Source organism: Narcine bancroftii, chromosome 2 (assembly GCF_036971445.1).
Source record: "Narcine bancroftii isolate sNarBan1 chromosome 2, sNarBan1.hap1, whole genome shotgun sequence".
Lineage (NCBI taxonomy): Eukaryota > Metazoa > Chordata > Chondrichthyes > Torpediniformes > Narcinidae > Narcine > Narcine bancroftii.
In genome coordinates this window covers 290,878,761-291,167,118 of record NC_091470.1, presented here as the reverse complement: position 1 = coordinate 291,167,118, position 288,358 = coordinate 290,878,761, and the positions used below count along the sequence as shown (strand labels likewise).

At 39.5% G+C, this 288,358-nt stretch overlaps 2 protein-coding genes across 3 annotated transcripts in view; one reads left to right on the top strand and one right to left on the bottom strand.

Moving 5' to 3' along the window:
• Positions 1–85,702, top strand: part of LOC138755400 (centrosome and spindle pole-associated protein 1) — a 226,372-nt gene extending 140,670 nt beyond the window's left edge. Inside the window, exons 14-31 of the mRNA XM_069921323.1 lie at positions 17,179–17,300; positions 26,437–26,548; positions 27,961–28,081; positions 35,831–35,978; positions 36,700–36,807; positions 39,811–39,923; positions 44,186–44,335; positions 47,075–47,218; positions 57,386–57,487; positions 65,785–65,851; positions 68,087–68,213; positions 70,801–70,940; positions 78,701–78,835; positions 80,221–80,252; positions 82,508–82,568; positions 82,656–82,759; positions 83,325–83,448; positions 85,094–85,702. Coding sequence (XP_069777424.1) covers positions 17,179–17,300; positions 26,437–26,548; positions 27,961–28,081; positions 35,831–35,978; positions 36,700–36,807; positions 39,811–39,923; positions 44,186–44,335; positions 47,075–47,218; positions 57,386–57,487; positions 65,785–65,851; positions 68,087–68,213; positions 70,801–70,940; positions 78,701–78,835; positions 80,221–80,252; positions 82,508–82,568; positions 82,656–82,759; positions 83,325–83,448; positions 85,094–85,299 — 2,116 coding nt within the window. The 3' untranslated portion in view covers positions 85,300–85,702. The remainder of the gene's footprint in view (positions 1–17,178; positions 17,301–26,436; positions 26,549–27,960; positions 28,082–35,830; positions 35,979–36,699; positions 36,808–39,810; positions 39,924–44,185; positions 44,336–47,074; positions 47,219–57,385; positions 57,488–65,784; positions 65,852–68,086; positions 68,214–70,800; positions 70,941–78,700; positions 78,836–80,220; positions 80,253–82,507; positions 82,569–82,655; positions 82,760–83,324; positions 83,449–85,093) is intronic.
• An 18,883-nt stretch (positions 85,703–104,585) lies between these two features.
• arfgef1 (ADP-ribosylation factor guanine nucleotide-exchange factor 1 (brefeldin A-inhibited)) lies at positions 104,586–282,719 on the bottom strand. Of its 2 annotated transcripts, XM_069921321.1 has the most exons (41): positions 282,326–282,719; positions 233,001–233,031; positions 223,600–223,756; positions 220,333–220,479; positions 208,324–208,503; positions 204,491–204,764; positions 200,651–200,761; positions 198,951–199,058; positions 197,806–197,993; positions 192,396–192,529; positions 189,556–189,790; positions 188,969–189,068; positions 188,734–188,873; positions 181,715–181,823; positions 172,146–172,347; positions 168,971–169,082; positions 166,857–167,062; positions 166,653–166,737; positions 153,077–153,242; positions 147,875–148,026; positions 144,965–145,093; positions 141,712–141,870; positions 140,469–140,619; positions 139,967–140,066; positions 137,188–137,228; positions 136,930–137,099; positions 133,364–133,515; positions 132,717–132,889; positions 131,927–132,087; positions 131,187–131,317; positions 126,840–126,969; positions 121,331–121,466; positions 120,946–121,084; positions 119,669–119,741; positions 116,886–117,042; positions 114,663–114,802; positions 112,879–113,047; positions 110,984–111,122; positions 108,641–108,758; positions 106,026–106,045; positions 104,586–105,909 (listed from the first exon to the last, which is right to left on the bottom strand). In XM_069921321.1, exons 1-41 carry the CDS (start codon positions 282,447–282,449, stop codon positions 105,756–105,758), a joined length of 5,703 nt encoding a protein of 1,900 aa, XP_069777422.1. In that variant the 5' UTR covers positions 282,450–282,719; the 3' UTR covers positions 104,586–105,755. The 2 variants fall into 2 exon arrangements, with proteins under 2 accessions (XP_069777422.1, XP_069777423.1); XM_069921322.1 differs by lacking the exon at positions 198,951–199,058.
• Positions 282,720–288,358: the final 5,639 nt, after the last annotated feature.

The following is a 288,358-nucleotide window of genomic DNA, read 5'->3' as shown; positions in this document are numbered from 1 at the left end:
CCCATTTATTTAACTTTTGCGGTGTAATGTATAGTCTGTGTAACCAATTATATTGTATCATACGCAGCCTCGTATTTATTGTATTTCTCATCGTTCCAGAGCATAACTTCTCCCATGTTTCCTTTTTTATCTTTATATTTAAATCTTGTTCCCATTTTTGTTTAGTTTTACCATTTGTTTCCTCATTTTCCTTTTCTTGCAGTTTAATATACATATTTTTTATAAATCTTTTGATTAACATTGTATCTGTAATCACATATTCAAGGTTACTTCCCTCTGGTAAACTCAAGTTGCTTCCTAATTTATCTTTCAAGTAGGATCTCAGTTGGTAATATGCCAGCGCTGTATCTCCCGTTATATTGTACTTATCTCTCATTTGTTCAAAGGATAAGAATCTACTTCCTGAAAAACAATTTTCTATTCTTTTAATCCCTTTTTTTTCCCATTTTCTAAAGGCAAGGTTGTCTATTGTAAAAGGGAGTAGCTTATTTTGCGTCAATATTAGTTTTGGTATTTGGTAATTTATTTTATTTCTTTCTACATGAATCTTCTTCCATATATTGAGGAGATGGTGTAATACTGGAGAAGTTCTATGTTGTACCAATTTTTCGTCCCATTTATATAATATGTGTTCAGGTATCTTTTCCCCTATTTTATCTAATTCTAGTCTCGTCCAGTCTGGTTTTTCCCTTGTTTGATAAAAATCTGATAGGTACCTTAATTGTGCGGCTCTATAATAATTTTTGAAGTTTGGCAATTGTAAGCCTCCTTGTTTATACCATTCTGTTAATTTGTCTAGTGCTATCCTCGGTTTCCCCCCTCTCCATAAAAATCTCCTTATTATTTTCTTTAACTCTTTGAAGAATTTTTCTGTCAGTTGTATTGGCAATGCCTGAAATAAGTATAGTATCCTTGGAAAAATGTTCATTTTAATACAGTTTATCCTTCCTATCAGTGTTAGTGGTAGCTCTTTCCAATGCTCTAAATCGTCCTGTAATTTTTTCATTAGTGGATTGTAATTGAGTTTATATAATTGGCCTAGATTTTTGTTTATTTGCACACCTAGGTATCTTATTGCCTGCGTTTGCCATCTGAATGGGGATTCCTCCTTAAATTTTGAGAAATCCGCGTTATTCATAGGCATTGCTTCACTTTTATTTACGTTTATCTTGTATCCCGACACTTCTCCATATTCCTTCAATTTCCTATATAGTTCTTTTATTGATAGTTCTGGTTCTGTTAAGTACACTATCACATCATCCGCAAACAGACTGATTTTATATTCCCTGTCTTTTATTTTTATTCCTTTTATATTATTATCTCTTCTTATCGATTCTGCTAGTGGTTCTATAGCTAGCGCAAACAATAATGGTGATAGTGGGCATCCCTGCCGCGTTGACCTGCTTAAGTTAAATTGCTTTGATACATGTCCATTTACTGTCACTTTCGCTAACGGTCCCTTATATAATGCTTTAATCCAATTAATATACTTCTCCGGTAAACTGAATTTTTGCAATACTTTGAACAAGTAATTCCATTCTACTCTGTCGAAGGCCTTCTCTGCGTCTAAAGCAACTGCTACTGCCGGTGCTTTATTTCCTTCTACTGCATGAATTAAGTTAATAAATTTACAAATATTGTCTGTTGTGCGTCTTTTTTTGATAAATCCAGTTTGGTCTAAATTTACCATTTTCGGTACCTGTTCTGCTAATCTGTTCGCTAATAGTTTAGCTATTATCTTATAATCTGTGTTTAGCAAAGATATTGGTCTATATGACGCTGGTGAGAGTGGATCTTTCCCTTGTTTTAGTATCACTGTAATTATTGCTGTTTTACATGAATCTGGTAAGTTTTGTGTCTCATCAATTTGGTTGATTACATCCAGGAGGGGCGGTATTATTAGGTCTTTAAATGTTTTGTAGAATTCTATTGGGAGTCCATCCTCTCCTGGTGTCTTATTATTTGGTAAATTTTTTATTATCTCTTGTATTTCTACTGTTCCAAATGGTTCTGTTAATTTATTTTGTTCCTCTATTTGTAGTTTTGGTAGTTCAATTTTAGTCAAAAATTCATCTATTTTCCCTTCTTTCCCTTCGTTTTCGGTTCGGTATAATTGTTCATAGAATTCTCTGAAGTTTTCCTTAATTTCTTTTGGATTATATGTAATTTGTTTGTCTTTTTTCCTTGTTGCCAATACCATTTTCTTAGTTTGCTCTGTCTTAAGCTGCCATGCTAGGATTTTGTGTGTTTTTTCCCCTAGTTCATAATATTTCTGTTTTGTCTTCATTATATTCTTCTCCACCTTATATGTTTGTAATGTTTCATATTTTATTTTTTTATCAGCCAATTCTCTTCTTTTGGTTGTATCTTCCTTTATTGCTAATTTTTTTTCTATGTTTATTATTTCCCTTTCCAACTGCTCTGTTTCCTGATTATAGTCCTTCTTCATCTTGGTTGCATAACTTATTATTTGCCCTCTAATGAATGCTTTCATTGCGTCCCATAGTATAAACTTATCTTCCACTGATTCCGTATTTACTTCAAAGTACATTTTTAATTGTTTTTCAATAAATTCTCTAAAATCCTGTCTTTTAAGTAGCATGGGGTTTAATCTCCATCTATACATTCTTGGAGGGATGTCTTCTAGCTCTATTGCCAATAACAGGGGTGAGTGGTCCGATAATAGTCTAGCTTTATATTCCGTTTTCCTAACTCTCCCTTGTATGTGGGCTGATAACAGGAATAGGTCTATCCTTGAGTATGTTTTATGTCTAGTCGAGTAGTATGAGTATTCCTTTTCTTTTGGGTTTTGTTTCCTCCATATGTCCACAAGTTTCATTTCTTGCATTGATTTAATTATAAATTTGGTTACTTTGTTCTTCCTGTTAATTTTTTTCCCCGTTTTATCCATATTTGGATCCAAATTCAGATTGAAATCCCCTCCTATTAGTATGTTCCCTTGCATATTAGCTACCTTCAAAAAGATATCTTGCATAAACTTTTGATCTTCTTCGTTAGGTGAGTATATATTAAGTAGATTCCAAAGCTCTGAATATATCTGACATTTTATCATAACATATCTCCCTGCTGGATCTATTATTTCCTCTTCTATTTTAAATGGCACATTTTTGCTAATTAATATAGCCACTCCTCTTGCTTTTGAATTGTACGATGCTGCTGTTACATGTCCTACCCAATCTCTCTTTAATTTCTTGTGCTCCAATTCAGTTAAATGTGTTTCTTGGACAAATGCTATATCTATTTTTTCCTTTTTCAGTAAATTTAGTAGTTTCTTCCTTTTAATTTGGTTATGTATTCCATTAATATTTAGAGTCATATAGTTCAGCGTAGCCATTTTATATTTTGTTTATCTTCTCTTTCCGTTTTTCCATCATTACCTTTCCTCCTTTTCCATTTCTGTTTTCTTATTTTCAACTCTTTACCAGACAACATTCCTACAACATCCAACATTTTCCTTATTCTCCTATTTCTATCTTCTTTATCCCCAATCTCCCCTTCCCCTCCTGAGTTGCCCTTTATCCCTTGTCGGACAACCACATCTCCCCTCTCCATTTGGATTTGCGAATCCACTCGCAAGCGTCAACTGATTTTGCAGTGACCGCTCTTTTCCCCCCACCCAGCCCCCCCCAGAAAAGATTTCGTTTTTTATATGTCACAAAGGTCACTCTTTTAGTTCCCTCCTTATTCTCTCTATTCCATTACCTTCCCTTATTAATTCTTGTCTATACTTTCTATGTTTTCCTCTAATTACAGATACTTTCACATATGCCCATTGTCTCTATTCACTCTTATACCTCTTTACCCGCATACATATCAATCGTGGTCATTTTTACCCTCCTTACCCGTCTTCATCCCTCAGTCTATTTTTGTCTTTACCCACATACATATCAATCGTGATAATTTTTGCTCTCATTACCCGTCTTCATCCCTCAGTCTATTTTTGTAATTGTTCTGCAAATTTTCGTGCTTCTTCTGGATCCGAGAATAGTCTGTTTTGTTGTCCTGGAATAAATATTTTCAATACCGCAGGATGCTTCAGTGTAAATTTATATCCTTTCTTCCATAAAATCGCTTTTGCTGCATTGAACTCTTTTCTCTTCTTTAGGAGTTCAAAGCTTATATCTGGATAAATGAAGATTTTTTGCCCTTTATACTCCAGTGGTTTGTTGCCCTCTCTTACTTTTTCCATTGTCTTCTCCAGTACCTTTTCTCTTGTAGTATATCTTAGGAATTTTACTACAATAGATCTTGGTTTTTGTTGTGGTTGTGGTTTAGGGGCCAATGCTCTATGTGCCCTTTCTATTTCCATTTCTTGCTGTAGTTCTGGACATCCTAGGGCCTTAGGGATCCATTCTTTTATAAACTCCCTCATATTCTTGCCTTCTACATCTTCCTTAAGGCCCACTATCTTTATGTTATTTCTTCTGTTATAATTTTCCATTATATCTATTTTTTGGGCTAGTAATTCTTGTGTCTCTTTAGTTTTTTTATTAGATTCCTCCAATTTCTTTTTTAAGTCTTCTACCTCCATTTCTGCTGCTATTGCCCGTTCTTCCATCTTGTCCATTTTTTTCCCCATTTCTGTTAAGGTCATATCCATTTTATTTATTTTCTTTTCTGTGTTGTTTATTCTTCTTCTTAAATCATTGAATTCCTGTGTTTGCCATTCTTTAAATGACTCCATGTATCCTCTAACAAGAGCAAGTACCTCCTTTACCTTGCCTCTCTTTTCTTCTTCTATTTCACCATACTCTTCCTCTTCTTCTTCCTCTGGGTTGACCATCTGTTGTTTCTTTGCTGCCCTTTCCTCCTCTTCTATCTTGTTTCTATTGTCTTCTGTGGTCTCTTCTTGCTGCAGGTGTTCTGCAGCTGTCGTTGCCGGCTGTGGAGATCGACTCCCCAGCTGGTCCCCCCTCCCGTCGGTGTGTTTTTTTGTATGCGCATCGCGCATGCGCGACTCCTCGCGCATGCGCGGTTGCGCACTTTTACTCGGCTCTGTGAGCCATTGTTGTAGTTCTTTTTCTACCGACCTGAGGTAGTGGGGTCTTCTCTCCACAGCGGGCCTCTTCGGACAGGTAAGGCCTTCACCTTTTTCCTCCGTTGTCTTCTCTTCCTCTCTTCTTTCCGTTGATTTTGATTTTTCTCCTTTTGTCTCCATCTTCTTTCCACCTTTATACTCACTTTTCTTTAACTTGTATTTCTGTGCCTTTGTATTTTCTCTTGTTTTTCCCGACTTTTCTGGAGAGGGCTGGAGTTCACCGTCCGGCCACTACTCCATCACGTGACTCCTCCTCAGTTTGGCAAGGTTTTTGATGTCATACCAAACCTCTGCAAACTCCTGAGGTCATTTATAAAAATCATAAAGAGCATTTGTCCCAGAACAGATTCCTGTGGAACTCTACCAGTCACTGACCTCCAACCAGTACTACTACTCTTTCCTTTCTGCAAGCAAGCTAATTCTGAATTCACACAGCCAAAGTGCCATGGATTCCATGCCTCATGACTTTTTGAAGTGGGGGACTTTGTCAAGTGCCTTACTAAAATACACATACCACATCTATTCTATCTTCATCAATTTCTTTTGTTTCCTCGTGAAAAAACTCAATTAGGCTCATGAGGGATGACCTACCTTTTACAAAGACATGCTGACTGTCCTTGAGAAGACTATGCTTCTCTAAATGGTGGTAAATCCTGAAAGAATCCTCACCAATATAATGAGAGTTTTTGCCTTCAGCACCCTTTCAAGCAATGAGCCACAGTACCTCCCTCCCTTCCCCTATCTCACCCCCCTCCACCATCTAGATGAAAAAAAAGTTTCAAGTACCATTTCCAATCCTTAAATTGATTTAAAATTGTCCACTCTTGCTTCTTATAAGGAAATTGGGTGCTTCTGCTTTATTTTCTTGAGGCCTCATATAATTTTGTTTACCTTAATTAAGTGTCTCATTTAGCCTATTCTGTTCCAAATAAGAAAATCCCAGGCTTCAGCTAAAACTTTCAAGTCCTGGTAATGTCCTTGCACTCCAACAATACAATTTTCTTGTAATCTGATGATCAGAATTATACATGATTCTCAAGCTATAATCTAAATGGTGTGGTTATACTTTGGCTAATAAATAAAATCACCTGTTTGCATTTTTAACATGTGTACTAAGAATCTGTGAATATATACTTCATGGTTCCTCCATGGTTCTTTGGTATTCTCTCATTTATAGTGCATTCTCTTGTCACATTGCACTTCCCTGAATGCATGCATAGTAATAGCACCAGCCCTTATGGGTAGCCCTTACACAACAAGCTTTGTATCGAATCATGGTTGAATTTGTGCCACATTCCCATCATTGTAGTGCACAACAACAGGGAGAGCAAGGGGTTTGAGCCACAGCATTGTCCTCGGCAGCTCCATTTAGGCAACCTTATGTTTGCTTTGTAGCTCTGTACACCATGCACCAAGAGAAGAGCTTCTCCTTTAATGATTAAATTGTGGCTTCGTGAGCATTTCAAATAACTAGCTTTCCCATTGTTTAGGCTCTTGAACAATGTAGACGTGTGGATTCTTCATTCTATGGCTGTTCACTCAGCAAGATGTCCTTCTCAGAAAGCAGAGCTTGAAAGGGTACATTTTGCGCATTGAGGAATATCTTCTATTTCCATAATTCCTAACTTCTTCAGGTTCTCCAGTCACTCTGATGTAATCAAATCACTGGAAACTAGCACAACCAGGATGTCAATGGAGAATGCTGGTAATCTTTTAGGATGCAGTTTCCCTCATCTTGCAGTGGTGGTGCAGACCTATATAGACGCATTTGACAATTCCCACAATTTTGGCTTGTTATATCCTGCATTCTTCAGGTTTTCTTTAAGAATTAACTTACTTGTTAGAGCAACAATCTTCATATTATAAATTTATATATCAATATGGTTCAACATGATGGAATGGACTGTTCAGATCAACTCTGATTGAGTTGATGTTGAATATGATGGTGTGAATTATTGATGAAGTAGTATTGTTTCAATAAATTATAGAAACAAAGCTGTACCTGACTTTGGCATTTCAAATATTTTTATCTACAGTTATTTCATACAAAATTTCAGTTAATGTTGGTTATATGCACAATTTTGCAGTTGTTGGACAATAACTATATTGAACCTGTTAAGTGCGAAATTGAGCTAGATATGTATCCAAATTTCCAGTTGTGTGAACAGTTACAACTTATTGTCATAAATCTTGAAAGGCTTAGGATAACCATCCATAAGCTTAAACATCCATGATGACTAATTTGTTTAGGTCAACTTTCAGTTCTACATTTTTCCATGCATTTTGTATATTGGTTGCATTCTCAAAAGCACCAACATGTTGAATGATTCATCCCATTCCAGCCTCATCACCCTCTTGGGAAGAAGATCATGTACCATCAAAATCAAAGACAGTTTCTTTCCTGCAATTATCAGACAACTGAAAGAATCTCATTCTAGTAAAATGTTGCCATTGCTCATTTCTAACTGATATCTCTCTTTAATGCTGTAATTCTGTACTCTGTCTTCTGTTTTCACTGTTCAACTACGCTTGACTCACTGGACTACTTGCAACATGAACTTTCTATATTTCATTGCCTGTGACAGTGAACTTGGTATTCTAATGTTGATGTTCTGAGAATGCAATGAAATATAAACTTTGGTATAAACATAACAGTATCTCCTTGAGCATAAAAATGGAAATGTTGAGATGTCATGGTGAGTAATTTGAAGTGCAATGTAATTTTGTATTCTGTTTATATTTGTTCAATTAGTCTAGGAGCTTTGCCTAAATATATAGAGGTATCAACGAGAGAGGATGATCTATTAGGGAACCAGACAGGTCAGGTGACAGAAGTATGTGTAGGCGAACATTTTGGGTTCAATGACCATAATGTCATTAGTTTCAAGTTAATTATGTATAAGGATAGGTCTGGTCTTCAATTTGAGATTCTAATATGAAGAAAGGCCAATTTTGTGGAAATGATAAAGGATCAAGGAAGAGTGGATTGGGATAAGATGCTGTTTGGCAAGGATGTATTCAGTAAGTGGAAAGCCTTCAAGGGCAAAGTTTGCATGTTCCTCTGAGGATTAAAGGCAAATTTAGCAGGCATAGGAAACTTTGGTTTTCAAGGGATATTAGCAATTTGGTGAAGAGGAAGCAAGAGGTGTTTAGCAGGTATAAACAACAAGGAGAAAATGAGGTACTAGAAAATGTAAGAAATTATTTAAGAAGGAAATCAGGAAGGCAAAAAGAAGACATGAGATTGCTTTGGCAGATAATGTGAAGGTAAACCCAAAGGGTTTCTACAAGTCTATTAAGAGTAAAAGGATAGTAAGGAACAAAATTGATCCCCTCGAAGATCAAGGTGGTCACCTATGTGTGGAGCCTAGCAAGGTGGGGAATATCTTAAACAGTTTTTTTTGCATCAGTATTTACTAAAGAAATTGCCATGGTGTGTAAGGAAGGAAGGGAAATGTGCAATAGTGGCATGGAATATATAGAGATTAAAGAGGTGGATGCTCTTGCTGCTTTACAGTGAATAAAGGTGGATAAATTCCACAGGCCTGACTATGAGGAAGACTAGTGTAGAAATTACAGGGGTCCTAGCAGAAATATTTAAAATGTCCTTAGCCATGGGTGAGGTGCCAGAGGATTGGAGGGTAGCTCATGTTGTTTTGTTGTTTTAAAAAGGCTCCAAAAATAATCCAGGAAACTACAGGTTGATGTCAGTAGTTGGTAAATTATTGAAGGGTGTCCTGAGAGATAGGATATGCAAGTATTTGGCCAGACAAGGGCTGATTAAGGACAGACAGCATGAGTTTGTGCGTGGTAGGTCATGTTTAATGAATCTTAGAGTTTTTTGAGGAGGTTACCAAGAAAGTAGATGAAGGAAAGGCTGTGGATGTTGTCTAAATGGAGTTTCTTAAGTTCTTTGACAAGGTCTTGTATGGGAGGTTAGTTCAGAAGGTTCAAACACTAGGTATCCATGGAGCGGTTGTAAAATGGATTTGAAATTGACTGAATAGGAGAAGACAGAGAGTGGGAGTGGATGATTGCTTCTCAGACTGGAGGTCTGATTAGTGGTGTGCCTCAGGCATTGGCATTGTGACCATTGTTGTTTGTTTTCTACATCAGTGATCTGGATGATAATGTGGGAAATTGGATCAGCAAGTTTACTGATGTCACTAAGATTGGGGACATTGTGAACAGTGAGGAAGATTTTCAAAGCTTGCTGAGGGATCTGGATCAACTGGAAAAATGGGCCAGAAAATGGAAGATAGAATTTAATGTAGACAAGTATGAGGTGTTGCATTTTGGAAGGACAAATCAAGGTAGGACCTACATAGTAAATGGTAGAGCACTGAGTAATGCAGAAGTACAAAGGGATCTGGGAATACAGATACATAGTTCCTGAAAGTGGCGTCACATGTAGAAAGGATTGTAAAGAAAGATTTTGGCACTTGGCCTTCATGAATCAAAGTATTGAGTATAGGAGTTGAGATGTTATGGTGAGGTTGTAAAAGACATTGGTGAGGCCAAATTTGGAGTCTTGTGTGCCTTTCTGGTCACCAAATACATGAGGTTTATCAGTGTTAGGAATTAAAGTACCTTTAAAGAAATTGCTCGAGACAAAAATTGAGAACAAAGAACATTTATTACTACAACAATGCAAAGTTGGGTGCTTCCCCTTACCCTGGGAATACACACATATACTGGGGCTCACCCAACTTTTATACAGTCAATTTCAGTATCAGAATGCCCTCCCCCTTACATTCTTCTGCCCCCTGGATGGGTTTGGCATAGGTAATTCTTCCTGCCTACGTGCAGTTTCAGTACACTTGGAGGACCAGGGGGTATCCTGTGGGTGTCCCATCATGTCATTGTCCTTATTCACACCTTCCTGATTCTCTGGGCTACAGTCTCTTGATATGCAGAGTTGACTCATTCTATCTAGGGTTGGCTAATTTCATATGTATAAATCTGTGTATGGTTAGCTAATTAGAAATGTATGACTTGGTACTTCTGTCCAGGGCTAGGAGACCCTTATCTGATCCAGACTACCTCAACTTCCTACATTCTATTGTACCTTACCATTCCTTATCTTAGTCCTATGGTCTTGTCACAAAGGATAGAAGATTCTTATGTTAATCGTGCTGACTCTGCTTTCCTGCATCCTAAGCCCCAAACTTATCCTGTTTGAACTGGTTTCAGCCATTTTACTGATGAACTTTAGTTTCTTCCATGTTCATAATTTTAGGTCAATTTTCCCATCTCTCACAATCCTCACTTTTCTTTTAGATCAGTAATACTGATCTTTCACCATGATCAGTGTTACTGATCTTTGGTTACAAGTGTCAGTGTGACTGATCCCCCCCCCCCTCTCCTCACTTTTTTTTTAGATCAGTAACACTGATCTTTCAAGTGTAGGGTGTAGTTTTACCCAGCTGGTCAATAACCGAATTGTAATGTCTGTGTAAAGTCTTTAGGTAGGGGAGCACCATGAAGGTCAGGGGAGTGAGTCCAGCTGCTTATTAGGGTTTGGAGTATCAGGCTCCAGTTCTCAGTAAAGAGTCTAGTCCATCCCATACGTTGAAATATGGAAGCAGTGTCTTTGAAGCACACGACCTTTGTAAGTGTTGTCCCGACGAAGTCTGTGAGAGGCGCTGCCTTCAGCAGCGAACGAGTCGCAGTCTATGAGAAGCGCTGCCTTCAGCAGCGAACGAGTCGCAGTCTATGAGAAGCGCTGCCTTCAGCAGCGAACGAGTAGCAGTAGTCAGGCGGTTCCGTTTGATTGTGGCTAGTATCTGATGTCCCCTTCAGCCCCGAACCCTAGGGCCACCGATCTCCGAAGGCTGTTTGGAGCCTGATATTAAAGTGTCAAGCAGCTCACGTTGTTGGAAACTGGTGCTCCCTTTCATGGGGTGATGAAAAGAGACCAAGCTGGGGGGGGATTGTTTCTTGTGATTTAACTGTGTGTTGCAGCTTGTCTGCTAACATTCATTGAACTTGTGAGTTGCAGCCTGTCTGTGTACATTAGCATATGTGTCAACTCTCTCTCTCTCTGCTACATGTACAATCCAATGTCCTTTGTGAGGATTTTGACACCCTGCACTCTACTTCGCTCCTTTCCACGTTATATAACCATCAGATGAGCAGCAGCTCCCTGAGAACAGGTGTTCCCCTTCAGGGATGCTCAGAGAGAGAGAGCCAGCTGGGGGATTATGTGTCTCGTGGTTGTGTGAAGTGTCTGTTTGTTTTGCGGTTAGCTTGTTAGTTTCCCCCTTTGTGTGAAATGTACATTGTTTGTTTTGCGGTTAGTCTGTGTACACAGGTGCCTCACTGTGTGACTGCCTATCCCCACTGTGTTTCCCTGATCCGTATTCTAAATACCTTGCCTCTATGCCCTCTCTACCCTGTAAAACAGTACAATCTGTAACCTCTGCTACCCCTTCTCCAGAAGTACTTAAAACATCGAGAGTACTCCACTAAAGCTGTTTAATTCCCCTGGTCCGTATTGGGATCCCTTATATCCCATTATGACTATACATTAAATCTATGCCCTGTCTACATTCTAAAGGAGCTGAATTGTAACCTCTGCTGCCCCTATTCCAGGGGGGCTTAAAACATTAACGAACAATATTCCAACGAAATTAGTAAACAACAATGAAGAATACATGTAAGCTCATTAAAATACAATAAGAACTTAATAAAACACAAAAAATGTAAAGCTCATTGAAAACTGCAATAAAATGCAAGAAGAACTGAATAAAACCACAATAAATGTAAAGCTCATTGAAAACTGCAATAAAATGCAAGAAGAACTGAATAAAACCACAATAAATGTAAAGCTCATTGAAAACTGCAATAAAATGCAAGAACTGAATAAAACCACAATAAATGTAAAGCTCATTGAAAACTGCAATAAAATGCAAGAAGAACTGAATAAAACCACAATAAATGTAAAGCTCATTGAAAACAGCAATAAAATACACAAAACTGAATAAACCACGATAAATGTAAAGCTCATTGAAAACAGCAATAAAATACACAAAACTGGATAAACCACGATAAATGTAAAGCTCATTGAAAACAGCAATAAAATACACAAAACTGAATAAACCACGATAAATGTAAAGCTCATTGAAAACAGCAATAAAATACACAAAACTGAATAAACCATTAAAAAAACGAATAAAATTGTAACATTATGGCACTTTGTCATTAATTCTTTGAATGTGGGTCCAGCCTTTCTCTCTTGTTCTTACTGCGGTGTCTGTAATTAAAAGTACACAGAAGGGACCATCCCAGGCACGTTTTAGTTGATCCTCTTGCCATGCTTTTACATATAACCAATCACTAGATTTTAATAAAATGAATAACAATCTGACTTTCCTTTGTGTTAGTGTAAAAATTGTAAAATGAAACACAAACCATATTTGCATGGGTTTTGAATATGTTAGACCTTATTAAAATGCAGTTGGAGCTGCTTGTCTGTATGGGGCACAACCCTCCAATTTGTTAGAGTGAGTACATAACAGACATTGCAGCACAAGAGCCCCTGCAAGAGAACTTGAAACATATTCAACCTTTAGTTCTGCCTTAAGTAAAATGCCTTGTGCCACAGCTCACAGGAGCTGGCCTTATTTAAAACAGTCTGTAAAACAGGCACCAAAAAAAAGTTAAAAGATGTTCTTATGAGGATTGCACACACAATAATTTAAGTACAGGCTAGTTTCTATTATATTCCACTTAAAAGTTCTGCTGCATGAATCCTGGAGCTTGTGGAGTCATTATTGAATCAAGAAATATTGGTACCATGCCAATCTCATTCTAACATGCCAATTTCTCCAGTCCTTAAGTCAAGATGTACTGAATAGCATCTGGTACAAGATCTGTGAGTTCTTAATGATATTATTATTCTTATGCACCCAATTGTTCTGAACTATGCCACCAATTTAAATCATATTCCACCTATTGCAGTACTCACACAGCACCATAGACCAGTTCGCAGGTTTATTTCTCCATTAAGCTGAATCCAGTTGCGCAGGATTTACCTCCGTGATTATTTACAATGTAACTTCCGCACTACCGGATTTAAATATAAACCTGATGAATGGGGGAAAGTTATCATGAATTAAATAACAGCGGCAATACAGAGAAATTGTGCTGAGGCATTAATTTCACTCCGGAGGAAAATGCACCAGAGAAATGAATGATTAAACTTATAGGAATCCCCATAGGAATCCCCAGAGGTATCTTTATTCTCCAGAGGTGGGTGATCTTTAAACTCACGGACCTTGACTGCTGAATGTGTAGAAGAAATGTATTAAATGTGTTGATAGGGCTCCATACCTCTAACTGCAAGACAAGAGCCTGAAGCCTCAATTTCAAGTGCCACAGTGCACTTAAAGGGACATGCACACTCCCCCTTCAACTGGCTGATCCAGCCACTTTACACATCAGATCCTTTCTTTATCTCACATACACTTAAAGTTAAGATGTATAGAACTCACCCTATTTGCGCAAACATTTCTCCCTGCAAATGTTATAACATCACTCAACTCTCAGGTACTCCCTGTGCAAAATCACATTTAAATACAATTTATTTCATAAATTGGAATTAATTGGTAGTTAAATTCGCTAATTCTACAGTATTGAAAAACGATCATTTATGACATTTAATTTTTAGCATGAATTTTAATCAATATTGGTCAGTGACTGAAGTGGGAAGTCGTGATTTATGAAATTATCTCTGGTCTCTACTCTCCCACTCCCTGCACTTCTCCCAACATTCAGGAGCTGGCACACAGTCCCTGCCTTTTCCATGTTACTCATCTACTATTACTTTAACTGCTTGCATCAAAATGTTAGCCTTTGCTTTCTGCTTATCCTCAGATGTCTGGACAAATGCTTTTTGTGTGATCTGTAGAAGCTGGGTTATTCCCTGCTCATGCCAATTTTCTGTCTTTTGTAATTTTCTCTTAATGTCTGGGGCTGAGTTGGTAACAAAACCTGTTAGTACCAATTGTTCCCCTGCTGGGGATTCTATGTCGAGACCCCCATATTGTATATATATTTGGTCCCAAAAATTGGTCTAACTGTTCGGCACATCCCTGGGGATCTTCTATCAGGGAGGTCAGTTCTTTCTTAAAGTTACACACTTCAGTACTGGTCAGGGGCACATTTACGAAACCGAGACCCTCTCTCATGGGAACTTCCCGCAGTGGTCTCATCCAATTGGTTTCTGGCTTATTAGGTCTGGGTTCCTGCTCCCTGGGAAATGAATCAAAGGGTTCTGCCCTTTCTTCCTGAAGAGTCTCACGCTGTTCTGAATTAAAGTTACCTCTCTCTCCTGCCAACAGAGGTGGTAATCGAGTGCTTTGTGAGCAAGTTATCATACCACTCCTGCTCTCTTCTCTCTTCTCTAGTGGTGGGGGAGGTGGGGAAGGTGCAGAAGGGTAGGCAATAGGAGGGGAAGGAAAGATAGGAGCCGGCATAGGAGGAACATAAGGTGGAGGGAGGGAATGTAACACATCCCAACCCTGTGGTTCAGGGACAAGAGGTTCCTCCTCTCTCTTATTCCTGAATTCTTTCTCATTCAAAACCAGCTGTTCAATGGATCCCTTGAGCCAGCAGGCTGCATATTCCCTGCTCTCAACATTGTCTGGCTGGTTTTGATAGAGCCATAAGTTCAAACTTCACACATCCATTCATCCTCGGATCCGAATTTTGGCCAGTACACGGAGCTCCCTTTAACCGGGTATCCCACCCATTCATTACAACAATACCTGACCGTCGTCAGTTTGTCTTTACCGCGGGTCTTTCCTGTGCCCCACTCAGATAACATCATCCCAAGCGGGCTGTACGTAGCTATCTGGTGGTCACGTCCTGTGTCAGGACTCTCATCTCTACTGCCCGCTAGTCTGTCTTTACCGCGGGTCTTTCCTGTGCCCCACTCAGATAACATCATCCCAAGCGGGCTGTACGTAGCTATCTGGTGGTCACGTCCTGTGTCAGGACTCTCATCTCTACTGCCCGCTATTCCCATACTTAGGAACAAGTAAAATACTCTTACCGAGTTCTGGCAGTACTGCTCTAGCGCGCGTCCTTCCGCCGTTTGTTCTCAATGCCTCTTCTCGGATATCACTCGCTTCTTCCACTGACCAGCCACCCGTCGCCCGTGAGTCCAGCTGAATCAGCCGGGGTGCACCTACTCTCGTCGTCGGGGTACTCTGTCAGTGGAGGGAGTGTGATCCCGGACGAGCCCCCATTTGTTAGGAATTAAAGTACCTTTAAAGAAATTGCTCGAGACAAAAATTGAGAACAAAGAACATTTATTACTACAACAATGCAAAGTTGGGTGCTTCCCCTTACCCTGGGAATACACACATATACTGGGGCTCACCCAACTTTTATACAGTCAATTTCAGTATCAGAATGCCCTCCCCCTTACATTCTTCTGCCCCCTGGATGGGTTTGGCATAGGTAATTCTTCCTGCCTACGTGCAGTTTCAGTACACTTGGAGGACCAGGGGGTATCCTGTGGGTGTCCCATCATGTCATTGTCCTTATTCACACCTTCCTGATTCTCTGGGCTACAGTCTCTTGATATGCAGAGTTGACTCATTCTATCTAGGGTTGGCTAATTTCATATGTATAAATCTGTGTATGGTTAGCTAATTAGAAATGTATGACTTGGTACTTCTGTCCAGGGCTAGGAGACCCTTATCTGATCCAGACTACCTCAACTTCCTACATTCTATTGTACCTTACCATTCCTTATCTTAGTCCTATGGTCTTGTCACAAAGGATAGAAGATTCTTATGTTAATCGTGCTGACTCTGCTTTCCTGCATCCTAAGCCCCAAACTTATCCTGTTTGAACTGGTTTCAGCCATTTTACTGATGAACTTTAGTTTCTTCCATGTTCATAATTTTAGGTCAATTTTCCCATCTCTCACATCAGTAAGATTGTGTTACGAGCCCAGAGGACCCCAAAACCCAGCAGCAATAGATATTCACCAAGACAAATGGTTACTTAAACAAAAGTTGTTTTTAATTATCTTTAAGCATGAAAACAGGATCAAACTTTATCTTATCACTATTAACTAACCTAAATTAATCTCTTTCTAATTCTAAGCTCGTGTATGTAATGTGCGTGTAAGTTCAGAAAAGTTCTTTGATTCACAGTTCAATCTCACTTCTCACTCCTCCAAGTTTACTGGTTACAGGCAATTCTTATACTGTGCATAGAATTTAACATTTATGAAGTTTGCCAGGCTTTGGTACTAGAAAGGTAAATGGTTACCATTCAGGAAGTTTCTTGTCGGTTTTAGAGAGAGAGAGATTTGTTGTCGCTGGACACCCACAACTGATTCCTTGTAACCAGCCACTTCAGTGTCTTGCACCAATTTATCTCCCAAAAACAGTACAAACACGACATAATCTGTCACAATTGAAAGAGTACAGAGAAGATTTACTAGGATGTTGCCAGGTCTTTAGGAGTTGAATTACAGGGAAAGATTAAACAGGTTGGGACTTTATTCCTTAAAGTCTAGAAGAATGAGGGGAGATTCAATACACAATTATAGGGGGAATAGTCAGAATAAATGTGAATAGACTCTTTCCACTTAGATTGGGAGAGATAAATATGAGAGTACATGGCTTTAGGGTAAAAGGTTTGTGGGAACTTCTTCACTCTGAGAGTAAATGGTGGAAGTTTGGAATAAGTGGCCATCTGATGTGGAAAAATGCAGACTCACTCTTAAGTTCTAAGAATAAATTGGATAGATACATGAATGGGAGAGGTCTAGAGGGTTATGGAATGGGTACAGGTCAGTGGGACTAGAGGAATGATGTTTCAGCACAGACTAGAAGGGATAAATGGCCTGTTTTTTTGTGCGGTAATTTTCTGTGGTTTTATAAATAGGACAATTACAATTTACATTTTAACTAATTTAAGTTTTGTGCCTGAGTGATACATTTCAATGTGGTGTTATTGTGCTGTTACCCCTCTGAACAAATGAGGGAACATTGTCAATAAAAATGCAATGTTCATTAGACAACCAATCAAAATGGACAGATTTCTAATTAAATAAATCATAAGAGTTTTGATACAACTTATTTTCTCATTTGTAGGGTAATTGCAGTTCCTCCTCCTCCTCCACCACCTGTGTTGATGGAACATTACCATACTCCTTATGACAATGCATATTATTTTTATGGAGCTAGAAATCCTCTAGATCCAAACTTGGCTTACTGTGAGTAAACTGTTATAGTGTGATTAATTTAGGTTATCTTTTTCATTGGGTAAATTTTATTTTATAAATCTAATCAATTTATTATGATTGATGCTTATATAAAATTATGATGAATATTTTTAATTAGACTTTCAATAAGGAGCTTTTGACTTTTACTCCAACACAGTTGATCACTGTATTTTGACAGCACTTTACACTGATTCTTCAACAGGTTCAGTGAATTAACCACATTGTCTACTGAATCCATATGGTCATATTAATTTCAATGGAGAGGAACAGATATAAGTGAAGAATGTAAATTGTGGTCCATGTAAATTGTGGTCTCTGCAGAAAGTTCATTTATATTGTGGTTAAAATTAGAAATATCTCCCGTGGATAATCAAAGAAATCCGCAAAGAGAGGAATGTTGAAGAGATATCAATGTATTTGGTAGGAAATGTTCTAGAACCTGGAAAATTAAATTACAATTTGTAGAGGACCATGCAAACTCCACAAATAAACACCAGAAAGCAGGGTTGAATTTGGGTTGATGAAACTTTGAGGCAGCAGTTGTACTGTTGTACAGTTTTTATTTGCACAGGTCTCAGCAAGTACACTTTTCCAATTAAGTTTCCACTTCTATCTGAAAACATAGATTTCCTCTCCATTGACTGAAAGAAGAGCTGACTGCCCTCTTCTTTGCTGTATTTTTCAATATGGTTATGGATAACTTTTACTTGGAGGTGAGAGAGGGATGGTTGTAATATTTAGACACAAACACTGGTTCAATGGATGCTTTCTCCATCGGAAAATGAGGGGAGCCATATACCTTTGGTACACAAACAGATACAAATTAATACTGAAGGTAGAATAAAGAAAAACGTAATTACTACATGAAAAATATCAGATAAAAGTGGATCATACTGATATAATCAGTGTGTGCAGAAATCATTCATATTCCAGGTGATGATTTCAAATCACAAAACTAGGAAGCATTGCTATGCCTCTACATTTCCTGGGGTCAAATAGTTTTCTATTGACCTTCAGACCAATCTGAAGTTATGGAATCAAGCTGTTGTCCATGGTTCTGGCTATGACATGAATCATTCCAGCAGTGTAGAGAAAGCAAAGATTGTTTTTAAAAAGTGCTGTGGTTGCTGTGTATTGCAGTGATTCTCAAGTTTTCATCTACACCACATCCTACATCTGTGATCTTTACCACTAGATTCTTAAGACAGCAGACACATGTGAACTCTTTCATCACTAAGTTCTCCTCCAAGTCTACAACAAACTAGCTTGTAGATATATTACTATTCTTTTGTAGTCGCTGAGTCTAAATCCTGGAAGACTAACTCACAACATTAGTGGTATTTCAAGATAGAGACTTCCCTTATCTCAAAGGATCATGTATTTTTCTTTATTGTTTACAATTGAAGCAATTTTGGATTGATATTGACCACATCATTCTGAACCTAGCTTCCTGCCTGTTCACATGCAATTTTTTCAGATACAGAAGGCTGAATAAATTGATCCATTTCACCTTTGACAGATAAACATTGAAGTGAAACAGGCTCCTAGATTTTGGGCCAGATCCAGCAATGTCTTGAGATCTTTAAGACCTCACGTAGTAAATGGCCTTTAAAAATACAAAATGTGTTCAAATTATTATAAAAATATATACAGATGTAATTAAAATTACATTAACATATGGTCAAATAATTCAAAACATTAAAATAATTAAAACAGGATTCATTCTATGTCCCTTTTAATATTTTGTGCAAGATTCTGCTACTTTGAAGCTGCCAATTATGGATAGTTTTCTAGTCTCAGCTACAAGCAAAAATTAACCTTCCAGAACTTGCATCAAGCCTACACCCCTTAAGCAAATATGTATATATTTGTGGTACTTAATAAAGAAATCATGAGGGCAAAAAGGACTCAAAATATCACTGACATCCTGAAGGTATTTTACGGGTATATGGCAGTCTCTTCAATCTGAGGCACCTGCAAGCTCACACCAAGACACAAGAGCAACTTGTCCGTGAACTACTCTTTGCAGACGATGCCGCTTTAGTTGCCCATTCAGAGCCAGCTCTTCAGCGCTTGACGTCCTGTTTTGCGGAAACTGCCAAAATCTTTGGCCTGGAAGTCAGCCTGAAGAAAACTGAGGTCCTCCATCAGCCAGCTCCCCACCATGACTACCAGCCCCCCCCACATCTCCATCGGGCACACAAAACTCAAAACGGTCAACCAGTTTACCTATCTCGGCTGCACCATTTCATCGGATGCAAGGATCAACAACGAAATAGACAACAGACTCGCCAAGGCAAATAGCGCCTTTGGAAGACTACACAAAAGAGTCTGGAAAAAACAACCAACTGAAAAACCTCACAAAGATAAGCGTATACAGAGCCGTTGTCATACCCACACTCCTGTTCGGCTCCGAATCATGGGTCCTCTACCGGCATCACCTACGGCTCCTAGAACGCTTCCACCAGCGTTGTCTCCGCTCCATCCTCAACATTCATTGGAGTGACTTCATCCCTAACATCGAAGTACTCGAGATGGCAGAGGCCGACAGCATCGAATCCACGCTGTTGAAGATCCAACTGCGCTGGGTAGGTCACGTCTCCAGAATGGAGGACCATCGCCTTCCCAAGATCGTGTTATATGGCGAGCTCTCCACTGGCCATCGTGTCAGAGGTGCACCAAAGAAGAGGTACAAGGACTGCCTAAAGAAATCTCTTGGTGCCTGCCACATTGACCACCGCCAGTGGGCTGATATCGCCTCAAACCGTGCATCTTGGCGCCTCACAGTTCGGCGGGCAGCAACCTCCTTTGAAGAAGACCGCAGAGCCCACCTCACTGACAAAAGACAAAGGAGGAAAAACCCAACACCCAACCCCAACCAACCAATTTTCCCCTGCAACCGTGTCTGCCTGTCTCGTATCGGTCTTGTCAGCCACAAACAAGCCTGCAGCTGACGTGGACATTTACCCTTCCATAAATCTTCGTCCGCGAAGCCAAGCCAAAGAATTACTTACATATTCAGATTCCAGGTCCAGTTAGGTGAGTGAAATATCATTCATCCGAAATCATTTGATGAATATCATTGATAAGAATGACACAAATACAGGACCAGAGATGGAACTTCTCCAATACTGATCTTGGCACCCAGGAAGTAGTGGGTGCTCTAATTGTGTTGCTGTGATGTCTTGTATCGAGGCAGTGGAAAGTAATACTTGCAAATGCACATTGCCACCTAATTATAATTATGATCAGCTAGTCACAGTTGATATGAGACAAAAAATCCTATCTGCCATGGGATTCACAAACATGCCTGCACACTGCTTCTTGCACCACCCTCAAGCATGCATGTATCACAAATACGTGCATGATCTTGTACATGTGCTACACAGTTGAAGGATGCATGATATTTTTGGCATTTGGAGGCATTTTGCATTATTACTCTTCTTTTAAAATTATTTTTATTGTTTTATCATAAATATAATATTTGGAAAGCCCACCCGAATTGTGCTGCCGTAACCACCCCAACCCCCTTCCAGTCACACAGTCGCCTCCCCCAACCGCAGTCCCTCGGCCGCCTCCCCCAACCGCCGGTCCCTCGGCCGCTTCCTCCAATCTCCAGTCCCTCAGCCGCCCAGACGTCTTCCCTGACCGGCGGTCCCTCGGCCATTTCCCAGAATCGAGGTCCCTCAGCCGTCTCTCCCAACCACAGTCCCTCGGCCGCCTTCCCCAACCGTGGTCCCTCGGCCGCCCAGCAGTCTCCCCCGGCCACCTCCCCTGACCGCTCAACAGTCTCCCCCGGCTGCCCATCCTCCGACTGCCGGTCCCTCGGCTGCCTCCCCCAACCGCCGGTCCACACTTGCTGGATTTTGGAGCTTTCCGGATTTTAGATGTCCAGATAAAGGATCCTGTACCTGTAGTGGGATTTAAAAATCTCCATATATCATACACTCCCACGTTGGATAAGAAAGACTTAATTGCCAAAGCTGATTTGGAGGGATTAACCTTCCTGTTTGAAGAACAGTCTAACACTGTATTTAGACAACAGTTAAAATCCCCACCTAAAATTAGTGAATATTTAGATAAATCTAATAATAGGCAAAAATCTTCTGGATAATTACTGGTTCATCCATATTCGAAGTGTAAATATTATCTAAAACAATCAATTTGTTATTATTGCCCCAGTGAGGATGATATAGTGCCCCATTTTATCTATGATGCTATTATGGAGTAGAAATGGGACATTTTGTTGAATTAAAATGTAGATACCCCTGATTTTAGCTTCTGAAGATGAATGGTAACATATGCTCTGCCCATTTAAATATTAGTCTATCTTTATCTGCCTTTTTAAGATGTGTTTCTTGAAAGAAAGTAATATGAGCCTTTAAATGATCAAGTACCCTTCTCCTTTTTATGGGTCCATTAAGCCCCTTCACGTTTCACACTATAATTTTAATAGGTGCTATCATTCAAATAATTTATAGTATAGAACAAAATGAATGAATGCATTGGGATATATTTCATCAGTATTCTAGAAGACGCAGCTGCGAATCATTGCTGCAAAACAAAAGATGAAAAAGTTAATTGTTTATAGCAACCTTGTACCTTGAAAAACCAAATAAATCCTTTCCTTCAAGCCCTCCCCTCCTTGAAGGTCACTGACCTGCTCAAAATAATCTGATGCAACCTCCTCGCTTCCACTGTTGTCATTACTTCTCCTAATTAAACATGAAATGTATCTTATTTCTTCCCTATTATAATACAAAAGATATCAAAACACTGATAACAACCTGCTAGTGTCTGAAAAATATTCTCAATTCTCCTTTGCCCATGCCCACTGTTAGACTGTAAAATATCACTTCTAACATTTAACATTACTCTTTTTAATTTTTAGGAATGACTTTGAATAGAATTTAGGAGGTAGCATCAATAAAGTTTCCAAATGGTTTACAAACTTACAAACTACTACCTAGTAGTATTATTAACTAGTAGTTAATACTAGAGTTCAAAAATTTCAGCAAGGATGGAGTGCAAATTTAAATAGTGCAATTTCACTCAGCTATCTGGATTCTAAAAAGATTGTGGAAGCTACTGTCTTGCAAATAATTTATGTATAAAATGCTTTTGGATTTCCTTGTTATTTTGTGTTCTCTTGCCCTCCTAATTTCTTAAGTACATGTGCACATACACTTTCTGTACTTCCTAAGAGTTTCCGTTGTATGCTTTTTTTCCCCTTTATTCCACCTTGAACACTTCTTGACGTATACGTTCCTCGGATTTGCTGTCCTAGCATTTCACCCATTTGACCACAAGACCAAATAGGTCTTGTCAGAAGACCATATCAGAATTTATTGTCATGAACAAGTCATGAAATTCAGTGTTTCATGACACATTCAAGACAATAAATTCTGATTTTGGCCATTTGGCCCAGTGACTCTGCTCAGCCATTCCATCATGAGCAGATCTCCACTCAGCTCTACTCCCCTGTCTTTTCCCCATAACCTTTGATAACCTGACAATTCAAATACCTATCAATCTCTGCCTTAAATACACCCAACGACCTGGCCTCCACAGCTACCAGTGACATCAAATTCCAAAGGTTCACCACTCTCTAGCTGAAGAAATTCTGCTGCATACATCTCTGTTTTAATATAGGTTCCCTTCAATCATGAAGTTGTGCACCCTGTCTGAGACTCCCCTATCATGGGAATTAACTTTGCTAAATCTAGTCTTTTAACATTATAAATGCTACTATGAGATTCCACTCCTTCTTCTGAACTCCAAAGAGGACATTCCATGATTCGTGAAACCTCTCTCATACGCTAATCCCTTTATTCCAGGAATTATTCTTATGAATCTTCTCTGAATGCTCTCCAATGCCAGCACATTCTTTCTTAAATAAGGAGCCCAAACTGTACCCTGTACTCCAACTGAGTCCATACCAGTGCCTTATAAAGCCTCAACATCACATCCCCACTCATATCTTATTCCTCTAGAAACGAATGCCAACATTGCATTTGCCGCCTTCATCACTGACTCAACCGAGAGGAAAATCTTTAGGATATCCTGCACAAGGACTCCCAAGTCCCTTTGCATCTCTGAACTTTGAATTTTCTCCCATCCAAATAATAATTAGCCCTTTTATTCATTGTAGCAAAGTGCATGACTGCACACTTTTCAACATTGTATTTAATTTGTCACCTTTTTGCCCATTCTCCTAATCTATCTAAATCTCTCTACTCGCCCTCTATTTCCTCTTCCTCCAGCTATCTTTGTATCAACAGTTCACCTCAAGCCCGCTGTTTCATAACTCTATACCCATGACTCTGTGGCTTGGCACAATTCAAATGCTTTCTACAAATTTGCAGATGACACCACAGTTGTCGGCAGAATCACAGATGGCAATGAGGAAGCGTACTGGAGGGAGATAGATCAGCTGGTTGAGTGGTGTCACATCAACAGCCTTGCACTCAATGCTAGAAAAACCAAGGAGATGATTGTGGACTTCAGGAGAAAATCAGAAGAACACGAACCAGTCCTCATCGAGGGATCAGCAGCAGTGTTCCCTCTATATTTTAGTTGTCAGTGTTTGCAAAAATTTTCCTGTGACAAAAGTATGTGTACACTGAACGCTTGTGCAAATTTAAACATGAAATTAGTTTCAAGATAATTTTGGTAAAGCCTATCTCTCATAGCTAATAAAACCATTGGTATGTTTTAATATTTGAAAAACTGACTAACTAGTAAACAGAAACGGTTAGCTTAGAGATTATTTTAAATCAGTATAATTATTAAATACTACATTATTTTTGGGTTCCTGACGTTTTGTGCACACATTAATTTTCTTTGTGAGCTGGTTGCAAAATGTGTGCGCAGACACCTTAGAAGGAACAGTGGTCAGCAGAGGAGAGGGTCAAGAACCTCAAGTTCCTGGGTGTCAACTCTGTCCTGGAGTCTCCATGTTGATGCAATCATGAAGAAGACTCGCCAGCAGCTATATTTTGCAAGGAGTTTGAAGAGATTCAGTATGACTCTCGGAAACTTCTACTGGTGTACTGTTGAAAGAATTCTGGCTGATTGCATCAAGATCTGGTATGGAAGTGCCAATGCTCAGGACAAAATAAAACTCTAGAGGATTGTTAACTCAGCCTGCAACATCATGGGCACCAATCTTCACTCCATCAAGGACATCTACAAGAGGCAGTATCTTAAGAAAGCAGCCTCTATCCTCAAGGACTCCCACCACCCAGACTTTGCTGCCATTGGCGAAAAAGATACAGGAGACTGAAAGCAAGCACTCAGTGGCACAAGGACAGCTTTTTCCTCTCTGCCATCAGATTCCTGAATGAATAATGAACCATAGACACTACCTTAATAAGTCTTTTTCTTGCACTATTTTTATTCGGTAAGGTGGTTTGTATAAATGTTTACACTGTGATGGTGCTGCAAAACAACAAATTTCATGACATCATGACAGTAAATTCTGACTCTGAAATTTAGTCACCAAGCCATTTAATCCACAATCCAAATCATTAACATACAACGTAAAAAGAAATGGCTGCATACTGGCCCCTGTAGAACACCACTGAACTAGTGGCCAACCAGAATAGGATCCCTTTATTCCCACTCTCTGTTTCCTGCTAATCAACCAATGTTCTATCCATAGGCTCTCATTTTGTGAATCAGCCTCGTGTGTGTCACCTTGTCAAAAGTCTTTTGAAAGTCTAAATATACAACAACCACTGCATGTCCTTTCCCTTGCTGACTTGTAGTTTCCTCAAAAAATTGCAGTAGGTTTGTCAGGCAAGCTTTTCTCTTATGGAAACCCTGCTGCCTTTTGCCTATCTTGTCAGCTATGGTAGTGTCATTTTTGTCCTTTTCCCCTTCTCTTTACTTATACATCCATTTACCTGCCTCTTGCCTCTCCAGCATGATCGTCTCCTGGTAGCTTCTGTCTATCATCCCCTCAGCCCCCAAATGATGCGCAGTTCATCTAGCTCCAGCTCATTAACACTGTCTGTAAGGAGCAGCATTTGGATGCATCTCTTGCAGGTGTAGTCATCAGGGACATTAGTGCTCTCGTAAATATCTCACGTCCTGTAATTGGAACTGCCATAGCTTCCAACCCTGCTACCTGCTCTGAGTTACTATAAAAAGATTTTACCCAGCCTTGCCTGTAGCACATCCTCAGCTTCTGCTCGCTGAAACCTCTTGTGCCAAAATCTCTAACTTTCGATTTGTACACTGAGCCACTCACACACTATGCTTTTTTATTTGCTGCTGCATCTATCTGTTGCATTGACTCCCACCAATCACTGCTCCACTTTACTTTTGAACTCCCCAGAAACAAAGTATAGCTTCTAGCACTCACCAATTGCCAAGTCCTGGCTCTGCTCTGCTTTGCTTCACTTTTAAACAGCTCCTGCCACTCATCAGTTGTGACTGAATTTGGCGATGAATATTGTTGTTTTCCTTTTGAATGAGTTGCAGAGATAATAGAACTAAGCATGATTGCATCTGTGTGAGTTGAGACATGTTATTTTAATTCTGAGATTATCATTGGATTCTTTATCATACAGTTAATAAAGTATGGAAAAGGCCCTTTTTTAGTCCTTGCCGACTAAAAAGGCATTCCAGGCTTGTCCCATTTGCCTGCAATAGTCCATATCCTCAGTGTGCTTATACAGGGTACTTAACGATTTTAAAGATTTCAGGTGTACATGCCCAAATAGTTAGGAATATCTCATAATTAAATTTCCATATGAAATTAATTAAAAACTTTTTAATTAAAATTTTCCATCATTTCTTGCTTTTTTTTCTAAACATGTACTCAACAGATTTTGTACTAGCATAATTTGCTAATACCTTATTTAGTAACGAGAACAACCTCGATCACTAAACAGTCTTAAAAGTAGTAGTCGTTATGGACACTGAAGTATTAATGAGAAAGTAGATATTACGGGCTTGTCACATTCTGCAGATGAGCACCAGAAAATTGGCAGCTCACTCATGATTTTTCTGATGCATATTTGAAATGACCAGATGGTTGATATGCCCTCAAAATATTATTTTATTTAACACATACTTGGTGTTCTGTAGATTCTGTTTTATTGTATATTTTACTGTATAGATGGACCTGGAGTCATTGGAGCACAGCCTATATCCTTAATGAACCCTCCTAGTGCGCTGACCACCTTACCCATGCAAGGTTATCCACATCCATCCTTTGGAAATCAACCTTTGTAAGATTTTGGCTTTTATTATCAGCTATATCTAACATGTTAAACTGCAATTTTAACAAATAGTGCAGTTGTGTTTGAAACTAAGTTATGGAGTACATGAAATACATTAATTATTAATTTACTGTGTTACAGATGCATGTCTCCTAATATATTGCTTCTGAAAATCATTGATAGAGTTGTCAAAATTAGTTTATAATTTGCATTTCTTTATTTTTAATGCCTAATCTAGTTAAAGAACACTATAGAAAATAGAAATTACCCAGATAATCGGAGACACAGATGCTTCTCTTTCAAGGATGACACCTCTGAGAACTATTGGCATACATTTTTTAAATTTGTACTTGCTAGGATAGACATGAAAATATCTCAGATGTTGCAAGAAAGGATAAAAGGGATACATCTGAATATGGATCATCAATAGTAATTAATACCATAGGTTTAATTCTGAGAATCCTTGGGCTCTATTTCATCAGCACTTGCAAAAATGGATTTAATTTGCATACAGTCACCAGTGGACTATCTACCACAATTTGTCCTGCTGTGAAAATGAAGGGGTAGAGATTGTGTGTGAACTTATGATGGTCGGGAGAGGAGATGAGCTGTGTTTGATGGGTTGAAGGGTTGTTTTTATCTACGAAGAAGATTGAGGGAGTTGAGTTGGGTTAGATGACAAAATGATGGGGAAAGGTAGATTGCAGCTGAGACAATCTCGGAACGTAGTTATGCTCAGGAAAATCATAATTTTCCTGCCATTGGCAGCAGTGAGAAAAGGTCAGGCACTTCAAATAATGTTAAGGCTGGCCTCAACTCACCAGTGTGCTGCTTTGTGTGTGCTGCAGATGATGTCAAAATGACATTAACAAGTATACCCAGCAATCACCAGATAAACGTGCTGAATGAATTGAAAACCTGTGACACTTCAGATCTTAAATGTTTTTTAAAATTGATGTTATTCTTTATCTTTATTAAAATAATTGAAGCCTCCGTCATCATTTCTCAGTGGTTCTTGCATGATGGGAAATGTACTCTTCTATCTCTTTTCCTCTGTTTTGCTTTTATTCCCCTTTGCGATGTTGTCCTGTATTATTTATTTTCTCAAGTTAAGTATCTTTGACTTCATTCTCCATTTTTTTCCTGTTATTACTTTGACCTCTATTTAATATCTCTCTATCAAAATGGATTGTTGAATTCAATCAAAGCCTTGTTTCCCAAAGTAAATCAAAAGGTCTCTGGAGGACACAAGCAGCATCCAACAAACTAGCATTAGATGTCTTATTGTTGATCATTGTATTTCTGTAGAATCTGAAATTTTCAGTATCAAAATGGATATAAATTATCCTCTAGGTTGTGTGGATTTTAAATTCACATGACATTATACAACATCAATTATCAGCTCTTCATTTGAATTGCAGTATGTCAGATGTTCATGATGCTACTACTGTTGGAAACTTGAATGGTGGATTCTTGCCAGCTCAGCCAGCAGATTTATCAAAAGAAAGTGCTCAAACATATCAGGATTTCTTGAAGAAGCAGGTGAAGCTATATTTAAGTTTCTCAATTCATTCTATTTAGTTTGCCATTTTCTGTACAATTTAATAAGTACGAATAATATAAAATGTTTTCCCATTTGTGTATTTAATGCAATGTACTGATGTTTCTGCCAATGCATTGAAATCCCTTACCTACCAAGTTCATACTTAGGCAATTTAGATTGTGAAGCTGGCTCTTAAATGATCTTTACTGATTGTAAGTAGAAAGCATTACCTTCGGAAATACATTGACAGTCTTGATAATCTATGTCCACAAGCTCACTTTCTTTTAGAATATGAACAATTATGTATGTCAAAACCTTTAAAATCATCTAAATGAATATCTCACTCAAGTGTATTAACATTTTAAAACAACAAAGAACATAAATGTTTTCATTAATTCACAGAATAATGTTCATTGGGCTCCTTTTCAGGGAATGTGGGACCTGTATTGGTGGGACGGTTTGCTTCTGACCTAGAGAGGGACTCGTATCCTTGCGGGAAGGTTTACTAGCGCTGCTCCAAGGGCTTGGGAACTAGAGTGCCAGAAGAGATACTGGAAAAGGAATGGAAAAGGATTATGTTAAGACTACATTCAAAGACTGAAATCAAAAGATTTTGCATGGTGGGAATAATATTCCGTCTATTTCAATACAAGAAGTATCGTAGGAAAGCCAGATGAGCTTAGAGCATAGATTGATATGTGGAATTATGACATTGTGGCTAATGGTGAAACTTGGTTGCAGGAGGGGCAGGAATGGCAGCTCACTGTTCCGGAGTTTTGGTGTTTCTGACATGACAGTGGGGGAGGGATGAAAGAGGAAGGGGTGACATTGCTAGTCAGGGAAAATGTCACAGCAATGCTCAGCAGGGCAGACTAAAAGTTTTTCAAGTGAGGCTATATAGGTGGAATTGAGGAATGTGAAAGGTATGACCACATTAATGGGATTATATTACAGACCACCAAATAGTCAGCGAGAATTGGAGGTGCAAATCTGCAGAGAGAGAGCAGGCAGCTGCAGGAAACATAAATCGTGATAGTAGGCGACTTTAACTTTCCACATATAGCTTGAATCTCTGATACTGTATAAGTGTGGGTGGGTTAGAGTTAGTCAAATGTGTTCAGGAAAGTTTTCTAAATCATTATAAAGTGGTAACAGCTAGATAGAGTGCAATACTGGATCTCCTATTAGGGAACGAGACAGGACAGATGACGATAGTGGGTATAGCCAAACACTTCGGGTCCACTGATCAGAATACTATTATTTCAAGATAATTATGATTAAGAATAGGTCTGGTCTCCTGACTGAGATTCTGAAATTAGAAAAAGGCCAATTTTCAGGAAATGAGAAAGGATCTAGATAGCGTAGATTGGGACAGGTTGTTTTCTGAAATAATGTTCTTGGTAAGTGGGAGGCCTTCAAAGGGGTATGTTCCTGTCAGGATTAAAGGGAAAATTAGCAGGCATTAGGGGCCTTGGTTTTTGAAGGATATTGGGGATTTGGTTAAGAAGCAGAGAGAGGTGCATAGAAGGTATAGGCAATGAGAAAATGATGTACAGGAGGAGTATAAAAAAATGCAGGAAAAAACTTGAGGGAAATCAGGAGGGGGAAAACAAACATGAGGTTTCTTTGGCAGACAAAGTGAGGGAAAATCCTAAGGGCCTCTACAGGTAAATTAAGAACAAAAGGATAGGAAGGGACAAAAATGGTTCTCTTGAAGATCAGAATGGTCGACTTTGTATGGAGCCAAAAGAGATGGGGAGATCTTAAATGGTTTCATTTGAATCTGTATTTACTCCAGAAACTGACACAGATGCTATGGAAATGAGGCAAACAAACAGTGAGAACATGGAACCAATACAGATTAAAGAGGAGGAGATCCTTCCTATCTTCAGGCAAATAAAGGTGGATATATTCCTAGGGCCTGATAAGGTATTCTCTCAGAATTTGAGGGAGGCTAGAGTAGAAATTGCAAAAGCCCTGGCAGACATATTTAAGGTGTCTTTAGCCACTGGTGAGGTGCCAGAGAATTCAAGGATAGTTCATATTGTTCAGAAACAAACATCAAAAATATTCTGGGAAATTATAGGCTGGTGAGTCCGACATCAGTAGAGGGTAAGATTTTGGAAGGTATTCTAAAAGAGCAGATATACAAATATTTGGCTAGACAGGGACTGATTAGGGATAATCACCAAAGATTTGATCATGATAGGTGTGTTTAACCAATCTGAGAGTTTTTCAAGGAGATTACCAGAAATGCTGATGAAGGAAAGGAAATGAATGTTGTCTACATGGACTTTAGGAAGGCTTTTGACAAGGTCCCACATGAGAGGTTAGTCAGAAAGTTTCAGTTACTTGATGTTCACAGTGAGGTAGTAAATTGGATTAATCATTGGCGTTATAGAAAGCCAGAGAGTGGTAGTGGAAGATTGCCTCACTGACTAGAGCCTGTGTCTGGTGGTGTGCCTCAAGGATCAGTGCTGGGTCCACTGATGTTTGCAATCAGTAATTCGCAATGGAGGCCGCATGGCAACCCTTTCCCCCCCCCCACCCATCCCCAACCCCATCCCGGGGGCACAGCACATTTAAGGGGGACCACAGACTGAAATCGTTCAATATTTTTAGTTTTTTTGTAGTTGGTAGAAGGGGAGTACAGAAGAAACCAAATAATGACTCTTATTAAGGAAGGGGGCCCATAAATTTTGAGCAGAGTTCTAAGGGGGCCATAGCCAAATATCTGGATGATAATATGGTAAACTGGATCAGCAAGTTTGCAGATGACCAAAAGATTGGAGGTGTCATGGACAGCAAGGAAAGCTTTCAAAGCTTGCAGAGAGATACGGAACAGCTGGAAAAATGGGCAGCGAAATGGCAGATGGAATTTAATGCAGACATATTTGCAGTTTTGCACTTTCAAGGACAAACCATGATAGGCTATAGACTGTAAACAATTGCGCACTGAGGAGTATAGTAGAACATAGGGATCTAGGAATACTGATACATAATTCCCTTAAATTGTTGTCATAGGTAGATAGGGTTGTATAGAGAGCTTTTGGCACATTGAATACTGGAGCAATGAAAGCATTGAATACTGGAGTTGAGATGTTATGGTGAAGATGTACAAGACCTTGATGAGGCCAAATTTGGAGTATTGTGTGCAGTTTCAGTCACCTTACTACAGGAAGGATATCAATAAGATTGAAAGATTGCAGAAGAGATTTACAAGGATGTTGTCAGGACTTGAAGAACTGAGTTACAGGGAAAGATTAAACAGTTTAGAACTTTATTCCCTGGAGTGCAGAAGAGTCAAGGGAGATTTGAGAAAAAAATGCAAAATTATGATGGATATAGATAGAGTACATGCAAGTAGGCTTTTTCCACTGAGGTTAGATGAGATCTAGAGGACATGGGTTAAGGGTGAAAAGAGAAAAGTTTAATGGAAACATTAGGGGGAGCTTCTTCATGTTGGGAGTGTAGAACCAGCTGTCAGCTGAATTGATAAATGCACGCTCAATTTTGACAGTGAAGAAAAAAATTGGACAGGTACATGGACGGGATGGGTATGGAGGGATATAGTCCAGGTGCAGGTTAGCGGGACTATGCAATAAAATTTTTCAACAACAAGGGCCGCACGCCCCGTTTCTGTGCTGCAGTGTTCTATGTTTCTAACCAAAATCTTTCTTGCTCTGTCTTTGAAGTAAATGGAGTCGCTAATTCCGTTATGCCTAACTTGCTTGCACAGAATCAAAGGTGGCTCATCCAAACGTCAATGAGGACTATTGGATTGTTATTTCTGATCTTGCCCACAAATGGTCTTCCCCATGCATGAATAGAATTAAAATGCAATCTCCACTCTCAAGTCAAACATCATTGTGATTTGAATATGTGTTATTTTTCCCTCATTGTCATTGGTTGTAAATCCTGGAGTAACCCTTGAGGTGATCTTACCAGGAGAACAGCAGTAGTTTAAGAAGATAGCTCTCTGTCTTTCTAAAGTAATTAGGGATGGGCAAAAATGCTTACTGCCAGCAAAGACTTCATCCTTTAATGGATAAGCATAACATACTGAGGTCCCTCTGCTATTCCACTGTACTCAGAATAATAATTATTGAATCATGTTTACTCTCCATTTTGTTTCTCTCAAAATAAATATGATTAAAAAATATTTTTCCCATTAGGATATTGAAAATAAAGTGTTGAAATCTTTCTCAATGCTGTTGCTCTGTGCCTACAAGTTCACCCTCGAACAAATCTTCTAGTCAACTTGGATCCTAAATTGTTTTGACTGGATTCTCAAGGCCAACTGTAAATAGAAAACCACACCCACAAATCTAGAATCATAGAACTCTACAGCATAGAAAAAGACCCATCTAGTCCATGCCGAACTATTTTTCCATCTACTCCCATTGACCTGCATCCATACCATAGCCATCCTTACCCCTCCCATCCATGTTCCTATCCAAATATTTAAAAATATTAAAACCTAGCTAAGCTGTTCCCACAAGTCCACTTGCATTTTAAATTTGTTTTTAATTGCATTTAATTTATTCTGCTCTGTGCTAATAGATCTCACCTATCTGTCTAGGTACTCTTGAAGTCTACTTCTATTTTACATAATTATTGTTTTGTAACATTAGACATTTGTAGATCTTTTGATTACTGATTTACAATGAACTAAATTAAACCAACAATTACTTGGAATCAATTTCCATCTGTAATATAGAATTTCAGATTTCTACCATTCTGTATTTGTAGAATTGTTTCAATACTTGAGCTACAAAACAAAATCTTGTTTTAATTTTTTTTGATATGCGTCTTTAGTCATAGACATTGGATTTATTGGAAATAAGTCAGAAAATGTGCAGGTGCTGGTGTTTATTGGAATGCACAAAAGGGTTGGAGAAACTCAACAGTTCTTGCAGCATTCAAAGGAAGTAAAAAGCAGTTGACGTTTAAGGCCTGAGCCCCTCATAAGGAGTTTTGAAAACCACTATAATTCCACACACCATTGCCACAGTGACATGTCTGACTACGGCCTCATGTGCTGGCAAATAGAGGCCACCAGCAAAATGGAAGAATAATACCTTGTATTCTGTCAGGGCAGTCCCAAAACTATAAAATATCAATATCAACTTCTATAATTTCATTCAATGTTGATTCAAAAACACAGCACAGTAACAACCCCTCCCCCGGACCATGAACCTGTACTGCCCAAATTCACCCTTGTGACCAATTAACCTACAAAACACTGTACATCTTTGGGAATATGGGAGGAAACCAGAGTACCCTGAGTTGTTATGTTAACTGCTGCATTAACTGTGCCAATAACACCCTTCCTTCATCCATCTATTTCCCTTTCTCCAGTTCACCGCCCCCTTCCCATCCGTTAGAGAGCTATCTTTCTTTGCCTTGTACCCTCTCCTATCATTTCTCGGCTTCTTTCTCTTCTACCCTTCACCTGTATTCACCCATTACCTCATCTGAAAGCCTGTGTCCCCCTACCTTTTTATTCAGATATACCATTTCTACAAATTTAAGAATATGTACTTTGGATTACTGGACATTTTTTAATTATATTCTGGACCTTTTTGCCTATATGGCCTACACAGGCCATATAGATCCTGGTCTATTTAAATTCCTGGGTTTGCTCTATTAAAGAAAACAACATCTATTTCAGGTTTCTTGGGTCCAAAATAGTGATTTGGGGAGGCCAAATGCAGATATATCACAATTTCACAGAGCACCCATGTTTTATCTGCAATATGGATCTTGAGCTCACATTTGCTGGCCTTTTCAACTCTTATTCCTTTTCCTACACTGAGATATGCAATCTCTGCCTTCTCCACAGCCGGCATAAATCTTAATGCAAATAAAAGGAATAATGCCTCATATACGTCTGGGTAATTCTCAGCCCAATCATATGAACATTAAATTTCCAATTTTAAGTCATTTTCATGTCCTGTGTTCCTCTCTCTTCTTCCAGTCCACCTCCAGTCCTCCCCTCCATCCTTTGTTTTGTCCCCTTTCTCAGAACCTCACTCTCAGCCAATTTTCCTCCCTCTCCAAGTTTCATTCACTTGTGAGCACACGTTTTACTCACCAGACACCCTCACTCTCAGGTTCTATCAGATTCCATCTGTTCCTCAACTGATGGATACTATTTCTACCATTTTCACCTTCTTTACCAATCAGATTTCAGTACTAGTAAACTTTTGTTCCTGCTTAACATCCTACACCAGCTGTCTCCAACTTCACTCTCCCCGGCTCATTTTCCACCACCCAGCCCTTGTGTTTTTTTTCCTATTTCTTTCTTTCTCTCTCCCTCTCGCTCTTTTTTCTCTCTCTCTCTTTTTCTTTGGTACTTCCAATCACCTACCTCTGTCTCCCAGCTACATCCCTCCCATCTCCAACTATTTGTCATTTGTCACCCCTTACTGATTCACTAAACACTTGCTGGTTCCTGCCTCAACCCCTCACCTATTCCTCCTAATACTGTCATTTCCCCTGTCCACAATCAGTCTTGAAGATGGGCTTTTTCCAAAATGTGGATAATTCCTTCCATCTCTCCCACCCCCCTCCCCCCACCATCCAAAATATTACTTGACCTGTTAAGTTCCTCCAGTAGGTTATTTTTTATTTAGAATTCCAGTGTAAGCAGTCACTTGTGTACCAACCTCATACTTGCCATCATTAAAATCTATTTGCAACAATTTTCTATTTTGCACAATTTATGCATATCCCTTCATAATTTTTGTTTTTTTCTGCACTAACTACTTACACTATTTTGATCATTTATTAATATAGTTAATTCTTGTATCAACATATTTGTAGGAAATTTTAAATCCTATCTTGCCAAGTTGAGTTCTAGTATATTGTCTCTTGCTCTTCACCACTTTGATGGCTGGATCAATTTGCCTCCAGTTCTATGAATTTGAAGTTCAGCTAACTGTTTGTTATAAGAATTTTTATTAACTGCCTTTGGAATTCCACAAAAATAATTCTGTGTGCCACTTGACCTCGGGGGTGGGGTGGGGGGGGGGGGTGGGGTGGGGGGAGGTGGAATCAGTTGGGACTCCCATGATGAACCGAGTGGCAATGCAAAGTTGGCAATATCCTGGTGGAGACTCTTTGGGATGCTGAGAACCCCCGTATTACTTGGAGAATTGTCAGCAATTTTACTTGGTTGGTTTCATCAGAAAAATATGGGTGGTTGAGTTTAACCTGAATGCTTTGGTTCAGTGTAGTATTGCTTTCTGCCTTTTTGGTAAAAAGAGGAAATACATCCTTCATTTGTAAAACACTGAACCTTAATCCTTGAAACTTCTGTGAGTATAAGTAGAGAATTTATGCCCCATATTCAGAACAAATGTGTTAAAAGCATTGAAAACTTTATAAAAAGTTATGCTAAATAGTATATTTTGTTGTGCTACGTCTGGGCTCAAATGCTGTTTATACCTTAGTTTGCAATGCAACACCCTCCAGGTAAATTGTCTTTACTAAATATTTTCATAGTGTAATCCTGCTTAATATGTTCTGGGATATTTTCTTCAAGGAAACACTCTGATATATTGTTTGTTTATTATTATGTATATCCCATCAAGTCTGAGTTGTTCAATGGGACAAGGACAAGGACAGTCATTTATTCTGCCACAGCATACACGATCTCTATTAATCAATGTCCGGAGTATGTTTGCACAAACATTTTCTTATGTTACAGGAAATAATCCTTAAATTTTTGATGTCTTTTATAGATGCAAGAAAGAGAGGAAAGGAAGAGAAAAGAAAAGGAAGAAACCGAGAGATATGATGCAAAACTTGAACAGGACATGAAAATTTACAATCCATGGGGAAGAGGAGGTGGAGGAGCACCTCTCAGAGATGCAGAAGGAAATTTACTAAGTATTACTTTATTTTCTTTCATTTAATTTTGTGAAGTTAAAGTTTAGGAGTATACTTGGCTATTTTACAATAGTTTAACTGGATATAGCACGGTTTGCACAGTTTGGCGGGCAGCAGCCTCCTTTGAAGAAGACCGCAGAGCCCACCTCACTGACAAAAGGCAAAGGAGGAAAAACCCAACACCCAACCCCAACCAACCAATTTTCCCTTGCAACCGCTGCAATCGTGTCTGCCTGTCCCGCATCGGACTGGTCAGCCACAAACGAGCCTGCAGCTGACGTGGACTTTTTACCCCCTCCATAAATCTTCGTCCGCGAAGCCAAGCCAAAGAACTGGATATAGCACATTTTAGACCAGAGTAAAGTTGTTTGTAATTTGCCTGTAAACAAGCTTCTTCAAAGCACAAGAACAGTTTTTCAAATTAATGCTAAATTCTGACAGCATTCTTCATTTAGTTTTGAAGTTTTCAAATTAACTGTTGTTTTTGCTATATTTCATTCAAATTCATAGACGAGCTAATTTCCTGGGATATATGGATCTTCATATAGATTTGTATATCTGCATGAATATGTATTTCCACCAACCAGTCCCCAATAATGTTATGCTAGAATTGATTGGAGGTGGAAAAAACACATTCCATCATTAATTATATCTGATTCTTTTTGTAAAATTTATTGTAATGTGAAATGAAATGACTTTAAATGTATGACATTGCAACCAGCTGATCTGAAGAAAATGCATAAGCAGAATGAAAATGCCTACAGGGACTTTCCTCATCAAGGAAATCAAGACTCCAAGGTCATGGTACCTTTTAATGTGAAAGACCAAGGTAAATTGTGTTTTGATGAATAGTCACATTAAATTAATGTACAAGATGTAAATGATGCTGACTAGAACATACTCCATACATATTGTATTGTTTTGATGCCTACAGTTTTTGGATAGTGACAAGAAGAATGGTTTCTTTTCAGGTAATTTTAAGGGAAGAGCTTGTCTGTTCCATTATGCTCCACCATCAAGATCACTCTATATTATGTTTTCTCATACTGAGACTGATGAGCTGCATTTGACTCAATAGTGGGGATGCCTTTTACCAATTCACTGGCATCCTTGACAATGTTCCACAAGCAACTGGGTCAGACATTTGAGGTCCACATTGAGAGAATACATTCTGTTGTTGAGTGTCGAAGTGTTAGTTGCTTAAGGCCATCCACAAGGGTCACCAGGAGTATCCTTGGTGTAAGTTGGCAGAATGTCCAAATTTCATCAACTGGAAAACACTTTTTTTTTTGCAAGATAAAGAAAAAGTAAACAAGAATAGAAGTTCAGTTCCAGAAGACTTGCAAGAGGCTTTTTAATAATTTTCAGATAGGGAGAAAATTTGATTAGCTTTTTTCTGAATTTGCTGTTTATGGTGGTTGTGGACATTCAAGATTCCACTTTTTGACTTGTTGACAAAATACACACATATCTTTTTACTTTGCCCTTTAAAAGCACACATTTTGAAACTCTTGTATGTTAATGATGAGAGAAATGATTTAAACAAATAACTTTTTATTGAAGATGGATCTTGAAATAGACAGGAAAAAGCATTAATTAAGGCAAGATAAGGAACTTGTTTGAAAGAAATGTGAATCTTTGGCATTTTCTACAATCTGAATTGGAGTCTTTAAATATATTCAAGGCTTGAATGTGGAGATGAGGGGAATCAAAAGTAAGGAAACCAAACTGGAAAGTAGAATTGAGGCCAAGATGTAACTAACCATGATCTTAATGAATTGGTGAATAGCTCAAGAAGCCACAGGTTCACTTATGCCCTAAGAAATAATAGTGTTTATTGACATATACATTGTACAATGTACATGTACCAAAACCCTTATTTGCTGCAGCTGAACAGCAACAAAAACAGCTAAAAATACAACTACAATATTATACTTAATTGAGTTAAAAAGTGGCAATAAATGCAATAAAAATAGATCATATTTATCCTAGAGAAAATAGTGACACCAATAGTGCAGAGCAATCTCTGCTTAGGAGAGCTTCAAGAGCTGATACTGTTGGAAATAAACTGTTCTTATAGATTCGAGATTCAGTTTATTGTCACGTAATAAAAACAGTGATATATGACACAAAAGTGGCTTTTGTCTGCTGTAAGGCAGACAGATTGGCCATCAGCAAAAATTGCCTGAAGTGCCTCTTACAGTCAGAGAAAGAGAAGCAAATGAGAGTTCCACCACATTCACCGAGTATCTGTGGATTCGCCTCCAGCACACTTGTATCTTCTGCAGGCACACAGAGTCCAGTCCAAACCATCGGCAATTTGAGCTCTACATCTGAACCTCTAACATGATTAGGAACACTTCAGCACACTCAGCACCCTTTTGCTTCCTGTTCCAATATCTGGTGGTGCCCCTTCTGCCACTTTCAAGCCAGTCTCCCAGCAGTCCACTGCCTGATGTAAATCCCTTGCTTGACCCGCAGTCTCAAGCAGTCCACAGCCTGTGTGGGTTCCTCTCCTCGAGTCACCAACAGCTCATGGCCTGTGTGCTCCTCAGCTGCAGAGCCCCTCACTGGTCTTCTGCCATGGTCATTGTCCCATGGGTCGTCTCCTCTGCTTCTCCTGTTCATACGGGGGATGGTCTTCCTGCTTTCTGGTGCCTTGCACCAGTCCTCTGCCTCCTCAGAGTCTGCAACCCCTTGTGGCTGCTGCCGATCATAGGCACCACCATCTTGAGCGCAGACCCTGCAGTTGTTGGATTTTTAATAAAATCTCTGTCGGTTCCTTTAAGAGGCCGTTTAAAGCCTGTATGGAGCTGACAGGATTTGGACTGGGCGGTTGGACCCTGCAGGAGTGGTGTGTCTCCATTCACTGCTCATTCCCTGCTCTCTGCGGGTCCACACCAGTGGCAGCGCTGCCAGCACCACCATTTTTCAGACATAGAGTCCTGATCTCCAGGCATCTGTAACTTCTGCATGAAGGTAGCAATGAGAAAATTGTAACAAGGCTGATGAAGGTGTTTTTTTTTTAACAATGTTGACTGCCTTCTTGAGTCAACACTTCATACAGAAACACTCAGTGGATGGGTCAGACCCCATAATGGACCTGGCTATGTTTGTTTTCTGAGAGCATTACAGCACAGTACAGGCTCTTTGGACCACAATGTTGTGCTTACCTTAATTAACATACTCCACAACAATCTAATCCTTCCCTTCCTCACACCCAAAGTCCTCAAACATTTAAGAGTCTTTTATAAGTCTATTGTACCAATCTCCACCACCACCCCTGGCAATGCATTCCAGGCACCCACCACTCTCTGTTTTTTTTTACTCCTGACATGTCTCCTAAACTCATCCACTCACCTTAAACAGATGTCCTTTGGTATTTGCTATTGTCACCCTGGAAATCTTCTGGAGTCTTCTGTGATCCTGGGCATTTGAATTCTCAAACCAGGACTTAATGCAACTACATTGCACTTTCCAAAGTGCACCTGTAGAAGTTTGATAGAGTATATGATGATATGCCAAATCTCTTCAGACCCCTTAGAAAGTAGGGACATTCATATTTGTCCATATGTATCAGAAGATATATAGCAGTTGCCTCAGTGTGCTAGTTCCAGGAGAGGTGTTCTGATATATGGACTCCCAGGAACTTCAAGGCTCTAACTCTCCACCTCTGTCCCATCAATGTGAATAGGTGTGTGGTCCCTCAGACTCTCCTTCCTAAATAGCTCCAAGTAGCTCCTTGGTCTTGGTGGCTTTGAGAACAAGATTGTTGTTTTCCTTGGATTCCTTGGATTCCCTGAATAAAGCCATTTATATTTTCTTTTTGTAGGGTTTATGCTTGCAAATGCATCACAGCTTTCCCAAGGAAATTCAGCCATTGAACAACAAACTGAAAGAAAAATTCCTGACCAAGAAAAATATAAAGAATATCTACGCTTACAAGTAAATATAGTTGAAGTATTCTATTTTTAATTTCCTGTTACATTCATTTATTCCTTTCCCTGTGTTCAGTCATTTAATATATAGTGAGTCACTCGGTTAGTATAGCAGTTAGTGCAATGCTATTATAGTGTCAGCAACTCGGGTTCAAATCTGGCACTGCCTGCAAGAAGTTTGAATGTTCTTCCCATGTCTGCGTGGGTTTCTTCTGGGTTCCTCCCACCCTCCAAAATGTATGGAGGTTGTAGGTTAATTTGGATACAGTATTTGGGATGCATGGGCTTGGGGGCTTGGAATGACCTGTTTACTCTGCTGTATATCTAAAAAAATAGTTGCTCTACTTTATCTAGGAGAATGTGTTTAGTTGGATGCTGATGGATTAAAATATTCTGAGTTCAAGTTCCACCCAGAGATGTGCACAAAATATAGGCTGCAGCCTAGCAATTCAGATGTCTAACTCTTTTCTGTGCTGTACATCCAAAAATCTCTGATATTGCCTGACCCATTTCTCATTGTTTGCTGATGACCCTCCATCTCCCCATCATGCAAGACACTGATCTCTGGTTGGCTGTCAAAAGGTTTCTTTGATGTAATCCACAATAGAATATTTCTGTGTACTTTAGTAGTGGATGTTTTTTTTTCATAGCTAAAAACCTAACTGAGATCAGCACTAGTGAGTTCATGGAGTGCTTTGTTTCACTGCAATAACATTAAAGGTAAAGGTTCCATTATAGTTATGTAATACTACATTAAGAATGTAACATACATGAAATTCATTAACTTTGTCTACCTTCACTTTGTCCAGTGCCCCTCACAGAAATCTTCAATACCTGGTGTGCTTAGGCAGTCTCCCCTCCAAGTACTGATCAGTCCTGAGCCTGCTTAGCTTCCGAGATGAGACAGTGTTAGGCGTATTCAAGCTACTAGGCACTGTTAGTATTTGAATATTCAAATACTCAATCATGAAAGTGCACATGCTTTGATTGCAGTAATATTTCTTTAGAAGAGGGAGATGTGCTGTTCCAGCATGTTAAATGGCTTGAGCTGCTCTTGTGAGTGAATCAGTCAGTTGCAGAAGCAACACATGGAATTTTTTCTTAGTAGGCGGCCTGGACCTCAAATATTGAAACTGAGACTCACAATCTCTGGCTGTCAGCTTAGAGCACTTTGCCTCAGGAGGTTATGATTCAAGTTCTGCTCCATAGAATTGATATTAAGGGTGTGTTGCATTATCTGAGGGGCAGCCTTTCAGATGAGAGACCAAACCAAATCTCACTTCTCAGTTGGACTATTTATCAATGTATAATTATAAAATGAATATATTTCTGTTGTATTAGCACAAAAGTTTCCATTACACTGTTTTTAATAAAATAATAAAGTTTTCTTTAGTGTCATAGCCAACATTAATTCTCAATCATTGTCAATAAAGCACATATGGTCTTGTTATGATTCAGTTTGTGCATGAATTGGATGCCATATTTTTGACAATAGAATTGAGACACGTTTCAAAAGTACTTTGGAAGCAAAATGCTTTGGACTTCTGCAGTAATGAATAACACTTTCTAAATACAGACTTTCTCTTTCAACTATTCATTTTAAACATATAGTGCCAAAAAGGAATTTAGAATTGATCCATTTGAAAGTCAAGTGAGATGTATCTTTTTCTTGTAATCTTGGCGGTCAGGAAGTTGCAGAAGAGATAGAGCAGACTATAATTTTCTAATAAGTTAATAATGGATTTTTCAAACTCAATTTTTGTGAGACAAAGAACTTTTGTCTATGAAAAGTTTGGATAGTATGCTAAAATCATACCTACATTGACCAAATGCTGCTGCTTTTGAAGGAGGAAATACAAAATAGGTAATAAAAATGTAATTCATTTGAGTGTTATTTCAAGTACTGAAAGACAAATCCTCTACCAATGAAAATATTTGAAAGCAATTTAAATATCATATAGTGCAGTTGTTACCTTGCTTGCAAAGGAGTGGACAACCTGTCAACATGTTTAGATGGTAGTGCAACAGTTTATCAGTTGGTTATGGCCATCTCGTACTCAGTCACTGAAAGTGTCACAGAGTTGAGAAAAGCAATAAGAAGAGCTCTTTTCTGTACCTGTGCATTGGGTTGTGGCCTTCTCTACATTTTTTGCTCAAAGAGCTATCTTATTCAAATGGAAAGATTCTAGCCTTTCAACAGTGTTTCAATGGTTCTTTCATTTTATGACCTATTTAAGTTCAGAAAAAAAAAATATCATGTATTGATGCGTCGGTGAAATTTGAAGATACATGGTGACATTTTATATCTTACTTTCATTTGATGTAAATGTTTTTAATGTGATTAGATGTACTCACTCTTCCAGAAGAGATATAGTCTTAACTGTTGTTTTTTGATTCACAGAATGAATCAAAAGCTACAAAATATATGTAGCCCTCAGGATAAGCTGTTAAGATGTGTTTTTTTTTTGTTTAGTTTCTTTTCAATTGATTAGGGTAGGTATTTTTTTTCTCTCTCTCTCTCTCTATATATATATATATATATACATATTTTCAAAAATCATAATATATAAATATATATATTGTTACGAGCCCAGGAGGAACCCAAAACCCAGCAACAATAGATATTCACCAAGACAAATGGTTACTTAAACAAAAGTTGCTTTTAATTATCTTTAAACATGAAAACAGGATCAAACTTTAACTTAACACTATTAACTTACTTAACCTAACTTAACCCCCTTCTAATTCTAAGCGCACGTGTATGTAATGTGGGTGTAAGTTTAGAAAAGTTCTTTAATTCACAGTCCAATCTCACTTTTCATTCCTCCAAGTTCACTGGTTGCAGGCAATTCTTATAATGTCCACAGAATTTAACATTTATGAATTTGACCAGGCTTTGGTGCTTGAAAGGTAAATGGTTACCATTCAGGAAGGTTCTTGTCGGTTTTCAGAGAGAGATTTGTTATTCCTGGTCACAAACGGATCCCTTTTAATCAGCCATGTCAGTGTCTTGCCGAAGAAACTTACCCCATCAGGGTTTTCAGGATGATAACCTCTTTTCTTCAGATCTCCACAATGTTCCTTTTTGTTTCTCTTATTTCAAGTGAAACATTATACAGCCAGTCCTCTCCTCTTGTATGGACCACAAGGGCTTTGACCATGTTGAACCAAGCACTCACAACCAGTCTTCAAAATGGGGTTTTTCCAAAAGATTGCCAGCTTGTCCTGTTCCAGTTCCCACCTGCTGCTTCTGAACTCTAGCACTGCAGAATTCTCTCTCTCTCTGTCAGAGATAAGCCTGTTTTACTCTCTCTGCTTGAAAAATCACATGACCTTGTTAGAACAGCAAACTGTCCTCAGACAGTCCTCTGCTCCGAACCTAAACCTCCGAGTTCTTTCAACTCTTACTTTTCAAAATAACAATCCATTAGTGAAGTCCCTTAGGCACTCTTCAAAGTTTTTGCAAGGGCACTCAAAGCCAGGCCTGTCTGGCTTGAGCAGAACTCCAGTATTTTAAATGAGATCTATTTTTAAGTGTTTGTATGTGACTTACCCTAAAAAACCTGCCACAATTTATCTCCTAAAAACATATCTATATACAACACAAACATAACATATTCTGACACAATATATATCATATCTTCTGTTTTCATGCAGTGGAGGGAGGACCGAGTTTATACTGTTTGAAGTTTTATCTTTGATTTATATAATTATGTGATATTGTATTTTCAGTTTTGTTCCCTTTTCTTCGTAGTATATTTATTATAAAAACTAATTTAAAAATTGAAAAGAAAGAAAGAAGTGTTTGCTCATCATGGTACATAAGCCTGAGATGAGCACAAATAATTCTGGGTAAATCTTTGTGTTTGATAAAATGGATCTTATCATTAATAAAATAAGTGAGGCTTAATTGTAGTTTTAAGTTTGGGAACTGAGTGGGTGTAAACTAAGCCACGTGTACAAAAATAGAACAATCCTATTCTATTAAACATCATATTTTTTCATAATTTTTTACGTGCATTTTTCATTGTAATTTACATTTCATTCTTTTATTATGTTTAACTGGTTTATGACTTTTAAAAATACCAAGCTAAAGAAAGTTTGATTAGCGTGAGATTCTGATGTAGCAAAGTTGGAAAGTTTGAAAAATCTTAATGACAAAATTCTTGAGTTTAAACTTCCCTTCAGAAAATACAAGGAATTCCAGTAAAAAGTTGGTTTTAGAAATAAATCAACAGAATAAGTGAATTACAATTAATTTGGTTTCAGATTGAAGAAAAGCGACGCAAAGCAGAGGAAGAACGTGAAAAATGTAAACTAGAAGAGCAACGAGAGGAAAGACGGTTAGTTGAACAGAGAGCACGAATTGCAAAGGAACTTGAAGAGGAACAAGAAAAGAAACGGCGTAAAGAAGAGGAGGTAACCTTTCATTTTTGACTGATACGATTAGTTGCTTTTCTAAAATATCACACTTTAAAAACCCTTCAAAAATGTACTGGGGTGTAGGCTAATGGGGTGTAAATTGGGTGGCATGGACTCATAGGGCCGAATTGGCCTGTTACAGTGCTGTATTAGAACTGGCTAAATCTGTGGGTTTTATACTTTCCAATTAAATCTTCTGGAGAGAGGGAACCGTGTTTCTTTTTACCAACCAGGGAGTGTTGCCATTATTTTAAGGATAGTCTTGAATATGCACAGCCAACACCCAATGGAAAATTTCAGTTATGTTATTTGTATTCAGTATTGTGGGCAAAGGAAAAGAAAACTTTCAACAAAGGTGGCATGGTTAGTCTTGCAGTTAGTGCAACACTGTTTCAGAGCAGTAACTGGTTTGAATCTAGCGTTGTCAATATTTCTTCAGTCTTTCAAATGAGATGTGTTTTAAAATGTGTGTATGTATGTGACCTACCCCAATTCTTATAAATTCTCCCCAAATATTAATATTGTTACAGCAGACAGTGCAAGATTCGAACCCTGGTCGTTGGCACTGTTAGAACATTGCACTAACTGCTATCCTAACTGTGTGTCTGCCTCACCCATCATATCCAATTATCCAATTAAACATCTTCCTATTTTGTCTGATTTTTCTTTGTCCAAAACTAAAAGCTCAGGGAGTTGTGGTCACTATCACTGAAATGCTCCTGCATTGAGAGGTCTATCACTTGACATGTTCATTACCCAATGCCAGATCCATTACGGCCTCTCCGCTGATCTTTCTTGGACACACCTGACAAATTCCACCCCATCTATACCTCTTGCAGTCAGAGGTTCTGAGAAGTTGAAGTCTCCAATAACATTAACCTGAAAATTAATGCACCATTCCTAAAGTCTTCCTACTTACCTGTTCCTCGGTGTTTCGAGGGCTATTTGGGGCCTATAGATTACTCCCAGTACAAGGATTGCCCTCTTCCTATTTCTGACTTCCACCCACAATGTCCTAGTTGACATTCCATCTACAGCTTCCTCCCTTTCTATAGCCGTGATAAAATAATGCTACTCCCCCATCCCCACCCCCTCTCTTTACTCCCATCCTATTCCTTTTAAAACACCTAAACCCCAGTACCTGCATCAGCCAATCCTGTCTTTCCACCAGTCAAGTCTCTGTAGTGGCCACAACATCAACATAGTAGGTCTCATCAGCAACAACAATGAGTTGCACTACAGAGAAGAGGTGGAAAATTTTGTGATATGATGAGAGAGTAACAACCTGAGTTTCAAAGTGGGCAAGATGAAGGAGATAACTATGAACTTCAGGATGACCAGGACTGACCACCTGTTTGGAGATCTATATATAATTGCAGTGTCTTTTTCCCCTTTCCATTTCTTGACTCAACCCTTCTGAATCTTCCGATCCAAAGTCACATCTTTCTAATGATTTAATGTTATTCCTTACCAACAGAGCCATGCCATCCTCTCTGCTTATCTGCCTATCCTTTTGATTCACTGTGTATCCTTACATATCCTGATATTCAGCTGTTAATGACATCTATCCTTTAACCAGACTCCTTGATGGCCACAAGATCATACCTGCCAATCTATCAGTGTACTATAAGGTCATGCACTTTATTTCTTGTGCTGCATTTAAATACAAAACCTTTAGCCTTGTATTCCTATTTTTGTCACTGTTACATTGAAACAATAGGCAGGCAATGCCTTTACAGTGCCAGCAATTGGGACTGGGGTTCAAGTTTCATGCTGTCTGTAAGGAATTTGTATATTCTCCCTGTGTCTATGTGGGTTTTCCCTGGTGGCTCTGATTTCTTCCCACCCTTCAAAACGTACTGGGGGTGTAGGTTAATTGGGTTTAAATTGGGCAGCAGGGGCTCGTGGGTCGAAATGATCTGTTACTGTGTTGCATGATTAAATTAAAAAATTTAAGAAACTCATCCCATTGGCTGCATTTTTGCCCTATCTGCCTGTCATTCCAAACAAACTTCCTAGCAGTTTGCCAGCTGCCTCTTATACTCAATACATTATAAATAATCTAATGATAAAGGGTTAGTTATTTAGAATTGAGATGAGAAGGTTTTTTATGTAGAGGATTGTACATGAGTCTTGAGGACTCTGGATATATTTAAGCTCAAGATCAATAAGGTTTTGAACAAAGATAACCAGAGTAAATAGGAACCAGAAGTAGAGGAACAAAAAGGATCTTGCTAAATATCCTTACAGACTTGAGGGGTTTTGTAGCTGCTCTTTTTTTTCCCCTTTTATTCTCAAAGAATAGTAGATGTAAAAAGGTTGTGTCCCATGGATAGCGAGTCTATAATAAGAGGGCAGAATTTCAGGATTGAAGGGTGTCCGCTTGGAACAGAGATGTGGAAGAATTTCTTTAGCCAGAGGGTGATAAATTTGTGGAGTGTGTTGCGAAAGATGGTTGAAGAGGCTAAGTCTTTAGGTGTATTTAAGGCAGGAATTGATTAGCTAGGGTATCAAAAGTTCTGAGGAGAAGACTGGACAATGGGAAAATGAATCAGCTCTTGATTAAATGGCAGAGCAGACTCAAAAGGCTGAATGGCCTAATTCTGCTCCTATGTCTTATGCTCTGATGTGGACGTGCACATGAAATATGAGGATCTCAATGTTTAGTGGAAGTAAGTTTGGAAAAAATGGAACATTGTTTTTTAAAATGCAAATTTAATTTGATTCCATTTTCAGCAAAGGCTCAAAAATGAGGAAATTGTACGGTTGGCTGAAGAACGTCGTAAAGAAGCAGAAAGAAAACGAAAAGAAGAAGAAGAAAAGCAGGAGCTATTATTTCGGCAGCAAATAGAAAGGGAACAGTCTGCAAGGGTAGATGAGGTATAAAGAGATATCTGTTTGTGCATGAGCAGCCTCCATAATTGCTTGCACTGTACTTTGTTTGCTACTTGAGGATCTCCTGCTCTGTCTGTAATGTTTTCCCCATGTCTGCATGGGTTTTCTCCGGGGGTTCCAGTTTCCTCTCATTGTTCAAAAACGTATAGGGTGTGTAGGTTAATTGGGGGTAAAAATTGGGCAGCACAGACTCGTGGGCCGAAATAGCCTGTTACTGTGCTGTATTTCTAAATAAAATAACCCATAAATTTATGCTCACATATGTCTGGATAGCTCTTAGCACCAACTTCACATTCATTTGGTTGATGTATGTCACATGTAGTATTTTGCTGTTCACTGCTGCATTGTCAAAAAATGCTAAACCTTCAATTTTTGGTCAGTGTTATATCTGAAGCATGTATATATTTCGAGGCTCTCAGAATTGCAATGTCCTTGATGTTAATCTGAGGAATTACTTAAAAGGGTTATAGCACTATTGAATCTTTTTTAGCTGTTAGTGAAAATTGGCAAGGAATGAATTTATGCTACAGTGATAAGGAGGAGCTGGATGTTGTCACAGGTAGCAGAGGAACCTGCACAGGCTCCTGCAGAACAGTAGCAGGAAAAGCATCAGGTGGACTTGCAGGACTTGATTATATTTTTTAATAAATGTTGCTAGTATGTGCATATTTTTTAGAAAGTTTCCCAGACTGCTTCAGAGGTTTAATTCAAAGCTGTAGCAACAAACGAGTTTGAAGGCACCTTAACTACTTCAACATCAGGGCTGATAAGGCAGGAGAGAATCACGAGAGTCTCTCTTCCCCCCCCCCCCCCCAATCAATGTGATCTACTGGGATCATTGTCTGAAGAGGACACGCAAAATCATTGAGGATCCCTTCCAGCCTGCACGCAGCATCTGTAAAGGTTAAAACCTTGTGTTTTTTTTATTTTTAGTTAATTTTGTGCTTGTCTCTGAGACTATGTGACTATGACGTAATATGTCATAATATCTGAGCAAACTAAGAGCTTCCATCTCATTCTTTGATGAACTATGAAGAGAACGTGAGCTCAAGATAATTTTCTTTAAATTTGTCTTATTTCTTCTTGTATAATCTCTTTAAAGTTGAGTATCGTTATATTTTAAGTACAGTATATGCTTTGTTTATTCATCATTATGAAAATCTTAATGTGAAGTTATTCAAAATGTTTATCCATCTTATCAACGAATTAAAGCTACATAAAGCTGCATCTACAAAGTTTGGTTTATTGGATTAATAAGATAGTAATTCAGAATATCATCCCCATGACACGTTTTGAAATGAGGAAATACTGGAACTTGGAAAGTGTCATCTGCATTTTGATTCCAATAAAATTATAATGGTGAGCTTTGTTGGATAAAATTTGGTCAAAAGAACTCAACTTGTTAAAAGCAAAGAGACATCCTCGCTGTAACAATAGAATATTCCAATTCTATGAGAATCTGTCAATGTTGTCTATGAAATGTGCAGTTTAAAATTGAGCTAAAGTCTTGGAAGAAACCTGTGACCTTGGAAAGCTAAGATACAGCTTTGGTTTGCAGAATCTGGCAGGAAGCCCAGAAGAATGTGTTCTTAAAAGTTATAAACAACCAGAGATAAGAAAGCTTGTGTGCATATCCACACATTCAAGACAATTCAGAGAAATTCTCTTAAAGGGACCACGTAAGATACAAATTTGTTTACAGTTCGCAGGAACCAGAAGAAGCCAGATTGCAGTGTAAAGAACCCAAGATGAATAAGAAGAAGCCTTGTTGGGCAAAAGACCTCAAGCAAATAGCTCCTCTTAAAGAAATGTTTGGTTGTGAGTTGAGCCAGCAAGACGGACCAACAACACTTGGCAGGAGGTTAGAGCCAGCCACCAAAGAAGAAGCGACTTCAACCATCAAGCAAGAAGAAGACTCCAATAAGGCACTGCAGACGTCATTAGCTGACTTAAAGATTAGTGGAACTGGAACAGATGAATGTACATTGCGAGTCCCACTGGTGCTGTACTGGGCGAAATGTAGAAGATAGAGACTCAGTCAGCTGTATCTCAAAGTTCAGATGTGAATCCTGATGATAGTATTTCCAAGGTTATTAGCACAGGAACTTGGTCTGAGCTGCGCAGCGGGCGTTGGACTTGGGGTGAGGGGCCGTACACAGCCTTTAGAGCCTCGTAGAAACCCCTGAAGTCGCCAATGTCCGCGCTGAGCTGGGTTCGTTTGGCGAGGCTAGTCCACCACTCATTTTGGATCTCCCGGAGTTTGCGCTGAAGATGGCTGCATGCGCGACGGAAGGCTTGTTTCTTCTCTGGACAGGACGGCTTTGTAAGGTGAGCCTGGTGGGCAGCTCGCTTCTTTGCCAGCAGCTCCTGGATTTCCTGGCTGTTTTCGTCAAACCAGTCCTTGTTTTTCCTGGAGGAGAAGCCCAGTATAAGGCAATCGAACAACTGAAAAGTGGCAAAGCAGCAGGTATGGATGGAATCCCCCCAGAGGTCTGGAAGGCTGGCGGCAAAACTCTGCATGCCAAACTGCATGAGTTTTTCAAGCTTTGTTGGGACCAAGGAAAACTGCCTCAGGATCTTCGTGATGCCACCATCATCACCCTGTACAAAAACAAAGGCGAGAAATCAGACTGCTCAAACTACAGGGGAATCACGCTGCTCTCCATTGCAGGCAAAATCTTCGCTAGGATTCTACTAAATAGAATAATACCTAGTGTCGCCGAGAATATTCTCCCAGAATCACAGTGCGGCTTTCGCGCAAACAGAGGAACTACTGACATGGTCTTTGCCCTCAGACAGCTCCAAGAAAAGTGCAGAGAACAAAACAAAGGACTCTACATCACCTTTGTTGACCTCACCAAAGCCTTCGACACCGTGAGCAGGAAAGGGCTTTGGCAAATACTAGAGCGCCTCAGATGTCCCCCAAAGTTCCTCAACATGATTATCCAACTGCACGAAAACCAACAAGGTCGGGTCAGATACAGCAATGAGCTCTCTGAACCCTTCTCCATTAACAATGGCGTGAAGCAAGGCTGTGTTCTCGCACCAACCCTCTTTTCAATCTTCTTCAGCATGATGCTGAACCAAGACATGAAAGACCCCAACAATGAAGACGCTGTTTACATCCGGTACCGCACGGATGGCAGTCTCTTCAATCTGAGGCGCCTGCACGCTCACACCAAGACACAAGAGAAACTTGTCCGTGAACTACTCTTTGCAGACGATGCCGCTTTAGTTGCCCATTCAGAGCCAGCTCTTCAGCGCTTGACGTCCTGCTTTGCGGAAACTGCCAAAATGTTTGGCCTGGAAGTCAGCCTGAAGAAAACTGATGTCCTCCATCAGCCAGCTCCCCACCATGACTACCAGCCCCCCCACATCTCCATCGGGCACACAAAACTCAAAACGGTCAACCAGTTTACCTATCTCGGCTGCACCATTTCATCAGATGCAAGGATCGACAATGAGATAGACAACAGACTCGCCAAGACAAATAGCGCCTTTGGAAGACTACACAAAAGAGTCTGGAAAAACAACCAACTGAAAAACCTCACAAAGATAAGCGTATACAGAGCCGTTGTCATACCCACACTCCTGTTTGGCTCCGAATCATGGGTCCTCTACCAGCATCACCTACGGCTCCTAGAACGCTTACACCAACGTTGTCTCCGCTCCATCCTCAACATCCATTGGAGCGCTTTCATCCCTAATGTCGAAGTACTCGAGATGGCAGAGGTCGACAGCATCGAGTCCACGCTGCTGAAGATCCAGCTGCGCTGGGTGGGTCACGTCTCCAAAACGGAGGACCATCGCCTTCCCAAGATCGTGTTATATGGCGAGCTCTCCACTGGCCACCGTGACAGAGGTGCACCAAAGAAGAGGTACAAGGACTGCCTAAAGAAATCTCTTGGTGCCTGCCACATTGACCACCGCCAGTGGGCTGATATCGCCTCAAACCGTGCATCTTGGCGCCTCACAGTTTGGCGGGCAGCAACCTCCTTTGAAGAAGACCGCAGAGCCCACCTCACTGACAAAAGGCAAAGGAGGAAAAACCCAACACCCAACCCCAACCAACCAATTTTCCCTTGCAACCGCTGCAATCGTGTCTGCCTGTCCCGCATCGGACTTGTCAGCCACAAACGAGCCTGCAGCTGACGTTGACTTTTACCCCCTCCATAAATCTTCGTCCGCGAAGCCAAGCCAAAGAAAGAAGCACAGGAAGATCTTCAAAGTCTTCAAAAGCATCTAGAATAAGTACAGCTTCGCATTCTTCAAGCATATCAGCTCTGCATGCTAAGGCGCAACCAGACTTGGCTACTGTCTGTGCCCAATAACAGTGATTAAAGAAAAGATATGCTTTAGAGGATATGGAAGCTGAAATGAAGATTCAGCAACTGAGACAAGAAGCTAAAATCAGGAACCAACCACTGAAACAAGAAGCCTAAATCATGAAATAACAATTGGAGCAAGAAGAGTAACTTAAAAGGTTACAAATGGCTAGTGAAGAACAAAATAGATTATTGAAGAGAGAAAAGAAAAGACTAGAGTTTGAGGAACAACGTGCTATGAATTTGGCCAAAGTCAAAGCATTAGCTCAGGCCTGCTAGATTTATCACTTATAGTGACATACCCAAAGGGCTAGCACCTAACATTCCAGAGGATCAATGGGTACCACAGCCACAAGAAACAAGTATACTCGAGCAAGGAGCCACAGGTGTCGCTGCTAGTGCTCAATTGACAATGACCAATCCTGTGGAAAGAGGATTGTCACTAGTGACATTCAATCTCTTCAGAGGCCACAATATATGAATCTTCCCAAAAGGAGAATATTTCAAAAAAGTTCAACCATACGAATTGATCATACTCAACCATTGATGTCTCTCCATGTTGCTGGAGAACCAGCTATAAGACAAGGATCTCCAGCAATGCCATCACTTAAATAACAAGGATCCCCATTAATGCCATCACTTACAACTCAAGGTCCTACACCTTTGGTACCAGTTCAAGATCCGTTTTCTCCATTCACAACAAGACAACCAGGCAAGCCATGGTGAGCAAGACAATATAATATCACCCATAGCAAAACAAAATGAAATTTCTGCTATGTTAGCACAGAAACAAGGTTCATATGGTTTACCTGAGAAGGAAATTCCAGTTTTTAATGGAGATTCATTACAATATCTGACATTCATGAAATCCTTTGAACATCACATTGAAAGTAATACTAAAAATGTGAAAGATCATCTATATTACCTGGAACAGTATACTGGAGGATAGGTGAAGGAGTTAGTCAAAAGTTGCCAATATATATGTATTCAGAACAAGGTTTTAAAATGGCAAAAGTATTATTGCATCAGCATTATGGCGATGAACATAAAATCACAATGGCCCTAATAGACAAGATTCTTCCTTGGTCAGCAGTAAAATCAGTGGACACATATGCACTCTTTCTGAGAGGATGTTGTAACGCAATGGGAAGTAGTGTCCATTTGCAGGAGCTGAATTTGCTTGCTAAATTTGTCGATTATTGTAAACAAATTGCCTTATAAGAAGAAGGATTTATGGAAAACCAAAATTGCAGAACTTAAGATGCTTCCCAGAAGGGACACCACTTTTGAGGATGTTGTACAATTCTTGGAATGTCATGTATATATTTATACCATACCTGTATATGGAAATATTAAGGATATTTCAATAGTTCCTAAAGATGTAAAGAAGTCTAAGTCATTGTCTCATCATAAACCAAAGGGAAGTAACTTTGTTACTGCTGTGTCAGATATAAGCACAGGAAAGAACAAGAAAACAAAGGAAAAGGAATATCAGACCTTTCAGGAAAGCTGTTTGTATTGCAAGGATAAGCATGTTTTAGAAAGATGTTCATGATTTGATGATGAGAAATTAACCTTTTTAAAGAAGAATGGAATATGTTTTGGTTGATTGTATAAAGGACACATCAGCAAAACTTGTAATCAAGTGACTCAGTTGTGATATATGCAGTCTTAAGCATCCCAAGTTACTGCATACTCAATGAAGTAAAGTTGAGAGGGAAGTCAAGCAATCTAAATCCAAGACTAACATGACATTGAAAAAGAATGCCTCAGCTTTGGTTCAGATAAACAGTCTTACTGGGGCTGGTCACAAAGCTCTCGCAATAGTTCCTGTACAGGTTAAAGCTTAAAAAAAAGGCAGCTTCATTCTGAAGACCTACGCAGTTCTTGATCTGCATCATTTTGTACTGTTGAATTAATGAATAAACTTAATCTTTATGGTAAAAGATCACAGATCTTGTTGAAGACAATGAATGATGAAAAGAACATTGAAACTAATATAGTTTCAGGTTTACAGATTGCTGGATTGAATAGCAGTGAATTTTATGATCTTCCAAGTGTATATACTCAGAAGATAATGCCTGTGAATAAGGAGAATATTCCCTATCAGGATGATATCAAACAGTGGGATCATCTAAAAGATGTTTGCTTACCTAAGATTGATGCCAAAATCGAGATGTTAATTGGATTAGATGTGACTCTTGAACCTCTAGAATTAATAAGGAGTCAAAATGATGGACTTTATGCCGTGAGAACGTTGCTTGGATGGACAATTAACGGACCATTAGAGTGAAAAATGATCAGGAGTCGTCAAATGTAAATGTCAACCGAATTTCTGTTGTCAAACTTAATGATTTGTGGGAACAACAATTTAAAATTGATTTCCCTGAATGTCTCAAAGATATTCCAGAACCTTCAAAGGAGGACAAGCAGTTTCTGGATTTAGTTTCAAATTCTGTTAAACATGTTAATGGCCATTACTGTATAGCATTACCTTTGAAGAAACGAGAAATGTTTTTCCCAGATAATAAAATAATTGCAGAACAGCGTATGCTGAATTTGGAAAAAAATTCAAGAGAAATTCTTCCTTTCATTTGGAATATACATATGTCATGTTGGACATGAAAACCATGGGTTATGTAGAAAAGATATCAGAAGAATGTAAAGATGGTAGAAAATGGTAAAGAAAAAAAACTGTGTAGTATTTGATTGTGGAGTATCATTTCAAGGAGTTCCATTGAATTCTCAACTTTTACAAGGTCCAGACTTAACCAGCACTTTAATAGATGTTTTGATAAGATTTTGTAAAGAGCCTATTGTAATTGCTGCAGATATTGAAGTGATGTTTCATCAAGTAAAAGTACCATCAGAAGATCGTAATTTTCTACAATTGTTATGGTGGCCTAATGGCGATTACAGTAAAGATATGATTGAATACAGAATGACATTCATTTATTTGGAGCAACTTCGTCACCGAGTTTTGCAAACTTTGCTCAGAAAATGTGCTGAAGATAATGAAGAACAATTTAGTTCTCAAGCTATAAGCATCATCAGAAATAATTTCTATGTTGATGATTGTCTTACTTCAGTGGTTTCAGAAAAAGAAGGATTGATCTTTATCATGAGTTAAAAGAGATCTGTAATAAAGGAGGTTTCTTTCTCACAAAATGGATTAGCAACAGTTGAGATGTGTTGGCTGTTACTCCTGAGGCAGAAAGATCAAAGGAGATAAAAACATCTTGATTTGGATTGTAACGTTCTACCTGTCAAAAGAATTTTAAGAGTGCAATGGTGTGTTTAGTTTGATTTTTTCAAATTCAAAATTGTTTTGAAAGAAAGACCTTTAACAAGAAGAGATATTCTTTCGATTGTAAGTTCAATATATGATCTTTCAGGAATATTGGCAATAGTATTAATAGCCAAGAAAATTCTGAAAAAAATTTTGCAGAAGAAAATTTGGATGGGATGGAACTATACCAGATCCCATCGCACAAGATTGGATGAATTGGATTGTGAGTCTTAAAATGTTAGAAAGTTTTGAAGTCAACAGATGTTTTAAATCTATAGACTTTGGAAATGCCACATTTGCTCACTTACACCACTTTGCTGACACAAGCGAAGGTGGTTTTGGTACCGTCAGTTATTTAGTACTACAAAATAACGAAGAGCTAGTACACTGTGGATTTGTAATGGGAAAAGCCAGAATGGTTCCATTAAAATCAGTCACCATACCTTGAATGGAATTGACTGCTGCTTCTATGGTGAGCAAAATGGACACTGTTAAGAAGTGAATTACAAATAGAATTAGCAGATTCTATGTTTTGGACTGATAGTACATCAGTACTTAAATACATTAAATACCTTTGTGACTAAAAGAATTAATGAGATTGAGAAGGTTTCACATGCTAATCAATGAAGATATGTTAAAACAGTGGATAATCCAACTGACATGCCTTCACTAGGATCAAAAGTTCAATCATTTCTGAAAAGTGTCCAGTCTTCAGTTTCTTTCACAATCTCAAGAAGAATGGCCTCAAAATCCAGAAGAGTTAAAATAATTTTTAATGAAGGATCCTGAAATCAAAACATTAATGAGAATACTATTCAAATATCTATTGAGAATGATCCGATCATTCAATTAATTTGCTATTATTCTTCATGGTTTTGTTTAAAAAAGGCTGTAGCATAGATTCTTATATTAAAAACTATGTTTTTAAATCCTATCAAGAAAGAGAATCTAAAATCTCGAAAGAGCCATTACCTAACAGTTGATGAGTTGGAGATAATTTGTTTCCGTCAAAAAAAGGTGATTGATAACGAGTATCAAAACTGAAGAAGATTCTGAATGTTACAAAACCAAGTCGTGTTTACAAGCTGAATCCTATTCTTGTAAATGATGTAATGAGAGTAGGAGGAAGATTGGAAAAAGCAATAATACTAGAAGAAGTGAAACATCCAATTATCTTAGCTAAGGAATTTCATATTTCTGATTTGATTATTTGACATATACATGAGAAAACAGGTCATGGTGGTTGTAATCACGTGTTATCAGAACAGTGCCAGAAAAATTGGATACTCGGTGCTTCATCATTGATTAAAAGAATTATATTAAAATGTGTTAATTGTCAACGTGCAAATACTAAACCTGGACAACAACAAATGGCATATTTGACACAGGACAGAATTTCACCCGACGAATCCCCATTTTGGAAAAGATGGATTTAAGAATATCTTTCATTATTTCAAGATTGACAAAAATTGGCTAAAGCCAATTGTAATTATCATGGACGATTCTTCATCAAGAAATTCTTGGTTGCTGGGGAAAATTGTAGATACAGTGTCGGACAAGAAAAGTTTCGTTCGGCAAGTGCAGATTAAAACCAAGACTGGTTACTTAAATCGACCTATAACTAAAATCTGTGTTTTACAAGAAGCTGAAAGTTTTGATTTCTAATCTTATACTTAACATATTTACTTTTGTATCTGTAATAGTAATTATATATTAGCCATTTATGTCTATTACAATAACTAAGGGCCGGAATGTAAAGGTTGAAACGTTTGTGTTTTTTGATTCTTAGTTAATTTTGTGCTTGTCTCTTCAAGAAAAATATTGTTTGTGGTATTACTATAGTGACTTATGATGTAATATGTTGTAATATCCACGCAGACTAAGATCTTGCATCTACAAAGTTTGGTTTATTGAATTAATAAGGTAGTAATTCAGAATATCGTCCCCACGTTTTCTTGAAGATGACACGTTTTGAAATTAAGAAATACTAAAACTGGAAAGTGTCGTTAGCAGCATCATTCAGCTGCTCCTGTTGGGGAAGATGTACAGAAGTATCAGAGACAGCACCACCAGGCTGAGGAATGGTTTCTTCCCATGGACAGTGAGAACGCGGAACAACCAAAAGAATTGCTCGGACTAACCATCCAAGACTCTTATGTGCACAAAACAATATTTATTTATTTGCATAGATGATATACTTGTCCTGCATATATATTGTTTGTCTGTATGTGTATTATGTCTGGTTGTGTGTCTGCATGTTTTGCACTGAGGACCGGAGAACACTGTTTCGATGGGCTCACTTAAACAATCAGATGATAATAAACTTGACCTGTTTTATCAGATGGAGAAAGATACAACAGCAAACAATTTGCTTCTTCTTACCTCTTCCAAACAGTGATTTGACTGATGAAACCAACTTCTCATGTTGAGACACTTTCACCTGTATCCATGTGACAGTACTGTTTACTAGTAAATGTTTTGCTTTATGGTGATGAAAATAAATTAATAAACTCAAAAAGTTAAATTTCTCCATTTCAGAGAGCACCTTCTCCACCGATTCCAACAATAAACAACAAACAAGTTATAGTTCCAAGAGCTAATTTGTCTCCTGCAAATGGCTCCATCCATGAATTCGATTTGGTGAGTTCAACTAAATAAGAAACAAATAATATTGTGATTTATATTATTATATATGCAAATTGATGCACTTTTAATCTTAAATTGTCTTTTGTAATGTTAATGGAAGCCTGCTAAAGTTGGGATTTGACAGAGGATGGATTTTTTTTAGAAAGCTGTTACGTCAAATTTTAGAACATAGGGGCAAAAGTTACGTGTGATTTATGGAATTTTTAATTCTAGTCTGGTGTTTCACTCTAAATTTTGGGATAGATTTTTTTCCTATGTTTTTGAGTAAAAGGAATAAATTGGCTATAACACAATCTCATTGAGAGTCATTAAACTTTTTAACATTTGGCACTAAATTTGCAATATTGTTTGGGCAAGAATTATTCTTACAATTAGAATAAAGTTGATACTTTGATGTGAGGACCAGAGATGAGCTGGTTATGATTGAATCGTTCAGATTATCAAATATTTTTGTTGTACTCTGCTGGACTACGCAATCAAAATTCTTTGGACGCATCATGTGAAGAGATACATTAGAACATTTAGTTACAACTTGTTTGTTGATATATCAAATAACCAGAGAACACAAATCAGCAACCTCTGACAAATGCTTTACTGTTAAATTGAACAATACAATGTATAACAGGAACCCCTGGAAATGGCGTCCGCCACCAGCCAAGCTAGTTTTTCTAACTAGCGCACTTTGCGGGGACTCACGCATGCGCAGAGGCGTCGTGGTGAGTACAGTGGCTGCAGCGGGTGTAGACAGCCAATAGAGGCGGCTGTGTACATTCCTTTTCTTGGGCAACCCCCTTCACATACCATAATCCATGTAGGTGTCGTACATTACAATAATTATAGTTCAGCAGTGAACAGTCAGCCCAGTTTAATCCTGATATTTTGAGTTGGGCTTACAAGTGCACCTAAAGCGTTTAATGTAGTAGCCATTGGTGAAAGTGGATGCTTGGGGTGTTGCTCGGAGTGCTTCAGCTTGAAAGGATGTGCCATCTGTAGTCTCAGGGTTGCGACCATTTGTTTCATGGGTTGTTACTGAGGGAGCTCCACCTACCCTGGGTTCATGTGCCAGATCTTGGTTTATAGTCTCATCAGGAATGGTTCAGGATGGGGGTGGCTGGTTTGTAGTTTCATCAGAAATGGTTTGGGATGGGGGTGGCTCCCTTATGAGTAGGATGTGTCGATGGTTTCTCCAACGCTCCCTTCCTTCTGATTTTACCAGATGTGACCTGGGCTCCTGGCAACTCCTTTCAACTATGCCTATACAGTCGTAGCCTTGTGGAGTCTGCATCCTTATGACTTGCCTTCTGCTAATGGCACAAGCTGACGGCTGTTTCTATCGTAGCATCTTTTCTGCATTATCCTCCTGTTCAGCAGTTGGGATTTAATTTCTTGTGGCCTCTTTAGCTGACGTTCCAAGAGTCTTCTTGCCACAGGTAGAGTCGTCTGTGTCTACCTGGACATGAGTCGTTGCGATAGAGAGCCCAATATGGCATTGCTGGGGATATTCCGTAGATTCAGCAGGTTTAGGAACAAATCCGTATTTTCCCTGTGGGAATTTTCCATGAGTTGCTTTGCACTCCTCATGGCTCTTTCAGCTAACCTGTTTGACTATTGTTTCGAGCCCAGAGGACCCCAAAACCCAGCAGCAACAAAAATTCACCAAGATAAATGGTTACTTAAACAAAAGTTGCTTTTAATTATCTTTAAACATGAATACAGGATCAAACTTTAACATCATTATTAACTTACTTAACCTAACTTAACCCCCTTCTAATTCTAAACGCACGTGTATGAAATGTGTGTGTAAGTTTAGAAAAGTTCTTTGATTCACAGTCCAATCTCACTTCTCATTCCTCCAAGTTCACTGGTTGCAGGCAAATCTTATACTGAGCACAGAATTTAACAGTTATAAAGTTCACCAGGCTTTGGTGCTTGAAAGGTAAATGGTTACCACTCAGGAACGTTCTTGTCAGTTTTCAGAGAGGAATTTATTGTTCGCTGGACACAAACTGATTTCTTCTAATCAGCCCTGTCACTGTCTTGCCAAAGAAACTTGCCCCATCAGGGTTTTCCAGATGATGACCTCTTTCTTTCAGATCACCACAGAGTTCCTTTTTGTTTCTCTTATTTCAAATGAAATATTAGACAGCCAGTCCTCTCTGTTATGAACCACAAGAGCTTTGACCAGGCTGAACTAAGAACTCACAACTCATCTTCAAAATGGGGTTTTTCCACAAGCTTGCTAGCTTGTCCTGTTCAAGTCCCAGCTGCTGCTGCTGAACTCTAGAACTGTAGAACTGAATTCTCTCTCTGTCTCTGTCTCTGTCTCTGTCTCTGTCTCTCTCTCTCTCTCTCTCTCTCTCTCTCTCTCTCTCTCTGTGAGAAAAGCCTATTTGACTCTCTCTGCCTTCAAAACCACATGACCTTCCTAGAACGGCAAACTGTACTCAGACAGCCTGCGGCTCTGGACCTAATCCTCCAAGTTCTTCCATCTGTTGCTTTTCAAAACAATAATCCATTAGTGAAGTCCCTTGGGCACTCTTCAAAGTTTTTGTGGTTGTCTCACTTGAGCAGAGCTCCAAATGAGATCTGTTTTGAAATGTTTGTTTGTGACCTACACTAAAAACGTGACCTACACTAAAAACCTGCCCCAATTTATCTCCTTTAAAACATATCTATATGCAATATAAAATACAATGTAATATGTCACAGTACGTTGTGGTGCAATAGAACAGTTGGGCATGACATATGCCTTTTTAATGCATGGAATGCGTTTTGTTGTTGCTTCTGCCTGGACCAGACCACGTCTTTATGCATCAACTGCCTTTGCGGGGCGGTAAGATCACTGGTGTTCAGAATGAACTTGCTCAGGTAGTTGACCATGGCCAGGAAACATTGTAGTGCTGTCACGTCTGTCGGTACCAGCATTTCATTAATTGTTGTTGTCTTTGAAGGGTGCGTCTTCAGGCCTTTTCCTGTAAAAATATGGCCTACATAACCGACCTGGGTTCAGCTGAAATCTGCACTTATGGGGGTTGATCTTGAGATTAACCTTCCAGGCTCTGTCAAGTACCTTTTTTAAATTTGCGTTGTGTTCTTCCAAGTCTTTGCCATCAACAATGATGGCATCGGGATACTATGCAAAGATTTGCTCTATTGATCTTTGAAATAAATACTTCGCTGGCTGAATTGATTCGAAATGGCATTCGCAGGAATCTGTATCGGCTGAAACTCGTGCTGAATGTAGTCAGCAATGATGACTTATAGTCAAGTTTGATTTGCCAGAAGGAATTCTTTGCGTCCAAAACCAAAAAAAACAGTCACAGCAACTTCCTCCACAGTACATATTGGATGGTGAGATCTCTCGGGTTGATGCAGATCTGGATCTACTGTCCATCTTTTTTCTTAGCAGCCACCATGGAGGACACCCACTCCGTGGGCTCAATGACTGGAGTAATCACGCCCAGGTCCTGCATACTGACCAGCTCGGCCTTAATCCTGTCCTTCATTACTATCAGTATTCGGCATGCTGGATGAACCATGGGCCTCATTTCTGGATCAAGCCATATGGAGTTTGTCACTGGCAGTTTTCCCACTTCTTCCGTAAAAAGATCACTGTGCTCAGAAAAATTCTGTGCATCAGATCATCTTCGGCCGGACTTATCTGGTGTACCTCTTTGCTGAAAGAAACGAGACATGCTTGTGCTCTGGCCCAGCAGAGGCAGGATGTCTTCTTGGACTATGAAAATGTTAGTATGTACAATTATCCTTGAACGTAGCACTGCAGTTGCACTGCAGGTGCCCGTGTATACCACTAAACCTGTGGTCTTGGAGCACAGTATGACCTGTTCTGACTTCCTCAGTAGGTTGAATGTTCTTCGTGACATGACGTTGCATTTGGCTCCAGTGTCAACTTTCAAGTCTGTTGCTTTACCATTGATCTTCATTGTTACAAATGCTTCGTTATTCCTTCTGATTCTTGTTGGGTCTCCTGCCATCTGCAGAGTCAATCCATCAATGTAATACTCATCAACTGAGTTGGTTTGTCCTTACTAAGGTTCCAACTGGTTAATCATCCTTCTGTATCTGGGACTCGGGTAGGTTGCTGCCTCGCTCTGAAGAATCTGCTAAAATGGTTCCATTTCCGGCAGGTTCTGCACTGCTGGCCAAACACCGGGCACATCTCTTGTCTTGCCACATGGTCATTGCACACTCCTTCCTGAGTGAGAGTGTGGCAGGGCTTGGTTGGCTTTGCCTTCTTCTGGCTTCCACCACTGCCTGTTCACAGGTCCCACCTGGACTGCATCTATGCTTGCACCTTGCTGCTGCGGAGGGGCTAGCTTTCTGCTGTTCGCTTCCATGGTTTTGTAAGCCAGACATGTGGAGATGGCCTTTGCAAGTGTTAGTTCATTGTCACACAGCAGTGCCTTTCTTATGACTTCGTCGCAGATGCCGCAGACCATATTGGTTGTATATCTTTGCCTCCTATAGATGCTGCAGGACTTGCTGAGTTTCTTCAGCACTTCTGTGTATTAACTTCTAAAGAGGCAATCAATTTTTTACATTTGCTGGTGAATCTCTTCTGATTGTTGCTATTGTCCTTCTGCATTTTAATCTTTTTAGTTTTTAAATATCAAGGTTGTGGGAAGTACTATAGCAGATACAGAAGGAGTTTGACCTTGCTTTAAACTTTCTGTATGAATCAGGTGATTCCAGACATAGGCAGGACCAGGACTTGGTGCAATAGATCATGGTGAGATAAAAGGCCCACAGCCATGAATATCAAAAGAAACAATTGGAAGGGGAAAGTAGTTTATAACAAGGAATCAAGTCAAGTTGATTGTCATCTAATTGCACAAGTACAAACTGATGAAACAGTGTACTTGGGTACTTGGTGCAAAGCACGTAGACACAACCAGACAATACATGTGCAGGACAAATATTCATATATACCAATAAATAAATATATAGATATTGTTTTCTGAATATGAGAGTCTCAAATGGTTAGTATGAGCTGTTCCTTTGGTCATTCAGCATTCTCACTGCCCGTGTGAGAAGAAGCCTGATGGTGCTGGATGTTATTCTTATTTGGGTCAGTAATGAGAACAGGAATGGCTGAGCACAATGCCCAAAGATGCACCAGTGCTCAGTGTTTTGGTGCTCGATGTTCTGCTACCAATCCAGACTGACTGTGGGCTTTCCATTAATAAGTCCAGACTCCAGTTTCAGAGAGGGGTGTTGAGTCCCAGCGAGGACAACTTCTCCACCAGCCTCTGGGGAATGATCGTATTAAACACTGAGCTAAAGTTGATGAACAACAGACTGGCATACAAGGCGTGGTTCTCTAGGTAGGTCAGGATTAAGTGAAGGCAATAACATCATCTGTGGAATCATTTCTTCTATAGGCGAATTGAAAGCATCCCTGTGAGGAAGTGCTTTGATGCACAGGGCAACAGTCATTGAGGCCTGTTTTGTCACCCTCTTGGTTACTGGGACGGTAATGGCTGTCTTGAACCATATGGGAACATTGGACTGCTGCAGTGAGGTGCTGAAGACCTCCACCAATTGATCTGTGCAGTCCTTCAATGTCTGACCAGGTGTGATGTCTGGTCCTGCAACCTTGTGTGGGTTCACTTTGGATGGGGTTCTCCCTCACCTTGGTCATGGCTATGCAATGTCTGATAGGTTATCCAAGAGGAGGGTTACTCCTTGAATATCAGTAAAGAACATTAGATAAGATGATGCGATGGATCCACGTCACTAGGAGGTAATCATTTAAAGCTGCCAACATCTGCAGCCACAACCACAATCTCAGATCAAGGCAGCAATCATATTGCCATTGACTGAAAAAGGCACTGAGCAGTCCTACACTTTATGACTTCCCTCTGTCATTGGCTATCATATTATCCTTTTGGCCACAATGGAAGAACCTCAGAAGTAAAGAATAAAACTTCCAATTCAGACAGTGAAGATATGACAGGAAATGGCTATTGTACAGAACTAAACTAACTTTTTGTGCTAGATTTCCATAGACTTACGTACAACTTAAAAACAGGAGTAACTATTTGTCCCTTTAAGAATGTTCTATTTTTTCATGAGATTATATATGATTTTATTGTGACCTTAACTCTGTATTCCTGCCTATCCATAACACAATCTTTCGACTTCTTGCTTACCAACAGGGTGTCATGGTTGGTGTAGCAGTTAGTGCAACGCCTTTACAGCACCAGTGATTTAGACCGGGGTTCAAATCAAGGACTGTCTGTAAGGAGTTTGTACGTTCTCCCTGTGTCTGCGAAGGTTTTCCCCGGGGCTCCAGTTTCCTTGTACCATTCAAAATCTACCGGGGGTGTAGGTTAATTTGGCAGCACAAACCCATGGACCGAAATGGCCTGTTACCATGTAGTATGTCTAAATTTAAAATAAAAAAAAATATGGGTCTCTTTCTGCCTTTAAAAGTATTTGAAGTCTCTGCTTCCATTGCCCTTTTGAGAGTTCCAAAAACTTAATGCACTTAAAAAATGTCTTCAAGTGGCAATTCTTTTTTTCCAGACTGCAGCTAAATACTTCCATGAGAGAAAAGGCTTTCCACATTCACCCTATTACATTCCTCAGAATGTTTTGTGTTTCATCCAAGCTCCTTGTTCTTCTGAACTCCTGCACGTAGAAACCTTGTCTCTCCAACTTTTCCACATGTTAGTCTAGTTAATGAAAAACAAACAACTGCAGATGCCATAAATTTGAAATAAAAAGATGCTGGAAATAGTCACCAGGTCAGGTGGTGTCTGTGGAAAGAGAAACAAGGTGTTTCAGATTGAAGACCATTTGTTAATTTTGCAAAACTGAGAAAACAACTTTGTTTTACGTTAAAATAAGTTTGGGGAAGAGCTGGATTGGACAAATGGAATATCTTTGATATTGAAGAGTGCAAGGTTGTTATGTGAGTGATCCTGAGCTCCCTGTGGCTTGCCATTTTATTTCTCCAGCTCACTCCAACTCTCTGGTCTCTTTCACTGCTAATGAGTCCCACTGTGAACTTGAGTACCTATGCACATTATAGGCATGCAGAATCAAAATTAAACCCAACAGCTTTGGTCATGCATTACCTCAATTTTCCTTTCTCCACTACTATATGCTGAGCAGATAGCAGCTTTTATGTTCCTTGTGTTCTCTCACTAATATCCCTTATTAACCTACCAAATAGAATTTCTTCAAATTATCCGCATGTAATTTTGGCCTCGTTTCATCATGACATCTTTATTTTCTCTTTCCTTGGATGCTTTCTGACTTGCTGAGTGTTTCCAGCATTTTTTTTTTAATTGGTCTTGTAAAACCCTCTGATTTGCTTCCAGTAGTGCTCAAGATGCCTGATGTAACATAACCTCTGTATTTTTATATTCTATTCAGTGGATGATGAAAATTGGTCATGTCTTGGATATGAGGAAGGTTTTCAAGACTCTAAAGCCCCTCACTGAACCTCTTCACTATGGAGAGGAAAAGTTTAGAAGGTTAAAGGCCAAAAGCAGGAAACTTGAACCAGCCAGGGTGGACCATTTAGTCAGCATTGACAAATTAAGTTGCATACTATATATTTCAGATTCTTCGATGTAGTTCCCAATCCTTCTTAGGTTCCATCCATCCTTGTTGTCAAATCTATTTTCCTTTTAGTTATTTAATTAACAACTATTAGGGAAAAAAATGTTGATAGGAAGATGCAGGCAATAGGCACAATGAAAATGACAAGCAAGAAATCTTATTTTAAAGATAATTAAAATTTTTGAGTTTATATTTAAGTAGTGGATTTATCAGTTTCAAATTCAAATTTTGTTCTGATACAAAACAGTAGGTGGATGAATACTTGCATATGTAATGACAAAAGGAGAATTTATTAGAGTGTTAATTATAAATCAGTAATCGGTTTCTGATGGAGCTTTTATCATCAACATTTTTAAACAACTCTTGTCCATGTCATTGAGGCAGTGGAGATAAATATCTACTTTTTAAAGCAGCCATTCTCAATTGGGTAAAAGCCTTGTTTTCTTTTCACCTCACGTAACATAAATATATTTTACGTTTTTTATGTAGTTTATAGAAGTACGGAAGAAATCAAAACTACTGCTTCACAGGGAAAGGGGCCCATAGTCAAAAAAAGGTTGAGGATGGCTGTTCTAAAGGACTGTAAGTCCAAGGGCTTAAGCCTGGAATGTTTTAGTCAGTTTAATTCATCTAAGTTTGAAATGTTGCTGCTTTGATTTTTACATCACAAATTGACTTAAAATATTTTTGTTTTACAGCATCGTCCACTTTCAGGGACAAAGTCGCCGCCTGTTCCAGCTAGACGCAATCAGCTTCGAGCACATGGTAAATTTACTTGTACATTGTTCTAGTGGTCTACAATGTAATTAGTTGTTGGATAGTTATGAGTACTAAAACTAAATGAGACAATGGGAGGAAACCGGAGCAATGCTGCAAACAAAATTTGATTGTACATTTACTTAAAATTTAGATTCCTTAAATTTTTTTGTCCATGTCAACATGTTTGTGGACAGCAAGTAGAGAGAAAAGGCAAAACTGTGACAGGAGTTGCGGAAGATTAATTTTAGTGAGATGAATTGTGAAGTGGCTCTCTCTGGTCCCTAAAACAGGAAGATTGGAGTATTGATTAAATGGTGTTGGGGAAGAACTGGTGTAGAACCAAAGTGTGAACTTCAGATTTCAGATTTATTGTCAGAGTACATACTTGACATCATATACAACCCTGGATTACCACTAATTGGCAGTGCAAAAAATAAACTGTACATAGCGTAAACAAATAGAATAACTGTAAACAAGCTGCAATACAGAGAGAACAAAGAAAATCAATAAAGTGCACAAGTAATAGTCCTTAAATGAGTCTCTAATTGACTTTGATTTTGTTCTTGAAGATTCTAATGGTAGAGGAGTAGCAGCTGTTTCTGAACCCGGTTGTGCGAGTCTTGTGGCACCTATAACTCTTTCCTGATGGCAGCAGCTAGAACAGAGCATATGGTGGGTGGTGTGGGTCTTTGATGATTGCTGCTGCCCTCATACGGCAATGTCCCCTGTAGATATACTCAATAGTGGGGAGGGTTTTGCCTGTAACGCCCTGTGCTGTGTCCACTACCTTTTGGAGGGCTTTAAGCTCAGGGGTATTGGTGTTCCCATATCAGACCATAATGCAGCCGATCACCATACCTCTATATAAATTTGCCAGGATTTATGGTGTCACAACAAATCTCTGAAAACTCCTGAGGAAATAAACGCACTGATGTGCTTTCTTCATGATCCCATTGGTGTGTTGAGTCCAGGAAAGATCCTCTGAGATAATGACACTCAAGAACAAAAATTTGCTCACCCTTTGGTTCAGAAAGAGGCCCTTTTCCCTATGTCTATACTAAATAAAAAAGAAAGCTATATTAGCTATTCCCACTACTCAGCTTACGTTGTGGCACTTCAAGTAATTAACGCATTTTTTTTAAAAATACCTGGATGAAGATTCCTGCCTCAACTCCTTTTCAAGCCTTAAGTTGTAGGACATAACCTTTTTCTCAATTCGTGTCTATGCTCCGTCCTATTTACCAATCCCTCTCTTGTTTTTAATTCTCTGATCATTTGTGCAGATCTTTTAGAAATTTTAGTAGATCTCTCCTTGGCCTCCTTTGTTCCAAAGGACACATCCCTAACCTAGCCAATCTGTTCCCATAAAGAAAATACTCTAGCCCAGACAGTATCCTCTGCAAATTTATTGGTTCCCTTTCTGGTGTACTAATGCATACCTTCTTGTTTTGTTCTGTACTGATATTTGAACTGTTGGCTAACTAGTGTTTTACAAACTGCTTACCCTTGTGTCCCTATAGCTTAGCCAAGAAAGCTTTTTATTCAGTTCAAGATTCTTTTGTACCTCTATTGCCAATTATGCATTCTCTTAACTTTTCCTTTCCAGATTCTTCCCATTTTTTGGTCTGAATCTTACTTTGCAGTTGTTTTGTCTGACTAGTTCATTGATTTCTTCCTTTTCGTGTAATTTCATGTAAATGTGTGAGCACTCAGCAAGTCAGATAATATATGCAGCGAAAAACAAAGCTAATATTTCAGATTGGAGATATTTTGTTAGAACTGGGAAAGAGGGAAACAAAGGTGAAAATTTGTAGAGAGGAGGTTGATGGGACAAAAGCAATATCTCTGAAATAATTATCTCTCAAATGCAATAATGCTGAGTTTAGGCTTACCCCTGGAATAAATTGTAGATGAAGTCATTTGGTTGAAGATGGAGAAAACACAAACAGAAGTACAGTCAGGACCAGGCCCATTTTGGATACACATTTTTTTGGAGAATTGGTTATTTTTGTCAAATCAGTATTATACTCTTACTATGTTTGATATCATGATTTGCCTTTTCTGCATGCTTTTTGTGGATTCTCACGGCAATTTATCTGCTGCTCTCGCATGTGATTTTTCACTACTAGTACCGACATACAGTCAATGCCATCCTGGAGAACTAAAAGATTTTCTGAAGTGAAATTTGAGATATAACCTGATCTGTTTATCTTTATTTAAATACTCTTTGTGTTTTGGCAGAAGAAAAGAGAGATATAATTAGTGAACTGTCAGCTCTGAGGAGACAGTTGAGAAGCGAGGAACGTCGCCTTGAGGACCAGTTTCAAAATATTGATGTGGAAAATGATGGAGCTGTTGCCATAGCCAGGTTAGAAATAAAATCATATTCCAGTGAATAAATTTTGGGAAAGCAGTTATTAAATAGAAAAATATAGGACAAGGAAGTATTTTGTATTTTCCTACCAAAATGTTATTTTCCTCAGTTAAAAGTCACAACTCCAGTTTCCCCAAAACTCTTGTAACCACCTGTAGCACTCAAGGCTTGGCCACAGTCATGAAGTTCATAAACATTAATAAATCTGTAAAATTAAATCTAACTATCTGCATAATAGAAATAGAGGTCATCCTTAAATCAAAGCTGCAGCTCACTGATGGTGGTGGCCTTCTTGGAAACCCACATTCATCAAAATATACTTTTTGAGGTCTTCTAACCTATTTTCAGTTCAATATATTGCACTCATGATCTTGTTGAGAAATCTTTTTTTTATATTCCTTGTTAATAGGTTTTTCGAACTCTTCAGGTATAATTGAGTTATCATCATTATTTTGTTGATGACAAATCAAATTTGAGCATGTAAGCAACCAGAATGGCAAAATGTATGTTGGCCTTTGTTGCAGGGGAGATGTACTGTAAAGAGAACTCCAATTATGGTGTCTGAGGAGACTGAATCTGGAATATATGTGGTAGTCTGGCCTCTCCTTGAGAACAACATATTCAATAAAACCCCTAGTATCTATGAAGATGCAGGATAAGTGAGTTATCCGGTTGCTTGAGACTCACTCTTACAATGTCTAACTAATACACTTGCATTAAATATTAACAGTTTAAAAGACAAAAATACTAATTTTTACTTACACTGAACTAACTTCACTTGCATGAATATTATAAATCTTAAAGCATTTTACTTTATTTTCACTAATATTCTTTGAAACATTTAACCGTCACTGCATCTGCAGGTTCCTCCTGCTCACGGAGCCGACCGAAAGACTAACAATAATATCATAATTAACTCCCCTCCCCCAGGTTTACAGATAAAGCCTTACTAATATGCTTAATAATGTACTAAGAAAGATAAAGACTTTGACTAAGCAGGGATAAGGAGACACTTTAAGAGTCACCGCAATGGTGAGCAGTATTGGCAACACCATTGTATTCAAACAGCTGCAATGACCAGAATTTGACCAAGGCCTACTGCTGGCTGAATATTTGCTTCCGTCTTCACCAAAATTTTATGTGTTACTTCAGAGAACATTTACTTTTGCAATTTTAATCTTTTATGTATTTATTTTTCATTAAACTTTGCATTTATTCATTTATTTTCCTTTATTTCTTTCGCCAATTGTTTGAATTTTGGATAACAGGGGTTTTACTATATTTGTAAAGTTAATGTTCAATAGGTTAAATCCTAGGATAATATTCATTGTAGAATCGGAGATTTTAAGCAAATATGGCCTTTACTCTCTAGAACACACATGTCAAACTCAGGCCCGCGGGCCAAATTTGGCCCGTGATATAATTATATTTGGCCAGCAAGATCATATCAAATATGTATTAGAGCTGGCCCGCTGGCCGCCGCGCCAGTATAGCGCATGCACAGCTAATACTACAAATCGCAGAATGCTTTGCAAATGCATTGGCGCCGGCCCATCAACCCGCTAATCGTCCCCACCTCCTCTCTTTACTTTCAATAGCATCTGCGACCTGTCACCTAATTCACATGTAATAAACCCCTTACGAAAAATGGCCAAACGAAAGACAGAAAACAGGACCTTTCAAGACAGATGGGAGGCAGACTATATGTTCATCATTTTAAAAGACAAACCTGTTTGTCATTGAAGCAAGTTGTTATTTTTTTGACTTGTTGGCTTGTGAAAAAATATACATTTAGAAATATACATTTCTATAGAGAAATATTATTTATTGAATATTTTATTTCTCATTTGTTAATGCTTCTTCTGGAAAGAGTTTAACCAAAACTATTATTAAACATTTATTTTAATAAGAAAAAGTTTAACATTACATATGTTGAAAGAAGAGAAAACATGCAGATGTTGTTGAAAATTTTCAATAAATATTTAGTTTGGCCCACGACTTAGTCCAAGTTTTTAATTTTGGCCCTCTGTGAATTCGAGTTTGACACCCCTGCTCTAGAGATTTGAAAAAAATGAGAGGTGATCATGTTGCAATATGCAAAATTCTAATGGGGCTTGACTGGGCAGATGACAAGTTTATGTTACCCCTAACGGGAGTTTCCAGTAGCTTAGTATTTACATAGAGGACAAGGATTGATACATTTTTTTAGAGAAAAGGAGATCAAGGGATCAATGGTGCAGATTATAGAAAAGTGAAATAACAAAAATGTTGAACAGGCACTGTAGGTCAAGTGTTATTGGTAGAGATGGAAAATGTATAACAATGAAAATTCATTGCCTGATCCTTTCTTCACAGGTTCTGCTTAATAGTTCCAGAATCTTCAATTTCTCTTTATTGTTGAGTATTTGACTCAATGATAAAAACTTGGATCTTTCAAATTAATTATTTAGTGATCATTTTGGTATTGATTATAGATAGCAACTGAATTTCTGGACATGTTAGATGAAACATTGGATTAAATGTACTGTCAGTGCTATACTTATTGTAGGTAATATTCCTTATTTGTAAACTTTTTCAATAGGAAACGAGAGAGAAATCACGTAGATGTTTTTGATTTGGCTCGACAGCGTATACAGGCCTTGGTGCACCGCCCTTCTTCAAAAGGGACAGAATCTGCTAATTCACAAAACATTCGAGAATTCAACAACTTGAAGTACAGAGGTGGGCTCAAATAATAGTCATAATTTGTCTTGGAATAGTTATTCTCTACTGAATATTTTGCTCAGATCTACGTTTAGTGGTGATGTTAGATATCAGATTAAATTTCACTGTTGTGACCAATTATAGTTTGCAAATGTTGAGGGCACATAAATATAATAATTATAAATTGTCTGACTTGAACTAATATGACTATATTTGTAACTTGCATAATTTAGTTAAATATTCAAAATATAGTTGTGTCAATGTTCTTCAGGTAATATTCAAGCTTTATTCAATCAAAATCAAATGACTGAGACACCTGGAAATTCTTCTGACTGGTGTGACAACTAATCTCAGTTGCCTGTTTTCAAAGCCCATTCTTACCTGAAGTGGGTATCCAGGTTCATTTTTTTGGAACACTATCTCTGAGCTCACTTACTCTGTTTAAAATTGGCAGAATCTACCCTCTGTTTTGCTTTGACAACTGGTTAAGCCATACAGCCAATCGTAAATCACAAAATTCTGTAAACACTGGTTGAAGTAAAAAATACAAAATGCTGGGAAAGCTCACCAGCTAAGTGTCCTTTTTATAGCAAAGGTAAAGACACATAACTGACCTAATGTTTTGGGCTTGAGCCCTTCATCAAAGTATGAGAAAATGCCGGCAGACATCTGAAGAAAAGCTTCGGGGAGGGGGAAATGGGGGGTAGGCAAAGGTGGGAGGGGACAGCAGCAATGAGGAGGAGGGATGGCTGGGTGGGTTGATGAACTGGAAAGACAGGAAAAGGGGGAGGGGGAAGGGGGAAAGAGAAGGCAAGCAGGTTTAATGGAAAGCAGTAAAGTCAATGTTAATGCCATCTGGCTGGAGGGTGCCCAGACGGGAAAAAAAAATGTTTTTCCTTCAATCTTCAGGTGGTCAGGTAGGTAGTACACAAGGCCATGGACAGATATGTGAGCACAGGAGTCTGACTCAGAATTGAAATGGCCACTGGGAGGTTACTGGGGATGCAAACATTGTGGAGGTGCTGAGTGAAGCGATCTCCCAGTCTGCGACCAGTCTCTCTGAAGTAAAGAATGCCACAAAGGGTGCGCTGGATGCAATAAATAAGTCCTCTGGATGTACGTGAAAGTGTTGCTTCACTTCAAAGGCCTGTTTGGGACCCTGGACTGTGGTGAGGGAGGAGGTGTGGGCACAAGTGTTAACCTCCTGCGGGCACAGGGTAGGTGCCAGGAATGTGGTGAGTGGGAAGGGATGAGTGTGGAGGGAGCAGTCCCTGTGGAAGGCTGAGAGTGGAGGAGAAGGAAAAATGTGTCTGGCGATGGGATCCTGTACAGGTACACAATCCTTTATCCAGACATCTAAAATCCGGAAAGCTCCAAAATCCGGCAAGTGGGGAGAGAGAAAGCAGCGCGAGTCAGGTGGGCGAGAGACCGGCAGTGTGAGTTGGGCGGGTGGTGGGGGGGTAGATGGCAGCGCGACTGGAAGAGGGTGGGGGTGGATACGGCAGCACAATTCAGGTGGGCTTAAATCTGGCTTTCTGAAATCTGGAAAAATCCAAAATTTGGAACACACTGTCCCCAAGGGTTCCAGATAAAGGATTGTGTACCTATAGTAAGTGCTAGAAATTCCAGCGGATAATGCGTTGGATGGAGAGGCTGGGGTTGTGGTAGGTAAGGAGGATTCAATGTTTGTTGCGGGAGCCAGGGCAGATAAGTGTAAAATGGAGCAGATTTGAGTAAGGGCTGAGTTGATAGTGGTGGGGAGGAAGCCCCATTTGTGGAAGAAGGCAGATATTTCAGAAGATATGGACTGGAAGACCTCATCTTGGGAACAGATGTGGTGGAGATAGAAAAATTGAGAGAAGGGGAAGTATAGTCCAGGTAGTTGTGGGAAAAGGAGGATTTGTAGTATATGTTGGTGGAAAGCTTGTCTCCCGATATGAAGACATGAGAGATCCAGGGAGTGTAGAGTATTATTGAAGATGGACCAGGTGAGTTTAAGATCAGGGTGGAAGTTGGCCGCGAAGTGGATGAAGTTGACAAGCTCATCGTGGGTACATGAGGCTGCCCCGATGTAGTCGTCAGTATACTGGAGAAAGAGTTAAGGGGTCATGCCTGCATAGGCTTGCAAAATGGATTGCTCCACAAAACCCACAAACAGGCAAGTGTAGCTGGGACCAATGCAGGTACCCATGGCTACTCCTTTGATTTGGAGGAAGTGGGATGAGTTAAAGGAGAAGTTATTTAGAGTGAGGACAAGTTCTGCCAGGTGGAGGAGGGTGGTGGTGGAGGGTGACTTGTCAGATCTTTGGTCCAGGAAGAAGAAAATTACTTTCAGATCTTCTGTGTGGGGATAGATGTATAAAGGGATTGGACATCTATTGTGAAGATGAGGCGGTTTGGTTCAGGGAATCTGAAGTCTTTGAGGAGATGGAGGGCATGTGAGGTGTTGCAGATGTAGGTGAGGAGGAATTGGACCAGGGGAGAAAAGATAAAGTCAAGGTAAGATTAAGCTAGTTCAGTGGGGCAGGAGCAGGCAGAAACAATGGGTCTACCCGGATGGTTGGGTTTGTATATCTTGGATAGAAGGTATAAACGGGCAGTGCAGTGGTGGGAGAGAATGAGGTTGGTGGCTGTGGAGGGGAGGTGACCAGAGGTGATGAAGTAGGAGATGATGTTGGAGACAATGCCTTGATGTGTAGTGGTGGGGTCCTGTGGGAGGGGACAATAGGAGGAGATGTCTGAGAGCTGTGGACGGGCCTCTGCAAGGTAGAGATCAGTGTGTCATTCACTAATATCCAAAAGTATTTAACAATTGAAAATACAGTTTAAACTAAAAATATTTTTCAATCTTATTATTGGAATAGCTATGTAACTACATTGATTGTGCAAGTAGGTAGAGTAACCTGTGACTTAATCCCTGACACCTGGAGTCTTAAAGGCACAAATTGAAAATGTGTTAGAAAATGTGATGGATTATATTATATTTTATATTGTATATAGACATGTTTCAAAAGGAGATAAATTTTGGCAGGTTTTTAGTGTAGGTCACTTACAAAAACTTCAAAACAGATCTTATTTAAAATACTGGAGCTCTGCTCAACCTAGACAGGCCCAGTACCAAGAGCCTTTTCAAAAATTTTGAAGAGTGTCCAAGGGACTTATCTAATGGATTGTTGTTTTGAAAAACAACAGATGAAAGAACTCATAGGATTAGGTTCAGAGCCGAAGACTGTCTGAGGGCAGTTTGCTGTTCTAAGGGTGGGGGGGGTCATGTAGTTTTGCAAGCAGAGAGAGTAAAACAGGATTTTCTCTGACAGTGAGAGAGAGAGAAAAAGAGAGAGAGTTCTGCAGTGCTAGAGTTCAGCAGCAGCAGCTGGGGACTGGAACAGGACAAGCTGGCAAGCTTGTGGAAAAACCCCAATTTGAAGACAAAAACAAATACTAACACTTAAAAACAGATCTCATTTAAATTGCAAGAGCTCTGCTCAAGCCAGACAATCCAGGCTCCGACTGCCTTTGCAAAAACTTTGAAGAATGCCTATAAGGACTTCACAAGTAGGTGTTAACTGGACATGCAATGGAGTAATGGATTGTTGTTTTGGAAAGCAACAGATGAACTAACTCAGAAGATTGGGTCTGGTGCTGCAGTCTGAATGCAGTTTGCTGTTCTAAGACGGTCGTGTGGTTTTCTCAGCGAGAGAAAGAGAGAGAGAGAATTCAGTTCCACAGTTCAGCAGCAGCAGCTGGAACTTGAACAGGACAAGCTGGCAAGCTTGAGGAAAATCCCCATTTTGAAGATGGGTTGTGAATTCTTAGTTTAGCCTGGTCAAAGCCCTTGTGGTCCATACAAGAGAAGATGTCTGGCTGCATAATGTTTCACTTGAAATAAGGGAAACAAAAGGGAACTCTGTGGTGACCTGAAAGAAAGAGGTTATCATCTGGAAAACCCTGTTGCGGCAAGTTTCTTTGGCAAGACACTGACCTGGCTGATTACAAGGAATCAATTGTGGGTGTCCAGTGAACAACAAATCTCTCTCTGAAAACTGACAAGAACCTTCCTGAATGGTAACCATTTACCTTTCAAGCACCAAAGCCTGGTGAACAGTATAAGAATTGCCTGATACGGGTGAACTTGGAGGAGTGAGAAGTGAGATTGGACTGTGAATCAAATAACTTTTCTGAACTTACACACACATTACATACACATGTACTTAGAATTAGAAGGGGGTTAAGTTAGGTTAATTTAATAGTGATAAGTTAAAGTTTGATCCTGTTTTTATGTTTAAAGAAAATTAAAAGCAATTTTTATTTAAGTAGCCATTTGTCTTGGTGAATTTCTATTGCTGGTGGTTTTTGGGGTCCTTTGGGCCCATAACACTGGCCTACTTGAGTGTTGTTCCAGCAACATTCAAGAAGCTTGACACCATTCAATTGTGCAGAACAAAGTATCCTGCCTGATTGATGCTTCATCTACCAGCCTAAATATTCACACCATTCATTATCAGTCTATTAAATTTAGTCATACAGTATGGTACGGTAACAGGCCATTTCGGCCCATGAGTCCATGCTACCCAATTTACCCCCCCAGCCCCAGTACGTTTTGGAACGTGGAAGGAAACTGGAAACCAAGGAAAACCCACGCAGACATGGGGAGAATGTACATACTCCTTACAGACAGTACGGAATTCACATCCTGGTCCCAATTACTAGTGCTGTAAAGGCGATGATGAGCTAACCGCTACGCTAACTGTACTGTCCATATGCATAATTTCCAAAGTAACCTGTCAAGGCTACTTTAACTGCACCTCTTTAACCTTTCACTATGTAGAAAGGCAGAAGGAATATCTCTTTCTTTGGCTTGGCTTCGCGGACGAAGATTTATAGAGGGGGTAAAAAGTCCACGTCAGCTGCAGGCTCGTTTGTGGCTGGCAAGTCCGATGCGGGACAGGCAGACACGGTTGCAGCGGCTGCAGGGGAAAATTGGTTGGTTGGGGTTGGGTGTTGGGTTTTTCCTCCTTTGCCTTTTGTCAGTGAGGTGGGCTCTGCGGTCTTCTTCAAAGGAGGTTGCTGCCCGCCAAACTGTGAGGTGCCAAGATGCACGGTTTGAGGCGTTATCAGCCCACTGGCGGTGGTCAATGTGGCAGGCACCAAGAGATTTCTTTAGGCAGTCCTTGTACCTTTTCTTTGGTGCACCTCTGTCACGGTGGCCGGTGGAGAGCTCGCCATATAACACGATCTTGGGAAGGCGATGGTCCTCCATTCTGGAGACGTGACCCATCCAGCGCAGCTGGATCTTCAGCAGCGTGGACACGATGCTGTCGACCTCTGCCATCTCGAGTACTTCGACGTTAGGGATGAAAGCGCTCCAATGGATGTTGAGGATGGAGCGGAGACAACGCTGGTGGAAGCGTTCTAGGAGCCGTAGGTGGTGCCGGTAGAGGACCCATGATTCGGAGCCGAACAGGAGTGTGGGTATGACAACGGCTCTGTATACGCTTATCTTTGTGAGGTTTTTCAGTTGGTTGTTTTTCCAGGCTATTTGCCTTGGCGAGTGTTGTCTATCTCATTGTCGATCCTTGCATCTGATGAAATGGTGCAGCCGAGATAGGTAAACTGGTTGACCGTTTTGAGTTTTGTGTGCCCGATGGAGATGTGGGGGGGCTGGTAGTCATGGTGGGGAGCTGGCTGATGGAGGCAGAAGGAATATACATCATCAACAACACCCAGTAAATGTTTTAGATAGATATGGATGCAACAGACATGATCAGCAGATTTTCAAATGGCACAAAATATGCTGGAGTTGATGGTGGTCAATTTGATTGTAAGGTGTGAGTGAAATGGACTGAGAAATGGCAGATGTGGTTTAATCCAGATGAATGCGAGGTGACAGGTAGATAACATGGTTAAGAAGGCATATAGAATGCTAGCCTCAGGACATGGAAGAGGAGGGAGGTTAGGTTCCAACTTTTTGAAACATTGGTCAAACCTCAGCTGAAGTACTATGTGCAGTTCTGGTCACTGCACTGCAGGGAAGATGTGATTGCATTAGAGGGTGCTAAGGAAATGCACCAGAATGTTGTTTTAAGTGCTTTAGACATGAGATAAAGGCTCAAGCTGTTTTCTCTGGAGCAGCAGCTGTTAAGAAGGGAACATGATTAAGGTATTTTTAAGAATGAGAATATAGACTGGAAAACTTTTTCCCTATGCTAGATAAAGCTAAATATTTAAAGGTGAAGGGTCAGACATTTAGAGGGGGTCTGAGGAGGAACCGTTCCATCTAAAGAGTAGTGAGTACCTGGAATACACTGTCTGAGAGAGTGGTGGAAGCAGACATGTTGACAGCATTTGAGAAGTGTCCAAACAAATACTTGAATCGGATAGATGCAGAAGGATGTGGGCTAAATTTTGAAAGAAATGTTTTAAAGGAGATAAATTGTGGTAGGTTTTTTTTATTGTAGGTCACAAACAAATACAGACACTTCAAAACAGACCTAATTTAAAATGCAAGAACTTGGCTTAAGACAGACAGTCTAGGCTCCAAGTGCCCCCCCCCCCCAAATCTTATGAGCTCAGAGGACCCCAAAACCCATCAGCAATAGAAATTCACCCAGACAAATGGTTACTTAAACAAAAGTTGCTTTTAATTATCTTTAAACCTGAAAACAGGATCAAAATCTAACTTAATACTATAAAATTAACCTAACTTAACCCCCTTCTAATTCTAAGTGCACGTGTATGTAATGTGTGTATAAGTTTAGAAAAGCTCTTGAATTCACAGTCCAATCTTACTTCTCACTCCTCCAAGTTCACCGGGATCAGGCAATTCTTATACTGTGCACAGAATTTTACATTTATGAATCTTCACCAGGCTTTGGTGCTTGAAAGGTAAATGGTTACCACTCTAGAAGGATCTAGTTGGTTTTCAGAGAGAGATTTGTTGCTCATTGAACACCCACAACTGATTCCTTCTGATCAGTTACTTCATTGTCTTGCTAAAGAAACTTGCCCCATCAGGGTTTTCCAGATGATAACCTCTTTCTTTCAGGTCACCACAGATGTCCTTTTCTGTTTCCCTTATTTCAAGTGAAACATTATACAGCCAACCATCTCCTCTCATATAGACCATAAGGACTTTGAGCAAGCTGAACTAAGAACTCATAACCTATCTTCAAAATGGGTTTCTTTCCACAAGTTTGCCAGCTTGTTCTGTTCCAGTCCCAGATGCTGCTGCTGAACTGTAGAACTGAATTCTCTCTCTCTCTCTCTCTCTCTCTCTCTCTCTCTCTCAGAGAAAACCACATGACCATGTTAGAACAGCAAACTGCACTCAGGCTGCGGCACCGGACCCAATCTTCTGAGTTTGTTCATCTGTTGTTTTCCAAAACAATAATCCATTATTCCATAGCATGTCCAATTAACATCTGCTTGTGAAGTCCTTATAGGCATTCTTCAAAGTTTTTGCAAAGGCACTCGGAGCCTGGACTGTCTGGCTTGAGCCAAGCTCTTGTAATTTAAATGAGATCTGTTTTGAAGTGTTTGTATTTGTTTTTGACCTACACTAAAAAAACCCCACAATTTATCTCTTTTAAAACCTATCTATATACAATATAAAATATAACATAATCCATCACAACATATCTAATTATAAACTCACACCCCACTGAAAAAAATTGAATTATATAAAATGTGACTGTAAAGGAAGAATAGTTTGTTTTTTTTCGTCTGTTGCTGTTCTATAATTTATGATTGCAATGTCCCTTTTTTAACCTATGATATAGATTCAGCAACACGTGCTCAAGTAAGACAAAAGTATCCAGATCCTCCAAATGACAGTAATACATTGGAGATACAACAGGAGGCCTTATTGAGAGAGCAAAAAAAGAAATTGGACATCATGAAAAAGGAAGAAGCAGGTTAGAAATACAAAAATAATATAATTTGCTTCACGTGTAGTATTGCCCTTAACTCTTCTAATTTTCTGGCCTTTCTTTCAGGCTAAACCAAGAATGACAAGAACTTAACTGTGTTTACACTGCACAATATCTATTTCTTTCCCAACATAAATTTAAAATTTGAATTTACATGTTCAGCTGGTCCTTCTGGCCCACGTCTGTGCCATCCAAATGCCCCAATTAACCTCTTACAGCCTGTTTCTTAGTCTGCTGATTCTGGCTCTAATACTTATGAAAATTATGCCTGCTATGGGATTAAAAGGGCATGGAGTTTTAAACTGGAGACTGCATCTTCTGGCAGTATCAACATTGTGAATGTTCAAGTCTTGAAACTCACCACAAGGAGTTGTATAAAACAATGAAGCAAAAATTCTGGAACACTCATTCCTATAGACCAGGGGTCTCCAAACTTTTTAGACCATCGACCTCTTCATGGGATACCCGATCCCTCATTGACCCCCAGGGATGGAATCCCGGTGCGACGGAGAAAGGGGGTGGGGGGGCTACCAAAGGTCCAAAGACCACATTAATCTTTCTTCTACACTCTGTCCGTCCTCCCACTTACTCTCAAATTATTCAAAGGCTGAAGTCAAATACAACATGGTGGCCACCACTGCCATAGGCACTATTTTCTGTTGATCAGCCCCTGCTTTCCACCGCCAAAGTTCATTCGACCTCTCCCCAGCGTTATTGACCCCCAGGGGTCAATATCGACCACTTTTGAGCCCCCTGCTATAGACAATGGATAGCATAGGTTACATTACTGGTTGAAGCTGTATGTATTTTAATTGCAGTGTTAATCAGATGTTTCTTTCTTCACAAATGTCAGAAATTCTGTGTGATGATGGGACATTTTAAGCTTTTCAGTCAATTAATTTCTGAATGTAATCTTTCAAGTTTGAAAAGAAATTACTAGCATTTAATTTTATGTTATTGTACCTTTGTTCCCTTTTTGATAAATAAGAATCAACATCATATTCTAAAACACAAGGGAAATGAAAGTAGAAAGCTGATCCATATGTTTGAAAATTCTCACTTCCTTTCAAGGTATACTTACTGTTGATCATTGGACTGAGTACCATTGCATATTCATGAACTTTGTACTTCTTTCAAAGAAAAAGGGACAGAATGCTCCTTAACCAACAAATGTCAGTTTCTGACTTTTAAAATTGTCTTTACTGGGGCTATGGCAATGATGACTTAGCAAGCAGTTGAAAGTCAAAGAGGATGAATACTAAAAACAGCATGGGATCACTCACTTAAAGTCATTGCAGGTTGATCCCCAAAAGGTTACAAAAGTTCTTCAATTTATTTATATTTTTTAAAATCTTTCCCGCTTTTTCTAGTTTCCTGTATGAATTCAAGCAATATTGCATTGGTAAGTAAAAATCATACTGTCGTCACTAACTCCATAGTTCTAATTCCATAATCTAATAATTGGCAGGGTAAAACTCTATATACTGCTTCTTCATTCTGCTTCATGGAGATTCAAAATTTGTTTTCTCTTATGTACAATCTGAACATTATTAGTCCTGAATGGAAGAAAACAGAGCTGTGTTCTTGCATCAATTTAGTGGGCTATATTCAATATAATTTTAAATTCTGAATGTTTAATTTTGCTTTCTACTTGTATAATCTTACTGCACACTTATCCTGCAAGGTCAGGAGGATTTATTAACTCCCTACTATGCAATATTTCTTTCTTTTCCAATCTTTTTATTATTATTATAATTTATAAACACATACAGTTCAAAGAGATATGAAAAATACATAGTAAATAATGAATTAATACAGAGATATTAAACAATAATATTGCAGAATAAAAATATATCATAAAAAAATTTTTAGATCAGTTTAGAGTATGAACTATCTCTAAAAAAAATGATATAATTAATAAAAATATATAAAAAAAGAGAGAAAAAAAAACCCCAAAAAGGAAGAAAAAACAAATCTGAATTAAAAACTTTAAAAAAAACTTACCGATATAGCTAAATCATGCCGATCACTCCGATCTCATCTAACAGCCCAATTATCATACATAATCATAAAAAGAAAACAGAGCCAGATCAACTCACCACAAATGAAAATATTGAATAAATGATTGCCAGGTTAACTCAAACTTAGAAGGGGATTCATAGACAGAGTTTCTAATTTTCTCTAAATTTAAACATAGTATAGTTTGGGTAAACCATTGGAAAACAGTGGGAGGATTAACCTCTTTCCAATTCAATAGTATAGATCTTCTAGCCATTAGTGTAAGAAAAGCAATCATACGATCCGCAGGAAAAGAAAAATAAGTCAAATCTATCATAGGTAATCCAAAAATTGCAGTAATGGGATGTGGTTGTAAATCAATATTCAAAACGGTAGATATAATGGAAAATATTTCCTTCCAATAATTCTGTAAAGAGGGACAGGACCAAAACATATGTGTAAGGGAAGCTATTTCCAATTGACATTTATCACATATAGGGTCGATATGAAAATAAAAACGATGGAGTTTATCTTTAGACATATGAGCTCTATGAACAACTTTAAACTGTATCAGTGAATGTTTTGCACATAGAGAAGAGGAGTTTACCAGTCGCAGAATTTTATTCCAATTTTCATTGGAAATATGAAGGTTGAGTTCTCTTTCCCAATCATTTTTAAACTTTCCAAAAGTCCCAGAATTTATTTTTGTAATTATATTATATAATTTAGATATCACACCTTTTGGAGGGAATTTTGAATATAGTATATCCTCTAAAACAGTCGTAGTCTCCCGATTGGGAAAAGAGGGTAAAGTCGAAACTAAGAAACTCCTAATCTGCAAATCTCGAAAGAAATGAGATCGAGGTAAATCATATTTCATGGATAATTGTTCAAATGACATGAAAGAGTTATCCAAGAATAAATCCGAAAAGCATGTTATACCTTTAACTTTCCAGAGTAAATAAGCTTGATCAATTAGAGAGGGATGAAAAAAGAAATTTAGTACAATAGGAGTTTCCAAGATAAAATGACTTAGGCCAAAAAATCTCCGGAATTGAAACCATATACGTAGTGTATATTTTAGCCATTGGATTATCAATTAGTTTATATAGTTTAGTAAGAGTAAAAGGGAGAGCAGCTCCCAAAATAGAACTAATTGAGAAATTTTGTACCAGTTTAATTTCTAAATTTACCCAATGGGGATTTAGAGATAATTCTGAATAATTCAACCAATACCTTAAGTAACTAATATTAATTGCCCAATAATAAATTCTAAAGTTGGGTAATGCCAATCCTCCCTCCAGTTTAGATTTCTGTAAATATTTTTTTCCCAATCTAGGATTCTTGTTTTGCCAGATATATGAAGACATTTTGCACAAAACAATGGATTTACTGATACTTCAAATTCAGGAGGAAGATTTCTGTATTTTCTGTACAAACACAAAGTACAATTTTTTTAAATTGCTATTGATTTCCTCTATAAGATGAAATGTTGAAAATTACAACATGTTGGTATGAATAATGTGTATTGAAAAAGTACTGCATTGTCAGTTGTTCTCTGAGAAACATTTTATTATGCATTCCATAATACCTATGATATTAGTTTGTGAGTATTTATACACATTCCCTATTTTAATTTTGTGGAAATTACTCTGGCAGACAGATTCACAGGAAGACTTGACGAAAAATTCATTGCTAGAATCTGAAAGTGCCTTTTTAGGTATGTTCTAACATTTCTGCTCACTGAAATACTTGTAAGGGCTAACTTTTCATGGTCAGCTTAATTTAAGTGTTTCCTCTTATTTAGGAAGTCATGGAGAAACTTTTCCTTATCCAGTAGATGTTGAGACAACAGCAAGAAAACTACCTCCGCGTGAGAGACGTCGTCGGAATCGAAGTAGGCTGGAATCGGTATGTTATTTTACATCGTTTTAATACTTATGGTAGTTTTTTTTTAAATATTGGAAGATGGGGCAGATTAAAATGACCAAAAATGACTTGAAACCATGGAAAATAGGAACTCTTAGCATATTGTATTTTTTTTGTAACTTGTTTTCAGACATGTGAGAACCTTCACCTCAGTGCAATACAAGTAATAAATAATTTGATGCATTTTGATTGACTATTTCTCACTAATTTTTGAACGAAGTAACTCCTTTGTTCAAAAAGGGAGGTTAACGGTAAGTTGAAATAACAGGCTGCTTAGTTTAAAGTGTCAAAGAATTATTGAATATGTTATGTATTATAGGAAGAAAAAGGTAATCTGGCAAAGTCAATGCAGTTTTGTGAAAGGAAAATAATTTTTGATAAATTTATTGAAATTCTTTTGATTTCCAGAAAGGGCCTGCATTAAGTTTTTACTTTCCACAATAACTTGTAGTGTAGAAGGTAAAAAAGATTTTCATAGAAGTTTTAATTTTCTAAATGTAGTTTCAAAACTGCTTGGTGATGGCAAAATCTGATTTTTTTTAAAAAGGAAGTTCAACCTGAATCGCAGCTAGATTCAATCTATCTACACTCTGCGAACAGTTTTAATGTGGATCACGTAAGAGCCAGAAATGAACAGAGAATGAAGCATTTGCATGACCTTCAGCAAGCAGGTACACGATAGAATTTATTTAAAATGAGGAAAAATAGTTTGTATTTTCACACAAAACCTGACATTCTTCTGGCTGCGAACTTACCACAAACAAACTGATAGATTGTGTGCAATAATATTGGCAAGTACAGAAAAGTGGATCGTAGCCGATAGAGCCTTTGAATGGAAATATAGTGGGAAGTACACATTTGAAGATACAACAATGCTGGCAATACTCAATGGGTCAGCATTAATAGAGAGGGGGAAAGAAGCAGATGAAACACTAAATCCTCATTATAAATGAGGTTTCTGGATAGAAGTTGTACCTTTTTTTTAAACTTGAAGGAAAGTATTCCTTTCTCAATATAGACAGCACTTTCCAGGTTCTAGTATTTCCTAATTTCAAAACGTATCTTCAAGGAAACGTGAGGACGATATTCCGACTTACTATCTTATTAATCCAATAAACCAAACTCTGTAAATGCAGCTTTATGTAGTTTTAATTCATTGATAAAGCAGATAAATATTTTACATAAATTTGCATAAAGATTTTCATTACAATGAATAAACAAAGCATTCGGCTATATTTAAAGATATAATGATATTCAATTTTAAAGAGATATATAAGAAGAAATAAGACAAAATATGACGAATTCAAAGAAAATTATCTCGAACTCACGTCTCCTTCATAGTTCGTCGAAGAATGAGATGCAAACTCTTAGTCTGTATGGATATTACATCATGGTCACTATGGTAACACTACAAACAATACTTTTTTCTTAAAGAGATAGGGACAAAATTAACTAAGAATCAAAAACACAAGGTTTTAACCTTTACACTCAAATCTCTGAACCTATAATAATACTAAATAAAAATGGAAAATTCCACAACCCTGATCCTTAATTCTTTTGCTTATTTTAAAACTTCATTTGGATCAGGGATAGAACAACGATAAGCTTATTGTCATATATTATTGCATAGTGTACACATGCACAGAATAGGTACTGTGACAAAACTGCAAAAAGCTATAACAGTATACTGCAATTAAAAAGAGACAATAAATCTGAAGAAGATAGATAATATGTGTTTGCAAAAATAGATCTAGTACATGCTTACTATCAGATTCTAATTGAGCCTTCTGATGTTGCGAAGACGGCAGTAATTACCCCTTCTGGCACGTTTGAATTTTTGCAAATGCCATTCACTCTGCGGAATCCTCCCTTAATGTTCATGGCATAAATGATTCCAATTAAGAGAGATCCAGGCAACACCAGGTCAGTTGCTGAGTCTGTCCTCTTCAATTACTTTCCACAGCCCAGTGTAGAACATACATAAATAAAATTGCTCCAGTCACAGTTAGACTAAAAATCATTTTAAAAATTAATGCCAACCAGGAGAGAGGTCAGAAGGCCCAAATCAATCATCCATTGCTCTTTTGAGTTGCTTGTTTCATGCTTTTACAGTGGGACACTATAAAGGAATCCCACCACTCTAGTCATAATCTCTTCTCAATGCTACCCTCAGGCAAAAGGTGCAGAAGCCCAAATTCCCTGTCAGTGCTGCTTTGGCCATTCACTAATTAATTGGAATTTTTATCTCCAGCATTGATACCAGTGAAAAAAAAATTGATTTTTAAGGGCCTAGTTGATATTTTCTTTATCTGCCAGGAAAAGACATCATGGTGGAAGATGATGACATTCTGACCCAATTCATTTCAAAAGATAAAGAAAGACCAAGCTCTGTTGAAACAGAGGCCACTGAGGTATGGTTGAGACCTGGAACATCAGAAACTTTAAAGAGATTTATGGCTGATCATACCCAACTTGATCGAGGACCCTTAGCCAACACATCTGCTTTCAACTGGAGAAGCTGAAGGCACTTTACACCAAATGACGGATTTGACTGGGCAGATTAGTCAGTGACTGTGGGTGTCTTCATGTAAGAAAAATAGTTATTTAAATACTTAAATCCAGGACCAATGATTCTCTTCTAATAACCAATATGTGGCCTTTAATAAAATAGAAAACAACTCCAAGGATTCTTTTATCCACTTTCTATTGCTTACTAAATGCATATGAATTCTGTATGATCAATAATTCATAAAATTACACTGGAAAAACTCAAAACAAATTTTGTATAGAAGACCCAGCACTAACATGTGCTGCTATCTGAATGTCATTTTTATGCATTTTTATATCTAAATTTTATTAATTTATGTTGTATTCAAATTTGTTGAAAGTGAGTAAAAAAATAAAGCTGTATTTTAAAATAAAAGTTTAGTTCGAGTTGCTGAGGTATTAATGTGTAAAACATTTGCAGCGATGAATATTTTTCCTCTCAACAGAAAGCCAGAATTCATTTGTCCCTTGTATTTTTATGGCTGAAAAATTTGTATCCACGACCTCAGCCAATAAATCTCTTTCTCTTGGAAATAGCATCTCCTGTGGGGGGGGTGTGGCATGATGGCGTAAGAAGATGTGTAATTCCACTTCTCCTCAGTTGGACTAATAAATACCCGAATTGAAGATTTTGTAAAAGCTTAAAAAAAAATTTCTAAAGTTGTTTCAATATTATAAGAACATAATGGCTACTAATACAAAGAAGTTGAGAACACAATTTCAGAAGAAACTTTTATTCAAAAGTACAGAGGAATTAAGGCCTATCTACCAAGTGGAATCCACGGAGTCGACTGATCCGACAGCCAAGCCTCAATGTACTCCAGCTCGCCTAAGTATTACCCCGGCGGCGCCCTCTTCGCAGTCACGAGATGGCGCCGGGCTTCCGACTCTTTCCTCTCATCTCAAACCGTCCGCTCGCAATGTCGAGCCGTTGAAATCTCCAGTGTCGGGCCCGACGCGCGACACAGCTGTTGTGCCTTGTGGCACGGAGGCCCGAGGCAGAGCATCAGAAGAGGCGCATGCGCAACCTGTGGTGCAGCCGGGCATGCGCAGTGCATCAAGGGTCCGCGACCTTCTTTAGAAAGTCTGGGCTGTCGGCGAGGCTGGCTGACAACGGACCGAAGATGTCGGTCCTGCGTCGGTCGGCATGCTGACAAGGAGTTAAGAGCTTTAAATCAACTGTGGGCTTGAAAGAACATGAAGAAAAGGCTTCTCCACAGATGGAAGGTATGGAAGAAGAAATGTTGGTTACTGCTGAATTGAAAGAAGGTAGGCCCCAAAAAAAGACAATTGAATCTACTTCTGATGCTATTTTTACAATTCTTGAAAGTATAGCTCAACAAATGGGTAGTATGTCAACACAAATATCTACTCAGATGGATCATGGATTTGTGAAGATGACTGTTAAAATAAATAATATTTGTGATGAGGTTTCTTCTGTTAAGAAAGATATTTCTAATGTTAAAGGTGATGTCAACAGATGCTTAAATATGGTGGATACAGTTCAAGATAACTAAGAAAATTGAAGGTGTTTTTCAAGATTGTAGAGAACAAGTGGAGCGAAATAGAGAGAAAATAGAAAAAGTGGAAGATTCTTTTGTTGGATGGGAAATTCAGAAACAAGATTTATTGAAGAAGATTGACTCTTTGGAAAACCAAAGCCATCGGAATAATCTTAAGATAGTGGGAATTCCAGAAGGTATTGAGGGTTCGGATCCAGTAAAAAAAAATTTAAATAGATCCCTGACTCATTAGATGTTAATTTTTTTCCAGATGGTTTGGAATTAGATAGAGCACATAGAGCTTTAAGAAGTAAACCATATCCTGATCAACCACCTCGAGCAGTTTTGATTCACTTTTTGAAATATCAAGACAGGGAGACAATTTTGCGAGTTGTGGTGCAAAATGCACGTAGATATCAGTCTCCATCGATGGCGCAAGGTGATAGGTCTTTTTTTTAAAATCCTGATTTAAGTCAGGAGATTATTAAGAGACGGAAATAATTTAATTCTGCGAAAGAGGTGCCTTGGAGAAAGGGATATAAATTTTCTTTTCGATATCCTGCTATGTTGAAGTTTTTTTATGGCAATTTCCAATCATAATTTTTTGAGAATGATCAAGATGCTTTAATATTTGCTAATTCTTTGCCGAACAGAGCCACTGAAAGGCATTCTTTTCCTTAGGGGAAAGATGTCAGATAAGAAGAATGGGAATGGGAATGGGAAGGCAGATATGTCAAAGAGCTTTGGGACTGAATTTATTGGGATTATGATTTGATTCAGACTTACGATTTTGTAAGTCCGACTGGGGGAGGGGGTTGGATATCGCTGAAGCTTTTGGAAGTCATCTGCCACCTGTGGGATATTTTTTTTCCCCACACCCAGTTAATTGGGGAGTTACTACTCTTTTGTAGTTTTGGGGTATATACACATTTTTCTTCTACTTGTGTAATTTTTTTTGTTTGTTGGGAGGGGTGGGGTCTTTTTTGTAGTTGATCAATTTAGGGTTTTGTTTGCAAGGGGAGCTTTACTTTATTGAGAGGGTTTTTTTTCTTTATTTTGTTAAAAAAAAGATTTTTTATTGTTAGAATAATGTCTACTTTGAATTTTGCGACCTTTAATGTTCAAGGTTTAAATAATACGACTAAATGTAAACGTGTTTTGACTTACATTAAAAAAAGGAAAGTGATGTAGCTTTTTTTCAGGAAACACGCTTAACTGAAAAAGAATATTCAAAATTGAAGAGAGACTGGGTTGGCCGTGTAACTTCATCTTCTTTCAACTCTAAAGCACGTGGAGTGGCAATTTTGATTCACAAGAAGATACCGTTTGAACTTGAGTCATTGATGGGTTCAGCTGGTCAAGTTCTAATGATTAATTGTAAATTGTTTGCGGAACCATGGTCTTTGTTAAATGTGTGTGTGCCAAATGTTGAAGATGAACAATTCATGTCTGAAGCTTTTCTAATATTGAGTCAAGCCAAGGAAAACATTTTGATTGGGGGAGATTTTAATTGTGTATTAGATCCATTATTGGATAAATCTCCCAAGACTTTGAAAAAAATCAAAGGCCGCTTTACAAATGGCTTCGTTAAAAGATTTGAACTTGATAGAGATTTGGAGGAGGTTAAATCCGAGTGAGATAGATTTTTCATTTTATTCTTCTTGTCATGATTCATTTTCAAGGATAGATTTTTTTTTGGCTTCAACACACTTGCAAGCTCATATTACTCAGGCTGAATATAAGAGTAGAATAGTATCTGATCATTCATTGTTACTTATTTCTTGTGTTGGGCAAGAAGTTATTCAATCAACCTTTTGTTGGAGATTAAATGCAATGTTATTGAAAAAGCCGGAATTTGTTAGTTTTATTAAAGATCAAATTGTTTTTTTTTAAATTTGAATAAGAACTCAGTACAGAGTAATTTTATTTTATGGGATGCTTTAAAGGTCTTTATTACGAGGTCAAATTATTAGCTATGCATCAAAAGAAAAGAAGAAATTTTTGGCTGAAGAGTCAGATGTTGGAAAAACAGATAGCTGATTTGGAAAAAGAGTTTCAGAAGTATTGTTTGGAAGATAATAAGGCAGCTTTAACTAAATTAAAATTATGATATAATACATTACAAATGTATCAATTTGAGCATTTGATTCAAATATATCCAAACAACATTATTATGAGTTAGGTGATAGAGCTCATAAAGTTTTAGCCTGGCAATTGAAAACAAAACAAGCTTCGAGAAAAAAGTACTTCAGTTACTTATAAACCTCAGGAAATAAATGACGAATTTTTATCATTTTACCAGAAATTACATATTTCTGAGGGGGTTCGAGATGATGGTTCTATTGAATCTTTCTTGTCTGGTTTAAATTTGCCAATATTAGGGGAAGAGTATGTGAGAAAATTGGACTCTCCTTTTACTGATTTTGAGATAAAAGATGTCGTACAACAAATGCCGAATGGGAAGTCTCCAGGTGATGATGGGTTTTCCGTTGAATTTTATAAAGGTTTTTAATGATGATTTGTTGCCTCTATTTATGGATGTTCTTCAACAAGTGACACAGGAACAAGCTTTACCAGAGTCGTGTACAAGCGCAATAATAACGGTAATATTAAAAAAAAGACAGATCCTTTGAATGAAGCTTCATATCGGCCAATTTCTTTATTGAATGTGGACTATAAAATAATAGCTAAATTATTGGCAAATAGACTTGCTAAATATTTGCCTCAATTAGTACATTTGGATCAAGCAGGTTTTATTAACAATAGGTGTGCTTCTGATAATATTCTTAGAGTGATTTTGTTGATCAGTGTGTCTTGTCAGCAACCCAATCTACCAATGGTAGTTGCATTTGATGCGGGAAAAGGATTTATAACCATAATAACCATTTACGGAGCGGAAACAGGCCATGTCGGCCTTTTGAGTCTGCATCGGTTCACTAGAACAACTCCACTAGCTCAAACCTTCCGCTCTCGCCAATAACCCTCAAACCCCCTCACCTCCATGTACACATCCAACCTTAAATGACAGAAGGGACCCTGACGCAACTATCTCATTCAGAGTGAAAAAGCTACCGCTAATATTTCTCCGAAAGTGTTGCCCCCTTACCCTTAACACATGGCCTCTTGTTCCAACCTCCCCTGCCCTTAGGAGAAAGAGTCTGTTTATGTCTAGTCTATCTATTCCTTTCATAATTTTAAATACCTTTATCAAGTCCCCTCTCAGTCGTCTACGTTCCAATGAATGAAGTCCCAGTCTCCTTAATCTCTCCCTGTAATCCAGATGCTGTAAGCCAGGCAACATCCCTGTAAACCTTCTCTGTATCCTCTCCACCTTATCTATATGCTTTCTATAATTTGGAGACCAGAACTGAGCACAGTACTCCAAACCTGGCCTCACCAATGCCTTAAACAGCTGTAGCATCACCTCCCAGCTCCTATACTCTATACTATGATTTATAAAGGCCAGCATATACCCTATCTACATGGGAATCCACCTTCAGTGAACTCTGTACCATAACTCCCAGGTCCCTTTGCTCCTCTGTGTGTCTCAATGCCCTCCCCTTAACTGTATATGTCATATTCTGGTTATTTTTACCGAAATGCAACACCTCACACTTGTCTACATTGAATTCTATCTGCCATCTTTCAGCCCACTCTTCTAAACAAACCAAATCCTTCTGAAATCCAAGAAAATCTACCTCACTATCCACCACTCCCCCTATTTTCGTATCATCCGCATATTTGCTCACTCAGTTAACCACACCCTCTTCAAAATCATTAATATAAATGATAAACAACAAGGGACCCAGCACCGATCCATGAGGCACCCTGCTTATCACAGGCTTCCAACCTGACATACAGTTGTCCACCATGGATGGGTGGAGTGGAAGTATTGGAGAAGTTTAAGTTTGGACCTTTCTTTATTGGTTGGGTTAAGGCATTATATAATAATCCAGTTGCTAGGGTGGTGACAAATGGTCAAACCTCCTCATTATTTAAATTAACACGTTCAACTTGTCAAGGTTGTCCTTTGTCACCAGCTCTATTTGCGTTGGTCATCAAACCTTTAGCTCAAGCAATAAGGCAGAAGGAGAATATTAGAGGATTAAAGATATTAGATGCTGAATATAAGATCAATTTGTTTGCAGATGACGTTTTGATATATTTAACACATACGGAACAATCTTTAATTCATTTTCAAAAAATGTTTTGAACAATATGGAGTTCTGTCTGAATATAAGGTGAATTGGGATAAAAGTGAAATATTACCAATTTCAGATGGAAATTACAATCAGTGTAGGCAAATTACTAGATTGCGTTGAACTGACAAAATTAAGTATTTGGATATAATGATTGATATTCAATCATTGAATAAATTAAATTATGTACCGTTAATGAGAAAGATTAAGGCTGATTTGATCAAATGGAAAGATCTTCCTTTGTCATTAATAGGTTGAGTAAATTGTATTAAGATGAATGTTTTTCCACGTATCCAATATCTTTTTCAGCCGATTTCTTGTTTACTTTCGAAATCTTTTTTTCAGGATTTAAATAAGGCAATTCGACAATTTCTATGGAAAGGAAAATTAGCTAGAATAGCATTGCATAAATTGACTTGGAAATATGCTTTGGGAGGTTTACAATTACATCATTTTCAAAATTATTACGAAGCTGCACAATTGAAATTTATTCATCGTATGCTGGATGTTTTGCATCCTCCTAGTTGGGCTAGGGTTGAATTGGCCAATATTTCAGAACCTTATTTGCATAATTTTATATTTAAGTGGAATCCTGTTTTATTACAGAGATATAATGTACTGATTTTAAAACATTTGTTAGAGATTTGGTATAAAAGGAACCTTATAGGTACATAAGGTAAAATATCAATTCAAACTCCTTTATATCAAAATAAATTGATTCCCTTTTTGTTGAATAATAGATTTTTAAAAGAATGGCAGAATAAAGGTATAAACGTGTTGGGGGATTGTTTTGAGGAAGGTACATTTCTTTCTTTTAATCAACTTAGGGTAAAATTTGGAATTTCAGCGAACTCTTTATTTGTGTATTATCAAGTTAGACCATTAATGAAAGATCATTTTGGAAGAGAAATGAAAATTCCTAAGTTAATAAAATTTGAATCTTTGATTTCTCATTCATCAAATAAGGGTTTTATTTCAGATATGTATACATTGTTGCAAGACACTATGGATAAAGTAAATTTGGATAAATCTAGGATTAAATGGGAAAGAGATTTATTTTGTGACATTGGTCAGGCTGATTGGGAGACTATGTGTAATGATGGAGTGACTAAATTGCTTAATGTAAGATATAGTATGGTTAATTATAATTTTTTACATCAGTTGTATCTGAGAAATTGAGAAATATGGATTTAGTAATTTGGAGTTGTGTTTTAGATGTGGATGCTGTATAGGAACATTTTTACATTCAGTTTGGCTTTATGATAGAGTTCAACCATTTTGGCAAAAAAAAATTAGAGAATTTCTTCAAAAGCTGTTTAAGATTAAATTTTTATTAGATCCGAAAATTTTTTGTTGGGATTATATTGTTCTATTTTAATGATTTGGGGTTGGATAAGTTTCAGACAGTTTTTCTTCTCTAGCATTAGGTGGTGATTTCTTGGAAGGATGACGTAGAAGTGAATATAGCTCGTTGGCATAATGAGTGGAGATCTTGTATTTATATGGAAAAAATAACATATAATTTGCAAGATAATTTTTTTTCAGATGTGGTCACCTTATTTGAAATGTATGGGTTTAGTAATATCTTAAATCATTGTATTTTTTTAAACTATTTTTTTTATGCTCCTTTTGCGGGGTTTGTTGAGGGTGGGGGGTGGGTGGGTTGGGGTTATTTGTAGTTCCTTTTTGATTTTTATTCTATGTACTTTTTGATAAGTATTTTGAAAATTTTAAATAAAGTTTGAAAAAAAAGGAAATGGCATCTCCTCATTAGCACAATTGAAACTCCATAATTTTGAATACATACAAGAGGTTGACAATTAACCAACTCTGATCCAAGCAGAACAGTACCAGTCTGTAGTTTCTTAGAGGTAGAAGTCAAGAGCGCTTGTAGAGGACAGATTTCAGTCTGGAGTACTTTACTGAGTGGAATGTCTCTGGAATCGCTACGTGGACCCTTGTTTTTTTTTGTAATATATGATGACACAAAAATGTGTCACAAATCATTAAGTTTGACAACAGAAATTCGGTTGACATTTACATTTGACGACTCCTGATCATTTTTCACTCTAATGGTCCGTTAATTGTCCATCCAAGCAACGTTCTCACGGCATAAAGTCCATCATTTTGACTCCTTATTCATTCTACAGGTTCAAGAGTCACATCTAATCCAATTAACATCTCGATTTTGGCATCAATCTTAGGTAAGCAAACATCTTTTAGATGATCCCACTGTTTGATATCATCCTGATAGGGAATATTCTCCTTATTCACAGGCATTATCTCTGAGTATATACACTTGGAAGATCATAAAATTCACTGCTATTCAATCCAGCAATCTGTAAACCTGAAACTATATTAGTTCCTGTACAGGAACTATTGCGAGAGCTTTGTGACCAGCCCCAGTAAGACTGTTTATCTGAACCAAAGCTGAGGCATTCTTTTTCAATGTCATGTTAGTCTTGGATTTAGATTGTTTGACTTCCCTCTCAACTTTACTTCATTGAGTATGCAGTAACTTGGGATGCTTAAGACTGCATATATCACAACTGAGTCACTTGATTACAAGTTTTGCTGATGTGTCCTTTATACAATCAACCAAAACATATTCCATTCTTCTTTAAAAAGGTTAATTTCTCATCATCCAATCATGAACATCTTTCTAAAACACGCTTATCCTTGCAATACAAACAGCTTTCCTGAAAGGTCTGATATTCCTTTTCCTTTGTTTTCTTGTTCTTTCCTGTGCTTATATCTGACACAGCAGTAACAAAGTTACTTCCCTTTGGTTTATGATGAGACAATGACTTAGATTTCTTTATATCTTTAGGAACTATTGAAATATCCTTAATATTTCCATATACAGGTCTCTTTCTCTCTTTGGCTTGGCTTCGCGGACGAAGATTTATGGAGGGGGTAAAAAGTCCACGTCAGCTGCAGGCTCGTTTGTGGCTGACAAGTCCGATGCGGGACAGGCAGACACGATTGCAGCGGTTGCAGGGGAAAATTGGTTGGTTGGGGTTGGGTGTTGGGTTTTTCCTCCTTTGCCTTTTGTCAGTGAGGTGGGCTCTGCGGTCTTCTTCAAAGGAGGTTGCTGCCCGCCAAACTGTGAGGCGCCAAGATGCACGGTTTGAGGCGTTATCAGCCCACTGGCGGTGGTCAATGTGGCAGGCACCAAGAGATTTCTTTAGGCAGTCCTTGTACCTTTTCTTTGGTGCACCTCTGTCACGGTGGCCAGTGGAGAGCTCGCCATATAACATGATCTTGGGAAGGCGATGGTCCTCCATTCTGGAGACGTGACCCATCCAGCGCAGCTGGATCTTCAGCAGCGTGGACTCGATGCTGTCGACCTCTGCCATCTCGAGTACTTCGACGTTAGGGATGTAAGCGCTCCAATGGATGTTGAGGATGGAGCGGAGACAACGCTGGTGGAAGCGTTCTAGGAGCCGTAGGTGGTGCCGGTAGAGGACCCATGATTCGGAGCCGAACTGGAGTGTGGGTATGACAACGGCTCTGTATACGCTTATCTTTGTGAGGTTTTTCAGTTGGTTGTTTTTCCAGACTCTTTTGTGTAGTCTTCCAAAGGCGCTATTTGCCTTGGCGAGTCTGTTGTCTATCTCATTGTCGATCCTTGCATCTGATGAAATGGTGCAGCCGAGATAGGTAAACTGGTTGACCGTTTTGAGTTTTGTGTGCCCGATGGAGATGTGGGGGGGCTGGTAATCATGGTGGGGAGCTGGCTGATGGAGGACCTCAGTTTTCTTCAGGCTGACTTCCAGGCCAAACATTTTGGCAGTTTCCGCAAAGCAAGACGTCAAGCGCTGAAGAGCTGGCTGTGAATGGGCAACTAAAGCGGCATCGTGTGCAAAGAGTAGTTCACGGACAAGTTTCTCTTGTGTCTTGGTGTGAGCTTGCAGGCGCCTCAGATTGAAGAGACTGCCATCCGTGCGGTACCGGATGTAAACAGCGTCTTCATTGTTGGGGTCTTTCATGGCTTGGTTCAGCATCATGCTGAAGAAGATTGAAAAGAGGGTTGGTGCGAGAACACAGCCTTGCTTCACGCCATTGTTAATGGAGAAGGGTTCAGAGAGCTCATTGCTGTATCTGACCCGACCTTGTTGGTTTTCGTGCAGTTGGATAATCATGTTGAGGAACTTTGGGGGACATCCGATGCGCTCTAGTATTTGCCAAAGCCCTTTCCTGCTCACGGTGTCGAAGGCTTTGGTGAGGTCAACAAAGGTGATGTAGAGTCCTTTGTTTTGTTCTCTGCACTTTTCTTGGAGCTGTCTGAGGGCAAAGACCATGTCAGTAGTTCCTCTGTTTGCGCGAAAGCCGCACTGTGATTCTGGGAGAATATTCTCGGCGACACTAGGTATTATTCTATTTAGTAGAATCCTAGCGAAGATTTTGCCTGCAATGGAGAGCAACGTGATTCCCCTGTAGTTTGAGCAGTCTGATTTCTCGCCTTTGTTTTTGTACAGGGTGATGATGGTGGCATCACGAAGATCCTGAGGCAGTTTACCTTGGTCCCAACAAAGCTTGAAAAACTCATGCAGTTTGGCATGCAGAGTTTTGCCGCCAGCCTTCCAGACTTCTGGGGGGATTCCATCCATACCTGCTGCTTTGCCACTTTTCAGTTGTTCGATTGCCTTATATGTCTCATCCAGGGTGGGAACCTCATCCAGCTCTAGCCTTAGGGGCTGTTGAGGGAGCTGGAGCAGGGTGGAATCTTGGACTGAGCGGTTGGCACTGAAAAGAGATTGGAAGTGTTCTGACCATCGGTTGAGGATGGAGATCTTGTCGCTGAGGAGGACTTTGCCGTCTGAGCTGCGCAGCGGGCTTTGGACTTGGGGTGAGGGGCCGTACACAGCCTTTAGAGCCTCGTAGAAACCCCTGAAGTCGCCAATGTCCGCGCTGAGCTGGGTTCGTTTGGCGAGGCTAGTCCACCACTCATTTTGGATCTCCCGGAGTTTGCGCTGAAGATGGCTGCATGCGCGACGGAAGGCTTGTTTCTTCTCTGGACAGGACGGCTTTGTAAGGTGAGCCTGGTGGGCAGCTCGCTTCTTTGCCAGCAGCTCCTGGATTTCCTGGCTGTTTTCGTCAAACCAGTCCTTGTTTTTCCTGGAGGAGAAGCCCAGTACCTCTTCAGTGGATTGCAGTATGGTAGTCTTCAACTGATCCCAGAGGGTTTCAGGGGACGGGTCCGTGAGGCGGGTTGCATCGTCGAGCTTTGCTTTGAGGTTTGCCTGGAAGTTTCCTCTCGCTTCGTCTGACTGCAGGTTTCCAACATTGAACCTCTTTCTGGGGGCTTTATTGTTCCTGGGCTTTGGCTTGAAGTGAAGGTTGAGCTTGCAGCGAACCAGCCGGTGGTCAGTGTGGCATTCCGCGCTAGGCATGACCCTGGTGTGGAGCACATCTCATTTGTCACTTTCTCGCACCAGGATGTAGTCCAGGAGGGGCCAGTGTTTGGATCGGGGATGCATCCAGGTGGTTTTAAGGCTGTCCCTCTGCTGAAAAAGGGTGTTTGTAATGACAAGCCGCTGTTCTGCGCAGAGCTCCAACAGGAGGCGCCCATTGTCGTTGCACTTGCCGACGCCATGCTTGCCCAGGATTCCTGGCCAGGTTTCTGAGTCTTTGCCGACACGAGCGTTGAAGTCGCCCATGATGACAACCTTGTCGGCTGTAGGGGTGCGTTGGATGAGGTTGCGCAGGTCGGTGTAGAACTTGTCCTTTTCTGCTGGTTCCGCCTGGAGGGTTGGAGCATAGACACTGATGAGGGTGATGTGACGCTTGTTTTGAAGGGGGAGTCGCATGGACATGATTCGGTCCGAGAGGCCTGTCGGAAGGTTTTCGAGTTTGGAGGCAATGAAGCTCTTGACCATGAAGCCTACACCAGATAGGCGTCGTTCATCCGAAGGCTTGCCAGACCAGTAGAGTGTGTAGCCCGCGCCGCGTTCTTGGAGGCTGCCTACATTTGCCAGGCGGACTTCATTGAGAGCGTCTATGTCGATGTCAAGTCTGAGGAGTTCATGTGCAATGAGGGCAGACCGACGTTCAGGTCGGTGGCTGTCAGCCTTGTCTAGCATGGTTCTGATGTTCCAGCATGCTAGCTTGAGTTTGTGAGCATCTTTTGAGGGGGAGGACGTGGAGGGGGAGGACATGGAGGGGGTGGACGTGGAGGGGGAGGACGTGGACCTGTCCTCGGGCCTGCGCAAAGGAGCTTTTAGGTGGAGTGCAGTGCGCGCAGTACTGGCCCCACCCTTTACACCCATGGTTCATGTGCCATGGCCAAGCAAGTAGGTTTTATATCGGAGTGGCCTTCTTCTATGCAGGTTTCTTACCCGGGCTGGAGGGGTCTGCCTCCCCTCCTAGGTCGGTCCATACTGCCCGGACCGGGGCCGAGGCCGCCGCAGCTCACCCTGTGCCTGGACTCGGGCCGCCGCCTCCCACTCTCTGCCCGGATCGGGGCCTCCGCCTGCCCCACTCGACCGAGGCCGGGGCCGCCGTCTCCCCCTTGCTCCTGCCCGGATCGAGGCCGCCGCTGTCTACCCTTCGCCCGGACCGGGGCCGGGGCCGCTGCTGCTCTCCCTGTGCCTGGACTGGGGCCGCCGCCTCCCACTCCCTGTCCGGACCGGGGCCTCCGCCTGCCTTTCTCGACCGAGGCCGGGGCCGCCGTCTCCCCCTTGCTCCTGCCCGTATCGGGGCCGCCGCCGTCTACCCTTCGCCCGGACCGGGGCCGGGGCCGCTGCTGCTCTCCCTGTGCTCGGAGGTACTAGAAGTACCATATACAGGTATGGTATAAATATATACATGACATTCCAAGAATTGTACAACATCGTCAAAAGTGGTGTCCCTTCTGGGAAGCATCTTAAGTTCTGCAACTTTGGTTTTCCATAAATCCTTCTTCTTATAAGGCAATTTGTTTACAATAATCGACAAATTTAGCAAGCAAATTCAGCTCCTGCAAATGGACACTACTTCCCATTGCGTTACAACATCCTCTCAGAAAGAGTGCATATGTGTCCACTGATTTTACTGCTGACCAAGGAAGAATCTTGTCTATTAGGGCCATTGTGATTTTATGTTCATCACCATAATGCTGATGCAATAATACTTTTGCCATTTTAAAACCTTGTTCTGGATACATATATATTGGCAACTTTTGACTAACTCTTTCACCTATCCTCCAGTATACTGTTCCAGGTAATACAGATGATCTTTCACATTTTTAGTATTACTTTCAATGTGATGTTCAAAGGATTTCATGAATGTCAGATATTGTAATGAATCTCCATTAAAAACTGGAATTTCCTTCTTAGGTAAACCATATGAACCTTGTTTCTGTGCTAACATAGCAGAAATTTCATTTTGTTTTGCTATGGGTGATATTATATTGTCTTGCTCACCATGGCTTGCCTGGTTGTCTTGTTGTGAATGGAGAAAATGGACCTTGAACTGGTACCAAAGGTGTAGGACCTTGAGTTGTAAGTGATGGCATTAATGGGGATCCTTGTTATTTAAGTGATGGTATTGCTGGAGATCCTTGTCTTATAGCTGGTTCTCCAGCAACATGGAGAGACATCAATGGTTGAGTATGATCAATTCGTATGGTTGAACTTTTTTGAAATATTCTCCTTTTGGGAAGATTCATATATTGTGGCCTCTGAAGAGATTGAATGTCACTAGTGACAATCCTCTTTCCACAGGATTGGTCATTGTCAATTGAGCACTAGCAGCGACACCTGTGGCTCCTTGCTCGAGTATACTTGTTTCTTGTGGCTGTGGTACCCATTGATCCTCTGGAATGTTAGGTGCTAGCCCTTTGGGTATGTCACTATAAGTGATAAATCTAGCAGGCCTGAGCTAATGCTTTGACTTTGGCCAAATTCATAGCACGTTGTTCTTCAAACTCTAGTCTTTTCTTTTCTCTCTTCAATAATATATTTTGTTCATTTGTAACCTTTTAAGTTGCTCTTCTTGCTCCAATTGTTATTTCTTGATTTAGGCTTCTTGTTTCAGTGGTTGGTTCCTGATTTCAGCTTCTTGTCTCAATTGCTGAATCTTCATTTCAGCTTCCATATCCTCTAAAGCATATCTTTTCTTTAACCACTGTTATTGGGCACAGACAGTAGCCAAGTCTGGTTGCGCCTTAGCATGCAGAGCTGATATGCTTGAAGAATGCGAAGCTGTACTTATTCTAGATGCTTTTGAAGACTTTGAAGATCTTCCTGTGCTTCTTTCTTTGGCTTGGCTTCGCGGACGAAGATTTATGGAGGGGGTAAAAGTCCACGTCAGCTGCAGGCTCGTTTGTGGCTGACAAGTCCGATGCGGGACAGGCAGACACGGTTGCAGCGGCTGCAGGGGAAAATTGGTTGGTTGGGGTTGGGTGTTGGGTTTTTCCTCCTTTGCCTTTTGTCAGTGAGGTGGGCTCTGCGGTCTTCTTCAAAGGAGGTTGCTGCCCGCCAAACTGTGAGGCGCCAAGATGCACGGTTTGAGGCTATATCAGCCCACTGGCGGTGGTCAATGTGGCAGGCACCAAGAGATTTCTTTAGGCAGTCCTTGTACCTCTTCTTTGGTGCACCTCTGTCACGGTGGCCAGTGGAGAGCTCGCCATATAACACGATCTTGGGAAGGCGATGGTCCTCCATTTTGGAGACGTGACCCACCCAGCGCAGCTGGATCTTCAGCAGCGTGGACTCGATGCTGTCGACCTCTGCCATCTCGAGTACTTCGACGTTAGGGATGAAAGCGCTCCAATGGATGTTGAGGATGGAGCGGAGACAACGCTGGTGGAAGCGTTCTAGGAGCCGTAGGTGATGCCGGTAGAGGACCCATGATTCTGAGCCGAACAGGAGTGTGGGTATGACAACGGCTCTGTATACGCTTATCTTTGTGAGGTTTTTCAGTTGGTTGTTATTCCAGACTCTTGTGTAGTCTTCCAAAGGCGCTATTTGCCTTGGCGAGTCTGTTGTCTATCTCATTGTCGATCCTTGCATCTGATGAAATGGTGCAGCCGAGATAGGTAAACTGGTTGACCGTTTTGAGTTTTGTGTGCCCGATGGAGATGTGGGGGGGCTGGTAGTCATGGTGGGGAGCTGGCTGATGGAGGACCTCAGTTTTCTTCAGGCTGACTTCCAGGCCAAACATTTTGGCAGTTTCCGCAAAGCAGGACGTCAAGCGCTGAAGAGCTGGCTCTGAATGGGCAACTAAAGCGGCATCGTCTGCAAAGAGTAGTTCACGGACAAGTTGCTCTTGTGTCTTGGTGTGAGCTTGCAGGCGCCTCAGATTGAAGAGACTGCCATCCATGCGGTACCGGATGTAAACAGCGTCTTCATTGTTGGGGTCTCTTGTGTATTTATTACAACCACAACATCTGCAGACTTTTGTGTTTTGGGCCAAGAACTAAAAGCTGGGTACCCCACTCGTTGCATCCTTACAATTCCAACTCTGTTTTCTGTAATAACCCAACTTTAATCCATGCTAAACTCCTTTCCTCCAATGCCACGTTCTTACCTTGTGAATGTTGAGATAGAACATTGTAAAATGCCTTTTAAAAGTCCAAATACATTTACAGGTTCTTTTCTTGTTACTTCCCTCAAAGAGCAATTAATGATTTATCAATTCATCTTCAATTCCATCATGTAGATATTACATGCTGGTACACACGACTAAATTTAAAACAGCTCAGCACGGGGTGGGTCCTGTTCTGAGAATCAATCCCTGATGATTGGATTGATTTTTATTCTACAATGTACTTGTAATTTTGGTTTGTTGAATCGTCAAATAAAATCTCCATTGGCCATTAGTTTCATATATTCTTTTGATATTTCATGATTTATAATTTTTCACTATCAAAAACCCACACTTTGGGGATAATAGGTAACTCCAAGCTGGTATATTGCTAGTCAATATACCAATTCCACTTTATTTATACCTTAACTCAGCATTGCACAGCTAACTGCCATGACTAACTTTACCCCAACTAGATCTTTTTACTTCTTTTCAAACCTGGGATACATTCCAACCCCACAGCAACTACAATACATCTACAATATTAGTTCACATGCATGTGTTATTTGAGCTTTCAAGTCATCTATCAGGTTTCAAATGCATTTAGTGTTAATTTCTCATAGTTCTCAGTCCTCTAAATACAATTACTTTTTCTTGTTTTCTACTCCTTTCAGTCACACTTTAATAGTCATTCCCACCCCCCCCCCCTCTGCTTAACTATGCTATACTTAATTTATTTTAAACATCCCACCACTGGAATCTGCACCTCTTGGGTTATGCCTCAAGATTTGTAACTGACAAATCTCTAGATCATTCTGTTCTTTTCTCCAGTCGGATAAGGGGATGGGATTGGGTAATTATGATTGGGTAATTTACTCTGCAAGCATCACCCTGGACCAGCACCTACCGAGCTGATTGTTATAGCCGATCTGACTGTCCTACCCAATTTCAAAAAAAAGCTTTGACAGCTGACGAGGCCTCACTCCAGGTTCAGAGTATCAAGCGTTTCAAATTTTAATTCTCGCTTGAGTGACAAAGACATTCACAAACACTATTAAAATATTTTAAATAATTAAAATGATGAACAAATTTGTGGTAAAATTGCCCTTCAGAGCAGAAACAAGCCAGAGGGACAAATAGTTAAGATGATGGAAATCTGACATGAACTTTGAAAATGGTTGGAATCTTGGGGGAAATCAGGCAGCGTCTGGAGAAAGAAATAGTGTTAGCCTTTTCCAACAGAACCAGGAAAGGCTACAGATATGTATAAAAAGGCAGAGGGAATCAGAGAGCAAAGATTCATGAAGAAAGATTAAATTAAAAGGGATAAATTGTGTGATGAAAAAGGGTAGCAAATTGACAAAAAAATCCATATAAATTCAAGAATTCAAATAAAAACAGAAAATTCTATCTAAATATATTGAACTTGGTGTTGAATTGACAGAAATTTTCTTGAAGAAAGTGGGCTTCATAGGAAGGAGGCCAGAGGCCAAGTACAGAAAGGTAGGTTAGAGTAGGAGTCAACCTGATGTAGGGGGAGTGGGAGTCATATATATGGTTTCAATAGAGATATTTCACATCCCATTGTAAAGGAGATATCAATCTAAGCAGTAAATTAAATTGAAAATACGGACAAACCTCTTCTTCTCCTGGAACACAGAACAACACAAAGGCATTTTTTTTTTCAACATTTGCACAAGCGAGTACTATTGGAGATCAAGGAGTTGAGGAAATTATTCTTTCAGAATGCTGAAAATGGAGAGAAGCAGATGATGTTCTTGGTTGTAGCATTGTACTGGAGGCTTTGTAACTAGTGAAGTATGATTTGTTTAATGTGGATGCCGGTGATGTAGGCAATGAATAGTAAGCCTAATGTAGTTCTGAGAAAAGAAGAAAGGATCAGATCTGAGATATTTTCCTTGTTTGATGAAATATCAAGATATCAGAAACATTCATGTAGAAAGCAGCAATGGCAGAACCAATCAGAGACAATGAAACTAGGGAACTGAATAGAATTTTAACAAGATGGAAAGTGGGAGGAAGTACAGTGCCCTCCATAATGTTTGGGACAGACACTTTTTTTCCTTTATTTGCACGTGCTCTACAGTTTTAAATTTGTAATCAAACAATTCACATATAATTAAAGTGCACGTTCTAGATTTCTAAGTTATTTTAGTTTGACCATGTAGAGGCTGGAAAACAAGAATTAAACAATAAAGGATATCTTTCTGTTTTATTCTTGTTAAGTCTCATAATGGTTTCTTTGATTTTCAGTGGCAAAACTGGTCCTCATGCTGAAAATGACAACTACAGACTTCGAAGGTGATCAAAAGCTTAGAAGCAAGGTTTGCTCTCTCATACCTGCATCAATGAAGCAATTAAACATCCCTGAGTAGTTCAAACACCTGTGAAGCAAAATGTCCCAAACGTTAAGGTGCCCTGAAATGAGGGGACTGTATATTAAAAAAATGCTGCAATTTCTACATGGTCAAACCAAAATGTATACAAATAACCTTAAATAAAATCTGGGGGAGTGTGGACTTTAATTACATGTGAATTGTTTGATTACAAATTTAAAACTGTGGAGCACAGGGATAAATAAAGAGAAAAAAGTATCTTTGTCCCAAGCATTATCGAAGATGCTGTATAATCAAGCTTACTTTGAGAACTGGAGGGCTTGTTGGGATCATTTGCCAACTAAAATCAAAGAAGGGAAAGGTCAGAGAATTACCACCTGAAGGTGAAAGAGGGCAAGATCCCTATCCAGTTAAATTCTGCTTTGATGTTAAAGGCAGCTGCACTCACCTTATTTATGGGATTTAGTTCTTGTCCACATTTGAATCAAGCCTCCACTCTGTCCTAAAGTAGTGATCCCAGCAAAAACAAAACTGAGGATCAGTGACCACGTTCACTACAACTCCAATAATCTGATACCAACTGTGGTTTGGTGCTGCTGGACTGGCAGATTTTCTAAGCAATTGGATGTTATTCTTATTAATACACCAATTTTCCAGTAAACACAGTAAGTTTAAAGGTTGTACAGGAATTATAAGGCCCTGTGAATTTCAAAAGAACTAAAAGCCAAACCATCAGTATTTAAACAGTTGGATCGCTGACTAATAGAGTTTTACTGTGAAGAATAAGTTGCACTTGAATGAAATGTCAATGGTAGATTTCATCCTTTTGTAGATAATCAAACATAGAAGAGACTGTTGTAGTTGATTTGCTTCCCTCTGCTTTTGCTGGACAAAATGTATACTGACAATTTTCCACTCTGATGGGTAGAATTTAGTATCCCAGTTATACTGGGTTATCTTAGTTAAAGGCATAGCTAATCCAGGAGTAAAAGACACACTGCTCAGCCAATTTTTCAATGCCACTGTCAGGAAACTACATTGGACAAAAACTGGAACGTGATGCAGGCATGTCATCTGGAGATCAAGACGAGCAAGTAGAGTAAAACCTTGTAAGAACGTGGTAGTTGGGGTCCAAGATTTTATACCGCGTTACAGTTGAGTTGCGGAACAGATGCATGTATGCCAGAGTGCTCACAGATAATCAAACCCAAATATTATCAGTTTTCGAAGGATCTGCTATCTATAACTAACAATTTCAATGAAGGAAAGCAAGCGCATTCTTTTAATATTGGGATCAGGAATTTTAATCAACTTATTTGCAAAATTTGGGGTCCACAGACACCCGCGCTATAAGCGATTCCGTGGATTAACGAATTGTGTTCTAACAAGTTGTTGGTATTATGGGCTGGATAGTCATAAAATCTTCATTTTAATGTTCTTACACATATACTGGACATCATCATTGCAGAGGATGAGAATTCATGAAGCTGCTTCCGGATTGTTGGGTTTGTACTTGTGCATTTTGGAAATAATAGTTATGAATCCTCAAATATCATGCGAAATGTTGAAGTTCCTTCATTGACCTCGCAAAAATAAAACAATGGATGAATGGTCAATTCAGATGGAACCTAAACTGCACGCTGAAAATTGTGCAGAAGTCAGGGTACGGCTAATGAAAATAGGACTGCACTGGTAAAAGAGAGTTCAAAACTTTATTGAGCTATGACCTGATTAGAATACTCCAGATGATAACCAATATTGTACAGAAAGTTGTACATTTTTTTTACATAGAAAACTTTACATATCTGTACCATATATATTTCATCCTTCTCCAAATATTTATTTTCTACATCCACAGTGACTAGGAATGCTTGGAACTCATTTTTTTTTTTAATAATTAAAGCCCAGTTCACAGCCTCTTAATAATTAGATTTCAATATATTTCATCACCCCAAGCCCCCAAACTGATTCATTATTTAATATATTTAATTTAACATCATTTTTATACATAGACAGGAGAACCTACATCAAACATGAACACAGTTTTGTCAGTGCAGATGCACCTCAGATCAACCCTGCAATGATTCAAGTTCCAGTTGACAAGATCAATCACTTTGTTTAAATAATAGACCCTAGACTGTAATATACAGGTAGGGGAAAATTAGTCTTTATTGTCAGGGTAACCATTTCACTAATCGTATTAATGTAAAGGCCTTAGTGCCTTCTTTCACTAATAATTAAGCACATAGCTCCCAGGGACTGTATGAATAACATTGAAGAAAATTTTTAAATATTCACAAAAGCAAAAACAACCCAGTGCACACAATGAACAACAAAATAGCAGTGACTGCACAAAATGAACAGAAAATAATGAAATAAAAGAAACCCATTCTGGAAGAACTATATAGTGTTAAAATTGTATTTTACAGATTTGCATCTCTGTACAATAGATTCACAGAAGGATGGTCATTATAACTTTAAAGATCTTGTGTGCAAAGAAATAGTAGTTACTAGATAATGTTCATGTTCAAGAGAACTGCTAGTATCTGTAACAAATTCAAAATTACTTATCCTTTCCAACCTGCAAGATGAAATAAGATTTTAGTTCCCTTATACTACTCACTGTCAAACTACAGTACACACGTAACAAGATGTTCACAGTATTCCTTCTGTTCACGTTCCATCTTTGAGTCCCAGTGTGATTCACCACATTAGTGACTAAACCACAAAATGTTGATTGCATGTTCAGCACGTTACAGCACTTAGTCTTTACCTTCAAATAATTAATTCAATGAAATAAAGTAGTTTGAACTCATTTTATAGTTCACTTATCTCCATCTTCAGGCAGATTCAATCAACTGATTTAAGCACCATCCTTTACAAAAAGATCAAGGAGGGATTGAGGCAGAAGGAGGGAATCAAAGCAGGCAAAAGCCTGGTCCTTTGCACATCTATGGACAATAATGCCTTGGCTAAGATTGGTGATCATTACTTGTTGCTGGATCCATGCTCTTGCTCTGAAGGATGAGATATTTTAAAGACTAAGCCAATGCGGAGGTAAAATTTACGTAGAATAGCTCTCAATTCTGGAATCAGATTAAACTGCATAATTTCACACAAAAGGGGGTAGTACCTTGATGCATGGGCCTTGAACTGGAATGGAAACAAAGCATAGATCATTTTAAAATGGATATCATTCCAAAGATGCATCAATACAGAGTAGTTCTGCACATATTTTAACCAGGGTATAAACAATGTTCATCATGATGTATCATTCAGTGAATAATCTAGCCTTTTTCAATCTATTTCAGTAGAATTGAAACAAAACCAGGTGGTTATCCCAAAGCTGTTAGTCATTTTTGGACCCCCTTATCCTTAATGCTACATTGATTCCCAAACTTCATGCATCTGTGAAAAGTGTTGATAATGTCAATGACATAACTCCATTGTTCTTGTTTGATCTTAATGAAACAAATCTATCAAAACTGGAATCCATTTCCATGGGAGAGGGGGATTTGCGTAGTCTGAATAGACTTTGAGTTAATAAAGAATGGAAGACCGATAGTTCAGTAAAAACACCACATAATTGCAATTTAATACTCAAAAATGCAAGAGGAACTCAGCAGGTCTTGCAGCATCCATCGGAGGGAAAGATATCTGACCAATGGTATAGCTTGATGAAGGGCTCAAGTCTAAACCATTGGTTTCTACCTTTATCTTTGCTATATAAAGTACATTGTTTGACCTGCTGAATTTCTCCACCATTGTGTTTTTACTTCAGTCACTGCACCTGCAGTCTTGGGTGTTTTACTCCTCCAGTATTTGTGTTTTTATGACAATCATAGCATCAGAACACTTTTGCATTTCACCCTGCAATTTAATACTCAGTTATTTTACCTGCATATATCAGAAGTTATGTATTAAGTGGCAATTTTGACGACAGAAAAAAAAAAGAACTTTGCAGTAAGAACAGTGAACTGCTGCAAGTTTTCAAAATATTCTGTGAGATCCACCAAGTCAGCACTAATCTTTTATTTTAGTAAAAATTATATTGAGTTGATTGAAATTGGAAACAAAATATATTAACTAGATCATCAACTCACAAACAACTCCACTGTACCTTGTTTGGCATTGAAAAAATAAATGTTTTTTGTTAAATATGAGTATATCAGGCATCCAAGCCAGAGTAAGGGGCTTCTAGTAACAGTGACAAGCAAATTTCTTCTCAATATGTACAACTTCTCAAGTCCCATTACTCTCCATCAACATCTGAAATCCCTTGTGATTACACATTGGCTTTTGAAAACTGGAAACAAGCTTTATACTCCAGCATAGAAATCCTGATATTAATGCTTCAAACAATGTAACCAGAACAAAAATATTATCTTCTACTTCCCTCCTATCCCTGTGAGGAAGACATTCTTCCATTAGACTAACATCTTTAAAATTAAAATCTTGTTGAAAATGGGAAAATCCTATTATTTTTAATAACAACACCTTTCAAAGGGTTGTAATGTATTCTAAAGTGTTGATCTGAAATATCAGCCTTTACATCAAAAGAAATGGCTTCACTTTTGAAGCCATTTGTAGACTATTTAGTCATTTCATACTGGACAGCATTACTGTGACTTTTTCCCAATCGTCAGAATTCCCAAACTTTTTATAGGCCAGAGAAGCATAAACTCGTTTCCATTATATTACCAACATATTGTATCTAGAAGACAAGTCTAACTAAAAAAAATCTAATGTTACATCAGCAACATGAAAATTTAGTGAGAATAGATTTTATGAGGAAAGAGATTAGAATTTACCACTGGTAAAGAAAATTGAGAAAGTCTAAGCTAAATACATGTTAACAGCTTTTCAAAGTGGTGATTTATGAAAATATTACCTTTTGTCATGTGGGGCTGTCAACCAAAGGCTTAAATCCAAGGCATAATTAATTGATATACTAATTTACATCTTTCTGATGTTTTGTCAAATGGTTGGTGATTCTTAGGATAATCCAATAATCAAAAGGAAAAGAATGCTTAACATTCACTAAACTGGGTGAGGTGATGAGAGTGTTTTGTTTATGATGGGAATGGTTATTATGGGATAACAGTTAAATTCATTTTGTATGAGCAAAACAATTGTAATAGAGATGGAACTGATAGCAGCATTAAACAGAGGTACATGATTTTTTTTTTAAATGCAGGAAATAGAAGAAACATCCAATAGGCCAGGAAGCCACAGTGGAAGGAGAGAAAAGAGTTAATATTTCAGGTTAATTCTTCTTTGATCACTTGTCGCCAAAGATGCTGGTGTATCCATCATTATTTTAAACATGGCTAACATCCCTTTTTTTAAAAAAGGGAATAAGTGGATTTACGACTTCAGGGTTTCTTTACAGGCAACAAAATGTAGCTTTATAAAGCAAGGAACATGGCAATCAATTTGTGGATGGAAAGCTCTCCAGATAGAGCAATCTGGTTATGATCAGGCACTTGGTTAAACACCGCACCCTATTTTTCTTCAAAATAATGACATGGAACCTTTTGCACTTGTGAGAGAGACAGCAGGGCCACATTTGAAAAATGGCACCTACTACAGATTTTCATTCATCATTGGTGAGACTTGAATCTTCAGTCTTCCAACTCAAGAATATAAAATGTCCAACAAAAGTACCCAACTTGCAACTACAATCTAAAGACTCAACCACAAAACAATTCTGCTTTAAGAAATAGCTGTTCAAATTCTAATTCTTACCCTTTCGTCATTTATTTTAAGGACTTTAGTTAAAAACAGTAGTAGGAGATTGGTCCAAGCTTCTCGGTGACTTTCTGAGGTAAGTGTCAGGAAATAGCTGAGAGCTTCACTGCAAACACTATTGAAAGAAAGTAGTGTGAATTAAATCAAATACAATTCACAAAAATTAGTTCCCCAGCATGCTCCCTCCCCATCCCTCTTGAAAAAACGTCACTGCTTGAAACATTGACATGCATTATGGTTGTTTCCCTCCAGTTTCTCATTGTTTGCTCAATATTCCCACATCCACAATCCCAGGGCAAATTCCAAAGGAAAAATTCAATTGATCCTTAGTTTTTACTTATGTCAACATAGGCAATTTAATAAGTCACTGAATAATAGTGGATGCCAGTTTCTCAAAATATTTTATTTTAAAATATCAAAACAGCAACCTGTTAAACTGTATAAACTGTTATGTGGAACACCCTCTTGAGGACATAAATGCCATTAATAATCATCTAAAATTTTCAATAAAATATTACAAGGCCATTCTTCCCATATATCCATGAAAGATTTTGTGAAAACAAATTCAAGCTGCTTAGAGAAGCCCAGGTAAATAGTTTTAAATGAGGATGCTTTCCAAAATGCTAGAAACATTGCATGAATTTCTACTATTTAACAGACTGGGAAGAAAATATGCAGTAGACATTGGACCCTGGAAAAATCCAGTCTGAAGGTGACAAAGGCATAGATCAACCATGAACACAATTTTTTTTAAAAATAAAAATCTGTTTGGCACTTGGGAAAGTTGAAAAAAAGCCTGTGTAGTCATGATTAAAATATATAATTTCTGTGAAAAATGATAGGTTCTTTTGAGATAATGACACCAGCCACAAAAAAAATCAATTGAAGTTGAGAGTAACAGAAATTGCTAAACCAGTCATAAACTTTACAGTGGCTCCTTATTCGGCAGCTTACAAAAGCTAATAAAATCTGAACTTAAAAATAAAAATTAAAAGCACATGATTTAACATTAAAGATTTAACATGTTACAAACTCTATTAAATTAAAAGAGCACCAAATCCCCTTTCAACTATATGAATGGAATCTCTGTTCCTGTGCAAAGCCTAATTTGACACAGTTCCAGTGGGCTAGGGAAGCTATCCTGCTAGACTCCATGAGCAGGTTTGCCAGATTTTTAAAAATTTTAAATTAAAAAAGTTGTAAAAAGTGTCAACAGAACCAAAAAGAGTCTAGAAATATTCTAAAACAACCAAAACCCCCCAATCGGTACTTTCTGCCGCCAACCGATTCAAGTAAGAGCTAAATTTCTGTTTTTGCTGTCAAAGGAGCCAAATCTGGCAACCCTGTCCATGGGTCCAACGTTGAAATGCAGTTGGTAAAATAAGTAGTGCAAGAGTCAAGTTTGCACAGAAATTCCAAATATTAACATAATGTTATGGGCCAGGACCCCAAATCCTAGCAGCAATAGAAATTCATCAAGACAAATGGTTACTTAAACAAAAGAATTTTTAAATTTTCTTTAAACATAAAAACAGGATCAAATTTTAACTTACTACTATCAACTTAGCCAAATTTAAACCCCTTCTAATTCTAAACACACGTGTATATACTGTGTACAAGTTCAGAAAAGTTCTTTGATTCACCGTCCAATCTCACTCCTCCAAGTTCACAGGTATCAGGCAATTCTTATTCTGTCTGATTCCCTCCAATCAGCCACTTCAGTGTCTTGCTGAAGAAACTTGCCCCATCAGGGTTTTCCAAATGATAACCTCTTCTTCTGCAGATCACCAGAGTTCCACTTATTCTCTTATTTCAGGTTAAACACTCTCTTGTATGGACCACATGGGTTGCTTCAACAGGTTGAACTCAGAATTCACAACCCATCTTCAAAGCAAGCTGCCAACTTTCCATGCTGCAGAAACCAGTTCTCTCTCTCTCTCCCCCCCCCCCCCACCCCCAGAAAAAGTCTGTTTGGTCTCCTCTCTCTCCCTCTCTCTGCTTGCAAACACAACCACTTCACAAAACAGATCTCATTTAAAATGCCAGAGCTCTGGCATTTTAAATGAGATGTTTTGTGAAGTGGTTGTGTTTGTTTGTGACCTACACTGCCCCCACAATCTATCTCCTTCAAAAATATATCTATATATAATATAAAATATTATATAATCCATCACAGTATACACAGAGAAACACCAGAATTTCCCCAAAACATTTGGCACATTAGAAATGTGGGTGTAATTTAATTCTCCCTCCCACTTCATTTTCATAATGTCCTTTTAACAGAACGATTAGAAAAATCTGAGTGCAGCGAGAAAACTCAGAGTAAGAACTGCTACTTACTTAAGTAATCGTTGCTGAACTTCAACCCAAGCATCACTACGATTTTTATCGGTGTACATCCGAAACAAGATACGCAAGCCGCAAGCAATGCTACTGGTCTCTTGTTTTAAAAGATTAGGCTTTGATTTGCCTTTGAAGCCTGTGTGAAAAGAAAATATGCATAATAAAGCAAAAGTTCTGGGCCTGCTTTAAGGACTCTTACTTTTGCACTTCATTGACTTTTTTCTGTATTGCAGTTTGTTTACATTTCTTTATTTGTTTACATGTGTGTGTTGAGTCAGTTTTTTTGCATTGCCAATAAGTGGTAATTCTGCCACGCCCACGGGGAAAAGAATCTCATTTTGTCTTGTGATGTCTTGTATGTACTCTGACAATAAATCTGAATCTGCTAATAAAGCCATATTTAGTTTTGTAAAGGAATTCTTTTCCATCTGCAAAATAATTGATTTCAGTTCAAGTCACAGCTGAGCAATTTTATAACCTAAGTTAAAGATGGCATTACAATGCAGTATTCAGAATGTACTGTACTCTTGGAGGTGTACTCCTTCAAATGAGATGTTAAACCAGTTTTTCTGCTCTCTTGGGTAAATTAAATATCCAACATGATTATTTTGAAGAACATGGAATATTAGTTTGGTATTATTGCAGGTATTCATTCATCAATAAACATTTCAATTGAGACCTGGCCATTCTCACAATACTACATGTGGAAGCTTGCTGTTAAAATCTGGCAGTTTACCTACTTACAGCAGTGCCCAAAAAGCAAAAAAATAAAAATGTCAATGCAGGAAATCTGAAATAAAAATAGAAAATGCTGGAAACGCTTAGTATCTATGGTAACCTTGTGAATCTTTCCTGCATCCTTTCCAACTAATGAAAACTTTCCTATTAGCCGGGTGACCAGAACTGAACACAATACTACAGTATCCTTGGTGCAAACCCAAGGATACCTTGGATAACCAAGGAAACAATGCATCAAACCATTTCTGCTCTTCAACACAAGATTCAGTGGTGGAAAGTTGATTTCACTGGCATCCTGACTTATTTTAATCACATAGACATGCATTCTTAGATTAGCTCAACAATAAATGGTACATCACTCTCGACAGAACTCCTGGCTCTGTCTCAATGTTTACCTTTACTGCTGGATCAAAAGAAGATGACTTTGCCTTCAGTTGTTCCATATCCAACTCAACCCTGAGTCTCAAAAGCTCAACTTACTGTTTCTCCAGCAATTTGTGTCTTGCTCTCACTAAGCTTTTCCTATCAATGAATGCTTCCAAATGTCCTTTAAGTGGTGCAATTATACCCATCTCTTCCACTTCCGCTATTTGGAGTTATAGATTGATGGAGAGAGAGAGAGATACAACATGGAAACAAGTCTTTGGTTCAGATTCTGCTTGAACCCATTTACTTCACAACAGTTGGTGTACTGACAATTATCTTATTCTTCCCCTACCTCCTTAACCTTCAATGCACTATTTAAAACAGCAGCATGTTTTAACCTGATAACAGAACACGTATCCCATTCAACAAAAAATACATTTTGGTTGATTGATAATGCATTTTAAAATATTGGTTACCTTTGAATGTCATGACACATACCATGTCTTCATAGAATTTACACAATAAATTGACACAAAATATCAACTTATTACAATAATTAGGATTTTAAAGTGATTGAAATTAATTTAACAATGAACTGCAAAATAAACATTTTACTCTTAACACCTCTGTTACTGAATTTGTGCACAGATGTAGTTTAGAGTGAACAGTGAAACATTTAGTATTAGCAAATGCTCTTAACCCAAGTTCATAATGATGCTATAGGATACAAAAACATTTGTATCTGCAACTTATGGATAATTTCGTGACATTCAAGACCCATTACAAACCTGCTTTCCATAGTGCAGTCCTCTGTTCATTGTTAGAATTAAAGGACTTTGCAAATCGATGGGACTCTAGTAGGCAGTCAAGGAGTTTGAAAAGTTGTTTTGAAGTTAGATAATGATACATTCCTTGGTCTTGCTTTTCAACATGCACATCAGTATCTATTGCATCCCTCTGTAAAAAGGACAGAACAGCCATTAATTCACTTATTCTCATTGTGTTAATGACAATCATATATTTGAAAACAAAAACAGTGACGTCCTGATGAATGAAATGTGCATAACTGCCACTGTTCTCCAACAAGTCGCACCTCACTGCCAAAAACTAGATTTCTGATTTTCAGGAATTATAATCCAGAGGTTTCATGAAACCAATGCTAACATTTCTACCATCATTTGAATTGGTTGTTAGCACATAAAGTTAATTGCATAACATGCTTGGCCTGCAGATCAATTGGTTGTAATTTTAAATCAACTGGCCAGTAGCTTTATCAACAAGCAGAGCTTATTTTAGATTCATCACAATAATCAATTATTAATGTTGGCAACATTACTGACTGTGATATTTAAGGTTGGAGGTGCAGGAGGTAGACAAACTGCTCTTATGAACAATACTTTCTATCCTCACGCCATTCCAAATGTCTCCAAGTTAACCTATTTTGGCATAGAATATATGCTTTATAATTATTAAATACCCACTCCATAATCTGTTGGCACCACAATCAACTTCTGGAAATTGTCTTATCTAAACGGACATGAAGTTGTTTTCCTGATCTGGCAAGCTGCACAAACAGAATGTAGAGGACTGTCGTGCAGAATAGATGTCAACAAAATGATGGTAGAATTTATATTTCCTCATTATTTTGCAGAGGCCATATTCACACAGGTTGTAAAGGATCCACAAATTCTGTGGACAATTTCTCCATAGATATTCCTGAACAATGAGTCCTTGCTAAATGTTAAATAGGTTCTGAAATGGCTCCATTTGTGTAAGTGCAAAAGAACAAAATATTCCACAACTTTGATTCTGGTTCTTGCCAAGAGCTTTCAGAGAACACTGGGCAAAAATTGGTAACAATATACAAAAGATCTTGACAGAAGTATCCCACCACCCGATGGCTTCTCCATCAATCTTTGCTCAGCAACTGCTGGTTAACTTTGGATCAAGGTTGTAGTTACAAAATTATCCTCTGGCTTTTGAGCTCTTCCTACTTGAATGAAATACCCCAACTATTGTGCGTAGTAGAATCAGAATTTATTGTTATGAATATGTTACAAAATTCATTGTTTTTCAGAAGTATTACCAGAGCAAAATTGCAATTAAATTACATTTTGAAAAATAATTAAATTAGTGCAAAGGAAAAGTGAGATAATGTCCACAATAGGTGCTGGTAAACAAGAGAGACTACAAATGCTGTAAAACAAGAGAAACATTTCAGGCCAAAACTTTGAAGTAACATCAAAAACTACACTCGATAAATTTACTCTAGAGAGAGCTCCTGTCATAAGCCAAATGGCACCAACCCAGCTACTGGATAATGCTGAAATGTACTCATGGATTTCTGAATTGCCAGTTATTAAGAGCATGCCGGTTTGTGAACTGCTTGATAACCAATCCATTACTGCAGAGCTTTGGATGACCTCAAATTTGAAGTAAATTCTGAGATAACTGAACTAGCCTGTTTAAAGTGGTAACTTTCTTTGCAGATTTGTTTTTGTGGGTGAGTCAATGAAATTTCCTGCTATTTTTCATCTAATTAAAAAAAATTTCACAAACAGCTGATTATTACCTGAGCCGCTGCCAAGTTCTCAGCATCTTCCTTTTTGCTGGTTGCAGGAAAGAATACAATGTTGTCGATTGTCTGAATTAATTCCAGCTGGACAACACATTTGATAAGAAGTGCAGCAAACAATCTTTGCTCTTGTACTCCTAAAAAAATGTTTCATCAATAATTTGTCATTTTGAAAACGATGCAAGAATGTAATAAATTATTAATAAATTAATACTCCATGGATTATTGAACAATCAGATATGACAACATACAGTAACATATTTAACTCATCATTTTTGAAGGTCATCAATCCAAAAAAAAATGTCCATGCCACTTCAAACAATAAACTAGCACCCATGAGGAAAAAAAAATAACTGAAAGTTGGGTTGAAGAGATATATTTTAAGGCACATATTAAAAAAGGAGAGTAATATGCTTCAATGTTGGGACAATTCATTTCAAAGATAAGCAACAATTTAGAATTAGTGGAGGGCAGATAACCTGGAGATTTAGAGGAATCAAGAACATACAAGGAAGGCCAAGGTCAGCTTCAAAAACATAGATGAGAATGTTAAATCTGAGAAACATCTTAATCAGGAAACTGCTCAGCAAGCACAGCAGTGATTTTCAAAAAGTACCTGGCAAGACTGAAATCATGAAAGATCAGCAATTAATTCAGCATGTGCAGGATTTGAAAGGCCTTGGTTAATCAAGAGTTATATCACTCAATAAGTGCATTATTTTGTATTTTTTTTCCCAACATCGCAAAAACAATAGAGCATATAGAAAAAAAGAAGATACTGGGGACTCCACTATGAGTACTTCCCGGCAGAAGCAAAATTATTCCGGGTAAACTTGTCACAGAGAGCAAAGGAGTGACTATCACATAGTTCCATTATTGAACCCAATTACTGGAGGGTGGTGAATTGTATTCAATCTGACATGCCATAGGATATCTGAAATACCTGTTCTTACAGCTGGTCTGATTGTTCAGTACTGGAGAATCAAACTTCAATTGTGCACAAGCAGTAGGACTGGGGATGATCTCCAATTCAGATGATGGGGCAATCTGTGGCAGCCCCCTCAGGGTGCCTCAGAAAATGAAGGACGAACGCTATGATCCAGCAGGCTGCATGAAGCCCGCAGCACTGCCCTCCAATTGGCCACAACCAAAGGAGCCTAACTGGCCTATCAAAGCAAGCGGATTACAAATGCACCAATCAGCGCTGAGGGGGCTTTGACCCTGCCTCTCAGCTTGAGAATAAAATCAGGGCTGTGAGCCCAATAAAGCTCAGTGTTAACCACACTCAACTGGGGTTCATGTCGTTCTTTCTGGGAACAACGTGTTCTTTCTCAGCTAACCTGCATACAGCTATAACCTCTCATGCGCTAGAGGCCCTGCAGAGCCAGAGCTTATAGCAGCTAGCTACAAATCTTTGTTTAAAATAGTCAAATTTGCATGTTGACAGTAAAATCAACTTTATTAATTTTTGATGTACACAGTTTTTTTTAATCATTACTCAAAAGCTTTCTTTTCCTCAAAGCCTTGATTAATGCTGCACATGTCCAAATGAATTATCAATCATTTGGTACCTCACATTTTGTCCAAACTACAAGATGAATTTAAATGGAAGGGTATTAGAGACAACGAATCAACACAGAATGCCTTGAAATTAAAATAGTAAATGTTTGGTAGAGAGTATCTGTGAAGAAGAGTTAATACTCTAGACTAATAACCTTTTACCACATAGATACAGATGGTGGGAAGGAAAGAAAAATCAAAAGATGTTACACCTGAACAAAGCATACAACACCAACATTCCCCTCTCCACCTCTCTGCAACTTAAAATAAGTCTATATCTTCTCCTTTCCAGCTACAGGTAATTAATCCAATTCATTATCTTTCTTCTCTCCACAGATGTTGAAAAGTTTTCAGCATTTTCATTTTTAAAAAAATGAGATTTCTTACAGCTTTATTGAAGAATATGAGGTTCCAGTTACAGACGTCTGGTGTCGTAATATTTTATAAACCTGTACATTCAGAGATGGTTTCATAATACGACAGGAGGCAAAAATAGAAAAATATTCAACTTGAATAGAAGAGAAAATTACATGGATTCTGAAACAGTAAACTTTAGGGTAAACTTGAAATGTTTCTATCAAGGAATCTGTCGTGGCATTATCAGAAACCTCGAACAGAAAATACATATAACACAAACAATAACTTGATAGTAATTCTTACTTGATGACATCTTAGCTTTAGCTGCATCATCACTGGCAGTGGATCCGAGACTAAACTGGCTCTGACGCCAGTCTAAAAGATTCTTCTCTGTGCTGGTGACAGACAACTGATCCTCTCCCTTACTCATGACATCCAAGGATTTTTGAGAAACAGCATCCTATAAGAAGTAAAGAAAATTGCAGGCTTTATTAAATTAAAACAGAGATATTTCAACACTGCAATTTATCATATATTTATGAAATTTTGACTTTTAGTGTTATTTTAGAACATAGAACACTGCAGCACAGTACAGTAAGTCTTCAAATTTGTGCTGACATACATATTCCTTCCAAAAAAAAAGTACTAAACCCACCCTCTACCCTGTAACCCTCTATTTTTCTTTCATTCATGTGTCTGTCTAAGAGTCTCTTAAATGCCCCCAATGTTTCAGCCTCTCCACCACCATCCCTAGCAAGGCATTCCAGGCACCCACAACTCTGTGTAAAAAAAAATTACCCCTGATGTCTCCCGTAAACTTTCCTCCCTTCACTTTGTACGCACGTCCTCTGGTGTTTGCTATTTCTGCCCTGGGGAACGGGTGCTGGCCATCCACCCTATCTATGCCTCTCATAATTTTGTAGACCTCTATCAAGTTTCCTCTCATTCTTCTACGCTCCAAAAAGAAAAGTCCCAGCTCTGCTAACCTTGCCTCATAAGACTTGTTTCCCAATCCAGGCAACATCCTGGTAAATCTCCTCTGCACCCTCTCCATAGCTTCCACTTCCTTTCTATAATGAGGTGATCAGAACTGAACACAATATCCTTTAAGTATTTTATTGTATTGTATATATTGTGTTTTATTTTATTTAAATCTAAAAACAACTGTTGCTATGTATCAGCAATCAAAACATACTACTAACATGGGATATCTTACATTGGTCATAATAAATGACAGGTAAATTCAGGCTATGTCACAACACATCATCAGTTGAATGCTTCATATTAATGTTATCTGTTACATTGAATATATCAGGGGCATATTTCAATAAGGTCATCTCAAGGGCTTGATTACTTTCTTTATAAAAATGCAGTTTTTCAGAGGAAGAAAAGTCTCTATTTAATATTAATGATTTTGCATAAAAATCTTAGTTAGTCTGAACAGCCTGGTTTAGAACTGACATGCTCCAACCACCAATCCTGTGAAAACATCTAGGTAAGGCACTGATTCAAGAAGATAGCTAACATTATACAGGACTGCCTTACCTTGGACACAACCTGTTCTTACTGACTCCTTTGGAAGGAAGGTACAGAAGTCTGAAGATCAGCTTCTATAGCTTCAAGATATTTCCTTCCAACGGCTATCGGGCTCTTGTACCTCTTGTTACACTTATCATGGACTGCTCCGACACCACGTAGGTGAATATTTATCTATTTTTTGTATTTATCTCTTTTTAATTAATTTAATGCAAGCTATTATGATTTATTTTTGATGAACATCTGTTTGGCTGCAGCAGGTAAGAATTTTAGTGCATTATCATACACATTGTACCGTAAACGCATTATCATTATGTTCAGCACAGACAGGCGAGCTGAAGCGCCTGTCCCTGTTTGTACTGTGCTATGTTCCATATACCTTCTCATTTAAAAATGAATCATTCACACTGATTATAATAAGCGAATTACTACAACACAAGAACCCACATTACCAAAGCAACAAGTAAGCATTGTTTGAAAGTAATAATTATAAGGAGAAAATTTATGTAGGACCCTTAAGATTCCCAATTTTCAAAGAGTGATAGATAAAAAAAGAAGGGAGGAATGGTTTCAGAAGACAACTACATTTATTAATGACAGTAGGGGTGAGTATGGGATAGTCCACAATTATTGAAGAAATAGGATATTTTGGATGTCCTGGAGTGGAAAGCCTCATCCTGGAAACAAATGCAGCAGAGGCATTGTGAGAAAGGAATGGCGTCCTTACAAGTTATAAGTTGGGAAAAGGTATAATCCATGTAGCTATGAGAGTTGGTGGGTTGGTAATAGATATCTGTGGATAGTTTTTCCCCCAAGATGGAAGCAGAGAGATCAAGAAACAGGGCAGGTAAATTTAAGTTGGTAGCGAATTTAATAAAATTGTCTGCACAGGTACAGGAGGAGGCACCAATGCAGTCATAAAAATAATGGAGGAACTGGGGAATAGTATTCGGGTAGGACTGGAACAGGGTCAATTTCAAACATCTGACAGAAAAGCAGGAGTAGTTGAGGCCTTTACGCTTGCAATGGCTGCACCCTGGATCTGCAGGAAATGGGAGGAGTCAAAGCAGAAGCTGTTTAGGGCAAGAACAAGTTCTTCTATTTGGAGGACAGTGTTGGTTGATGAGGAGTGTCTTGTTTCCAGCATATCAAATACTGCACGGAAGTGGAAGACAGTGTACAATTGTCACACAGAAGTATGTTGCAACTTTGAAAAGAATCCTTTCAGTATTGGGACAGAAGTAGAAACCTGTAATTGATTCAGAATGAAACTATATGTTTGAAAAATTTGGAAAGGAAATAAAAATAAGCAACATGGCAATTGTTTACAAGGATTGATGAATCAGATTTTTGTTCAGGTTAACAAGCAGATTTGGGAGAAGTACCTGAAGAGAGAGAATCACATTTAATAAATTTACTACTATCATAACTGCCTCAAATTATGAACTACTGATAACTTCAACTATTTGATATCTATAATTCTGATCTACCGCAACTTCTGGTAAAAGCTAAAGACAACATGACAATTCAGAAAATAATGAAATGCATACCAACTGTTTTTCTCCAGCATCGTTTTGTAATGGAGAGTCGCCTTCAGAGTGTGAGGATCGCCATGTTAATAAACTAAAATACACAAATTATAGCAACATTGATTCAGTCACAACTAAAGTTTTGAAGGTTATTATTATTATAACAATAGATTTGATTAAAATAGGTCTCAGACTACAAAATGGTAATTTTAACATTGAAATCATTTGTACATGTGTTAAGACAAGAAATGCAGACTAAACTGTAGTCTAAAAGACAAAATATATCAAGCTTCACGATCAAATCTGAACACTTTTAATACCTGAGTTTCCGTAAAATTCACTTTGTGTTAATGACTTTATCTTTTCTGCCAATTACAGACTTTCAGTCTATTAAAATCTAGATTTGTTCTGCCCCTTTTTAACATTTTAATCAAATTCAATAAAACTGATCAAGATGCAAGAATGTTCGATTAAAATTTCATTACATCTGAAAATAATAATTTTGATTATCAATGACACATGATTAAATGCAGAATTAGCAACTCACTGGAATGAATAAATTAGCCACGTTATTGCACTGCTTAAACTAAGCTCATAGTTCAGGTAACCAGCCAATAAGCTAACATTATGCATGGAACCTCTCTCCTGAATTATCTCTATCCTAGAAATGATAGCAACTTTCACAGGATCTTAGACATCAGTTGCCCAGAACTCCTCTAAACCTCAGCAGATACAAAATGAGTTTGTCCAACCTTTCCTCACAAGACAACAGGCCCTTTTCAGTTGTCACATTGTTCAAAGCTAGTTCACACCATTTATCTCCATCCCTGTACGAGTCCAAAACTACACAATATTCTGGATGTGGTTTCATTAATGCTCTGTAACAGAAGCATAACCTTCCTACTTAATTCATTTACAATAAGTGATAATATTCTATTACTTTCTACTCTCCGCAATTTTCCCTCTAAGATAATGGGTAATTCACTAATGGACACTCATATCCAGGGGAATGTATTCTGCCAACAACTCTTGGTGTCAGACAAAGGGGAGTAGACAAGAAGAGAGCAAATAAAGTAAAACCTTCAAATATCGAACATTAGATGCTTTAGTCAGATGTTATTTCCTTTTACTAATATATTGCCAGTCTTTTATAATGTACTGTATCCTCTGAGTAGCAATACAAGAGTATTCTGAAAATGTATTACTTTTTTTAAAAGAAAGGAGCGCCAGAATTTAATTACAAAAATAAAAATATGAGGAAAGTTACAAGTACTTCTTCCATTATAGAGGTTTCTTACGCATGAGGAATTGTGGTCTTGAAGATGTCCAACATGCAATTGCAAGTTTTGTCCCATGTTTCTGGCAAAAATTTTTCCCCATTCAGAATAACAACATTTTCCAGACAATTAGTCCCAGACCGAGCTAGTTGTTCATTATCTGAGAAAAGCAAGGGATCAATTGATTATAAAATTGAACCTTATCCTTTTTGTTTATGGCTACATTTGCATGGTAGCTGCAGCATAGCACAACTGCCATCACCTATCTTGTCAGTGGTCTTGCACAAGTTACATAATGAAACAAAATCTTAAGGCTGCTCATATTACATATTAAAAGTCATATTTTAAATTAAGAAAGCAACAACTGACTAACTTGTATACTCATGAATACTTGTATTTACTTTACCTTGCTGAACACACCAATATAACTGTGCAAATATATCATCCAGTAGGACATCATTAAGTACTTCAAAGTACTGAGTAAATACATCACAGATAGCATAAAGTGCATGGTTGCAAGTGGTGGTCATCCATTCAGCTTTCTGGAAAAACAAAAACATGCTTACATCAATATCCCAAAAACATTATTCTGTTATCCTACCAATTTCCACCCCTTCTCCGCATGCACCCCCCCCCCCCCCCCCCCACATGCACACATCCGTCCTGCTAACCCCAGCATACAGACCACTGGCAAAACAAATTGGTACAGTTCGGAGGGAGATCAGAACGTGGGCTGAGGAATACACAAGCTCAGTGACTGGCTACATCGGCAAGTGCATTGAGGATAACACCGATATTAAACACTTCACACCCAAGGCTAACCAGAAACCATGGTTGGATGCAGAGGTCCATGCCCTTCTCAGAGCTCGTGATGCTGCCTTAAGGACAGGGGATCGGATTGCACTAAGATTACCCAGGGCTGAACTCTCTCATGCAATCTGGAAGTGGTCTGGACACCTTCTATGCATTGTTTGATGAAAAGAACAGGATGACACTAAAGAAAGCTCCATGTCCCCATAATGTAAGTGCCCCCTTCATACCCAAGGTGCAGAAAACCCAATCCAAGATGAACCCACACAAGGCAGCAGGACCAGACAACATATTTGATCAGGTGCTGAAGAATTGTGCAGACCAAATGACGCAGCTCTTCACAGACAATTTCTACACCTCACTGCATCAGACTATGGTCACCGCAGGTTTCAAGATATCTACCATCATCCCAGTACACAAAAGGGCAACAAATAACAGGTCTCAATAGGCCCTTTCAGATGGCCCAAACACCCTTGTGCAAAGATAAAGATTATACCCCCTTGTGGCTAAATACCTACCTGAATGCGTCGAGAGCCCCTCCGAGGCGCTGACGCCAACTCTCCTCAGTTCAGCTGCACTAAGCGGCTGTTTAGTGGCAGGCTAATGACTCCATCAGCCCATTACCCAACTCCCCAGGTCTGCTACCTGACAGCCTCCTGCCCTGCTGGGGAGGGAAGGTTGTCAGGGGCCGTCAGGGTATGTTAGAGGGTGGCCAGTGCAAGCTGTGACAGCCCTTCGGCCACTTTGGTCTTCGGGGCCGCTCTCTGTGGCTCAAAACGCAGCATAGCAATGTCAGTCTTCCCTACCTATAATCCCCCATGTAGCTGGAACTGTTCTAGGAAACACAGAAACATCAGTAACATCAGGTGATAATAAACGACACACACAACTGGTGAGAGTAGGGTAGGGAAGACAGCCACTGCTATGCTGCATATTTATGATGGGTGAAGCTGTGGCACCAGTCTCCCCATCTCCATCAGATCCGGAGGGCACAACAAGGCACCTCTGGATATGAATGGGACACTGGAGCAGCCTTTTAGGGCTGCTGTCAGAAAGGTGAGTTTGCAGTTTTCAATCCACTCCTGTTGCCAGCCTGAAGGCAGAGGGTTCACCTGAAATGGTCTAATGACTACTGTCATGTAGTACTGACCTCTACCTTTATGAAATGCTTTGATTTTCTGGTGAAGTAACACATCAAAGCCACATCTCCCAGTCACTCACCTATGGAAGAAACCGCATCACTGATGATGCTGTCCTTTCACTCCGTCCTGACCCACCTGGAGAATGACGCCTCATACGCCAGGCTGCTGTTCATTGACTTTAGCTCGGCATTTAATAACATCATTCCTCAGAGGCTGATGGAAAAATTATCCTTACTAGGACTCAACACGCCTCTCTGAAACTGAATTTTGGACTTACTCACGGAAAGACCATTTTGTCCGGATTGGTAGCAGAATATCAAGCACTGTCAATCTGAGCACTGGTGCTCCTCAGGGCTGGATGCTCAGCCTGCTCCTGTTCACACTACTGACTCACGATTGCATCGCCAAATCCAGTTCCAACTGTGTCATCAAGTTTGCAGATGACAAAAAAATAACTGGCCTCGTCAGCAAAAACGGTAAGTCCTACTATAGAGAAGAGGTGGAAAATCTTGTGGTATGGTGCAAGAATGCTCGAGTCTCAACGTGGACAAGATGAATGAGATGATTATGGACTTCAAGAAGTCCACGTGTAACCACCTTCCACTACACATCAATAACAATGTTGTGGAGAGAGTAGAGAGCACCAAGTTCCTTGGAGTCCACTTAACTAGTAAGCTATCAGGGACACACACATCTCTTCACTTGTCAGGAAGGTGCAACTGTGATTGCACTTCCTAAGAAGACTTTAGTGGGCAAGGCTACCGGCCATCATCATGACAACCTTTTAGAGAGGCCATATCGAGAACGTTCTGGCTGGTTGCGTCACAGTGTGGTATGGTTGCTGCAGAGAAATGGATTAGAGGTCAACCCACAGGACCATAAGAGTGGCAGAGAGGATCACTAGAGCCTCCCTCCTCCCCATCGATGTGATATACTAGGATAGTTGTCTGAAGAGGGCACACAAAAAGTTGAGAACCCCTTCCACCCTGCACACAGCATCTGTCAGCTGCTCCCATCAGGAAAGAGATATAGGAGCACCAGAGCCAGCACCACCAGCCTGAGGAACAGCTTCTTCCCACAGGAAGTGAGAATGCTGAACGACCAAAGGAACTGCTCACACTAACCGTCTGAGACTTTCATATTCATGAAACAATATTTATTCTTTTGATTGGTTGAATACTTGTCCTACACATGCATTGTCTGTATGTGTGTTGTGCCTGGTTGTGTGACTGCGTGTTTTGAACTGAGGACCAGAGAGTGCTGTTTGGTTGCACTTGTGACATCAGGTGATAATAAACGACACACACAACTGGTGAGAGTTGAGAGCTATAATTGTTTCAGGGAAGTTTAAAAAGGAAACAGAGCAGAGCCAGGACACGACAACTGGTGAGTCAAAGCCACAGCAAAAGAAATAGCATACAAGGAAGCAGAAATTAGTGGGAAGAGACAGGACTGGGAAGCTTTTAAAAGCATGCAAAGGCATCAGGACAGTAGGAAGAAAAATATGAACTTTGAAAGGAGGCTAGCAAATAATATAAAAGATTCTAAAAGCTTTTTAAAGTATTTTAAAAGTAAAAAACAAAGAGGCAAGAGTAGTTATAGGACCAATAGAAAATGACACTGGAGAAATTATGATGCGAGACAAGGAGATGGCAGAGGAACTGTGTATTTTGCATCATTCTTTGCTGTGGAAGTCATTAGTAGTATACTGGACTTCAACGGGCGTCAGGGCAGAGAAGCGAGAGCAGTCACAATCACCAGAAAGGAAGTGCTTGGAAAGTTAAAAGGACGAGGGATAGATAAGTCTCCCTGACCAGATGGAATGCACCCTCAGGTTCTGAAAGATGTAGCTATAGAGATAGTGGTGGCATTCATTGGTAAGGATCTTCCAAAAGCAATAGATTCTGACATGGTTCCAGAGGACTGGAAAATTGCAACAATCACTCCGCTATTTAAAAAGGGAGGGAGGCAGGAAAAAGGAAATTATAGACCTGTTAGCCAAATATTGGTGGTTGGGAAGTTGTTCGAGTCAACCTGTCAATTATGAGGTGATGAATTATCTGGAGGTGCTTGAGAAAATAGACTAAAGTCAGCTTGGTTTGTTGAAGGGAAAATCTTGCCTGACAAACGAACTGCAATTTTTTGAGGAATCCACAAGCAGGCTAGACAAAGGACATGCAGTGGATGCTGTACATTAGGACTTTCAAAAGGCCTTTGACAAGGTGCTGCACACAAGGCTGGTTCACAAAATGAAAGCCCATGGAATTACAGGAAAGATATGAGCATGGGTAGAGCATTGGTTGATCTGCAGAATAGAGAGAGTTGGAATAAATGGATCCTATTCTGGTTAGATACCAGTTAACAGTCATGTACTGCAGTTCCTTTTATATTGTATATTAAGGATTTGAATTACGGAATAAATGGCTTTGTGACTAAGTTTGCAGCTGATACAAAGATAGGTGGAGGGGCAGGTGGTGATGAGGAAACAGACCTATATAGATTAGAAGAATGGGCAAAGAAGTAGCAAATGAAATACAATGTTTAAAAGTATATCATAGAAGCATTTTGAATGTTGAAAGGCCGAGACAGAATAGATATGGCAAAGTTATTTCCCATGTTAGGGGAGTCTTGGACAAGAGGGCATTTCTTCAGAATTGAAAGGCAAATGTGGAGGAATATTTTTAGCCAGAGAATGGTGAACCTCTGGAATTTGCTGCCATGGGGGGCTGTGGAGGCCAGGTCAATGGGATTATTTAAGTATTAAAGGTTACGGAGAGAAGGCAGAGAAGTGGGGTGAATGGGAGAATGGATTGGCTCATGATGGAATGGTGGAGCAGACTCAATGGCCCAAATGGCCTACTTCTGCTCTGATGTCTTATAGTCTTAATTGGAAAACACACACACACACACACACACACACACACACACACACACACACACACACACACACACACACACACACACACACACACACACACACACACACACAGAACACAATTATCTATTGTGAATTGCCACTTCCAAGTTCTAGATCATACAAAATCTTTAATTCTTTTATAAACTTTGAGTGGGAGACAGAGACTAGCTTGAAGATTTCCAAGCCAACAAAGTGTAAGGAATTTTCTGTTTGAAAAGTTGCAACAAATATTTGCAGTAAAAACACAATGCTGGTCAAACAGTATACTTCATATAGCAAAGATAAAGATACATAACCAATATTACCAAGGTAATAAAATATGTAGGCAGGTGTCCAAACAGAATAGAGGTGGAGGGGGGAAAGGTTTAGGAAAAAAGATTATTTCTTTTCTTAGCTGAATGGCAACAAGGGAGTTTTCAAGTTTGTTTTCAAGTTTAGTGAGGAACATTCAGGTAAGAGTACTTTTCTTTTCCCCAGAGTAATGTCACCTCCTGTGAGCTGTGAGGTTGCTCGAGGGCTAGGAAAACTTGGCGAGCAAAGCAAAACTAAGAGGTTACCGCCTCACTTTCATGTAACAAGGTCCACCAACCATCGAGTAGTAGGCTGGTTGCCCATCTATTAATTCATCTCCATTAAACTACAGGTAGGCTGATGAGAAGTAAATTTGATTTTTTTTTTAAAGCATTTTTGTGTCTTGTCTGATCACAAACCATCACTTTTATAGATTTGTTGTTTCTTCTGACTCCATAATATTATTGTGAAAACAAAGAGAGAAGATGATTTTTTTTCTTACAAGCAGATCAGACAACATAGAATTCTTTACAACTAAATGGTGAAAGAGGCAGAAATGATAAAAGTATTTAAAATTGTTTGATTCAATATTTGATACAAATAAGCTAAAAAGGGTCAAATAATGTGCATGTAAATGACACTAGAAAAGTAACACTATCTGAAAATTTTACAATTAACTGAGGTGAAATGTGCTAAATGTATTCATACTGTATAGAAAAATTCTATGATTCAAACTTATGAATAAAAATGCATACCTCTGTCTGTTGTTCTGGTAGTTTCATGTTGTCAAAGATCCTGAAAACAATCCTAAACAGATCTTGCCACCAATGTTTTTCAAAAGTATGACCATACGTTTTCATTATTTCAAACATCACAGTTAATCCCCTATAACAGGATTTCAAAAAAAAAGATCAAATAATGATGAAATGTGTACTTATTTTAAAAAATGTATTTACTGGTGTATCACACACCTTAATTATAGTGACTATTTCATAAATATATTTCAACATGCCAAAGTCCCACTTGTTTCAAAATGAGGCCATTATCACTCCATTTTTGAAGAAAAGCATAATAACAGATCTAATTGACCACTGACTGGTGGCCTTGACATCCATCATCACAAAATGCTTCAAGTGTCTGTTCATGACTCATGTCAACTTTCGCCTACCAACCAGCCTTCACCCATTTCAATTTATCTGTCGGCCAAACAGATCTAAGCAGATGCCATCTCAATAGCTCTCCACTCAGCCCTAGAAAACCTGATGCCAAGACATGAATGTTGGACTACAGCTCTGCCTTCAGTACCACATTTCCACGTAAACTGATTGCCAAATTATAGGATTTCGGCTCCAGGAACCCCCTCTGCAACTGAATCCTTGACTTCCTGTCAGTAAAGATGGTCATCAACATTTCTTCTACAATCATACTCAATACTGGCGCTCCTCGATTATATGCCCTCCGAACAGCTACATATCATTCTAGTGCCATCTTCAAGTTGGCCAACACCATCACAGTTGCGCTGAGTCAGAATACAGGAAAGAAACTGAACGTCCCGTGACATGAGACCAAGTTAACAACCTCCCTCTCAAGAGAGATGATCAGGACTTCAAAGAGAGGCCAGAGTCTATACTCCTGCCCACATTAATGGCAATGAAGTTGAAAGAGTAGATAGTTTCAAATTCTCAGGAATTAATATCTTCAATGACCTGAATTGGGACAAGGACATCAATGGTATGATCAAGAAAGCATATGAATGCCTCTACTTTCTTAGAAGACTAAGGAAGTTCAAGATGTTTCCTCTCTCCCCCCCCCCCCCCCCATTGTCCTTCAGCAATTTCTGTACGTGCACCATCTAAAGCAGCCATCCTCAACAGAGGCCATACAGTTCTCCTTCCTCCCCCCACCCCCCCCCCCCCACCCACCTCCACCCCCGGGGTCTACAGCACAGACAGAAATAATAAAATATTTTAAATCATTTTTTAAAGTGATTGATCAGACAGAAGACTAGAAGAAGCCAACTAAACTAGACTACTTCCTGCTTCAGAACAGCTTACGGAGGCCATAGCCAAAAAAATGTTGAGAATGGCTGATCTAAAGCATACTTTCTGGATGCATCACTACATCAAGATCAAGATTGGAAGAAACAACAGAAAGTTGTGAATGCAGCTCAGAGCACATCCAAAAACATTCCCCTCCCCACTCCATCTATGTATCTAGTTGTGATGGTTCCAAGATAAGGCAACCTCATACTGAAGGACTCGTCACATCCCCAACACATTCTTTTGACCTTTGGCCTATTAGGGAGAAGCACCTAACAAAAGGCTTAAAAAAAAAAGATTTTTTTTTCCCTTTAGGCTTCAGGCTCCTGATTAATAGTGATGGCAAGCTGCCCATGCTTGGTGCTAATTGACTTTCCTTCAACTTAGTCTTCATCCTCTACTCTGTAAATTGTGCTCTATATTCAGTGTGTGAAAGGCTAGAGATAATCTATTAGTCAGTTCATAGAAGAACATCGTATAGGGTAGCTTGAGATAAATATAGAAACTTGGCAATGAGTCACCTTCTTGGAACTCTGCAGTACCCTGGTGAAGATAACCCTTGACAGCCATGCAGTCAGGAGTTCAAGGATTTGTAACCAGTTTCAATGAACATAATTCCAGGTCAGGATAGTAAGTAACTTGCAAGTGGGAGCATTCCCATATTTTTTGTAGGTGGGGATTGAAGCCTTGGAAGATGTTGTTGCAATATGTTAGGGGATTAACCACAGTGGAGCTACTGAATGATCAAAATAATGAAAGGGGTACCAATCAGGCAGGCTACTTTATCTTGGATGGTGTTGAATTCTTGATGTGCTTTTGGTGTAGCACACATCCAGGCAACTGGGAAGCGTTGCAATTGCCCTGTTGCCCCAGGAGACAGGACAAAGGCTTTGGGGTGTCAGGTGATGGCTAAGTAACTGCACAATAATCAGCCTCTGTTCTGATAGTCATCTGGTTTTCCAACCGAGCTTCCATCCTGCAGGATGTTAACTGTTAGGGGGTTTGCTGATTGTGGAATCACAGTGTGGCAAGATAAGATGGTTAGGTACTCTGACTGTTGGAGATAGTTCTTGGCTAGCACTAATGTGGCACAAATGTTACCTAGCAGAAAGAGATGACTACCCATTACTATTCATCAAATCTCAAATGTTATTTGTTAACAATAAACATCTTTTAAAATAAAATGCAGTAAAAAACCCCATTATCCAGCAATTAATCAAACAATCAGCAAAAAGATCTTGAGGAAATTAATAAATATATATTTTCAAAAATAATTAGGATTAAATAAAATTTTAAATAAAAGTTTAAAATCATAAAAGTAAATGTTCTCTGAATCAACACACAGCCCATTGAGAGCAAACATTCAGCCAGTGGAGTGCCCTGGTCATTCCCCACCCGTAGCAGCTGTTTGAATGAAATTTCAGTAAAGTTGTGCTTGAATAAAATGGCAGCGCTCAGGATGAAGAAACGGACGATGCTGCTCACCGCTAGAGTGACTCTCCCAAAGGGTCTCCCTATCTCTGCCTGATAAGAGTCTTTATCTTTATCTATATTAAGTATATTATCAAGGCTTTATCTGTATTCTTGGGGGAGGGGGTAATTATGACAGGGGGACGGTTAGCATAGCAGTTAGTCCAATGCTGTTACAGTGTCAGTGACTGGGTTTCAAATTTAAAGGAAGGTGAGCCGTGGGTCTGACCGAGACACTGGCATGGAGGCTTCGGGTTGAGCCGTGGGCCTGACCGGGACACTGGCGTGGATGCGTCGGGTTGAGCTGTGGGCCTGACTGGGTTACTGGTGTGGAGGTGAGTCGGGTTGTGCAGTGGTCCTGACCGGAACACTTACGAGGAGGTGAGTTAGGTTGCGTCAAGGGTCTGACTGGGACACTTGCATGGAGGTGAGTCAGGTCACGTCGAGGGTCTGACTGGGACATTTATGTGGAGCATCGAGGGTGTGACCAGAACCTGAGGATGAAGAGTCGGTCAATGCTGCTCCCCGCTGGAGCGACTCTCCCAAAGCATCTCCCTATCCCTGTCTATATATTTTTTTAGTATTAGGTACATTAGTAAGGCTTTATCTGTAAATTTGAGGGAGGGTGGGTTAATTATGATGGCGGCACAGTCGTGGAATGGTTAGCGCTCTGCAGCTGCAGCACCAGTGACTGGGATTCAAATTTAAATTTGTAAGTTTCAGGAATTACTTGATTAAAGTAACTACCTAATGAAAGACTATAATTCAGATTTTTTTTTCAAATTATTTCCTTTTGTCTTTTAAATGGTGTTTTGTTAATGGATGTGTATTAGTTAAGCGTTGTAAGAGTAGTCTCAGTCAACCGGATAATTCACACACATTTCTGGCATCCGGGATCCCCGTAGGTGTCAGATAATGGGGATTTTAGTGTAATATTTAAAATGAATGTGAATTAACTTTGTACATCACAAGATTTGTGCCATGAAGCAATATTAAAATTAATCCAATTGTTATAAACACAAAAGAGACCTTTATATTGGCAAGTATGGTGCCCTGGAAATTAATTTTTTTTAATCCAATTCTACGTTGTTGCTCATCTTTGAAAATTTAGTAGATCCACAAAAAATTGACTTTATTAGCACCATTTGTACCAACCTAAAAGTAGGTTCAGTTAAAGACAGCTGCTACCAGGTTGGCTTTTGGAAAATCTAAATTGTTTTAATTGCTTAGTTTCCAAATATTCAAAGCCTATTCTGACAAAGAAAACAAATATCTGAGGCAAAGGAATTTATTTTGGTAATTCATCAAATTCTTTGCTGATCTTATTTCTGTCCTTTGAAATAAAACAATATTAAATGCTAATTAATCAACAGACTAGGTAATGTTATATCAAGTGGTAGTTAAATCTTTTAAAGTATATTTGAACAGCTTTCAAAGCATACTGCAAATGAGTTGCAATAAAACAATTTGATGCATCATACATTTAAAAGAATGAAAAACATATGTTGCTGAGACCCTTTAAATTTTATGTATTATACCAATGTTACCGCCACCTGAAATACTACTTTAATTACTGAGAAACAGAATTCTTACCTTGTTCTTACATCCAATTTGCATCTGGTAATGATGCATGACAACTCGAACAGAATTGGAAACCATCCTCTTACCCAAACTCTATCCTCAGCAGCTACATTCATATCATCACTGGTGTATTCTTTGAAGGCCTAAAAATTAGATTCAATTTAAGAGTAATTTAAATGAGTTAAACATTAATTATGTACACGACTATCAAGTGGATTATGGAAACTGCATTTTTTCTCATCTTCATCGGTCCTCATATGGGATAATTAGTAAGAGAAGCCATAATCGTTCATTTGTGTTGCATGTTCACCCTGTTCAATGTCAAACATTTATACAAAACCCACACTTCCCATTTTATAGTCCTCAGATTATTTCAAAGACGTCATTAATATGCAGGTGTCCTCAACAGAGAAGTCCTACCGCGGACCTCCACCCCCTAAAATGACAAAATGGGAAGAAGACGAAATGAACTGACCCAGTGTGTAAAAGTAGATGACACAATTTTCTTGTTTATTTTCATTGTGTGATGACATTGTTTAATGTATTGTATATGTTGAACGTTTAGTGGGTGGGGAGGGGGGGGTGGGAAGGAGGGAGGGAAAAGGGAAGAAAATGACACTGTGTATATTCAAGAGGGAAATGCTTATGTGTATTTTGGTCAATATGGTTCATAGAGAGAAAAATTTTAAAAATTTTTGAAAATTTTTTAAAAATATGCAGGTGTCCTCAATTTGTGGTTACCAAAATCTCACCTGTGGTCTCTCCGACACATATTTTGCACAGTGACGAATGAGACGGATTGCTTCCATACTTGTATCAGGAAAAGCAGCATTGCAGGCAAATTCCGACAAACATTTCACTGCATCTTGAAAGGAATCTATTGTTGCTGGAAAATGCTTTGCAAATACATTCACTGTGAAAATAATTTCAAACTGATAAATTTCATTTCAATATTTAAAAACTAATTGCTGCTCGTTTCATTTTAATATTGGTCATTTTAATTCAAATGTTTAAATGTCAAACATATTAAATTTATAAAAACCATGTAGACCACATCTACCCTCATCAATTCCTTTTGTTACCTCCTTAAAAAAACTCAATTAGACTTGTAAGGCATGACCTTCCCTTCACCATTGTGAATGTTTTAAATAAATAAAATTAATTTATTTTCACTATGATGTGTGTTAAATGCTGTTTGAATAGGACAAATTTAAACCATTAGGATGCACTTTAAATCCAAGTTCACTCTAAATGACAATGTCCAAGGCAAAAACAATTTCCCACAGTTATTGGATCATTGGGTAGATAGAAATATAAAGCTTGAACAACTAATTCCCTGCCATTAATGGTCTGTTTGTAATGTGTAACTCAAAAATTAAAAAAAAAAACTCCACTACTTATCCATCTTAAATTTTAACTTTAAAGTAAGAGGACCAAAAAATGTTGTAAAATAAAATGTTATATTCATAATTTATATTTTACACATTTTCTAAGTTTTCAGGCTGGCATTAATCAGCATAATTATATTGAAAAGATACTCACTGACAATGTGTCCTGTTGTTTGGAATGCTAGCTCAACTATACTCTCATCTTGATCTGAGGCTGCTAAGTGAAACACGGAGAAAATGTTCTTCCATCCAGAACGAATATTACCAGCCTGAGAATTAACCATCTGCGCAATGCAACGAACCACCATGTCTCTGATTGTTGGAGACCTTCAAGGAAAATTACATACATCATAAAAATATAACTGAAAGCACGTAACAAAAATAACTGTAAAGTAGCTATAATTGTTAACATACAACCTTAAAAAAAAACAAGTTAAATATGATGGGAAAATTAAACAATTCAACCCTTCCAGCTAAATTAAACAATTTCAACCCTTCCAGCTAAATTATACAAGTTAGTTAGGCAAGCATCTTATCTGCCCAACATTTGATTTTCCAAAATATCATCTTAAATACCCCAATGGAAAACCACAAACACAACTTTGAAATAAAAATGTCAAAACAATTGCTGATGTTTTATAAAACTATACAGTAACTCCAAACATCTAATGCTTTGTGCAGATTATATCCAGTACATATATTTACATCTTTTTTATGTGATAAAAATAATTACAATTGTTTAAAAATAACTCTGAACTTTGACTTCAGAAACAATGAGATTTTAATATGATATGAACTTACCTGTTCTTTTTCATTATGTGCTCAAAAGGTCTTAAGAAATCCTTCTGAAATCTGAAATTAGCAAGTTCTCCTTTCTCCAAGAATTTCATTGATAACTGCCTCAGAGAGTCTACAGCAAAAATGGCAACGTCTTCATTGGGATTGCAGCCAACCTGGTATTCAAAGGGAATAGTTCATGAAATCAGTTTCATATAATCTTTTATAACTTGAATTTATTAATATTTCAGTGAACTTTATAATTCAAAATATGCACAATAACTAATACAGTTTAAATTTCTGGTGAACTCTAACACAGATATCAAAGTTAACTGAACAAATTAGATGAAAAGAATTAAGTGGATGTGCTGAGGCAGAACCACTTTGTTACGACATAGACCAGCAGCAATTCACCAAGACAATGGTATTTTTTAAAATAATTTTTATTATTAACTATTAATAAATAACACTTCTATTTAACTCTAACAACTTCACTATGAGTGTGTGTTTGAGGTGGGGGTAGGGGTGCGCGCGCGCGCGTGTGCGGGGATGGGGGAGGTCCCAAACCATTACAGTTAAGGTACAATTTTTAAAGTTCAGTCTCGTAAATCATTTGTGTTGAAACTCAGAATTTTTACCATTGTTCTCAAAACTCACGACTTCTTGTACAGTTGTTTTCAGAGAATAGTTTCTTCATTCTCTTGCATAGAAGTTATGGAACTTGTTTTACACATTGATTTCACACCCATGAAGTGACCGTTTAAAAATGGATATGATAGAACTGTCCTCTTTTGGCAAAAAGACAGTGAAGTAGCTCTTTCTCTTCGAAACCTCTGATTCTGTGTACCTCCCATGACAAGAATACAATAGTACCTCTCTCACTGAAGGCTACTGCATTTCTGACTTCATTTGATGGCTGGTGCAATATTAAAGATGCCTTCTTAGAGGTGTAATCACATGACATCACTTCTGGTTCTGGTTGAAGTTCCATCTCTTGAAAAAGTATGAGTTGATGGTTCCAATTTGTCTGCTCAGGTCACAAGCAAATGGCTTTGTGTGTACACAGATCATTGAAGCAAAAGTCAGCTTGTTTGAACAGATGACATCTCTCAGCAAACATCATTGTCTTTAGTTTCAATGAAGAATCATTTCTGACTTTTATGGTTCAACTGAACAATGAATTAAGAGACCTTTTGTTTCTCAAAATGGTTCATTTATTTTTATTTTCTTTTTAATTTTCAAAGACTCATACAAATTCAAACAACCCAATCTCTTTCAACAATAGTATATAACATACAGAGTCTATTTTTCCTTACCCCTCTCCCCTCCCTCCCATACCCAAATAGAACAATGAAAATATATAAATTAAACAAATACAAAGAACCAAATTTCAGCAAAGTCACAAACCCTTAAAAGAATTTAAGAAAAACCCAAAGAAACCTAAAATAAAAAAGATAAACATGGCCTGTTTCCACTCCGTAAATGGTTATGGTTATAAGGAACAAATACAAGAGCAGGTCATCTGCGCCAAGACCTATTTCATTGATCTCAATCATTTCACTACTGGCACAGATTGTTCCATTTCCTTTATTCAGAAGAGGTACAATTATATCTGCGTACCAATGTGTTGCAGATAGGGTTGCCGTACCCTAACGAATGTGTCATATTTCCTCCTTAAATTCTACACAATTTTCTCCAGGGTAATTCAACTCTGTATTTCCGTATTTCATCGTGTAATATTTAGTTGGGATTCAGACTTCCACGTGACCGCTATACACTTCCTGGCTACCGACAAGGCGCACTTCACAAACTAAATTTGGTATCTGGACAGCTGAAAGCTCACGTCCATAATGTTTCCCAGAGGTACTGTTCTAGATCCTATGGAAAATCCACTTTTGTAATTTGTTTTCCCAGCAAGTCCCCCAAGTCCTCCCAGAAGGATCTCATCTTTGTACACAGCCAGGTTGAATGGATAAAGGTTCCAATCTCACACCACACCTAAAGCACATCCAAAATTTCTGATTTCGATTTATGTAATTTTTGTGGAGTGAGGTATAGTTGATGCAGAAAATTGTGTTTCACCAATCTATACCTAGGGTTAATAGTTGCTGTCATGATGTCCAGACACGAGACTGACCAGCACCACTCGTGGATTGTTGTGCCTTGTGTAAGCCTGGCTTCAGGCCCTCACTTTGAAATAGGAGATACATAACAGAGATTAACTTATGCGTATTCCCCTTTTGAATTAGAATCTCCATGTCACTACACACAGACAGGGCCATAGACGGTCCCAGATTATCCCTTAAAAAAGATCATAGTTGAAGACAGCAGAAGAAAATTTTATTAGACAAATCATATTTATTCCTTAAAATGACATAAGCTTCCCTTACTCATAACAATCCTCGATACACCTGATCCCCTTCCGACACCAGGTGTTAAAATTGTTTCTTAACATACCCTCTGCTCTTTACAAGATTTCAAAAATGTCCTCTGTCTTTCCCTGTGTCCAGCCCACAAAGTCCCTTTACTAAAAAATATATAATTTTATAACTAAAGATTAATAATAGCACAATTCCATCACATCTGGAACGTACAAATGGATATGGGACATATACATATCTTAGTGGCAAGTGAACAAAAAGGCAGAATGGAGGCTGTTATAAGAGAGAGATGAATGGTAAAGTACAGTCACAAATAAGAAGAAATCAGAAGATAATCATGAGGAATGGAAATAAGCTGGGAGGAAAGGTTTGAAAAGGCAAAAATTATGTATTAAAGCAAATCAGGAAGAGGACACCAGATGGCCAGAGCTTACCAGGTTGAAGCAGGCAAAGAAACAGCCCAAAGAATTAGACACATAATTAAGTGGACAGGTTTGAATTAGGGAATGGTGTGGTATAAATTTCATGTACATCATTGAAGTTCAAGCAACACAAAATGGAAAGCATTGGCAGGATCAAAATAGCAGTTGTTGGCTTGAGTGATCCAGGTGTAGATTTGAAGGCATTTCAGACACATTGGCTGGTGTTCTTAGTTGCAATCATTCTTCTAAATGAATGAAGCAGATTTCATTTGAATGTAATGAAATAACATGAAAACAATCAATTATTTGAAAGTTGTAACCACTGATAACAGGAGGTGTTAAGGCAATGAACTTCAAAGTACTCTGAAATATTTGAAATTAATTGGGGAAAAGGAATAGAGCAGCTGAAAAAAAGGATAGTATTTAAAATAAATGCAAATTTTGAGTGACCAGAAACAGTATGATGTGATTAGAATACAATAGAAAAGCCAAGGAAGCCCAGATGGAAAGCAAACATTAAAAATAGATGTTGAGTATATTTTACTATAGGATTAATTTAAGACAGGCCAGGTGCAACATTTCTAAAAGAACCTGACACAAATACAACAGACACATAACCAATCTATTTTGAAACAGTTTCTAACTGAACATGTATAATATAAACTGGCATAATAGCAATGTGTTCAAGTTGTCAATGCTATCAAATTATTAAACCATAAAAGTTAATTCCATTCACACAATAATAAGTGTACTTAAAATGTATTCTAAATTTGTTTCAGAAAATTACCTTATTGAAATGGTCTCCTATGACCTCCCATATTCTGGACCACTGCAGCCTGATTCGACCCATGTTGTAATATGATATTTCAACTATCTTCTGAAGGCTGAACATTCGTGGATGTGTTGGTGAGGCTAATTCATCCATGGACACAGCACAAAGCCAGCGCACAAAATCAACTGAAAATATTAAACAAATAAAAATATTTTAACATGACAGTAAAATGAACTAACACATTGATAAGGGAAATACTAAATTAAGACCTACCAATAGCATTTCCATCCAGCCTTGTTGATCCTGTAAAGATCCTGTAATGCAAAAGAGGCCAGATTTTCCATTCTGAAGAATGTACAGCAAGACAAATAACCTTTTCAAAACAACATTGTTATCGTATACTCGGAAAGAGAGCATGAACATATTTGTAGGCAAATAGCTGAAAGATTCAAGAACTTTATGATAGTGATATAAAATACTTCATTCATCCATTATGTTCTAGGAATCATGTTATAATCAGGGGAAAGAAGTAATACATCATGCAAAGAGAATTACATAAAAAAAACTTCCTTGACTGGTGGGGTTGCAATTCATCCTGAGCCACACACTAATTGCATAATATTGTCCTCTGTACTTGGCTTCTGAAATATTGTTCAATTGAACAGGAGTAGAACATGCATAAACTAAAATATAAATCATTTACCTCCAAAGTTTTTGTTTGATGCATGGAACAGATAATAAATTTCCTCCATACATTTTTTTCTTAACCCAACAAAAAATAAAAACAAGTGAAACACAAAAGTTTGCAGAAGCAGTGACTGAAGTAAAAACAATGCTGGAGAAACTCAGCAGGTCAAAAGATAAAAATACATAACCAAAGTTTTGGGCTTGAACCCTCCATCAGGTATAGGCAAATCTGTGGGCATGTGAAAAAATTCCAACTTGCCTGTGGGGCTGTGTAAAAAAAAAATTTCCAAGATCCCACCACCAGAAACATCTATCTCTCTCCTCCTTCCATAGGGACCATCCCCTCATCTCCTCATTCCTTCCCACTATTTGCCCCCTTAGCACCTTTCCCTGTGACTGCATCCACACCTCCTCCTTCACCACCATTCATGGCCCCAAACAGTCCATCCAAGTGAAGCAACACTTCACTTGTGAATATGCTGGAGTCATCTACATCGAAGGGACGAGATGCAGACTGGGAGATTGCTTCGCTAAGCACCTTCACTCTGTCTGCATCAATGAAAAAGATCTCCCAGTGGCCAACCATTTCAATTCTGCAATCCACTCCTGCACAGACATGTCTATCCATGACCTCACGCACTGCAAAACCAGGGCAACACAAATATTCTGTATGGGCACTCTGCACCAAGAATGTATTAATATCAACTTCAATTTCTGCTAAACCACTCCTCATTCTCCCTCTCTTCTCTATCCATTTTTCTCCTTTCCTTTCCATTCAGAGAGCTATCACCCCTCCCTTTTTTCTCTTGTGCCCTCCTTCCTTTATCCACCTATAACCTCTTACCTGTGGGCCTGAGCTCCTCCTCCAGCCCAAAACAGAAACGAACAATACTGTTTTGTTCATTACTTCTTAGAACACGTAGAACATATCTCAATGGCAAGAACAGTGCTCAGAGAATAATTAGGCTCAGAAGACTTATAAAAAGGAACAAAGCAAAATCAAATATGAAAATACTCAATTGGAGTACTGATAATTGTATTATTTAAAGATAATCATACTTCCATGAAGTGCATTGAGAAATTTTACAGTTCAAAAGGTGTACATAAATACAATTTGCTGCTTTTGCTTGCCAAATGAACATTTAAGTTTGGTAAAATTATGTAATTATCAAATGTTAAGTTGCAAAATTTCATGAGACATGGGATTCATAGAAACTTGGCTATGTGGATTACAAATTGGCTTGCCTACACAAGACAGAGGATGGTTGTAAAAGGAACGTATTCTGACTAGAGGTTGGCGACTACAAATGTTCTGCAGGGATCTGCTCTAAGACCCTTCTCTTTATGATTTTTATAAATGATGGTTGAAGAAGTGGAGGAGTGAGTCAGTAAGTTTGCAGATGACACAACGGTTTAAGGTGCTGTTGATAGTGTAGAAGGTTGTCAAAGATTACAATAGGAAATAAACACAGAATTCAGGTTTGGCGGAGAAGTGGCAGATGGGGTTCAGTCTGGAAAAGTGTGAAGTGATGCACTTTTAAAGAGAGAAGCTGATGGCAGAGTTCATGGTTAATGGCAGGATTCTTAGCAGTGTGGCAGATTCTTGGAGTCCAAGTTCATAGGTTCATCAAGATTGCTGTACAAATTGATAGGATGATTAAGAAGGCATATGGTGTGCTGCCTTCATTGGTTGGGGGATTGAGTTCAAGACTTGTGGAGGTAATGTTGCAGCTCTGGTTTAGACCACACTTAAGGGCATTGTTTTCAGTTCGGGTCACTTTATAATACAAAGGATGTGGAAACTTTAGAAAGGTGCAGAGGTGATTTACCTGGATTCTGAAGGGATTGGAAACATGTCTCGTCAGCAAAGGTTGAGCGAACTTGGACATTTCTCTTTGGAGCGAGAGAGGATGAAAGGCGACTTTAGAGGTATATGAGATTATGAGAGGCATAGATAGGGCGGACAATCGACATTTTTTTCCCCAGGGTGGCCATGGCCAATACCATTGGACATCTGTTAAAAGTGAATGGTGAAAGGTTTAATGGAGATGTCAGAGGTAGATTTTTTTTAAAAAATATAGCAGAGTGTGGCAGGTTCCTGGAATGTATTACTGGGAGTGTTGATGGATGTTGGTACCAATAGAGGTATTTAAAAGGTATTTGAATGTAAGGAAAATGGAGGTTTGTGAAGGAGGGAAAGGTTAGTTCAATGTGGAGCAGGTTTATATTGGTCGGGACAACATCATGGCCAGAGGTCACTGCTGTAATGTACTGTTGTGTGTTTCAGATAAAACAATTGAAGATGGGAGTGCAGAATGAACTTCACGAATTGCAGGACATGTTGTCAAATCAAGTTCAATTTTACCTGTCAACTGCTACAACAACACTCTGAGAGCTTGTCTCACCAATGGACTCCTGGATGCTGGCTATTTGCTTTCGGTCCACAGTCCCACCAACCAATGTGCCTGAGTAGCAAAGAAAGAAAGAAACAGCGATATGTTAATTTTCAAGGTTACCTTTGCAAAATAAACTTCATTTATTGAAAATGATCAAATTGGAGAAAGTCATCAACATATAATAAACATCATGAATAATAATAAAGAAAATATAATTTGGGGCCTTCAGCCACTCTGAATAAAACTGCAAAGAATGAAACTTGTCTTTGCTGGATGTAAAATTGCTAAATCTTCAAAAAACAATGTTCTTTGCTGTAACTACAGAATTATGGAAACAAGATCACCCGGTTGGCATGATTCCTCACACAAGTTAAGATGAATCATTACATAACGTGATTGTCTTGTACGCTTCAACTTAAACACACTTCTAGTCCTTATAAATTCCTGTGTGGGGAAAACAAATAAACTTACCCAATCCAAGACCCAAAAATTCATCAGCGGCTTGATCTCTCGATCCAGAAAATGATCCTTCTCTACCTCGAACTGTTCCAGAAATGTAACGTGCTTTTACTCCTGTGCCTATTAACTGAGCCAGTTCTAATTGACTGATGCATTTTAAGATCTACAAATATGCACAGATAAAAGACAATAAAAATAACAATGAAATAATTTAAAATTATTGAAAACAGTTTGGCCAAGGCATTATCCAGTACCTAAAAGTTAAAGTGTAGCCAGGCAAAGATGAGATCTATTTATTAAAACAAATTACTCAAAATTATTTAAAGAACTGTACACTACAGTTATGTAATGAGCACTGCTCAGGTGAAGAGCACAAATGAAGCCAATAAAATTAAAATATGCATCCTTGAACAATTAAAAGGCCAGGCTAGACATCAGGTCCACATTTATGCACTGAAATCATCTTCTGGAAGTCTGGAATTCAAAGAGCAGCAAACACTCCCAGTGGCCTTATAGAAACCTCCACTCAGAGATTTAACAATTTCTGAGGCCATAATTTTGTCTTTTATGACAAATGCTGTGATCATGTTTCTGTTCAACAGAATCCCCATACATCATCAAGTGGTTACAAGGACAAATGAAGAAAGGACATTTAACACAACTATTAAATATATTTTTACGATAATTAGAATATGCGCCCACAATTCACAGAGAAACTGAAAAATCAAACTAGAAAATTCTTAAGGTTCATTGTAGTTTCAAATATTTAAGCAAATGGATTACACTGGACACAAAATTCATTTCTTCTGGTCCAGAAAATTGCCATCCACCTTATCAATAAAAAAAAATAAGAAACCACATAAAAAAAGTGTAAAATTTAAGAACATTTAATGACTTTACACCCACCCAAAGTAGAGATCAAACTAAGTTTCTCTGATTCCATTGAAAGAGACTGTCAATGGTGTAGCCTGTTAGAAATGAACTACAAGTATGTGGAAATTCCCAATTACTGTCTTATTATATGACCAACAGCCAGTGGGACTAAAGCAAGGGGGCATGTTGTTCATTAACAAGCTGGGCCTGTTTCCATGCTGTGACACTATGATTCTATGAGGATAATTCAATATTAAAATGATAAAAAATGAAAATTTTATTTCAAAAGGACAGAATCTTAATAAAACTAGATATAGCTCATTAGTTCTCGGAGGTGGGACGAGTGATAATGACCATAATGGCAAATGAAAAGATTTCCTACCTCATGCCACGAAGTTCCAAGATAGTTCCCATCTGTGTGAGCCACTGTGATGAGGGTTTTGATTGTATCAATGTTTTTTTGCTTCATCTCAGTGATTCCAGAACTTGCTGTCAATAAAGTAAATCGTGCAAGGGCCTGCACATAGGCATCTCTTTCAAGCTGTTAATAAAATCAATGTACTCAAAATATTAATTTCAATCCAAAATATAATGCAAAAAAAAAATACTGTAATATCATTGCTTATTTTAAGATTGGAATGTAAGAAAATAAGAAACACAAATCAGTCAGTTTTCCACTCAAGCTTACTCTGTCATTCAGGAAGATTGAAGCTCATATTTTATGTCAGTGTTACTTTCCTGCACTAACCCTGAGTTTTAATGTTAATTTTCCCTTGAAAAGACATTTTCTTTATCCTGCCATACTGATAGAGGCCTGTTTATAAAGGCCTTGATAAAACAGTACCAGGACTGTTATGAACAGTTTCGGCCCAATTAACTCAAATGGGGTATACTTATCAGAAAGGGAGTACAAGAAGATTCACTGAAGATTGGTCGTGTTTTTGCCTAGGGAAGAAATTGAATCAACTGCGACTGTCTTTTCTAGAGTTCAGAAAAATAGACAGAGATCTCTGAAATTTACAAAATTATGACAGGGCATGGAGGGCAATTTGCAGGGAGGTTACTTCTCCTGGCTGGGGTGTCTCGAAGCAGGAGTTAGTCTCAAAATTTTAGGGGGGCTATTTAGCACTGCAATGAGGGGTAATTTATGCAGATGATTGTGAAATTTTCAGAATTCTCCACTACTGAGAGCCCAGGACAATCAATCATTGTTTTAATTCAAAAGGAAGATAAACAACTTTCTGGATATGAAGGGGATCAAGGGACATAAGACTACATTGAGGTGCAGTATATCATCACTTTTCACCCTGGAGGAATAGAAGAACACCCTACTCTTGGAATGGAAGAACACCCTACTCTTCTTTCTGTGTTCATAAATGATGACTCACCAAATTAATAAAGTGTAAATTGTGGCCAGGTCCATGAAGATTGAAAGTGTTAAAAATTGAATTAAATTAATTACCAAACCTGCATTAAAATATCTAGACCAGAACACACATGAAATGCCCACAAGGTATACAAATATTTATACTTTACAATTATTGGACCCATGTAACAATGTTTTTAAAATTATTTGCATTTTAAAAAATTAAAGGCATGTTATTAAACAAAACAGTTCAAATTAAATTTCAAATTTTATATAACCATCAGTGAAAGAGGTGATATATGCTTAAAAAGATTGATGTCAAATATGGTTCAAGAGCAACAACATGATCTACATATGCTTTTGAGTCCAATTCAAATCTATTTCTGGTGATTTAAAACTTAAAACAAACTTATTCTAAAGTTACATGCATTACTGGCAAGGTCTGTTTTATTTGCCCATCACCAACTTACTTTGAGAGCAGTGGAAAATTGTGTGTGGAGGAGGCTTGGCCTCCCTGCCTATTGCTGGTGGTCACGTGGCCTCCCCGCTTGAAACTCATTCAGAAGTCACATCACCTTTCAGTACGTTGCGAACTTTTTGTTCCACTCAAAATTACAAAGTTATAGACAAAGCTATGAATTGCAGGTGGAGTTTCAGTTAAGATTGGGCTCAAGCCACCGGTCATTGGGTGGTTCAAATCACTTAGTGTTCTTATTGGCTAGAGCCCTTTATTTAGCACCAGCTCTCTCTGCCTTGTGGTGATAGTCACGGTCATCGCTACTGTAGACATGCTTGGTAGGGCTGCAGGTAAGGCACACACTGCACTGAAGCTGAGCCATGGTATTACTTTTACTTAAATTGCTATAGATCAATATTGGCAGTAGAACCCCCGCTCTCAACAGATCAGGGGTCCGAGAGCATATGTATACTCCCTGTGGGTACAGTGGAACCAGAGCCACCTCCTCTTATTCAGGGGTCTGGGAGGGTGTGGATAACCCCTGTTTATAGTATGTGATGTCTGCATCACCTGTGTGAATTAATAATTGTGTACTGTTTAACATTCTCCCCTGTTTATTTCCCATTATGGTTTTTCCTATGCTCCCTTATATATTGTGTGTATGTTCCCATGCTCCCTTATAAATGGACTCTCTTATTAATTGTTGTGTTAATAAAGTTACATTTGATTGCAAACCTTTGTGTTCAGACTAATTTCTCTTTGAAGCCACCGAACCTGACACTTCCTCAACAAAACCACAATATTATAATTCTGTGAGCTTCGCAAACAGATTTGGAGGACAGGTTTCTCTTCTTCAATATTTGTGTATCAGCAGAGTTTTCACAAGAATCCAGGGGTTTCAGGATCATTTTAATTGATGGTTTCATATTGATGTTTAATTTTAGTTCTCAAAATATCATGGTGGGATTAGACTTTGACTGTGGATTTTTCTGTCCAATAACATAAAGGATAACTCTACCAAATATTCTTGAAAATATAGTGAAAGAATAAAGTCTGTAGATGCTGTGATTGCAGTTAATACAGAAAAGAGATGGAGAAACTCAACAGGTCCCACAGCGTCTATAGTAAGAAAAGGTATATAACCAACCTTTCAACAAGGTCTGACTAAAGAGGTCCGGTGCCAAAAAAGCAGGGTACAGGGAAACTGGCAAGAGACTAGAGGTGGACATGGATGGTAGGGCAAAAGAGAAAAGCTAAGAATTAATCATAGGAGAGGGGTGAATGCAAAACTGGAGGAAAGAATATAGGATACGGAAAAGGGAGAAAAGGGACCTAACAGAAATGGAGGTTAATGTTAATGCCATCTGAATGGAGGGGATCCAATGCACAGATGGAATAGGAGGTGTTGTTCCTCCAACTTGGGTATCATTTTGGCATAGGAATGGGGTAGGGAATTGAATTGGGTTGCCACTTGGAGATCCTACTATTGCAGCTGACAGAGTGAAGGTGCTTAACAAAGTGATCTCCCAGTCTGTGTCTAGTCTCTCCAATGTAAAGGAAGACACAGTGGGAACACCGGATGCAGTAGATGACCCTTGCAGATTCAGAAGTGAAACGCTGCTTCACTTGACAGGAATATGGGGCCTTGAATGATCGTGAGCAAGAAGGTGTGGTCATAAGTGTAGCCTTTCCTGTTTCAGGGTCAGTACTCAAGGGGCAATTGGTGGGAAGAGAGGAATGGACAAGGGTGTGGTCTCTGTGGAAGGTGGAGAGGGAAAATACACCTCGTTCATACAAAAAAGGTTCCTTTACCTGAATATTGAAGATACAAGCTGTCCGGATGGCACAGCGTATGCCCTCCAGGCAAAGAAAGGCAACTTCTGTATCATCACAGTCTTGTAAACCCACACTGAAAGCTGCTAAAAATGGTGTCCAAGCCAGCTATGAAACAAAAAAATCCTTTCAAAAACTTCAACAAAAAAGAGCCAGCATTTGCTAACTTGCAAGAATATATAATTTACAGCACTAAGCTATTAAGACATCAAAGTATTAATTGCACAGTATTGTTAAAATCAATATTTTGCTAAATAATAGGAATGAAATGAAATAGTTGGAGTCACTAAGTCAAATAGCAATTATGAAATAAATCAACATTTCAAATTGCTATGAGCCCAGAGGACTCCAAGAACCAGCAGCAATAGAATTTCACCAAGACAATGTTTTTAATTTTCTTTATGCATAATAATAAGTTCAATATTTAACTTATTACTATTAACTTAATCCTCTTCTATTTCTAAGTGCACGTGTATGTAATGTGTATACGAGTTCAGAAAAGTTCTTTGATTCACAGTCCAATCAAACTTCTCATTCCTCCAAGTTCACTGGTTATCAGGCAATTTTCCAAACTGTGCACAGAATTTAACATTTATGATCTTCACCAGGCTCTGGTGCTTTAAGTTAAATTGTTACCACTCAGGAAGGTCTTTGTTGGTTTCAGAGAAATATTCGTTGTTTGTTGGACACACACAAACTGATCTCCTTCAATCAGCCACTTTGGTGGTCTTGCTGAAGAAACTTTTCCCCTCGTGGGTTTTTCCAAAAGATAACCTCTTCTTCCAGGTTACCACGAAGAGTCCTTCTTTTTCCCCTATTTCAGGAGAAACACAATAACCAGCCAAAGTCTCTGTAATTGACTACAGAGATTTATAATAGGCTGAACTCGGAACTCAAAACTCGTCTTGAAATGGGGTCTTGCAGAAGGTCTGCAAACTTGCAATCTTCAACACCAATTGATTCAGTAAACTCACTGTCTCTCTCTCTCCCCAAAGAATGGCATGTTTTTTTTCTCTCTGTTTGCAAAGCCACATGACCCCTCTTAGAACAGCAGACTTCAAGCAGAAATTTGGATCACTGGCACCAGTTTAGCAATAAAAGATCAAACAGTTTCTGAGCCAAGACATCTGTTCAAACATGCTGTTCCTTTAAAGACAATAGTCCATTTCAATTCTACAACATCAGTCCAATTAACACCTACTTGTGAAATCTGCACAGGCACTCCTCATGGTTTCAGTAAAGTCAATGGCAGTCATGGAGTCTGCATTTTGACATAGCTCTTGTATTTTAAATGAGATATCTTTTGTGAAATGTTAATATCACTTGTGGAAATATAAACTAATACCTAAACCCCCCACAATCTAACCTTAAATATGACATAATTGTATTAACATTCCATAACAAAATGGATTACATAAGAGCTGGAAAAAGGAGAAATTTTACAGTTTATATACTTGTAAACTCTACTTCATTCTCCAAATTATTTCAATTGTTGATTGTTTTAGTTTCAATTTCATAATTCAGCATTCACTGCATTTTGCTTTCTAAAATATAAAGAAGTAAATTTAAATAAATCTGGGAGTAATAAATGCAACAAGAGCCCATAAAAAGGATTAAAAAACAAAAGTAGACATACTTCAACATAGATGGGGGTGCTTGGGTTCATTGATAAATATAGCGGAAAAACATCAAATCATGACCTAATTTTAGATGAGGTTTAGGTTCTGCTGTCCAAAGGGGAACATCCAGAACAAAAGCACAGCCAAATTATGACCATAGGCTACATCTTCAAGTCAGCTAAATGTCTCCTCTTGCTCATTGGTTTGGAGCTCAGTGGGGGCAGTTCTAAAGTGAACTGAGTGAGGTTAAAAGACAGATTTCAATGTTGATTGGAATAGAATGGCTCTGAAATGCAGTTAATGTTCTTTGGCTTGGCTTCGCGGATGAAGATTTATGGAGGGGGTTAATGAATCATAGTTGAAACTTACATTTTGATATTCTGAGGATTTAAATTTCTTCTGGAGGGTGGAATTAAAGGGCAACATCCTTTTTCCACAGATAACAAAGATTGAAATAGTATCATAATAGAGCATGAGAGAAATGTCCTTCAAGGACCAAATGAAGTAAATGTACTCAATTGGAGTAAAACACGAGAGTCTGCAGAAACCGTGATCAAAATAAAAACACAATACTGGAGAAACTCAGTTGGTGAAACAGTGTACTTTATATAGAAAAGACAGATACGTAACCCTCACTTCAGGCTTGTGCCCTTCAAGGCAATTTATACCTTGCTGAAGGGCTTAAGACCAAAACGTTGGTTATGTATGTTTATCTTTTCTATATAAAGTACACTATTTAACCTGTTGGGTGTGTTTTTACTAACTGTACAATATTCTTGGAAATTATATTTGAAAATGATTGTGAATAATATTTCAAAACCATGCAATTCATCACAGAATAAATTAAACTGTCTCAATTTACAATTAAAAAATTTTTTTCAAATAACAAATTTACTGACAATTTAGTTTGTACTCATCATTGACAAGGAAACAAGTGGTTAAATCCTCAATGTTATTTCAATTTTAGTATTTTCCATCACTTCTCTCAATGCGTTTTCAGTTTAACAGTATACAAATCTGAAAAACTAAAACAAACTGAAGAAGTGAGAAGTATGAAATAAAATCAGAAAATGCTGGAATACCTCGGACAATTGGCTATGGAGGTTATGGGACTGCAGGAGATGGTGGGATCAGAGGAGGTGGTGAGATTCATGGGCACTTGAATTCTCCGAGGGACTGTGGACTAGTGGCGTTTCTTTGTGTGCCATTACAGACCAAAGGAAGATTTTTCCACATCACAAAATATATTTGTCAGAAAGTGATGACTTACTTTAAACATTGGCCTAACATGATCCAAATGTGTAGCACTAGTAAAAGGTGCCTGTACATGGCTAACAGCTTCCATGAGGGCTTTAGCAGTTTTAGCCATTTGTTCCATCTCCAGGTTATACAAAAGTCTTCGCTGCTTTTCACTGGCTACATCTGCAAACGTTGAAAGCAAACATTAAAGAAACAAGCCCACAACTAGGATCTTCGCAAAATTGCTGATTTTTCTATTGGATTTATTCTTTGAATAATGCTATTAAAAATGAAAACAAAGCCTTTAACTCTAATTTCAATCAAAAATACAAATCTGAAGCCATTTGCAATTGGATGGTGAACCTTGAAAGCAACTGAATCTTATTGGTCATTAGTGTTAAGCTGTCTGCATCCTTTAAAGTAGAATACTTGCTTCATCTGTCTGTAAATTGTGCACAACATTCAACTACCTGGGAATTATTTCAAATCCACCTTGCAATTTCATACACCAAATGTAGGAAAGTTACTCGTTTAACTGTTGAAAATGCTCAATAGGTGAAGCAGCATTAAATTAAGGACATTTCATCACAACATTAACTTCCTCTTTCTCCTAAGACAATTAATATCTGAGAAAAAATTGAAAACAACATTACGATGATGCAAAATATTCTTGAAGTAACAATGCTTGTGAAGAAACCAATTGCATATACATTTTTGGATGTACCAAGTACATTGCACAGCATATACATTCAATAAAAGATCATCTCAAAGAATGTAACCACACTCCCTTGGCATTTATTGACATTACCTACAAATCTCTTCCTTTTAATATGATGGGTGTCTCTACAAAACAAATACTCAATTGCGTCCAAAGGTTATTTTTCATACAAAATACAACTTTGAAAAAAATACAATCAGATTGGGTCATCCAGGTTGCTTAAAGTCATGAACCACAAAAATTGAGGCTAAAGGAGGTTCTTTGATTATTTTTCCCATCTCTGTTTTTAATGAATGTAGTACAGATTATCCAACAGGTGGAACAGGAAGCTGGTCAGGACAAAAGACTTTCCATATGATTGCAACCTGAAGGGTCATCTGACCACCCAGTCAGGAAGCAGGTCGAAAGTCATTTCAATGTCAGACTCACCCATAGGTAAAGACACCTTCCAATTGGTCCTGCTCCTTACGTAGGCCGGTTGCAGGATTAAAAACCCAGTTCATGAGCTTGCAAACTCGCTTTTCCCTTTGGAACCATCCCTAAGCTCCACTCCACTTACAATCTCACTTCTCATTCCTCCAAGTTCACTGTTTGCAGGCAATTCTTATACTGTGCATAGAATTTAACATTTATAAAGTTCACCAGGCTTTGGTGCTTGAAAGGTAAACGGCTACTGCTCAGGAAGGTTCTTGTTGGTTTTCAGAGAGAGATTTGTTGTACACTGGACACCCACAACTGATTCCTTTTTAATCAGCCACTTCAGTGTCTTGCCGAAGAAACTTTCCCCTCAGGGCTCTCCAGATGATAACCTCTTTCTTTCAGGTCACCACAGAGTTCCTTTTTGTTTCTCTTATTTCAAGTAAAACATTAGTCAGCCAGTCCTCTCCTCTTGCATGAACCACAAGGGCTTCGACCAGGCTGAACTAAGCACTCATAACCTGTCTTTCAAATGGGGTTTCCACAAGTTTTCCAGCTTGTCCTGTTCCAGTCCCAGCTGCTGCTCCTGACTGTAAAACTGCAGAACTGAATTCTGTCTCTCTCCTTCTCTCTCTGAGAAAAAACCTGTTTGAAACTCTCTGCTTGCATAACCCCATGACCCTCCAGACAATCTGCAGCTCCAACAAGCTCTTTCATCTATTGCCTTTTTGTAAACAACAATCCATTAGTGAAGTCTCTTGAGCACTCTCCAAACGTTTTCAAAGGCTCTGGGGCCGACATGTTTAGCATGAGCAGAGCTCCAGTATTTTAAATAAGATCTGTTTTAAAGTGTTTGTATGTGACCTACACAAACAAACCTGCCACAATTTATCTCCCAAAGACATATCTATATACAATACAAACACAACATAATCTGTCACAAATAGCATATTGAAATAGCTGAATGAAAGCATGCTGGACCCAGAGCAAATGGATCACAATCACTCGATACAAGAGGACTTGTTAACTTTTTGGATGATGCACCATAATGTGGGATGATACGATTTTGCACATTCCTCTAAAAATGGCAGAATCCTTGATTGCTTGGAACTCTTTGACACTGACATACTGGGAGAGTAGATACGCTTTCTATTACTTATATTTAAGGCCTAGATACTGTCTTCGTAATGCACAGTATCTTCTTTGGCTTGGCTTCACGGACGAAGATTTATGGAGTGGGTAAATGACCACGTCAGCTGCAGGCTCGATTGTGGCTGACAAGTCCGATGCGGGACAGGCAGACACGGTTGCAGGGGAAAATTGGTTGGTTGGGGTTGGGTGTTGGGTTTTTCCTCCTTTGTCTTTTGTCAGTGAGGTGGGCTCTGCGGTCTTCTTCAAAGGAGGTTGCTGCCCGCCGAACTGTGAGGCGCCAAGATGCACGGTTTGAGGCGATATCAGCCCACTGGCGGTGGTCAATGTGGCAGGCACCAAGAGATTTCTTTAGGCAGTCCTTGTACCTCTTCTTTGGTGCACCTCTGTCACGGTGGCCAGTGGAGAGCTCGCCATATAACACGATCTTGGGAAGGCGATGGTCCTCCATTCTGGAGACGTGACCCACCCAGCGCAGCTGGATCTTCAGCAGCGTGGACTCGATGCTGTCGGCCTCTGCCATCTCGAGTACTTCGATGTTAGGGATGAAGGCACTCCAATGAATGTTGAGGATGGACCAGAGACAACGCTGTGGAAGCGTTCCAGGAGCCGTAGGTGATGCCGGTAGAGGACCCATGATTCGGAGCCGAACAGGAGTGTGGGTATGACAACGGCTCTGTATACGCTTATCTTTGTGAGGTTTTTCAGTTGGTTGTTTTTCCAGACTCTTTTGTGTAGTCTTCCAAAGGCGCTATTTGTCTATCTCGTTGTCGATCCTTGCATCTGATGAAATGGTGCAGCCGAGATAGGTAAACTGGTTGACCGTTTTGAGTTTTGTGTGCCCGATGGAGATGGTGGGGAGCTGGCTGATGGAGGACCTCAGTTTTCTTCAGGCTGACTTCCAGGCCAAACATTTTGGCAGTTTCCGCAAAACAGGACGTCAAGCGCTGAAGAGCTGGCTCTGAATGGGCAACTAAAGCTGCATCGTCTGCAAAGAGTAGTTCACGGACAAGTTTTTTTTGTGTCTTGGTGTGAGCTTGCAGGCGCCTCAGATTGAAGAGACTGCCATCCGTGCGGTACCGGATGTAAACAGCGTCTTCATTGTTGAGGTCTTTCATGGCTTGGTTCAGCATCATGCTGAAGAAGATTGAAAAGAGGGTTGGTGCGAGAACACAGCCTTGCTTCACGCCATTGTTAATGGAGGAGGGTTCAGAGAGCTCATTGCTGTATCTGACCCGACCTTGTTGGTTTTCGTGCAGTTGGATAACCATGTTGAGGAACTTTGGGGGGCATCCGATGCGCTCTAGTATTTGCCAAAGCCCTTTCCTGCTCACGGTGTCGAAGGCTTTGGTGAGGTCAACAAAGGTGATGTAGAGTCCTTTGTTTTGTTCTCTGCACTTTTCTTGGAGCTGTCTGAGGGCAAAGACCATGTCAGTAGTTCCTCTGTTTACGCGAAAGCCGCACTGTGATTCTGGGAGAATATTCTCGGCGACACTAGGTATTATTCTATTTAGGAGAATCCTAGCGAAGATTTTGCCTGCAATGGAGAGCAGCGTGATTCCCCTGTAGTTTGAGCAGTCTGATTTCTCGCCTTTGTTTTTGTACAGGGTGATGATGATGGCATCACGAAGGTCCTGAGGCAGTTTTCCTTGGTCCCAACAAAGCTTGAAAAACATGCAGTTTGACATGCAGAGTTTTGCCGCCAGCCTTCCAGACCTCTGGGGGGGGATTCCATCCATACCTGCTGCTTTGCCACTTTTCAGTTGTTCAATTGCCTTATATGTCCACAGTATAATGCTGACGTGGACTTTTTACCCCCTCCATAAATCTTCGTCCGCGAAGCCAAGCCAAAGAGAATGCACAGTATAATCCCCATTATTCGGCACTCAACCAAAAACTCAAACAACCAGCAAAAGTGTTGAGGAAATAAATACATTTAAAAATAAAGTTTTACATAAAAGTTTAAAATAGTAAAATTAAAGATTTTCCGAAGCAATACAGAACCCCTTGGTGAGCACAAGGCGATTACAGCACTCGCGATTGGAGTTCGAATTTAAAGGACAGTGCGCCAAGGGCCTGTTCAGGTCACTGGCATGAAGGTGAGTCAGGTTGAGCCATGGGCCTGACCAGGAGACTGGCGTGGAGGTGAGTCAGGTTGAGCTGTGGGCCTGACCAGGTCACTGGCGTGAAGATGAGTCAGGTTGAGCCATGGGCCTGACCAGGACACTGGCATGGAGGTGAGTCAGGTTGAGCCATGAGCCTGTCTGGGTCACTGTTACAGCGCCAGTGACTGAGGTTCAAGTTTCAATTTTGTAAGTTATAGGAATTAACTAATTAAAGTGAACTTTACATAAGACTACAATGCTGAATTTTTTTAAAATTACATTTTGCAATGTCTTTTGCCTTTTAAACTCTATATTCCTAATGCAGATGAATTTGTAAGCATTGGAAGAGCAAGTCTCAGTCAACTGGAAAATTCGTATAACTGACATCTGCAATCCTCATGTGCCGGATAATGGGGATTTTACTGTACAAGAATCTGTTTTAAGATTCTATACAAACATGACAATGGAAGCCATGCAAGCCTGAGATTTTATAAATTAAAACACAATGTCAGACAAAACAAATAATGATCCATCTTTCAGGTTCTCCATCAAGAGCAGAGATAAATACATATTATTCCTTCATCTAAGTCTAAAATAAATAAAAATCTTGGTTCAAGCAATATTATATTGAAGAAAATATTAAAAATAAAAATTAAGAAAATATGCTAGGAAAAGAATATTACATGGATTATAGAGGCGATAAGATCTACTAAAATGTGACATGAAAGACGGGAAAACATTTAGCACAAGATGTTAAAAATCTGACCATTATCTTGGAAAAAAACTCAGTGATAGACACATTCATAGCTATAAAATTAAAACTGAAAGGCATAATTTAACTTACTTTGTTTGGAGGATTTGATTGTTAGCTCCTTTGTTTCTTTCATTGAAATTTTCTTTCCTGCTATTTCATCATAGATAGCTGACAGATATTCTTCAGGAAGATCCTTGCTGTCATTAATTCCTCTATTCATCTTAATATATTGATCTTTTGTCATTTTATTCTTCACCTTTTTTAAAAAAAAACCCAGAAAATAAATAAAATTATCTCTAAGCACTTGTAAAATTATATCCTATTACATGCAAAGTTTGAATAAAAAGTAAAACTCAAAAATCAGCAGGTCAAAGTGTCCTTTATGCAACAAACAGAGGATTCTCCTTATTCTAACCTACCACCCCACCAACCTCCACATCCAATACATTATCCTCTGGAATTTCTGGCACTTACAACAGGATCCTACTACCCTCTCTGCCTTCTGTAGAGACAATTCCCTCCATGACTCCTCGTGCACTCATTCCTCCCCACCAATGCCCCCCCAGCACTTTCCCCTATGACCACAGGAAGAGTCACACTTGTGCCCTTATCTCCTCCTTCACCATGATCCGGGCCCCAAACAGGCCTTTCAAGTGAAGCAACACTTCATGTGTGTCCGCAGGACTAATTTACTGCATCTGGTTCTCCCTTTGTTGTCTTCTCTACATCAGAGACTGGGGATCCCTTCGCTGAGCACCTTCACTCCATCCACACCAGTGACAGAGACCTTCCAATAGCCAACCATTTCCATTTAGTGTCATACTCCCATGGCCTTGTGTCCTATCCCATCAAGATCACCCGCAAATTTGAGGAACAACACATGATTTTAAGTCTGGGCACTCTCCAGCCAGGTGGCATTAACATTGACTTTTCTGGTTTCTGCTAACCTGCTCTGCTTTTCCCCCTCCCCTTCCATTCCCAGGTCTCCTCCCTCCCTGCCCCTTCTATTCACCAAGCCATCCCTCCTCCCCTTGATCACTACTGTCCCCTCCCTTCCTTCCCCTATCACCTGCAGCCTTTGCAACCACAACTCTCCCCTCCTTTTTGTTGGGACACCATATAACCATATTACCACTTACAGCACAGAACAGGCCAGTTCAGCCCTACTAGTCCATGCTGTAACAAATCCCCACCCTCCTAGTCCCACTGACCAGCACCCGATCCATACCCCTCCAGTCCTCTCCTATCCATGTAACTATCCAGTCTTTCCTTAAATATAACCAATGATCCCGCCTCGACCACGTCTGTCGGAAGCTCATTCCACATCCCTACCACCCTTTGCATAAAGAAATTTCCCCTCATGTTCCCCTTATAATTTTCCCCCTTCAATCTTAAACCATGCCCTCTAGTTTGAATCTCCCCCACTCTTAAGTGAAAAAGCCTATCCACGTTTACTCTGTCTGTCCCTTTTAAAATCTTAAACACCTCTATCAAGTCCCCTCTCAATTTTCTATGCTCCAGAGAAAAAAGCCCCAGTCTGCACAACCTTTCCCTGTAACTCAAACCTTGAAATCCTGTCAACATTCTCGTGAACCTTCTCTGCACTCTCTCTATTTTGTTTATATCCTTCCTATAATTTGGTGACCAAAACTGTACACAGTACTCCAAATTTGGCCTCACCAATGCCTTGTACAATTTCATCATAACCTCTCTACTCTTGAATTCAATACTCCGATTTATGAAGGCCAACATTCCAAATGCCTTCTTCACCACACCATCTACCTGAGTATCGCCTTGAGGGTACTATTTACCACAACTCCTAAATTCCTTTGTTGCTCTGCACATCTCAATAGCCTACCATTTAATCCATATGACCTGCCAACATTTTCCCATACCTTGATGAAGGGCTCAAGCCTGAAATGTCAGTTATGTATTTTTACCTTTACAAGATAATTATTTTCTGACAGAGAACATATATGCAGAACATAAGGGAAATGCTCAAAAGCAGGTCAAATTCTTCTCTTATCCTATTCCACTATATTATGAAGGCTGATCTGATTTTAGTTTCAACCCTTATCTGCCTGATTCTAATAATGAATAGATAATGGACTACTGTGTTGAAGATCTATTCATCTCTCCCTTGCAATATTTGATGTTTCAGCCTCTAGTTTTGATATAAAGAATTCAAAAATTTCATCTAGATTTCTCCTATTAGGAAAAATAACATCTTCTTTTCTTTGAGATTCCAGATTTTCACTCAAGATAACTTCATCTTGGCAATCAATTCTTTTCTGAATTTAGACAAAGCCAGAATTTATTGCCCATCCTTTATTTCTCTTCAAACAATGGTGGTGAGTCATATTCTTGAATAGTTGCAGTCCTGGGGAAAGTACATTGGCGAGAAAACCTCTGGATCCACGATGGATGAGTGCGAATATATTTCCACAATGGATAAGTGCGAATATATTTCCAAGTCAGGAAGATGTGTGATGTAGAGGAGAATTAACAGGTGGTGTTCCTACACATCTGTTGCCCTTGACTTTGATGTTGGTAGGTATCCCAGGAAATGGGTGTCATTAAAGTAATCTGGGCTAGTATTTATTGCGTAATTTGTAGATGGTACACCCTGCAACTATTATGTACCAATAATGGTACAAATTATTATTTAGAGGTGTTGATAGTGCACTCATCAAGTGGGCTGCTACATCCCGATGATGTCAAATTTCTTGAGCATGATTGGCACTGAACAAGAGGAGGTTGGTTACTTGCCAAAGAAGACCCAGTCTCTCTATTAATGTGGATGGTCCAGAGCCAGATTACAGCAGGAGAGGGCCATCAGGGATTGCTGTGTGATGTGCTTCACTGAGATATGGCTGAACAAGGGCATTCTGGACACAGCCCAAGAGTCCAAGGGCTTCACATTCCACTCCGTGGACTGGACACCAGCATTAGGAAAAAAAAACCAAAGGAGGCAGCGTTTGTGTCATCATTAATTCATCGTGGTGCACAAACGTGATGGTTATGTCCTAGTCCTGTTCCCCCCAAATGTAACATGGCAATCAAGTGCTGTCCAATCTACTTGCCAAAGGAGTTCACTGCCATCATCTTGATCACTGTATACATTCTGCCCCAGGTTAACATCAGGCTAGCAATGGAAGGGATAAGCTCTGTGATCAGCAGCCATGAGAGAACACTCGAGACAGTACACCTTGATGCCTTCCCAATCATTGTAGGGCCTGACCTGAAGAAGTCTCTAACGAACTAACACCAACACATTACCCACAAAACCAGAGGAGCCAACACATTTGACCACTGCTACACCACCATGAAGAATGCCGAGTGAGCTATCCTACGAACACACTTCAGCAAATATGATCATCTGATGTTCTTCTACACCTGGCATACAAGCAGAGACAAAGGACTACAGCACCAGTGGTGAAGACAGCGAAAATATGGTTGAGGGAGGCAGAGGAGCACCTGCAGGGCTGTTACGAATCGGTGGACTGGACCATATTCAAAGACTTGTCCTCAAACTTAAATGAATATGCCACAGCTGTCACCGACTTCATCAAGTCCTGCCTGGATGAGGATATGTCCACGTGCACATACAATGAGTACCCCAGTCAAAAGATTCATAACGTGCCGAGGCTGAGGGCATTCGAGACTGGTGATCCAGATCTCTACAGGAAGTCTAGGTACGACCTAAGGAAGGCCAACTCAGCAGCAAAGACTCATTTCTGAGGGAAGCTAGAGACTGCCAGCTATAGCAAAGATTGCAGGCCACTACATCCTACAAGGCAAGGTTGAACTACATAAATGGTTGTGATTCTTCACTATTGTGATAGTACAGATATATCACCAATGTACATAGTGTATATAGTTACTGTATCTAGACTGTGCTTACAGCGATTGGCTGAGAGCTAAGCCATGCCTATTGTCTGGGCCTTAAATGGTTGTGTCCCTAGCCAGGTCGGATCATTCCGGACTGGTCGGCCACCTGTGAAGAGCTCCTGTCTTTTGCTAATAAAAGCCTTGGTTTGGATCAAGAAGTCTTTGATTCTTTCGACGAGCTCTACAACTATCTTATGAAATGAATACCAATTATACTCGTTTTGAAAAGGAAAACTCAATGAGAATCCTTACAGAAGCTGATGACCCTGTGATATTTGCCTCTGAAGCCCATGTCAGAACATCCTTTAAGAGGATAAACTCTCACAAGGCGCCAGGCCCTGATGGCATATCTGGCAGGGTACTGAATATTAAACACTAAATCCTGGACTTTCTTTTGCAGATGGAGGTTCCCATCTACTTAAAAGCACTAATTATACCAATGGCCAAGAAGAGTAAAGTGAGCACCTCGATGACCATCATCCAGTAGCTCTCGCATATTCTGTGCTGAAATGCTTTGAGAGGTTGGTCATAGCCTTAATTAACTCGTACCCAAGTGAAGACATACAATGACAATTCCTCCAAAGCAGATGCAATATCACTGGCTCCCCACTCAGCTCTGGATCACCTAAACAATAGCAACATATAAATCAGGCTACTCTTCATCGACAATAGCTCAGCTTTCAACACCATCATGCCCTTAATACTGACCAACAAGCTCCAAAACCTGGGCACTGCACACTCCTCTGCAACTGGATCCTTGGCTTCCTCATCAGAAGACCACAGGCAGTACAAATCAGTAATATATCCTCCTCATTGACAATCAACACAGGGGCACCCAAAGGATGAGTGCTTAGCCCACTGCTCTACAGCCATGACTGTGTGGCTTGGCACAATTCAAATGCCATCTACAAATTTGCCGATGACACCACAGTTGTTGGCAGAATCAGACAGGAATCAGAAGTGTGCAGGAGTGAGACAGATCAACTGGTTGAGTGGTGGCACAACATGGGGCAGCACAGTTAGTGTAGTGATTAGCATAGCTCTGTAACATTGTCAATTACCAGGACTGTGGTTCAAATACGACATTGCATGCAAGGAGTTTGTATGTTCTCCCACGTCTGTATAGTTTTCGTCCAGTTTCCTCCCACCCTTCAAAATGTACCGGGGTTTGTCTAAAATTTAACAAAACCACATTAGCACAATGAAAGAACGGATTGTGGACTTCAGGAAGGGGAAATCAAGAGAACACAAACCAGTCCTCATCGAAGAGTCAGCAGTGGAAATTCTTGGGTATTAACATCTCTAAAGATCTGTCCTGAGGCCTCTATGTCGATGCAATCACATAAAAGCCCACCAATGGCTATACAGGTATGCGCAGCTTAACATCCATTCGGACAATGTCCAGCCGCAATGTCCATGGTCCCATAATTATTCAGTTACCACGAGCAAATCACCAGCAATTTAGAAAACGCAATTGCTTGCTTTAGGAAATTGTACATTGTATACCCACACTGATCTAACTGCCCTGCTCTCTCCCCACAGCTCTGGGTCAGTCCCCACACTGATCCCACTGCTCCACTCTCTGACCATAGCCCCACGTCGGTCCCCACAGTCCCCCCCACTGATTCCTACTTGCAAATAAAACGTTTACATGTACATTACAGTATCTCACATAGTTTTGCTAAGAATATAATATTGTGTTCTCACAACATCCACATTGCATAACGTCCAATTTCACAGAACATATCATGGATGTTAAGCAGCACATATCTGTACTTAGTAAGGAGTTTGAGGAGATTTGGCATGTCATCAAAGACTCTTGCAAATTTCTGCAGGTGTACCGTGGAGAGCATTCTGCTTGGTCACATCACTGTCTGCTATGGACGTGCAATTGCACAGGACAGAAAAAAGACTAGACAGTTGTGAACTTGACCAGCGCCTTCATAAGCATCAGTTTTCACTCCATCGAGAACATCTACAAGAAGTGTCTTAAGAAAGCAGCCTCCACCCTCAAAGACGCTCACCATCCAAGCCATGTCCTCTTCACGCTGTTACCATCAGGAAGATAAACACCCAGTGACACAAAAACAGCTTCTTCCCCTCTGCCAGCAGATTTTTGAATAAACAATGACCCACAGACACTACCTCACGATCTCTTCTTTTTGCCCTAATTAATGTTTTTAAATGTAATTTAGCAAGATTTGCACCTGTACAAAACAAACAAACAAATTTCATGACATGTTCACAATAATAAATTCTGATTCTTTTGAATATAGCCGAGTTGAGATTCCCAAGATGATGATTATGGAATATTTTGGAATGGCAATGTCATTGAATGCCATAGGCAAGTGGTTGGACTCTCTTCTTTTGGAGGTGATTATTGTCTGTTACTTTTGGAATGCAAATGTTTCTTGACACTTATGAATGATTCAATGTTGCCTTGATTTAACCGTAGAAAGGAATTAACTGCTTCATTTGCTGAGGAGCTGGAAATGGAATTGAACAAAGTACAAAAGTACAATCATTAATGAACATCTGATGAAAGTCAAGGTAATTGAAAATGATTGAGCCAAGGACATGCCCTAAGGAACACCTTCATTGGTGATACTGGGCTGGGATAATTAACCTCCAATAATTGCAACAAACTTCCAATTACTGGAATCTTTTTTAGCAAAGAAACAATGGTTGGATGCAGGTCTGACCGCATCAGACAAAGTGTCAACACTTCGATTCTGAACTGTATAAAGAGTGAAAGAAAAGGTGAAATTGGCTAGAGAGGAGAGGGAGTCTTGGGAGTTGAGGGAAGGGAATTAAAATATATGTTGTTCCTCAATTTTCCCTGACAATAGACAAGGCCAAGGATAGACCTGTCACCATAGGAATGGTGGTGGGAGAGTTGAAATAGATTCCTATGGGAAACATATTTTGATCCACCAACCCTATCACTAATATTGGGGAAAGTGGTCACACTGCAGTGAACTGGGATTCACTGGTAGTGTGTTGTGCTGATGGCTGGCTCCGGCCCCATCTGCTCTCATATAACCCTGGTTTCCCGCCTATACCCAGAAACCTTCCGAAGACTATTATGAAACCCTACCCATAGTTATAGGCTAATAAAAGCATTTGTTCTCCCTCCAGTCGTGGGAGCTTTTATTCGCACTACAATTTTATTAGCTTATTCCCTAACGATGGAAGCGCTGCTCAAGCCTGGTATGCTGCTAACCAACCCTCTGTCCCCCAATGCGGCTAAGGAGTTCAAATACTGGCTCGACTGCTTCCAGGCCTACCTGAACGCGACCAGATACGTCATCCACACCGATGAACTCAGGAGGCCCGCACACGTTTCAAGGGTAAGAATGAAAGGGTATGCAGTCATCAAGGACTGCACTACATATGATGCTGCCATTGAGGCAATGAAGGCTAGATACCTGAAGTCACAAAACGAGGTTCTAGCGAGGCACCTACTCGCTCCACGTTCCCAATAGCCAGGAGAGACCATTGATGATTACCTGCTGGATCTGTGGATGTTTGCCAAGAAGTGCAGGTACAAAGCGGCTACGGGCCGCATTCGTAAGAACAAATCCAGGACACTCTAGTTGCGGGGGTCTGCTCAAGGCATCTGAGGCAGAAACTGCTGGAGTCGGGAAAGAAGGACCTGGCTAGCCACATTAAACTGGCCAAATCATTGGGACAGGCCAAGCTGAAGATCGCCGACCTCAAAGACAGCGAGCTCACTCACCCAGGGACTGGCTGCTCCCGCTATCCCTGCCCTAATGGCTGCTGCTTCCCACGCTAGGGAGGGCTCTTTCTGCAGCCAGAGCCAGCATCCCTGATCTTGTTGCCCGGCCAAAGACTCAGTGTGTTCCAGCTGTGGCAAGAAAGGGCATTGGGTGAGGGTTTGTCGCACAAGGGGAAATCCACGGCCTGCACCACTCCCGAATCCAATTCCAGCCACAAGTTGTCTGCCTCGAATTCACCTGAGACAATTTGCTGCGCTACACGCTGACGGAGGCTGACAGTGAAGAAACAGCGAGAAATGGATCAGCGGCCATCTTGTGACTCAAATTCAAACTCTGTGCCATCATCATCGGAGGAGGAAGGAGGGTGGCCATCTTGCCACACCACTAGGTCAATGCCATTTTACCCACGCAGGGCAACCAAGGATGTTGGGGGCCACTCAAGTAGAGTATGGAGTATGGAGTCTCGAAGGTAAATGGACATTCCACTAAATGCCTGATCGTCAAAGGCTCTACTAAAAGCTTCATAGACTCACGGACTGTGCAAGAATATAACTGAAAAATGTATCCTTCCAATTACTGCATAATCCTTGCATCTCATTCTACACATATTCAACAACATTACATAGTACATCTGTCGTTTTGGTGGGGGGAGGTGGATTCTGTAAATTTCGCATGTATATACTTGATGAATTGTGTGCTCCGGTGTTGTTGGGTCTGGACTTCCTGTCTCACCTTAAAAGCATGAACTTGGAGTATGCTGGCCCCTTTCCACATAACGGTTGAGAACAGAGGGCCCCTAAAATCAGAACCGACAAGCAGCCTCTCCACATTGAATATCGAGCCCCCACCTCTCTTCCCGAATCTGTCCTCGGACTGCAAACCTATTGCTACCAAGAGCAGGAGGTACAGCACAGCAGACCAACTTTTCATAAAGTCTGAGACACAACATCTACTTGACAAAGGTATAATTGAACCTAGCACCAGCCTGTGAAGAGCACAAGTGGTAGTGGTAAAAGGGGAAAACAAGTCCAGGCTAGTAATTGACTATAGCCAAACTATTAATCAGTACACACTCCTGGATGCATAACCCCTACCTCTAATTTCGGATATGGTGAATGATATTGCACAGAATTGGGTCTATTCAACCATTGACCTGAAAGCTTCTCATCACCAGCTACCAATCCGTTCCGAGGTCTGTCTATATATGGCATTTGAGGCTAATGGCTGTCTCTATCAATTCTGGAGGAATTTGGTATCTTTTGGTATCATTAACGGGGTTTCTATATTCCAGAGGCAGATGGACAGAATGGTGGATGAGTATGGGTTGAAGGCTGCCTTCCCCTACCTCGATAATGTCACCAGCAGGTCTGGGCTCATCCAGCTCCGCTCCACAGAGCTGTGTGCAACTCAGCCAATAGGCCAACACTTCCATGAGTCTTACTCAACCCAAAGGAATGGATAAAGTATGTCAGCACCCCAGAGTGACTGGCTGATCTAGACATTCCTATTTGCTGATGTGCTCTGTAATAGAGTACAGAAAATTTTGGGAGGCCATTCTGGCTTGGAGGACTCTGAGATAAATTGCAAGGCTTTCTGGCTTTTCACCTCAGGGGTGGATGTGAGTTGATGCTGCAGGTCAGTCTGGACTTGGCTCAGTTCCTTCTACCTCTCTCTTGTCCTCTGAACACCTTTGAGGATAAAGAACCTCTTGATGTTCTCCTTGGTTGCATCCCACCAGGTCACTGGGGAAATCAAAGAAGGGTTTCATCGTTCTCTAGCATACTCCTTCTTTAGTTCCTCTACAATAGTGATTCCCAAAGTGGGCACAGCCGCCCCCCTGTGGGCAGTAGAAATATTCAAGGAGGTGGTGACGAAAAAGGGGGCATTCCAAACCTTAAGACTGAAGGTTATTATTCAGATCTTCTGCAAAGTTTAATGAAGAAGCCGGTGCAACAACTTTCTGGCCAGACTCGGGGTGGCAGTAGTGAGCAAAATAAACAGTAACAAAGCATTCTCACTAGAGCTGGTCTCTGTGGCTGTCATGTGGTACTGACATCATGCATTGGATGTGGCCTGGAGGCCAAGTGGGCGCCAGATGGAAAAAGTTTGGGAATCACTGATCTGTTATCTGGAATCAGCAGTTTCACATTCAGCTTCCACGTTCCCCTGCCTGCCTTATGGTCCTCCTGTAGGTGACAGGTGGCTTGAAGGAGGCAGTGGTCAAAGAAGAATATTGGTTTAATGTTGGTGGTTCTGACCATGACAGCCTTCATCATGAAGACAAAGTCTATCCGGGACCAGGTAGAGCCATTCAATTTCTACCACGTGGGCTGCGGCTGTGAGACACCAGCAGAGTTGATGAAGCTGTGCATCCTTTTCTGTCTCCATCAGGAGTTTGGAGGCACTGTCCTGTCTGCTGTCAGCACTGCTGGATCGTATAGCCACAGCTATGATGCAGTTGAAGTCACCAGCCAAAACGACCGGCTTGGACATCACCAGCAATGATGAGAGCTGCTGGAAGTCGGCCACCCTCTCAGTTTTTTGGGCAAGGCGTCCACTTTGATCAGCCGAAGCAGAATGTCGCGGTACTTCAAGTCCACCTCAAGGAGATATCCCTCAACCACTTCCTTAAACTCAGTGATTGGAAAGTTGCCTCCCTGGAGCAAGACGCCCAGACAACAATAGCTACCCCCACCACCCCACCATACCAACAACCCATGGGGCCACCATCGTGACCGCCTCCAATAGTTTTGGTGGTGTGGTAACTCACACTCCTATAGGAAAATCCCATGTTTTGACTTTATCAAGGTATTGTAAAGCATTAACACATCGCATAGTGCATTTAGCACTGAGCGCATTTAGAGTTGCTAATTTAATTTCCATTTTTTATTCATAAGAGTCCACAGTTTGCAATCCTTACAGATTGGTCAGTGTCCATCACCCTGAGCCCACATGCCCACCACTTTGGTAATCTTCAGTACTAATTGCAGGCTCAGGAACAGAGTGCGATCTTCCTCTGGGACGAAGTCTCCTTGGGTAACTTGGGGGGAGATCCGGCTGTGCTCCTACCTCTCCGTCTCTTGGTTGGTTAGCATTGTTCTCCAGTAGCTGGGAACCCATGGCATCTGCTCTGCTCCCGGTGAGGAGATGTTGTGTGTTCACGATAGTTAAGTGAACTCCAAGGAACTTGGAGTTGTCTACTGAAGTTGTTGATATGTAGTGGAAGGTAGTCATTCCTGGTCCTCCTGAATCCACAATAATCTCCTTCGTCTTGTCCACGTTGAGAGGCAGGTTGTTACTGTTGCATTATTTTATGAGATTTTCTATCTCTTCTCTTTTGCGCCACTCATTGTTGTTGCTGATGTGCCAACTATTGTTGTGTCATCTGCAAATTTGATGACATTGTTGGAACTGGATCTGGCAAAGCAGTCATGTCTCAGTAGCATAAACAGGAGCAGGCTGAGCACACCATCCTGAGGTGAGCGAGTGCTCAGCGTGACTGCGCTCGACATTCTGCTACCGGCCCAGAAAGACTGTCATCTTTCCATTAGGAAGTCCAGGATCTAATTACAGAGAGAGGTGTTGAGTCTCAGCGGGGACAACTCCTCTGAGCCGGGGTGAAGTTAATCAACAGCAGTCTGAAATATGAGGCGTCATTCTCCAGGTGGGCCAGGATGGAGTGAAACGACAAGATTATAGCATCATCTGTGGAACAGTTTCTTCTATGAGCAAATTGAAATAGGTCCAGCATCTCTGGGAGGTGTGGTTTGATGCCTTCCATCACCAGATACTTGAAGCATTTCATAATGGTGGAGGTCAGCGCCACAGGGTGGTAGTCATTGAAACCAGTTATTGTCACCCTCTTGGGTACCGGGATGATGGTGGCTGCCTTGAACCCTGTGGGAACTATGGACTACTGCAGTGAGCTGTTGAATATGTTCATGAAGATCTCTGTCAATTGGTCTGTCCAGTTCTTCAGTACTTAACCAGATATGTTGTCTGGTCCCGCTGCCTTTTGTGGGTTCACCTTAGATAGGGTTCTCCTCATGTCAGCTACGGCTATGCAGAGGAGCCCATTCATCAGGGGAACACTGAGCTTTCTTTGGCATCAACCTGTTCCTCTCATCAAACTGTGCATAGAAGGTGCTCAGACTATCTGGAAGGGCAGTGACATTGTCCAAATTCGCAAGGTTGTGAGCTGTTTAAAATCATTTCAATTGTGCCTCATGTCGCCAGTGTTGCTGCAGCTTGCCAAGGTGAAAGTTAGCCAATCTATATGCATAGTAGTTCCATGGCCTTCTGCAGTAACCTTTTATTGTTGCACATTAGTCGATGCCTTCTGGAAAACTAAATATATCTACTGGTTATCCTTCTGCTGCCTCGTTCATGCTGCCTTGTCAATGGATTTCTCACACAAAATTTCCCTTTAATAAAACCATGTTGGTTCTGCTGGATTTCATTGCTATTCTGAATGTTCTGTTAGCATTTTCTAAATAATGATACTTGTCATCTAACTAGTCAGCATTTCTTATTTACTGTCACCCTCCTTTCTTGAATAGGGGCTTACATTTGCAATTTTCCAATCAATTCTAACCTTTCCAGATAAAAGGATATTTTGCAATATCAGGTGGAAGTGATACATCAGCCTTTAGTAACACTTAGTTTTCCCCAAATTTTTTCTCTTCACAACTGTTTTAGTTCTTCTCTCTTGCCTCAGTTTTTCTATTGTTATTAGGGTGCTGTTATCATCCACTGAGAAGGCAGATACAAAACATTTCTTCACAGTTATTTCCATTTCTCCAATTCCTCAGCCTTGCGTCTACAAGAATTTGTTTTATTTTTAGTGTCAATAGTGTTCTTACTGTTTTTATACCTAGAAATTGTATTGGAAAATTTCCTCCTTTTCTGTTTAATACAATCATACTCTACTAGTTTTCTTTTTTTCTAAATTACCCAGCATTTTGCGAAACTTATTGTTTAAATTGGTTTCATCCTCAACTTCCTTGTATAGCAACAGTTGAATCATCCCTCACTCCGAGTCCTTATTTCTCAATGGTGCAAATCGTTGTTGAAGGATTCTGAATTATTTCCATGACTGTTTATGTTGATCTACTATTTTATATTTTCATCTTTTTTCTCGTTCACTTTAACCAATCTTCTTCATTCTCTTTCTTTAAGTTTAGGGTGTATTTTTGTGTTCATGTGCATCATGTTGATCTACTATTTTATATTTTCATCTTTTTTCTCGTTCACTTTAACCAATCTTCTTCATTGTCTTTCTTTAAGTTTAGGGTGTGTTTTTGTGTTCATGTGCATTATGTTGATCATGGTGCTGAAAAACTGAATGGAAAACACTGCTTATGCTCAAGATTGGCCGAGGCACCTAAACAGCCGTAAATGAAGTTGGAATAATTTTGCTTTATTAATTGGTATTGTAGAAACAGCACTAGAATAAATTTATGAAAACAGCATGAGACAAATGTTCCTGAGATTGTATTGCTTAGGGTTCCCCTCTCAAACTGCAAAGAAATCAATTAAGCCAACTATAATGAAATTATCAGACCATTCAATTCTTAACACCCAATGATCATCAATATTAGTGCAAACAGTGCCTCTTGAGATGTTGCAGCATTATCTACAATGTCTCCCACTTTCACTACCCTCAGACGGTCATGGTTGAACACACATTTGCTCCAATATTTCTTTTTAAACAGTTGGATGAATACAATAAGATACAGGCATCCTATGGGTGCTTTTAATTCGTGAATCTCTTTATCCGATAATTATTATTTTCCATTGATATTTTCTTCACATAATTTACACTAAATTCTATCCATAACCTGGCAAAAAAAAAGAATTGAAAACCTAACATAAAATTCAAGAATAAGAATGAAAAGCATCCTAAATATTTTCACTATATACTGTATACTTATATACATTTCGCGGCCTGCAAAATAAAACAGATTATCTTTTAAAAAAAATGAAGATAGCAATATTTGAATTATTCTAAAAGTGAAACCTTTTCTTCATATTACCTGTGAGCTATGAAGATCTGTTGTCAGCATAATGATAGAATATGCCAAGACATATGCAGTGTCTGCACTTGCAAAAAGTGTTTGCCTGAAAAGACAAAGCATTAGTTTTAACAAATATTTTACAACTTGAAATGCATAGCATCTCAATGCAACCACCATGTTTCTTGGTGTTTACTTTACCCAGACTTAGGAGTTGAAATTTACCCTTGATTGCACTCCAGGTATCTGGCTGCAAATTTTTCCATTAATCGGTCAATTTTCTGAGCTTCTCCCGGCAGACGGAAACCCTCAAGAAACATTCGGAGAGCAGAGACAAAATCTTTTGATGAGAAGTCTAACTGATCCACGTATGCGTACATTACTTCTTTATTAAATTTGTCATTATCTCCTACAAATTCACCCACTTGTGTCTAAAGAAAAAAAGAAAAAAGTATTCTGTAATCCACACAAACAATAAAATTATGTTTTTGCTTTACAAAAATATTTTATTGTAGATGTAGCTTTTCCTTAATAAAGCTTATTGTTTACATCGCCCAATATGCAACAGACAATTGCAAATGCATATTACATAGAACTTAACAGTACAGTTCCTTCAGCCCACAATGTTGGGCATGTAAACCTACTTCATAACAAACTAATTTTTCCCTGCCTCACACCCCAACTCTAGATTTCTCCTATATCCATGTGCCTATCTAAGAGTCTTTAGAATGTCCCTATTGTACCAGCCTCCACCACCTCTCCTGGCAATGCATTCCAAGCATCCACTATTCTCTGTGTAAAAGCTTACCTCCGACATCTCCCGAAACATTCCCTACTCACCTTCATCAAATGTCCTCTGGTATTTACTATTGTTGCCTTGGAGAAATGGTTACACTTGTCCACCCTATTTAAGCCCCTAATAATTTTACGTACCTCCATTAAATTATCTCTTATTCAAATGGGCAAAAACCCCAGCTCAGTCAACCTTGCTTCATAAGACATGTTCTCCAATCCAGGCAACATCTTGGTAAATCTCCTCTGCAGCCTCTCCAAAGCATCTACATACTTCCCTTCATATGGCAACCAGAACTGAATGCAATATACCATGTGGCATAACCAGTGTTTTAATGTGTTCATGGTTCTTGAACTCAATCCCTGACCAAAGGCTAACACACCATACACTTTCTTAACCACCCTATCAACTGGTGCAGCAACTATGGTCTGAGTTCCCTAGATCTCTCTGTTCTTCCACACTGTTAAGAATCCTGCCATTAACCACAGACTCCACTTTCAAGTTTGACCTTCCACTTCACACTTATCTGGATTAAACTTTATCGGTCACTTCTTCATCAGTTCAAGTTTGATTTCAGAACTCTTTAAACCAATTATTAGGGTTGGGCATTTTTGACAAATGTCATGTACCGTGCATTGATGCAAATGTAGTTGGACATCTTCAGAGGCCAGTTAAGAGTCAAATGATGTGGAACTCAAGTTACATCTATAAGGGACTGGTCAAGAATAACGTGTGAAGCTGATGGGGATTTTAGAACAAATCACCATCTTTAACGTTTATTTTTATTGATATCAACTCTTCTCAAAATTATTTTTTTTATATATATAGCACTGTCAGATACGAATTATGAACTGATGATCCAGATTGAAGAACATTTCACCGGCGCCGGTGTTTTGAAAGAGTTATCCAATTAAACTGATATCAAATAATATCATAATCTCTTGTCCTTTGTCCCTACGTTTCCACTGCATTAAGTGAACCTTTAAATAGCACATCTTTTGAAAGTCTATGTATACAATATAAACTGTACTACTCTCCTCAACCCTCTTCTTACCCTCAATGGCTCATATTTTGAACCATTGTTCACCTGCTGAAACAAAAAAGTCCTTCAGTTCACTGATGCTGTTTTCAAAGTCAATGGGGAGGAAAATGATTGAGAAATAAACCTCCACAATTTCCATCACTTTTTCCCTGAGTAACTACTGTATCTGCACTCACATGAAACAAGTGTCTTTTGTGTTTTGAATTCTACCCATCTTTTTAACATTGGCCCATTATATTCAATCTTACATCTTTACGACCCCTTCCATTTCAACCAAAGTGGCAGTATCTATTGCACGAGGGAAGACAAATATAAAGTACAGTACAACTCCGATTATCCAAAATGATCGAGACCAGACCTATGTCAAATAAACTTTTTTTTCGGAGAACTGGTCATTTATTAAAAACAGCCCAGTAACAACAGCAAATCACTTGTAACAGCATTTAAACAACAAGGGAAGGCTTTTTAAGCATTAAAATAAAATGTTAGATTTTAACTTCTTACCGTATCTAATCTTTCTTCTTGGTGCAGAAATTGGGCAATATCATCAGGTGTAGTGCCAAGCATTCCTTGTTCTTGGAGATACTGTATTCCTCTTTTTGGTTTCTTATTAAATCTGAATAAATAAAATGAAAGCACAGGGAGACATTGGTCAACGTTGTGCATTTTCATTTTTACAATCAAATAATTTAAAAATATGATCAGAATATCAATTAAAACAAGAATGAGTTTTGATTAGAAGGTACAAACAGTAGAACATTTTCCACATAATAAATACAATCTTTTGGAGGAACTCAGAAGATCAAGCAGGCATCAGTGGGAGATAAAGAATGATTGATATTTTGGACCAAAACCTTTGACCTCTGACTGAAAAAAATGACCATTCTTTTTCTCACACTGATGCCACTTGATCCAGCAAATAGTGTTAAACCAGATTCCAGCATCTCTAGTCTCTTGTGTCAAAACTTTGCACATAGTTGTCATGCTGTACAAGTGACAGTGGCGCTCACCATACATCTTGAAAACCTTTGAATAAATTTTCAAGAACCTAAATGGGACTAGTTTGGATGGACTGAAGGGCCTGTTTCCACACTGAATGATTCTATAACCTGAAGAACAGGAAAGCTTGACCAATTTCTGCAGCATCAAAGCACCAGAAAATGATCCAAGTGACAATGGTAATCTTCAAAGTGGAAGTCACTGCTATTTCAATACATCATTTTGAAAGCCATCCTGAATATTGCAAATGCATACACCATCCAGGGCATGATTAAGAACATCTGACCTACAATGACATTCCCCACTTCTGGACTGAGGACCTGTAGGATGAGAGCTCTCTATATCCTGTCAATACTTGCTATCTCCTCAATCTCTAAGGTCTGCTTCTATCCATTCTGATCCTTCTCATGCCGACTGCTCTAGCCAAAGTGCTGTTATCAATTTTCAGAAACCCCTCATTTTTAAAAGAAGTGGCCTATGGCATCACCAGGCAACAGCACATAACGATCATATGGTAGCTGTAAATGCAGACCAGCAATGGTACTCAACTTTCTTCATGGCCACCTTTGCTATTGGCTCATATGCCCAAGGCAGAACTGATGCCAAATCGAAGGATTATTCAATGCCATGGCCAATTCCTTGAGGAGCAATGGAATCTGGAACCAAAGATCTGACTGGGTCTGGAACCAGGAGCACATTGACCATCTTAGCCTGATTGCCATTTTTTTTGCCAGTTCAGATACCAATCCAGATACAGCTTGAGGACATTACACCAGTGAGCACCAATTGATACTAGAACATTGGAGTACTGGAATGGACTGATAAATATAGGCACATAAAACTCCTTGTACCTGGAATTCAAGCAAACAGCAACCTCAAGCAACTGGCTTGAGGAAAATAAATTTAAACAATTAAAATAAATAAGAATAAAATAACAGGCAAAATTGTAAAGTTCTCTGAAGTAACACTTAAACCTTTGGTGAAGATGGGTGCAAATATTCAGCCAGCGGAGTGCCTTGGTCATGCTTTGTTCATAGCAGCTGTTTGAATAAAGTTGTCTAAAACAGCTATGGTGTCAACCAGGATGAATACCTGGCTGATGCTGCTCACCATTCAGGTGACTCCCTTATGCCAGCTTCATCAGAATCATTCCAATCAGAGATTTTATCGATAAATTTTGGGGAGAGGCGGGGTAATTAACTATAATGTTAGTGTTTATCTTTCAGGTGGCTCTGAGGCGGGTGGGGGTGGGAACCTGCAGATGCAGCGACGGTTAAATGTTTTCAAAGAATGCAACTGAAAATAAAGTGAAATGCTTTAAGGCTTATATATTCATGCAAGTGAATTTTGTTCAGTGTAAGTACAGTATATTTATCTTTTAAACTGTTTATTCTCAATACAGGTGTATTAGTTAGGCCTGGTAAGAGCAAGTGTCAAGCAACTGGAAAATACATTTACCCAGGATCTACCAATCCCTATAGGTGTCAGATACCAGGGGCTTTACTGTATATCACTGTGATGAATACAGATCTGGCAACAGCCACAAGCTACAATTTTAGAGTTTGTTTCAAGAAACTAAAACATGAATAGTAAGCAAAATGATTTTTTCAATTATCATGCATGCCATGGCATTCTTAGCACAATTCACTCTTGTGAAATATAATTTGGTTATGTGAACGGGAAAAAAAAACCCCAGCTCCTATTGTTATTTGGATTGCAGTTTCAGTCTTGAAGCAACTGTTGTGTTGAGCATCAAGTTCTGCAGGAATTAATTTGAAAGACAGCAATTTGGCAGGGAGCCTTACATTCCAAGCTTTCTCCATAGAGCTTTGATGGGGACTTCAGACCTGCAATATCAGTGCACCAAAACTGAAAATTTTCAGAAATCACGTGTCCAATAACTTGTGTTTTTAAATGAATGATTCAATAAGAGAAGCGAAGTACAAGTTGATGATGAAAAGTGAGAGGATCATTTAAAGAGATATATGAGCCTTTTTTTTAAATTACACAGAGAGCAAAGGGTGACAGGAATGCTCTACCAGGTGTAATGGTGGAAAAAGGTACAAAAGTTGCATTTAAGAAGCTTTCATATAGACACATGAATATACATGGAATGGAGGAATACAGATCATATGCAGGCAGAAGAGATGAGATTTAGTTTGATTTGGCATCATGGTCAGTGCAGACATCATGGCCAAAGAGCCTGTTACAATGCTATACTGTTCTTTGTTCTATATATAAGCCATAAGCATTGTATTTTTCTGAAGTGTCGGAGGCTGATGGGCAATTTGATGGAAGTACATAAAATTATGAGAAGCACTGATAGGGCAGATAGAGATACATGGCAGAGCTTTAAGAATGAGAAGGGAAATGTTTACAGATTTGTTAGACTTTTTTTTTTAAAAACACAAAAAGTGTGGCAGTAGCCTGGAATCCACTAAGAGGAAAGGTAACATTTGGCATTTATTTTCATCAATAACTCTAAATTGTTTACTTTGACCCAGACAAGTACTGTGAAACTGACATTTTTGATATCAACGCTTCTTAATGAGATGCCAATTTTGAATCCAATCAGATTTTCTTAACAATTTTTCAAGTCATCACATTTAATAGTGCAAAATAAATAAAAATACTGTTCAAAAGGAATCAACAGATCTATTCTGATGTGTATCAGACTTACAAGTCAATTCCTTGTTCTATGATTTCCTTTTGCTGCTTCAAAACTTCATACTGTTCTGGATTGTCTGCACCAGAGGTCTGAGTGCTATAGCTACCAATTCCTGATGATGCCGTAGAATCCAAGGAGTTTATACTTCCATATCGATTAATTGTATTAGGATACTTGCTTTCATTATTGTCTTGATCTGAAGATTTTTCTTGACCTACATCAAAACAGGGATTGACAAGATTATAAAGGTGTTTAAAATTACATGCATAGGGAATCAATATTTCATAAAAATAAATAAATTGAGCAATCTCATAAGGTATACAAATTGCTACAGGTGATTTAACTTTTGGTTTGAAAATAACAAAAATGGTAATTTATTTTTTCCTCAAACAACACTGAAGAGATGCAAATTATTTAAATTCTAATAAAAACTTAAATTTTACCTACAAGTTGGCAAAAAGTTAAAACACGCTTAAACAGCTGTAACATTTAATAGATACAAGTTTGATTCAGTAGCTCATTAAAGCGAAATTCAAACAATCACTACTATATCACATTTGCTCCAAAAGCCACTGCAAAGTGATCCCTTGAAATAGCTGAACTATTCAACATAATGGAAATAGAATCCGTTTAAACCTAGAGAAACTGATTTTAAATTTTAGCTACCAGTTTAATGTGTGAAAATGGAGATTTATGCAATTACTTCTAGATTGGATCCAGAAAAGATTCATGAGAAAAATACAAAATGAGAAAATGAGTGATAAGTCATTGTATTGATAGAAAGATAAGCACATAAAAATACATTAGAAATAAACTTATTTCAAATTGTGCTGCTTTTTTTCAAAAGTAGATCCCTGAAGTTTTGGGAGAGCAAAATTTTGAAAACCAATTGAAATTGAAAGAGCTCATGGCGCCCTGAAACCAAAACCTTTTCCAAATCAGTGACTGCATTCTATATTAATTAAATGTTTATGTTATCAGGACAGAGAGAGGTTTTAGGTCTTATGAGGAGCAAGGGAATGGCAAGGACCGCTTCAATGGGATGGAAATAGAATTTTAATCTATCCCATCCTGAGTGAAGATCTACTGAAGAGAGGGAAAGAATTCAACCCAGCTAAGAAGGCTCTTTTTGATATAAATGTGTCCTTCATTACCCTACAACTTTGAAGAAGTTTTGTACCTGGAAACTAAAATAGATTCTTTTCCAACTTTGCTCAACCAGAAGAATTTGCCTGGGTACAGCTCCAAGAAGATCTCTGAACTGTTTTGCTATTTTTTCCTGTTTCATTATTATTGGAAAAGGGGAAGTTTGGAAGATGAAATAAATCAAAATAAGAATTATTCTTTTTTCTCTTCTTTCTTGCTTTTTGATTTCTGGAAAGTTATTTTAGTTGTGAACAACTAATTAATTAAAGTTTCTGTATTAAATGTACTGGGGAGCTGATTGCTGAGAGATTGTGTGTTTTTGTGAACCCGTAAAATGGAGGGAAGTAGTGTATATTTAAACAACACTTATAACACTTACTTCTTTTATATAAATATAGTTATAAACTATAAGTGTGGGACTATATATTTTTGAATGTCTATTTGTCTTTTTTATTCTATTTGGATTGCTGGAGGAGATGTGTACTGGCACATATTAAACAATGGAATTCGGAGGAGACATGCGGGGAGAAGTAATGGAAGGGGATTGATTATATTTAATAAAGATGAGTGAGGTAATGAAGTTTGTAAATTTTAATGTTAGTGGGTTAAACGGAATTGTAAAAAGGAAGAATGTTAACATATATTAAGAAAATGGGAGTTGATGTGGCTTTGCTTCAAGAAACACATTTGACTGAAAAAGAACACTTGAAATTAAAAATGGACTGGGTTGCATATGTAGAGTCTTCCTCATTTAATTCTAAAGCAAGAGGTGTGGCAACTTTGATAAAGAATCTTCCAATTAAAATTCAAAATATTATGACAGACCCAGTAGGGAGGTACCTAATGATGCATCGTCAACTATATTTTGAAAGTGTCTTTGATTCAAAATTTTCTTAAGTTTTAGATGTGGTGAAAATTTAGGAACTTTTTTGCATTCAACTTGTTTTTGTCCTGAGGCAAGATCTTTTTGGGTGGATTTAGGTAATTTTTTTGGAACAAGTTACAGGTGTCATATTTCTGCAAAATCCAGATTTATTTCTATAAGGGAATATTGAAGGAACAAGACCTAAATCAAAACTGTCAATATATCAACTGGAATTTGTTAAAGTTGCATTAGAGCTGGAAAAGAAATGTATTGCAATTACTTGGAAATCAGGTATATATCTGGGTACGGCAAGATGAAATGCAGAAATTCAAAGTTGTATTCCTTTGGAAAAAACTACATATATTTTGAGAAATTAAATATGCTCGGTTTCTGCAAATTTAGCACCCATCCCAAATATTAGGTTTAAATTTGTAAAACTGTCTTTCCTATGCCTCTGGACCTGTGAAAATCTGGTCTGAATTGTATTAAAGAATTCTCTAAACATGTGTTAGATGACAGTCCTATGTGCAATCCAGAAAGTTTCATTTTCTTTCTCTTCATTTATTTTATGTAACCATTTTGTATTTTTTACACTGGTTACTTTGAGGGAGGGGGGGCTTAGAGGGGGTAAATATCATCATGTATGTAATTTCTAGTTTGTTTTTCTTTTTGGAAAATGTATTATTATATTAATTCTTGATTACTACACATATGGAAAAATTTTAAATAAAATATTCAAAAAAATTTGCTTTTTTTAAAATTGAAAATGTGGCCATGTCAAATTGTTGTGTTTCTTTCTTTCAGAGCAGACATGTCAAATGAAGGGAAAACAACATTCAAACTTAAATACTGAAGAAATTTTGTTTACTTTGAAAATAATCTGTAACTTGTCTTACTTTTTAGGTACAATACAATGAATTGGTCGTGAAAACACAAGTACGAAAAAAATAAAGTGGTATACATACATGTGGTTTATCCTTTCCACTAAAATCAATATCTATACAAACATTACAAAAACCAACTAAAAATCTACATTTGAATGCATCAATACATTACATACTAATTAATCCTACTGAAGGGATCCAAATTCATAAATTGCCTCAATTTTACATACCTGCCCTTCCTGATTAAGACAGCCATTGAAAAACAGTAAAAAGTTTTAACTAAGCATGATTTTTTTCTTAACAGTAGTAAATACTGCAGTTGACTGAAATTGCACAAATCAAAGTCTTTGATTTTAAAAGAGTCACCACTAAGGCCTTACATATGAAAAACAAAAAACACTGAAACAAACTAATTGTGCCAAAATATCTTTTATGCTTTTTTACACAGCCATTTTGTTCCAGGATATTATTCCCTCAGCCTGCTGTTCTGCTCTATCCCTGTGGGCCACTAAGCCTAAGCTTAAACAGAACCCCACACCTAACCCTAACCAAAAACCCCAACCATAGCTCTAACACTAGCCCTATCAAAAATCACACACCTAAACCAAAGGTGTGAATTTAAGGTTACCCACTAAGCAGACAATAAACTTACCCCAGGACATATCAAAATGCACAAGGAGATAAGGCACTGATCCCACTAAGAGTAGAAACAGTCAAAGGGTAATCAGACCATGGGCCAACCAAAAGCAGCAGTTTATAGTGACACAGAACTTCTGAGAAGACCAGTGAAGACAAGACGAATGATTATCCTGTTGCCCGCATATTGACAAACTACCCTGAATCCTAACCATAGATTTGACACTTGGTCTGCCAGATTGTGAGGGCAATCACAAAGGACAAAGATTTGACACTAGATCTCCCAGATTGTGAGCAAGCAGGTCCGTGGGTTTGTCCTCACTTTGAACAGAATGAAGCTCACTGCCCCATTCCTCAACCGCCACCAGCCCCTAACGATAGGTAGTGGTGATTAGTAACTGATTACTTAAGGTGGTATGTGAGTGGAAAGAAAAAATTTGAAATCTACTTTTTTCAATCAATAATTGCAGTAGATTTTCCCACACTCTTTTATACACTGTTTACATGCTTTATTAAATTGTGCGTGCATTTCCCACACTCTATAAATTGTGATTTTATTAAATTGTGTGCTTATTTTCCCATGCTTCTTTATACATTGTACACATTTTATTAAATTGTGCGTGCATTTCCCACACTCTATAAATTGTGATTTTATTAAATTGTGTGCTTATTTTCCCATGCTTCTTTATACATTGTACACATTTTATTAAATTGTGCATGTATTTCCCCATGCTCCTTTAAACAGTGTCGTTTTATTAAATTGTGCGTGTATTTTCTCATATTCTTTTATACATTGTGTGCTATGTTCCTATGCTTTTATACATTGTGTGCATGTTTTATTAAATTGTGCATGTATTTCCCACACTCCTTTATACATTGTACGCAGGTTTTATTAAATTGTCCATATTTTCTCGTGCTCCTTTTACATTGTGCGCATGTTTTATTAAATTGTCCATGTATTTTCCCATGCTCTTTTATATATTGTGTGTGTTTTATTAAATTGTGTGTATTTTCACATGCTTCTTTATACATTATCCATGTTGTTTTATTAAATTGTTCGTGTACTTTCTCTCGCTCTTTTATACATTGTGCACGTATGTTCCCATACTCCTTTATACATTGTGTGCGTTGTTTTATGAAAATGTTTGTGTATTTTCCCACACTCCTTTATACATTTTGCAGGTTGTCTTATTATACTGTCCGTGTATTTTCCCACGCTTTTATATATTGTGCGCGCATGTTTTCTTAAATTGTGCAAATTTTCCCATGCTCCTTTATACATTGTGCGTCGTTTTATTAAATTGTCCACGTATTTTCCCATCCACCTTTATACATTGTGCGTCGTTTTATTACATTGTCCACGTATTTTCCCATCCTCCTTTATAATTATGCGTTGTTTTATTAAATTGTGCGTATTTTCCCATGCTCCTTTATACATTGTGCGTGTTGTTTCATTAAATTGTCCGTGTATTTTCCCATCCTCCTTTATACATTGTGCGTTGTTTTATTAAATTGTCCGTGTATTTTCCCAGCCTCCTTTATACATTGTGCACATATATCTTATTAAATCGAGCGTATTTCCCCATCCTCCTTTATACATTGTTCGTGTTGTTTTATTAAATTGTCCGTGTATTTTCCCCATGCTCCTTTATACATTGTGCCCGAATGTCTTATTAAATTGAGCGTGTTTTTCCCATGGTCTTTCATAAATTGTGCATGCTTGCTTTATTCCCAGTTTTCCCACACTCTTCTATTAATTGTGTATGTGTGTGCTTTAGCTCTGGCTAAGATTTTCCCATGCTTTTCTATTAATTGTTGTGTGTTAATAAAGGTGTCCAGACTCGTCTCTCATGGAGCTGACACTTTCTCTTTTCTCAACACAACACTGACCAGTGCAGGGACTGACAGCGTTACTCATCATTTTCACCCTAATTTAAACCCGGCATATAAAACTGGGGGAATATTTTTGAGCCATTTTTTGGGAAAAACAAGTGGGTCTAACATGCCATTAAATATGGTATGTTATACATGACATTGAATACTGACGCTGTTGAGTTACACGTCTCACCCCTTTTGTTCATGGAATGTCAGAATGCAGTCTAAAAAGGAGGATTGATATAGAAATTGCTGGTTTTGGTCATTCCAGTGTGAATGACCAATGCTGGCATATCAGAGGCTCTTTATAATAAGGAAAAAAATCAAGCGAATGCTGTGTAATAAAACATATTTGGTATTCAAAATGTGTGGAATTAGTTACACCAAACACTGCAAATTTTACTATCTCAAGTGTTTATTTTGAAAAATTAAATTTTTTATTCTATATTTCTCTTTTGCATCCATTTGACTCCATTGCATCTTCTCTATCATTTGCATCTGAATTCTTGCATCTATTGTTACAGAGAGTCTCTGTTGGTCCTTCAAAAAGAAAGCAAATATCTTGGGACATATCATTAGTAGTTCTCGAAAGAACCAATGTAGAATAAACCCACACTAGGCCCTTTCATGCCATGCCTCTGCCTGGAGGCCGGCTATAAGCAAAGAGCAAAAATATAAACTTACCCTTCAAGGAGCAGCCCTAAAAATCTGCTCTTACATCGCGTTCATGTTGACTGGTGCCTCGTAACACCCTCTGGGGTCTATGGAGGCAGGTGACTGGTGCCGTGGCACTGCCCATCATAAATACGCGGCAGGGCAATGGCAGTCTTCCCTACCCATAATCTCACACGCAGCTGGAACCACTCTGTTTCCCAAAATGGTTCCAGCTGCTTGGGGGGGCATTATGGGTAGGGCATTTTGAGCTGCCAACAAGTGGTCTCAAAGGCTGAAGCGGCCCAGTGAGGTGCCGGAGCGACCAGCAGGGTTGTCACAGCCTGCACTGGCTGCCCCCGACATTTCCCACCTTGATGTGAAGCTCCCTCTACACTGTCCCATTACACACTCCCGGGGTCAGACACAGAGTGAAACTCCCTCCTCACTGACCCACACTCTCAGCAAAAGCAATGCAGAATAAGACCTGTTTAATTAAACTCTGTCTAACTTTTTTATATAAAGGATCTGAATTACAGGTAAGATGTTTCCGGAAGGTATATGGAACCTTGGTTTTCAAGAGATATTGAGACCTTGGTTAAGAAGAAGAAGAACGGGACCATTAGAGGGCACACAAAATCAGTGAACTGGTACGGACTCGAAAGGCCAACATGGCCTGTTTCCGCTCCGTAAATGGTTATATGGTTATATGAATGGCTTCCGCCAGCCACCCCCTGCCCTGACAGCCTCCACCAGTAGCCCCTGCCTTGACAGGGTCATGGAGGGAGAGGGGAGAGGGGTGAGTGGGTGGAAGAGAGAGGGGAGATGGGTTGCGGGCTGACGGGGTTGACACAACATCATGAGCCTGCCCCTAGCCAGCTGCTTTCAGCAGCATTGCATTCATGCAAGGTGGTGGAGTGGAGTGCTCCGCCGATGATCCTTTCCCAAGAGGGATTGCAGTCAGTGCCTTGGAGCCAGCCATGGCGCATTCATAGAGGTAAGTCTTCTGAGGTAATGGCGGAGAATCTTCGCCTTTACAGTCAGGCTTTTTCACTGCATGAAACAGCCTCTTGTTAGCATATGCCACAAGTACCTTGCTCCAGCAAAATCTGACCTGGTACCTTTGGTGTTCCCAAGGACAGATGTGATACGATACTAATGTTCACAATGGCAAGTGATGTCTTTGGTGGAAATGATTTGGATATTAACATTTGTGTTCAGAGTAAAATTAAGTAATGCAGCCTACCAAATTAGATAAATTTGTTAATGAGCATCAAACTTTTCAAAAGCTGCAGAGAGCAAGAAAACAAGCAAGAATAAGACAAAAAATTCCATGAATTTATGCCTGGAGGAATTCCAATTGCAATTTGGAGGTCACGTCACATTCAATCACTGTAGATACATGCAATTCAGACATGGCAAAAAATAAGTCAATGAATTGGAATAAAGGTGCGGATATCTCCTAAAGTGCCCTTGACCCTGAATAAATTAATACCCATGACTCTGGATAATAAAATCCTGGACATCTGGTGCCAGAAGGGGATCAGGTTTATCGAGGATTGTTATAAGTATGGGCAGCTTATGTCATTTGAACAACTAAGTAATAAATATGATTTGACGAATAAAATTTTCTTCTGCTATCTCGCTAAGATCTTTGTGAAGGGATAATTTGGGACTGTCTATGGCCCTGTCCATGCGTAGTGACATGGAGATTCTAATTCAAAAGTGGAATACATGCAAGTTCATCTCTATGATGCATCTCCTATTCCAAAGTGAGAGCCTGAAGTCAGGCTTACACAATTTGAGACTGACTTGGGCACAACAAACCATAAGCGGTGCTAGTCAGACTAGTATCTGGAGAGCATGACAGCAGTTATTATCAGGAACAGGTTGGTACAATAAATTTTTCTGCATCAAATGCTCCTCACACCAGAAAAAATTACATAAATCTAAACCAGAAATTTCTGAAATGTGTTGCGTACGAAGGTGAAATCCTTCTGGGAGGACTTGGGGACCTTCTGAAAAAAAATTACCAACGTGTATTTTCCACAGGATCTGGGGCTGTACCTTGTGGGAAACATTATGGATACAAGTTTTAAACTGTCCAGATACCAAATTCAGTTTGTGAAGGTCGCCTTGTCAGTAGCCAGGAAGTGTACAGCAGTCATGTGCAAGTCTGACTCCCAACTAAACATTCCACGATGGAATATGGAGATACAGAGTTGTATTCCCCTGGGAAAATCATGTACAATTTAAGGAGAAAATATGACACATTCATTTGGGTATGGCAAATATAGTTACACCCCTTTAAATAGAAGGTAAAAATCCATACCAATAGTGGAATAATTAAGATATATGAAGTTGGTCGGGGCACAGATGATGTGCTTGCTTCATATCTTTTTCATTTTACTTTATTACTTTGGGTTTATATTGGGTTCTTTTAAGTGTCTGTGTTTCTATAGATTTTTGTTTTTATTTAATTTACAATCTTTTCCTTGTGGTATTAGGGTATGAGAGGGGAGGGAGAGGGGTAGGTGGGGTGGGGAATGGACTCTGAATATAATATATCATTGTTGAGAAACTGTATTGTTTGGATTTGTGAGAGTCTTGGATAATCAAAAATAAAATATACAAAAAAAAAAAAATCACTGCAGATAAAAGGATTTTATGCATTCAGGCGAGTACAGTGGCATTGCGGGGAGGCATTGCTGTTTGAATCTGATTACTAGTGATATCAGGGTGACGTTCACAGGAATTTCTCCAAATACTTCTGTTTCCTCCCACTTTCAATTACCTGTAGCCTTAATGGGTTGGACTTGACGGTCATGCAAGTAGCAATATGTTACTTGAAACAGAGAAATAAGTGAGGGAATGTGATTGATGGAATAGTTCTGAAAGGCAACAAAGACCTTCGGCCACATGGCTTCTTTTCTATGTCAAGCAAACAATTGAGACGTGGCTATTGTTTGCAAAGCTAGTGAGTTGATAACATTTTTGAGACTGGAAGCAGAAAACATTAAAGAAAACCGTTTCTCTCACTTGAGGGCTTCAATATTCATATCAGAAAAATAACACAATTAGATCAATGTACAAAATAGCCTCTTCCAATACTGAAGTAGAAAAAATACAGCATTACTGTAGGTAAACAAGCACTCTGCATCTCGAGATATCAGTCAATACCATTACCATTCTATCAAAGCAGAAAGGAAAATAAAACTCAACCTTGACATTACAGTCAAATAGATGTCAAGGGAGACTGCATGCAGTACACAAAAATTAATATTAAAAGTCCAGAAACACAAAATCAAATTAAATGTCTTGTTCTTGCACATTTACAAATGCCTTTATATTATATTTCCTGTTATTTTATTGGCTTCAATTCCAAAATTTGTATAAAATTAACTTGATAAATTATAATTGATGTGTCTGCTTCAACATTAATGTGCAACATTGAATCTATGCTGCAGTTTGACAGATTTTCAAATAAAAATTAACTGACAAAAAGTGAAACAAAAATATCCTACCAAGGCTGGTCTGAGAGTTTGGATTCACGTACAGGTCCTTACTCCATTCCACCATACACTTCAAAATTGAGACCAAACACTCCAAGCCCTTCTTCCTCAGACTGAGCTCCTTAAATTTAAAAAATGGATGGTAATCAGATTTGAAGAGCAAGTAAACTACAATTCTACACATTAAATATATGCATAATTTATGACACAAAGGGAAGATCACCGATGTGTCACGCACCTCGCTTATAAAGAACAAAATTTCACCATACTTCCCTTTTGCCCATGCTCAGAAATGTCTTGTCTTCTAGTACAGTATTCATTATTTACAACAATGCCTCCATTTGACATCTTTTGGAACTCTGATGAATTTTTCTGCACTCAAGCTTGATTTCATTCACTTTATCAGTTAGAGGGTAAACTAGACACAGTATAGCCACAATATCCACTATGCAATCCTTCACAGTTCATACTGTTGAAAATCTTCTCCACACCCTTGCCAAACTTGGGCTCAATTTGGAGGTTGTGAAATCTCGGAATTCAGGAAATGAATGTCTTGAATCATATTCACATGACAAAAGAAGAGCTGCTGGTGGTCTTGAATTTGAACTAAGGTGGATAATTCCTCGGACCTGAAGAAATTTATGCCAGAGAAAGTGAGAGAAGGAGGAGTCACGCGATGGAGTAGTGGCCGGACGGTGAACTCCAGCCCTCTCCAGAAAAGTCGGGAAAAACAAGAGAAAACACAAAGGCACAGAAATAAAAGTTACAGAAAAGTGAGTATAAAGGTGGAAAGAAGATGGCGACAAAAAAAGAAAAGTCGAAAGCAACGGTAAGAAGAGAGGAAGAGAAGACAAAGGAGGGAAAAGGTGAAGGCCTTACCTGTCCGAAGAGGCCCGCTGCGGAGAGAGAAACCCGCTCCCTCAGGTCGGTAAATAATGGACTACAAAAATGGCTCGCAGAGCCGAACAAAAGTGCGCAACCGCGCATGCGCGAAGTTTCGCGCATGCGCGATGCGAATGAAAAAAAACACACCGACGGGAGGGGGGACCAGCTGGGGAGTCGATCTCCACAGCCGGCAACGACAGCTGCAGAACACCTGCAGCAAGAAGAGACCACAGAAGACAATAGAAACAAGATAGAAGAGGAGGAAAGGGCACCAAAGAAACAACAGATGGTAAACCCAGAGGAAGAAGAAGAGGAAGAGTATGGTGAAATAGAAGAAGAAAAGAGAGGCAAGGTAAAGGATATACTTGCTCTTATTAGAGGATACATGGAATCATTTAAAGAATGGCAAACACAGGAATTTAAGGATTTAAGAAAAAGAATAAACAACACAGAGGAGAAAATAATTAAAATGGAGATGACCTTAACAGAAATGGGAAAAAAAATGGACAAGATGGAAGAGCGGGCAGTAGCAGCAGAAATGGAGGTAGAAGACTTAAAAAAGAAATTGGAGAAATCTAATAAAAAAACTAAAGAGACACAAGAACTACTAGCTCAAAAAATAGATACAATGGAAAACCATAACAGAAGAAATAACATAAAGATAGTGGGCCTTAAGGAAGATGAAGAAGGCAAGAATATGAGGGAGTTTATAAAAGAGTGGATCCCTAAGACCCTAGGATGTCCAGAACTACAGCATGAAATGGAAATAGAAAGGGCACATAGAGTATTGGCCTCTAAACCACAACCACAACAAAAACCAAGATCTATTGTAGTAAAATTCCTAAGATATACTACAAGAGAAAAGGTACTGGAGAAGACAATGGAAAAAGTAAGAGAGGGCAACAAACCACTGGAGTATAAAGGGCAAAAAATCTTCATTTATCCAGATATAAGTTTTGAACTCCTAAAGAAGAGAAAAGAGTTCAATACAGCAAAGGCGATTTTATGGAAGAAAGGGTATAAATTTATACTAAAGCATCCAGCGGTATTGAAAATATTTATTCCAGGACAACAAAACAGACTATTCGCGGATCCAGAAGAAGCACGAAAATTTGCAGAACAATTACAAAAATAGACTGAGGGAGGAAGACGGGTAATGAGAGTTAAAATGATCACGACTGATATGTATGTGGGTAAAGACAAAAATAGACTGAGGGATGAAGACGGGTAATGAGAGTAAAAATGATCACGATTGATATGTATGCAGGTAAAGAGGTATAAGAGTGAATAGAGACAATAAGCATACATGAATGTATCTGTACTTAGAGGAAAATATGGATAGTATAGACAAGAATTAATAAGGGAAGGTAATGGAATAGAGAGAATAAGGAGGGAATTAAAAGAGGGACCTTTGTGACATATGAAAAGTGAAATCTTTTCTGGGGGAGGCGGGGTGGGGGGAAATAGCGGTCACTGCAAAATCAGTTGACGCTTGCGAGTGGATTCGCAAATCCAAATGGAGAGGGGAGATGTGGTTGTCCGACAAGGGATAAAGGACAACTCAGGAGGTGAAGGGGAGATTGGGGATAAATAAGATAGAAATAGGAGAATAAGGAAAATGTTAGATGTTGTAGGAATGTTGTCTTATAAAGAGTTGAAAATAAGAAAACAGAAATGGAAAAGGAGGAAAGGTAATGATGGAAAAACGGAAAGAGAAGATAAACAAAATATAAAAGGGCTACGCTGAACTATATGTCTTTAAATATTAATGGAATACATAACCAAATTAAAAGGAAGAAACTACCAAATTTAAATGAATAAATGTATTCCATTAGAAAAAATAACATATTGGTTAAGAAATAACATTGAAATATTCGAACAAGTATAGGAGCCTTACATTAAATACAATAGCGAAAACCTACCGGGGACAAACATTACCTAAGTTGATGGAAGGAGAAGGAAAGAAAAGAATGGACTCAGTAGAATTTCTGGTGTAATTTTGTTGAATGACAACATTGTCTGACTGGCTTAATGCAACCTAGATTGTATACCTAAAATGGATGAGAGGGGGGGGTGGGGGGGTGGTTTGGGAGGAAAGGGGGGAGGGGGAGAAAAAGTCACTGTATATGTGTGAAAAGAAATAGTGTATATCATGGCTAATGTGATTTATGGTGTGAAAAATAAAAAAAATTTAAAAAAAAAAAAAAAAAAAAAAAAAAAAAAAAAAAAAAAAAGAAAGTGAGAGAAGAAATTGCTGGGGACCGGGTGGAGATATTTGCATGATCTCAGTCACAAGTGAGGTACCGAAAGACTGAAGGTTGACTAATGTTGTGCCTTTATTTAAGAAGAACTGGAAGGATAAGACAAGGACCTACAGGCTAGTGAGATGAAAATCAGTGAAACAAATAAGTCTGCAGACATTGTGATTATAGTCAAATGCTGCAGGAACACAGCCGACAAAGATATATTGCCAATATTTCGGGCCTGAGCCCTTCTTCAAAGAATAAGCACAATGATTAAAAGAAAGGAAATGTCAGAATACAAATAGGGCTGGTTGAGGGAGGAGGCAAGACCAACGATATATAAGGGGCGAAGTAAGAGTTGATTATGTCTGTGCAAAAGGAGTGAGGGAAAGGGAAAGAGAGAGCTGGTGGAAGAAGTGAAGGAGGGATGGTTTTAAACACAAGCCAGAGAAGTCAATATTAATGCCATCTGGTTGGAGGGTGTCCAGTCGGAAGATGAAGTATTGTTTCTCCAATTTTCAGGTGGTTTCAGACTGGCAGTGCATGAGAGCATAGACAGACATGTCAGCAAGGGAAGGAGATGAGGAATTGAAGTGGGTGGCCATTTTTGTAATCGTAAGGTTTGGTCGATGTCGCTTACTGTTTTGTTCTTGTTTTTCAGCCTCTAAATGTTTGACTTTCATTGGCACAACTCTCGTCCTCATGTTGAAAAATGGTAAAGGTGATCGAAAGCTTAAAAGCAAGTCTAACTCTCTTATACCTGCACCAATGAAGCAATTAAATATACCCAAGTACTCACAAACACCTGTGAGACCAAATGTCCCTAACATTAAGGTAACCTGAAATGAGGGGACTATGTATAAAAAGTGCTGTAATTTCCACATGATCAAACCAAAATTATATAAATAACCTTGAATAAAATCTGGAATGTGCACTTTAATTATATGTGAATTGTTCAATTACAAATTTAAAATTGTGGAGCACAGGGGCAAATAAAGGAAAACTGTGTCTTTGTCCCAAACATTATGGAGGGCACTGTTGTTCCCTGAAAGCGGTGACTCAAATGGATACGATGATGAGACAGTTTTTTGGAATTCTGAAAAGATTTACAAGGATGTTATCAGAACTGAAGAGCTTGAGTTATAAGAAGAGGTTATTTAGGATGAGGCATTTTTCCCTCAGGAACATAAGATGCTAAAGGATGACCTTGTAGAATTTATATAAAATTATAAGGGACTTAGCCTTACGGTGCAGGGGTCTAAAACTAGGGGGTATAGGTTAAAGGTGAGATGCAAAAAAATTGTAGGACCCCATGTTTCAAAAAGGTCATTTCTTATTCTTCAAAACTAAAAAGAAATAAGTAAAAACAACCTTCTAACAAGTGTCCAAATAGATCTTAGAATGAAGACATTTATGTGGCAGTTCATCCTAAAGAATCTTGCAATTAAGTAATTTTGAATATTACTCCAGCTGTAGCAAATGCAGGAGTTGATTTGTGAAAGCAAGCACTCTTGAACAGCAAAATTATATGGCCAAAATAATTCCAAGGATTGCTATTATGGATAATTATTTACAGAAAGTAAAAGATTTTTTGGAAATGTTGTTTAAAAAATACTGTCACACCCAAATGAAAGAGGAAATGGGATCAATTTCATATTTCACCCAAAAAACATGATTGTCTAGTACACACGTCAAACTCAGGCCCGTGGGCCAAATTTGGCCTGTGATATAATTATATTTGGCCCGCAAGATCATATCAAATATGTATTAGAGCTGGCCGCCGCGCCAGTATAGCACATGCACAGCTAATATTACAAATCCCAGAATGCTTTGCAAATGCGTTGGCGCTGGCCCGTCAGCCCGCTAATCGCCCCCACCTCCTCTCTTTACTTTCATTAGCATCTTCGACCTGTCGCCCAACTCACACGTAATAAACCCCTTACGGAAAATGGCCAAACGAAAGACAGAAAACAGGACCTTTCAAGACAGGTGGGAGGCAAACTCTGACCCCAGAGTTTGATGAACTTGCATCTAAGAAGAGATGCCAAGTATCTGGTTTAGACCCAGGTGCATCAGAGTAAATCACAGTGTAGCAAGCTAAGCTTGGATTAATATTTTCTTTGGTTAACTTTGGACTGTTCATAGTTGAAAGATTGGATTTTCATTGAAGCAAGTTGTTATTTTTTTGACTTGTTGGCTTGTGAAAAAAAAACATTTAAAAGGAGCTTAAAGGCTATAGAGAAATATTATTTATTGAATATTTTATTTCTCATTTGTTAATGCTTCTTCTGGAAAGAGTTTAACCAAAACTATTATTAAACATTTATTTTAATAAGAAAAAGTTTAACATTACATATGTTAAACAAGTTTTTAATTTTGGCCCTCTGTAAATTTTAGTTTGACTCCCCTGGTCTCGTACATGCTTTGTATTGAATTGGATGTCAGTCAAGATTAATCTCTTGGAGACCTTGAACCCATAATCTTCTGATTTGAAGTGCTATCAACCATGAGAAAGCCTATAGTGCCTTCAAATAAATAAGAAGATACCCTCATTTAAGATTCCTATACTTAAAAAGTATTCAATTGGCTTTAAAGTATTCTATGATATCGAAAGGTACTGAAGGAATGAGTGCATCTCTCTTTTTCCACCAAATTACATTTGAGAAATTTGCACCATAGGTCCAAGCCAAACAATCTGCTAAAGAAACTCAGTCAAACAGCATTGAGAGCAAAACTGTCAACTTTTCAAGCAAAAACTCATCATCAGGACTAAGTTAGTACTGAAGCAATACAAGGACAAGGTAAGAGGTATGAGATAGGGACCCTGCATTGTTACCTCGACTTCTCCCATCCAGTCTCCAGTAAGGATGTCATCCCTATCTTTCAATTTCTCTGCTTTCACAGCATCTGCTCTCAAGATTAGCCATTTTATTCCAGGACATCTGAAATCTCCCTTTTATTGGAAGATGGCTTCCCCTCTACTGTGGTCAATAGAGCCATCTCCCACATCCTGTCTCTCACAGTTCCTCTGTTATCTATACCCCCAAACAGAACAGGGAGAGGGTTCATTTTATCCTCACTTTACACCCACCATCTGAAGACAAACATTGAGTTTGGGCTTAGATTTTTAGCATCTGCAGCCTCCTGAGTGTCGCTATATACAAGTTCACTAGTCAACAAAGAATGGTGAAAAGTTCCAACAGACATGGCAAAAAAGACACCAGTGCTTTCCTTCTCCTTACCTCTCGGCCTTCTGTAGGAACTGCTCCCTCCACGATTCCCTCGAGCACTCATCCCTCCCAACCCATTGCGGTCCTGGCACCTTCCCCTATGCCTGCAGGAGGTGTAACAGTTGCGCCCACACCACCTCCCTCACCATGGTCCAGGGCCCAAAAAAAGCCTTTTACATGAAGCAACACTTCACTTGTGGCATTCTCTATATCGGAGAGACCAGTCGCAAACTGGGAGATGTTTTGCTTTTTATTAAATTTATTTCTGATTACATCAGTGTGGTCATTCAATTCAGGCATGATTGCTAATCAGCTAAAAACTTTACCAAATGAATTTAATTTTGAGATACAACATGGTTACAGTGCTTCTGACCTAAAGTTTGCACCACCCAATTAACATGCTAACCCATACATCTTTGGAATGTGGAAGGAAACTATTGAACCCTGAGGAAACTCACACGGTCATGGGGAATGTACAAACTCCCTTCAGAGGGGGCCAAATTTGAATCTGGATCACTGGTAATGCAATAGTCTTGCACGTAACTGCTACATTACCACGCCACCCAAATTTTTCCAAAAATGCAGAAGAAAGAGTTGAACAGATGAAATTCTCAGCAAGTATTTTACATATTGTGATGCAATTGTTATCAGTTTCTTCGTATGTTTCTGTTACCTGCACAGGCGTCATTCCCAGCTCATGGCCTGCTCGTCCTTGGGCTATTTTAGACAAGTCATTGACTAATCTTTCAAAGATATTTGCAGCATTCAAGTCACAATCATAATTTACATAAATGTCCACCACACTTTGAGCATCTGAAAATACAAATGAAACAAATTCATATGATTAGAAAATATTTATAAAATTCTTCAATACCATTGCCTTGAAAAATTGGATTTAAAAATTTCACCTGCACATATTCTGGTCAGCGTTTGAATTACCATCCACTTATGATCAAATGAACTTGTAGATGTCTCCAAAATATAAAGAAATATTTCTTTGAAGAATACCTAAAAAACATTCAATGAAAATGTCAATCTGCTGCAATTCTGAAATCAATTAAAATTCTTGTTCAACATTTAATGACTTTTGCCTACTCAGCAACAAAAATATTTAAATAAAAATCCTGAAAACAACCCCAAAGCATATAAACATTAGCATGGTAGGATGCAAGCCTGAATCACCTAGAAATAGTAACTAATAGTCTCAACTTCAGAGGGAGAGAGAGTGCGTGAGGGTGATGAGCAGTGCATGAAATTAAAAGAATAAACACTCATAAAAGTTACAAATATCTGTATTCAACTACACAAATCTTAATGAATCAAGCCAGTTAAAGCCCCTCAATTTCAAAATTCACTACCTGTAATTGCTTTAATTATGTCATATTTACATATTGTGTTATTTTTCCATCATCAGGCACTAGAATCCAATGAAGTTAAATTTTTTGTCTATAAAGATATTACTAAAATTATAGCACTCTAGATTATAATATTTTACCTCAATCTGCATTTTAAGATGAGTCTTGAAGTTTGATAAGAGAGTGAGGAAGATGGAAAGTGACAATTCAAATACTTCTGGTACAGAGGAAACACCATTTTTTGACAAGGCGACACAAAGGTATTGTTTTATTGCATTGATGAACATCTCATTTGTTCGAAAGATTGGTCCAGCGTTTTGTAAAATTGATAGTAGCAGTTGTAATGAGAGGATCTTAGACCTCAATTCATGAGACCTAGAAAGTAAAACTAAAATTTAGAGAATTTTTGGAAAAGCAACAAAATGAAAACAGAAATCCCTTTGCATTGATTTACATAATTCTTAAACAAGATTTTTAATTCAAATTTTCTTTAAAAAAAAGCACTAATTTGAATGTTATTCCAAAGATTAAATTGAGGTTTGGAGATTTGTTACAAAACAAATTAATATGGAAAATTACTGATCTATTTATAGTAAATACAACCCAAACTCCATTCTAAAGACAATCGTTGTAGTTAAATGATCAAACATGTTCAAATGCCTCTGAAGATTTTATACACCATTTTCACTTGTTATTTCTCAGTTTTCAATTTTAATGTTGGCCAGCAAAAATAAAAGTACGATATCAAATTCATGTTTATTATATCCAAGTGATGTTATCGATTGGAGACTCTCCTTGACCCATATATATGGGAACTTTAACTGTTTTTCTTTCCACACATACTATTTTATTCACGCAGCTTCATTCAAGAATTTCAACACTAATTGCACTGGCTACCTTAGCTCCATACCTACATTTATTTTAAATATTAATTCATGTGTTTCCATCAACCTCAAATATGCTTGTCCCACTATAGTACAACATACCATTTTCCAGTAATTGACTGGATAGCATTTTACTCTCTCCCTCATCCCACATATGAAAATAAAACCCAGCTTCTAGGAATTATAGAGCAACAGTGGCTGGTGAATTGTCTAACAATGCCATGTTCAGGTTCAAACCCTGATCACACAAGCAGCCACCTTCATTGGCATGGAGACGAACTGGTACAAAGACTATGGAAGAATATTGCATGAAGTGAATCCTTAAATCTAACACCCAGAAAAAAAACACTTGCTACTTTTCATTTTGACAACAAGAGGACTAAACATACCCTAAAAGGGAGAAGTCACCCCACTCTAATCACCTTTGAATGACACCAAAGCCATAATAACTTTCAAAAAACACAATCGTAGCCAGCAAGTCAAAGATAAGAAACAAGTTGATCCAGAAGTTAACAAGGACACAATGGCACAGCATCCAGGGATGTCAGCAGATGCTTTGGATAGGATGCAGAGATTTACCAGGATTTGATTGGATTGGAAAACATACATTATGACACAAGGTTGACCTCAGAGTTTTCTCTTTGGAGCGTCAATGGATAAAAGGTGACTTAATAGAGGTACTGTTTTTAAGATTATGAGAGTCTTTGATAGGATGGACAACCAGCATCTTTTTTCCCCAAGGGAACAATAGCAAATACTACAGGACCTCTGTTTAAGTGGAGTGAAATTTAGAGGAGATGTCAGATTTCAGAAAGTGGTGAGTGCCTATAATGCATTGACAGGAGCGGTGGTGCAGGCTGACATTCAAAAGCCGACACTCCTAGATAGGAACATGAATACAACAAAAATAGATGGTTATGGGTGTGAGGTAAGGAAGGGTTATATTGTTGTGGAGAAAGTTTACATAAGTTGACACATCATTGTGGGTTGAATTGCTTGTACAAATAGTCCCTGACTTACTATTTTTTGAAGTTATGACGGTTCAAATCCGTACTGCACTTTTAATTTTGGCTAGGCTATGTTCAGTGTCTCCTGACGGCACTGTATCGGTCCCCACACTGAGCCCATTGCCCCAGTCTCTCCCGACAACCCTATGTCAGTCCCAACACTGATCCCACTGCCCCGCTCTCTCCCAACAGTCCCATGTCAGTCCCCACACTGATCCTACTGCCCTGCTCTCTCCCCACAGTCCCGAGTCAGTCCCCACACTGATCCCACTGCCCACTCTCTCCCAACAATCCTGTGTCAGTCCCCACACTGATCTTACTGCCCCCTCTCTTCCCAATGTCTTCACAGGGCCAGGTTTCCAAAGCTCCAAGAGATTTGAGGCCACAATTTTGCTGAAGTCAACATTAAAATAAACTGATATATTTGGAAAATATTATGGCAATTTACTTGCCAAAAATACATACAAAATAAGAATGATTCTGATGAAAAGTCACTGAACTGAAAGTTAATTGTTTTTTCTCCTCACAGGATTTGCCTGAGCCACTGTATTTTTCTAGTTATTTCTATCTGCTTTTATTGTTCCAACACAATGAATACATTGGTTCGCTGAACAATATTTTAACAGAAAGATATATGTAGAGCTTCCATATGTCAGGCAACTATTTGCTGATAATTACTAGATTTTAGATCTTTCTAGCCTTTGTGAAAACTTTGAATAGTACTAGTGAAAGTGAATGAGTACTGGCATGTGCTGTTATTAATGAGGAGAGTATTTATATTGATTATTTACATTTTGTATTTACAGGTTTGTTAAATAAAAATCAGAAAGTTCAGATTTAAAAAGAACTAAATGGTGAGACTCAAACACAATGGATACTGTAAGATGGTGCCGACGCTAAGGCTAAATCAGATTTAGAGATTTGATTCTATTTGTGCAAACCATTCCTTTCTGATCGAAAGTGCAATACCAGTAACTAAGAAAATATATTGATTAAGCACAATTTGATGCAAATGGAACTGTTAAAAATTAGTTGAAAATACAATTCAAATTTGGTTTTCACTGGGAATTTGTATTCTTCTGCACTTACTTGGGGTCAGGAGGACCATCAGAAAGTGGTTTCATTGAGAGCTTACACAAGGATCTGAAGACCAGAAAGGCATCCTTCTGAAGAATATGAGAGAACTTAGCACTAGAAGGACCTCCAGGGGTGGTTCCACATTCCTAAAAAAATGAAGCAAAATTATCATATCGTTATACCATTTGTGCAAGGCTTTTCTGCTCCAGAGCTTCAATGCATTGGGGCATTTAATATTTTGAAAAGATGGGGAGATGGCTAATGGACAAAACATTCAGACATTCTGCCCATCAATTAAACAAATTACATGATATACTGGTGGAAAATATTATTGTAAATGCTTCATGTAAATATCCCGTCCTGACAAAACTGAAGCATTTCTGCCTGTGTACGTCATTGTATTATTTCCTTCCATATGTGATCAATGACAAATTAAAAGAAACTAATGTGTATTTGATATAGGTTAAAACACAAGATAGCCCATTCATTTAGTTCCGATGAATACTATGGAGCAGCAGCTACATAGTGTAACATCTGGCAATTAGCCAATCACTATAAATGGGCAATGTTTAATTCACCTCGATACCTCAATAGGTAGAAAAGGTCTGGTCTAAAATATTAACCATCACTGAATTCTGTAAAATGCTGCCAAAATCTAATGTTAGGATTCGTGTTTTATAATACAAACACTGATTTTAAAAACTCAAATTTTCAAATTTTAGAGTTGATAAAATTGAATAAATGAACATGACTTGTTTAATGTTAAACATGTATTCATTTTCAGGCTGTATATTTGCTTTGATAGAATGATTATTTATCTGACAATAATGAAGATACATCATATGGCATATTCCAGTAAGCAGTTGTGCAGTGACATGGCACTTTTCATTTATCAGATTTTAGAGCATTTATCTGAACACCAATGAATCAGAGAATTTCAAGTCTGCTTAGGAAAAACACTAAGCAATAATACTGAAAACTTCCATGTTGGCTATTCTCACTCCACCCTTTCTCTTCCCTCACCCTGTACAGTGAGTTTGTTCATTTCTTTATTCTTCGAACAGCTGGATACATTTGAGAGTGGATAAATGCAATATATGAGTATTTTATCCAACATTATAGAATTTGATTTTGAAGTTAATTCATAATTTATATCAAAGTATGCAAAATTATAACCTTTGAAAATGAATTGCATCATTCTTAAACGTGTATATTCTTCAGCAAAATAATACATTGATGCGTCATTGAAACATTCTGTTTGGATATACAGTAGAACTCCGATTATCCAAAATTGGATTCTCTGAAATCCTCACTTATACGAAAAAAATTAAAAATTTCGGATAAATGAGGATATCCAAAAGAAATCAGAACTCCTCATTTATCCAAATATTTTTTGAAACCGTACTGACCTTGCAGGTTGAAAAAAAATTCCTCCCTCCCCTCTCTCCATTTCTTCTTTATCTTCTATTGACTTTTCTCTCCATCTCTCTCTCAAACTGCATCCCACTGTCTCCCAGTTGCAAGCAGTTGAAAGAATCCCTTGTCCTGGCATCATCAAGGAAGCAGCCTCCCAGGCAGGTATGGGGACCTCAAGCTCCCAGGCAGGAGCGGGGCCCCAACAGGCAGGTGTTGGTGATCGGCAACGGCCAGCATTTTTTTGGTGAAAATTAAACATTATTTTAATGCTTGAAAATCCTTCCTTTGTTGTATGTTTTTGTTTAAATACTGTTACAAGTGATTTGTTGTTGCTGCTGGGATGTTTTTAAAAATTAACCAGTTATCCAAAAAAACATTTATCCACCATAGGTTCAGTCCTGGCCATTGCAGATAATTGGAGTTGTACTGACATTGGAAACAATGAATGGAAGTTTGATGCACAAATAATGCAGAAAGAAGAGAACTACGGAGACAGGATGGGAAGAATAAACTAAATGAGAGGAAGCTCATGTGGAATATCAATGCTGGAAATGACCAGGCTCAGTGACCTCTTTGCAATATATACATGTGCTGGGAAACTCAGCAGGTAATGCAGCATACATAGGAAGTAGAGGGTCACCAAGGTTTCTGGCCAAATTGAAACTTTGGTTACCTTTTACTTCCTATGGATGCTGCGTAGCCTACTAAGATTTTCCAGCACATTTGGGTATTGTACTTGACCTTAGCATCTGCAAACTTTGTTTATCTATATGTTTTTTTTTCTCCAAAGAACTTTTATATACATCCTTTTATCAATATTTGCTGCGTTATTTTAAAAACCACATCTCAAGTTGTTACTTTTTGCACCAGTCTTCAACAAACTGTGCCTCCTCACAAAGAAAAATGTAATTGATTGCAGTATTTTGATATCAGAAAGAAGGTCTGGCTGAAGCAACTTAAACTAGATTGGAACAAGATCAGAGACGTGGCTCAAGGATGGAAGCCATTGAGAGATGAATGTCCAAGGATACACAGTCTATTGAAATGATTGTCAGGTAAGCAGAGAGGGTGGCATGGCTCTGTTGGTAAGGAATAACATTAAATCATTAGAAAGGGGTGACATAGAGTCAGAAGATACAGAATCATTGTGGGTTTAGTTAAGAAATGGCAAGGGTAAAAAAAAAAACAATTTTGGCAGACCTCCAAACAGTAGTTGGAATGTAGACAGCAAATTAGAAAAGCAAATAGAAAAGGTGTGACAGAGGGCAACATTATGGTCGTCATGAGGGATTTTAATGTGCAAATTAATTGGGAAAACCAGGTTGGGACTGGATTTGAAGAGAGAGAATTTGCAGAATGCCAAGGAGATGACTTGTGGCTGAGCCAGCCAGGGAAATGGCAATTTTGGATTGGATATTTTGTAATGAACCAGAGTTGAAAGGGAGCTGAAGGAAAGAGAAACTTTAGGAGGCAGTGATCGTAACATGATAGAACTTGACCTGCAGTTTGAGAGGAAGAAACTAAAATTAGAGGCGTCAGTATACCAGTGGAATGAAAAGAACTACAGAAGTAAAAGAGAAGGACTTGCAAAAGTTAACTTGAAAATCACAATAGCAAGGAGGGTGACAGAGCAGCAATGGCTGGAGTTTCTGTGAGAAATAAAGAAAGTGCAGGACAGGTTTATTCCAGACAAGAAGAAATATTTGAATGGAAAATTGACAACTGCGGCTGACAAGAGAAATCAAAGGCAGAGTAAAGGCAAAAGAAAGGGCAGACAAGGAAGCAAAAAAATAGTGGGAAGATAAAGGATTGGGAAGCTTTTAAAAACAAACAGAAGGGAACTAAGAAGGTCATTTGGAAGGGAAAAATTAACTTTGAAAGGAGGCCAGCAAATAATATCAATAATAATACTAAAATCTTTTTTTTTTAAGTATCTTAACAGTAAAAAAGGCAATATTAGATATAGGACAGATAGAAAATGACACTGGAGAAATTATAATGGGAAACAAAGAAATGGCAGAGGAACTGAATGAGTCTTCCCTGTGGAAATTATTAGCAGTATTCCAAACTTTCAAGGGTGTTAGGGAAAAGAGAATGCAGTCAAGATCACCAGTGAGAAGGTGCTTGGGATCAGATGTAAAGCACCCTCAGGTTCTGAGAGAAGTAGCTATAGAGTTACTGGAGGCACCCATAATGATCTTCCAAGAATCAAAAGATTCTGGCATGGCTTTGGAGGACTGAAAAATTCCAAAGTTCGCTCCGCTGCTTAAAAAGGGAGGGAGGCGACAGAAAGGAAATTATAGACCTGTTAGTCCAACATCATGGCATAGAAGTAGTTATCAAGTCAATTGTCAAGGATGAGGTAACTGAGTAACTGGAGGTGCATGACCAGCATGGTTCCTTAAAAGAAAGTCTTGCCTGTCAATCCTACTGCAATTTTTTTTTTAAGGAAATCACAAGTAGGCTAGACAAAGGCAGTGGATGGTATATATTTGGACTTTCAAAAGGTCTTTGACCAGGTGCTGCACACGAGGCTGTTTCATAAAAGGAGAGCTCATAGAATTACAGAACAGATACTAACCTGGGTCAAGCATTGGCTGATCAGCAAGATACAGAGTGTGGAAATAAAAGAATTCTATTCTGATTGGCTACTGGTTGCCAGTGGTGGACTGCAGCTGTCAGTGTTGGGGCCATTTCTTTTTACAGTGTATGTTAATGATTAGGATTGCAGAATAAATAACTTTTTAAGGCAAGATGCAGATGACACAAAGGGAGGTGAAGGGTAAGGTAGTGAGGAAAAAACAGAGAGGTTGAAGAGAGACCTATATAGATTAGGAGAATGGGCAAAAAAGTGGCAAATGAACTACAATGTGGGAAAGTGTATGGTCATGCATTTTGGTAGAAGGAATCAAATGATACAGTATTATTTGAATGGGAAAAAAATCAAAATTCAGAGATGCAAAGGGACTTGGGAATCCTCGAGACCTGCAGGTTGCATCAGTGGTGAGGAAGGTGAATGCAATGTTGGCAATAATATCAAGAGGAATAGGATACAATAACAGGGAAGTGATGTTGAAGCTTTAGAAAGCAGTGGTGAGGCCTCACTGGAGTACAGGGTATAGTTTTGGGCTCCTTATTTAAGGAAGGATGTGGTGGCATGAGGGAGAGTTCAGAGAAGATTTAGAAGAATTATTCCTGGAATGAGGAATTAGCAAATGATGAACATTTGACGGCTATGAACTGAACTCTTTGGAGTTCAGAAGAATGAAGGGAACCTCATAGATGCATTTGAAATGTTGACAGAGCAGATGTGGCAAAGTTGTATCCCATGGTAGGAGAGTCAAGGACAAGAGGGCACAATTTCAGGATTGAAGGGTGCTCATTTAAAACAGAGATGCAGAGGAATTTCTTTAGCCAGAGAGTAGTAAATCTCTGGAATTTGCTGCTACCTTTGGTAGCCAATTTATTAGGTGTATTTTCGGCATAATTTGATAGCTGTCTGAATAGTCAGATTGTCAGGGTATCAAAGGTTAAGAGGAGTGGGGTTGAGTGAGAGAATGAATCAGTTCATGATAGAGTGGCAGAGTGGAATCAATGGCCCGAGTGGCTTACTTCTGCTTCTATATCTTATGGAAATTTTTTTTATAGTACTGACATTTTAAAATCACAAGCTCACATGAAACTTAACATGCTCAGCAATGTATTATTTTGAAAAAGCAAACAAAAAATTTGAAAAGATTCATGCCTTTTCTTCATGGCAATGTGTAAACACAGGAAATTTAAGAAATGTCACCTTTCAAATTAAATGCAAAAATGAAATTCAAAATGTTCACATGTACACTCTAAATAAAGCCTTAGTACTAATGATTTAAAGTCATAGAATTTACTCAATAAAGTTACCCAGTCAGATTTTAATAAATAACCTACCCCTAATGAAAAGATTAATAATAACAATATTTGAAAATAATTATGAAAAGAGATCAATCTATTTCTTATTTGCCATCACCTGAGTATCACTGGATGAAACTGACAATCTGTCATCTGGCAGAGGTGGAGTATACGATGTGGAGATTGGTGTCCCTGGAATTCCATTGGAATGAACATTGTCCACTTCATGAACTGCTGGTGTTTCCTCATCCAGGATGCCATCAGTAGTTTCAGAACCACCAATTCCACTTTGTTTCTCTTCCAAATCTGGAGGATAATGTCTTAGTTAAAAACTTAACAAAATTATGCTTTACAAAATGATGACATGTGCACACCACTTTGAAGAAAAAGCATGTCAGTAAAATTTTGAAACGTGAGGAATAAATAATGAAAATAATAATAAATCAATAACGATGTGGGTTTCATTTAAAAAACATTGAAAACAGACAAACACACATTAATGATAGAAATGTAAAATGATGCTCATTATTGCTGATGTTGACAAATTTCCAAATGAATCAGCCATACAGAACACAATTATATTGTGACTTTAGAATAGCAAAAAAAATCTTAAAGTACTTTATGCAAGTATTTCCAAATAAAATTTGACAATTAGCCACATAAAGACATAAAAGCCAAAAGCTTTTATGAAATTGAGAGATTTTAAGGTGCCCTTTGAAGGAGCAAAGTAGAAGTAGAGGGGCAGAGGTACCAAGGCACTTATGGCTTTGGTACCGAAAGGATGAGCACCAGATTCGTGGCTGATCAAAAAGCTAAAATTGGAGAAATGAGATACCTTTAAGAATTGTTAAACAGGAAAAGATAGCACAGAAGAGGAAAGGATGAGACCATGAAGCATTTTGAAAACAAATCGAGGAATTTTAAAATCAAAGCACTACTTAACTAGAAGCCATAGCAGCTTTGCAAGCACATGGATTTGGTGCATATTACAACAAGAGCAATAGTGTTTTCCATGACCACCAGTTTTTGGAGGACATGGTGAGGCAGCCCATCTTGGATTGTTTTGGAATGGATAAATCTAGCAATAATATGGGACTGAATAAACTGAGACCTAATTGGTGAAGTACAGCAATCCCAAATTCATGGTTTAATGGCACTGGGCTGCTGCCTTTCACTCAAATCAGTGGACAAATTTCAGGCTCAGATTGTTTTCATTATATAATTTGGAGGAGGGGTACGAAAAACTGGCACTGCCTCACCCACCTTCAATTGAACTTTTTACTGGCCAATCACAGCAGCACTGAGGATGGTAGTGGGGTGGTCCAAATCCCACATCGTCCCATCCTCCTAGATGCGTTGTAGGGAGAGGTCCTTTAAGAGGGAGGAAGAAAGTGGGGGTTGGAGAGGAGAGGTTGGGGTGGAAATCAAAAATATAACAAGCAAAAATTATTTGGCTAATTATGACTGAAATCCTTTAACTCAAGATCTCAAAAATGTTCGTTTATTGTCACATATCCTATGATGCTGTGATAAAATGTGTTTATTTAAGACTGATCTAACAAAATCACATTTATAAAATATGCTATATTAACTTCTAAAACAGGTTACAATATTTTAATTTCAGCTTATGATCTATCTTCCATCAAACTTGTTGAAGCCCCATACCAGTTAACTATGCTATGAAAAATTTAATAACTTTCACAATTAGAAAATAAAACAAGTACACTCTAAAAATGTCTGCAGTTGGTCTCCAGCTTTGAATTGGATTTTGATAAATTCATCCTCCAGAACTTGCATGTTCAAAAGAATGAACAACAAATTAAGCACAAAGGTCACAGTCTCTGCTCGATCTCCTATGAAGATCAATTAGGTGAGATATTATAGCACATTGTTAGATTGATGCATTATTGGAAGCTTGGGAGATTACCAGGCATTGACACAATAAAACACTTGCAGTATAAAGTGATTTTTTTTTAAAATGTCAAATAAAAATCTGAGATAAAGATCTTCAAATGCAATCAATTGGTTGCAAAGTATTCTCTTTAAAGTGGTCCCTCCACTGCAAATTCTGAGGAATTGATTTGGGCTTTTTAATTAATATGCAAGGGTGATTCAGCTACATTTGCAATGCAAAGGGAATACTTCATCTTTAAATTTAAATAACGTATTTTATTTTTAAATAGTCTTATAAATTGGCCTTTTTTTTTTAAATTGGATATTCAAAGCATTCTGATAATCGGTCTCATATTACTCATTTGAAGCAAAAAGACGAGATTGTGACAGGTTTAATCCATTATCTTTTTCCTTTCCTTGTTAGTGTCATTCAAGTTCAAAGATAATTAAATTATCACTGCATTCATAATAGAAAGAGATAGTGTTCTTAAAAATCAACAGAAATTAAAGTAGATTAACATGCCAAAAGCAATAATTTCAGTATACTTTACCATTAGTTTTTTTTTTAATCACTGTAGAGAATTCTCTGAGCATTGTAAAAATATAATAAATCATTTATGCTGTTAAGTCTTCAAGTTTCATTGTGACATCCCATTCTCACCTATTAACTAACAGGAGTTGGCTGAAACTGCAGAATTCTGCATTCTAACATCATCTGATGGTTCTGAGTAAACATCAAATCCTTTGTCTTGGATCTTAAATGGTTACACTAGATTTATTGAATGAATCTGCCTATTCCATTATTATCACCTTACACCAATTTTTTTCTCACCAGAGATGTAAAACATTACCATAATTAAAATTTTTAAGTGTAAAAACAATTGAAATAAATTAATACAAAACTAACATTTGCTGGCAATCCTTTAACTTTTAACAGCCAAATTGAAACTTTTACTGCCTGAAAGAGAGAAAACATTCGAGATGGAAACATTAAAGAAAAATCAATAAAATGTCATGCTCAGGTACAACGAAACATGAGAATAAATTAAGAGATGAAATGAATACACTACCTCCAACTGTGGTCACCAATTCTTGTAGAATGCTCTGTACAATTTCATGGACATTATCGTCAAATTCAAGACCCTCCCCATGACTGCTGCCTGCAATCCCTTTTCCAAAACCTTATACAAGGACAGAACATAAAGATGCTCAGAACAACTCAGACACCACTAAATTAAAAAAATAAAAGTACGACTAAAGCAACAAATTACAACAAATACTTTGAGATGAAGCTTTGAGAATATTCCCAAACTTGAACATTCTTTTTGTAACATGGATTACAAGTTACCACGGTTTGTCAAAACCAAGTGTCTAATATCTGTGTAATTGTGGTGCCTACTCCTCGATTTATAACAATTCTATTGAAGTATTTGCATTCAGGCACAAGTTTGTTTCTCTGTTAAACATTGGACTTTTTATTCCCATTCCCATTTCTATGAATAAAAATTCAAATTTTTGGTCAGCAGTGAACATTGTATTCTATTTGTAACACCTACAGCTGTCCATTATATGTTTACTGGGCTATGGCGTGGAACTTCAGACTATCAGGAGACAAATCAGCAGAAAAATTCTCCATGGCAACTGGGGATCCATGCGAATTAAATTGAAGAAACTTTGTACAGAGTCTGACCAGTTAGAATATTTAATCTAAAATTATGTACATAAAACAAAACAGAAAGAGGAAAAGACAGATGGGCTGAAATGACAAAAAATATTGATGTATTAATGTTCAAAACATATGAGTAAATCATTGTATGATGTTAATTTGAATCTTCAGACATTGATTCGAAGTAATTGTCACCTTAAAAACACACTTTAATGGATAAGCCCTTTTTACCTGTTGCATTTAGAATTAGTGTACACAAATATATGGAAGAGCCAAGTGAATAAAAGCTAGACAACAAATTCCTGACTTCTTATTGATCAGGCACAAATAATGCCAGGAATTGCTGTTGTATTTGCTTCTCAATTACATGGACATTAATATCTTCTCCATTTTTTTTTCATATTTAGATCATCATGTTTCAATCCAAACTTGATGTGTTACTTTCATAACTATGTTTACATAATTTTATGTTAAAAGTGAGTATATATTCAATCATAGAAAAAGATGGACATCATTCCAAAGTTTAAGTATCAAGAGAACTGGGGTGACACAGTTAACATAGCAGTTAGTGCAATGCCTTTACGCCAATGACTGGGACTGGGGTTCGAATCCCATGCTGTCTGTATGCATTGGTTTTCCTTGGGGGCTCAGGTTTCCTCCCACCATTCGAAACATTTTGGGGTTGTAGGTTAATTGGGTGTAAATTGGGTGTCACGGACACATGGGCCAAAATGGCCTGTTACATGTCTAAATTTATTTTTAAAAATTATAGAATGTACAAATTAAACTGATGATCATCCTTCCCTGCAAAATTCTGAGACAGTGTTCAGATGTGTGGGGCCATCAACATGAACAAAATGTTTCTATTCAACAATTTTTGGAAAAGTAATTCAACATTTCATGGCCAGCAGACATGGTTGTAATGAAACACCACCTTGAAATATTCAATACGCTGCACCCCCATCCAATCTCCCCAAGCAAACTTGCAATATTGTGCTGACCAAGGTCTACTTTGGTGATCTAACTTTAATCTTGAAAAAAAACTGAAAGCATCTCTCATAACTCTTCCCCATACCATCCCATGGACCATAGCCCCACCAGAGAATAATAGAACACAGTCCTCATAAAATCAATGTCCTCATTTCGTCAGGACATCTTCCCTCTACAACTTATAGCCTCAATCTCCAAACCATCAATTTTTGCTTTTACTTCCTGCCCAAGATCTGCAAGTAGGACTCTCCTGTACATTACCACTTCAGTGAACTTATTGCTTAACACTTCCAAGTTTCCTGGACACAAGCTAAGAGATGGCCCATCTCTTCAAATCTGTCTAACACCAGGATGGTGAGAGTACCTTATACTTCTACCTTGAACAGAGGCAAAATCAATTCGGCTCAGCAGCCACCTGCTTTGTCTGACTAGTCATCACTTTGTTCAACATTTTTTTAGCTCCACTCCTTTCTTTCAAACCTAAGGAGTTGTTATGCTTTTTAAAAAAAAACCAAAAGATGCATGGAACAGAACCTGTTTCAATCTTACTCCCTAACTCAATTATATTCAATAAATAGATAAATGCATTGCTGCTACTTCCTCAACTCCTACAGAACTTTGGCACCTAGTTAACCCTGCTCTCTCTTGCATAGTCTATCTCAGACTCTTCCCTTCAACTTCTTGATGTCCACCTCAGAAAATTATGAATAACTGAGCACAAACCCAAAACAAAATTGATTACATCTCTCACCTTGCTTCCCATGCTTCCCAGAATATTCTCCCAATTTTTACCAACAGCTTGTTCAAGAGGCAACATTTTTGGCAGCAGAGCTTCAAGGAGAGCCTTTTTTGTTGCAATTGTAATTTTTGCCTCATCATAATAGATAGGGCTTCAAGTGCACATCTGTGCTGATGCCCTCTACTCCCAATGAAAACAAACAATTTATGTGATTTTTCATTTCATTAGCTGGACCCTCTTACCCTGCATCAAGAGGGAGCATTTCCAACAACATAATGCATGGAGTCACCTTCATCCAATTGTTTGGAATGAAAAAAATACTCAAATGTTTGCCTTGGCTTACTGACAAATGAAGGAAAAGACCTGTTGGTAAAACAGCAGCTGGGCAATATCATGTACTGCACAGGTCTGAATTCCTGAAAGGGGAATATTAGAATACTGTAGAAGGAAGTTTAAAAATAAACCATAAGGCACAGGAACAGAAATAGGCTATTCAAAACATCAAGTCTGTCCCGCCATTTATTTTCCCACTCACCCCCACTCCTTGTCCTTCTCCCTTTAACCTTTGATGCCTGCAGAATTAAGAATCTCTGCCTTAAATACACCCAATGACCTGACTTCCACAACTGCCTGCAGCAACAAATTTCACAGATTCACCACCCTCTGGCTAAATAAATTTCTCCACATCTCTGTTCTATGTGGACACCCTTCCATCCTTAAGTTTTGCCCTCTTGTCCTAGATTTCTCCACCATGGGAAACAACCTTTCTATACGTGATTTGTCCATGCCTTTCAATATTCAAAATGTTTCAATGAGATCCCTCCCCCCCACCCCCCCTCGCCCCCTCCTCCCCCCCACCCCCCCACCCCCCGCCGCCCCTGCTTTCATTCTCCTAAATTCCAACAAATACAGGCCAAGAGCAGTTAAACTTTACTCGTTTGAAAACCCTCTCATTCCTGGAATCATCCTTGTGAACCTCCTCTGAACCTGAATATCAGCACAACCTTTCTTAAATGAGGAGCCCAAAACTGCTCATATTACTCCAAGTGAGGTCTCACTGGTGCCTGACAAAGGCTCAACATCACATCCCTCATCTGACATTCTATTCCTCTTGAAATGAATGCCAGCATTGCCTTCTTCACCACAGATTCAACCTGCAAGCTTACCTTCAGTCTAACCTGCTCAAGGACTCCTTCGTCCCTTTGCAATTGGGAATTTTCAATTTTCTCCCCATTTAGAAAATAGTCTGCCCATTTATTTCTTCTACCAAGTGCATGACTGTACACATTATGAATTGTATTTCATCTGGCCATTTCTCTGTCCATTCTCCTAATCCAAGTCCTTCTGCATCCTCCCCATTTCTTCAATAATAACTGCTCCTCCACCTACCATATAGTTCATCAATTTCAAAGTACATTACATAGGAAGCAACAATAATCAATAACTTTATTTTAAAGCATTACCCTTTTAAAGTGCAAAAAAACTATACACAAGTTTATGAGCAAACTTATTTACTTTTAGCAGCAGTGGCTTGGTCAACTTCTGTTTGTTCATTTTCTGCATGACACATATCAGTTCCATTTTCTGGCTCTGTATCTTCTTGAATTGGTTGGTCAACCTCATTGATGTGTTCTGATTCCATCACAGGTTCTTGAGCCAGCTCGAGAACAGGCTGCTCCTCAAGTCGATTCATTTGTGGGGATTCAGGTTCAAATTGATTCATAGAGGGCTGCTGAAGATGATGTTGTTGCCGAAGTCTCTCCTTTTCCATTTGTTTTACTTCCTGCAGCTGAATGCACAAAGACATGGTTTCAGATGAAAATGGAACCAAAACTTCCTTCTTGAAGAACTCAATGCATTAGTTAATTTACTGGGTCAAACAGAAGAATTGTGGGAAAGATGGGGAAAGATGATACCATGGGAGCAGAAATAGCCCATCGAGTCAGCCCCACCATTCAATCATAAGCTGATCAAAATCGATTTTCCCACCCAACCCCACTGCCCAGCCTTCTCCCTATAACCATTGATGCCCTAGCTAATCAAGAACCTATCAATCTCTGCCTCAAAAACATCAACGACTTGGCCTCCACAATCGTCTGTGAGAGCAAATACTACAAGTGGACACCCTTTAATCCTGAAGTTGTGCCCTCTTGCTATGATTCGCCCACCATGGGAAACAACCTTTTAACATCCATGCCTTTCAACATCCCCCTCTCATTCTCCTAAATGCCAATGACTACAGGCCAAGAGCCATCAAACACTCCTGATATAACCATTTTATTCCCAGAATCAACCTTATGAACACCCTCTGAACTCTCTCTGACGTCAGCACATCCCTTCTTAAATGAGGAACCCAAAACTGCTCACAATACGCCAAGTAACGTCTCACCCATGCCTTATAAAGCTTTAACATCACATCCCTTCTCTTTTATTGTATTCCTCTTGAAATTAATTTGGAGATCTGAGGGTAATGCAATTATCAAGCAGGGAATATTAAACAGTGATAATAGCTTGGAAGAGAAGAACAGCACCCAGAGTGGTGGAATCACTTACAAAATCAATGGAGGGAAGGTTGGATAATTAGTTTAATTCAAATAGGATCAAGGAAGCAGGAAGTGCTGGATGTGTTTAGAAAATGGACCTCGTGAGACAGAACATAACTACAGAAATATGGGATTATGACAGAGACATGGAAAGCCTGAAGAGGGATGTTGTGGAGAGGCAACATTGCTCTCCAAATGAAGTGGCACTTCTATCTCAACACCTAAAAGATCCCAAATAAAACAAAATGGGACCACATGCTTCTCAGCATTCATGTACCAGAGCATCTTAAGCAATGACTCCTCTTCTTACCCCTAACATCATAGTCTCTGTAGTGCAACAAGCATCGATCCTTAGTCCTTTGTAGAAGTCAGTAAGAATTGTCTATCTGAATCATTGAGGGCTTTCACTCCAGAGAAAACAACCCAAGTGTGTCCAACCTCTCCTCATGGATCTTACCCTTTAATCTAGGCAACATCCTGGTAAATCTCTTCTACACCCTTTCCAAAACCTCCACATCCATCTTGTAATGGGGCTATCAGAATAGCACAAATACACCAAATATGGTCTCACCCAAGTTTTATCAAGCTGCAACACAATTTCCTTACTTTTATACTTAATGCCCACCCAATGTAGGCAAGCAAGCCATGCAGCTTTCTACCATTTTTTATTACATGAAACAAATTTAAACTTCTTAAATGTCATAATGTACATATCTCAAATGTTTTCCTTGCAGTGTAATTTCACATTTGACATTGCTCTTTTCCCTTCCCTTTTGCAAAGTAACAGAATTCCAAAGTATGAATACAATTGCAGATGTTTTTATTTTGGAAAAGGAAGGGCATGAAGATCAACTTTTGTTAGATGTATACAACATCCATGAAGAGATTTTGCAAGTGTTGATTGAAGAAAGAAAGTGAAAATATTCACAAAAGATAAATGAATAATTCTTCAGTATAATTTAGACTGCCCGGTGGTGATAGGATGGGATTTCGCTATTGAGATTAATAAATTGAAGATCCAGTCTGTGAAGGTTAATTCTATAATTACTATGTTGATTATTACCCTCCCCCCACCACCGAACAGAAATCTTTAAAAATGTTTATATGACAAATTGTCCAGGAAGAGGATATACCCTAAAATTCTGTTCAAGAATGGGGAGGAAAATGGGACAAAAAAAAAAATCTCCTTCACTCCAAGATTGTGGGAAGGGAGATTGGGCTCAGCAGGCCAGATGACCTACTTCAACATGCTCTTTGAAATTATCTGTAGTTAGTAAAATGCATACACCACTAGCAATAGAAAGCCTAAGAAATAAAAGAATTTCAGGAAGGAGCAATGAGTGTCATTCCCAAAATAAAATTGATTGAGGAATATAGAATAAAAGCAAATTAGCAAGAAATATTATGAAGTGCATAACAAGAGCTTCTGAGCAAAATGCTGCAAAAAGAAATGTGGGTGCCACAGACTCTGACAGGGAAATAAAAATAAATGTTCAGACATTGAAGATGTCTTCCCTGTCTTCCCTGTTCATCTGTCTTCATGTTTTCCCTGCATGAAACAATATTGTGGAACTGAAGGAAAAGCATTAAAAAAATCAAGGTAATTAATAATAAAATAATTGAGAAATTTGGGGAATAATTTAAGGAATAAATCAGTACTTTTTATTAAGAAGAAATCATTGGATTGAGTATTCCTTAATTTAGAAATTTCACTTAATAAATTAGTAAAACTAAATAAGGACAGACTTAGAGCTAACATTATGGTACACATAGACCATAGTTTAAAGGGTAGCAAATGCAGAAGCTAACTTTTCATATTCAGATTAACATCTGTTACTCGTGCCAGTGCATGTAAGATAGCCAAATGATTATCCTGTGGGAACGTGTGTTTGAAATAGAAAGAACATTGATAAGACAGTAAATAAAAAATGAAAAAGATATGGACTTACAGCAAACAATTAGGAAGTCAAGTAATTATGCTGGGCTTTATTGCAAGGGGATTGATATACAAAGGCAAGATCTTTATCTGAGGTAACACAAACCTTTGGCATGATCGTACTTAGAGTGCAAAATTTTAGTTTTCTTTATGGCCATAATGTTTAGATAGATTACTGGAATGGGAAGGGCCAATGGTTGATCGACGAGTAGCAATTAGCTTACATTCAAGGAACAAGTTGATCATCCAAGATTCTGAGATAAATTGACAGGATGACACTGAGAGTTGTTTCCTCTCACTATTTCTGTTTCAATCTCGGGGAGGAAGTAATGGCACAAGGGATAAATCACTTAGCATTGAGAGAAGACATTTATTTAGGCAATGGGCTCTCTACTTGAGAAAGCTATTCACTGAATTCCACCATCTCATCCCCACCCCCATCCCAAGATTGAGATGGATAGAAAAAAATGTATTTAAGGTGCTGGATTTGTCATAATCTTAATGGAAGGTATGTGGCCACCTTTGCTTCTATTTAATATGCTCTCACTAGAATAACATGTAATATTATTATTAATATAAATCAGGAATAAAGAAACAAATGCAGTATCTATTTAAAACTTATCAATCATTAATGATACCACAATAGTACATAGCTCAGCATGTTTCAGCTATCAAAACCAACTGTATTTTTTCTATAGGCCAAGAATCACAGAAATAAAATAATGAATGTGAAAATAAGCAAGTTACATACACAACAAAAGATTTTCTTGCACATGTTCTCCAAGATGCTCCAAGTAATAATTTATTTTGCTATTCAGAAAATATTTCACTTTTTAGGTTAACACTACCATTGAAAATTTGATACTCACTGCTTGGTTTTCCATTCGTGCGAATATAACATTCAACATCTGTGTCAGAGTTGCTTTGGCTGTGGTTTGGTTTATTAAACTTTTACTGGCCAGGTAGATATTGTAGCATGTTCTCACAGCCTGCAACACAGTTCCTTCATGTATTTCTATGTGCTGAGATGTCACAGCTGTTAATAACGCCTGAAAAGAGAAGTGGAGAGATTTGAAATGCTTAAGCAGAGATTTATTTGAATAATAGACATTTAATAACTGCTTTAGAGTCACAAGGTAGAAAGATACAAGGTAATTTACATACAAGAATTAAAAAATGGCAGCTGCTTAACCCATCATGCCCTAGCTTTAGTAAGGGGTTAGTTTCTCACTCACATGCCTACAATATTATCATGAATTTACAATAATAATTGAAACTATAAATAGTTTTCAGTCATAGATTTTAATTTGAAAATAATATCCACTTTAAATATGTGCAACAACCTAAGGCAGGTGTTAACTGCACAGCTGTTTCAATCGCTGATATTAAATTGGTGGATCATCCTTTTCAAATTGCTGTCAGAAAAATGTGTAAAAAATTGGTGATTTTTTGTGGAGGATAACATAAGACCATTGGCAAGATATTGATTGCATTCCAAGAAACAGCCATCAAATTTTCTGTAACACTAAGCAGCATTGTTTAAGATCATTGTCACATATATTGAAATTTCAGCAATATAGGTTGTTTTGCGAGCTGACCAGCAGACATGTCATTCATAGTACTAAACAGAATATAAAAGTACAAAAATCCAGAGTTACAGAGAGAGATGGTCATCTGCATTCAGGTCAACAAATGAGAAATGGGGAAAAAAAACTTTTGATTTCATTATATATTTCCCCCTAAATAAATTCAATGAAAGCAAATGGTATTCTATATCTCAAAGTTCCAAGTAGTGATTTGTGAATTCTATAAGGGTAAATTTCAGTAATGGCTTCAATATGTAGATTTTTTTTTAAATGGCAAAAGACCTAAACTGTTATTTGACATGAGAGTCAGCCATTCATACATGTTTAATTACCAGAAATTATAACAAACTCATTTGTCATTCAATTCTATTTTTTTAAAATCTTGATCATTGAAGTCCATGCAGACAAAATCCTGTGCCCCACCCTATCAACCACATTTGACACAAATACAAAAAAATCAATTGAATTTGGAAGGCATGACTTGCTCCGCACAAAGGTATGCTGACTGACAATAATAAGAACCATGCCCTTCTAAATGTGCACAAATCTTGTTTATAAATATCCTCAGCAACTGCTTTTCTACCAGTCTATAATTTCCTAGATTATCCCCATTTCCCTTTTCAAACAAAGAAATATTGGCTACTCTCCAATCTTTTCGGACCTTACCTGTTGTTAGTGAGGATGTAAGGATCTTGTCAAGGTTCAAGCCATCTCCTCACTTGCCTCTTTTAATTACCAGGGAGAAATCCTATCAGACCCTGGATACTTATTCACCCTAAATATGCTTCAAAAATCCCAGCGCTATTTCCTTCTTGACCTCAAAATGCCTGAAAACATTAACATCAACACTATGCTCCCTTTCACTATCCTTCCTGATCACTATCCTTCCTTGTCTTTCTCCTTAGTGAATCACTCATTCAGTACCTTGCCCAATTCCTCAGATTCCAAGAATATATTACCTTCTTTGTCCACAGCAATCCTCTTGATTTTAATACATATAAAATACCTTTGCATTTTCTTTAATTCTGATTGCCAGATATTTCATGGCCCCTTTTGGGCTTCCCAATGCTCTGCTTAAGCTATTTCCTACAATATATTCCTACAGGGTCCTGTTTGATTTAAGCTTTCTAAAATGTATATGTGCTTCTTTGTATCTTTTAGGCTGAATTCAGAACCACTGCCTCCATCTCAGAAGAGAAGCAAAATATTGATTGGAATCAAGAAAAGTTTGAAGCATTATGATTAAAGAATCTGCAAAATTGTTATCTACTTGTATTCAAGCTCTGGGGAGGAAACTATCAGGTCTTCTAAACTTATTAGCCTTTTGCTGTATTCCTGTATCCATGGTACTTTTTACCATTTTAGTGAGTTTGTACTTGATTTCTCAAGTTTCCTCAAATGTTAAATGTCAGCCACGATGAAGACTATTGTAATTCATTCTAGCATCTTGTTGGCAAATTCTTCAACTTCATCAAATCCTAATCTTGCAGTACACCAACAATTGTTTTTGTGTTAATTTTGCAAATTTGTTCTGTTGCGTCAGAGACAATAGGGTAGGAGGGATGAAAGGGGGAGAAATGGTTGAGCTAGACAGGAAAAATATCACTGCTGTATTCAGACAGGGCAGATTAGAGGGCTCGTCCACTGAGACTATATCAGTGGAATGGAGGAATGGGTAAGGTTCGACTGCAGCGAAGAATTCTATACTGAGCAACCATAGACGTTGGTGTACATGTTGTGGAATCATTGTACACGTTGTCGCGTTGATGTATACACGGGGAAGTCAATGTCCACACTGTGAAATTTAGTGCAAGACTGACACTTTCAGGCTTGCATGTTGAGCTAATATACATCGCTATTTCTGTCACATGGACAGGAAGTGACATCATCAGTGATGTCATCAGCCCAGATAAAAACCTGTGTTGGATGCAGGTCAATTTTCCACAGCACATCTGCCATTTTTGGAGCCAATTTGTATGTTGGTAAGTGGGTCACCATATGACCATATTAATAGGTAGACCACCTAATAGTCAGCAAGAATTGGAGGAGCAAATCTGCAGGGAGATAGCAAACAGCTGCAGGAAACAAAGTTGTGATGGTAAGGTGATTTTAACTTTCCACATTGCCTGGGATTTCCATACTGTAAAAGGGCCAGATACCACTTTCTCACATGCCCAAATTGCATGTACTGATGTTCCAGTTTCCTTCTTACAGCAAAAATATCTATCTGATACTGTTGGGTCTCATTTATTTAACTTTTGGGGCATGGTGTATAGCCTGTGTAACCAATTATATTGTATCATGCTTAACCTCATGTTTATTGTATTTCTCATAGTTCCGGAGCATAGCTTTTCCCATGTTTCATTCTTTATCTTTACGTTTAGATCTTGTTCCCACTTTTGTTTGGGTTAACAGCTTATTTCATCGTTCTCTTTCTCTTGCACTTTGATGTACTTGTTTGTTATAAATCTTTTAATTATCATTGTGTCTGTAATCACATATTCAAAACTGTTTCCTTCTGGTAATCTCAGCCTGCTTCCCAATTTGTCCTTCAAGTAGGTTTTCAGTTGGTGGTATGCAAGCATTGTACCGTGAGTTATACCATATTTGTACTTCATTTGTTCAAAAGATAATAATTTATTTCCCGAAAAACAATTTTCTATTCTTTTGATCCCTTTTCTCTCCCATTTTCTAAAGGAAAGGTTATCTATTGTGAAAGGGATTAGTTGATTTTGCGCCAATATTAATTTTAGTAGTTTATAATTTGTTTTTTTTCCTTTCTACGTGAATCTTTTTCCAAATGTCGAGCAGATGGTGCAGTACTGGTGAATTCCTATGTTGCACCAGCTTTTCATCCCACTTATATAGTATATGTTCAGGTATCTTCTCCCCTATTTTATCTAGCTCTAATCTGGTCCAATCTGGTTTTTTTCCTTGTTTGATAAAAATCTGATAGGTATCTTAATTGTGCTGCTCTATAATAATTCTTAAAGTTTGGTAGCTGTAAGCCCCCTTGTTTGTACCATTCTGTTAATTTATCTAGCGCTATCCTCGGTTTCCCCCCCCCCCCTCCTTAAGAATTTCCTTATTATTTTCTTTAGCTCCTTGAAGAATTTCTCTGTTAGGTGAATTGGCAACGAGTGAAATAGGTATTGTATCCTTGGGATGATATTCATTTTAATGCAATTTACCCCTCCTATCAGTGTTAGTGATAAATCTTTCCAGTGTTCTAAGTCATCTTGCAATTTCTTCATTAATGGATGATAATTTAATTTGTATAGATGGCCTAGATTATTGTCTAGTTGAATACCTAAGTATCGGATTGCTTGTGTTTGCCATTTAAATGGTGATTCTTTCTTAAACTTTGTGAAATCCACATTATTCATTGTCATCACTTCACTTTTATTTGCGTTGATCTTGTACCCCGATACTTCTCTATATTTCTTCAATTTCTTATGTAATTCTTTTATTGATAATTCTGGTTCTGTTAAGTATACTATGATGTCATCTGCAAATAGACTGATTTTATATTCCTTCTCTTTTATTTTTATCCCTCTTATTTTATTTTCTGTTCTTATCAGTACTGCCAATGGTTTTATAGCTAAAGCGAACAGTGAGGGAGATAGTGGACATCCCTGCCTAGTTGACCTGCTTAATTTAAATTGGTTTGATATATATCCATTTACTGTCACCTTCGCCAATGGTCCATTATATAAAGCTTTAATCCAATTAATATATTTCTCCGGTAGGTTGAACCTCTGTAGTACTTTGAATAAATAATTCCATTCTACTCCGTCTAAGGCTTTCTCAGCATCTAAGGCAACTGCCACTGTTGGTGTCTTATTTACTTGTACTGCATGGATTAAGTTAATGAACTTACAGATATTCTCCGTTATTCGTCTTTTCTTCATAAATCCAGTTTGATTTAGTTTTACTATTTTTGGTACACAGTCGGCCAATCTACTAATAGTTTAGCTATTATCTTATAATCTGTGTTGAGTAGAGATATTGGTCTATACGATGCTGGTGTTAGTGGATCCTTCCCCATCTTTAGTATTACTGTAATTATTGCTGTCTTGCATGAATCTGGCAAATTTTGTGTTTCTTCTATCTGATTCATTACTTCCAGGAGAGGAGGAATTAATAACTCTTTAAATGTTTTATAGAATTCTATTGGGAGTCCGTCCTCTCCCGGCGTTTTATTGTTCGGTAGGTTTTTTTTAATATATCCTGTATTTCCTCTATTTCAAATGATTTTATTAATTTGTTTTGCTCCTCTTTTTGCAATTTCAGTAGTTCAATTTTAGCTAGAAACTCATCTATTTTGTCTTCTTTCCCTTCATTCTCAGTTCGATATAATTGCTCGTAGAATTCCTTGAAGTTTTCATTGATCTCCGTTGGGTTACATGTAATTTGTTTGTCCTTTTTCCTTGATGCCAATACCGTTCTTTTAGTTTGTTCTGTCTTAAGCTACCAAGCTAGTAGTTTGTGCATTTTTTCTCCTAGCTCATAATACTTCTGTTTTGTCTTCATTATGTTCTTCTCCACCTTGTATGTTTGTAGTGTTTCATATTTTATTTTTCTGTCCACGAATTCTCTTCTTTTTGTTGTATCTTCCCTTATTGCTAATTATTTTTCTGTACTTACTATTTCCCTTTCCAGCTGTTCTATTTCCAGAATTATGTCCTTCTTCATCTTAGTTACATAACTTATTATCTGCCCTCTGATGAAAGCTTTCATTGCATCCCATAGTATAAATTTATCTTTCACTGATTCCATATTTATTTCAAAGTACATTTTAATTTGGCGCTCAATTAATTCTTTTAAGTAGCATGGAGTTTAATCTCCATCTGTACATTCTCGGTGGGATGTCCTCCAGCTCTATTGCTAATAACAGGGGTGAGTGATCCGATAACAATCGAGCTTTATATTCCGTTTTTCTAACACTCCCTTGGATGTGGGCTGACAACAGGAATAAGTTTATCCTTGAGTATGTTTTACGTCTACTCGAATAATACGAGTATTCCTTCTCCTTTGGGTGTTGTCTCCTCCATATGTCCAAAAGTTGCCTTTCCTGCATCGATTTAACCATAAATTTGGTTACTTTGTTCTTTCTGCTCGTCTTTTTTCCAGTTTTATCCATCTTTGAGTCCAAATTAAAGTTAAAGTCCCCTGCGTACCTGCGTACCTGCAATCTTCAAAAAGATATCTTGCATAATTTTTTGATCCTCTTCATTAGGTGCATATACATTGAACAAATTCCAAAATTCTGAATATACCTGACATTTTATCATTACATATCTCCCTGCTGGATATATTATTTCCTCCTCTATTTTGATTGGTACATTTTTATTGATTAATATAGCTACTCCTCTGGCTTTTGAATTATATGATGCTGCCGTTACGTGCCCTACCCAGTCTCTCCTTAATTTCTTGTGTTCCACTTCAGTTAGATGTGTTTCCTGCATGAATGCTTTTGAAGCGTAAATGGAACTTTTCTGCATGGATGTATTATCAGTGGCACACGTTTATCCACTCTAATCGTGTGTTCTCCTTGAAGGCAGCCTAGACCTTGAAATAGGTCATTGTACTCATTCATGAGTTCATCATAGAATGTCTCTCCTTCACTTTCCACAATGAGGACTCTTTTCACTAGGTTCAGTATTTTTTTAAAACAGGTTGTTAAACCTAGTATGGCCTGTACATCCTTTGGTAACATGATGAATGCTAGCATGTACTCTTTGTCCTTGTGTTTCACTTTGACCATGCATTCTCCTTGCACTGGTTAATTGGTACCTGAATATCCTGTCACCTTCACTTTTGTTCCATACATCTTTGGTCTCGGACTAATCTTCTTAAAACCAGTCTCTGATATTACATTAATTTGTGCTCCAGTATCCAATTTAACTGAAATGTCATTCACTTTTAATCTCAATATCCAGTCTCTGTTTCCTTTGTTGTTTTCAGTCACAACATCTACATACAATTCCTTTATCTCCCTTTCATCTTCTGCAGGATCCTTGCTTTGTTGCACTTGGTTCCTACAGCAACAGGCATAATGGTTGCTTTTGTTGCACATATAGCATGTTTTACTATACGCTGGAGACTTGTTTGGTAGGTGTGGTGTACCGTATCGATGACATGGCTTTCGATTGTGTGACAGAGTTCTTTGTTGTGTATTGACCTATGTGTTGTGTGGTTTTATGTTAAAAAGTGACAGTTCGCCTTAGGTGGACTGCTGTGAGAGTGGGAGATGGACTGAGCATGTGCAGAAAATGATCTAAAAATTTCTGGACTTGGACAATAAACTACCACTGGATGTGCTGTGGAGTGCAAGGCGGCCCAAAACATGAGTCATTGTCTGGAAGACAGTTTAGAATGTTGGGATTTTCAAAAAGGGGTGAACATTCTGAAGGCAGCCAGAAGGATCCGGACCAAGCCAGTTGTTCCTCTCTCTGCAAGCAACACAACAAGACAACTTCGAATTTTGTTTTTTCTCTCTCTCCCAAAGATCTTTTGGCTTCAGTTTACCAAACAAATTCAATTTTGTTTATGATCTTTGCTTCAGTTTAGATCAAAGTTTTGTGACTCTTGTGTCTAAGTTTTTCTGTGGGCTGGTTGGAAATATAACTTAGACTTTAATTACATATGTTATATTTAGGCTGGGGAATTTATTAGTTTTACACTGTTGTAGAAATTAGCATAGTAACCAGTGGGCATTGTTATAAAGGGGGGATTTTTGAATTAAAGTTTGAAGGTGATTTTTTTGTTAAAGTAATTGTTCATCTTTACCCCTGTGTGATATGCCTTCTTTGTGGTTGCTCATTTCATCTTGTAACAATTGTCCTTTTCACTTTTGTTCGCTGGCCTTGCCTCTCTTTCCACTTTGGCGTGCGGTTTATGTCCGTTCTTGCTCATTGCATCAACTTTGCAGCTAGTTTCACTGAACAGCTCTTTTTCCTGTGTTTTTACAGTTTCTGTAGCCCTACAGAGTCCTATGGCTTTTTCCACGTCTAGATTTTACTCTTAGCAGTCTTTCCCTTAGACTATTATCTGGAATACCACACACAAGTCTGTCTTTTATCAGCGAGTCAGCCAGTCCACCAAATTCACAAGTTTTGCTTCTGTTTCTCAATTCAGTCACATGCTGATCAATAGTTCCTTCTGTTTTCTGTATACACGTGAAAAATTTGTGCCTCTCAAACGTCACGTTTAGCTACGCAGTATGCCTCAAACTGTTCCATTACTTTTTCCAGTTTCGTTTTCACTTTCAGCAGCAAATATGAAGTTATTATACAACTCCAGGGCTTAATCACCCACGACATGTAAGAAAACTGATGCTTTAACTTTATCACTTTTGTTATCAGCTCTGACTGCCACTAAATACAATCCAAAATGCTGTTTAAATTTGTTCCAATTTTCAGCCACATGACATGTCAACTGAAGTTTTGTTGGTGGATGTAATCCTTCCATTTTTCATTTTGTTAGTTTCTCTTCATTCATGAGTTGCTGACAGATTTTCCTTTTAATTTCCTTTATCCCACTTCTGACACCATGTTTCATCTTGTATGTTGCATTCTTAGGCAACACATGGATGAAGGATAAGGTTATTTACTACAAGTGTCCATTACAAATCTAACATACTGCAGTCTCCTGCTCTGTGTCAGCCCCTGTTGCTGCCACATATAATCAAATGGGAGCTATAATCTTTAAGGCATTGCTAGTTGCATTGTATCCATGATCACTATCATTACATGGAAAGAGGAGAGCAAGTTAGATCCCCCTCCCCCCTTCCCTTCCCTCCCTATTCACCTAGCCATCCCTCCTCCTCCTTTTGATCGCTGCTGGGATGTTGTGATGATCATAGATCAGGTGCTAAAGAATTGGAGAATGACAAATGTAGTCCCTTGGTTTAAGAAAGGTAACAGGGAGAATCCTGGGAATTATAGGCCAATCAGTCTTGCATCAGTGATTTGTAAACTATTGGAGAGAATTCTAAGGGACAGGATAAAAGTATTTAAAGATAACTTCTCGGGGATAATAAGCATAGCTTTGTGAGGGGCAAGTCATGAGCCTGAGTTTTTAAAAAGTGGCAGTATAAGAAATAGATGAAGGTAAGATGTGGATCAGATGTATATGGATTTGGAATTGGCCTGCCTGCAGAAGGAACTTATTCTGTCTGGAGGTTGGTGACTATTGGCATTCTGCAGGGATCTGTTCTGGGATCCCTGCTCATTGTGATTTTTATGAATGACTTGAAAGAAGAAGTGGAGGGGTGGGTCAGTAAATTTGAAGATGACACGAAAGTTGGAGATGTTGCATACAGTGTATAAGAATGTTGTAGGTTATAAGATATGGTCAGAATAAGAGTGGAGAAGTGGCAATGAGTTCAATCTACACAAGTGAGAAGTGATGCACTTTGGAAGGTAGAATTTCAAGGTGGAGTACATAGTTAATGGCAGGGTTCTAAACAGTGTGGAAGAACAAAGGGCTCTTGGGGTAGAAATCCACAGATCCCTTAAGGTTACTGTACAAGTTAGTAACGTGGTTAAGAAGGCATATGGTATGCTGGCCTTCATTTAATCAAGGGATTGAGTTAGAGAGCTGCAAGATAATATTGCAGCTGTACAAAACTCTAGTGAGACCACATGGAGTATTCTATCCAGTTAGGCCTCATTACAGAAAATGTAAAGCTTTGAAGAGGGTGCAGAAGATATTTACCAAGATGCTACCTCGATCAGAAAACACGTCTTATGAAGCAAGGCTGACCGAGCTGGAGCTTTTCTCTTTGAAGCAATGATTGATGAGAGATTACTTAATAGTGTAACAGATCTGTGTTAATATTAATCCTTAGTTTAATGTTAAAACTATACTTTATCTAGATATGGATAAATAAATTAGATTGGGAAGACAGGGCTGATTTACATTCTATAAAGACATGGTTCTTTGCAGCTCTTAGCTGACTTCAGCACAAAAACAACGTATTAGCATTTTAAACATACCTGGTTATTTGAGATGGAAGACAGAAGGCAATTTGAGACAAAATGACTGCAAAGTGAAGATGAAGTCAAGAAAATGAAAGGATTTATGATGGTTTTTGAGATACTGAAAACAAAAGGTGTTATTTCAGAAGCACCTGTATAAATGCACAGCCATTTTAATTCTGAGGACAGCAGACCTCACGGAAGCATAAGTGTCAAAAGACCTTATGAACTTCAAAGACAGAAATGATATCACATCCCATGTGACATGAATGATTTGCAAGAAATATTATCGAAATGAGAGAAAAAGCAGTTCAAGGAAACTCACCATTCTGTTCAGATGCAGAAATGGCCAGCAGTAATTTTTCCTGCAAAAGGGGAAAAGCTGCCTATGTGTTACTTCTATCAAAAATGGGGGGCACAAATAAGAGAAGCCTACTTCCGACTGTCTCTTTATTCAAAAGAAGATCTGATCCTTTGAAGACAGGACTTGCATTATCCTTTCCATAGGAGATACATATGTGGCCAGAAGATGGTCACTTCTGCTTGAAGAATATCTCTCAAGGACAATTCATCGAAAGAATTGCGAGTTTAAAGAGATCCAAAGACGTGATGTTTAAAAGCACTATATAATTATTTCTGAACTGAAAATTTAAGATCTTCAAGCTAGACTAAAATTATGTGGTTTTAAAACTGGCTTTTCAGAGTGGGACTTTAATCACACACACACATTTACATTTGCGCATTGTAAATTTGGAGTTAAGTTTATAGATTATTAAGAAATGTTATGTAACTAATAATTTAATAAAAAATTACTTTGAATTTACCATTGTCTGGTGAATTTTCCATTGCTGTTCCTTTCTTAGAGCTAACAAAGTCCCTTTAGTCCCAAACAAAATTAAAAGGATTGTTAATTTGTAGCAAGAGGTATACAAGATTGAGAAGCAGAGATAGGGTGGTCAGCCAGAACCTTTTCTCAGGGGTGACAAATGAAAATACCAGAGGACATCTTTTTTAAGATGAGTGGAAGAAACTTTATGGGAGACAATCAGAGGTATGATTTTTAAAGAGTGGTGAGTGCCAGGAATACATTTCTAGGAATGATGGTGGAGGGTGGTAATAGTAGGTACATTTAAATGAATGAAAAATAGAGTTATGGGTACAGAAAAATTAGATTGTTGTGCAGTGGATTCATGTAGGTTGGCAGATCATGGGCTTAAAGGCCTGTTCTATGTCATAGTGCCCTATATTAAAGTAAGCCCCTTTCACTCTGCCAACCCTCTTAGGAAGTTGGAAAACTTACCGAGCATGCTGCACTCAGTAGCCTTTCCCACTGTACCACAATTTATCGGCAAGTTGGCAACATGGCATTATGGGGGGGGGGGGGGGTGGTGGTATACCGCCTCGAGCTGTGATAATGCAAGAGCAGCTTTCACACTGCCAGAAAGCAAATAGTAAGCTTGCTCAGCTGGGCTCTGACACCTGCAGGTTAACCCACACGGAATCAGCGATGTGAAAGGGCCTGTAGAGGTCTTCAAGCAAAAACAGCCAATTTCTTAAAGTTGAAAGTGGACTCCAGTCAACACAAGAACCACATTCCAAGTACCAATACATGCATAACATAATTATAAAGTAATATTTAAATTGATTAAATCTTCAATTTAGACATGTTCACTAGAAGAAAAATAAACTATGACATTCATTTCCCAAAGACAAAACACAAAAAGAATTGTCCTTATTTCATTAATAATCTGGAGAAAAAAAGTCTTTCTGCTGCTCAGGCACTTGGTGGTGTTGTACGAGCAGCTTCTCTGGACTATCGGATGCTATTAGTAATATTCCAATCAGATTTTAATTCGCCCTTTTTGTTGAAGATATTACACAGTGAAATCATACATTTTCCAGTGAATCCTGTATGTTTCAAGGAAGCAAGTGAACCAGGTGCCTGGCAATCAGGATTTGTGAATGGTCGGATTACAGAGCGAGCGACCCAGATCCAAATCTGGCACTGTCTGTTAGGAAGACATTCTCCCCATGATCTGGATAGGCTTTCTCCAGGTGCACCGGTTTACTCCCACCCTACAAAACATGCAGGTCTGGTAAGTTAATTGGGCAGCACAAGCTCCATGAGCCGGAAAGGTGTTCTCCCATGTTGTATTGATTTTTTTAAAAATTAAATATTGGAGTTTTTCATGCCACTTAAACTTAAAAAGACATTGCTACAATTCATTTTCAGAATTAAAATACCAGGTATAAAATTTAACTGTTGATATGATATAAAGAATTAGAAAGTTCAAATAGTAAATATTACCTTAATTATCTGTAGTTGCACGCCTTCATCTGTTTGTGGACCTTGAAAACAGCCACATATAGTCTCTGTGATTCTATCAATTAATTTTTTGCCTGGTGTTGTACTGTCTGGGGCATTACCAGTGAGATGGCCATAAGCAATTAGTTTCTGCACAAAAAGCAAACTGTAAGTTAGTAAAATATAAAATATATATAAAATAGTAAAATATGCCTCAGACCAATTAGAATAATACCTTTCAGTTTTTTTTTTAAAATATACACCATCATGTAGATGCAAATAATTAGACATAATTTACACTTTAAAAAATGTATTAACCTGCAGAATGCAACACTATAAATTGTAAGGATTTTGGTGTTTTAACTATTGAAGGATAATAACATTTCATTTATAAGAGGAGTGAGCTATAACCGTTTTCAGGTGTTCTGATAGAAGATTAGGCGTCTTCAGGCACAGCTACAGGAGTTCAGCTAGCACGTTTAGGTGGACACAGAATGGATGGCTTTCTGGCACCTAAATGAGCCAGCTGACTGCTAGCCGCCAAGCAGCGAAAGCCGGCTACTCCGGACAGGTGCCTAGTCCCGCCCACGCTGACCTCACGTCATAGCAGCGCGTCAAGGCATGCCTGACAAACAGCACAGGCACGACGACTCCAACCGCCGGTCTCCCCCCACCCCCAATCCCGCCTGCCCGACACCCGTTGCCGCTGCTGGTTTCCCCCTCCAATCCAACTCCCGTTGCCGCTGCCCATTTCCCCCCTCGCCTGCCCGACTCCCGCTGCCTGTCTCTCCCCCCCACCCTCGTCTGCCCGACACGCTGCTGGATTCCCCCCTCTCGCCCACCCGACTCCCGTTGCCACTGCCGGTTTCCCCTCCCACCCGACTCCCGTTGCTGGTTTCCCCCTCCCACTCTCATCCGCTCGACTCCCACCGTCCATTCCTTCCTTCGCCCACCCAACACCCGCTGCCTGCCTCTCCCCCCCCCACACTCGCCTGCTCGGCTCCCGCTGCCGGTCTCCCTCCTCCCCACCCCTGAAGCGGCTGCAGGAGTTGAGCGGGCGAGGGAGGGGGTGGAAGACCGGCAGCGGCAATGGGAGTAGGGCGGGTGAGGGTGGTGGGGGGGGGGGGAGAGAAAGACCGGCAGCGGGAGTCAGATGGGAGAGGGTGAGTGGGGGAGAAACCGGCAGCGGGAGTCGGGCGGGTGAGGGGGTGGAAGACCGGCAGCGGCAGTGGGAGTTGGGCGGGCGAGGGTGGGGGTGGGTGTGGAGAGACCGGCAATGGGAGAGGGTACGAAATAAAATTTGAAGAAGTCTACTTTAGTCTGGCTTCCTTGTCCATGGAGTTGATGGCTGACAACATCACGTGACGTCATCAGCCTGCCCCCTGGCAGCCTGGCCACTTTCAGCTGCCACAATCAATACTCTGAGCAGGATAGTTATACCTCTTGGAGAAGGGTTAGGTGAGTAACCCTCCTGGCCGGGTTTTCCGGTTTCAGATGGCCACCCAATAGCTGCACAGTCGGGCTTTGTGGCCACCTGAAAGCGGCTTATGAAAATAATTAAACACAAGGATGTACATTTTAAAAAGAGATCAGCACCCCGTACAAGGGAGTAGAGACATATCATGGTTGGCCAGCATTGGGTACAATTTAGGATCTAGGGAGCAGTTTCCTGCTTGCACTAAAGTTTATGGTTGATCTGGATATCAAGATTTAAAACAATTCAGTGATTGGAGAGAGACAGAATCAGTACTTAAGATGAATATTCATGACTTGGCCAAATGTGAGAGATCAAGTCTTTTCACAGGCTTATACACAGTTAAGATTGCCTATCTTTACAGTTACATAATTTTCAAACAAATTTGAGCAAATTTCTGAACAGTCTAAAAATTAAGAATTCACGGGAATTCTATTTTATTCTATTGTATCCTTCTATGCAATTTTTGTTTCTGAGCTACCACCTTCTTTTCAATCCTTTGAATTTAATCTTCTAGTCAATTATTTGGCATTCCATCAAATATTTTTGGAAAAAAAAATCACACAAAGCATTTCCAACCATAAAGAATAGACAGGAATTGTGTTCATATGTCCCCACCTCTGAAATGATGTAGAATATTTGCAATTGTACATTATTCTGACATTAAATCAGTGGTTCTCAACCTTTTTCTTTCCACTCACATACCACTTTAAGTAATCTGTATGCCTTAAGTGCTCTGTGATTAGTAAGGGATTGCTTAAGGTGGTATGTGAGTGGGAAGGGAAGGTTGAGAACCACTGCTCTAGATCCAATTGTTACTGAAATATTTTGCTTGAGAAAAATCGTCATTGGCCTATTTCCTTTGATTGTGAAACCGTGCACATAACGAGTCAATTAGGTATGATTAAAAGTCGTTTTTAAACTTTTTCTTTCTACTCACATACCACCTTAAGCAATTCCTTAGTAATCACAAAGCACCTATGGCACAGGGAATACTTAAAGTGGTATGTGAGTGAAAAGAAAAAGGTTGAGAAACACTGCATTAAATCAAAAGATTGGAAGATTCAAAGCCTCTACAACTTTCATCAGATATTATCGAGGGAAAGAATAGCTGAGATTTCTGTGAAATCGGCACAAATTTTATGTTTGATATCTATTAGTGTTCCAACTTTAAAAATGAAATTTGCCCAAATATTTGTATTTATGCTCTAGCTCAACAAAAGGCACATGTTCTGTAACATTGTGCAATAGCAAATTAGACCACTGTATCACATTTTGAAATGATTGTTGGGAAGGAAATCATCAATACTTGCATTAAACCAGTGGTTCTCAATCTTTTTCTTTCCATTCACATACCACTTAAAGTATTCCCTATGCCATAGGTGCTCTGTGATTAGTAAAGGATTGCTTAAGGTGGTATGTGGGTGGAAAGAAAAAGTTTGAAAACAACTGTTTTAATCTTATCTAATTGACTTGTTATGTGCATGGTTTCCTAACTCCGAAGGAAATGAGCTAATGACAATTTTTCTCAAGCAAAATATTAAACTAGCAATTGGGTCTAGAACAGTGATTTTCAACCTTCCATTCCCACTCACATACCACCTTAAGCAATCCCTTACTAATCACAGAGTACCGATGACATAGGGATTATTTAAAGTGTATGGAAAGAAAAAGGTTGAGTACCATTGTATTAAGCAAAACCTTAAAGTTAATTATTCATTTATTCAGTCTGTAGTACTTTCATTTTAAAAAAACTAATAGAATGTGCACATTTAGCCTTAAATAGTAGTACAAACCTGCAAACAGTCAAGAGATGTGCTGACAATGCGGGGGCATTTCGATTGGCAAGCCAACTCAAAAGGGAGAAAATATTTGTCTGCTTCAATGAAGTTCGCCTTTGATTTGACTGGGGGCAAGGTCCCAGAGACAGCTTTTGCTTCTGCATTGGGAGGACTAAATGAATCAAAATAATATGATTAATCTTTCAAAATTTTTATAAAAGACAATGATAATTGTTTTTCAATATCTAAAAGGCTGAAGACTTTTCAAAAATATTTTACTATAAAACCCCTGGTATCTGGCACCTCTGGGGATTAGTAATGCCAGATAAGTGAATTTTCCGGTTGCTTGAGATTGCATGTTGCATGATTGGCAAATGGTGAGGCACTCCAATTTTAAACTTCTGTATTTTTTTACCTATTTATTTTCCGCAATTTTTTTTTGCCAGTTGCTGGAGGCTACTGGTTGCTTGAATTCTGGATAACAGGGGTTTTACAGTTCTAGAAAATACATGAAAAAATGTCATCACAGGTTTCATTCCATGACAGTCTTTGTCACCTTACTTTAATTTTGTTCCTGAGTAAAAAAAAAATAAAGAATTACAAAGTCACAACATAGCATCTAAATTCAATTATTTTAGTGTGCATTGAATGAGTATTTTTCTACAACTCTTCAAGGAAATAGTGATTAATGATTCTAATTAGACAAAATATCACCTTGAAACACAAACTATTGAACAAAAACTTGGCAATAAAACAAAGCATTAAAACTTGCAACAATGGAAATGATAAATATTACTAAAGATAGTCATACCCAAGATTAATCTTCAACATTATTAGAAAAAAGTCCAATTGATATATTAACATTCATATTCTGTCTGGCTCTAAGCCCAGCATGGTACATAAATATATTGTGCGCATTTTGTTGGTTGAAATTGATTAAATGTTATGGATTATATTATTTGTTATAATAATCTGGAAGATTCTTCTGGAAAAGATGGTCAGAGAAGATTGAACAATATCTTCCAAGAAATACATTAATAGGCCATCCAGCCACTTGTGCCAGCTTTACCAATCAATAAAATCATGTCTGAACAGATGACCTACTCCTTTACCTATTTGTTATGTTCTTGTACTCTGCATATTGGAATAATTGTGCAGTTCCGTCAGAATATTTAAATATATACTTTTTGTTGGATATATTTCAGTTGGTCATAACCAAACTGCTATTTACATCCAATCAGTATTACCCTCTTTAACCAAAGCAGTCAAACTTAACTAAGGTGAACGTGTCACTCTCATTAAATTTTACCAACCACAGCAGCTCACCAATCTCCAAGCTACCTCAACTACTGCATCTGCTTTAGTAAGAGACTTTTTGTATCTATAGGTAATTTAGTAACTTCACTTTACCCTCCTTGCACCATGTAAAACTTCAGCATATAATTAGTTTTCTTTTGAGATTCTCACCATTCTGTTCAAATGCCATCACAATGTTCCAATTTGAATTCCCAACAAAAATGCCAATTTTCAAGGCTGTGAGGCAGATTCATATATCAAGATACATCAAGGGTGTGCAAATCTACCGTCAAGCTACTTAAATCTATTTTCACAAGTTCAAAGTTCAGATTTCATTGTCAGAGTACATACATGATATCACTTACAACCCCAAGATTTTCTTTCCTGCAGGCCAAAAGAATTTCTCCTTATACGTAGTGCGAAAAAAAAGGGCTCATATAAAAAAGAAAAAATGAGAACAAGAAAGTGCAAGCAAACTGTGCAAAACAGAAAAAAATATTCAATTATAAATAATTTGCAAAGTAAGAGTCCTTCAACGAATCTGTGATGGAGTTTCTTGTTTAGGTGTCTGATGATAGAGGGGTAGCAACTGTTCCTGAGTATTGCAGCACCTGTACCTAGTTCCCGATGGTAGCAGTAAGAACAGAGTATGTACTGGGAGGTGTGGATCCCTGATGATTTCTGATGCTCTCTGATATCAGTGTTCCATGTAGATTTTCTCAATGGTGGGGAGAGTTTTGCCTGTGATGTATTGGGCTGTGTCCACTACCTTTTCAAGGCTTTCCTCTCACAGCTCTTGGTGCCCCATACCAGGCCATGATGCATCCTGTCAGCACACATCTGCAGAGCTTTACCAAGATTTTCAATGTCATACCAAACCTCTGTAAACTCCTAATGAAGTAGAAATGCTGAGGCACTTTCTTTACGATGACATTTTTGTGTTTGGACCAGGATAGGTCCTCCAAAATAGTGAATTTAAATTTGCTCACCCTCTCCCCCTCTGAGCCCCCAATAAACACTGGATCGTACACCTTTCGTTTTTCCCTCCTGATGTCCACAATCATCTCCTTGGTTTTGGTGACAAGGAGTGAGAAGTTGTTGTTAGTACACCATTCAGCCAAGTTTTCAATCTCTCTCCTGTTTGCTGACTCATTCTTCCTTTTATACAACTCACCAGCACGGTATTTATAGATGATGTTATTGTCATACCAAGTCATTCAGTCGTGGGTGTAAAGTGAGTAGAGCAAGGGAATAAAAACGCAGCCCTGTGTAGATTGTGCAGATGTTCTTATCAATCCTCAGATTGTGGCCTTGAGGTGAGGAAATCCAGGATCCAATTACAGTTTGTTTTGTGAGCACACTAGTGCAACATCTCATACATTGTACAACATGATACAAGTTGGACAACTAAAATCTGGAAAACTCCAAAATCTGGCAAGTGGGGACCGGCAGACGGGGGAGGCGGCCGAGGGACCGGCAGACGGGGGAGGCGGCCGAGGGACCGGCAGACGGGGGAGGCGGCCGAGGGACCGGCAGACGGGGGAGGCGGCCGAGGGACCGGCAGACGGGGGAGGCGGCCGAGGGACCGGCAGACGGGGGAGGCGGCCGAGGGACCGGCAGACAGGGGAGGCGGCCGAGGGACCGGCAGACGGGGGAGGCGGCCGAGGGACCGGCAGACGGGGGAGGCGGCCGAGGGACCGGCAGACGGGGGAGGCGGCCGAGGGACCGGCAGACGGGGGAGGCGGCCGAGGGACCGGCAGACGGGGGAGGCGGCCGAGGGACCGGCAGACGGGGGAGGCGGCCGAGAGACCGGCAGACGGGGGAGGCGGCCGAGGGACCGGCAGACGGGGGAGGCGGCCGAGGGACCGGCAGACGGGGGAGGCGGCCGAGGGACCGGCAGACGGGGGAGGCGGCCGAGGGACCGGCAGACGGGGGAGGCGGCCGAGGGACCGGCAGACGGGGGAGGCGGCCGAGGGACCGGCAGACGGGGGAGGCGGCCGAGGGACCGGCAGACGGGGGAGGCGGCCGAGGGACCGGCAGACGGGGGAGGCGGCCGAGGGACCGGCAGACGGGGGAGGCGGCCGAGGGACCGGCAGACGGGGGAGGCGGCCGAGGGACCGGCAGACGGGGGAGGCGGCCGAGGGACCGGCAGACGGGGGAGGCGGCCGAGGGACCGGCAGACGGGGGAGGCGGCCGAGGGACCGGCAGACGGGGGAGGCGGCCGAGGGACCGGCAGACGGGGGAGGCGGCCGAGGGACCGGCAGACGGGGGAGGCGGCCGAGGGACCGGCAGACGGGGGAGGCGGCCGAGGGACCGGCAGACGGGGGAGGCGGCCGAGGGACCGGCAGACGGGGGAGGCGGCCGAGGGACCGGCAGACGGGGGAGGGGGCCGAGGGACCGGCAGACGGGGGAGGCGGCCGAGGGACCGGCAGACGGGGGAGGCGGCCGAGGGACCGGCAGACGGGGGAGGCGGCCGAGGGACCGGCAGACGGGGGAGGCGGCCGAGGGACCGGCAGACGGGGGAGGCGGCCGAGGGACCGGCAGACGGGGGAGGCGGCCGAGGGACCGGCAGACGGGGGAGGCGGCCGAGGGACCGGCAGACGGGGGAGGCGGCCGAGGGACCGGCAGACGGGGGAGGCGGCCGAGGGACCGGCAGACGGGGGAGGCGGCCGAGGGACCGGCAGACGGGGGAGGCGGCCGAGGGACCGGCAGACGGGGGAGGCGGCCGAGGGACCGGCAGACGGGGGAGGCGGCCGAGGGACCGGCAGACGGGGGAGGCGGCCGAGGGACCGGCAGACGGGGGAGGCGGCCGAGGGACCGGCAGACGGGGGAGGCGGCCGCACAGTTCGGGTGAGCTTTCTGAAATCCAGAAAAATCCAAAATTCGGAACACACTGTCCCCCAAGGTTTCCGGATAAAGGATCATGTACCTGTAGTACCAAAAGTTCAGAGAGACTTCAATTGGTGTGAACCAAAGTCAATATAGTTTAACTATTGTGAGGTACATGAATACAAGAATAAATCTCTGATAAGGATCATGTACACTGGGTTTCCAAAATTAAAAAAAAATCAGCTTTTGAAATTAGTTTCTCAAGGATAGAATTTACCCCCTTCCAAAATTGAAATTTTAAAATTTCATTAATAGTATAATGAATTATTACCGAAGTTAAAGGAAATTCTTATCATACAATGCTTCAGAGACAAAAGGAAAAAAAAGAGAAGACAAGATTAACTTGAAACTTACCCAAAGAGAACAACTTAAAAGTACCCAGAGAAGAGAAAAAGGGCAGGATACAGAACTTCAATGTTTGGAGATATGACAAATAACAAGAGCACAAGGAAAAACATTTTACAAATGTGCAACTGTTACAGTTTAGATTAAATATATTAAAAATCTCATTAAATATGCAAGAGATTTGCTGAAGCCAGAAATACAGGCAGTTGGAGGGAGGGAGAGAGAGGGAGAGAGGGAGAGAGAGGGAGAGAGAGGGAGAGAGAGGGAGAGAGAGGGAGAGAGAGGGAGAGAGAGGGAGAGAGGGAGAGAGGGAGAGAGGGAGAGAGGGAGAGAGGGAGAGAGGGAGAGAGGGAGAGAGGGAGAGAGGGAGAGAGGGAGAGAGGGAGAGAGGGAGAGAGGGAGAGAGGGAGAGAGGGAGAGAGGGAGAGAATATATAGCAATAGCGCACAATTTTTAAACAGCGTGTGAAAATTGGTAGCACTATAATCTATAAAGATCGTGGGGGGAAAAAGAAATGGTGGACCTGACTTCCCAAATGCCATGCAGCATAGAAACCCCCTATGAATGATCCATGTATGCAGCTGGGCATACAGCCCTTTCTCTGCCACATAGAATTCTCGAGAGGGCAAGTCCACCATCATTTTTTTCCCATGATATTTATAAATTGTACATAAAAGTGCAACCAACTTTCCCATGCTGTTTAAAAATTGCCCACTATTACTATTTATTGCTCCCACTTTACCACGGTCCCTTATAAAGGTTTATATAGAGCTTGGTGAAAACTAATAAATGTTAAATTCTGTGCAGAGTATAAGAATTGCATGAAACCAGTAAACTTGGAGGAATGAGAAGTGAGATTGGACTGTGACCCAAATAACTTCTCTGAACTTACATACACATTACATGCACGTGTGCTGAAAATTAAAAGGGAGTTAAGTTAATAGTAATGAGTTAAAGTTTGATCCTGTTTTCATGTTTTAAGAAAATTAAAGGCAACTTTTGTTTAAGTAACCATTTGTCTTGGTGAATTTTTATTGCTGCTGGGTTTTGGAGTCCTCTGGGCTCATAACAGCAACTAAGGGGATTGCACAGCTCGAGGGTGAAAACCAAATGAAATTTAATTATGCTAAAAAAATTTAATTGAAATATCACTGGCCGAAGCACAGAACATCTCAGCAAATACATACACAGAAGTTGATTGAATGAGAAAATATGGATAAAGTTTTGGAATGATGATTCAAAATTCAATTTTTTTTTGTAAATTACTTTCATCTGCTGTAAGGCAGATTCACCATCGGCAGAAATTGCCTGAAGCACCTCCTACAGTCAGTCAGAGAAGCAAAAACAGAAGAGTACCTTCCCTCCCCGAGTCATTGAGTGTCCATGGATTCGCCCCAGTGCTTCAGCAGTCACACAAAATCCAGTCCAAACTATCAGCAACCAGAGATCCAGATCCAAACCACCTATACAATTTGGAACCCTTCAGTGCTCTCGGCACCCTCTCACATCCCAGTTCTGATACTTGGTATCCCACCAGTTTCAAGTCAGTCTCCAGCAGTCCGTAGCCTGGTGTGGGTCCTTCAACCACATGCTCCAGCAGACCACAGACTCGAGTCACCAGCGGCCACAGAACCTCTCATTGGTCCGCCGCCATGGTATCATCCTGTGGGTCATCCCTGCTGCTTCTCCTTCTCAGACGAGGATTGATCTCCCCTTTTTCTGATGCCCTGTGCCAGTCCTCTGCCTCCCTGGAGTCTGGAACCCTCTTGGCTGCTGCCAATTATAGGTGCTATTATCTTGGGATGATGATAGGCCAATCAGCAGAGCAATGTAAAAGTCAAACTTGAAGAGGTCAGTTTTCTGACCAACTTCACGGGCTAACCCATGATTCACTTTCTGACCTTTTTCTCCAACAATAAAGTCAGAAACTTTTGCAAGTAACACTGTTTTACAGAGCAGCATAGTGCATTCCAAACTGTAGTGTTTAAAATACCTAAATGTATTAAGTATGATAATGTTGTCAAACTGTTTACCCAACATCCAATCATGGATAAGCTTCAATTTCCTCTCTTTGAATAAAAGGATAAAGTACATTGCTTGAGCCCAGGTGTAAACTCTTGGCAGAAATTCCATGGCTCCTGACTCAGGTTCAACCATGATATTTGCAATTTCCAATGTTTAATTTGCTACACATCTTCCTGTTCAGTCCATTAAGAGCTGAGGATGATAAGCTTCCATTCCTGCTTTATGGGCTGAATTCTCCTCTGCTGGATCTCCTATGTGGAGTAAATGGAATTTTACTCGTCAAGGTTGTTTGTGAAGTTGTGCTCTCCTTCTTGCATTGGACCTCCATGTACTTCCACTGAGGAGATTCAAGTTGCTCAGCATCTTCCAAAATACTCCTCCCACATTTTGAGCACACATTCCTCAAGTCAGAGGAGATATTACATTCCCCCCAGCCCCCACGAAAGGAGACATGAAAAAAATCCTACCATTTTTTTTCAGATAAACACAAGATTTGCAGGTGTTGGGGTCAAGTGAAATGCACAAATATGCTGGAGAAACTCAGCAGCATACATTGGAAGTGAAGTATATTGATCAAGTGTTTTCATTGCCCTCTTGAAAATCCTTTAAAATTACAAAGCTCAGAGAAAAATACCAGTAACAGTTAGCAGGGTCGACCAATTGGACAATTAGAGCCTCAGTTGGAGATGTTAGGCATAATCAACTTCAGGTTCCTTGTACAGGATATTTTGCCAGTGCATTTAAAGTTTTGCAAGGATAAATTTGGTGGTACTCCTACAGAGTTTTGCAGTGTCTACTATAGTATAATCACTGCTGCATTGCAGGCTGGGTTTGAAATCTTTAGTCAGTATAGTCAAAGTCTGTAAAGATGCAATTAAGGTAGAAGTGGATTTCATTACTGATGTCGGCTATCGTTGAGATGCCATTACAAGATCACATAATATCCATATTTTCCAAGATCTTTTCGTAGATTATCATTGTTTGGGGGTGGCAGAAGAGCAAGTGAAGTTGTGGCTGAGGTGGTTGGTAGATGACCTTTGTCTATGAAAGCTTGAATAATGGATCATTCCATGCAAGCAGAGATGTTATTGGAGGTGAAGGATGGAGCTACAGAATCTGAATAGAAAGAAAAGGGTAGGGAGCTGAAGCAAGTAATCAGAGGGAAGAGGAAAAGTGAGGGATCATGGGAGGGAAGTTAACAGAAATTAATATTGATGCCATCTAGTTGGAAACTGCAGAGACTGTTCCTTCAATTTATGAGTGACCTCAACCAGGAAGTGGAAGTGGAAATTGCCAGACTAATTATGAAGTGGCTCAGGTGGTCACTTTAAAGAGGAGGTATTGCAGGAAAACTATAAGGATGAACATACACACACACAACACAAACATAAAACTGTATCATTTATGAACATTTACTGTACAGAAAATATGGAGGACCACTGTATCAATCACAGAATGATATTTATGCAGCATATTGTTTTTTCTAAACATAATTAGGGCATGAATCTGAATGGATATGTCTGAAGTTGAGAGACGATAACTTGCTTGAAGAAAAGGAGAATAGAAATGGGGACAGAAATTTATTATGTCTCTAACTCCAGTTTCCTGTTCAAATTTCCTTATCCTCCGATTGCCTTGATGCTTTAAAAACCTAATAACCTCAGTTCTGAATGTATTCAATAACAGAACAATGAAAAACTTCTGAGTTAAAGAATTCCTGATATTTCCAATGGTCTGCATAAAAAGAAGTTCTCATTTCAGTTCTAAATGGCTTTATATTGACATTTGGCTTTCAAGTTATGGATGAGACTGTCTCTGAACCTGTGGCATAATTTCCTTTAGAAGCTTGACTGCCTCAATGACACCACCCTATAGTTTCTCAAACTTGAGTAGTGTAGTTCAAACTTATAGAATCTTTCCTCAAAGGACTGCAACCTCATCCGTTGAATAAATCCAGTGAATGTGGTTTGTACGTGCTCCACTGGATTACATATGTCAGTCACTTTGTAGTTTTGGCATTTGCAATGTCATGCTAGAGACCAGGACAACCTTGGATGGAGCAAAGTTTCAGGGAGACATTAGGGGTAAATTGTTGCTTTTTTTTTATAAACAGAGTTGTGGGTGCCTGGAATGCCTTGCCATGGGAGGTGGTAGAGGCTGGGACATTAAGCGCATTCAAGAGACTCTTATAGCAATAAAAAACTGAGGTAGGGAGGGCTTAGCTTTTTTTTGGTAGAATATATAGGTCGGCACAACATTGAGGGCTGAAGGGCCTGTACTATACTGTGGTGTTCCATGTAACTAAATATTCAGACAATGGCAAGGTATGATTGATAAAACAGCACAAAGACAAGCAGAAACGAAAGTTATGAAGAGACATAGATGCTACAAAAGGATAGAGAAAGGTTGAATGCATGGGCAATGCTGTGACAAATGCAGTAAAGTGTGTAAATGTCCTTTTTAAATCAGAAAATTTATAGAGGCATTTTATTGGCAACAATTAGCAGAGATTGAGAATAGAGAGAGATATAATGTATGATTTGCAAAAGGTTAGCATATAGCAGACGATTTGGAAAACTAACAGAACATTATTATACATTTGAATGGAACTGAACATGTATCAACCGTTGACACCCAAAGCCCACTTAAATCTTTTCTGGAAAGCCTAGGTTCCAGTCTTATCAATTGGAAAACAGCACATAAGAAATCAAACTTTCATAAAACAAGCAAAATCATGCCACATCCTCCATCATACTATAAATTTCAAGAAAAATAATTAATAATAATGATTCAATTTTACAGAATGATCATCTGGAATCATATCTGTCGACACTTAAATAGTAAAAGGAATAAAAGCTTACCTTTGCTTTTCTGTTTCTGATTTTATTTCCTCTGCCAAGGAAAAAATAAAAATACAAATTCAGTAAACATCATTATTTTACAACCTCAGTTTAGCAGCCAATATGGCAAAGAGTCAGAGAAATTTGATCAAGCCAAAACTAATACCACTGTTCCATTTTCTTCCCAATTATCCATCAATTATTTGGTTATTTTCCTTTAAGATGCCTCAACAAGCTTGCTATGCAAATAAATCAACAGTACAAGGCAACATTTCAATGATACTGAAAATCTGAGCATAAATTACTGGGAATACTCAATAAATCAGGTAGTTTGGGAGAGGAACTGATTAAAAAAAGTTAGTCTGCAAATGCTGGGGTGAGTGCAAGACACAAATGTGCTGGAGAAATTCAGCAGGCCACACACCATGCTGATGAAGGGCCTAGGCTTGACAAGTTGGTTACCCTTTATTTCCTATGGATGATGAATGATCTGCTGAGCTTCTCCAGCATATCTGTGTATTGGGAGAAGAAATGCTTGTTTGGGGAAAGAGGGGAAAACAAAAAAAAAAACTGACATTTCTGGTGCCTAGTGCAACATACAAAGTAATGGAAAAAAACTCAGCAGGTCATCCAGCATCCATGGAAAGCAAAAGACAATCGAAGTTTCAGACCTGAGCCCTTCTTCAGCAAAGTACTGGGGAAAAAACTCAGCAGGTCATCCAGCATCCATGGAAAGCAAAAGACAATCGAAGTTTCAGACTTGAGCCCTTCTTCAGCAGGGGAAGGAGCACAGGCTAGGAGATGATAGGTGCATACAGGTAAGAGATGGAAGAAGAGAAAGGATCTGATAAGGGGAGGGGGCAAAGGGTTGAGAAACCACTCTGATAGAAGGAAAAGGCTAGGGAGCTGGAGCAAGTAGTCAGAGGGAAGAGGAAAAGTGAAGGATCAGGGAAGGGAAGTTAACAGTAATTGATATTGATGTGATCTGGTTGGAGACTGCAGAGACTGTTCCTTCAATTTATGAGTGACCTCAGCCAGGGCTGTACAAGGCCATGGGGTATGAAACTGAAGCAGGTGGCCATTGGGAAATCCTGAGATGTTGCAACAAATTGGGTGAAGGTGCTCCAATGAGTGATCCTCCAATCTGCATCCAGTAACCTTGATGTAGTGGAGGACACAGTGGGAGTACCATATGCAGTAAATGACCTGACAGATTCATAGGTGAAATGTTGCTTCACTTGAAGGATTGTTTGGGACCCCAGATGGTAGTGACTGAGGTGAAGGAGCAAGTGCAGCACTTCTTGCAGTCACAGCAGTTAATATCGGGGGGGGGGGGGGGGGGGGGCAAGTGGTGGAAAGGGATGAGAGAATCAGAATTTATTCTAATGAATATGCCATGAAATTTTAGGGCAGCATCACAGTCCAAACATTCAACCAACTTACAAAATATAGTGCAAAAGGTCAAAGTTAGCCTCTGTCATCAGGAATCTGATGACAGAGGGGAAGAAGCTGTCCTTCCTCTCTCTCTCTCTCTCTCTCTCTCTTTCTCTCTCTCCCCACCCGCCACAGTAGCAGAGTGAAGAGGGCATGATCTGGGATTCCTTGAAGATAGAAGCTGCTTTCTTAAGATACCATGACCCTATCTGAATCCTACATTTTGCAATAAATAAAATCAACTGGGGTCAGTACATTCCAATAAGAAGGCACACTTCTCTGAAAATGTAGCCAACCTCCCTGACATTTTGATAACAGTATAAAGGGAATCAAGACTATTGGACAATATGACCTTAATCTTTAAGCCTCTTTGGGATAATTTTATGCTGGGAGCAGAAATTGAAATATTTCTCTATGTCTGTTATGGTCTGATCAATTGAAGCCCCATTCTAATGGAAACCGCTCCTGGACACAGAACACTACTTAATGATAACTAGAATGATAAACTAAAACGAGATGGCTGTGGCTGATAGTTCAACCACTCCCAGATCTCCACAAGCCTGCCCCAATTTCAAGATGCACTGTGAAAATGCTGATGTCACTGGATATCTTGTGGAGTCATCGTGGCAAAGCTTGATCAATACAAAGGAATCTGCCTTCCCTGTGCTGGCCAGCATGGTGCGAGAATTATTTCTCACTGCTTTGTCATGTTTCATGATTTTTATTTAATATATTTTGTTACACTATTAAAATTATTTGAAAGTTTTAGGTGCAAGCAATCAGCATATTCTCCTTCCCGATATGGTGAAACAAGGACAGAAAGATAGGGTGCTGAGAATTCATTGGAATTCACCTCGATTCAGCCAATGAAAACTCAAGTAGGCTGACAGAGAGCCATGTCACTATACTTTAGGACATAGCATTCCACTTTAACTTTAAAAGATGTAACATAATCATCTGTGAAATGGAAAAAGAGAAAATTATTTGGTTGGAAAGGCCTCCACATCACAGGTTAGGATGAGTTCCTTTGAATTGGGTCAGTCTTCAGGAGGGGTAGTAGCCAGGATTAATATAAGACACGGTGAAAGTTATGGATTTAAATGAAAAGGATAATGACAGCCATAATGAGTCAAGAGACAGTAATTTAATGATAATAGTACATCAATAAACATAGTCAATAATAGAAAGTAACAAATTATTAAAAATGGAAAAATGTTCTTGAGCCAAAGCATAGAAACAAATGATACAAAACTGGTTCACCAGGCTCTCACTGAGATATAGATAAATGGAATCTAAGGTTGGGAGAAATATCCTGAGTTACTTAACCTATAGAACAAACAGAAAAAGGGAAAACAGGTGGGTTAACTAACAATAAAAGACACAAGAGTAGTGGAGAAGAATAATGGTGAATCAAAACAAGAAATTTTAAAAATCATACAAAGCAAGACTGATGGAGAGGGCTTTTCTCTCAAAGGTTGAGAGATGACTTTATTTCGATATACAAGACAGGGGGGTTAGAAAGGGTGGGTAGCCAGCATCTTTTTCCTGGGACAAGAAGAATAAATATCAAAGGATATCTGTTTACATTGAATGGATGAAAGTTTAGGGGAGATGTCAAAGGCAAGATTTTATTTTATTCACAGGAAAATAGTCCTGTGGTGGAAGCTGGTACAATGTGGACATTCAAGACTCAGAGAGACACATAGATGCAAGAAAAGAGGATGCTTGGTGTTAGGTGGTGAAAAATTAAGATTGCTATGGCATCGATTTGCAAAGATCAGCAAACATCATACTGTAATGTTTTATTTTCAAATTAAACTAGCATTCATGTTTTGGAGGATGAGCTTATAGAATGCATCACGAATTCTTCCCTGGAACAATATATCTTTGTAACAAGCAGGGAAGAGGCATCAACCTCATCTTATGTAATGAAAGATTAATTAGTAATTTCATATTGAGAAATCTTCTGTGGGGAGTGTAATGAACTAACAATCCTTTGAATTTTGTTAGGGGCTAAAGAAACTTTGTTAGCAATAACAAAGGAACAACAATTGGGGGGGGGGGGAAAGAAAAAATCCAGACAATGGTAAATTAAAAATTATTTTTATTGAACTATAATAAAATGATATTTCTTACTTATCTCTAACTTAAATCTAAATATAAAATGAGTGTCTTGCTTGAAGGTTTTAAGTTTTCTGTTCATAAATAATTATAAAGCGCTTTTAAACATCATATCTTCAGATCTCTTTAATCTCACAATTCTTTTGATGAGTTGTGCTATAGATAGCAACTCTTGTTTGAAGAAAATCGATTTTCTGGACACAAACGAGAAGTGGTTTTGCTTATTTAAAAGCCACTTATGTTGTATCTCCTGTAAATAGGATAATACAAGTCCTGCCTTTCCAGGAGGTCAAGTTTCCTGTCTTCAGTTTTCTTCCATGATGAGTCTACACTCTATTTTCAAAAGAGCAGTCGGAAAGTAACTTATTTCAAAGCCACTTATTCTGTGTTCCCCTTTTTCAGGAGTAACATAGGCAGTTTTTCCCCTCTGCAGGAAATATTGCTGCTTTCAATCCTGTTTCAACAGGACAATGAGTTTCCTTAAACTGACCTCTATCTCTGGTTTAAATAATATATTTCAGACAAATCTCCCATGTCACATGGTATATGACAATTTCTGTCTTTAAAGTTCAAAAGCATCTCAGTGTACTTCTACTTCTGTGATGTCTGTTCAGATGGACACAAAAAGGCTGTGCATTTATACAGGTGCTTCTGAGATAACACCTATTGTTTTCAATATCTCAAAAACCATTATAAATCCTTTCACCTCTTCAATCAGCAGCCATTCCATTTCTGAAAATGGCTTTCCATCTTCCATCTCAAATAACCATGTGTTTAAAATGCTAATATGTTGTCTTTGTGCTGAAGCCAGCTAACAGCTGCAAAGAACCATGTCTGTAAAATGTAAATGAGTCCTGTCCACCCAAAACAAACTTTAACTAAAATATATGTATGAAATATACTTTTTAACATTAGACTAAAGATTAATTAGCACATTCATCACAGGGGAAAAGGACTGCAATAGAATTGTGTATGCAGCTCAACAGAAGCATGGCTTAGTTAAAAACTAGCCTTGGTCAAAAATAAAACTGCAATACAAGTGCTGAATTGGCTATTGAATAATTAGACTGAAAGGTTTCCCAGAAGATAAACAATGGAAATCATTAAAAGAAATTTCCAAAACATCATATCTATTTGAGAAATTTAAACCACACTGAAGTTGATCTATCCAGAGATGAGTCACTGCTCGGTATTAGATAAAGGCCAATAGCTTTGTCAGGAGGAATAGTAAACTCAAGAAGTGGAAGAATTTAAAGCAATGCAGCAACAACAAATAAATAGGAGAATTAAATTCAAGAATGCACAAGCATTAACTACCCAAATAGCTTCTGCTGCTATGGAAAATAGAAAAGAGGATCAAAACCTGAAATATAATTGAGACAAAATAGATTGGATAGAATGACAATCCAGTGGGCTCCTTTACTCTGGTTACTACTGTGCAGTGGTGTTCTTTCAACTGTGTTTATTTGCATCATTACACTTTGGATTTGGGTCTTGTGGGAAAGCAGGTGGTGAGCTTTGCACCACAGGCTGTCCATACTGTGAACTGTTCTTGGAACAGTTACTCGTTCAAATTAGTTTCTGGTCAATTGTGGTGTCAATTTTAAAATGGGAAACTTATCTTTGGTAAAACCATTGGATTATGTGGTTAATCCCCTGTGTTCAAGCTGGTCATTGTCACAAGTCAGAAGAAATGGAGATTTACATTTACAAATACTGGATAACAGTCTTCAAATCAGTTCAGGATCAACAGACGTCATTGCTAAGTAAAAGCAATCCATATAGAGCTTTCCTGAGAATGATCCTCACCGCATATCTGAGGCAAAGCTCTCAATCCATTTGCGGTTGGATGCTTTGTTTCAACTCAATAACAAAAATGATTTAGGGGGAACAAAATGGTCATGGCTGATCTTCAGTGCAAATGAACCATGAAGACAATGGAAGTATATTCCTTCATCTTCTATTCCATCCTTTACCCAGAACCACCCCCCCCCCCCACCCCCAGGCATATTACAATTCCCAGTCAAACTTGAAAAGGAATTATAGGTCATGCTTGTAATATTATTGATAAAGGTTTACCTCATTTCTAGCTTAGTGATTTACAGCCAAGATTCCAAGTTACTACTATTAATGAATAGCAATTCAATATTCCTGAACAGATTTGGACTAATCTCTGGGAAAACATGGCAAAACACTTAAAAAAGGTGTTGTTTGCCACATCTTCAGACATCCTAAAAGCATGTCTAATTGAGCAAACAGCTTCATATTCTTAAAAAATTCAATGGTTAATAACTTTGTTTATTTTACTCAGTTGCAATCATCAGAATATCTTGAGAGTTGGGGCTGCTCAACACCAATGACTTTTGTACTGCTTTTTAAAAATCACAACCAAAGACAAACGTGCCATTTCCAGTTGGTGTTCATTGCAAATAACAGGTGTATTCTGACCAAAATTTTGATACTCCACAAAGTAAAATGAAATATTGGTTTTAAATAAAAGTTAGATGTTCATAGGGGCTTACATTGCCGAATCAGGAGGCTTTATAATTAAGCACAGTCACTCCAATGTTATTGCAAGAAAGAAGTTTATTGGTTAAAATATGTAAATTATAAAATATTTAATCTTTATTTATTAATCACATTGTTACAATCTTAAAAGTAGAAACATAATTTATGTCTACCTTCTCTTGTTGGAATGTAGGTCTTGGTCAACAACCACTGAGTGAGCATCGAATAAGGGAGATTAACATTAGAGTTAATCTTGGCGTGCAAGAAACAATCCAAGTGGCATTTATTTCTCTGAGTAAATCGCAATGATTTCAGAGTATGTGGGTGGCATAATTTAATTAAATACCTGAAAACGTACATGATTAATATTACCCATATGCATAGTTTAAGCACTCTGGATTTGAATGCAAGTTGGTGCAAGTGCCAAATGAAAGGAAAAAAAGCCCAAATAGCTGAACGTAAAGACACACTACATTCATCATCCAAAATTAAGTTCTCTAATAGATTTAATGGAATCATATTTTAGAGACCAGGTCCAATATAAATATACTATGTTGCATATTAATTTTTATATTATGACATAGGGCATGGTAACAGGCCCTTTCAGCCTACAACCCCTTGCCGTCCAATTGCACCCAATTGACCTACAATCCCCAGTGCGTTTTTGAATGGTGGGAGGAAACCGAAGCCCCTGGGGAAAACCCACGTCGACACAGGAAAAATGTACAAACTCCTTATAGACAGAGTGGAATTCAAACCTTGTCTCATTTGGTGGTGCTATAACAGTGTCACACTAATCAACACCCTAACTTTGTTGCCCTGCGCACATTTGATGAGTAGTTCTAAATTAAGATTTAGCATGATCTGGGTGTCTATACAAGTGATTCAGGAGTGACCAGTAATGAAGGAGCACAGATTATGTCATAAATTAGCAACAATGTCTTGGAGAAAGTCAGAGCTCACCTGCGATTTGATGTTGATGGTCTAGGAAGTGGTCTTTGGTTTATGGAATTATTCAAAAATAAACTACATTATAATTATGCATTTAAAATTAATTGTTAACAATATCAAAGAGCAATATGTTTATGAAAATAAAGGTGTCAAAAATACAAGTTGAGACTGCTCTGGTTTACCAGAACGAAACAGCTACAACATTCGAAATTTTCATACTTAATGGTTGTTTTTTGAGCAATCATTTCTAAAATTACTTCTAAATCTCTCCACTTATGTCACTGCATCTCCTTGTCCTCCATTTTACAAGCTTGATAAAATAAAATCTATTTGACCAAACGTTTTATTCACAGCACTTAAATATCTTGTGCATCTTCTCAATTTATCATCGATTTACATTTTTGTGAAAGAGTATTGACTATTTTTTAAGTTTAAAATTTTTTTTAAAATGTAGAGCTATAGGATGTTAACTGGTCATTTCAGCCCACGAGCCCATGCTGCCCAATTACACTCAATTGACCAACAACCCCGGTTCATTTCGAACGGTGGGAGGAAACCAGAGGCCCCGGGGAAAACTCACGCTGACACAGGGAAAACATACAAACTCTTTACAGACAGCACAGGATTCGAAACCCAGTCCTAATCACTGGTGCTGTAGAGAGGAGTGCACTAACCTCTACGCTAACTGCGCCTCCTATATTAGGCAAGTTGTTGTCAAAACAAAATAACTGAATGAATCCCGGTGCTCTGACAAGTCTGCACTTGGAAATTACATCCAAGTCTGTGATGTTGGCAAATTTATATGAATGACTACCATTTTCTGACACCAGTTCTTGAAGAAACAATCACAAATAAATATGACCTCAAGCTCACCAAATTATCTGTAGCCAATAAGTAAGCACACAGCTTTTGATTTGATTCTGATTTTAATCATTTTATTTTATTACAATTTATACATGGGAATCCACAGACCTCGTGATCCAAAAGCAAAATATTATTGTTGTGAGGCTGAGGAATCTGAACACCACTGGCCTTGCTTCTTTAAGGGAAAGATTAAATGAACAAGACTGATGTTTAGTCTTCTAGATAACATGGAATCTGGATGTGTTCTTGAACTTGTTAAGTGCATTGATTTTTAGCAAAGGAATATACTGAAATCATTCCCTGCTAACAAACTGATTGTAAACTCCAAATGCTCATGCTTCTCTATAAACAGAATAGGAACCATCTGATTTAGATGCCATACTCAGTGGCTGCATGCAATGCCAAATGAAGTGACTGCTCTTTCAGTAATTTATATTGCAGGGTTCCATGCTATGTTTTACTTAACTCTGAAAATCACAGTACTGTACTATATTTAAAGACATTCCCTGTCATATTTCTTGGCTTTGAGATTTCTCACGAGCAATTCTGAATCGAAAAGCAAATGCTATTATTACATATATTGCCAAAGTTACTGTGCGAGCAGTAACCAATTGTGACTTTGCCATGCCCTTCTGAGTACAACAGAAAAGATACAGTCCAATCAAGGTTACACCCTGCAGGTAGTTCCTGTTCATCCCTTACAAACCCAAGCACAGGTGAGCACCAAAGGACAAGTATCTATTCAAATAGATTACTATTTCAGTAAATAAAATGCTATATTCAAGAATCAAAGAATACCAAGAACAGACCTCCACATATGTTTTTCATAGGTTGGTCTTTCTCAGGTAGCTAGCTCAGCGAATAACATCACTAAACATACACAAAAGACTAGGCAAAATTTAACCTCCAAAACTGAAAAGAGTGATAATTCAATCAGAAATTTACCAAGTTTTGTCCACTTCTCTGCAACCTAATCCAACTTGCATCTCTCTTTCTCAGGTTCTTCAACTGAAACATCAACTGTTTATCTTTCCACAGAAATTGCCTGACTAGCACTATTCACTTTCTTTACCTTTTAAAATCATGTGGGCTCCACTTTATTTATCTTAATTGTTAAGTCAGCCTACCAGGCAGGTCCCACCACCTAACTATTCACAATCTATTCCATGGATCAATAAGAACAAGGGACTAGAAATTGCTGCCATAAAGCCATTTATCTTTCCACAGATGATGTCTGGGCCTGCTGTTTTTCCACCATTTTCCATTTTTCACATTTCCAACATAATTTTTTTTTAAATTCCCAATGGAAACTGAGATCTATTTGTCAGTAAAGATCCCAAGAAACAAAACCAGATCAGTCCAGGGCATGTTTTGTGAGAAATGCAAATTCTCATTAAATTATATGTAAAGACTTGACTTTTCAAATGGAAACTGGGAAATCAGATTATTGCTCGAAGACAATATTGAATTCTTCCTCTGAATTAATTTAATTACAAGCATCTTCTGAGAATTTTTAAAAGATGGGATTGGGCAAGTCATAAAAAGCCCCACTGCGGCTCCACTTAAGGCCAACACAACAAGCAATACTGAATTTGACTTCAACTGAATATATCAAATGAACAATTACACTTGAAAGAACAAACCACCTTTTTATTCCACCATCATGGTTACTGGTGACTGCACACTCAAGTGACATTAATAAACAAAGAGAAACAAGAAATGCAGATATCTGAAAATGTGCAATGGGCAATGGAAACAACTTAGCAATCACCTTGGAGTCATTCACGACAGCAAAATTCACAGCTGTTGCAAAACTATTTAAGTGTGGCTATGAAACTTACGTGAATTTGACAAAATTGAAAATTTCCCAAATACACCTTCAAATAAAGCACTACAAATCCAAGGAATCCACCTACAGCCAATTAACTCCTTTCCAATGAATATTTACATTTAAAAAGTACAATGTATTTACTTTTACAATTTGAGGCATCATGAACAAAATGCTTTGAGAATTAATACACTGTATGATGGGATTTCAGAGAAACCCAAGCTTTATATTTTGATTAAAAATGTGTTGTCCACATAATACAATGCAAATTACAACAATATTTTAAGCTTTATTCCAGCAGCATTAATCATACCTCACCCTTAACAAATGCTCAACTCAAACTTCATAGCAATTAGATCATACAAAAAAAGTGGAGAGTCCAGTGCTTCAAAATGTGAAATTATTTACACATTTCTTTCTTTTATTTTTGCAAGAGCTCCCTTCTTCTAATCAGCATTCAAATACAAAATTAAATTATACAAGTTTGCAACTATAAATTCAATGTACTGTAGCCGCGCACTACTCAAAGGTAGACACATACACACGAGGTGTAGTCAGGTTAAGCTGAGTTTTATTAGGGCTCAGGCTCGACTTTTATACTTGCACTGTTCCTGCCGTGGCCCCCCCTTAGCTGACATCACAACATGTATGACAAAAGCCAAGTTTCCCACATGCGGGTTCTTTCCTGCATAACAATGCCCTTCTTCCTCGTGCACTTTCTCTGACTATTGGCTGCGCCGCAAGGCCAGCACCATTTTGGGGTCAATGACTTTGAAACTGCACTTGCCGTTCACCCGCTGGTTTGCTTGTTGGGGCCAGTACCGCTTCACTGGCTGATGGCCTTTGGTTGCGGTTGCCGTCCAGAGCGCCAGTTCATTTGCCACCATGGCGGGCTGGCACAGAATATTAATTCAAGAATGGATAAAATCTTTCACTATTGGGCTTACTTTACCAATCCGTGGTTTATGAATAGCCAGAGCAATCTAGTAGAGTTGCTGTTTTCAGAATGCATTGCCAGTTCAAGCTGTGATAGTTTTTGCAAAAAAAAAAATCAGATGTTTATATTTTCCTTTGCTGATTTAATTTCAGAATCAGAATTTATTGTTTTGAACAAATTATGAAATTCGGTGTTTGCAGCAACATCATAGAACAAATATTCATATTATAACCATCTTGCGTTATTACTATATAAAAAATAACAACAATATAGTGCACGAAAGTAAGGCCGAGTCTTTGGTTCATTGATTATTCAGGAACCTAATGGCAGTGGGGAAGAAGCTGTCCTTGTGCCACTGAGTGCTCATCTTTAGGCTCTAGTACCATATCCCCAATGATAGCAGAATGATGAAGGCATGGCCTAGGTAGTGGGGGCCTTTGACAATGGAGGCTGCTTTTTTAAAAAGACACTGCCTCATGGAGATGTCCTTGATGGAGTGAAGTCTGCTGCCTGTGATGTCGTAGGTCGAGTTAACAACCCTCTGGAGTTTATTCTTTTCCTGAGAGTTGGCTCCTCTATACTAGACAGTGATGCAACCAGCAAGAATGCTCTCCACCATGCACCTGTAGAAGTTTACAAGACACTTCGGTGACATACCGAATCTCCTCAAACACCACAAAGTATAACCGCTGGTGAGCCTTATTTATGATTGCATCAATGTGGAAGCTCCAAAACAGATACTTGGAGATGTTGACACCCAGGAATTTGAAGTTGCTGAGCCCTCGATGAGGACTGGGTCCTGTTCCCCTGACTTCCTCCTTTGTTTTGCTGACATTGAGAGCAAGGTTGTTGTCATTACATCATTCAATCTATCTCCCGCCTCTATGATTCCTCATTGCCATTTGTGATTCTGCTAACAACTGTGGTGACATCAGCAAACTTGCAGTTACATCTTGCTTCAAATGGCCCCCCAATATTTTTCTGTTTTGCTGTCAAGGCTCTCTTACATTGACCTCAATGATGGCAGTACCCTTTATGGTGATGGGTATATTTGCCCACTTCAGTCTTCTGAGGAAGTGCAGTCACCTTTGCACCTTCCGAGCAAGTGAAAAGTTGATACGTGTCCAGGATGGGTCACTTTTTAAGTGGACAGTATGGAACAGTGCTCTCCACTCTCTGCACTTGAGATATATATGTGTTGTGATGGGCAATCTTTCCTGGTCCTCTTGAAGTCCACGAGCATCTGCTTTGTCTTGTCACATTGAGACTTGGGTTGTTATTCATGCAACATATTGTGAGATGTTTCTCAAAGAATCTTCAAAATGCATAGAGACATTTTTTATTTAGTATTTTTAGTGCCTTAGAATGCTTTTATGTTAAACACATTACTTAAATGCAGATGTGACTGCCAAGTTGCAGGGTATGTGAATTCACAAAATGCCTTCACATGTATGACACAATTTATGTTATGAATTTAAAAAAATAATACATTTCATTAACATTATACAATTGATGATGATTCTTAAAAAAATCTTAATTTTGATGACAAAATTAAAAAGCTTGATGATCCCATTTCTCAATGGATGTTTTTAAACCTTGAATTTTTTTTAAAATAGGATATCAGTAACAAAAGTGAGTTGAAGCGTAACTGAGAATTAAATATTTCATTTGGCTCATATCATTAGAACTGCTAAATTTATACAGCATCTTTAGCTCAAAATGACTCATGGGGGTCGGGGGAAGGAAGTTATTACTTATGAAACTGAATCAAAGAGATATTACGACAAACTCATCCACAAAGTTTGCCTTGAGATAATTTAATGCCAATCTGACCAATTAACACATTTTTAAGCATGTTTTATTGGGGGGAAAAAAAACAAGCAAACTTCTTCATTTTTCCAGCCAAGAATATTCTTTGAACTGCAGAAAATGCAAACAGAAAATTCATAGGGTTTATTGCTCAGGCAATGCATCTGCTTTTGGCTCTGTGATAACTGTGATGCAATGCATCTTGCCAGTACAAAAATGACGTTTATGTGGATGAATGAATGCAGTCATGTCTTTTCATCTTAATGCGAGAAGTATTAAAAAAAAGTATGATGAACATAGACCATAGACCGTACATGGAATTCTGACAGTGTACAGTTACCAACAAATAGAAATTCTGCCTGGCCCACAGGGGAAAAAATTTCACAATTGTATGCACCATGGGGCTGTGTCCTCAGACTCTAATGCTACTGTCCCATGACTTCATCACCAGATCCAGTTCAATCTGAGTCATCGTTTGCAGATGACACAACAGTTGGTCTCATCAGCAACAACAATGAGTAGAGAGGGAAAAATCTCACAAAATGTTGCATGAATAACAACTCAAGTCTCAATGTGACAAGACAAAGCAGATGCTCGTGGACTTCAAGAGGACCAGGAAAGATTGCCCATCACAACACATATATATCTCAAGTGCAGAGAGTGGAGAGCACTGTTCCTTACTGTCCACTTAAAAAGTGACCCATCCTGGACACGTATCAGAAGGTGCAAAGGTGACTGCACTTCTTCAGAAGACTGAACTGGGCAAATACACCCACCACCATCATGCCAACCTTCCATAGGAGTTCCATGTGTATAGTTTATCTTGTGTATGTATTGTTTGTCTGTATGTGTGTTGTGTACCTGCATATTTTGCACCGAGGATCAGAGAATGCCGTTTCATCTGGTTATATTTGTGCAATCAGATAATAAAATTTGAACTTCATGTCATGAATGTACTCTGACAATAAATCTTAACTTTGATATTGTGACCATTAGACAGGCTTGGCCGATGCAAGGACAGGAATGGCTGATACAAGTACCGGGATTTAGATGTTTCAAATGGGACAGGGATGGATGTAAAAAGGAGGGGGTAAATGGGGAGGAGCATTGATAATCAGGGATAGTTTCACAATTGCAGAAAGGGAGAACAATGTGGAGAGATCGTCTACTGTCATTGTGTGTGGAATCAGAAAAAAGGAAGGGAATGAACACACAATTGAGAGTATTCCATGGGCACCAAATAGTCATTGGAACATTTTTCGGTAAGCTGCATAAATAACAGGATTGTTGAGATGAGAGACTTCAATTTCCCTAACATTGACTGGCACCTCCTTGGTGAAGAAGGTTCGGATGGGGCAGAATTTGTCAGGTGTGTCCAAGAAGGATGTCTGACACAGTGCGTGTCAAGCCAACTAGAGGATAGGCCGCCATACTGATCTTGTACTGAGTAATGAACCTGATCCAGTGACAAACCTCTCGGTGGGTGAACAGTTTGGAAATACTAACCACAACACAAAAAGACAGTACAGCTAACGCAACACTATCACAATGCCAATGACCCAGGTTCAAATTCTGTGTTGTTTGTAAGGAGTTTGTACATTCTTCCCATGATTGTATAGATTTGAGAAAATACCGAAGCACCAATAGCTCAGTGGTTAAAAGCACTGGGCTTGCAAACTAGGGGTCGCGAATTTGTTCCTTGCTGGGGCTTCATTTCTGTAAGGGGTACTGGACAAAGTGGCCACTCTCTGTCTTCCTTACAGGAGACAAAGTTAAAGAATTTCAGGTATGTTACATTCTAAAAGTAGTATTACATGACAATAATGGAACCTTTACCTTTAAATTGGGAACAGATGTTCTGAGAGAAACGCAGAGCATAAATGTGGAGGATGTTCAAGGAACACTTGCACCGGGTTTGGATAGGTTTCTCCCATTAAGACAGGGAAAATAACCATTGTTGACAAGAGAGGTGGGAGGGCAAGTCAAGAGGAAGAACGAAGCATGTTCAAGGTTCAGGAAGGGCTCATGATTTTTATGGCCGGGAAAGAACTTGAGAGCTAGACAATGTCATGAGAAGGCCTTGGGTAGTAGGACGAAGAAAAGACAGAAGACATTTACACAAACATGAAGACCAAAAGGGTGACTGAAGTGAGGACAGAACTGATTAAGGGGTAAAGTGGACATGTGCTTGGAGAGAGGAGGTAAGGGAGGTCTAAACTGAATAATTTGTTTCAGTGTTCACTGGGGAGAGGAACCTTGGTGAGTGCAAGGTCAGTGTAGAACAGATACTGGAGCAATGTAATGGCAAGAAAAGAATGCTAGACCAGAAAACATACAGCCCAGATTATTACAAAAAGCAAGGGACAATGCATGGATCTTTATGCCCTCCCTGGCCACAGGAGAAGTACCAGAAGATTGAAAAATGGCAAATGTAGTCCCCTTGTTTAAGAAAGGTAGTTTGTGTGTTGTAACAGAAAGGGTAATAGGTAAGAAAGAAATGCAGAGTAAAGAAAAAATCTATCTTGGCAGCCCCGATGTCCAGGAGAGGCAGCCTCGTGGTGGTGAAAATAGTGGGTTCTGCTCCAGGGAAGGCATCTCACCAAAATCAGAGGGAAAGCCACAACGGTGATGGTGGGACACGCATGTTGGCAGGTCCAGAGAAGTACACAGACATTGCTGCAGGAGCGACACTGCCTGAAACGTGAGGAAACCCTGCGATCAGTGGGATCAGAGTGCTGGCAGCGACAGAGGGCCAGGGAAAAAGTACAGGCAGCGCCATGACCCGCCACCAGCAGGGACAGAGCATCAGTGTGAAAGGTAAGCCTGGTTGCATGTCAGAGGTTTTGGGGGAGTGGTCTAGACAGAGCCAAGGGAGCGATGCTGCCAGCGGAGTAGGACAAGCCCCATGGCGGCAGCAGAGCTCAGGCAGCACGGAAGAATCAGACCTTGTGTCGGAGATGTCGGGGAGCGGCACGAATGGCAAGGAGGAGGTTGACAGGCACAGAGGCCCAACGTTTCAGGCAGGGAGGAGAAAAGATGCATCGTGGGGTGAGGGAAGGTTCAGAGACCTCCACAAGGGACTGGATAGAGGCCTCAGAATAATTATTTTTTAAGAAACTGTCAATGGAGATGGAAGAGATTAGATGGGCTATTGGGGATTTGAGAGGATAGCTGTGCTGGAGGAGAGGGTCAAGGAGGTGGAAGGTAGGGAAAGGAAAATAGAAAATAATAGATGTATGGGTAAAAGTGAGAGAAAAGATGTGGGAAATATTGAACAGGTTGGACATTTTAGCTGCAGAAATAATGTAAAGATTATAGGGGTTAAAAAGGGAGTTGAAGGGAGGGACCCAGTGGTTTTCTTCAGGAAATGGATCCCTATCCTGTTGGGGCAGGAAAGAGTGTTGAGGGGGGGGGGGGGAAACGACTGTAATGATAGTGATCATGGTTACAAGCAACTAGCAATGCCTTATTGTTCGATTATACTTGACTGCCACCAGGGGCTGACACAGAACAAGAGACACAGTATGCTGACTCTATAATGGAGACTTTTATTTAAATTTTTTATTTTTCACACCATAAATCACAATAGCCATGATATACACTTTTTCTTTTCCACACATTTACAGTGACTTTTTCTCTCCCCCCCCCTCCCTCCTCCCAAGCCACCCCCCCACCCCCCCCCCCTCATCCATTTTAGGTATACAATCTAGGTTGCATTAATTCAGTCAGACAATGTTGTCATTCAACAAAAATACACCAGAAATTCTACTGAGTCCATTCTTTTCTTCTCCTTCCATCAACTTAGGTAATGTTTGTTCCCGGTAGGTTTTCGCTATTGTATTTAATGTAAGGCTCCCATACTTGTTCGAATATTTCAATATTATTTCTTAAACTATATGTTATTTTTTCTAATGGAATACATTTATTCATTTCTATATACCATTGTTGTATTTTCAAATTATCTTCCAATTTCCAGGTTGACATAATACATTTTTTTGCTACGGCTAGGGCTATCTTGACAAATCTTTTTTGTGCATCTTCCAAGTCAATTCCAAATTCTTTATTTTTTATGTTACTTAGGAGAAAGATCTCTGGATTCTTTGGTATATTGTTTTCTGTTATTTTATTTAATATCTGATTGAGATCATCCCAAAATTTTTCTACTCTCTCACATGTCCAGATTGCATGAATTGTTGTTCCCCTTTCTTTTTTTTACATCGAAAACATCTATCAGATACTGTTGGGTCCCATTTATTTAACTTTTGCGGTGTAATGTATAGTCTGTGTAACCAATTATATTGTATCATACGCAGCCTCGTATTTATTGTATTTCTCATCGTTCCAGAACATAATTTCTCCCATGTTTCCTTTTTTATCTTTATATTTAAATCTTGTTCCCATTTTTGTTTAGTTTTACCATTTGTTTCCTCATTCTCCTTTTCTTGCAGTTTGATATACATATTTGTTATAAATCTTTTGATTAACATTGTATCTGTAATCACATATTCAAGGTTACTTCCCTCTGGTAAACTCAAATTGCTTCCTAATTTATCTTTCAAGTAGGATCTCAGTTGGTAATATGCCAGCGCTGTATCTCCAGTTATATTGTACTTATCTCTCATTTGTTCCAAGGATAAGAATCTACTTCCTGAAAAACAATTTTCTATTCTTTTAATCCCTTTTTTTTCCCATTTTCTAAAGGAAAGGTTGTCTATTGTAAAAGGGAGTAGCTTATTTTGCGTCAATATTAGTTTTGGTATTTGATAATTTATTTTATTTCTTTCTACATGAATCTTCTTCCATATATTGAGGAGATGGTGTAATACTGGAGAAGTTCTATGTTGTACCAATTTTTCGTCCCATTTATATATGTGTTCAGGTATCTTTTCCCCTATTTTATCTAATTCTATTCTCGTCCAGTCTGGTTTTTCCCTTGTTTGATAAAAATCTGATAGGTACCTTAATTGTGCGGCTCTGTAATAATTTTTGAAGTTTGGCAATTGTAAGCCTCCTTGTTTATACCATTCTGTTAATTTATCTAGTGCTATCCTCGGTTTCCCCCCTCTCCATAAAAATCTCCTTATTATTTTCTTTAACTCTTTGAAGAATTTTTCTGTCAGTTGTATTGGCAATGCCTGAAATAAGTATAGTATCCTTGGAAAAATGTTCATTTTAATACAGTTTATCCTTCCTATCAGTGTTAGTGGTAGCTCTTTTCAATGCTCTAAATCGTCCTGTAATTTTTTCATTAGTGGATTGTAATTGAGTTTATATAATTGGCCTAGATTTTTGTTTATTTGCACACCTAGGTATCTTATTGCCTGCATTTGCCATCTGAATGGGGATTCCTCCTTAAATTTTGAGAAATCCGCGTTATTCATAGGCATTGCTTCACTTTTATTTACGTTTATCTTGTATCCCGACACTTCTCCATATTCCTTCAATTTCTTATATAGTTCTTTTATTGATAGTTCAGGTTCTGTTAAGTACACTATCACATCATCCGCAAATAGACTGATTTTATATTCCCTGTCTTTTATTTTTATTCCTTTTATATTATTATCTATTCTTATCGATTCTGCTAGTGGTTCTATAGCTAGCGCAAACAATAATGGTGATAGTGGGCATCCCTGCCGCGTTGACCTGCTTAAGTTAAATTGCTTTGATACATGTCCATTTACTGTCACTTTCGCTAACGGTCCCTCATATAATGCTTTAATCCAATTAATATACTTCTCCGGTAAACTGAATTTTTGCAATACTTTGAACAAGTAATTCCATTCTACTCTGTCGAAGGCCTTCTCTGCGTCTAAAGCAACTGCTACTGCCGGTGCTTTATTTCCTTCTACTGCATGAATTAAGTTAATAAATTTACAAATATTGTCTGTTGTGCGTCTTTTTTTGATAAATCCAGTTTGGTCTAAATTTACCATTTTCGGTACCTGTTCTGCTAATCTGTTTGCTAATAGTTTAGCTATTATCTTATAATCTGTGTTTAGCAGAGATATTGGTCTATGTGACGCTGGTGAGAGTGGATCTTTCCCTTGTTTTAGTATCACTGTAATTATTGCTGTTTTACATGAATCTGGTAAGTTTTGTGTCTCATCAATCTGGTTGATTACATCCAGGAGGGGCGGTATTATTAGATCTTTAAATGTTTTGTAGAATTCTATTGGGAGTCCATCCTCTCCTGGTGTCTTATTATTTGGTAAATTTTTTATTATCTCTTGTATTTCTACTGTTCCAAATGGTTCTGTTAATTTATTTTGTTCCTCTATTTGTAGTTTTGGTAGTTCAATTTTAGTCAAAAATTCATCTATTTTCCCTTCTTTCCCTTCGTTTTCAGTTCGGTATAATTGTTCATAGAATTCTCTGAAGTTTTCCTTAATTTCTTTTGGATTATATGTAATTTGTTTGTCTTTTTTCCTTGTTGCCAATACCATTTTCTTAGTTTGCTCTGTCTTAAGCTGCCATGCTAAGATTTTGTGTATTTTTTCACCTAGTTCATAATATTTCTGTTTTGTCTTCATTATATTCTTCTCCACCTTATATGTTTGTAATGTTTCATATTTTATTTTTTTATCCGCCAATTCTCTTCTTTTGGTTGTATCTTCCTTTATTGCTAATTTTTTTTTCTATGTTTATTATTTCCCTTTCCAACTGCTCTGTTTCCTGATTATAGTCCTTCTTCATCTTGGTTGCATAACTTATTATTTGTCCTCTAATGAATGCTTTCATTGCGTCCCATAGTATAAACTTATCTTCCACTGATTCCGTATTTACTTCAAAGTACATTTTTAATTGTTTTTCAATAAATTCTCTAAAATCCTGTCTTTTAAGTAGCATGGGGTTTAATCTCCATCTATACATTCTTGGAGGGATGTCCTCTAGCTCTATTGCCAATAACAGGGGTGAGTGGTCCGATAATAGTCTAGCTTTATATTCCATTTTCCTAACTCTCCCTTGAATGTGGGCTGATAACAGGAATAGGTCTATCCTTGAGTATGTTTTATGTCTAGTCGAGTAGTATGAGTATTCCTTTTCTTTTGGGTTTTGTTTCCTCCATATGTCCACAAGTTTCATTTCTTGCATTGATTTAATTATAAATTTGGTTACTTTGTTCTTCCTGTTAATTTTTTTCCCCGTTTTATCCATATTTGGATCCAAATTCAGATTGAAATCCCCTCCTATTAGTATGTTCCCTTGCGTATTAGCTACCTTCAGAAAGATATCTTGCATAAACTTTTGATCTTCTTCGTTAGGTGAATATATATTAAGTAGATTCCAAAGCTCCAAATATATCTGACATTTTATCATAACATATCTCCCTGCTGGATCTATTATTTCCTCTTCTATTTTAAATGGCACATTTTTGCTAATTAATATAGCCACTCCTCTTGCTTTTGAATTATACGATGCTGCTGTTACATGTCCTACCCAATCTCTCTTTAATTTCTTGTGCTCCAATTCAGTTAAGTGTGTTTCTTGGACAAATGCTATATCCATTTTTTCCTTTTTCAGTAAATTTAGTAGTTTCTTCCTTTTAATTTGGTTATGTATTCCATTAATATTTAGAGTCATATAGTTCAGCGTAGCCATTTTATATTTTGTTTATCTTCTCTTTCCGTTTTTCCATCATTACCTTTCCTCCTTTTCCATTTCTGTTTTCTTATTTTCAACTCTTTACCAGACAACATTCCTACAACATCCAACATTTTCCTTATTCTCCTATTTCTATCTTCTTTATCCCCAATCTCCCCTTCCCCTCCTGAGTTGTCCTTTATCCCTTGACGGACAACCACATCTCCCCTCTCCATTTGGATTTGCGAATCCACTCGCAAGCGTCAACTGATTTTGCAGTGACCGCTCTTTTCCCCCACCCAGCCCCCCCCAGAAAAGATTTCACTTTTTATATGTCACAAAGGTCACTCTTTTAATTCCCTCCTTATTCTCTCTATTCCATTACCTTCCCTTATTAATTCTTGTCTATACTATCTATGTTTTCCTCTAATTACAGATACTTTCACGTATGCCCATTGTCTCTATTCACTCTTATACCTCTTTACCCGCATACATATCAATCGTGGTCATTTTTACCCTCATTACCCGTCTTCATCCCTCAGTCTATTTTTGTCTTTACCCACATACATATCAATCGTGATCATTTTTGTTCTCATTACCCGTCTTCATCCCTCAGTCTATTTTTGTAATTGTTCTGCAAATTTTCGTGCTTCTTCTGGATCCGAGAACAGTCTGTTTTGTTGTCCTGGAATAAATATTTTCAATACCGCAGGATGCTTCAGTGTAAATTTATATCCTTTCTTCCATAAAATCGCTTTTGCTGTATTGAACTCTTTTCTCTTCTTTAGGAGTTCAAAGCTTATATCTGGATAAATGACGATTTTTTGCCCTTTATACTCCAGTGGTTTGTTGACCTCTCTTACTTTTTCCATTGTCTTCTCCAGTACCTTTTCTCTTGTAGTATATCTTAGGACGTGGCAGCGAGGTCCTTGGGTCGTAGGTTTTATATCGAACCATGGGTGTAAATGGTGGGGCCAGTACTGCGCGCACTGCACTCCAGCTAAAAGCTCCTTTGCGCAGGCCCGAGGACAGGTCCACGTCCTCCCCCTCCACGTCCTCCCCCTCCACGTCCTCCCCCTCCACGTCCTCCCCCTCCACGTCCTCCCCCTCCACGTCCTCCCCCTCCACGTCCTCCCCCTCCACGTCCTCCCCCTCCACGTCCTCCCCCTCCACGTCCTCCCCCTCCACGTCCTCCCCCTCCACGTCCTCCCCCCTCCACGTCCTCCCCCTCCACGTCCTCCCCCTCCACGTCCTCCCCCTCCACGTCCTCCCCCTCCACGTCCTCCCCCTCCACGTCCTCCCCCTCCACGTCCTCCCCCTCCACGTCCTCCCCCTCCACGTCCTCCCCCTCCACGTCCTCCCCCTCCACGTCCTCCCCCTCCACGTCCTCCCCCTCCACGTCCTCCCCCTCCACGTCCTCCCCCTCCACGTCCTCCCCCTCCACGTCCTCCCCCTCCACGTCCTCCCCCTCCACGTCCTCCCCCTCCACGTCCTCCCCCTCCACGTCCTCCCCCTCCACGTCCTCCCCCTCCACGTCCTCCCCCTCCACGTCCTCCCCCTCCACGTCCTCCCCCTCCACGTCCTCCCCCTCCACGTCCTCCCCCTCCACGTCCTCCCCCTCCACGTCCTCCCCCTCCACGTCCTCCCCCTCCACGTCCTCCCCCTCCACGTCCTCCCCCTCCACGTCCTCCCCCTCCACGTCCTCCCCCTCCACGTCCTCCCCCTCCACGTCCTCCCCCTCCACGTCCTCCCCCTCCACGTCCTCCCCCTCCACGTCCTCCCCCTCCACGTCCTCCCCCTCCACGTCCTCCCCCTCCACGTCCTCCCCCTCCACGTCCTCCCCCTCCACGTCCTCCCCCTCCACGTCCTCCCCCTCCACGTCCTCCCCTCCACGTCCTCCCCCTCCACGTCCTCCCCCTCCACGTCCTCCCCCTCCACGTCCTCCCCCTCCACGTCCTCCCCCTCCACGTCCTCCCCCTCCACGTCCTCCCCCTCCACGTCCTCCCCCTCCACGTCCTCCCCCTCCACGTCCTCCCCCTCCACGTCCTCCCCCTCCACGTCCTCCCCCTCCACGTCCTCCCCCTCCACGTCCTCCCCCTCCACGTCCTCCCCCTCCACGTCCTCCCCCTCCACGTCCTCCCCCTCCACGTCCTCCCCCTCCACGTCCTCCCCCTCCACGTCCTCCCCCTCCACGTCCTCCCCCTCCACGTCCTCCCCCTCCACGTCCTCCCCCTCCACGTCCTCCCCCTCCACGTCCTCCCCCTCCACGTCCTCCCCCTCCACGTCCTCCCCCTCCACGTCCTCCCCCTCCACGTCCTCCCCCTCCACGTCCTCCCCCTCCACGTCCTCCCCCTCCACGTCCTCCCCCTCCACGTCCTCCCCCTCCACGTCCTCCCCCTCCACGTCCTCCCCCTCCACGTCCTCCCCCTCCACGTCCTCCCCCTCCACGTCCTCCCCCTCCACGTCCTCCCCCTCCACGTCCTCCCCCTCCACGTCCTCCCCCTCCACGTCCTCCCCCTCCACGTCCTCCCCCTCCACGTCCTCCCCCTCCACGTCCTCCCCCTCCACGTCCTCCCCCTCCACGTCCTCCCCCTCCACGTCCTCCCCCTCCACGTCCTCCCCCTCCACGTCCTCCCCCTCCACGTCCTCCCCCTCCACGTCCTCCCCCTCCACGTCCTCCCCCTCCACGTCCTCCCCCTCCACGTCCTCCCCCTCCACGTCCTCCCCCTCCACGTCCTCCCCCTCCACGTCCTCCCCCTCCACGTCCTCCCCCTCCACGTCCTCCCCCTCCACGTCCTCCCCCTCCACGTCCTCCCCCTCCACGTCCTCCCCCTCCACGTCCTCCCCCTCCACGTCCTCCCCCTCCACGTCCTCCCCCTCCACGTCCTCCCCCTCCACGTCCTCCCCCTCCACGTCCTCCCCCTCCACGTCCTCCCCCTCCACGTCCTCCCCCTCCACGTCCTCCCCCTCCACGTCCTCCCCCTCCACGTCCTCCCCCTCCACGTCCTCCCCCTCCACGTCCTCCCCCTCCACGTCCTCCCCCTCCACGTCCTCCCCCTCCACGTCCTCCCCCTCCACGTCCTCCCCCTCCACGTCCTCCCCCTCCACGTCCTCCCCCTCCACGTCCTCCCCCTCCACGTCCTCCCCCTCCACGTCCTCCCCCTCCACGTCCTCCCCCTCCACGTCCTCCCCCTCCACGTCCTCCCCCTCCACGTCCTCCCCCTCCACGTCCTCCCCCTCCACGTCCTCCCCCTCCACGTCCTCCCCCTCCACGTCCTCCCCCTCCACGTCCTCCCCCTCCACGTCCTCCCCCTCCACGTCCTCCCCCTCCACGTCCTCCCCCTCCACGTCCTCCCCCTCCACGTCCTCCCCCTCCACGTCCTCCCCCTCCACGTCCTCCCCCTCCACGTCCTCCCCCTCCACGTCCTCCCCCTCCACGTCCTCCCCCTCCACGTCCTCCCCCTCCACGTCCTCCCCCTCCACGTCCTCCCCCTCCACGTCCTCCCCCTCCACGTCCTCCCCCTCCACGTCCTCCCCCTCCACGTCCTCCCCCTCCACGTCCTCCCCCTCCACGTCCTCCCCCTCCACGTCCTCCCCCTCCACGTCCTCCCCCTCCACGTCCTCCCCCTCCACGTCCTCCCCCTCCACGTCCTCCCCCTCCACGTCCTCCCCCTCCACGTCCTCCCCCTCCACGTCCTCCCCCTCCACGTCCTCCCCCTCCACGTCCTCCCCCTCCACGTCCTCCCCCTCCACGTCCTCCCCCTCCACGTCCTCCCCCTCCACGTCCTCCCCCTCCACGTCCTCCCCCTCCACGTCCTCCCCCTCCACGTCCTCCCCCTCCACGTCCTCCCCCTCCACGTCCTCCCCCTCCACGTCCTCCCCCTCCACGTCCTCCCCCTCCACGTCCTCCCCCTCAAAAGATGCTCACAAACTCAAGCTAGCATGATGGAACATCAGAACCATTCTAGACAAGGCTGACAGCCACCGACCTGAACGTCGGTCTGCCCTCATTGCACATGAACTCCTCAGACTTGACATCGACATAGCCGCTCTCAGTGAAGTCCGCCTGGCAGATGTAGGCAGCCTCCAAGAACGCGGCGCGGGCTACACACTCTACTGGTCTGGCAAGCCTTCGGATGAACGACGCCTATCTGGTGTAGGCTTCATGGTCAAGAGCTTCATTGCCTCCAAACTCGAAAACCTTCCGACAGGCCTCTCGGACCGAATCATGTCCATGCGACTCCCACTTCAAAACAAGCGTCACATCACCCTCATCAGTGTCTATGCTCCAACCCTCCAGGCGGAACCAGCAGAAAAGAACAAGTTCTACACCGACCTGCGCAACCTCATCCAACGTACCCCTACAGCCGACAAGGTTGTCATCCTGGGCGACTTCAACGCTCGTGTCGGCAAAGACTCAGAAACCTGGCCAGGAATCCTGGGCAAGCATGGCGTCGGCAAGTGCAACGACAATGGGCGCCTCCTGTTGGAGCTCTGCGCAGAACAGCGGCTTATCATTACAAACACCCTTTTTCAGCAGAGGGACAGCCTTAAGACCACCTGGATGCATCCCCGATCCAAACACTGGCCCCTCCTGGACTACATCCTGGTGCGAGAAAGTGACAAACGAGATGTGCTCCACACCAGGGTCATGCCTAGCGCGGAATGCCACACTGACCACCGGCTGGTTCGCTGCAAGCTCAACCTTCACTTCAAACCAAAGCCCAGGAACAATAAAGCCCCCAGAAAGAGGTTCAATGTTGGAAACCTGCAGTCAGACGAAGCGAGAGGAAACTTCCAGGCAAACCTCAAAGCAAAGCTCGACGATGCAACCCGCCTCACGGACCCGTCCCCTGAAACCCTCTGGGATCAGTTGAAGACTACCATACTGCAATCCACTGAAGAGGTACTGGGCTTCTCCTCCAGGAAAAACAAGGACTGGTTTGACGAAAACAGCCAGGAAATCCAGGAGCTGCTGGCAAAGAAGCGAGCTGCCCACCAGGCTCACCTTACAAAGCCGTCCTGTCCAGAGAAGAAACAAGCCTTCCGTCGCGCATGCAGCCATCTTCAGCGCAAACTCCGGGAGATCCAAAATGAGTGGTGGACTAGCCTCGCCAAACGAACACAGCTCAGCGCGGACATTGGTGACTTCAGGGGTTTCTACGAGGCTCTAAAGGCTGTGTACGGCCCCTCACCCCAAGTCCAAAGCCCGCTGCGCAGCTCAGACGGCAAAGTCCTCCTCAGCGACAAGATCTCCATCCTCAACCGATGGTCAGAACACTTCCAATCTCTTTTCAGTGCCAACCGCTCAGTCCAAGATTCCGCCCTGCTCCAGCTCCCTCAACAGCCCCTAAGGCTAGAGCTGGATGAGGTTCCCACCCTGGATGAGACATATAAGGCAATCGAACAACTGAAAAGTGGCAAAGCAGCAGGTATGGATGAAATCCCCCCAGAAGTCTGGAAGGCTGGCGGCAAAACTCTGCATGCCAAACTGCATGAGTTTTTCAAGCTTTGTTGGGACCAAGGTAAACTGCCTCAGGATATTCGTGATGCCACCATCATCACCCTGTACAAAAACAAAGGCGAGAAATCAGACTGCTCAAACTACAGGGGAATCACGTTGCTCTCCATTGCAGGCAAAATCTTCGCTAGGATTCTACTAAATAGAATAATACCTAGTGTCGCCGAGAATATTCTCCCAGAATCACAGTGCGGCTTTCGCGCAAACAGAGGAACCACTGACATGGTCTTTGCCCTCAGACAGCTCCAAGAAAAGTGCAGAGAACAAAACAAAGGACTCTACATCACCTTTGTTGATCTCACCAAAGCCTTCGACACCGTGAGCAGGAAAGGGCTTTGGCAAATACTAGAGCGCATCGGATGTCCCCCAAAGTTCCTCAACATGATTATCCAACTGCACGAAAACCAACAAGGTCGGGTCAGATACAGCAATGAGCTCTCCGAACCCTTCTCCATTAACAATGGCGTGAAGCAAGGCTGTGTTCTCGCACCAACCCTCTTTTCAATCTTCTTCAGCATGATGCTGAACCAAGCCATGAAAGACCCCAACAATGAAGACGCTGTTTACATCCGGTACCGCACGGATGGCAGTCTCTTCAATCTGAGGCGCCTGCAAGCTCACACCAAGACACAAGAGAAACTTGTCCGTGAACTACTCTTTGCAGATGATGCCGCTTTAGTTGCCCATTCAGAGCCAGCTCTTCAGCGCTTGACGTCCTGCTTTGCGGAAACTGCCAAAATGTTTGGCCTGGAAGTCAGCCTGAAGAAAACTGAGGTCCTCCATCAGCCAGCTCCCCACCATGACTACCAGCCCCCCCACATCTCCATCGGGCACACAAAACTCAAAACGGTCAACCAGTTTACCTATCTCGGCTGCACCATTTCATCAGATGCAAGGATCGACAATGAGATAGACAACAGACTCGCCAAGGCAAATAGCGCCTTTGGAAGACTACACAAAAGAGTCTGGAAAAACAACCAACTGAAAAACCTCACAAAGATAAGCGTATACAGAGCCGTTGTCATACCCACACTCCTGTTCGGCTCCGAATCATGGGTCCTCTACCGGCACCACCTACGGCTCCTAGTACGCTTCCACCAGCGTTGTCTCCGCTCCATCCTCAACATCCATTGGAGCGCTTTCACCCCTTACGTCGAAGTACTCGAGATGGCAGAGGTCGACAGCATCGAGTCCACGCTGCTGAAGATCCAGCTGCGCTGGGTGGGTCACGTCTCCAGAATGGAGGACCATCGCCTTCCCAAGATCGTGTTATATGGCGAGCTCTCCACTGGCCACCGTGACAGAGGTGCACCAAAGAAAAGGTACAAGGACTGCCTAAAGAAATCTCTTGGTGCCTGCCACATTGACCACCGCCAGTGGGCTGATAACGCCTCAAACCGTGCATCTTGGCGCCTCACAGTTTGGCGGGCAGCAACCTCCTTTGAAGAAGACCGCAGAGCCCACCTCACTGACAAAAGGCAAAGGAGGAAAAACCCAACACCCAACCCCAACCAACCAATTTTCCCTTGCAACCGCTGCAATCGTGTCTGCCTGTCCCGCATCGGACTTGTCAGCCACAAACGAGCCTGCAGCTGACGTGGACTTTTTACCCCCTCCATAAATCTTCGTCCGCGAAGCCAAGCCAAAGAAAATATCTTAGGAATTTTATTACAATAGATCTTGGTTTTTGTTGTGGTTGTGGTTTAGGGGCCAATGCTCTATGTGCCCTTTCTATTTCCATTTCTTGCTGTAGTTCTGGACATCCTAGGGCCTTAGGGATCCATTCTTTTATAAACTCCCTCATATTCTTGCCTTCTTCATCTTCCTTAAGGCCCACTATCTTTATGTTATTTCTTCTGTTATAATTTTCCATTATATCTATTTTTTGGGCTAGTAATTCTTGTGTCTCTTTAGTTTTTTTATTAGATTCCTCCAATTTCTTTTTTAAGTCTTCTACCTCCATTTCTGCTGCTATTGCCCGTTCTTCCATCTTGTCCATTTTTTTCCCCATTTCTGTTAAGGTCATATCCATTTTATTTATTTTCTTTTCTGTGTTGTTTATTCTTCTTTTTAAATCATTGAATTCCTGTGTTTGCCATTCTTTAAATGACTCCATGTATCCTCTAACAAGAGCAAGTATATCCTTTACCTTGCCTTTCCCTTTATCTATTTCACTGTATTCTTCCTCTTCTTCTTCCTCTGGGTTGGCCATCTGTTGTTTCTTTGATGCCCTTTCCTCCTCTTCTTTCTTGTTTCCATTGTCTTCTGTGGTCTCTTCTTGCTGCAGGTGTTCTGCAGCTGTCGTTGCCTGCTGTGGAGATCGACTCCCCAGCTGGTCCCCCCTCCCGTCGGTGTGTTTTTTTTCATGCGCGGTTGCGCACTTTTACTCGGCTCTGTGAGCCATTGTTGTAGTTCTTTTTCTACCGACCTGAGGTAGTGGGGTCCTCTCTCCACAGCGGGCCTCTTCGGACAGGTAAGGCCTTCACCTTTTTCCTCCGTTGTCTTCTCTTCCTCTCTTCTTTCCGTTGATTTTGATTTTTCTCCTTTTGTCTCCATCTTCTTTCCACCTTTATACTCACTTTTCTTTAACTTGTATTTCTGTGCCTTTGTATTTTCTCTTGTTTTTCCCGACTTTTCTGGAGAGGGCTGGAGTTCACCGTCCGGCCACTACTCCATCACGTGACTCCCCCCCTCTATAATGGAGACTTGAAGCCTCATGGCATGCTTCATGGTCCTGTTTTCAACAACTGTAAAGAACTTTTTCCTTTATCCATGTGTTGTCTTAAGAACTCACACATACAAATACAAGATGAAACATGGTGTCAGAATTTAGATGAAGGAAATTAGAAGGAAATAGTTTAAAAGAAAAATTTAAAGTCAGCAACTCATCAATGAAGAGAGGCTAACAAAGTGAAAAATGGAAGGATTACATCCACCAGTGAAACTTCAACTGACAGGTCATGTGGCTGAAAACTGAAACAGATTTAAACAGCATTTTGGATTTTGTTTATGGCAGTCAGAGCTGCCAAAAAAGTGATAAAGTTAAAGCATCAGTTTTCTTACATGTCGTGATGAAGCCCTGGAGTCCTATAATAACTTCATATTTGCTGCTGAAGGAGACAAAATGAAACTGGAAAAAATAATGGAACAATTTTAAGCATACCGCATAGCTAAACATAACGTGATGTTTAAGAGGCACAGAATTTGCACATGTATACAGAAAACAGAAGAAAGTAGTGATCAGCATGTGACTGAATTGAAAAACAGAAGCAAAACGTGTGAATTTGGTGGACTGACCGACTCACTGATAAAAGACCGACTTGTGTGTGGTATTCCAAATAATAGTCTAAGAGAAAGACTACTAAGAGAGCAAAATCTAGATATGGAAAAAAGTCATAGCACTCTGTAAAGCTGCAGAAACTGTAAAATTGCAGGCAAAAGTTTTCAATGAAACTAGCTGCAACATGGATGCAGTGAGCAAAAACACAAAACATTTAACAAGAAGTGCGCCAAAGTGGAAAGAGGCATGGCCAGTGTACAAAAATGAAAGGAACAATCGAAAGCCATGTCATTGATGTGGTACACACCTACCAAAAAAATGTCCTGCATATCGTAAAATATACTATGTGCAACAAAAGCAACCATTATGCCAATTGCTGTAGGAACCAAGTGCAACAAAGCAAGGTTACTACAGTAGATGAAAGGGAGATAAAGAAATTCTATGAAGATGTGACTGAAAACAAGAAAGGAAAGAGACTGGATGTTGAGATTAAAAGTGAGTGACATATTCACTTGGATACTTGAGCACAAATAAATGTAATATCAGAGACTGATTTTAAGAAGATTAGATCGAGACTAAAGATGTATGGAACAAAAGTGAAGGTGACAGGATGATATTCAGGTACTGATACACCAGTGCAAGGAGAATGCATGGTCAAAGTGAAACACAAGGACAAAGAGCACATACAAGCATTCATCATGGTACCAAAGGATGTACAGGCCATACTAGGTTTAACAGCCTGTAAGAAATTGAACCTGGTGAAAATACTCCTCATTGTGGAAAGTGAAGGAGAGACAGTCTATGATGAACTCATGAAAGAGTACAATGACCTATTTCAAGATCTAGGCTGCCTTCAAGGAGAACACATGATCAGAGTGGATAAGAGTGTGCCACCGATAATACATCCATGCAGAAAAGTTCCATTTACGCTTCAAAAGCAACTATAGGCAGGATGGAAAGCCTGAATGTGATTCAGAAGATAAATGAGCCAATGGAGTGGGTGAGTTCACTCGTCGTTGTGGACAAAAACAATGGAAAGCTTAGAATTTGCTTGGATTCAAGAGATCTAAACAGAGCAATAAAGAGAGAATGATTTAAGCTTCCGACGCGTGAAGAAATCATGTCACAGTTTGCATATGCAAAGTTTCTCAACAAGTTAGTTGCATCATCAGGATTTTCGCAGTTAAAATTGGATGAAGCAAGTTCAAGACTGTGCATGTTCAATAGTCCATTTGGCAGATACAGATTCCTAAGGTTACCATTTGGAATGGCTTCAGCTCCCGAAGTGTATCAGAAAACTATCCATATGGTCTATGAGCACCTGGACGGAATAGATACCTCAATGGATGATATCATAGTATGGGGAACCATGAGAATGGAGCATGATGAGCAACTAAGAAAAGTGCTGGAAGCAACAAGGAAAGCTAAAATGAAGCTGAATAGAGAGAAATGCCAGCTCGGGGTGACAGAACCAACACGAGTATGTGACATTATTGGCTGTGAGGGCATCAGACCAGATCCCAGAAAGGTGCCTGCCATTGGGAACATGCCAAGGTCACAATGCAAAAAGGACGTACAGGTGTTTAATGGAATGGTCAACTATATGAGTAAATTCATATCTAACCTCTCAGAAAAGTTGGCCCCATTGAGAAGACTAACAGAAAAGAACATTGAATGAGAGTGGAATCATGAGCATGAACAGTCATGGAGCAAACAAACTACTCACAGAGGAACCAGTTCAGAGGTTTTACAACCCAGCGAGACCCATCAAGATATCATCAGACGCATCACCTAGTGGGCTCAGTGCAGTTCTTCTGCAAATATATGAGAGGCAACACATTGCGTATGCATCACGCTCAATGACAGACGTGATACGCTCCAATTGAAAAGGAGCTGCTCAGCATCACATACGCCCGTGAAAGATTTCATCAGTTTGTGTCAGGAGAAGCAATCAGTGTGGAGACTGACCATAAGCCCTTGATTGCATTGTTCCAAAAGCCATTAAATGAATGTCCACTTCGCATACAATGATTAGGCTGCAACGTTATACATTCAACATAGCGTACACTCCAGACAAGGTAATGTTCACAGCAGACACATTGTCTAGAACTGTTGAAACGAGAGAGCCTACAAACACCAAAATTGATGAAGACATGTATGCCTTCGTGGACATGATCACAAGTGCATTGCCCATATCAGATGAAGATCATAAAGTTAGAGACAAACAAAGATGAAACATTAAGACAACTGAGGAAAAACATTTTGGATGGATGGCCCAACATGAAGAAGGACTCCTCACCTGATATTTCAGAGTCTGGAACTACAGGGCAGAACTATCAGTGGTTAAAGTCATCATCAACAAAGGAAGCAAAATCCATACCCCAGAGCGTCTGAGAAAAGAGATGCTAAAAAGGATCCATGGAGGACATCTCCGAATCAACGTGCAAGAAAAGAGCACGAGAGGTGATGTACTGGCCAAGAATCAACAATGATAAAACAAATGAAGTGTCAAAATGTACAATATGCCAGAAATATCAAGCAAGCAACCCTGCAGAACCACTAGTCACACCCACCACCATATAAACCTTACTAGAAGGTTGGTGCTGGCCTATTCGAATGTCAAGGGAAGGACTATCTTGTAGTCACAGACTATTACTCCCTGTATCCAGAGGTGTGTAAACTGAACATCACCATTGCAGATGCTGTAATAACAGATATGACAGCCATATTCTCCAGACATGGCAAGCGAAGTCTTCAGACATGGACCGCAGTTTTGCAATTTAAAGTTCCAACATTTTGCCAAAGAGTGGGACTTTGTACACACCACATCAAGTTCTCATTTTCCACAGTCCAATGGTCTAGTGAAAAAATCAGTACAGACAGTGAGAAGACTGATTAACAAAGCAAAATGCAGTGGAACAGACTTCTACCAGAGCATGCTAGTATACCGCACACCACTGCTTGAGTGTGGTACGTCATCACCACAAATCCAGAGGCCAAGATCAAACCTACCCATTCAGGAGAACCTCCTAAAAACAAAAGAGGGGGCAAAAATGAGGAAATTCAAAGAACAACAGAAAGAAAAGCAAAAGTATTACTTTGACAGAGCAACAAAAAGCCTACTGGAACTCTACACTGGTGACTTAGGCTAAAAAACAAAACAAACTTATGGACTCAGAAAGGAACTGTCCTAAATTATGTCCAACCAAGATCATACACCACTGAAGACAGATGAAGGTGCTGTTCTGCAAAGAAATTGCCAAGATCTTCAAAAGGGACTAGCCACAGTAATGGAAAGATGGGATACTGTTGAACAACCTGAATGCACATCTGAGAAGACATTGCCTGAGGTAACGACTCAGATTCAAGGACAATCAGGATATTGTCAAGAAACGTGAATCCTCCCAAGAGACTTCTTGAGCAAATTTAAAGATTCCTGTAATAAAATGTAGTGCTATCTTATTTGCTCATCAGGTTTTAGTGTCTGTAAATGTGAACACACAAAACAAGTTTTAAAAAATGTTAACAATATTGATAATAATGAAAATGCAAGTTCTTGGTGTTAAAATTGCAGAGTTATACAAAGAAAACATGTTAGTTAAAAATAAGCTACTTTTGTTTAACGAAAGGGAGATGTAATGATAGTGATCATGGTTGCAATGCAACTAGCAATGCCTTATTGTTTGATAATACTTGGATGCCACCAATGGCCGATAATAGAGCAAGAGACAAGTATGCTGTATCTGTAATGGAGACTTGAAGCCTCATGGTGCTGTTTATATCAACTTTCAAGTAAAGAACCTTTTCCTTCATCCATGTGTTGTCATAAGAACTCACACATACAAAAGCAAGATAAAACAGGGATCTCCAAATAGAAAGGGCCCACCGATCCCTCTTCCGACAGCCTGGTCCAGGTCAGAGACCTCGCTCTGTCCTGATTAGACTTCTGAGGTATGAGGATAGGGATTGGATTCTTTGAGTAGCAGCTGTGGGCATGAGGAAAAGAGGAGATCAGGTGGAGTCAAGTTGTTTTTGTTTTAAAACCAGGATATCAGTACAGTGCAACTAAAAAGGCACAAAGAATTTGACCCAATCAAGAAGCTCCTGAAGCAAAAGAGAATCAATTTTACACTGCTCCATCCATTGACCCTGAAAATGATATTGCCAGGATTGGGTGGGGGGGGGGAGGCGGTGGAAAAGGAAGGAGAGAGAGAGTGTGCACAAGCGAGAGCATGCGTGAGCAAGAGGTACGACAAGGAGGCAACCAGGACAATCCCTGAGGAGAGCCACCAGGGAGAAAGTTAAAGATAAAGAATGATCTGGCTTTAAATACTGTAGATATAACAAAAATGTATTGTTGTACTTTGCATCTTATTAATGTAAAAACTATAGGAATTTGTTGGGTGCTCTGTGGCGGTTAGGGAGGCTGTGAAGTAGGTAGACAGGTGCAATGAGCATGCTCCAGGATATGGATGGAGATGGCGCTAAGGTTTTGTGGGTTGATGCCAGGTGGCCTATTTGGGGATATTTTTTGTCTTTTAATGAATTGTTGGTTTTAGGTTTTTTTTCAAGTTTTTTTAAGTCATCTGCGCCAGGGATCTATGGCAGATAAGCAGGTCAGAAGGCAAGTATCAGGGAAAAAGAAAGAAGAGGATGGAGGGGTTTGGGGTAATGGATAAAACAATTAAATTTGTAAGTTTCAATGTGAATGGGATGAACAGACTCAATAAAGAGAGAAAAGTTTTGAAAATCTACCTTACAAATCAAGAACATAAAGAGGGGGTGGGAAGGCCAGATGGTGTTGTCCTCCTTTCGTTCAAGAGCCAGGTGGGTGGTGATCCTAACCCCCCCCCCCGCCCCTTCAGAATAAGGGTACTGAAATAATCTGTCCCAACAGGGAAACGATTGGGATCAATGAAGTGGGACTTGGTGCAGATAACATGCTCTTTTATTATTATTATTTTTTTAATTCCTTATCTTTGGTTACTTGATCACTTTGGTTGTTTTTTTCCTATGCTTTTTGTATCTGTATAGGTTCTATGACTATTTTCAGTTGTATTGGGGTGGGGAGGGGAGATAAAAATAGACTCTCATTTTGGTGTTGAAAGAGATTGTATTGTTTGTTTAAATTTACATGAGTCTTTGAAATTCCAAAATATTTAAAAGTAGAAAGGTAATTAGGAGCAGATATTTAGTGACTGGATTTATGAGCATTTGCATTTGAGAATAGACATCTTTTCATGGATAGTCAACGTTGTGAGGAATGGGTTGTGCCTGATGAGCCTAATTCAGTTTTTGATCAAGTGACAAAAGAAAACAATGAAGGTAGGTTGGTGGATGTGGTGAATATGGATTTTAGTTGGTATTTGACTAGGTCCCCCTTGACAGGCTTATCCAAAAAGTCACGAGGCATGGGTTCAATGGACTATTGGCTCCTTTGATTTGGAATCAGCTTGCCCAGAGAAGACAGAAGGAGGTAGCAGATGGAACAAAGGCTGCCTGAAGGTTAGTGATTGATGGCATTCTGCAGGGAATTGTTCTGGGACCCCCGCTCTTTGTGATTTTTATTAAAAAAACTTGGATACAAAGGTTAGAGGTGTTGTGAATGGCGAAGAAGGTTGTCGCAGGTTACAAGGATATAGAATTGGCGGATGATGTTCAATCCAGATAAGCATGAAGTGATGCAGGTCAAACATAAAGGCATAATACATGGTTAATAGCAGGATTCTTATAGTGTGGAGGAACAGGGGGCTATTGGGGTTCAAGTCCACAGATTCCTCAAGGGTGCCACACAAGTTTATCAACTTGTTAAGAAGGCTTATGGTGTGCTGGCCTTCATTAAACAGGATTTCCCAGTGTCTTTCAACCATAAAGGCACATCAGGCATGGAGTTCCAACCATTCATTAAAAGCTCAAGCATGGAGTTCCAACCATTCATTAAAAGCTCAACACCATTCAATATATAGCAGTATACCTATATGGGATCACATCTTGTACCTTAGATACTCATTCCCTCCACCAGTAGTGCACAGTAGCTCAAGCACATACAGTAAACAAAATACATTGCAGTAATGTAGAGTACACCTATAGCACCTCCCAAACTCAAGACCTTGACCTCCAAAAGGTCAAGGGCAGCAACGTGCATTTGCAAACCACAATGTTTAAATTCCCATGTGCTCATACATCATTCCTTTTTGGAATTGTAATCATCATTCCTCTAATCATTGTTGCGTCGAAACCTTGGAACACAGTACATCCATCCAGAAGTGCTGTAACAAGTCAAATTGACAGGTAAACACCACAAGAACATTAAGAAAGGAACAAATGCTGGCTTGCTCTCAAATGCTCAGATCCTGAAACATTAATAATAAATTACATGTACTAACAAATTGTAATAATTTGTTCGTTTCAAACTGATTTGTGCACATGCCTGCATTTTCCCTGCACACTTGTAGGGTCAGTTACTTAAAACACCAATATACAATTGTTTATTGATTAACAAAATGTCACAGCTAAGTAGCCAACATTGCTGCAATATGTAGATTGATGGATCAAGATTTTACTTCCAGTTCCCATCATTATTATTTTAAGATAAAAAATATTTTAGGTGGCAAATAAACAAGATCTGGTTTAAGATCATTCTTGGTATGTGCATTCCTACCTCTGATTAAATTATGATAATTGGCATAATTCATCTGATAAAAATTGTTAGTAAACAAATTAGAGACCCAAATGTAGAGTAGAAATAGACTGCACTGGCAGGCTGGATTACTTCCTACCTAAAGCCTCAGCTTTAGACCAAGGTTGGTAAAGCTAGTGGAACCTTTAAATGGGGTCACCAACTTTGAATAAAACAAGTACTGATAAGTAATTTGTTCACTTAAAAAAATCTTCCTTGATCAATTACCCACCCTAAAGAACTCACCCTAAAGAAAGTGACTAGAGCAAGAGTTAAACTTTTTGCTTTTTTAATCATTTGTGAGATTAATTGAATTTTTCTTTACATTATTTAAAAAAAATTTAATTTGAATAATTTCAGACATTTTGGTGATGAGGTACCCAAGGGCTTGATGGATTCAGGGAGTAGGGTCTCAATGGTATGTAATCCAAAGCCAATTTGCCACATAGAGCCTGCTCCTCTGCTCATCTACAAATAATGCCTCGGGCTCATAAGCCACCTCGCAAGTCCAAGCTAATGTAATCCTGTCAACTGTCTTTTGTTCACAATTAACTCAATACTTCTGACCAGTTCCCTGTAGTTTTAAGATACAAATGCTATTCTGTACCTCACAAGAAGTCAGGATACAATGGTGTTGCTTTACAAAATAGTCTTTTGTTAAGCTAACCCATATTACTATCTTCAACATAAAATTGAAATGATTTTGTTAAAAATCTAGTAATGCAGAGATCCTAGTGTCATGATAATGAATATGTATGAGATGTACCGGAAGTCACATGGTATGAGAGAGAGATAAGAACACAAGCAGGAGAACAAAGGAGACGGGAAAATAAAAAGACACTGAGAAGTTTACCTGATAAAACTTGTGTTTAATGTTTTATTAACTTCACATTTCGGGCCACAAATGTGACATTGGCGACGAGGATGGAAGAAGCTTGAAGAAAATTAAAGACTAAACAAGATTACAGACAACTTCAAGGTGATAAGAATTTTCTCTTTGTCTCAGTACTTTTGGGGCTGGAATATTTCCTCATGGCTGGTGCAGACAGTGACTTTCTAACACATAGTGGAATTGCTCATTTTGACCCAACGGGTGATGCAAGCACTGTAAGTGTGAAGTGGAAGGCATGGCTGGAAGAATTTGAATCCTACGCCGACAGTCGTGGCCTATTTCTAGATACCGGTACAGTTGAACAAAGAGCGCAGATAAGGGCGTTACTTCTTTTCACTGCAGGATCCGCAGTTCGGGAAACATTTAAGACACTTTTGAATACTGGAAGAAAGGATGAGTACCGGAAAGTGGTAGATGCATTAAATGCACACTATGTAGTGACACCGAATGCTACATTTCAACGCCATTTGTTTCGGAGAACGAGACAAGAAGATGGCCAGACAATTGCTCAGTATGTGACGAGACTACGCCAGCTAGCTGTTGGATGCAATTACATACCAGCTGATTTGGACAACCAATTATTGGATCAAGTCGTACAGCACTGCAGATCAGATAAACTCAGAAGACGTCTACTGGAAAGAGGGAGTGAGTTGGAACTCACTGATGCTTTAACCATTGCTGCTGCATTAGAGGCTGTTGAAGGGCAATTTCATACCATGACCCTGAAAGACAACTCAAGCCAGCAAATTAAGAGGCTCTCACATCGCCATAATCAGCCAAGATATACGTCGACACAGGACGTGGAGTGTTATCGATGTGGATACCGAGGTCACTTTGGAAAAGACCCATATTGCCCGGCCAAAGGCAAAGTTTGCAGAAAGTGTGGAGGTAAGGACCACTTTGCAAAGAAGTGCAAAAGCAAGTCCAATGCAGACCAGAAGAGGAAGAGTACAACTTCCAAAGGCAAAGCCTGGGGGAAAGGAAAGTATCCTGGAAAGAAAGATACCATTCGCCAGATAGACGGTGACGATGATGATACCCAGGAGGAACAGAGTTGTTACCAATTTACGTTGAATGAAGTACATCATGAGAAGGTCCCAGTGATCATTGGAGGAGTGACAGTGCAGGTCATTGCAGACTCAGGCAGTGACAGTAATGTGATTGATCGACATTTATGGGAGAAGTTGAAAAGGAAAAAGATCATCTGTACCTCAAAGAAGTGTTCCAAGAAACTGTATCCATACACAGCAACCAAGCCATTGCAGACCATTGGATGTTTTACTGCAACTGTTGAAGCTGGAGATAAGTACACCGAAGCAGAGTTTATGGTCATAGAAGAGAGGGGAGAACCATTGCTGAGTAGAAGCACAGCGCAAGACCTGGCAATACTTCATATTGGAGCTTGTGTCAATTCAATTCAGTCATACGAGGATATGAAGCAAGAATTCCCTGCAGTCTTCCAAGGAGTAGGAAAGCTGAAAGGTCGACAATTGAAGCTAGCGGTAGATGAAACGGTCAAACCCAAGGCACAACCAATGCGCCGAACTCCGTTTGGACTTCGTGCGAAAGTCGAAGCCAAAATTAAAGAATTGATCGAACAAGACATTATTGAACTGGTGGAACATTCGACACAATGGGTCAGTCCCGTAGTGATTGTGCCCAAACCAAAGGGTGACATAAGACTATGTGTTGACATGAGAATGGCCAATGAAGCTATAATTAGAGAACGACACCCTATACCAACAGTGGAGGAAATACTTCAAGAACTAACTACCAGCAAGGTATTCTCAAAAATTGATCTGAAATGGGGCTATCATCAATTAGAGCTTGATCCAGGTTCCCGAGATGTAACTACATTTGTGACTCACTGTGGATTGTATCGTTACAAGAGACTATCATTTGGAATTAATGCAGCTTCGGAGATCTACCAGTATGAAATCCATCGAGTGATTCAAGGCATTCCTGGAGTTGCCAACATTTCTGACGACATCATAGTCCATGCACCAACGAAGGAAGAGCATGACAAACGGTTGAGGCGTGTACTATCTAGGTTACAAGAGGCAGGCCTTACCGTGAATGGAAACAAGTGCCAGTTCGGTGTGTCAGAAATGGACTTCATGGGACACAGACTTACATGGAAAGGACTAAACCCTGCAGAGGTCAAGGTGAAAGCTATTGAAGAGGCACGTGCACCTCAGAACGCAACAGAGGTGAGGAGTTTCCTAGGATTGGTCAATTTTTGTGCAAAGTTCATTCCTAACTTCGCTACAGTGGCAGAACCACTAAGGAAACTAACCAGGAAAGGTGTACCATTTCATTTTGGATCTGAGCAGAAGAAAGCGTTCACAGCGCTGAAGCAAAGCCTGACAGATGCAAAAACTCTTGGATATTACGATCCGGCGGCATCAACCAAAGTCATAGCGGATGCCAGCCCGGTTGATTTAGGAGCCGTGTTGGTCCAGATGCATGATGGAGGACCGAGAATCATTGCCTATGCCAGCAGATCGTTATCAGATGTGGAAAGAAGATACTCCTAGACAGAGAAAGAAGCACTCGGACTTGTTTGGGCCTGTGAGAGGTTCCATGCATATTTATACGGCATTGAATTTGAACTCATCAGAGATCATAAGCCATTAGAGGTGATCTATGCACCTAGATCCAAACCATGTGCCAGAATAGAGAGATGGGTACTCAGACTACAACCCTACAAATATAAAGTAATCCACATTGCAGGGAAAGCAAACATTGCTGATCCGCTGTCCAGATTGGTGAAGGATGGTGGTCCACAATCCAAGGCAGAATTGGGAACAGAAACAGAGAGCTTTGTACGCTTCGTAGCTATTCAGTCGACACCGAAAGCTGTGACTACGAAGGAAGTCGAGCGAGAATCCGAACGTGATCCAGAACTCATGGAAGTAAGAGAATGCATACAGAGTGGACAATGGGACAAGTGTACTCACAAGTCTCACATTCCCATTAGAGACAAACTTTGTTGCATCGGACAGTGTGTATTAAGAGGTTGCAGATTGGTGATACCGCAAAGATTGAGACCGAAGATCGTATCCTTAGCGCATGAAGGACACCTAGGTATTGTTGGTACCAAGCAAAACCTCAGAACCAAGGTATGGTGGCCAAGTTGTGATAAAGACGAGAAATTTGTTAAAACTTGTCACGGATGTCAAATCACAAGTAGGAGTAATCCGCCAGAACCGATCAGGAGTACGCAACTTCCGACAGGACCATGGATCGACATAGCTGTTGATTTTCTTGGACCTTTACCGACGGGTGAATCAATTATGGTAGTGATAGATTACTACAGCAGATACTATGAGTACGTGGTGTTGAAGTCCACAACCACTGAAAAAACAATACAAGCGTTAGCAGAAATATTCGCAAGATATGGATTACCTGTTACATTATACTCTGACAATGGTCCACAATTCATTTCAGAGACATTTGCGGAATACATGAGGACCACAGGTATCCACCATCATAAAGTAACTCCGAAATGGCCGCAAGCCAACGGAGAAGTAGAGTGACAAAATCAGTCCATTGAAAAACGATTGAGGATTGCACACGCAGAAGGACAAAATTGGCGAGAAGCATTGCTATCTTATGTGGCTGTCTATCGAGCAACGCCTCATGCAACCACTGGAAAAAGTCCTGCAGAAGCATTTTTTGGGAGAAAAATCCGCACAAAAATGCCAGAAATAAAGGAAATCCGAGACGACCAGGAGATGAGGGACCACGATGCTGAAAAGAAAGGTGCAGCAAAGCTGTACACAGATTCGAAACGTGGAGCCAAGTACTCAGACATCATGCCAGGAGATAATGTTCTAGTGAGGCATGAAACTGGTGGTAAGCTTGACACACCTTATTACCATCAACCCTATACTGTCGTATCCAGAAGTGGCAGTATGGTGACAGTCAAGTCTCTGACTGGAGTCCTGTATGAGAAATGTATCAGGTGTAAAAAGGTACCAGTCCAGAGATACATTGAGCGAAGAGGTTGAAAGGCCAATACGAGATGCTGAAACTGAGAGACCTGATGATGTTCCAGAGGCAGTTACCAGCACACCTGATGAAGTGACTTGAGCGCCAGAAACACCCGAAGCCGTGGCAAGCAGTATTTCCGACGCTGAGAGTGAACAACCGAGAAGCGACGACAATATCGCAGGCAGGCCGAAACAAAATCGGAAACCGCCCAAACGATACGAAGACTTTGTGCCATAGTTTTAATAAGAACTTTGGGACAGTATTTTAATCTTATATCATAAAGTGCCTGTATGAGTGCTGTAGGAAGTAAATTTTATGTAGTTGAGTTATAGTATTACCATTAGTTACGATGTTTGTATGTTTCCGAGGGATATTGGTAAGTGAAGGTAAAGTTTATTTCTGATTAAAGGAGGGATGTCATGATAATGAATATGTATGAGATGTACCGGAAGTCACATGGTATGAGAGAGAGACACCAGGGCTCTCAGCTGGAAGAGGAAAGCGACAGGAAAGGGAGTGAAAGAAAAGAAGAGCAGCAACAGGAGGCCCAACAGATGAGTAGCCCAGAAGAAGAGGACCAACAGCAAGAAGCCCAGCAAAGTGAGGCAAGCAACTCATCAGGAAAGTCAGAAGAGACACAGATATAAGGAAGAGAAGAAGACACAAACACAGGTGCAGATACAGAAGAAGAGGAAGAAGAAGACCTAGATCTTCACAGAGAAATAGAAGGTAAAATAGTTGGATAGAATATAGATTTTAAAAATTTCAAGAACAAATGAGAGCATTTAAAGAATGGTTGACATTAGAATTTAGTGCAATTAAAAGAAAAATGAAAAGAACAGAAGAAAAAGTGAATAGATTAGAGCTGGTCATGACAGAAATAGGGAAAAGATTAGAAAATGTGGAAGAAAGAGAAACGGCTGTAGAAATGAAAGTGAATGACAAGAAGAAAATTGGAAGAAAGTGATAAAAAAGTTAGAATCACAAGAGTTGTTGGCTCAGAAAATCGATAGGTTGGAAAATTATAGTAGGCGAAACAACATAAAAATAGTGGGCCTAAAGGAAGATGAAGAAGGCACAGGTATGAAGGAATTTATAAAAGAATGGATCCCAAAGGTCCTGGGAATTACAGAAATACAGGAAGGAATGGAAATAGAAAGGGCACACAGAACACTAGCTCCAAAACCACAGACACATCAAAAACCAAGATCTGTTTTAGTAAAATCTTTGAGATATACAACAAGAGAAAATATACTGGAGCGGGCAAGGAAAAAAATTAGAGAAGACAATAAACCATTGGAATACAAGGGTCAAAAAATATTTTTTTACCCAGACACAAGTTTTGAACTCTTAAAGAAGAGGAAGGAGTTTAATACAGCAAAATCAATCCTATGGTAAAAAGGTTATAAATTTATGTTAAGACATCCAGCTGTGCTTAAAATATTTATCCCCAGGGAGCAAAACAGACTGTTCTCAGATCCAGAGGAAGCACGAGAATTTGCAAAATGCCTGTAGGACAGAAGGAGATATGAAGAGATGTAACAAGAATGAAGAATGGTGATAAAATATATATAAATATGTAAAAATAATGTATATGTAAGAACTAAAGAAGGGAAAGAGAAGGGAAGAAAGGAAGTAAGGGTGGAAAAAAAGAGGGTGAACTTTGTTATATGCGTAAAAAAAGTCTTTTCTGGGGGGGTGTGGTGTGGGAGAGAATAACCGTCATTGCAAAATCAGTTGACACTTCCAAGCAGGTTCGCAATCCAAATGGAGAGGGGAGTTGTGGTTCCCTGGCAAGGGATAAGAGGCAACTCAGAGAGGAGGAGGGTTATTTGGGGCAAAGGGAATATTGGATGTGGGAGTTGTTGAAGTATTTTATGTTTTAAATGTGTTGTCATACATCAAGTTTAAAAAGGGAAACCTGAGAGATGAAAATGGGGAAAAGGGGGATGGTGGTGGTGAGGAAGCAGAAATGAGATGTAAACAGGGTATGAGATGGCCATGTTGAATTATATGACTATAAATATTAATGGAATACATAACCAAATTAAACAGAAGAGGCTATTAAATTTACTGAAAAAAGAAAAAATAGACATAGCATTTGTGCAGGAAATGCATCTAACTGAAGTGGACATGATAAATTAAAGAGAGATTGGGTAGGGCATGTAGCGGCAGCATCATATAATTCAAAAGCTAGAGATGTAGCTATATTAATTAATAAAAATGTACCAATCAAAATAGAGGAGGAAATAATAGATCCAGCAGGGAGGTATGTAATGATATAGTGTCAGATATATTCAGAATTTTGGAATTTGCTCAATATATATGCACCTAATGAAGAGGATCAAAAGTTTATGCAAGATATATTTTGAAGATTGCAGATACGCAAGGGAATATATTAATTGGAGGGGATTTTAACCTTAATTTGGATCCAATGTTGGATAAAACTGGACAAAAGACAAGCAAAAAGAATAAAGTGGCCAAAATTTATGGTTAAATCAATGCAGGAAATGAAATTTATGGATACATGGAGGAGGCAGCATCCAAGGGAGAAGGAATACTCATATTATTCGAGTAGGCATATAACAAACTCAAGGATTGATATGTTTTTGTTGTCGGCCCATATTCAAGGTAGAGTTAGGAAACTAAATATAAAGCTGGATTGCTATCTGATCATTCACCCCTGTTATTAGCAATAGAACTGGAGGACATCCCACCAAAAACATATAGATGGAGGTTAAACTCCATGCTACTTAAAAGGCAGGAATTTAGAGAGTTTATTGAACGCCAAATTAAAATGTACTTTGAAATAAATACGGAATCAGTGAAAGACAAACTTATATTATGGGATGCAATGAAAGCTTTCATTAGAGAGCAGATAATAAGTTATGTAACTAAGATGAAAAAGGACTACAATCGGGAAATACAACAGTTGGGAAGGGAGATAGCAAGTACAGAAAAGGAACTAGCACCAAGGGATGATATAAAAAAGAGAATTGGCGAACAAAAAAATAAAATACGAAACATTACAAACGTACAAGGTGGAGAAGAACATGATGAAAATAAATCAAAAGTATTATGAACTAGGAGAAAAAACACACAAAATATTAGCCGCAACTTAAAATAGAACAAGCTAAAAGAACTGTATTGGCATTAAGGAAAAAGGACAAACAAATTACATATAATCCATTGGAGATTAATGAGAACTTTAAGGAATTTTATGAACCATTATACCAAACTGAGAATGAGGGGAAAGATGATAAAATAGAAGAGTTTTTAGCTAAAATTTAACTGCCAAAATTGCAAGAAGAAGAACAAAACAAACTGATAAAACCATTTGAAATAGAGGAAGTACAGGATATATTAAAAAAAGCTGCCGAACAATAAAACGCCTGGAGAGGATGGATTCCCAATAGAATTCTATAAAACATTTAAAGAGTTATTAATTCCTCCTCTCCTGGAAGTAATGAATCAGATAGAAGAAACACAAAATTTGCCAGATTCATGCAAGACAGCAAGACTGTAATACTAAAGACAGGGAAGGATCCACTAACATCAGCATCATATAGACCAATATCTCTACTTAATTCAGATATACAAGATAATAGCAAAATTATTAGCAAACAGACTGGCTGACTTTGTACCAAAAATAGTAAAACAAGATCAAACTGGATTTATGAAGAAAAGATGAACAGCAGATAATGTCTGTGAATTTATTAATTCATGCAGTTCAAGGAAATAAGATGCCAACAGTGACTGTTGCTTTAGACGCAGAAAAAGCCTTTGACAGGGTAGAATGGAATTATTTATTCAAAGTATTACAGATGTTCAACCTACCAGAAAAATATATTAATTGGATTAAAACATTATATAATGGACCATTGGCGAAGGTGACAGTAAATGGATATGTATCGAACCAATTTAAATTAAGTAGGTCAACTAGGCAGGGATGTCCATGATCTCCATCATTGTTTGCTTTAGCAATAGAACCATTGACAGAACTGATAAGAACAGAAAATAATATAAAAGGGATAATAATAAAGGAGGAGTATAAAATCAGTTTATTTGCAGATGACATCATAGTATACTTAAAAGAACAAGAAATATCAATAAAAGAACTACATGAGAAATTGAAGGAGTATGAAGAAATATCGGGGTACAAGATCAACGCAAATAAAAGTGAAGTGATGCCAATGAGTAATGCGGATTATACAGAATTTAAAAAAGAATCACTGTTTAAATGGCAAACACAAGCAATCCGATACCTCGGTATTAGGTTAGATAATAATTTAAGCCACTTATACAAATTAAATTATAAGCCACTAACAAAGAAATTGCAGGAAGACTTAGAACATTGGAAAGAATTATCGCTAACGTTGATAGGGAGGGTAAATTGCATTAAAATGAATGTCTTCCCAAGGATACAATACTTAATTCAATCGTTACCAATTCCCTTAACAGAGAAATTCTTTAATGAACTAAAGAGAATGATAAGGAAATTTTTATGGAAAGGGGGGAAACTGAGGATAGCGTTAGATAAATTAACAGAGAGGAACAACCAAAGTGGTTTGCAGTTACCAAACTTTAAAAATTATTATAGAGCAGCACAATTAAGGTATTTGTCAGATTTTTATCAGAAAAGGGAGAAACCAGATTGGTCTTAGAGCTAGATAAAATAGGAGAGAAGATACCGGAACACAGTGGGATGAAAAGCTGGTATGATATAAAAGCTCACCAGTATTGCATCATTTACTCAATATATGGAAGAAGATTCACTTAGAAAGGAAAAAAATTACCAAATACCAAAAAATTTTATTTTTTATTTTTCACACTATGAACCATATTGACCAAAATACACATAAACATTTCCCTCTTGAACATAAAGTGTCATTTTCTCCCCTTCCCCCCCCCCTCCTTCCCACCCCCTCCCTACCCACTAAACGTTCAACATATACGATACAATAAACAATGTCATCACACAATGAAAATAAACAAGAAAATTGTGTCATCTACTTTTACACACTGGGTCAGTTCATTTCGTCTTCTTCTCATTCTGTCATTTTAGGTGGTGGAGGTCCGTGGTAGGACTTCTCTGTTGTGTTCTATGCACGGTTCCAAATTTGTTTGAATACTGTGATGTTATTTCTTAAATTATATGTTATTTTTTCCAATGGAATACATTTATTCATTTCTATGTACCATTGCTGTACTCTCAGGCTCTCTTCTGATTTCCAGGTTGACACTATACATTTTTTTGGTACAGCTAAGGCTATCATAATAAATCTTTTTTGTGCATCATCTTATTATCTTTTGAACAAATGAAGTCCAAATATGGTATAACTCACAGTACAATGTTTGCATACCACCAACTGAAAAACTACTTGAAGGACAAATTAAGCAGACTGAAATTACCAGAAGGAAGCAGTTTTGAATATGTGATTACAGACACAATGATAATTAAAAGATTTATAACAAACATGTACATCAAAGTGCAAGAGAAAGAGAACGATGAAATAAGCTGTTAACCCAAACAAAAGTGGGAACAAGATCTAAACGTAAAGATAAAGAATGAAACATGGGAAAAGCTATGCTCCGGAACTATGAGAAATACAATAAACATGAGATTACGCATGATACAATATAATTGGTTACACCATGCCCCAAAAGTTATATAAATGGGACCCAACAGTATCAGGTAGATGTTTTTGCTGTAAGAAGGAAATGGGAACAACAGTACATGCAATTTGGGCATGTGAAAAAGTGGAAAAGTTTTGGGAAGATCTAAATCAGGTATTAAATAAAATCACAAAAAATAACCAAAAACTCCAGAGATCTTTCTTCTAAGTAATACAAGAAGTAAAGAACTTGGCCTCGATTTGGATGTACCAAAATTATTATTGACGCAAAATCATCTAATCCCTTTTACAATAGATATCCTTTCCTTTAGAGGATGGGAGAGAAAAGGAATTAAAATAGAAAATTGTGTTTTGGGAAATAATTTATTAACATTTGAACAAATGAAGTACAAATATGTAATAACTCATGGGTCAATGTTTGCATTCCATCAACTGAAAGCCTACTTAAAGGATAAATTGGGAAACAGACAGATTACCAGAAGGAAGCAGCTTTGAGTATGTGATTACAGACACAATGATAATTAAAAGATTTATAACAAACATGTACATCAAACTGCAAGAGAAGGAAAATGATGAAATAAGCTATAAACCTATACAAAAGTGGGAAAAGGATTTAAACATTAAGATAAAAAATGAAAGATGGGAAAAGTTATGTTCTGGAACTATGAAGAATATAATAAACACAAGGTTACGCATGATAACTGGTTACACAGGTTATATATCATGCCCTAAAAGTTAAAAAAAAATGAGATCCAACAAAAAAATCCAGAGATCTTCTAACTAATATAAGAAGTAAGGAATTAGGCCTCAAACCGGATGCAGCGCAAAAAAGATTTATTATGATAGCCTTAGCTGTAGCAAAAAAATGTATAATGTCAACCTGGAAATCAGAAGAGAGCCTGAGAGTACAGCAATGGTACATAGAAATGAATAAATGTATTCCATTGGAAAAAATAACATATAATTTAAAAAATAAAGTCACATTATTTAAACAAATTTGGGAACCGTACATGGAACACAACAGAGAGGGCTTGCCTCGGACCTCCATCCCCTAAAATAAGACGACAAAATGACTTGATCCAGTGTGTAAAAGTAGATGACACATTTTTCTTGTTTATTTTTAATTGTGTGATGGCATTGTTTAATGGTTTTATTGTATATGTTGAATTTTTATTGGTTTTGGAGGAGGGGTGGGCAGGTCGGGGGGAAAAAAGGGGGAGAAAATGCCACAGTGTATATTGAAGAGGGAAATGTTTGTATGTATTTATATAGTTCAGTGTGAAAAATGAAAAATAATTAAAAAAAGAAATGTAAAAAAAATTATCAATGCATTTTAATTGCAGTATGATCAAGTATAAATAAATTACTCCAAGTGGTAAAATACAAAGTGTCTTCCTATTCAACAGCAGAATTCATACCTATTCCAGGAACAGACAGGAGAGACAGGGAACCTTGAAATACAATTACTTTTCATAGTGGGGGTACAAAGCAAATATTGGTACCAGATAAAATGTTCAATCAATTAATTTTATTTATATTTCTAATAAAAATACAGATATATTACCAACATTTCAGACCTGAGCCCTTCCTCAAGGAAATTCCTTGAATTTCTAACCAATTTAAAACCAACAGACCAAAGCCACACATTTCTTGAGGTAACTTTGAATTTGATGAGGCAACTTTGAATTTGATGAGGCCAAGGTTGCAGAACAATATAACATCAATGGACTTGAAACAGACTATATTAAGCTTTAAAAAACTTTGGCATTAGACTGAAAGGTTGATTAACTGAATAATTAATTTAGCTAAGCAACACGTCTACAATTTCCACACAATGCACACCCAGTCAGCATTTTCTTCATCTAAATTGTACATTCAATTTCATTTGTTGTTCAAAATCAAATCAAAAATTCTGACAAGAATTGTATCATCTATATTATTATGCTGGTTACCTGACTTACTCAATAGAGCAATTTTTTTTTTAAAAAAACCAGCTACTTCAAGGTCTACTTCTCAGGGTAATAATCTGGCATATCTAGATATACCACAATGACCAGCCTCTTGTTAAAGATCTCCAAGTCAACAACATTTACCAAATTGCTAATCAGGTGAGTAAATGTTCCAGCAGAATTAAGGAACTCAGAATGAGATGAATCACTGTGCACATTGTACACACTCATGGAAATATCATCGAAGAATTTCTGTACTTTGCTTCAAAGCAACATTCACTTTTCCCTGAGCCATTAATTTTGCAATTGACACAAGTTCAAACCATTATAACCATCATTGTAAAATTTTAAACCGTGAACATAAACAAGTTGCATTTATGCAAGACAGTAGAAAGATTCTCTAAGTCATGTTCTTATTGATAATTACCGACTTTAACTGTTGCCTCAACATGAAAATTCAACAGGAGTTCATTCAGCTTTTAATATTGACATCAACCATTGTTAAAAAAGATCAATTTGTAAAGATATTGAAAACAATTATTAAATACCATATTTCTCCAACATTTCAAATCTTATACTTTTTCTGTTTTGAAATCTAAAAATACTCCATTTCTATCTCAACACAAATTTTCTTCATTTTATTTCTGCAAAAACATACCCAGATATCCACCTGGCCTGCATTTGATTCCAAATATTTCAATATAATTTACTGATATGCTCAGATGAAGTTCCTCCCTGGCGAATTTAAATAATTGAGTAAGATGTGCATCATTCAACTGCACAAAATTTCAACTTCCTTGTCGATCCTCATCTGGTCTTCACTGTTATGCTTTCACTTTATAAAGATACGCTGAAATTGCTGAGTAATTCAACGAAACCACTACGAGTTAGGTGGTTCGAAAACATCAAATAAACTCAATTGACTGACACGCCGTGCGGGCCTTATAAATAAGCTGCAACCGTCCTTTCCCACAAGCTGTTGAGAGTGGAGGATAATGTCCAGTCTCCTCACGATGTGACTAAAAAAAAATCAATCCAGCAAACATACACTTCCCCTTTGCAATCCATACTTATTTACTTTGTAATGTCACATGGGCTGAATTTTGACAATAGCCTCAACTACTTGTGTGTGTTATTTTATTCCACTGAAAGGAAACGAATGTTAAATACACGCTCGTAAAGACACTGCCATGAAATTAAAGTATGTCAGATGACTTGGGCCCGACGACACCTGTTTGACACAACTCTGCATTTAACGCATAAGGATATCATTTAGCCTATCCATTTGTTTTACATTATTGCAGTCAGTTTCGGCCGTCTGTAAATTTAAGCATTCTAAATAGAAGTAGTCCTTTCTCACCCAGTGCCACCTCGCAGGCTTTGCGCAACTGGGAGTGATGCGCCTTCTTCACCTCCTTATCAGCCAAAATCTTCTCCAGCGCCCTGGTGAGAAACATGTTCTTCGTCTTTTTCCCTTCATACATGACGGCCTGTCCCCTCGAAGCGTCCCGAACTCTTTTCCCACTCCCTCTCCTGCAGGATTCCCCGTTGATTCCTAATGTATTGCCCTCGCTTTCTCCTCTTCCCCCTTCCCCCTGGAGAGCAGCCCGATCAGCAATGAGGTGAGCCGGGCCAGAAGGAGATGCTGGCGGAGCGATGAGTCGCTCGGTGTGAGCGGAGCCGTGGCGTTCCCGGACCGAGCTGCCCCCCCTCCATTACCGGCCTTCCACCGCCATGTTGGAAGGAAGCAACGTCATCCGCGTCACGCCCGGGCTGCCGCAGAAGATCGCGCGGAGCCAGCCGCCGGCTCACGTCCACGTTCACTTCCTGATTCTGGCAGGCACCCCTGTTGCTTTCTTGAGCAATAGTCTTTTACCCCCTCCATAAATCTTCGTCCGCGAAGCCAAGCCAAAGAAGAAGTCTTTAATAACGCCCATCGCATCATTGACGTGAGGTTGCAAAAGCTCCCTCCGAATCTGTTGCCAATTTGCACGAATACATCTTGTCGGAAAGCTCTGCGAATATTATTGTTATTTTCGTATACATCGGTCGTTGGTCGTCGAGCCAAGTAAAATAAATGAAACGCTCGAACCTAGAATAATGACAACGTTTTAGAAAGTAGGACGCCGACCATCCGCAGAAAATTTGAAAATAGGGAGTCGACATGTGATAATAGAGAAATCTCAATCATAACCCAGGTCATCCTGCTTATTATTACAACCCGACGCGTTCGCTTCTTGATCGCAGCAGATGAAATTCTACCCATATAAAAGTCGACATTTAAATGTCCCCTTTGTGAAGCCAATCGGTAATGGACCAGTGAGGGACGTGTGGAGTGAGTCGACTGTCAACAAATCAAGTTGGGAGAAGAAACTTGTTGGATTCGAGGAAGGGATATAAAGCAAGAGGGAAAAGAATCCGCTTTGAGTATAACGATGCATGTGGAATCCAATCAGGTTGTGAGGGTCAAAAGTAGGGAGGAATTTCTGAAGAGTTGCTCAAATAATGAGGTGTTGCCCAGATTGATACTAGATGTGTCTGATGTACCCAGAATTAACGGGGAAACAACAAGTGGGAATCGTGCTGATGGGAAATTTAAAATAACATAACATAACATAACAATTACAGCATGGAAACAGGCCATTAGGCCCTTCTAGTCCGCACTGAACCAAACACCCCTTTCTAGTCCCACCTCCCTGCTCAATGCCCAAAACCCTCCATCTTCTTCTCATCCATATACCTGTCCAACCTTTTCTTAAATAATACAATTGACTCCGCCACCACTATTTCTCCCGGAAGATCATTCCACACGGCTACCACTCTCTGAGTAAAGAAGTTCCCCCTCATTTTACCTCTAAACCTCTGCCCCTTAATTCTTAACTCATGTCCTCTTGTTTTAATCTTTCCTCCTCTTAACGGAAATAGTCTATCCACATCCACTCTGTCTATCCCTTTCATAATCTTAAATACTTCTATCAAATCCCCTCTCAACCTTCTACGCTCCAAAGAATAAAGACCTAATCTGTCTTTAAAATGAAATAAGAGAAGATAAAGCAGGAGAAAAGACTGTGCCAGCAAACCTTAAAGTGGTTATAAGAGGAGCGATGAGGCCAATCAGAAACCCACAAGAAAATTTACTCAAGAAGGCTGAGGAACAAAATGAGATCTTTGCATCAGTTTTTACCAAGGGAAAACATCATGCTAGAATATCAGCAAAGGAAGCTTTAACTCGATGGACTAAAATTTAATAAAGAGCGAGTACTGGAAGGGCTAACTGCACTTCCATAAGGTGGCCATTCGGTTATTTACGTGATGCTGGATCACAATCCCCCACTAATTTCCCCCCTATTCTTCTCCCCGCATTGCCATGAACTCCTCCCATATTGTTCCACTTAAAATGGTCAATTCTACCTCAGAAATCTTTGGAACATGAGAGGAAATGGTAACTTTCAGAGAAAACCCAAATGGTCACAGATATAATGCACATACTCCACAAAGTGGAGACTTAAGATTGAATTTGGGTTGCTGGCACATAGTTGCTTTGCTAAAGTTGAGGAATCACCTATTGCAGGTAAGTTGCTGAAGGAAATAAAGGAGAAAACTGTAGAGCCCAGAACATAATTTTCCTAGGAAATTAAAGGGTACAAATGTAACAGCCTTGCTGAAAAAATGTGTCAGAGAAGAACCCTGGGAAACAGTTACTAGTCAGTTTAACTTCAATTGTGGAGAAAATTCCAGAAATGATAATCAGATACATAGCTAACAATCAGTTAGTCACACAGAGTGATTAGAAAGGGGAAAAAAAACCTAGATGTTTTAAAGGCCAATCATATTTTTAATTAATATTAGTGAAGAAAATGTGGGTAAGGTATACTAGCTTCTGAAAGGCATTGGACAAGATGCAGGTAAATAAGAAAATTTGCAGACGGCAGAAACTGCAATAATGTAAAAAAATGTTAAAAAGTCCCTTTTTTTTACCTTTTTACACAAACTTGCTGGAAAAACTCAGCAGATCATGCAGCACCCATTGGAAGTAAAAGGTGATCCATGTTGCTGAGAATCAGGCAAATTGCTGAATAAACTCTTGATGACTCCATTAGAAAGCAATGCCCTCCACCAATCCCAACCTCACCAGTCAAGGGTGGCGCTATTGTAGTCTGACACACTGGCCTTGCTGAGGCCAGACGACAGCTCTTAGACACTTCCTCTTATTAACTCTTTGAACAGGACCTCACCAACAGCATCAGACCTCTGTCTTCCACACCATCACTGACCTCATCATTTCCGGTACTTTCCCTTCCATACCCTCTAAATTCATTGTTTCCTAACCCTGCACTGCCCGATTCTACTTCCTACCTAAGTTCCACAAACCTACTTGCTCTATTAGAACCATCCTCTCCATATGCTCTTGCACCACTGAACTGGTATGATCATACCTCAACTCCATTTTATCTGCCTTGGTCCATTGGACGCCCCCAGTAGCTGTGTGGGCATCGGGCCGTGGGTGGGCCAGTAGGGTGGTGCTAGCGAGGGTGTCTTTGATTTGGGCAAAAGCTGTCTCGGCCTCCTTCGTCTACTTGAGGGTCTTTCGTTTTGCTGAGATCAGGGCAAACATTGGGCGCATTATGCGGGTGACCCCTGGGATGAAGTGGTGGTAGAAGTTAACCATCCTGGTGGACTCCTGCAGGCCCTTGCATGTGTCTGGCTTGGGGAACTGCTGTATGGCCTTGACCTTTTCCTGTGATGGTGCTTCCCCATCCGCAATGATGATATGGCCCAGAAACTGCAATGATTCCTTCCCGAACTGGCATTGATGAGGTCAAATTCCGCCAGACGGGTGAACAGTGTGCGGAGATGGGTCTTGTGCTCATTGTGATCCCGACTGGTGATGAGAATATTGACGAGATAAATGAACACAAAATCCAGGTATCTACCCATTGCGTCTATGAGCAGCTGGAATGTTTGGGCTGTGTTCTTCAGGCCAAAAGGCATCTGCTGGAATTTGAAAAGGCCGAACGGGGCGATGATGGCGGTTTTGTCAATATCCTCCGGGTGTACGGGGATTTGGCGGTAGCCTCTCACCAGGTCGACATTCGAGAAAACCCTGGCACTATGCAGGTTGGCCGTGAAGTCCTGTATATGGGGGATGGGGTATTGGTCAGGCATGGTTGCATTCTTGAGCCGGCAGTAGTTCCCACATGGGTGCCAACCCCCAGAGACCTTTGTTCAGGGGAGAGGCCCAAGGGCTGTCTGACTTGCGGACTATGCTGAGTTCCTGGAGGTAGGAGAACTCCTCTTTCGTGAGCTGCAGTTTCTCCGGTGGCAGTCATCTGGCCTTGGTGTGAATTGGAGGGCCCTGTGTGGCGATGTGGTGGCGGACGCTATGCTGGGGCATGGTGGTGGTGAATTGTGGCTGTAGGATGGCAGGGAACTTGTCCAGTATGCAGGAGTACTCATTTTTGGGAATGAAGATGATGGCTATCCCTAGGCCATGTGCGTTGGACGACTCGAGTCGGTGGGTCTGGAAAGTGCGGGCGTGTACAAGTCTCTTCCCCTTCAGGTCGACCAGCAGGGTGTGCGCCCGAAGGAAGTCGATTCCCATCAGCGCAGTGCCCATGGTGGCCAGCAGGAACTTCCAGTGGTACTTGTTTGGCCCGAGGTGTACCTGAATGCTCTGCATGCCAAAGATCTTTATGTCGGTGCCGTTCACTACCCGCAGGATCAGGCTTCATGCTCTTGTGCAGGATTCGAGGGTGGTCGGGGGAAGCACGCTCAACTCCATTCCAGTGTCCAACAGGAAACACTGACCATTGGTCTTGTCGACCACGTGCAAGAGGCTGTTCGTGTGGCTAGCCGTCGTGGCCATCAACGGCAGCTGGCCTGGTCATTTCTTTGGTATGAGCAGGGCTGTTGGCACTTGCAGGCTTGGGCTCCCCAGCACTAGTAGTAGAAACACCAGGTGATTTGGTGCTCTTCCGGCTTCTGCATGGAGGTGGGCTGTGGTCAGCTGGGTACAGGGCAGGTGACCTGGTTCATGGTGGCCTCGTTTTCATGTTTGGTACTCCACAGCACGTTGGCGTGGGCTGCGACCTTCTGGAAGTCTGCGATATCCTCGTCCACCAGTAAGAGCTGGATATCTTCTGGCATTTGTTCCAGGAAGGCTTGCTCAAACATCAGGCAGAGTTTGTGGCCTTCTGCCAGTGCGAGCATTTCATCCTTTAGAGCAGATGGGCCATCAAGGTGCATCAGCCTGACCATGCGCTGCCGACAGGAGAGGTCGAAGGTGCTGAGGAGGAGGGCTTTGAGGGCGACATACTTGCCCTCCTCTGGTGGATCAGGTCATCAACTCTGGCCGCGGTTTCTTCATCGAGGGTGCTCACCACATGGTAGAATATCGTGGAGTCAGAGGTGATCTGTCTGAAATGAAACTGCGCCTTCACCTGCCCAAACCATGTGCGAGGTCAATGGGTCCAAAAGGGGGGGAGTTTCACGGATACAGCACTTATCGCTGACTGATCCATGGTTGGAGATCAGATAACGTCTGGGCTCTGCGGGCTCACCAATGTAACAGCTACTCTTCTTTGGCTTGGCTTCGCGGACGAAGATTTATGGAGGGGGTAAAAAGTCCACGTCAGCTGCAGGCTCGTTTGTGGCTGACAAGTCCGATGCGGGACAGGCAGACACGGTTGCAGCGGTTGCAGGGGAAAATTGGTTGGTTGGGGTTGGGTGTTGGGTTTTTCCTCCTTTGCCTTTTGTCAGTGAGGTGGGCTCTGCGGTCTTCTTCAAAGGAGGTTGCTGCCCGCCAAACTGTGAGGTGCCAAGATGCACGGTTTGAGGCGTTATCAGCCCACTGGCGGTGGTCAATGTGGCAGGCACCAAGAGATTTCTTTAGGCAGTCCTTGTACCTTTTCTTTGGTGCACCTCTGTCACGGTGGCCAGTGGAGAGCTCGCCATATAACACGATCTTGGGAAGGCGATGGTCCTCCATTCTGGAGACGTGACCCATCCAGCGCAGCTGGATCTTCAGCAGCGTGGACTCGATGCTGTCGACCTCTGCCATCTCGAGCACCTCGACGCTAGGGATGAAAGCGCTCCGATGGATGTTGAGGATGGAGCGGAGACAACGCTGGTGGAAGCGTTCTAGGAGCCATAGGTGGTGCCGGTAGAGGACCCATGATTCGGAGCCGAACAGGAGTGTGGGTATGACAACGGCTCTGTATACGCTTATCTTTGTGAGGTTTTTCAGTTGGTTGTTTTTCCAGACTCTTTTGTGTAGTCTTCCAAAGGCGCTATTTGCCTTGGCGAGTCTGTTGTCTATCTCATTGTCGATCCTTGCATCTGATGAAATGGTGCAGCCGAGATAGGTAAACTGGTTGACCGTTTTGAGTTTTGT

Bases quoted from the DNA above. Each gene is read 5' to 3' on its own strand.
- arfgef1 (XM_069921321.1), bottom strand. From the start codon at position 282,449: ATGTATGAAGGGAAAAAGACGAAGAACATGTTTCTCACCAGGGCGCTG. The intron at 233,032-282,325 runs GTGAGAAAGGAC...TTTCCTTGGCAG, and splicing joins AGCCTGCGAGGTGGCACTGG to AGGAAATAAAATCAGAAACA. The intron at 105,910-106,025 runs GTACTACCCCCT...CTCATCCTTCAG, and splicing joins TTCAAGGCCCATGCATCAAG to AGCAAGAGCATGGATCCAGC.